Genomic DNA, 243,793 nt, shown 5'->3' with positions numbered 1-243,793 from the left:
GTGCCTCTCCCCCTCTAAAGAACAACAACAACAAAACTATGCCTTCATTCATACTTACTGGTGAATTATTCAAAGCCTTCCCTCTTAGTTCAAGAGTGAGCTAAGGGTGACTACTATCTCCACTTCTATTTGGCATTTTACCGGAGATGCTAGCTAGTTCAAAGGATAAGAAATAAAAAACATAAAGTTCTGGGGCGCCTGGGTGGCTCAGTGGGTTAAGCCGCTGCCTTCGGCTCAGGTCATGATCTCAGCGTCCTGGGATCGAGTCCCGCATCGGGCTCTCTGCTCAGCAGGGAGCCTGCTTCCTTCTCTCTCTCTCTCTCTCTCTCTCTCTCTGCCTGCCTCTCAGTGTACTTGTAATTTCTCTCTGTCAAATAAATAAATAAAATCTTTAAAAAAAAAAAAAACAAAATTCGGATAGGAAAAAAGAAGACTGATTTTTTTTTTTTTTTTTTTTTTTTTGCTGATGACTTGAATGTTTGTAGAAAATCCAAAGCACCTATATAAAAATTAGACTTCGAGTTTTGAAAGGCCCCTGGATATAACAGTGTCAACATACGAATATGAGTTGTTTTTTTACCTGTAAATATCAATCATAAAATGAAATTTTAACAAGACTCCATTGATGAGAAACTGAAGTATTTGGAAGAAGTTCACTGACCGAAGGAGGAGCAGGGTGACAGGATTTAAGTCCTGCAGAATCACCACTGAGGTGACTTCATGAAACCCCTTTGTAAATAGACCACAAATACAAAATAGCTGTAAGACTCAGCACCTCTAGTTGCCAGGATCCCTTATACAGGCAGCAAAGAATGATCGTTCTTAATGTCTCTGGGCAGTCTGACATAAAGCATTTGGAGATAAATGGGATGACTGCTATAGAGAGACTCAGAACCTTGCTTTTCTGATGGCCCAGTAATATATCTTGGAGATAAATCCATACAAAAATGATACTTACTACATTCTTGTTTCTTTGAACTCTGTAGTTTGAGATAATTTCAGACGTAGAGAAGAACTGCAAGAATCACACAAAGAACTCCTATACCTTCACCCAGAATCACCCATTGCTGACATCAGGCTGTATTTGCTTCATCTTTATCACTTTATCCCCTTCTCTCTTTTCTTTATGTGCATCTATGTCTCTGTGTGTTTCCCTGAACCATTTCAGAGCATATATCAGGCCCTTTTAGCCCTAAATCCTTCAGTGTTTATTTCCTAAGAACAAAAACATTCTCTTTCATAAACAGGATACCATCTTATAAATTTCAGAAGATTTGGTGCGCCTGGGTGGCTCAGTCGGTTAAGCATTTGCCTTCGGCTCGGCTTATAATCTCAGGGTCCTGGGATCGAACCCCTCATCACGCTCCCTGCTCAGTGGGGAGTCTGCTTCTCTCTCTCCCTTTGCCCCCCTGACTAGTGTTTTCTCTCTCTCTCTCTGTCAAATAAATAAATAAATAAATCTCTTAAACATTTTTCACAGGATTAAACACTGGTACAAAACTATTCCTATATAATCCTATTTAGATTTTATCCTTTTACAGCAATTTTTTTCCTGATCCAGGATCCTACTCTGCATTGGATACTATATGTAATTGTCCTGTTTCTCCAGTTTTTAAATTTTATTTATTTGTTTGTTTATTTCTTTTTGAGAGAGAGAGCAGGAGGGGAGAGGGAGAGAGAGAACCACAAGCAGCCTTCACACTAGCACGGAGCCCAATGCAGAACTCGATCTCACAACCCTGAGATCATGACCTCAACCAGATGCTCAGCCAGCCAAGCCACTCAGGTGCCCCTTCAGGTCTGAAGCCAAGAGCTGGACGCTAACCAGCTGAACCACCCAGGCACCCCTATATCTAATACTTTTAAAGTTTTTAAGCATCTGAGTCATGGTCTCTCATGGCAACATGCTAGAATCTTGAGGGTGAATGGAAATTATTATGATGCGTAGGACATCCAACTTAGAAGGTACCAGAGTACAGAGAGAAATCAGTCTGCAGCTCCTGCAAGGGGAGAGAAACACATACATTGTTGATTACAAACAAAAAGAGCCAAAGTAACAAGTTTGGAGAAATGAAGTTAAAAGGATTCGATGCAGCACCTGAGTAGAAGTGAAAGTTCACCGTGGTCTCACTACAATGACCTCACGGCGGCCCCTCCCTGCAGATGACTTCGGCATCTACTATGTTCTGTGAGCCACTCTCTACTATAGCTTTCTCAAGACCTCGGGGGGTGTGGGGCAGCACAAAATGCCATGTCGAAGGAGTCAGGGGGTACATGCTGCATTTGGGAGGGTTCCCTCAGGTTTGACCCCATGGAGCTCCCCCAAGAGGAAGGGAAGATGCTCTTTGATATTTAGGCAATAGACATCCCTCACAAGGGACCGTGCAGGACCTCTGAAGACGTCAGAAAATAAACATGAAAATGACCATGTGGTAATAGCGGACACGTTTCAAACTGGCAGAATTGTAAATAAAGATGCTGAGGTGAGGTAACAGTCTCATGGAGACCCAGTTTTAGATCCTGCACATGGGAAGAAAAGTCATAAAGGATGCCAGGCTGCCTTGAGCAATAGCTAAAGGACAAAAGGAAGCTGTGTGTGGACAGAGGAGCCCCCCCCCCCCCCCCGGAGCCTCTGGCGTTCTCTCTGCACAGGACTGGCCCCTGCAAAGAACTCTCTAACTCCATAGCTTCCTGTTGAGGACATCCTACATCAGTCACTTGGTCAAAAATGGGTTTAGGTTTCTGTTTATTAACTATGTAATCTGCACCTTCTTCATAGATGTATTTATGCTCTTAGAATGTGCATATGCTCTCAATATGTATATATGCCATATATATGTATGTGTACACACGCACACACGCACACACACACACACTGTTAATGTACGATACATAAATCCAAGTAACTCGATAGGTAGGTAGGTAGGTGGATATTCCTTCTCTCCACATACCATCACACATAATATATATATTCTAGGCAAATGACTAAATTATTTAAATGTGGTATCTGCTCTGTAAAACAGGATTTATTTTTTTTTAAAGATTTTATTTATTTATTTGACAGAGAGAAATCACAAGTAGATGGAGAGGCAAGCAGAGAGAGAGAGAGAGGGAAGCAGGCTCCCTGCCGAGGAGAGAGCCCGATGCGGGACTCGATCCCAGGACGCTGAGATCATGACCTGAGCTGAAGGCAGCGGTTCAACCCACTGAGCCACCCAGGCGCCCCTGTAAAACAGGATTTAAAAACAAATATACACACCCCATAAAATTGTGGAAAGAATTAAATGGGAAAATGCAAAATCCATCCATAATAGCTCTTGTTATTATTAACTACTATCTATTGCTATTATTGTTACTACTAATAATAATTAAATTACTTGCCCAGAAAAAAAAAAAAGAAGCACTTTGGTATTGATTTATTTAAGATTTATTTATTTATTTTAGAGCGAGACAGAGCGTGTGGGTGAGCAGGGGGAGGGACCGAGGGGGAGGGATAAGCAGGGTCCCTGCTGAGTGCAGAGCCCCACAGGGGACTCAATCTCACAACCCTGAGACAATGACCTGAATTGCAATCAAGATGACTGAGCCACCCAGGTGCCCCAATACTTTAGTATTTAGAGGGAAATTCTGCATTTTTAGCCAAGCAATTCTAGGTCTCTGAAAGGCCACTGTTTTCTGTCCTCTGGCTGTGGTTTCAGGAAGAGATTTTTACTTCTGCTGCTTCAGCCGCTGGCACTGTTCAGAGTTCCAGAATAAGTGATGGGATTTTAGACTCGGGTTCGACATTCTGTCCCTGGTCAGGAATGTCTTCAGCAGAAGTCTCGCTGAGAACTATAGGAGGCATGGGCTTGAGAGGTCCTTTCGATCATGGGTACATATTTTGGTCCTTCAAGATGCTTTCCTTTCCTCCCACATGGCGCCCACACAGCGCAGAGTGCACAGATCATTATGATAACTGCCCTGTGAACGAGGCCGAGGAGAACCAGCCCCATTTCCAGGGAGTGACCGGCCTGCGGAACTTGGGCAACACGTGCTACATGAACACCATCTTACAGTGTCTTGGCAGCATTTCGCCGCTGGTGGAATACTTTCTCTCGGGAAAGTACATTACTGCTCTTCAAAAGTAAGACCATTTGTGTTCCCTGCCACCCAGCCCCCACTCCCTGCTCCCCCAAGGTGAAGTTAGAGAGGGAGACCTCTGAAACCCGTACTTAGGGCTAACCAAGAGCCCCAGAGGCCCCTGAAGACCATTGCTGGGGTGAGTAATGACGTGAGAAATTCAACTAAGAAAGGAATTCTTTTTTGGTCTGATGCCGCATGCTTGAGTTTTTAGGTGCCTTCCTGTCATTGAATCAGCTGGAAACATTTTCTGTCCCTCTTCCAAGGGAGTGCAGTGAGGTTGCCACCGCTTTTGCCTATGTGATGACAGACATGTGGCTTGGAGACTCAGAATGTGTCTCACCAGAAATATTTCGGTCAGCTCTTGGCAACCTCTACCCAGCATTTATGAAGAAGACACAGCAAGATGCTCAGGAATTCTTGATTTATGTCTTGAATGAACTTCATGAAGCCCTGAAAAAGGTATGTAGAATTAATGGCCTTTGAAATAAGAGGGACCCTTCAGCTCCTGTCAGCAACTTTCGTTTTTTTGTTCTTTCATCTGTCCTGTCAACATGTCCTGCCCCCTCTCTGCCAAGCACAGGTCCTGGAGTACTGCAGGGCACATTCAAGTTGTATTTGAATTGGTCTGTGTTTACCAAATAATCATCCGAATCACCTGGGAAGAGTTTTACGACACACATCCTAAGCCCCTCACTCAGTGTTACTGAATTAGAATGTCTTGGGCTGTCCCTTGGGAAAGCTCACATGGTGTTTCAAGTAATCATCAGGTGTGGGAACCACCAATCTGTTCCCTTTGCAAATAACATCTGCACAGACTAGTTTTTTTTGAAGTGAAAATCTCATTTTTAAAAAATATATTCTTCGTGAGATATACAGAGCTTTACAATATACAACATGCAATATAACATACAGAGCTTTACAATACATGTTCTTTAAGTACAAACCCAAGAAAATATGAAGCTGGGTATCAAAGGAGACACCCAAACTGCAAAGTTTCATCTTCATGCCAAACATTCCAAATTGGAGTTCTTCACCGATCAGCATGTATCACTATTTAATAAAACGTGAGCTGGCCAGTTACGAAGGGTTTTACTCTTCTTCGTTAAGACTCATTGTCTTCAGCCTTGATCTGAGTCACATACCCTCCAAAGATAGGTCCTTGGTTTTATGCAGTGTCCTTGTGCTGATGTTAGCTTACCTCATACTTCCCATCCAGGAAATGCTTTGGCAAAAGATCACAAACGATAACCATTAATCATTCTCATCTGCAATCCTCAGTTCCATTTTTCATTTTTACTGCTACTAAGATACTCACAGTAGCACTTTTTTCTTTTTTTTTTTTTTTAGCCAAAGGGTAGGGCGGTGGTCAGCAAAAACACGTAGGTCCTCATCTGCAGCCAATAAATAAATAGCATTCTCACTCCCAAGACCAGAGCTGGAATTAGGGGCATCAGAAGACCATCAGGTGGAAGACCTCGGCAGCAGAGCCTGATGAAAGCAGCAAGGGGGTGGGGGGGGTGGGAACAGTGTGCATGGCTCAAAGCAGAGCTGGCTGTGGGCTAACGTGTCTTCCAAATGGACCTTCTAGTGAGGCCGTTCAGACACTGAGAAGTCAGGCTACGCTCCCGGGAATGGTACCCTTCAATGTGAGTGAAGTTCAAATCAGTCCGCAAGGCTAACTTGGGCTGCCTTAAGAATTTAAGATTTGCTCTTTTAAAAAAGTGTTTTCTAACAATAAAAGTAAAAGAGGGCCAATCTGAAGGGGCTGGAAGGAGGACAGTTTCCTCCATTTCACTCCTCCACCAGTCTGCATGACCGAAAGCTAGCTCAGAACCCTACTCAGCCTCTTCCCAGAAGAACTGCCTCTAGGAGCCTGCACCACGTTATCACAGGCTGGAGTCTTCTGGGGCTCAGACATGTGTTTTCACAGGTTAGCATGTCATCATCCTCCGCTTCGCTGAAGGAGGAAAATAATTGAATTATCAGAAATCAAACCTAATAGATACCTTTATAAAAGGTTTTATGTATTTATTTGACAGGCACAGAAGAGAGGGAATACAAGCAGGGGGACTGGGAGAGGGAGAAGCAAGTTTCCTGCCGAGCAGGGAGCCCGATGCGGGGCTCAATCCCAGAACCCTGGGACCATGACCTGAGCTGAAGGTAGATGCTTAACGACTGAGCCAGCCAGGTGCCCCCATTATATACCTTTTTTTTTTTTTTTTTTTTTTAGATTTTATTTATTTGCTTAACAGACAGAGATCACAAGTAGGCAGAGAGGCAGGCAGAGGGAGAGAGGAGGAAGCAGGCTCCCCAAGGAGCAGAGAGCCCGATGTGGGGCTCGATCCCAGGTCATGAGCTGAAGGCAGAGGCATTAACCCACTGAGCCACCAAGGCACCCCAATATATACCTTTTTAAGAAAGATTTATTTAGAGAGACAGCATTGTGGGGGGAGGGGCAGAGAGAGAACCTGAAGCCGACTGATTCAGACTCCCCGCTGAGTGTGGATTTTTTTTTTTTTCCCTATGCAGAGCCCACTGTGGAACCCCACTGGGGCTCCACACAGGGCTGGATCTCACAACCCTGAGATCGTGACCTGAACTGAAAGCTGGAGTCGTAGGCTTACCCTACTGAGCCACCCAGGCGCCCCACCTAACATGTATCCTTAAGAGGATCTGACTCTATGTATCGTCTAAATCCAAAACTACCTGGTTTCTGGTAGCAATGTATCATCCTGATAGAAAAAAATGTCAAGTCATTCCATCAAAAGATTTTTTTGATAACCAAGAGTTGATCCGGGGCTAATTTGTTCCTTGATTCAGTACCATCGGAGAAGATCATCCGAGAAAGGGTCTATTCCAAGGTGCTGCAGGAAGGTTATTACCAGTGAGTCCTCCATCATCACACAGCTGTTTGAAGGGCAGCTCAACTACAGCTTCATGTGTTTGAAGTGTGAGAGCTGCACCTTCAAGAATGAAGTCTTCACCGTCCTCTCTCTCCCCATTCCATCTGAATACGAGTGCTCTCTTCAGGTAGGGAGTGATTCTTGCTCCTGGATGCTCCCTCTCAGGGCTGTTCCCCACACTGTGTTATGAGGATGCTGCTTTGTCACTTAAAGCAAATTGGAAGCCCATGAGGACAACATTTATAGCCGAAAGTGACTGTGAATTTGGTTGTAATCCTTTTTTTTCGCAAGTTTTAAAAATTAACATGTATTATTTGCCCTGGGGGTACAGGTCTGTGATTCGTCAGTCTTACACAATACACAGTGCTCACCACAACACATACCCTCCCCAATGTCCGTCACCCAGCCACCCCATCCCGCCCAGGCCCCTTCCCCTCTAGCAACCCTCAGTTTGTTTCCTGAGATTAAGAGTCTCTTATGGTTCGTCTCCCTCTCTGGTTTCATCTTGTTTCATTTTTCCCTCCCTTCCCCCACGATCCTCTGTTTTGTTTCTCAAATTCCTCCTATCAGTGAGATTATATGACAATTGTCTTTCTCTAACTCACTTAGCAATAACACCCTCTAGTTCCACCCACATTATTGCAAATATCTTGATTTCATATTTTGATGGCTGAATATAATTCCATTGTGTGTGTAATATGTGTGTGTGTGTATTTATCACATCATCTTTATCCATTCATCTGTTGATGGACATCTAGGTTCTTTCCATAGTTTGGCTATTGTGGACATTGCTGCTATCAACATGTGGGTGCACATGACCCTTCGGATCACTACATTTGTATCTTTGGGGTAAATACCCAGTAAATTTGTATCTTTGCTGGTTCCTAGGGTAGCTGTATTTTCAACTTTTTTTTTTTTTTTTAGATTTTATTTATTTATTTGACAGAGAGAAATCACAAGTAGATGGAGAGGCAGGCAGAGAGAGAGAGGGAGGAGGAAGCAGGCTCCCCGCTGAGCAGAGAGCCCAATGCGGGACTCGATCCCAGGACCCTGAGATCATGACCTGAGCCGAAGGGAGCGGCTTAACCCACTGAGCCCCCCAGGAGTCCTGTATTTTCAACTTTTTGAGGAACCTCCATATTGTTTTCCAGAGTGGCTGCACCAGCTTGCATTCCCAGAATTCGGTGGTATTTCTAAATGTACTCATTAAAACAGCCTCACTGTAAAAGTGAAATGACAGGTGGGCTTTATTCAGTCTACTGAGATGGCTTGGTGCATATAGGGAATTTACCTCTTGAATTTTATTCACCGTCATACCTAAGATTAATCTGTAAATCGGAGTGGTTGTGGAAGGCAGAGAGCAGTAAGTTTCCCTGCAGAATAATACCCATTTGATTCTTCTACCTCAATTATGAAAGCACATCTGCGAAAAGTTTTCACATACCAGAATTGGAGAACAGAATCCTACTACTTATTTAGAAGTGGGCGTTGTTCTCAGAATAAATTGTTAAAGATGACTGGAAACAAATTCCCAAGAGACTAACATGTATACTGAACACATGATCTGTGCTCATCGTCCTTGTGAGGTTAGTGGCTGGCAGAGCTGGGGGTCTGGCTACACTCAGGGTGGCTCCCGTGCGCACAGGATCAAATTCTGTCCGTTCCACTGTCTTTATTACGGGCCACCCCCCAAAACACTGCATATGGTCATTTTTCAGTCTCTGGATCGCTTCTGTGATGAGACGCATAACATAAAACAGCTGCCTGACTTGGTTAGTGGAAACTGCACCGTCAATATTATTCTGAAATAAACCAGAAAGATTATAATGCTGACCCAGAGATTGGAAGTGAGATGGGCACTTGGATCCATTTCAGTAACTGAGGGAGAAAGAAGCCCCTCCTTCATCAGGTAGACTTTACAGCTGTGCAGGCTGCCGCTTGTGACGCTGGGACCTCCTGGGTATGTTGACTTTGAGGAAAGCGCTGAGGATCACTTTTCCACAGCTGTTGCAAAGTTGTAAACAGAGAACCCTAGCTGTCCTTGATCCAATGTAGTCACCAAATTTGTTTTTCCTCCACAGGACTGTCTCCAGTGTTTTTTTCAGCAAGACACACTGGCCTGGAATAACCAAATTCACTGTTCCTTCTGTGAAACCAAGCAAGAAACAGCTGTAAGAGCCAGTATCTCCAAGGCACCAAAAATAATTATCTTTCACTTAAAAAGGTATGGATTTTGGCATTTTGTGAGATTTTTTTAAGCCTTTATCAAAATATCACATATCATGCAGTTCACCCATTTAAAGTGTATAATTCAGGGGTGCCTGGGTGGTTCAGCCGGTTAAGTGTCCGACTGTTGGTTTTGGCTCAGGCTGTGATCTCAGGATCATGAGATCGAGCCCTTTGTTAGGCTCTGAGTGCTTGTGTTAGGCTCTGAGTGCTTGAGATGCTCTCTCCCTCTGCCCCTACAGCTTGTTCATGCTCTCTCTCTCTCAAATAAACAAAAATAAAAAGTGTATAATTCAGTGGCATTCAGTTTATTACACTAATTTTTAAAAATCTGTAATAAAATGTATGTAACATAAAATCTGCCATTTTAACTTTTTTTATTGAACTCGAACAGTGTTATATTAGTTTCAGGTGTACAATAGTGATTCAGCAATTCTATACTCAGTGCCCAGCACGATAAGTGTGCTCCTAATCCCCCTCACCTGTTTCACCAATCCCCCTCCCTTCCCCTCCTCTGGTAACCATTAGTTTTGTATTTGAATCTGTTTTTGTGGGTGTATGTGTTTGTCCTTTGTTCATTTGTTTTGTATCTTAAATTCCACACAGGGTATTTGTCTTTCTCTGACTGATTTTACTCAGATTTACACCCTTTAGATCCATCATGTTGCAAATGACAAAATTTCATTCTTTTTTATGGTTGGGTAATATTCCACTGTATATATACACCACATTGTCTTTAGTCGTTCATCTATTCATAGACACTTACGTTGCTTCCATATCTTGGCTACTGTAAATAATGCTGCAATAAATATAGGGGTACGTATATCTTTTCGAATTAGTGTTTTTGTTTTCTTTGAGTAAATACCCAGTAGTGGAATTACTGGTTCATATGGTAATTCTATTTTTAATTTTTTGAGGAAACTTCATACAGTTTTCCCCAGTGACTGCTCTAGTTTGCATTCCCACCAATGGTACATGAGGGTTTTTCTCCGCATCTTCACCAATACTTGTTATTTCTTATCTTTTTAAATTTTAACCATTCTGACAGGTGGGAGGTGATACCTTACTGTGGTTTTGATTTGCATTTCCTTGATGAGTGATGCTGAGCATCTTTTCATGTGTCTGTTGGCCATCTGGATGTCTTCTTTGGAGAAATGTTTATTCAGATCCTCTGCCCTTTTCAAATTGGGTTTTGTTTTGTTTTGTTTCTTTTTAAGTAAACTGTACCCTGAGACCAAGAGTCCCACGCTTTACTGACTGAGCCAGCCAGGGCCCTGGGATTATTTGTTTTTTTGGATGAGTTGTGTAAGTTCTTTTTTGGTAGTAAGAAGTCTAACGTGAGTCTCACAAGGCTAAACTCAAAGTGTCTGTAGGGCTGCATTCCTTTCTAGAGGTTCTAGAGAACAATCTGATGCCTTCCCTTTCCAGCCAGAGGCTGCCCAAGTTCTTTGTGTTGTGACCCTTTCCTGCCATTTTCAAGCCTGCAGCCATTTTAAGTGTATAATTCATTGGCATTCATCACATTCACAATATTGTGCAAAAATTACCCCTGCTTCCAAAACTTTTTCATTTTTGTAGCAAGAATCCATCTGGGGGGATGTTCTGTATTTGTCACCACATTATATCAGGAGGCACATTGTAAAAGTTTGTCTCACTATTGGTGATGTTAAGTTTGACCCTGAGTTAAGGTAGTGACTCTAAGATCCCATCATTCAGAAAAGTCTAGTTTCCCCTCTGTAATCAGTGTGACTCTGGACTCTCAGATATTTTTAAACTTAATGGGCTTAATATCCAATACTATCATCATTCTTAATGTTTAAGTTGTTCAAAACTGGCCTGTGGGAGCTCCTTCAAGTCTGTTCCTCTGAGCCCATCAGTTAGTATATGTTTATTAAAGTATAATTGCAAGTATAAAATGTATCCTTCTTAGGCATACAGTTCTGTGAACTGTAACAAATCCATGCAGTCCTGTAACTATCAGAGCCAACATACAGACTATGTCCATCACCCCAAAAAGTTTCTCATGTTTTTTCATAATCCACCCTTTCTCCCACCGTCAGCCCCTGGAAAAGTCTGATCTGTTTCCATCTCTATAGTTTTACCTTTTCCAGAATGCCCTATGTTATACCATATGTTTGTGTGGTTTACTTCTCTCTCTCTCTTTTTTTGATTTAAACTTCTTTCACTTACCATAGTGTTTCTGAGATTAATTCATTAATGGCAGAAGTTAGTGGTTCTTTCTTTTTATTGCTGTGTAGAATTCCCTTTTGTGAATGTACCACACTTCTTTTTTTTTTTTTTTTTTTTTAAATTCAGTAGTCTTCACGCCCAGTGTGGGGCTTGAACTCATGACCCTGACATCAGGAGTCACATGCTGTACCAACTAAGCCAGCCAGGCACCCCTTATATCATAATTGTTTATCCGTTCATCAGTTGATGAACATTTGGGTTGATTCCAACTTGTGGATGGTATGAACACAGCTGCGGTAAACGTTAGCATATAGGTTTTTATGTGGGTATAAGTCTTCATTTCTTTTACTGTGATGCATAGGCATGGGATTGCTGGGTCAGATGGTATTCCCTTAGTTTTTGCAAACAAGTTTTCTTGCTTTTTGGCATGAGACTGTCTCAGGTTCACACACTAATTTCCCTGCACTAGACCTAAATCAGCCATTCAGTCATTTTTCCAAAAGAAACTTTGTTTACTTACTTCCCTACTTATTTACTTATTTAGAGGGGGGAGGGGCAGAGGGAAAGAGAGAGAGACAGCGAGTGAGCATTTAGGTAGGTTCCATGTCCAGCTCAGGGTGCAGTGTGGGGCTCCACCCCCCAACCCTGAGATCATGAGCTGTGCCAACCCTGAGTTGGATGCTTAGCTGACTGAGCCACCCAAGTGCCACCGAAATTTATTTTTTAAAAAGCTCTAGGGAGTCTACTATGAGTTCATATTTGGGAGCTGTTGATCTATATAGCAAATGGAGAATGTGACAAGATTTTCAGAAAATTTTATCTTATTAAAGATATATTGAAACCTCAGAGCTGGGAAACAGGACACTGCTGAGATAACAACGTGTTAAAAACTGAGTCAGTCAATGTGATTCCTACTCCCTGATGCCAAGCCTGGCTTTGTCCCTGTCTTCTTTTGTGCTGGACTCTGCACCGTCTCACCCCTGGACTCACAGCCCAGGCACAGTTTCATTTCAGGTGACACTGTGGAGTTGCCCATTATTAATAGACATAGAAAAGAAAGAAATGTATGTACAGGTCTGTGCCAAATTAGCTTTCCAAGAAATTCCTTCTAACTGTAGTTGGAATTTACCAAGGTATGTAGACTTCATTTACAAATGATTTACAAACTTACTTTATATTTTGCACATTTATTCTCTCTCCAGATTTGACATTCTGGGCACAATGAAAAGGAAACTGAGAACAGACATTCATTACCCACTCACTAACTTGGACCTTACCCCTTACATTTGTCCAGTTTTTCGGAAACACCCGAAATATAACCTCTGTGCAGTGGTGGTAAGTAAAATACTATTTAAAACAGCATAAATTTAAAGAAAACTGAAGCATTATCTACTTGAACATCCACTCTCACCTTTCCCTTGCTTCTCCTATATTCTCTTTTTCAAAGCAAAATATATAGCCTGGAACTTTCTGTGTTGACTTCAAACAGTAGAATAACGAAAGAATAAAATGTTCTGTCCACAGCTTTGTTACTTTCCCTCCACTCACTGGCTATTTCAGATCGGAGGCATTTGCAAGTTGGGCTGTGGGGGCAGCAGAAGTTAGTATGGATAGCTTTATGTTGAATATTCGTGAGCCATTCTATGGCTAAAGTCCCCTGACACTCCACGCAGAATAGTCCCAGAGTCACTGCCTGTGTGCTTCCAGTCCTAAGGAAACTCTGGCTGGGTTGGGGAGGGGGTCCCCTTTGGCTCTAAGTCAACCATCACTATTGAGGATTCCCTGAAGGAAAGAAAACATGGAGTATAATTCAGACCAAATCACCCAAGAACTTCCCACAACATCAAACAGCCCCAGGCACCAAGCCATTCTCCAGGTTTCTGTTCGGGATCACAGTGTTAAGAGTCTTTAGAACCTGGAGGTCCAGTGTGGTGCACAGCAGATGGTGCACAGAATGTTAGTCCTGCTCTTTAACCCCTTTCACATCTCAGAACCATAACTTCAACCTTTAAAAAATAATCCTTTTTTTTTTCTTTTTATTTCAAGCCTTGACATTCCCCCTCTTTCTCATTTATCCTGACCTCATAGGAGCTTTTCCTTCTCTCATTTCCCTCCTGGAGATCTAAAGTGATGTCCTCTTCTCTGTCATATCAAATATAGACTCTACTGTGGATTCCAAAAGGAGCTGCCCCCTTGTATTTCACTGTTTACATTTCTCATTACATGTTTCTTCTTTAAGAAAATCCAAGAGACAGAAAGTTGAATTTGTCAAAAAAAATGTAATTATCTACATCATGAGAAGATAGACATTTGTAAAAAGAGTCACCCCAAGCCTCCTATAAATTTGTGATCTTTCTAGTGTTTAAATCATTATTAACTGAGGGGCCAAAAATTGGTTTCCAAAGAGAAATAGATTTAGAATTTAGAATCAACTGCCAGATGATGATGGAAAATCAGCTGATAATCTTATTGGGGTCCCTTGTACACAACAAGCTGTTTTCTCATGCTGTTTTTAAGATTCTCTCCTTATCTTTCACTTTTGACCTTTAATTTAATTTAATAATTTAATTTTTTTTGAGGTGGGGAGGAACAGAGGGAGAGAGGGAGTAAGAGACTTTTTAAAAAAACTTATTTATTTGACAGAGAGATCACAAGTAGGCCGAGAGGCAGGCAGAGAGAGGGGGAAGCAGGCTCCCTGCTGAGCAGACAGCCCAAAGTGGGGCTAAAACCCAGGACCCTGAGATCATGACCTGAGCCGAACCTAGAACCTTAACCCACTGAGCCACCCAGGTGCCCAGGAATAAGAGAATCTTAAGCAGGCTCAATGTCCAGCACCAATATAGTACAGACTCAACGTGGGGCTCAGGACACTGAGATCATGACCTGAGCTGAAATCAAGAGTAGGACTTTTGACCAACTGAGCCATCCAGGTGTCCCCACTTTTGACATTTTAATTATAATGTGTGTTGGTATGGGTCTCTTTGGAAATCTCTGGACCTGGATTGTCTGTTTCTTTCCCTAAGTTAGAAAATTTTTCAGTCATTATTTCTTCAAATAAGTTTTCTTCCCCTTTCTCTCCCTCTTCCTTCTGGAACCCCCATCATGCGAATGTTAGTCTGTTCAGTGTTATGCCGTAAGTCCCTTAGCTCTCTTCATTTTAAAATTTCATTTATTTTTGTTGTTGTTGCTCTGACGGGGTGAATTCCACTGCCCTGTCTTTAAGTTAACTGACCCTTTTTTTCTGCCTCAGCTAGTCGCTGCTGAACCCCTCCTGTATTTTTCAGTTCAGTTACGGTGTTCTTCACCTCTATGACTTCTGTTTGCTACTTTCTTCTATTTTCTGTCTGTCGAAGTTCTCACTGTATTCATTCATTCAGTTCCTGAGTTTGGTGAGCATTTTTATGACCGATACTTTAAACTCTTAATAAGGTAAATTACTTACCCCTGTTTCATTAAGGTCTTTTTTGGGGTTATCTTGTTCTTCTAAGACATATTTCTCTTTTATTTTGCTTAATTTCCTGTGTTGGTTTCTGTACAACAGAAGCAACGGCCACCTCCTGTAGCCTTGAAGAAATGGCTGTATACAGCGCAGGAAACTTACTGTTCAACCATGCCCTAGCTTTTGTCTTTCAACTATTTGTGATTTATCCAAGCTGCCTATTTGATTTTTGATGGTTCCCAGTAGTTGACAGTGTTAAATGTCCCAAAGGGGAGGATCTTGGTCAGCAGCTAGATTTAGGCATACTGGAAGCCAGACCCTCGGACAGCAGCTTTTAAAGTATGACCGTACATACCTACAGTTCTGTGGGACCACATGCATAAAGGCTTGCTGGCCACCAGAGGCTGGACAATCTGGAGGTGTTCCAGAGTTGGCTGGACAATCTGGAGATGTTCCAACAGTTGGGGAAATCAGGGCCCCAGATGAATGTAGAAGCTCCCTCCTGAGAGACAGCAGTAAGTTGTAGCAAGGCAGAGGGAGAACACAAAGATGGCATCTACCAGCCCAGGACCTGGACGGCACCTCTGCTGGACCCTAGTTGTGTGCCAAACCTAAAGCCTTCTCCTCAGGCTTCATGAAGCCCCAGGAGAAGCAAATAGGCCTCTTTCACAGAAAGACTGGGTGTGTATCTCATTCTGCCATCTGTCTGTCCAGTGCCCTGGGGGTGATAGCCAGCCAGGAACTGTCTCTGATGGTTATAATCCTGTAGGACCCAGGAACACAAGCCGTCGTGCCCACCAGAGCCAGGTAGTTATAGAGAATCCCTTGGTTGGCATTCACAAAAACCAGGGCACCAGACAAGGGTTAAAGCTGCACTCTGGGAAACGTCAGCACTCTGGAGCATGGAGAGGGGAGGGCAGGGAGGGGGTCTTGAAGATGGCTCTCGCTGGCCAGCAGGACTCTCCATGTGTGCTGCATTAGATGCCTGCCTTTCAGGCCAGGGCTTTGAAATTAGCAAATGAGCCGCATTCACGTAATGCTGCAATTGTCTGCCTCTTGCACCCTGGGACAAGCGAGTCTGAACCCTTTAAGAGCCGCGATAGCTCGCTATAGCCTTGTGGGTCTCATGGATGCAAGCGGTGCTGGGTTTTGGTGTGTTCCTGGGAGGAGGTGAGCCCAGGATTCTACCGTCGCTGTCTTGGGTGAATATCCCTTTTTTCTTGTTTTTTTTTTTTTTTTTTTTTTAAAGGGAATAATCAAGAATAATGCTTGCCGTGTTTTAGTAGCTGTACTTTGTCAGGTAATTGATATTCCCTTCTATTTTGATTTTGCTAACACTTTTTGTGCCTGTTTGTAAAGGGGGTGATTTTATTAAATCTGTGTCTCTACAACAACTGAGAAATGGCCCTCCTGAACCCTTTTTAATTCTGTTAATATGTTGAATTATATTTATAGATGTTCCAACTTATCTACCCTTTATTTTTGTTACTCTTGTGCTGCTGGGATAAATACTATTTGGTCATTATTATCTGAGATGTATTTTGCTTGATTTGGTTTACCACACTTTAAGATTTTTGCAATAGTCTCTCGAATGAGCTTTATCTCTGCTTTTCTTCCTTATACCCTTTGTCTAGAAACTTATCAAGGTTAAAGGAGCTTTTCTTAGAGGAGCTTTTCTTCCTTTCGTATAGAAGTTTGTGTATAAGGCTATGATAAGTTTCTTTACGAATTGATAGAACTTACCTGTAAACGCCTCTGGGCATGCGTTCCCCTTTGAGGGGTGATTGTTAACTCCTGGTATAATTTCTTTAATGCTTGTAGGTCTATACAGGCTTTGTATTTTCTTCTTCCATCGGTTTGGTAAGTTATAATTTCCTGTGTATTTGTCCATTTCATCCGAGTGTTCAGTTTTCTGGCATAACTTTTTTTGGGTATTAAAAATTTTTTAAATTTGGGTGCGCCTGGGTGGCTCAGCAGGTTAAAGCCTCTGCCTTCGGCTCAGGTCATGATCCCAGGGTCTTGGGATCAAGCCCCACATCGGGCTCTCTGCTCGGCGAGGAGCCTGCTTCCTCCTCTCTCTCTCTGCCTGCCTCTCTGCCTACTTGTGATTTCTGTCTGTCAAATAAATAAAATAAAATCTTAAAAAAAATTTTTTTAAAAATTTCTGCTGGATCTGTAGATATCTGTACTTCTTTCATTTCTAATTTTATGTACTTAATATTGTTTTGTATTTTTTCTTGATTAATCTTATGTCTATATTGTTGAAGCCTTTTCAAAGGACCAACTTTTGATTTTTGATACTCCTTATTATATCTTTGTTTTCTGGTTCATTAATCTAATTTTATTATCTATTTCCACTTAGGTTCATTCTCTTTCTTACTGTTTTTAATTAGGAACTTAGTTCCTTAACATTCACTCTCTTCTTTCATATATAAGCCTTAAAACTCAAAAGTTTCTCTGGATAATACTTTCACTGCCTACCACATTTTAAATTCTCGAACCCTTGAATACAAAATAGAGAGGGTAATAATCATCCGTTACCAGCATTATAGATGAGCTATCAATTCACCTGTAACACCTGGCCCGCTCTGCTCCCTGGACCATATTATCTTTGTATTACATATCTCTTATGCATTAGTTTTATTGTGTTAAAAGATTATGATCTGTATGAATCCAATTCGTTTACATCTGTTGAGGCTTGTGTTTGTCTGTTTATAGGAGCCAGCTTCCTTATGTCCTGGAAGTTAAATTTGTGTTATTCAAAGCTATCTCAACTGTTTTTTTGTTTGTTTGTTTGACTAATTGGTGGTTGAAAGAAATGTGTTGAAATCTTTATTCATTTTGTTAAGAACAATCATGAATGATGCTGTAGTTTTTAGTAGCTACACTTTATCAGGGTATGGATTTTTCCTTTTCTCTGGTTTTGCTAATAGTTTTGTGCATGTTTGTAAAGGCATTGAATTTTATTAAACTTTTTCCCCCAACAATTGAGATGCTTTGGTTTTCCTGAAATCTTTATAATCTGTTAATATGGTCAATTACATTTACAGATTTTCTAATTTTACTATATTTTCCTTGCTGGGATAAATACTATTTGGTCATTTTAAAATTTTTTATTTAAATTCAATTAATTAACACATAATGTATTATTACTTTCAGAGGTAGATATCAGTGATTCATCAGTCTTATATAATACCTATGCTCTTTACATCACGTACCACCTTAATGTCCGTCATCCAGTTACTCCAACCCCTCTACCTCAGCCCTCCAGCAACCTTCATTTTGTTTCCTATGATTAAGAGTTTTTTACGGTTTATCTCCCTCTCTGTTTTCATCTTGTTTTGTCTCTTTTTCTCTTCCCCTATATTCCTCTGTTTTGTTTCTTAAATTCCCCATATGAGTGAGATCATGTGATAATTGTCTTTCTCTAAGACTCATTTGCTTAGCCTGATACCCTCTAGTTCCATCCATTTTATTATAGCTATTTTGCAAATGGCAAAATTTCATTTTTTGATGTCAGAGTAGTATTCCTTTGTGTGTGTGTGTGTGTGTGTGTGTGTGTGTGTGTATATATATATATATATATATATATATATATATACCACATCTTCTTTATTCATTCATCTATCAGTGGACATCTGGGCTCTTCCCACAGTTAGCTATTGTGGACATTACTGCTATAAACATTGAGGTGCAGGTCCCCTTTCATTTAACTACATTTGTATCTTTGGGGTAAATCCCTGATAGTGCAATTGCTGGGTCATAGGGCAGTTCTATTTTCAACTTTTTGAGGACCCTCCATACTGTTTTCCAGAGTGGCTCCAACAGCTTGCATTCCCACCAACACTGTAGGAGGTTTCCCCTTTCTTTGCATCCTCGCCAACATCTGTTGTTTCCCAACTTGTTAATTTTAGTCATTCTGACTGGTGTGAGCTGGTATCTCTTTGTGCTTTTGATTTGTATTTCCATGATGCTGAGTGATGTTGAGCATTTTTTCATGTGTCTGTTGGCCATCTGGATGTCTTCCTTGCAGAAATGTCTGTTCATGTCTTCTGCCCAATTCTTGATTGGATTATTCTTCAGGTGTTGAGTTTGGTAAGTTCTTCACGGATTTTTGGATACTAGCCCTTCATCTGATATGTCATTTGCAAATATCTTTTCCCATTGTGTTGGTTGTCTTTTGGTTTTGTTGACTATTGCCTTCACTATGCAAAAGCTTTTTATCTTGATGAAGTCCTAGTAGTTCATTTTAAATAAACTTTTTTTTTTAAGATTTATTTATTTGACACAGAGAGATCACAAGTAGGCAGAGAGGCAGGCAGAGAGAGAGAGGAGGAGGAAGCAGGTTCCTTGCTGAGCAGAGAGCCCCATGTGGGGCTTGATCCCAGGACCCTGGGATCATGACCCGAGCCGAAGCCACCCAGGTGCCCCCCTAGTAGTTCATTTAAAATCTTTGTATACTTACCTTTGGAGACGTGTCCAGCAAGAAGCCATTGCGGCCAACACAGAGCTTGCTGCCTGTGTTCTCCTCTAGGATTTTGGTGGATTCCTGTCTCACAATGAGGTCTTTCATCCATTTGAGTCTATTTTTGTGTGTAAGGAAATGGTATAGTTTTATTCTTCTGCCTGTGGCTGTCTAATTTTCCCAACACCGCTTGTTGAAGAGACTCTTTTTTCCATTAGATATTCTTTCCTGCTTTGTCAAAGATTAGTTGACCATAGAGTTGAGGATCCATTTCTGGGTTCTCTATTCTGTTCTATTGATTTAGGTGTCTGTTTTTGTGCCAGTAGCATACTGTCTTGATGATCAGAGCTTTCTAACGGAGCTTGAAGTCTGGAATTGTGAGGCCACCAATTTTGGTTTTCTTATTCAACATTCCTTTGGCTATTCATGGTCTTTTCTGGTTCCATACAAATTTTAGGATTATTTCTTTTAGTTCTGTGAAAGAAAGTTGGTATTTCGATAGGGGTTGCATTGAATGTATAGATTGTTCTAGGTAGCATAGAGATTCTAACAATATTTGTTCTTTCAATCCATCTTTCATCAGTGTTTTATAGTTTTCAAAGTACTGGTCTTTCACCCCTTTGGTTAAGTTTATTCCTAGGTATTTTATAGTTCTGGTGTAGTTGTAAATGGAATTGTTTTCTTTCTTTTTTTTTTAAGATTTTATTTATTTATTTGACAGACAGAGATCACAAGTAAGCAGGGAGGCAGGCAGAGAGAGGAGGAAGCAGGCTCCCTGCCAAGCAGAAAGCCTGATATGGGGCTCGATCCCAGGGCACTGGGATCATGACCTGATCCAAAGGCAGAGGCTTTAACCCACTGAGCCACCCAGGCACCCCTGGAATTGTTTTCTTAATTTCACTTTATTCTGCCTCATTATTAGTGTACAAGAATGCAGCAGATTTCTGGACATTGATGTTTATATCCTGCAACTTTACTGAAATCATTTATCAGTTCCAATAGTTTTTGAGTGGAGTCTTTAGGGTTTTCTACATGTCATCTGCAAATAGGATTTTACTTCTTCCTTACAAATTTGGATGACTTTTATTTCCTTATATTGTCTAATTTCTGTGGCTAGAACTTTCCTGTACTATGTTGAATAAAACTGAGAACCGACATTCTTGTCTTATTCCTGACCTTAGGAGGAAGCTCTCACGTTGTTCCCATTGGGTGGCTCAGATGGTTAAGCCTTTGCCTTTGGCTCAGGTCATGATCTCTGGGTCCTGGGATCCAGCCCCATGTTGAGCTCCCACCTCAGCGGGAAGTCTGCTTTTCCTTCTCCCTCTGCCTCTCCCCGTGTTTCTGTGCTCTCTCTCTCTCTCTCTAATGAATAAATAAAATCTTAAAAAAAAAAAAAAGGATGATTGTTAGCATCCAGTTATACAATATTTATTATGTGGCAAATATCGATTGCTTTATATATTTGAAAAATATGTTGTCTCTGGATTTTCACTTATGGCCTTTATTATGTTGAGATTATTGTTCCCTCTAAGCCTACTTTGCAGAGTGTTGTTATGAGTGAATAAGGTATTTGGTCAAATGCTTTTTCTGTATCTATTGGAGTGATCATATAGTTTTTATCATTTCTCTTATTGATGAAATGAATAACACTGATTGTTTTGCAAATTATGAATGACCTTGCATCCTAGTATTGAATCCACTTGTGGTATATGATTTTTTAAATGTGCTGTTTGATTTGGTTTGCTAATATTTTGTTGAGGATTTTTGGATCTATAGTCCTGAGAGATATTGGCCTATAGTTTTCTCTTATTGATTTTTTTTAAACTGATTTTAGGATCAGGACAATACTGGCCTCATAGAATGAATTTTAAAATTTCTTTCCTCTTAAATTTTTTGGAATAGTTTGAGAACAATGGCATTGGTTCTTCTTTACATGCTTGGTAGAATTCACCTCTGAAGCCATCTGGTCCTGGACTTTTGTTTTTGGGCAGTTTTTTGGTTACTGTTACAGTTTCATTGCTGGTCATTGATCTGTTCGAATTCTCCATTTCTTCTTGCTTTAGTTTTGGTAGGTTTTATCTTTCTAGATATTTATCCATTTTTCTATGCTGTCCAATTTGTTGGCATACAGCTTTTCATAATACTCTTACAATTGTTCTTATTTCTGTAGTGTTGTTCCTCCTTTTTGTTGGTAATTTTCTTTATTTGGGTTTTTTTTTTTTTTTTGTAAATGAGTCTTGCTAGAGATTTATTAAATATGTTCACTTTTCAAAGAATCAGCTCCTGGTTTTATTGACCTGTCTTATTGTTTCTTTTAGTTTATCATTTATTTTTGCTCTAATCTTTATTATTTCTTTCAGTCTTCTGTTTTGGGGTTGTGTTTGTTCTTCTTTTTTCTAGCTCCTTTAGGCATAAGGTTAGGTTTTGAGCTTTTTTTTTCCTTCTTGAGGTAGGCCTGTATTGCTATAAACTTCCCTCTTAGAACAGCTTTTGCTGCATCTCAAAGATTTTGGACCATTGTTTTTCATTTTCATTTAATTCCATGTAATTTTTAAAAAAGATTTTATTTATTTATTTGAAAGAGAGCACAGCAAGAGACACAGCAAGAGAGGGAACACAAGCAGGGACAGTGGGAGAGGGAGAAGCAGGTTTCCCGCTGAGAAGGAAGCCAGATGTGGTGCTTGATCCCAGGATTCTGGGATCACAACCTGAGCGGAAGGCAGACACTTAATGACTGAGCCACCTAGGCGTCCCTCCATGTAACTTTTAATTTCTTCTTTGATTTCTTGGTTGACCCACTCATTGTTTAGTAACATGTTATTTAACCTCCAGGTATTTGTGCTCTTTCCTGATTCTTTCTTGTTGATTTCTAGTTTCATAGCGATGTGGTCAGAAAAGATGCATGATATGCTTTGATCTTCCTGAATTTGTCAAGACTTGTTTTGTGACCTAACATGTGATCTATTCTGGAGAATGTTCCTTCCCCGTTTGAAAAGAATGTATAATCTGACATTTTAGGATGGAATATTTGAATATATATGGTGAATCCATCTGGTCCATTGTGTCATCAATCAAAGCCATTGTTTTCTTGTTGATTTTCTGTTTAGATAATTTGTCCATTGATGTAAGAGGGGTGTATAATAAGATACTATTATTATCAATTAGTTCCTCTAGTGTGTTGTTAACCATTTTATGTGTTTGGGTGATTCCATGTTGGGTGCATAAATATGTACAATTGTTACAGCCTCTTGTTGGATCATCCTCTTTATTATTATATAGTGATGTTCTTTGTCCCTGTTAGTCTTTGCTTTAAAGTCTATTTTGTCTGACATAGGTACTGCTACCCCAGATTTCTTTTGGCATCTATTGGCATGATAAATGTTTCTGCATCCCCTCAGTTTCAATCTGCAGATCTCTCTTGGTCTGAAATGAGTTTCTTGTAAGCAGCATATAGACGGGTCTAGTTTTTGTATATTTTGTTTTGTTTTGTTTTTTATCCATGCTGTCATCTTATGTCTTTTGGCTAGAGCATTCAGTCCTTTTACATTCAAAATAATTAGTGATAGATATGCATTTATTGCTATTTTGTTACTTGGTTTGTGGTTGTTTGTATAGATATTCTCTGATCCTTTCTTGACTCTTTAATGTTTTGTAGTCTTTCTTAGATATACTTGGATTCCTTTCTCTTTATTCTTTGCATATACAGCATTGTTTTTTAATTTATGGTTATCATTAGGTTTGCATATAACATCTTCTGCTAATAGCAGCCTATATTAAGTTGATGGTCACTTAAGTTTAATCCTGTTCTTTTCTTCACTGCCCCCATGTTTTAGGTATATGATGTCTTATTTTGCATCATTTTATTTTGAGTCCCCTGACTGATTTACAGAAATACTTAATTTTACTGCTTTTGTGTTTCTTACTTTTCATATTCTCACTGATGGTCCTTTTTTCCACTCAAAGTGTCCCCATTTAATATTCCTTGTAAGGCTGGTTTAGTGGTCCTGAAGTCCTTCAGTATTTGTCTGTGAAACTATTTATTTCTCCTCTTTTGAATGATAGCCTTGCTGGATAGAGTGTTCTTGGCTGTAGAATTTCCTTTTTTCAGCACTTAGCAGGCCAGAAGGGAGTGGCATCACATATTCAAAGTTCCTGCTGAAAAACCCTCTTACAGGGGTGCCTGGGTGGTTCAGGGGATTAAGCCTCTGCTTTTGGCTTGGGTAAGGATCTCAGGGTCTTGGAATTGAGCCTGTGTAGGGCTCCCTGCTCAGCAGGGAGCCTGCTCCCCCACCCACTGCCTGACTCTCTGCCTACTTGTGATCTCTCTGTCTGTGTCAAATAAATAAATAAAATCTTAAACAAAACCAAACTCTTTTATAGCCTTACGGGGTTTATCTTGTATAACTGTCTTCCTTTTCTTGCTTTTTTTTTAAGATTTCATTTATTTATTTGACAGAGATCACAAGTAGGCAGAGAGGCAGGTAGAGAGGGGGAGAAGCGGGCTCCCTGCTGAGCAGAGAGTCCGATGCAGGGCTCGATTCTAGGACCCTGGGATCATGACCTGAGCTGAAGGCAGAGGCTTTAACCCACTGAGCCACCCAGGCACCCCTTTTTCTTGCTTCTTTATAAACATTTTTATCACTATTTTTTTTTTGCCATTTTAATTACCTTTTGTCTTGATGTGGACTTCCTTGTGTTGAATTTTGGTGGGAAATCCCTGTCCTCCCTAGATCTGGGTATTTGGGTCATTCCACAGATTAAGGAAGTTTTTAGTTATTTGTCAAATAATTTTTATGCCCCCTTACCTCTGTTTCTTCTGAGATCCCTATAATGTGGATGTTATTATACTTGATGGGAGTCACTGATTTACCTAGTACTACTCCCAATTTAAATAATTTTCTTTCTTCTCCTTTGCTCAGCTTTTTTACTTTCCATTATTCTGCCTTCCAGGTCATTGATTTGTTCCTTTGTTTCATCTAGCCTGCTATTTATGCCATCAAGTGTATTTTTAATTTCATTTTTTGCATTCTTCATTTCTGATTGGTCAGAAAATAAATCTTATAAATATTTTTTTAAAAGAACCAAAGTACAATGATTTTTTATTTTTAAATCTCCTTAATAACCAAAAATGTATTCAAGAATGTAAAACACAAATATGACATTAAACGTTAGATGTTTTTACTTCATACCAACTCGACATTTAGTCTAGAAAATAAACAAAAACATGTTGAATGAAGTGTTACTAAAATGCTAACAAAATCATTTTATCATAAACCTAATACATGCACTTGAAGGTTCGACTGCTAGGAATTTTAAGATCGGGTTTTAAAAAAAATTTTTTTGTAACTTATTTATCCTTTTTGTTTTTTTCTTTTTAAAAAATTTTTAATTAATTTTTATTAACATATAATGTACTATTTGCCTCAGGGATACAGGTCTGTGAATTGTCAGGCTTACACACTTTACCGCACTCACCATAGCACATACCCTCCCCCATGTCCATAACCCAACCACCCTCTCCAACCACCTCACCACCAGTAACCCTCACTGTTTTGTAAGATTAAGAATCTCTTATGATTTGTCTCCCTCCTGATTCCGTCTTCTTTCATTTCTTCCTTCCCTAACCCCCCCAACCCCTACTCTGCCTCTCAAATTCCTTATATCAGGGAGATCATATGAGAACTGTCTTTCTCCGATTGACTTATTTTGCTCCGATTGACTTATTTTGCTCTAGTTCCGTCCATGTTGTTGCAAATGGCAAGATTTCATTTCTTTTGATGGCTACATAGTATTCCATTGTGTACATATACCACATAATATCAGTTTAGTCATCAATAACCGTATATAATAAAGCACAGGAACACAGGCCCATAGATGTCATCCTTGCCCCTTCCCCTCAGAATCATGTCAGAATGAAGTTGACAGTTTTGCCAGGCTCTGAATCCCCAGTGACCCCTGTCCCTGGAAGCAAAGAGGATACTGTCCCTCAGCTCCATATAAGCCGTAATAAAACAAAGCCTAAGCTTTCTTACCTTCATAAAGGAAATGGCCAGTTTTTTGATAAATACAGAAACACTCTAGGAATTCACTTTATGAGTTTACTAAACACATTTTGCAAGAACCAACTACACAAAAGTTTCCTTTGAAATTTGGTCTGCAAATTCATGTAACAGGTTGGAAATTCAAAACCTATAAGAAAATGAGAAGTAGGGAATCCCTAATCCTAACCTGTTGCAATTATTAAAGAGATATACACACATACTAAAAAGTTTTGCTCACGGAACGCACAAACTAGAAAAGGGATATGCTTTTTGAGTAAAAACAAAGAACTAGCCGATATCCTTCTTTGTTTTTTATCTCGGTGTTAAGGGTCTCATGGATGCCCTCTACTCCAGTGAATTTCTTTGTGGTCATTACTTTAAATTCTCTATCAGGCATATCACTTGTATCCATTTCACTTTGGTCTCTTTCTGTGGTTTGATCCTGATCTTTCATTTGGGAGATACTTCTCTGTCCCTTCATTTTGTCTAACTCTCTGTGTCTATTTCTGTGTGTTTGGAAAGTCAGCTACATCTCTTGCTCTTAGTGGTAACAGTTCTATGAAGAAGAGGTCCTGCAGCACAGTGTCGGCAGTCTCCCAGCACCTGGTGCATCAGGGAGTATGTATGTTGTATGTGCTTTGCTGTTGAATCATGGCCCCTTTTTTCTTCAGTCCTGTTGTCAGCAGAGGCTGTCTTTGCCTGTTGTGGGTGGGCCCTGAGGTGTGTCTGCTTGCAAAAGGAGACCTCCCCCCATCGCTGCTGGAAGTGATGTCCCGTGAAACACGCAGTTCAGGAGGTGTGGGGTAACAGGTTTGCGACGGTCTTCTGCGGGGCCTGACCGACGTGAGTGGGTCTGGGAAAGGTAGATCCGCCCAAGTGTAAGGGGTTGGGGTTTGATGCAGGCATGCTAGGAGCATCGGTGCCATGCTCTGGCCTCCATGTGGCCTCTTTCCTGTCTTTAGTTGTGGAGTTTGTTGGCAGACTTTGGGTTGTTTTTTGGGTGATTCATGCTGATATGGGTGTTATCTGTGAGATGAGCTCAACTTCAGGTCCTTCTACTCCACCATCTTCCCAGCCCTCTGGGTATTAGTTTTGTATCTTGCAACTTTACTGAATTCATTTATTCTGGTCACTTTTTGGTAGAGTCGTTAGGTTGTCTATGTATAGCTTCATGTCATCTGCGAATAATGACAGTGTAACTTCTTTACCAATACAGATGCCCCTTTTTTCTTTTGGTTGTCTGCTTGCTATAGCTAGGGCTTCCAGTATTATGTCGAATAAAAGTGACAGTGGGCATCCTTGTCTTGTTCCTGATTTTAGAGGAAAAGTTCTGTTTTTCACCATTGAATATGGACCTGTCATATATGGCCTTTGTTATGTTGAGGTATGTTCCTTCTAAACCCACTATTGAGACTTTTAAAAATGAATGTTGTACTTTGTACTTTGTTGATGATGTTGTACTTTGTCAAATGCTTTTTCTGCATCTATGGAGGTGATCATATGATTTTTATGCTTTATTGATTTGTGAATATTAAACCATCCTTGCATTCCTTGCATCTCCAGGATAAATTCTACTTGATTGTGGTGAATGATTTTTTTTTTTTTTTTTTTACAAAATGTTACAAATTTGAATGTCATTCTGATGCAGGGGTCATGCTAATTCCTATCCTTCCAATTTTAGTATATGTGCTGTTGAAGTGAGCATAGTGAATTAGCCTTTAACATGTAGTTGATGCAGTTTAATATTTTGTAGGGTTTTTAAAAAAAATTTTTATTTATGAGAGAGCATGAGAGATAACAAGTAAGCACAATCATTGGGGGTGAGGTTTGGAGGAAGGGCAGAGGAAGAGGGAGCAGCAGACTCTCCAGTGAGCAAAGAGCCTGATGGGGGGCTTGATATCAGGCCCCTGGGATCATGACCTGAGCTGAAGACAGCCACCTAAGGACTGAGCCACCCAGGTGCTTTTATGGGGGGATTTTGCATCTATGTTCATCAGGGATATTGGCCTGTGGCATTTTTATGGTGTCTTAGTTCTGGTATCAGGATGATCCTGGCTTCACAGAATCAATAAATTTGGAAGCTTTCTTTTGTCTTCTATTTTTTGGAATAGTTTAAGAAGAATGGGTATTAATTTTTCTTTAAATGTTGGGCAGAATTCCCCTCTGAAGCCATCTGATCTGGAATTTTAATTGGTAGTTCTGTTCTTTTTCTTTTATTTTTTTCTTTCTTTCTTTCTTTCTTTTTTTTTTTTTTAAGATTTTATTTATTCATTTGAAAGAGTGCACAGCACCAGCTGTGGGGAGAGGCAGAAGGAGAAGCAGACTCCCTGTTGAGTAGGGAGCCAGATCCCAGGCTTGATCCCAGGACCTGGAGATCATGACCTGAGTGAAGGCAGATGCTCAACTGACTAAGCCACCCAGGTACCCCTTTAGTAGTTTTTTAAATCCAATTCACTTTTGTTACTAGTGATTGGTCTCTTCAGGTTTTCTATTTCCTCCTGATTGAATTTTGGAAGATTATGTTTCTAGGAATTTATCCATTTCTTCTAGGTTTGTCTAATTTTTGGTGCATAATTTTTCATAAACTTTTAAAGATTTTTATTTATTTGACAGAGATCACAACTAGGCAGAGAGAAAGGAAGGGAAGCAGGCTCCCTGCTGAGCAGAGAGCCTGATGCGGGGCTCGATTCCAGGACCCTGGGATCATGGTGTGAGCTAAAAGCAGAGGCTTTAACCCACTGAGCCACCCAGGCGCCCTGTCCCTTTCCTATTTTTTTTTTTTTTTTAAATCTCTCTACCTCTAGAAGGAGAGGAGAAGGGAGTCAGGAAAATTGGAGGGGGAGAAGACTCCATAGGAGACTGTGGACTTTGAGAAACAAACTGAGGATTTTGGAGGCGGATGGGTTGGTTGGGTGAGAGCCTGGTGGTGGGTATTAAGGAGGGCACATATTGCATGGAGCACTGGGTGTGATGCATAAACAATGAATCTTGGAACACTGAAAAAATAGGATAGAGTTTAAAAAAATAAGATAGCAAATTCTATCATTTGCATTTTTTAACAAATAAATCTTTTCCTACTACAAGTATTAAAATGCTGAACCTTTCAAAAAAAAAATCTCTATACCTCTGTTTCTGCTCTGATCTTCATTACTTTTTCCTTCTACTAAACTTGGGCTTTATTTGTTATTTTTCTAGTTTCATTGGTGTGAGATTAGATTGTTGGAGATTTTTCTTGTCTTTGAGGCAGGCCTGTATTACTATAACTTCCCTCTTCGAGCTGCTTTTGCTGAATCCCAAAGATTTTGGACCATTTGTGTTTTCATGTATTTTTTTTAATAACTTCTTTGATTGCTTCATTGACCTCTTTGTTGTTTAGTATCATGTTTATTAGCCTCCCTGTTTTTTGTGTTTTTTTTTTTCAGGTTTTTTCTTATGATTAATTTCTATTTTCATACTGTTGTGGTCTGAAAAGATGAATGGTATGGTTTCAGTCTTCTTAAATTTACTGCCAATTTTTTGTGGCCTATCATCTGTTTCAGAGAATATTCTGTATGAACTCGAATGTGTATCCTGTTGTTTTGTATGCAATGTTTGTTTATATCTGTTATGTCTGCTGGTATAAGGTTTCATTCAAAGACATGGTTTCCATATTGATTTTTCTTCCTGGATGATCTACCCATTGATGTAAATAGGGTTTTAAGGTTCCTTACTATTATTGTATTAAGTTATCTCTTTATGTCTGTTGATATTTACTTTATATATTTAGGTACTCCAATGTTGGGTGCATAGATATGTACAATTGTTATGTTCTCTTGTTGAATCGATCACTTCCCTGTTACATAATGCCCTTGTCTCTTCTTAGTCTTTATTGTAAAGTCTGTTTTATCTGTGCTACAAAGTATTGCTACTTTGCTTTTTTTCTTGGTACTTCCATTTGCTTGGTAAATGTTTTTCCATCTCTTCACTTTCAGTCTATAGGTGTACTGAGGTGTGAGAGGTCTCTTATAGGCAGCATGTAGATGGTTTGTGTTGTTGCTGTTTTTAATCAATTCCACCACCCTATGTATAGGCCATTTACATTTTATTACTGATAGGTATGCATATGTTTTCTGGTTGTTTTTGTAGTTTTGTTCTGGTCCTTTATTGTGATTGATTTTCGGGGTGTGTTATGTTTGGCTTTTTCACTCTCCAAATTTTGTGTTCTTAAAGCAGGATGTCTGTTTCCTTCCTTAGGTTAGGGAAGTTTTTAGCTATTATCTCTTCAAATAGTCTTTCTTTTCCTAAAAATAAAATCTTTAAGAAAAAAAGAAATCTCTATATCCAACATGGTGTTTGAACCCCCATCCCTGAGATCAATGTTGCATGTTCTACTGACTGAGCCAGCCAGGTGCCCCTCCACCAATATGTTTTCTGTCCCCTTCTCTTCTTCTGGGATCCCTATAATGCAAAACTTCACTCGATGTTTTCCAAGACATACCTTAAACTATCCTCATTTTAAAGATTCTTTTGTTTAGCTTGCGTGCTTTCTATTACCTTGTCTTCAAGATTTTTGATATGTTCTTTTTCATCTGCTAATCTGCTGATTGCCTCTAGTATATTGCCTCTAGTATTCTTCAACTCTTTTAAGAGACTCATGCTCTACCGACTGAGCTAGCTGGGCACTGACAACTCTGTTTTGTGTGTGTGTATGTGTGTGTGTGTGTGTGTGTGTGTGTGCGTGTGCGTGCATGTGTGTGTGAGCGTGTATGCGTGTGTGTTTAGTATTTTCTATTTCTTGAAGTTCTCATGAAGTTCTACACTTCTCTCCAGCCCACTGATCATCTTTACAACCATTATTTTTGGTTCTTTTTCATTTTGCTTAGCTCTGTTTCATTTGGTTCTTTTCCTGTGATTTTTGTCTTGTTCTTTCTTTTGGAGCATATTCCTCTGTCTCCCCTTCTCTTGACTTTCTGTATTTGCTTGTATGGCTTGGGTGGAATGGCTGTTCTCCTAATCTCGAAGGAATGGTCTTGTGTTTGTTATCTGGTATGTTGACTTTGTGTGCTTGGGACTTATGCTGGCTGGTTGGATCTGTGGATGGTGTGGGCCAAGGGTTCTGGGGCTCTTGGTGTAGTGGGATCCATGGCAGGACAGCTAAAGCTAAAGTGAGTGACTGTTTGGTCCCTGGTTTCTCTATACAGTGGGTGCCCTGACAGGACAGCTGAGGCTGAAGTGGGTGCAAGCCAGGGTATGCTGAGGCTCAATGCATAGAAGGCACCTTAGCAGGGTAGCTGAGGTTAAGGTGGGTGTTGTCCAGGGTGTCCCAGATCTCTCTACACAGATGGTGCCTTGAAGGGTGACAGGAACAGATGCACTGTGGGCCAAGAGGCCCTGGAGCTTCTGCACAGCAGGCACCCCAGCAGGACTGCTAAAGCTGACGGTGCAAGACAGGGATCCTGTGGCCCTCCATGCAGTGGGGCCCCCTTTCAGGCCAGGCAAAGCTGAAGCAGTCCTGGAGCAGTCTGTGCGGGTGGTGCCTGGCAGGGCAGCAGGAGCTGAGATGCTGTGAAGGATGGGAGGTCCCTGGGTCTCTACACGGGGGCACCCTTGGAAGACAGCTCAAACAAAAGTGAGTGCAAGCACAGGGGCCAGGGCTGTACACACGAAGAGCAGCTTGGCAGGGTAACTGAAGCTGGAGTGTAAGCCTAGGGTGTTTCAGGAGTCTCTGCTAGAGTCGAGATGGGGTACAGGCCCAGAAGGTGCCCTGGCAGGCCAGTATAGTTAGAATGGGCATGGGCCAATTTGTGGTCTCTGGGACCTCCCCACACAGTGTGTCCTGGCAGGACAGCTCTGAAGCGGAAGCAGTTGCAGGCTGGGTTGTCTTAGGGCTCTTCCCACCAGTGGGAAAGGTCAGCTGAATGAGGTTCAAGCTAAGGTTTCCGAGTGTTCTGTGCAGGGTGTGTCTTGGCTGAGTGACCGGAGCTGAGGCTGGTGTGGGCAGGAGCCTTCCAGGGTGCCTGGTGCTGTGGGCCCTGGCAGGATGGCTGGGACAGAGACAGGAGCCGGGTGCTCCCAGGGCGCTCCCTGCAGGTCTGGAGTAGACGTCCATCGGCAGGTTTCGCAGTGGTCTGCATCCCAGGGGCCCTGATAAGCTGCCCGAAGCTGAAGTGGTGTGGGCCTGGAGTACCCCAGTGTGCTTTGCGCCTGGGTCACTTTGGCATAATGCTAGGGCTGTGGTAAGCACTGACCAGGGGGAGTCCCGGTATGTTCCGGCTGTGTCCCGGGTGGGACAGCTGGGGCTGGCTTGGGCTAGGCCAGGGGCAAAGTGGTTAGGGTGCCTGGACTAGGCACTGGTCTACGCTGTCAGGGTGGAAGGCAGCATAAATTGTGTCCAACAGCCCCCCCCCCCCCCCGGGAGTGTTCTAGCAGCTAGGACTCGCTCTTATATATGCTAGTTGCTCTCTTAAAAATGTTAGGTTTATTTTTTGTGCCCAAGGACAGAGGAATCTGTTCCCGGTCCCTCAGTATTCCTCTCCACAGACCCTTCATTCCTGGGCCCCCATTTCTCTTGTTGTTCCCTTTTGCTCTTCTCCTGTGGTGCAGAGGCTGTTAAGTTGGCCCTTGGGTCTTCAGGAGTTGCACTATAAAAAGATGTAATTTGGTGTGTTCTGTGGAGAATGTGAAGTCAGGGTCTTCCTACATCACCGTCTTGGATCAGATCTCCCCTGGCTGAATTTTTTTATGCTGGCCTTTTTTTTTTTTTTTTAAAGATTTTATTTATTCATTTGACCAGAGAGATGCAGTGAGAGAGGGAACACAAGCAGGGGGAGTGGGAGAGGGAGAAGCAGGCTTCCAACTGAGCAGGGAGCCTGATGCGGGGCTCAATCCTGGGATCATGTACTGAGATCATGACCCTGGGATCATGTACTGAGCTGAAGGCAGATGCTTAAGGATAGAGCTACCCAGGTGCCCCTTATGTTGGCTTTTAAGGGCAAGGACTCAGTTTCCGATTTCCTATTTCTGGCTCTCCTAGCATTAAGTCCCATTGATTATTTTGAAGCTCCCAAAGTAAATCCCCACTGGTTTTCAAAGCCAAATGTTAGGAACTCATTTTCCCAGGGCAGGTCCCCAGTGCTAAGGGTGCCTGGTGTGGGGTCTGATCCTCTCCCTTCTCTGTGCTCATGGTGTCCTCCTCTTCATGGTTAGTCCTGCCAGGGGTAGGCTGTCTCCGTACCTCCTACCCTTTTTGATGTGTGGCCTTCCCTGTAGATAAACAGTGGAGGGTCTCTTCTTCCCGTCTTCAGCTCATTATCAGAGCTCGTGGCATAGATGGAGCGGGTATCTCATTGTGTCTGTGGGTCACGGTGAGCTTGGGATCCTCCCAATCCACCATCTTCTCTGACTCCATTTAATGTTGGCTTTATATACCCGGTTGCTCCTCTACTAGGTACATGGACATTGACAATTGTTAGGTCTTATTGATTTAATTTCTTATTAGGTAAAGTCCTTCCTTGTCTCTTATTATAGTCTTTGTTTCAAAATCCACTTTATCTGATACAGGTATTGCCACCCCAGCGTTTTTTGTTTCATTTACATGGACTCTCTTTCTCCATCCCTTCACTTTGTTCACTTTGTGGCTTTTTTTTTTTTTTTTTTTTTAAATTTTTAAGTAATCTCTACAGCCAACACGGGGCTCAAACCTAGCCCCGACACCAAGAGTCACACACCACCCTGACTGAGCCAGCCAGGGCCTCATTCTGTGTCTTCAGGTCTGAGGAGAGACTCTCCATGGGCCGCATAGAGACGGGGCTTGTTTTTCGCGCACTCAGTCCTGCTGTCCTTTGTCCAGCTTGTACAGTGCACTTACATTTGAAGCGCCGGTAGATGGGTACTTATTGCTAGTTTGTTCGTTGCTGGTTTTGTAGTTCCTCTCTATTCCTTTCTTCTTCTCTTGCCCTCTGACTTTATTCAGGGTTATGCTTGGACTCCTTTATTTTTTGTGTATTGTAAGTTTTTGGTCTGTGGTTAGCACAAGGTTCCTGTGTAACATCCTGCAACAGTATTAAGTTTGATGGTTAAGTTTGAACACATTCTAAAAGCACATTTTACTCCCTCCTCCAAGTTTTATGCAATATCCATGTCCTATTTTACATCCTTTTTTATATTCCTTGAGCAACTTATGTAGAAATAATTTATACTACTTTGTGTTTTAATCTTTATACTAGCTTAATAAGTGATCCATTACCTTTCCTGTGTGTGCTTTTTTACCTGTGAAAACTTTCCCTTTAATGATTTTCTTCTAGTTTATGGCCTTTTCTTTTTCACTTAAATTTAAAGTCTCTAACCTTGCTTGTAAGGCCAGTTTAGTGGGGATGAACTCCTTTCACCTTTGTTTGGAGAAATTCTCTCAGGAACTTGCCTGGCATCTTCGTGCAGAGGCCACGCTCAGCTTCGGTCACGCGCCGGTGTTTAGTATGCGCTCTCCCGGGCACCCAGCTCCCGTCCAGTTCTGAGTGATGACCTTGCTGGGTAGAGTACCCTTCACTGCAGGTTTTTTCCTTTCAGCACTTTGAGGAGATCAGGACAATCCCTTCTGGCCTGTAAAGTTTCTGCAGAAATGTGTACTATCCTTTTTTTTTTGGTAGTTTTCAAGATTTTTCTTTGCTTTTGTTGTTCTGCAGTATTATTTTTATTTACCCTTAGTGTTCCTCGTATTTCCCAAATTTGAAGATTTATGACTTTTATTAATGGTTTCCAATCATTATTTTAATATGGTCTTGCTCCTGTAATACAGTTTTACTACTAGGCATACACGGAATCTTCTTATTCAATTTTCCATCACTACTGCGTTCAGGGTAATTTCCTTAGCTTCATTTTTATAGTTTATTCACGGTCTCTCCAGTTCTATGTACTATTTAATTTCTATACCAACTTTTTTTATACTGAATTTTGAAGTATTTTTCATTTCTGGAAGTTCTCTAGCTTTTTGTTAGCTTCCTTAAGTGTCTATCACTTTATTATTATCATTTTTTTAAAGATTTCATTCATTTATTTGACAGAGAGTGAGCAAAAGCAGGGAGAGCTACCGGCAGAGGGTAAGGGAGAAGCAGGCTCCCCGCTGAGCAGGGAGGCTGATGCGGGTCTCAATCCCAGGCTCATGACCTGAGCCAAAGGCAGATTAACCAACTGAGCCACCCAGGTGCCCCTGTCTATCACTTTAAACATGCTTTTTTGGTAGTCTGTTTGGTAAATCCATTATGTAGTCCTAGGGAGGGGGAGTTAATCATGCTCTTTATTGCCTTCTGACTCTTACTCACAGAGGGCTGTTTCCATGTGTGTTCTGGAATTCTGAACCGTGAGTGGAACATCACTGTGGTTTTCCTATGTGTGGGTCTCGTACAGCCTGAATTAAAGCACACCTATCTGGAAATAGAATGTAATTCTCTCTTCTTTTGCCACATGCCACTCAAATAATTTTCAAAATAACGCCCAAAATAAATTCACAGGCTTCTGAGGCCATTGCAGGTAGCATAATTTTGAATCTCAAGTAAGTCTGTGCCCACAAATTCTAGGAATGACTGACTCTCTGCACCAAGAGCATAAGCTAAGACAAGTACAGTTTATCCTTTACTGAGGGTGAGTGTCCGTAAGAATCCTGGCTATGCGTGTGGCTCTCAGTCCAACGCCCCCGCTTGCAGAAACCTAAGACTTCACCTCCTGTGCATGTGTAACCTTTGAAACGCAGGCACCCTGTGTTCCAGAGACTAGGAATGGTCTTTACACCCAGGCAGTCATGGCATCAACCAAATATTTGGCTCTTTTATTTCCTGTTGTCGGCCCCTGGGGATTACTCTCACCATAAACTCTTTCAATACCAGTCATGGATTTCAAAGGGTGTTTACCAAGTTTATCCAACTTCCCTTAGTTTTGTAACTAAGGCTTTCACACTGTCTTCTGTAACTGCTGGAAATTCAAGTGTAGAAAGATGTTGTATCTTCGTTTGTCAAAAAATTTTTTGACATTAAGTTATCCAAACTGAATGTAACATCCAGCTGTGATCAGTTTGATCCGTTCCAAAAAATACTTTGTCTTCTGGACACTACATATCCACCAGATGTTTTTTTCTCAAATTATATCACACTCTTATGGGCACCATTTTATACATAAGGAAGCTGAAGCATATCAGCTTAAGGTCACAGGGCAAGGACCAGGACTAGAGCTTGGATCTTTTTTTTTTTTTTTTAAAGATTTTATTTATTTATTTGACAGAGAGAGATCACAAGTAGGCAGAGAGGCAGGAGAGAGAGAGGAGGAAGCAGGCTCCCTGCTGAGCAGAGAGCCCGATGTGGGACTCGAACCCAGGACCCTGAGATCATGACCTGAGCCGAGGGCAGCGGCTTAACCCACTGAGCCACCCAGGTGCCCCGAGCTTGGATCTTTTAAGTGTCAGCTTTGGGATATTTCTGTAACCTGTAATGTGAGAGGTAGGGAAGATGAAGGTCTAAGGGAACATTTTTAAGTACCTCCTACATGCTAGTTCTGTAATATCAAAGACACCTGCTGTGTAAGACATGTCTTACTACTCCATTTTCATAGGTGGGGAAATTAAAGCTCAGAAAGTTTAAGTAATTTCCTTAAGGTCACTATATAGTATTAGACCTGACTTTACAGTCAGAACGGACTATAAAGATCCATCTTCTGGGATGCCGGGGCGGCTCTGGTGGTTAAGCGTCTGCCTGCTTCGCCCTCTTCTTGCAGCAGCTGCCCCCTGCTTGTTCTCTCTCCCTCCCTCGGAGAAATAAAACCTTAAAAAAAAATCCATCTTTTCCCCTCTATACCAGGGGTCAGTAAACTTACTCTGTAAAAGGCCAGATAGTAAATATATTAGGCTTCATGGGCCACATGGTCTCTCTCACAACTACACAGCTTTACTATTGTAGTGTGAAAGCAGCCACTGAGAAACATAAAATGAATGAGGATGGCTGTGTTCCCATAAAACTTTATTTACTGAAATTTGAGTTTTATATAATTTTCATGTCACAAAATATTTTTTCAAACAAATATTTTTTCAACAAACTATGAAATGCATTCTTAACTCGGGCCACGTGACAACAGGCCACATTTGGCCCATGGGCAACTGGTCTGTTACCCCTGCTCTTCACCCTCCACCTTCTGTGAAGTGGGGCTCTGTGGTGTCTGTTTCACACATTCCTTTACGGGGTGAATGACATGGGGAAGGGAATGGAACAGGTTCTTCTTCGGACGTTCCATGACGGGGGTGGGGGGGTGTTGCTGCCCAAGTTCCTCGTTGTTTAACTGTCTTTTTTCATGTTTCTCCTTAGCCTATCTTCAAAATTAAACTGTAAGCTCACTTAGGAAAGAGCTCGCTCTTCTTATTTTACAATTTCCTTTAGTCTTTAACAGTCTATGTATAGTAGGTGCTCAGTATTCAATGATAAATATTCGATGCTGCCAAACACTATTGTATTTCATTCACAGACTCTTTACATAGTCAATGGGCCCAATTTATAAGCAGTTCAATGAATGAAAAGTAACATAGCAGTCAGGCCATATGTAGGATTTAACAATATCACCACTACCTTTTAATTTAGTGTAAGGGACAATTATGAAGAATATTTTTGGCCCTACTGTTTTGTTTCAGTAGAGTTATTTGCATGTGAATATTAAGTCTGACATTACTTCTTCCCCTAGAACCACTTCGGTGACCTGGATGGTGGCCATTATACTGCTTTCTGCAAGAACTCAGTGACCCAGGCCTGGTATAGCTTTGATGACACACGAGTCAGTGAGATTCCAGATACTTCAGTTCAAACTGCTACAGCCTATCTCCTGTTCTACAGCTGCCAGCCCTTTTCTATACCTATAACAAAATGCAAAAGCTAGGAAAAAGGGTATTTCCTGGAAACTGCAAAACAAGCGATCAGAAACTGGTACTTAAGTTTTGCTTTGTCATTAAACTCTTGCAACTTACTTGCATCACTGGCATTTTTAAGTCTTTCTGGTATATTATGTGCCCTTTTACATAATAAAGCTCTACGACAGACAGGTCTGGGCTTACTGAAAGAGGCAGCATGAAAATGATGAAATGCTACTCAATGGGGGCCTTCAAAGCACTGCAAATTATGTATAGATTTCAGGTTTCAGAATTCAATGTTTATTAAGGTGAAATTTTTTATCAGAGTATTTCAATTATATATATCCAACAAATTATTTTCCAAAGAGACTTCGTGGCGCTAAACCAAAGTAAGTTCAAGTGGCTCTGTGACCTTAAGAAATTAATCAGACAACTTAGTCAAGAACTCTAATCAGTCTCTTAGACCAACTGCAGAACATGAAAGGCTTCCAACCTCACAATTCAAAACCCATCCTTTCATCCTTTCCCGGACAGTCCACCAATAGTGACATCTTTCAGAAGCACCTTTTACAATCTTATTTTTATATGGAGAGTTTTTATTTCATCTATAGCAACTGAGTCCATGAGGTAAATCATAAATTCTCTTTGAATACATCATTTTGTAAAGATGTGGTTCTTAATGTAGTTCACTTTGCAGTCGTGCCTGACTCCTGACTTTCTATTTTAACTCTGACTTCCAACTCTGAGAATCCCAAGTGCTATATGCAGTTTTGGATCAAGTTGAAGGCAGAGTAAAGTCAGGTCCTAATGCAACAGTATAAGTGAACTAAATATTCAGTCAATATAGTAGGATCAAGTGTGTGTGTGTGTGTGTGTGTGTGTCTAAAATGGTTTGCTAATATAAAATTAAAGACAGAACACTTACAGGGTTTTAAATTATTTTTCTCATTAAGATTTTAATGTAGGTGTAAATGAAAATTCTCATTTTAAAAAATTAAAGAAAAGTTTCCATTTATTTTTTTAGAATAAAGATTTAGTGCACAAATACAGCCCAAAGCCAACAAAAAAATAGCTTTGCCCTGTCATTTCCCTAAGAAAGCACTGCAGTTACTCAGAATAGGCCAAAAGAAAAACAAACGATCCTCTGAGTTCTAGGCTTCACAAAAAAACCACATATTATATTATGTACATTGATTTGATGTGCAAGTGTGCAATAAATATATACACATACATTCCTATCTGCTTTACATCATTCTAGAGTATTCATAGATCAAGCTGGGATTTAGAAATGTGAAAAGGCCATAACAGTGAAAAGGAAAATAAAGATATAATGGTTTTTAGAATAGAATGCTATAGAATAATAATGCTTAGCTAGTTAAGTACTTTAACTTTGGAGCAAACTATAAAGGTTTTGAAATAAATGGTACCTGTAAGGAGTGCTTACTGCGATACTTGTTAAATATTATTAGTCAGTTTTTCGATAATAGCACTGACCTAAAATATATGGTGATAGTAACACAGCCCTCACTGTCCTAGAATTCCTCTATAGGGCCAGCTACAGCTATCCAGTATCTTTGTAAGTATGTCAAGAGTGGTGTTGCGCAGCTTCTTAAAAGACAACTAGCTTAAACCTACTTCTCTTTATGTGGCTACATCAGTTGCTCGTGGTCCCAATGAAGTATAAAAGAGGATATAAGCTGCCGAAGACTTCACCGAAGAAACCGAGATATCGGAAACTTCGTGATCATCGAATTTAAACCACCGCTGTCTTGCTGCATTTTTACAATAGGCGGTGTAGTGACCTCCATCCAGCCCACCGTAGTGATTCTGTGCCAAAAGAGGTTGAAAATCAGTTTGAGTTATTCAGAATATGTTGATAATTTCAATTTAAAGCTTTGTTCTTAAAAAAAGCTTTGTTCTTTTTCTATGAAGTAAGGAACCACTTGTACCTCTTCTTTGTAAGCAAAATATGAAAATATTAAGTTCGACAAGATACTTACTGAGACAGAAAACAAATTATATTTCTTCAAATTGTTCTTTGGACCAATAACATACTGTGACAAGTCAAGATTTTCTAATGGGAAGTCCACAGAGGTCTGTAGTTTTTGTTTCCACCTGCCATCATAGGAAAAACTGCAGAGCAAAACATGACAGCAATTATACCAACAGACCAAAAATCTCAGAAGGACTCTTAATTCATTAACATTCTAGATTTTTAGCCAGGACCATAAACCATTTCAAACACGTTCGGAATTTCAGTAGTGGAAAGACCTGTAAAGACGTGTGGCTTCATTTCTACTTTACAAACGAGAACACTGAGGCATACAGATATGAAATAAGTCAAACAGCTAAGGGGAGTAAAGACAGAGTCCTACTCCTACCTTGGTCCCTAAGCCTTTGGGTCTACAAAGGCAACAAGCTATGATGTCCCAAGTTTATAATGCCAGTCACTACACAAATACAAAAGAGAGACTGAAGAGAGCAACTCTCATTTAAGATGGTACTACTGGGCACACTGGAGCTGGAAACTGCAAACACGCAGACTACACAGGACTCCCCACCTCCTCCTCAAAAGTTGGTGTGACACTGCTTTGTTTTACAAAAGACTTGGATTAGAACCTGTTTTTGCTAACCAAAAGAAATCTAAAGAGGCTTGCTGCCTTTAAGAAAAAAGGTGAAAAGCTCAGCAGCATGTGTTTTGCAATAAGCTGGTGGGGGCAGCAGGTGCCCTGCCAAGCAGCGAGAGTGGCCCCACAAGCTCCTGCCCAGAATATTCGGCATCATGCCGCAGCTCTGAACTGTTGGCATCTGTGTTGTATCTTGACTTACTCTGTGCATCTGTTTGTAAGATATGTCCTACGAAAAGCCCAAGAGAAGGTTATTTTTGGGGTCTGGAAATGTTCAAAGACTTTCCATATAAATTAATGGTTAACTGCTTCTTTGCTTTTTGCCATTTTGGCTTACGAAAGATTTCACAGGAATACGCTTTCGGCATAGCAGGGGCAAACTGTAATGGCATTCCACTGTCCTGACATACTCAAAACGCCAAAATACTGGTATGTTATAATATTACATATAATAATATATATTATAATATTAATAATGAGTTAATTTTCAAACTGAATTCTGAACCATTTATATTTTTAGATATTCTGCAAAGAATATGCATCATTAAAAATTTTAAGAAAACAAACGTATAATCATTTAAAGAATGTTTCTCTATACCTCTACAATCCTCAAGAGAAAAACTGATGTAACAAGCTTTTGTTAGAAAATTTACATGAGGAATTTGAACACATCAATGCTGAAATGGTATCTGCCAAAGAATCTTCAGTAATACAAAATGAAACAAATAATAATAGAAATGCTTTCTTTGAAACAAATTACAGCTCTCGATAAAAAGATGAAACTTAACAGTTTTTGAAAATAATGACTCATAGTTATCACTCCATGGATAGACTATATATAAAGACAAAAAAAAAATTAAAAGACTGAGACATGTTTTATAACTCTCTGCTCTTCATCCTTCTAGTACAGGGTCAGGTTTTTCTCACAGGCTGGAAAAATCTGGACAAAAAGGTCTGCACCCAACAACGGCATCTTTAACATCTTTAAGACTACATTTTAAAAAATCCTGTATTTAAAGGGCACCTAGGTTAAGTGCCTGACTCTTCATTTCAACTCAGGGTCATGAGGTTGAGCCCCACCTTGGCTCCATGCTGATGGGGGAGTCTAAGACTCTCAAGCTTCTCAAGACTTTTCCTCTGCAGGTGCATGCTCACTCTAAAATAAATCTTTGAAACAGTATTTCATTTTCAGCACATGATTAAATCTTTTTTAGTTTAGTGTTTGATAAATTTTATTGGCTATTTTTATTTGATTTATAAATGTAAAATTCCACATTTGAAATACAGTAATTTCAATTACTAAAAATTGAAATAAAAAAAACTGAAATTACATGAAAGAGTTATGTTAACATTTTGCACTGTTATTGCAAACACTAAGGAACAAGAGTCTCCTAATTTCTGCCTTATTTCCCTAACGAGATAATTTTCCTTTCTAATGCATCCTCAGCAGGCAGTACAACAAAATTCCTTGAAGGATTTAGAATTCCTTCATCTAATATTATAGAAAAATTTATTTCCTTTACCGTTTCAGATGCACTAAAAGCACAGGTGGCAGTTTCCAGATTTCTATCTTTTTTAAAGAATCCCGTCGAGTTCTGCAATGACTGCAGTAAAACCGATTGTTATCTGTGAGCTTCTCTTCTTTGGAAAATAATCTAAGGCAATCCTGGAGGCAAAAACAAGTAGTAGTTACTCATTAATTCATTTCTTCACTGTATCATTCGGCATCTACTCAAGAAATTACTCTGCGGGCAGGACGGATCCAAGAGTGAACAAAGTAAACAGTCCCCTCATAAAGGTTAGGACCTAGTGGGGAACCCCGAGGGAAGAGCCGACAGTAAGGAGAGTGCAGTGCGTAGTGAGTGCTGCCTGTGGTGAGGGAAGCAGTCCTGGGTATCTGCCCTCTACCTGATGCCTCAGGAAGTATGGCTGGAAGAAAGGACATTCTCGAGAAAGCAAACACAAACGTATCAACAAGCTAGCTAAATTACGCTAGTGTGAGGAAAAGAGCTATTTATTTGATCTCCAGATAGAACAAATTCTTATAAAAGTGAGCCTAAATTAGATCAATATACAATTTTCAAACTTCTTCAAAGTGTAAAGTTTAAAAACCATCAATTCTGAAAGAATATTTAATAGGAAAATACCTTTTAAAAAGGAGAACTTTAAAAAAAAATCTTTAAGTTTTTCTTATCAGACATAATTAAATTTTTTTTTTTTTAAAGATTTTATTTATTTATTTGACAGAGATCACGAGTAGGCAGAGAGGCAGGCAGAGAGAGAGAGAGGAGGAAGCAGGCTCCCTGCTGAGCAGAGAGCCCGATGCGGGACTCGATCCCAGGACCCTGAGATCATGACCTGAGCCGAAGGCAGCGGCTTAACCCACTGAGCCACCCAGGCACCCCTAAAATTTTTTACCTATAAAACGTTTATGTAAAAAGTAAAGAGCAGAAATTGCTGAATAAAGTATATGTTTGTATGCATATAAAGAGCATTTATTCAACAATCATTTCCCCTCAAGCTTACCTGTAATGTACATTTACTTGTAGAAGCTAAGGGTAGAGACAAATACATGAAGGCCTCAAATGTCCTAGACTTTTTGTGACAGGTGAGGCACTGTACCGTGGATTTAAACTGGCCCTGAAAAAGTGCAACAATAATAGATTCATTGAGCTGCTTGTGTTTCTGCCAAGCATGCTCTGCAGCTTTAAAGTCATCAAGATGATCATTATTTTCTTCTTTATGTCTCTTCCGATTATCAGCCTGGAAATAAGATCAATATTAAAATTTATATTACTATCTCAAAGTCAACATTTAAATACAAAATTGAAAGACTATATGGCATATACTTTGCAGATTTAAATACTTCTGCCTCCTTTCATGAAGAAGTTCTAATCTCATTAAGTACTACAAAAAATTCTAGCTAAAACCCCTCCCTGTAGCCCTACTTTATCAGTAGGGTATGACTTATTTTAATTTATTAAATATTGTACATATTTATTTGAGTGTGTGTGAAAGAGAGGGAGAGAGAATGTGAAGCAGACTCTGCACTGAGCACAGAGTCCATTGTGGGGCTCGATCCCACAACCATGAAATCATGACCTGAGTCGAAACCAAGAGTCGAATGCTTAACCAGCTAAGTCATTCAGGCGCCTCACAGGACTTATTTTATAAAACAAATTAAGAAAATGTATTTTATTAAGGAATGGGGATTAAGGAGTGCACTTGTCATGTTGAGCACTGGGTCATGTATGGAAGTGCTGAATCACTATACTGTATACCTGAAACTAATATTAACTGGAATTAAAATAAAAAATTTAAATAAAAATGTATTTTATTTTTTTTTATGTTGAAAATTTTACTTTTGAAGAGATGATATCCTAGATAGAATTTCTGTTGTCCTAAGGTCATGGATGAATACACACACATACTTTATATATATTCATATATACATGTACACAAAATATTTATTTACATGTACATGTATGAGCGTATATATCTATATAGATATGTGTGCATATATATATGTTCAGTGGTAATAGTGATCCCAAAGGTATTTGAGAGATATGTGCCTCAGTAACTTTTCATGTGAGTCCTCTGGTTATATGAGGTAATTCTTATTTTAAGAAAGAAGGATAAAAATATCAAATACAAAAAATATAGAAAAATACAATAATAAAGACATTCAGGTGGTCTACAGCTAATCTTTTATAAAATTTGTGTTTATGATTTACTTTCACATACATGTGGTCACAGTTATCTCCTTTTTAATATTTTTAATTTCTCACAATACAGCCTACCATTTTAATAAGCAAATGTAAATTATATATTTCTTTTAAAATATTAGACCTATCAGATATATTTGTTTTATAGTTCCCTGCCTTAGTACAAAGTTGCGAGATTTGAATAAACTAGCACTGAACAATTCCCAACTACAATTTTGAATTGCTATAAAAATTAGTGTTGAGCAACCCTAAAGAGTCTTTACAACTTAGAAAAATCAGATTTCTTACTTTATTTAGATCTTCATGGAGACCATCCATCAGGAACAGAAGCAGTTCTTGTGAATCTTGCTGGCTATATCCTGCAAACTGGTCATTGATCTTCCCAATGGTGATTTTAAAGTCTTTTGGACTGATATACCTGTACTGTCCGGTCCACAGGGCTTTCATAATTATGCCAAATTCTTCAGCCACTTCACCTTTATGCCCCAACAAATTTGACCTTTGCAAATAAAGTTAAAAAAATAAATTAAAAAAAAAGGTTTTTTTGTTTTTTTGTTTTTTTTTAAGTTAAGGTACAGTGGGTTCCTGAGGTCAATATTAAATTCTTCACATACTGTAACCTAACCCTATTTATTTATTCAGAGGTTTATTACCAAATACTCATCTGAATCTTACTTTGATTATACCCTGCCACAACTTGCTGCTTTTGGGCTGTGAACCCTGCCCTATCTCTTCCTCCTCCTCAAAAGACTTCAGTTTATGACGGAGGTTCTGCCTTTGTGCACTGCTCCTCTCTTGTCTGTCCTTTACCAATCAGAGGAGGCTTTTCTCACATTTTTCTTAAGAATAAAGATGTTTTTTCCCCTTTCCTAATTTAACTTCTCTGAAGCTGGTTAGTAAGGAAGTGTTACTTAGATCACCCTTTAATACTACATTGCAACAAGTAGGAAAGTTCTTTACCTGTTAATATCATCCTGGTAACAGTTTCGGTTGAAATAATCAGCCAAATGTGGAGCATTACATAGGCACTGCAGTATCGAGTTCATATAACAAGTATTTCCTAAATTACGAAGTCCAGTGAGAGCTGGTCCAGATCCTCCAAAAACAGGATTGAGGTTCCGAATCTGAGAAGCAGAAAGCCTTGTGATCTCAGCTTTAGGATAGCATGTTGGCCTGAGGAAAGAATGTACATTATGTCTTCAATTGCACTGCATCTAAAATTAAGGTTCATACTACAAATGGTAGCCAACAAGTCATAAGGTACTAGGTTTTACAACACATTTATTATCTAGGTAACACTGGTTATATTTTGTGATCTTCCCAAGAAACAAGTACCTTTAACCTCTTATGTGCGTCAATGGTTCTTACACCCTGAGACAGATTTCCCTGGCTTCTCATGAACAGGTAGCGTCTTCTGGTAGAGAGGGCTCTTTCGAATTCCTTTAAATAATCCTAGGAAGTTTAGCATTACCGAATGTTGAACTCAACCAGAATGCCAAACAAAGACTAAAAAGTTTATTACTGTAGAATAGCTATCAAGAGACAGGGATTATTTGGGTGCCATTATCTGAAACATAAACGTGTGCTGACAATGTGGTAGCCACTGGCCACAGAGAGCTATTTAAATTTAAAGTGAAATTAAAAATTCAGCTCCTCAGTTACACCTGCTATAATTCTAAACAACCACTACCATACTGAACAACACTGGACTAGAGAATGTCTTGAAAACTTTCGTTATGTAGTGTATTGGACTTATATGCAGAGCTTCTAGAACTGCTACAGCATTAAGAAAAATCTTATTTTTTTATTACTGATTTTAAGCATACTTTCAATCCTGAAATATTAAGAACAGATTAAACCATGTTTCAATCGGCTTTTCTTTACATGTGTTTTATGCTTAAGCTTCATGCTTTACATGAATGCTCAAATATGCATGCATGTCCTCCTCTGTTGCATACATATAAAAATACATAAATACTGCATGTGTGATTGTTTTCAAAAACTTAAAATCCTCAAGTTAACAAACTTTAATGAGAATGATGATTCATGGGTGCCTGCGTGGCTCAGTGGGTTAAAGCCTCTGCCTTCAGCTCAGGTCATGATCCCAGGGTTCTGGGATCAAGTCCCGCATCTGGCTCTCTGCTCAGTGGGGAGCCTGCTTCCTCCTCTCTCTGTCTGGTTCTCTGCCTACTTGTGATCTCTGTCATATAAATAAATAAAAATCTTTAAAAAATAAAAGAATGATGATTCAATAAAGAATTAAATCTTACCATTTTTTAAAAAAAAGACTTTATTTAATTGACAGAGACCGCAAGAGAGGCAACACAAGCAGGGGAAGTGGCAGAAGGAAAGCAGGCTTCCCACTGAGCAAGGAGCCCAAAGATGTGCGGGGCTCCATCCCAGACCCTGGGATAATGAAGGCAAATGCTTAACGACTGAGCCACCCAGGAACCCCTCTTACCAGTTTTAATAGTGAGTCCTAATATAAACCCATTTATTTGTACTTCCATCTATCCATTTCCCCTAAAAGTGAGCATTAGAAGTGATAGGCAGATTTGACAATTATAGTCTCATAATGCTATCAAATCATAAGCCAGGAGCATTGGAGAGATCACACCAGGAATACATCTAAATGAGATGTTGGTTTGGGAAAATTAATTGAACCTACCGATCAATCACTCACTACTTGTGAATCACTACTTGTGAACAGCAGAAATGCAATGAAGAAAAAGGGAACAGAGTAAGGATGAGCAGCTGACACACACAATACCTGTTATTCAAATACTATTTAAGTTTGCTTCCACAGTACAGGTGAAGTTAAAAAAAAAGTTTGGAATTTGAGAGCTGCAACAAGACAAACTCAAAAATTCCTCTTTAGAGGAATTTAGGGACCGGGAGATTTATGAAAAACTTCTAGGTAGTCTATACCATGCTGCCTTAAAATATAATAATGTATTTTCTTTTATATCCACAATAATACTTACTATGATAATCTTCCCTGATATATTTAGGTTAGCATTTGAGATAAAAACCAAGGAATGTAATCCTCTCATTTTTCCCCTCTATGCTAAATAACAATGGCCGCTATAGCCATCCTCAGAAATTTCTGACTCCCTGCTATTAATAAACTGGTATGTTTAGAGAAGAAGTTTTCAATATAGCAGATTATTCTAGTTCTAAGAGTTAGGACAAACTTACTTGTTTTCCCGATTAACTGCTGGAGTTACTGTTGGCTTCCTCTTCTCTTCCTCTTGAATGGCCTGGGTTATGTCTGGGGAGGAGTAGGAGCGCTTCAGTTTGGACGGTTCCCTGTCCCGCTCAGCAGGAATCTGTGGCTTGGCTTTATGAGTTGGAGGGGTGGAAGGAGGTGCAGATGAAGGAGCCATTTCCGGCGGATACATATGAACAGTGTTGGTGGGTGAATGATAATAACGAAAAGTTCCAGTGATTGGGTCAAGAAACTTAAATGGAAAAGAGAGAAAAACAAAAAACAGGTCAAAGAACAATGATCATTACAAACAAAAAAAGTCACTCAAAAGTACTCCAATGCTAAACTTACATTTGGATTAAAATAATTTGATAAAATGGTAATAATTACTTCTATAATAGAACTTCCAAAGAACTTTAGGTATTAAATAAACTGTTTCTAAATGACAAATGCCAGATCTGCTCTCATATATTGTAGCCAGCAGCTCAGATTGGATATACTGAGAAATATAAACATGCTGTAATTAGGGAAATGAGCTATATCTTCCATCATGAAGAAACAGAACTGACTCTGCATTAGAGAGGATATAGAATAAACAACAAAAAAAGCTTTTTAAATAAGAACACATGACCATGTTATTTATTTATGTGCTAATTTTTAGTTTTACCTTGGCCCAGCCTGAAGGCAGTCCTGGTACGATCCTTCCCATTTCTTCACTTCGTGCTCTTGTCAAAGGCTCTCGAGCCTAGTTTAAAAAAAGATAAATTTAAAAAATAGTAAATTGTCCCATATACAAACTTAAGCTACCTTAAGTTGTAACATTTAAGCCTTGTGTTGGCTGCCCTTAATATTTTTTTTTTTTTAATTTTAAAAGATTTTATTTATTTACTAGACAGAGATCACAAGTAGGCAGAGAGGCAGGCTCCCCGCTGAGCAGAGAGCCCAACCTGGGGCTTGCCAAAGGCAGAGGCTTTAACCCACTGAGCCACCCAGGCACCCCCCCCTTAATATTTTTAAAATCAAGTTTAAAAATGAGGAACTAACTACATGTGGTTTCAAATTCCAAATATTGCTCGCAAAAGGAAGAGAAATGTGTGTATGCACAAGCCCATAATGAGGGTGGTTTTTAAAGTTTCCTTAAAAAAACACAAACACAAAGACAATTTCACTGCTAGCTATCAACCCAAAAGAAATGAAAACATATATCCAAACAAAGATTTGTATGCAAATGTTCACAGCAGCATTATTTATAAAAACCCAAAAGCAGCAGAAGCAATCCAAATATCCATTAACTGGTGAATGAATAAAATGTGAGATATCCACATAAGGGAATACTATTCATCAAATACAAAGTAATAAACTGTACACATTATAACTGGATGAATCTCAAAAAATTATACTAGCTAAAGACAAATGCAAAAGACACACACACACACACACACACACACACAATTTAAATGATACGCCCAGAAGTCACCTATCTATGGAGACAGAGTAGATCATGGTTGTCTGTGGCTTTAGGACAAAAGGAATTTCAAATGTTCTAAACCCGGGTTAATACTTGTTTTGTAATTTAAACTGCAATCACTGAACTGTAAACTAAAAATGGGTGGATTTTATGGTATGCAAGTTATACCTCAATAAAACTCAAATAAAAACAAAGGCAAAAATATATAAGACCTAAGTATTTTTAAAATTGTGATGAACACATAGAACAAAATTTGTCATCTTAACCATTTTTAAGTGTATAGGTTAGAGGTATTAAGCATCATTTGCAGTGCTGTGCAACCAATTTCAAGAACTCTCTTCGTCTTGCAAAATGGAAACTCTGCACCCAATTAAACAACTCTGCACTTCCTCCATCCACCTGGCAACCACCGTATATAAATGGAATCATACAGTATTTGTCTATTTGTGACTGGCTAATTTCACTTGCAAAATGTCCTGAAGATTCATCTATGTTGTAGCATGTGTCAGAATTTCCTTCATTTATAAAAGGCTGAATAATACACCACTGTATGTAAATACCACATTTATTTATATATTCATCTGTGGACAGATATTTGGGATGCTTCCATCTTTGGCTATCAGGCTATTGTGAATAATACTTCTATGAACACAGGTGTGTAAATATTTCTTCCAGACCCTGCTTTCAATTCTTTTGGGTATATACCTAGAAGTAGAATTGGTGGATCACATAGTGAGGTCTAGGTATTTTCTAATTTCATAAAATGAGAATACACTATTGTACTTTAAACAGGAAGATAAACATCTACTCCTCTTAGCATATAAATGGCTCAATCATGTAAAAAAACAAACAAAAACACAGTTACGGAAGATAAATCTGCTTTTCCTCAGAAAGCAGACCTTAAGATGGAGGATGACAACATGGTAAAGACAACCACATGGTTATAACCCATAGGTTCCCCGCACTCAACAAACTACCACTTACTTTATTTCTTTCAGTGTCTTCTGTATTCTCTCTAAAAGTTCCAGTTTTCAGAATTCCACTTTCTGGTTGCCCTTTAATCTTAGCAGGCTGTAAAATTATTAAAATTTCAGAAGTGAAAGAAAACTCAAACTATCCTCCATGATAGACTTGCTGGTCAATCACTAGCTAATACAAATAAATCCATCAGAGTGAAAATATAATAGGAGGAAAAAAAGAGAGATCTCTGAGTTTATTTAGTTTTATTGTCAAAGTAGATATTTTTAATTAAAGGTGATAGACCCCATGTGGGATTTCCCAACAATAAAGATAAAGGAGAAAATAAACTGATGAATCAATGCGGTGGGAGAGGGAAGTGTGCAAGTCGCAGTGGATAGGGAAGCACTGACTCATGATACACGGCCAAGTGTGTTGCTGGTCATCAGTGTATATTCACCATGACCTCCTTTGAACACTGTCCTTTTTTTTTTTTTTTTTTTAAAGATTCTATTTATTTATTTGACAGAGATCACAAGTAGGCAGAGAGGCAGGCAGAGAGAGAGGAGGAAGCAGGCTCCCCGCTGAGCAGAGAAACTAACGTAGGACTCGATCCCAAGACTCCGGGGATCATGACCCAAGCTGAAGGCAGACGCCCAACTGACTGAGCCACCCAGGTGCCCCTTGAACACTGTCCTTTTATTTTAATCTCACATGATTTGGTTGCTTTCAAAGTGGTCATGTTCTCCCAAAATGAACATATTGAAGAGAATGAATAGATTATGGGATACTCATACAGAACAATGTTCAAAAGCACAAAATCCATTTTATATCCTCTTGGAATCTATCATAGTTTCCTTTAAAAATTCACTTGAACTTTACAGTTTATTTAAAAAATAACTACAGTAAAATAAAAACTTCTAAGTATTTGTGACAATTTTAATAAAATTTATTCCAAAATAAATTACGTATTTTGCTTACTTTTAAAAGAGCACGCAATATGTAATATATATGTATATAATAACTTTTTTCAATGTGTTATATATTATAGGAAACATCAAAGACTAATGTGATTATCTCAAGGTTAGATTTGTAGAGCTATTTAGATTTGTATTTGGCACCTTTATTGCTTCTCGGCCTTTTGGCTAAGATCAAGTGTGGCACCTATACTAAAAGGCCCCAGAAACATGAATGCTTTAAGTTCTTTTAGGACGGTGTGCCTCCAAGTGAAGCAAGATAGAGAAGAAGTGGCTTTGGAATCTTATTGCACATGGGCTCCTAGGCAGAATACTTAACCTCCAAGCTTCAATTTTATTTCCAAACTGAATACCTCATGGACTTATCATTAGAAGGATAAGATAATGTAGGAAAAACACTTGGTGTATAATAGCTACTCAATGAATAATACTTAAACTGTAACAGCTCAACAATTCTGAGTCTCCCATGAATAAAGTGAGACAGCATTTTAGTACATGGGCTTCATTTCTCTAACTTTAGGTGTTTAGAAGGCTTCTGTATGATACTGATACACACACACACACACACAAACACACACTTTTTTTTTGCTTTTTTTGGCGAGTGAGCATGCATGATGTGAGTGGGGTAGGCGAAGGGCTGAGGGATAGGGAGTGAGAGAATCTTATGCAGGCTCCATGCCCAGCACAGAGCCTAATGTGGGACCCAATCTCATGACCCTGAGATCATGATGTGCACAATGCCACTCAGGTGCCCAGAGAGCTTTATTTTTGATAGTTAAGGTTACTAGGTAAGTGTCCCTGGATAAGTACGCCATTAATATGAATTCTTAATTCTGGTCTGTGCCTGAACTGCTGCTTCAGAAGTTATAAAGATTGACATTCTGTAAAGACAGTATTTTTGCCTTCTATCTGAAGTCATTTTTACACTACCAAAAATGTATTTCCATTTATGTGTACATAAAAAGGGCTATAACTGTTCCTGTTATTATAAAAACATATTTGTTGTTCAAAAGGGAAAAGCACCGTTAATTGTATAATACAGGGGGAAAAAAAGCACATATGATACCATTAGGTTAGAGAAGAGTAACAATGAAAAATGTTCCCCCAAATTAAGGAGTCAATCTTGGGGAGTAGCCAGGGGCAAAAAAAGGCAACACTAATGGGATTACTGCCAGTATTATTGACTAGATGAAGCAACAAACAAAATGCCATAGACATGACCACAAAAAATCACTATACACAATGAGAAATGTTGAGGCATTTAGATGTCACTCATTTTGGACATATTCTAAGCAGATACAAGCTCTATCATATACACATTTGACACCTAACTCCTTCACACTGAGAGGGAGGTTATATTTACATTTTTTTCTAGATAAAACATTTTTTTCTAGATAAAAATTTTCTGGATAAAAAAATTCCATAAAAATGAAGAATGCAGCAAGTTATCTCAATTGCTAAAAAAATACTGCATTTGGGGCGCCTGGGTGGCTCAGTGGGTTAAGCCGCTGCCTTCAGCTCAGGTCATGATCCCAGGGTCCTGGGATCGAGCCCCGCATCGGGCTCTCTGCTCAGCCGGGAGCCTTCTTCCTTCTCTCTCTCTCTGCCTGCCTCTCTGCCTGCTTGTGATCTCTCTCTGTCAAATAAATAAATAAAATCTTAAAAAAAAACAAACAAACTGCATTTCACAGACATAAAAGCAATCCCATTCCCAGTCAATCAAAGGAGAGTGGGTGAATTACAAATGTAGATGGATTAGGACAAATCTATCACCCACTAGAAAATCACTTAAAAGGTCTGCCCTATTTATGGAATGCCCCTGGTGTCATCTTTTTATCTAACAATTTATTTCACTTACTTGGCAGTTTGTACTGTTTGTTTCTGCTTACCTTGACTGAATTTGAATCTCCTGCCACTGAAGCATGGGGCACATCTCCCACCGCCTTTTGCTGCAGTTCTGGGGTGGGACACCTTTTGTCCCTATCTTCTGCAGACTTCTTGGCATCGGTAGTTTCATGTTCACTTTTACTTTGTCTTTTTACTCCTGTTATTTCTCTGCCCCTCTTTGCTGAAGTTTCTTTATCTTCTTTCTTGGCCTCACTTTCTCTCTTTTCCATTTCTTCTTTTGCTTTCTGTTGCTTTTCTGTGATTTCATTTTCTTCAGCTTCTTGTTTCTTTCTGGCTTTTTGTTCTTGTTCTTCTCTCCTCAGTTTCTCTTTTTGTTCTTCTTGCTGCCTTTCTCGGAGTTCTTTTTCTTGTCTGTTTTTCTCCATTAGAAGAGCAGTTTCTGCATGAATACGAGCTTTTTCTTCATCTGTTAACATGGCAGTTGGAGGGGGAAATACTGGTTTTGTGGAACGATCAGGAACAACTTTCCCATCCTTAGGAGACTGTTGCTCATGATCTTTATTTTCAGATTTTATTCTATGATCTTCAGGCAATCTGACTGCTGGTTTTTTAGTACGATCAAACTAGATCAACAAAAACAGAGCAAAACATTCTTTTGTCAAGATCCAGGAATGTAATCTCAGTTCTTAAAATCAACTTGTTGTAAAAGAACCATCACTTTATGGAGACAACACGTGCCAGAGGATCTATTTGTGTCTGTCAAGATTTCTCATAAGGCGCTTGGCACTTACTACCTCTTGATTCCATACTTTCACTATACCATGATATGTTATGTACTTGGAAGAGTTCATCTAAAACATAAAACCTAGACCTGGCCATACCTAAATTTAAGTTCCATTTCCACATATCCAAATGCTTACTCAGTATCTCTATGACAGTGTCTCACGTATATACCACAAACCTAACATGGCCAAAATTGATTACACAATATTCTCCCTACAAACATGGTCCTTATCTCACGGATGTAACCACAATCCAAATAGCAGCACACACCAGAAAGCTGAGTTTCATGTGTCCTCCCCCTGACCTAGTGCAGTCTGATGATTTTCTTCCTCTATCTGTCCCTTTCCCCTAGCACCAACCAAGTCCATGCCAAAATCCTCCCTACACTGTTTCTAACTAGTTGCCCCATCTCTTTTCTTGCTTCCCTTCTCTTTCCACACTGTAGCCAGAATAATCATTTTAAAACAAATATGACTATGTTCCTCCTATATATAAAACCCTACATTTTTTTAAAAAAGATTTTATTTTTTTAAAAGATTTTATTTATTTATTTGACAGAGAGATAGAGAGATCACAAGTAGGCAGAGAGGCAGGCAGAGAGAGAGAGGGAGAAGCAGGCTCCCCGCTGAGAGAGAGCCTGAAGTGGGGCTTGATCCCAGGACCCTGGGATCATGACCTGAGCCGAAGGCAGAGGCTTTAACCCACTGGGCCATGGCACCCCTAAAGATTTTATTTATTTGACAAAGAGTGGGAGAGAGAGTGAGAGAAGGAGAAAGAGCACATGTGGGGGAGCAGCAAAGGGAGAGAGAGAAGCAGACTCCCCACTGAACAGGGAGCCTGATGCACAGCTTGATCCCAGGACTCTGGGATCATGATCTGAGCCCAAGGCAGACGCTTAACCAACTGAGCCACCCAGGCACCTGTAAAACCCTGTTTTAAATAGCTACTCACTGTACTCAGATGACATCTAAAGTCTGTGTGGCCCTATGTGGCCTCATCTTCCCACCTCTACCTATCCTCTACCTAACTCTCTATCTTATCTCAGACTAATCTACACACCAGCGCACCCCCGTCCCTGCCTTTTTAATTCCAAAGATGCCAAGCTCCTTCCCAACTCAGGCCTTTATACCAGCTGTTCATCTAGAATACACCTACTACGACTTTAGGTTGTGGCTTAAGTATCTTTCCCTTAGGAAAGACTTCCTAAATCCCCAAAGTCTCCTGATACATGCTCTCCTAATATCCTATTTTTCCCCTCATATTTTTATTGGGATCCTTGATTAAATAACTATAATTACTTGTTTAAAAATCTTTCTTCCGTCCTAGACTATAAACTCCAGGAGGGTAAAGACTGTGCTTGAGACATAGTAAATAAATATGTTGCCAAAGGATTGGGTAAAATATTCCACAACACCTTTCATAACAGGTAAGCTACTAAATTAATAAGTTAAATGTTCATTCCCTCAATTTAATAGGATACTAACCCTACAGAATTGTTAGAAATGACCCAAACATCTTTTTTTTTCTTTTCTTTCTTTCCTACCTTCCTTCCTTTTTTTTTTTTTTTAAACAAATTGAGGGTTTTATTTACATAATAGGACAAGAAAAGTATATAAAAGACTCTTTGTCAAGTGGGTAAAGGCAAAGTTCTAAAATTTATTTTGCAGTAGGGTGTGGAACTGGACATTAAAAAAAAAAAAAAGAAAGAAAGAAAAACTAAAGACAGAGAAAAAGGCAAAAAGGTAACCTGCAACATGGATGTCCTGTCAGGGGGAGAATGAGCACTCAGTGACAGCTGGGACAAGTTTCACCTGTACACAGAAATGGGACAATTCCTGTAAGGTTCCAACTAATGAAATTTCTAGGTTAATTTTTAATCAGACTATTCGAATTTCAGGGCCAAATGTGCTTGGCCTGGTATGTCTACATTCTGGGGCTGGGACAGGGAAGGTCTTTGCCAGACAGGCCTCAGCAGCTCTGGTTCCTTTCTGTGTCACACTTCCATTCCCCCACGGGAACTCAATAGTCTTCTCTGGGGTATGTCAGCATCACTGAGCCACTGGGGAGGGACATCCTCCAAGCCTACCACAGGTTGCTTCCTCCCATCACCCATGGGCCACAAAGGTCTGGCTCTCCCATTAAACTATGTTTGACTTTTTCTTCCACTTACATCTCTTCCCCGAGTCTCAGCATGACTGGGCAAGCTGTAGTTACCTTACATGTGTGAAAATGTGCCATTATCAACTTTCATCATTTGAGTTAAAACAAGACTGTTTTCTCTTTTCCTCACAAATATTAATGATGCAGAACTGGATCCAAGTTCATCTTCAACATGAGCCTCCAGAATGTCTAGCTACAACTTTCTCCTACACTGGTTCCTTTTTCTGTACATTTGTCTTTCTTCCCCCATCCACCTTCTCCACATGCTGGTGCCACCTGGTTGGCTTGAGCGGTGAAGCATGAGCACTGAGGCCTTCTTTGCAAGGCCTGGGAAACTTAGGGAAACATGCAGGTATTGCTACCAACCCTACAGATTGATCAGCAACAACTATTTGGACTTCTGGATATTCTGGAAACAGAACTGTGGCCCATCACAGAGGCTGGTGGAGGGGTATGTTAAAAGGAGTCTCTTCTTTCTTTCACCTCCCTGGCCAACGGTCCAATGGCAGTCTCAGGGTTGTCCTGGTGGAACATCCAGCTCAGGACCCATGCGGCGCTGCTCTCTGAATCCAGGTGAGATGTAGACAAACTTGGTAGCATCAAAGAGGAAAGGATGCTACAAAGGCAGTCAGTGAGAGCTCATGGGCTTCAGAGGGATTTAAAGCACCTGTAGCCACCCATCATCCCTTGTCCCTGCACAGAACTGAAATCCAGCCCAACTAAGATTCCCCAGGGCTCATAAACCAGACCTGGCTGTCCTACTTCCACTCCTCCTGTTCACCGTCTTTCTTGTTTTGACTTCCAGCACACCTGTCTCCTACTTACTGGTTCCTTCCCCAAATCACACACTTTCCTTGCAGGCGTAGCGTCTCCCTCTCTCCCAAGACAAAGGGCCTTTGGTGGCTTGGTGTAGAGGTGATGAACAGTCAGGAGTGGGTGATGATGGCCAGCAGTTGAGGTGTACAGCTCCAAACACAGAGCCAGACTGGGTTGGCTGAGTATGACAGGAGCACTTGCTCAAGCGACCTCTTCAACCCAGCGTGCATCTGACCTCCCTCCTTCCTTCACCGCTACTGCACATTTGTGTCATGGGGCAGGGGGATGGGAATCACAAGTTTTATCTGCTTTAAGCAGTCATGCCCGTCATCAAGTTTTCAAAGCATCACACCTTCAAAGAGATTTTCCTTCCTTCCTTCTTCTCAAGACCATAATTAAACTCCAGGTGACAAAGGGGTAGAGGCAGGAGCTGGGGTGCATGACTGACAGACCGCTCCTTTGCTGCCGCCAGAACAGAAGCAGCCAAGGGCTGTAGCGCCGTGTCAGGGTGACCTTTCCAGAACATAACAGATCATCTTAGCCCAGGTCAAAATTCCCTTTCTCCCTTATAATCACCACTCCGCCACCCACCCAGAGTGCTCCCCTATGTCAAGTGTCTGCCTCCATGCCAGCCCTTGTGGGTTAGCACACTAGAATACCAAACCTAAGGTGGGCCTAATTCTCTGTGGGACTGTCCATCAGAGCCACCTGTGTGCTAGTCATGAAAAGCTCAGAGGATGGGCAGGGATATTTCGTTCATAACATTCATCCAATTCACTGAAGACACCTTGTTTTCCTCCAAGGATTTTGTGGGTTCAGGTCTGAAATGGTCCTGGATTCGCACAGCTCGCAGAGCTTCCAGAGCAGAGCTTTCATCTATTTGTGTGTGTTTGCCCTCGCAGTTCCCTTTGGCAGAAGAACGAGACCAGGCTGGTGACTACTCTGAACAGGGCAGGGTAGACCACAGCGAAGCTGGGCAGGCAATGATCATGTAGTGGCTTCCTTTGTTGATGACCTTCCCAACATTCTTGCTGTAGTTCTTCAGCTTGGCAGGTACCTCCTCTTGGGCTTCTCGCCAGGTGCTGGCTCCTCCAGGGGCTCGTAGCACTCCAGGAGGACAGGGAGGTGCACCTTGTGTGTGCTCCAGACCCCTGGGGGCCTCGTGCTCACACCGCTCACCATCTTGTCCTCGCGTACCGGCTGCTCCAGGAGGGCGGCTGCCTCTTCGGCCCACTCTGTCCACATCCACCACCGGGGCCTGCAGCCAAGGAAGTCACTCATGGCTTTGCTTTGGAGACTGTCATGATGCTGCAGCCCCTCTGGCAAAGGTTGTGGTGAGAAGACGCCAACCCCCAAAAACATATTTCTTGAGAATACAACTTACTGAAACAAGTATAAAAATTTACAAGAAGATTTGCCAATAACAACCTGTATGGTTTTTACAAAACGTATTATACATTCTGCAACTAGGAAATACCACCACAGGAAGAATTAAGTTAAGAAGTCATTCTTTTGCTTCTTGCTCATTTCTCTTCTTGCCTCCTTACTTTAAAAATCTATTCCCTTCTCTTATTTTTCTCTATTTGAGATTGAAGTAGGAAGAACCACTATGAGGATAAGGATAATAAAAGGTGGACAGGAACCAAAAAAATGTTTCCATTTACATTTTAACAATTCCATCCATTTCCCCCCTAGTTTTAAAAGCAAAATTATGGTAATGTTATTTTCAACTTGAAATTCTTTAAGTTTCCTTGTGCCTACAGGATAACTCCAATTTGATCCAAGTATCTCTTGATGACTCTTGTCCATCTTTCTGATCTTATCTACTAACACGCTGGTCTAGACAGACAAGAGAGAGCAGTGTCCAAGCATGTCAAAACTACTCACTGGTCCCAGAGCATGCTTGTTCCTTTAGTCATGAAATCTTCTACTTGTCTCTTTAATCCTCAAATCCTATTGTACTCTTATAGCCTGGATAAAATACGTCCTGTTCCATGAAGACCTCTCTGACACCCTCAGTCAAAATTTTCTTCTTTCTCGTGCTCCAATGACTATAAGAGCAATTATGAAATTCTACCTTCTATTTTGGCTGTTTTTGTGTAAGTCTCTCTTTCTAAACATCAGATAGAATCCATAGCTTAATTGTATTTGTAAATCTTCATGTTGTCTTTCACACAGAGAACCCTCAAAATATGTCAGAAAAATTGCTTATATCTCAGAAAGTAACAAGAGGATTAGGGTTCAAATAACATGTTCATTAAATTTAAAGGAAGTGCAATAACATAAGCTCTTTTTTCAATTTCTTAAAATTTATGTCTTAAGAAAAGTTGCCTAGTCAAATACCGTTTAGTCTTAAGATTTAGTTTGAAATATTTAGAGCAGAAGACCTTAAAAAATGAAGAAATGAACCATCTCATTTCATAATAAAAAAAGAGTTGTTTTCTATTCACAGCCTGTTGCACAAATCAAATGGCAAATCCACTTCAAATGTGAAATACTGTTGAAATGTATTGGAAAAAAATTAAAAATGAAGGCTATAAAAAATCTCATTGGAAACTTCATAAGGGAGAATGAGTTTACCTTCCTTTGAGTAAAATGCAGAGGTAAAAAGCTGCATTTTTTTTGTAACATACTGGTTATTTAAGATCATTTAAATAATTATTGCTAAAACATGCTTTTGGAGAGGGGATCAAGATGGTGGAATAGGAAGATCTTGAGCTCACCTCTTTTTACAGACACACCAAAACTACAACTAAATATAGACGAACTCTTGGAATGACCTGAATACTAGCAAAACAGCTCTTCCACAACTAAAAATATAAAAAGCCATGTTCCGAGAGGTAGGAGGGGCAAAGGCACAGTCTAGTCAATATTCAGACACCTGGAACAGCAATTTACAAAAGGCAGGAATAATCACAAATATGGAGGTCCTCCCGAGGATCAAGGGGTTTAAGTCCCACATTAGGCATCCCTAACCAAAGGGCCTGTATAGGAAAGATGAACCCCAATAATGTCTGGACATGAAAATCAATGGGGTTTATATCCAGGATAGCAAAAGGGCTATAGGACCCTGAGACTCTGCTTTTAAAGGGCGAGGCCACAAACTCACTTGTTCCCAGACCCAATACAGAGGCAAAAGTTTGAAAAACACCTGGGCCATATGTGAAGGCAAGTTATTAACTAATTTTAAGGTATTTGCAGGAGGGGTAGGGATCTATAATGACATTTTCTAGGAATGGAAGTGCTTGTAGGCACCATGTCTGATACTTTCCATGTGCCCTGCTACCACCATTTACCCCACTTGGTATTCCCCCTACCCATGGATCAGCCCTGCCCAAGAGCATACTTTGGCAGGTACCCATCCAAAGTGGTTCCTGCTCAACTACACCTGGCAGGCAGCCTAAGACAAAATGATAGCCCCCAAAAGCAGCTCCTGCTGGGGTGGGGAAGGTGTCAGTTTTACCCAACATCGTGACCTGAATGGCCGTGACTGGGCTTCTCAGCCACTTGAACCAGGACTAGTCCTGCCCACCAGTACGCTACAGCAGTCTCAACCTAGCCATATCAGAAGGGCACACAAAGCCCATACACGGGATATCCCTGGAGTGCCTGGTTCTGGTGACCAGGGCGAGATTGCACACCTGGGCCCCAAAAGGCACCTTCTACGTAAGGCCACTCCTTCAAGACTGGGAGATGCAGCTGACCTATTTAACACAGAGAAACAGAGAGTCAAGCAAAATGAGGAGGCAGAGATATACTTCAAAACAAAACAACAAGATAAAACCTCAGAAAAAGAACCAGAAATAAGCAATCTTCCTGATAAAGAGTTAAAAGTAATGGTCATAATGATATTCACTGAACTTGGAAGAATGGATGAATGCACTAAGAACTTCAACAAGGACGTAGAAAATAGAAAAAATAACCAATCAGAGCTGAAGAATAAAAGTAACTAAAATGAAAAATACACTGGGAAAAAAATATATTGAGGGAATCAAGAGCAGCTTAAAAAATGCAGAACATATCAATGATCTGGAAGACAGAGTAGTGGCAATCACTCCAGTTGAACAACAAAAAGAAAAAAAGAATTTAAACAAAAGAGGGTTAAGAGATGACTGGGACAATAGCAAGTGTACTAATATTTGCATTACGGGGTACCAGAAGAAAAGGGAAGAGAAAGAGGCAAAGAACTTATCTGAAAAAATATAGCTGAGGGGCGCCTGGGTGGCTCAGTGGGTTAAAGCCTCTGCCTTCAGCTCAGGTCATGATCCCATGGTCCTGGGATCGAGCCCCGCATCAGGCTCTCTGTTCAGTTGAGACCCTGCTTCCTCCTCTCTCTCCACCTGCCTCTCTACCTACTCTCTCTCTGTGAAATAAATAAAATCTTAAAAAAAAAAAAAAAAGAAAGAAAAAATATAGCTGAAAACATTCCTAACATAGAGGAGAAAACAGACAGTCTAGGTCTAGAAAGCACAGAGCCCAAAAGAAGAGGAAAACAAAGCAATGTGCATCAAGACATAATAATTAACATGTAAAACATTAAAATTTAAGAGAATTGGGGCACCTAGGTGGCTTAGTGGATTAAGCATCTACCTTCAGTTCGGTCATGATCTCAGGGTCCTGGGATCAAGCCCCGTGTCAGGGTCCCTGCTCAGCAGGGAGTCTACTTCTCCCTCTGCCTCTCCCCCTGCACATGTCTTCTCTCACTAAATAAAATCTTAAAAAGAAAAAAAGATAAAGAGAAGTTTTAAAGCAGCAAGAGAGAAGCAAAAAGTTACCTATAAGGGAAACCCTACAAGGCTCTCAGTTGATTTTTCCACAGAAACTTTGCAGCCCAGAAGGGATTGTCATGATATAGTCAAATTGTAGAAAGGAAAAGCCAATAATCAAGAATACTCTACTTGGCACGGTATCACTTGGAATTAAATAAGAAATAAAGAGTTTCCTTGACAAACAAAAGTTAAAGGAGTTCACCATCACTAAACCAGCCTTACAAAAAAGGTTAAAGGAACCCACGTGGAAAAGAAAAGAAAAGGCCATAACCAGAAGTGACATTTTAAAAGAAAAATATCACTGATAAAAGCAAACATAGTAAAGGAAGGGAATCAACCAATTCTAAAGCTACTATGGAGATTATGACAAAAGTAATAAAATATAAAAATAAAAAATATAAAATATGTCAGAAATATAAAATGTGTAGGGGTGCCTTGGTGGCTCAGTCAGTTGAGTGTCCAACTCTTGGTTTCAGGTCAGGTTGTGATCTCATGGGTGGTAAGACTGAGCTCTACAATGGGCTTCATGCTTAGTGGGGAGTCAGCTTGAAGATTCTCTCCCTCTGCCCCTCTCCCAACTTGAGCACACAATCTTGCTCTCAAATAAATAAACCTTAAAAAAAACACACACAAAATGTGGAGAGGATAAGTTAAAATGTAATGATGTTAAGATGTGTTTGAAGTTAAGTGACCATCAACTTGAAATAAACTGCCATATATATGTAACGTGCTATTTATGTACCCAAAACCAAAAACCTCTAATAGGTAAACAAAAAATAAAGAGAAGGGAATCTAAATAAAACACTAGAGAACAAGGGAAAAGAGCAAGAGAAGAAACAGAAAAAAGCTATAGAAACAATCAGAAAAGATTAAAAAAATGGCAGTTAGTACATGCCTATCAATAATTAGTTTGAATGTAAACAGACTAAGTGCTATAATCAAAATACAAACGGTGGCAGAATGGATTAAAAATAAAATAAGACCCATCTAGTATTCTGCTTACAAGAAACTTCAGACTTAAAGACATATACAAAAGTGAAGGGATGGAAAATGATAGTCTATGCAAAAAGAAGCTAAATAAAGAAAAAAAACAAAGAAAAAAGAGCTGGGGAAGCAACACATTTATCAGACAAAGTAGACCTTAAAACAAAGACTGTATGTAACAAGAGACAAAGTGGGGCATCCTAGGATGATAAAGGGATCAATCCAGCTAAGAGGATATAACAATTCTTAAATATCTATATACCCATCTCAGGAGCACCTAAATATATAAAGCAAATGTTAATACACAGAAAGGAAGAAACTGATCAGACTACAATAAAAGCAGGGGACTTTAACACCATACTTAAATCAATGGCTAGATCATCCAGACAGAAAATAAGGGAAAGAGCAGCTTTGAAGGACACATTAGACCACATGGATCTAAAAAACATATATAGTACATTGTCTCAAAACAGCAGAGTATACATTCTTTTCAAGTGTAAATGAAACTTTCTCTAGGACAGATCACATGTTGGGCCACGAAGTAAATCTCAATACATTTAAGAGGACCAAAATCATATCAAGCATCTTTTCCAACACAACTATATGAAACTAGAAATCAATTATAAAGAAAAATCTGGAAAGAATACAAATATAGAGAGCTACTAAACAACAAAGGGGTCAACCAAGAAATCAAAGAGGAAATTAAAAAATACATGGAAACAAATGAACATGAAAGCACAATGTTCCAAATCTTTTGGATGCAGCAAAAACAGTTCTAAGAGGGAGGTCTAGACAGAGGCCTACCTTAAGAAACAAGAAAAGTCTAAAATAAAAATACCTAACCTTATATCTAAATAAACTAGAAAAAAACAAAGCCCCAACCCAGCAGAAGGAAGGAAATAAAAAAGAGTAGGGCAGAAATAAATGAAACAGTTGAAGAATAGAAAAGATCAATGAAATAAGAACTGCTTCTTTGAAGAGAACCAAACTTTGAACAAAACTGATAAATCCTTAGCCAGACTCATCAAGAAAACATGAATGGACTCAAATAAAGAGAATGAGAAATGAAGAAATAACAACTGACACCAAAGAAATACAAAAGATTATGAAAAATTGTATGTCAACAAATTGGACAACCTAGGAGAAACGGATAAATTCTTTAAACATATAATATTCCAGACTCAACCAGGAAGAACAGAAAATCTTAGCAGATTAATTACAGGTATACTTTGCTTTACTTCACTTCACAGACACTGTATTTTTTAAAAACTAAAGGTTTATGGCAACACTGGATCAAGCAAGTCTGTTAGTGCCACTTCTCCAATAGCATTTGCTTACTTCATGTCTCTGCATTACATTTTGGTAATTCTCACAGGCTTTCAAACATTTTGTTATTACTTTATGTCATGGTGATTTGTGATTAATGATCTTTGATGTTACTATTTTAATTTTTTTCCAGTGCCATGAACCATACCCATATACTTTAATAAATGTTGCATATGTTCTGACTGTGTCATGGACCAGCTGTTCCCTAGTCTCTCTCCTTCTCCTTGGGTCTCTCTATTCCCCAAGACACAATACTGAAATTAGGCCAACAATTAACCCTGCAATGGCCTCTTAAGTGTTCAAGTGAAAGGAAGAGTCACACATCTAATCTTTTTTTTTTTTTTTAAAGATATATTTGTCACAGAGAGAGAGACAGAGACAGACAGAGTGAGCACAAGCATGAGGAGTGGCAGGCAGAGGGAGAAGCAGGCTCCCTGCTGAGCAAGGAGCCTGATGCAGGACTTGATTCAGGACCCTGCAATCATGACCTGAGCCGAAGGCAGATGCTTAACCAACTGAGCTACCTAGGCGTCCCTACTTAAAGATTTTTTTTTTTTAAATTTTAGAGAGAGAGTGTGATGGGAGGTAGGAGCAGAGAGAGAGAAAAGAGAGAATCTCAAGGAGACCCCATCCTGAGCATGGAGCCCAATGTAGGGCTTGATCTCACCACCTTAGCCAAAATCAAGAGTTGGATGCTTAACCGACTAAGCCACCCAAGCGCCCTTACATCTATCACTTTAAATCAAAAGCTAGAAACAGGTTTAATGAGGAAGGCATGTCAAAAGCTGAGATAGGCCAAAAGCTGGGCCTCATGTCAAACAGCCAAACTGGGAAAATGCAAAGAAATTCTTGAAAAAAAAAAAAAGAAAGAAAGAAAGAAAAAAACCCATGATGCTGGCAAAGGTTGTCATGAGGTTTAAGGAAAGTAGCTGTCTCCATAATATACAAGATCAAGGTGAAGCAGTAGGTACTACTGTAAAATCTGCAGCAAGTTATCTAGAAGATCTAGCTAAGTTAATATAGATGAAACAGCTTTATACTGGACAAAATGCCACCTAGGACTTTCACAGCTGGAGAATAGAAGTCAATGCCTGGTTTCAAGGCTTCAGAAGATAGGCTAACTCTCTTGTTAGGGGTCAGTGCAGCTGGTGACTTTCAGTTGAAGCCAGTGCTCACTGACAACATACCTGGTAACTCAAGAGTTCTGATTGAAAACATTAATGTTTTCATGTTTGTTTTTTGTTTTGTTTTGATGTCTGTTAACATCCATTCTGCAGCCCACTGATCAAGAAGTCATGATAACTTTCCAGTCTTATTACTTAAATTCATTTTGTGAGGTTAAAACTGCTTAGATAGTGCTTCCTAACAATGGATCTAGGCAAGGTCCACTGAAAACCCTCTGAAAAAGATAAACTATTCTACATAAAGTTAAGAACATCAGTGATTCCTAGAAAGATGTATGTCAAAATTTCAACATTAACAGGACTTTGGAAGAAGTTGATTCCAGGCCTCATGGATGACTTTGCGGAGTTCAAGACTGAAGTGGTAGAATTAACCTCAAATGTGCTGGAAATAGCAAGAGAACTAGAATTACAAGTACAGCCTGAAGATACAACTAAATTGCTGCTATATCATGAAAAACTTGAAGGGATGAACATTTGCTTCTTTTGGATGAGTAAAACATCTGGTTTCTTGAAATGGAATCTTCAATAAATGGTGTTGGTAAGACTAAACAGCTACATGCAAAAGAATGAAATTGGACCATACTTTCTTATAGCTATATGAAAATAAACTCAAAATGGACTAAAGACCAACATGTAAGACCTGAAGCTATAGAACTAAAAGAAAATATAGGTAATAAATTCCTGGACACTGATTCTAGTAATATTTTTTGGATGTGTCTTCTCAGCCAAGGTCAACAAAAGCAAAAATCAACAAATGGGACTCATTCATCACTATAAAAAGCTTTTACACAGTGAAGGAAACCATCAACAAAATGAAAAGGCATCCTACTGAATGGTAGTATATATCTGGAAATTAATACCCAAAACATATAAAGAACTCAAGCAACTCAACACCAAAAAACCCAAGTAATCTGATTTAATAATGGGCAGAGGACCCAAATAGACATTTCTCCAAAGAAGTCATACAGTAGCCAAGAGACACATAAAAAGCTCAACATTACTAATCATCAGGGAAATGCAAATTAAAACTACAATGAGGTATCACATTTTTTTTTCAATTAGCAATAACTATGACTTGGATATACGTCATTGGCTACGATACTGCCACTGCACAAAGCTTCACGTTCTTTTTTAAGATTTCTTTGAGAGTGAGCAAGCAAGCACATGGTAGGTAGGGGGAGAGAGAGAGACAAACTTAAGTATAGTATATGCTGAGCATGGAGCCCAGTGTGGGGCTCGATCCCCAAACCCTGAGGATCATGACCTGAGCCAAAACCAAGAGTCAGAGGCTTAACCAACTGAGCCACCCCAGCACTCTGAAGTATCACTTTATACCTGTCAGAATGGGTAAAATAAAAAAGAGCAGAAATAGCAAGTATTGGTGAAGATCTAATGAAAAAGAAATCCTGGTACAGTACTGGTGGGAATGTAAATTGGTGCAGCCACTAGAGAAAACAGTATGGAACTGCCTCAAAAAGTGAAAAACCATATGATCCAGCAATTCCACTTCTGATAATTCCATTCATCTGAAGAAAATGAACATACTAATTCAAAAAGATATATGTACCCCCATGTTAACTAAAGTATTTACAAAGCTAAGATATGGAAACAACTTGTGTTTATCAATAGATGAACAGATAAAGAACATGTAGTGTATATATAGTGTTACAGCACACATCCATAACAAAGAATAAAATTTACCACTTGTAGGGCGTGGATGGACCTCAAGGGTATTATGTTAAGTGAAATAAGTCAGAGAAAGACAGATACTATATGATTTCACTTATATGTGTCATCTAAAATGCAAGACAAACAAAACAAAACTGAAACAGACTCCTAAATAAAGAGAACAAACTGGTGGTTGCCCAAGGGGGATGGGTTTGAAGAGACTGGATGAAACAGGTGAAGGGGATTAAGTACAAACTTAGAGCTAAGAAATGAGTCACAGAGATGTAAAGTACAGCACAGAAAATATAGTCAATAGTATCTTAATAACTTTGATGACAGATGGTATCTAGACTTGTGATGATTTCATAATGTATACAAATGTTGAATCACTGTATTGTACATCTGAAACTAAAATAATATTGTATGGTAACTATACTTCAATAATAATGAAAGAAGTAACAATAACAAAAAACATGCATGATATTTACATATCAAATTCTAAGGAAATGGAACTACAGTATTATTTTGAAAGCAAAGTATTGATATCACACATCTATCATCTTTAAGCTAAAACTATTTGGGAAAATACTTAAATTGTTAAATTTTACATTTTACAACTGCTAAACTGTAATACAAGAAAACACTGAAAATGTTCACGTTTTCTGTGGTAATACAATCTTCTACTGGTACTGCCTATAGTAAATGGGCTGCTAGCTGGCTTTGAAATCTTGTGAATTATCTATTCTAATACTACAACAGGACTGAATTATAATGAAAAATCTTTACAGCCAAAGGCACCAAAACATAAATTCTCTTCACTGGTATTTTTCTTTATAAAATAAAAAAGATGATATATAAAACTTCATTTGTATACTATGCATTTAATATTTTAAAAAGAGAAGCAATATAGTTAAAAGAAATCAAGAACATACCTGTGGAACATTCTTTATAATAGGCACTGGCTGAATTATGGGTAAAACATCAGATTTAGAAGCAGCAATTGACTCAGCTGGAGTTGGTATGTTCAGTGTTGCCATTCTCTCATCTTGATCATTTATCAGTTCTCTATTTTCATCTACTTCTACAGAAGGAGGTGGCATCCGGGCAGTAGGTTTAGAGGGAACTGATTCTTCCAATGAAGGGTAAGTAAAATCCACTAAAATCCCCAAAAGAATAACATTTTTCAAAGAACAGCAAACACCATAAATAATACTTACATATCTCATGCATGTTATATGTAATAATTAAAGTAAATGAGGTGACAATCACAACAAGCTTTAAAAATTAATTTAACTTCCAGGCTGTGGACACCTTCTATTTTTTAAGCCTGAAAACAAACTGCTATCCAATAGGACAAGTACACACACAACCAAGAACATAGCCAAGAACACAAATAATATAAGGCTTATTTTACCAAAGCAATATTAAACAAAAATTTTCACATACATACATGAGATAGACACCTCTTCATTCTTGCCTCGTGGGGGTGGAGTGACTTTAGCATTTGTAGTATACTGAGGATAACAAAGGAGCCAGTTTTCATAGCCTCCTTCTAAAACCAAAGGCTCATTGCGCAGGACAGTTTTACTTTCCCACTATAAAATAAGGAAATAGTATTTTTAATATGGCAGCAGTCTCTTCACAGTTAAAAACACAAAAAACTGAATTTTAAAACTGTTCTCTTAAAGATTCATCTTTGAAAAAAATAAGAGCTGAATTCAAAATTCAGCACTGAATGAAAGAAAAGGATAGATCAGGTTTTTAAAACCACAACTAATCTAAGATCTTAGAAGAAAGTTATGAAAAAGTTCATATACAATAAAAGTCATCCATAATTTAACCACCCAGAGATACCACTTTAACATTTTAGGGTTTATTCTTAGAGTTTTCTATGCAGATGTATACCTTTTAAAGTTTATTTTTATGAAAAGTGAAACTTCTATGCTGTTGCTTTTCTCTTTTATGAACACCTTTTATTACGTTTTATCACCATCTGTAATGACCTGATAATATTCTGTTTTATACACACACACACACACACACACACCACACCCAAACTGAATCAATCACTGGAACACATTATGGTTATTTTCCCCATAATCAAGGCTGAGATAAACACTGAAGATCCTTATATATGCACACACCCAATCAACTCCATTAGGGAAAATCCCCAGAAGTGGTGTTGCTGAGCCAAGGGCACATGAACGTTTTAAGGCTTTTGGTATACACTCCTAACTTTTAAATCATCTTTAAAAATATATATCAATGTATTTTTATAGGGTAATTTACTAGAACTAGAACTGCTGGATTAAAAATTTGGTAGATGCTGCCAAATTACCCTTCAAAAAGATAATACCAGTTTATTTATTTGTCAACAGTGTATGAGATTGCCTATTATAAATCTTCATAATTTTTACCAGACTGGTGGACATAAAATGGTATCATGTTTTAATCAGCTTTTATTAGTGAAGCTTATCTTTTAGTATATTTATTAACCATTAATATTCTAGGACCTAACTAATCTCCCTTGTCTATTTTTCAGTGGAGTTCGCTATTTTCTTAGTAAATAGTGAAGGTACTCTGAATATCAAGAAAAGCAGTTCTTTGTCATGTATGTTACAATTATTTCTCCTGATTGACTTTCACTTTACTTATGGGATTTTTAACACAGTCAAATATATAGATCTTCCTTTGCCGTGTTTTGACTTAGGATCAAGATAATAAAAAATACCTACAATAAATGGTTTTTCCTAGTATTTCCTGTTTCAATCAACGTATTTATGCCATTGACTCATTTGAGGTATACTGTGATCTAAGAAGTAAGGTAGGAGTCCCCCTTCTTTACTTAGTGGCTAGCCAGACGTCCCAAACCATTCAGTTCAATGCATCTTTTCTACAATAATTTGTTATGTCATCTTTATTGCACACTCAACTTCCATTTATCCTAGGTTGTACTTTATGAAACTGCCACTTTTGTGGGTGGAAACTAGTTGATTATTAGCAGTTTCGTATTTGAAATACACTTGTATCTCTAGATTCTCAATTTTAAAGCATGAATTGCTTTAAAATTCATTACTCCTGAAGAGTAATGTTCCATCAACTGACCTTCTACCAGCACTAAGTTTAATTTTACCAGCATTCAGTGCTATCAGTTTAATAATTTAACAAATTAAACTGAGCGTTATTTTTACCTTTGTTAATCAGCAAAATGGCATTCACTATTTCAATCTGCACTTCTACTAGTAAAGATGATCATTTTTATGTTCTGTCACTTGTTCAGGTCTGTGTCCACTACTTATTTTACTATTTCATCTTAAATAATTTTCTTATTTGCAAAACTATAGTTGACTGTTAAACAACATGGGTTTGAAGTGCGGAAGTCTACTCACACACTTCTTTTTTTTTTTTTTCTTTTGAGTTGACAGCAAAAGCCATAAACATTTATTTACAACTGCCCCCTACCCCAGTCTCCATGAAACAGATCAAGTGACTGGTTCAGAGGTAATGCCTGCTGCCCACTGAGTACCTGGGGGAACCTACTGAGGCTGTCAGCAGCCTTCAGTAATCTCCAGGAGCCCCGAACTGGACAGGGCTAGAGGTCACCCTGTGACAACAGAGTGGTTAGGTTGAAAGCCCTAGGCTGCTGAACAGGAGGCTGGGCTGAAGTGGAGGAATGCACCAAGAGGGCAGTACAGTGCTTGTTCAGGAAGCCCAGTATTCCTGACACTCCCCCCTCCCAGCTCTGGTCCTCTTTGGGTTTAGGATCCTCTCTTGCAGGGGTGTATCACTTGCCACAGTGGTTCCTGGAGGCCAGAACACACTTGTGTGGCTACAGCTGCCAATAGCCAAAGGCTGGTGGTCCATCTCTAGGTAGACGGGGCAGCTGTACACTGTGCTCCAGGGCACTGTTGCTACTTGCACGCCTACCTGGCAGCTGCCACTGCTGAGCAGAGGCTACCAGGCTGTGGAACACTGCCATCCCAGGGCCAGACCCACTGTTGCCACCAACCTTGTCCTGACACTGCCCCTCCACCTATATGAGCAGATAAATATATGTACAATACATGTACAGTACTATAAATGTAGTTTCTGTTATAATTTTAATAACCTCTTTTCTCTAGCTTACTTTACAGTAAGAATACAATATATAATATATATAATATACAAAATACGTGTTAATTGACTGTTTATGTTATCAATAGGGTTTCTGGCCAACAGCAGGCTATTAGTAGTAAAAGTTGGGAGAAGTCAAAAGTTGTGGCAGGATGTCAGCACCCCTAACCCCTGTATTGTTCAAAGGCCAACTGTACTGCCATATTTGTTGGAAGTATTTTTGTTTGTCTCCTGCATTCTAATCTTATATTTTTTCACACTTTGGCTTTATCAAGTCAATCTTTCTCTCCTTAGGGACTACTTTCTTTGCTTTTATGTTTTCATAGTCTAATTAAAACAAAAAATAATGCTTTTTTCAGATAATTTATGTTCCTGGAAATTCTAATCCTACATAACATAGATCAGTTTATTGTTAGTTGGTGATTTAAAACTAGTCTTTCAGGTCTGAATTTAAAAAAATCTACAACCAAAGCTGACAGATCTTCTTAAGATAAATAGCTAGTTGATATACCTTTCTAACAACCAAATAGGGCTTACAATTATAGTAGACTAACAAGGAAACTTGCTAACCTTGAAAAGTGCATCTTTCAGACTCCGTAGAATTGTTCCAAGTTGTAAATCTTTTGTAGAACTAAACCAGTCAAGAAGTACCACATATTCCACATTCCCCCTCTTCTTCCATGTGTCCTTAGAATCATCTGGGAGTTTTGCTTCAATCCAACTAGCAGTGACTCTGAAATGTATTAACATTTGTATGGGGGCAAAGGTAGACAAGAGGTCCTAATATACTAATATAAGACACTGAGTTTTCTTCTAGTCTGTATCACACCATAGCAAACTTTAAGAAACATTTCCTTCTAAGGCCAAGCTGTGTATCAGGGTATTAAATATCCCAAAATATTTAACAACTTCACCTTTGCATAACATTGGAATATATTTTAGTAATCAGCAGAAACTAAAAGAAACAGCCTCAACTCTGATCCTTCACAAAAAAAGGGGCCAAAACTGAAAATACAGGAAGTCATCTGAGCATCTCTCTCAGCCACATTTAATAACTTTTGGGAGGGGCTGGGAAGGGACACTTGAGTATCATTATTTATACTTCAGTTTTCTTATACCTACATAATAGTTAACCAAATACCAAAATGTTTATTTAATACGCAGAGCATTTACTATGTGCCAGGTACTATTACAAATGCTTTATTCTCACAGAATCTGACTGAATCCTCACTACAAATCCTACGAAGTAGAGATTACTATCTCCATTTTATAAATGGAGAAACTGAGGCACAAAGATGTTAAGTAACCTTATAACTGCTAAGTCAAGTCAAATTCAAACTCAGGGAATCTGGTTCTTGTCCATGCTCTTAGCTGCTCTGTGGTGCTGCCTCTTATCATCAACTGTGAATAATATCAACTATCTATTAAAAGCACATTGTTCACATCCTCTTTTGCTCACAAGGAAGTTAAAAGTTCTTACCTCAAGTCTTTAGAATGGGCCTGTAGCATGCCCCCGCCATCCTATTTTACCAACCCCTCATCACTAACTACTTGCCCCTTTACTCCACGCCATGCCAGCTGTTGGCTTCCTTGTAGTTCCTGGTTATCAAAGTACTTTCCTGCCTAAGGGCCTCTGCTCCTGCTGCCCTTCTGTCTGGAATCCTTTTCCCTCAGAAACTACATCATTCATTTCACTTATCCCCTCAAGATCTACTCAGTAATAATTTCTCTGTGAAGCCTTTTTGTATTAAAATTTTAATACCTATCCCAGGGTATACAGTTGACACACCCATGTCCATAGCACTTATTAGTAGCAGGCATACATTTTAAGTTTTACTGTTTTGCTACCCCATCTCCCTGTTAAAATACAAATTCTGTGAAGCAAAATTTCTGTTCAACAGTTAAGTCCCAGCGCTTAGACTACAGCAATCCAGCCCACAGTAAACTAATGCTCATTAAATATCTGCTGAATGACTGAATGAATAATACAGACTTGCTCCTCCAGGTGAGGAACTCCATATTACTCCTAGCAAAGCACCTAAGCATTTTAATATTTAAGTGATGATGATGACAAAGCAGGACTGGTGCACATTTATTCATAAGACAGAATGGTTTAGATTACTTGAAAGAAAAAAACAACCTTGTTCCTATAATAATGTTGGCTACTATATCTTCTAGGAAATAAAAAGAGAAGAAATATAAAATACTGTCTCATAACATTCTCACCTGATATACAGTGATCAGAAGGATGTCTGGTCAACAAAGAATGAAAAATATTGAAATGTCATATTCTTAAGGACTATTTCTGACTCTAGGGATATATTTGCCTAAATATTCTTTGTCGAAATACTTGAGATCAGTATTCTATAAAAAATACTTTAGGAAATAAAAGTATTAACCAGTATTTCCCAAATTTCAGTCTTTCATGTATCATCTTCATATGCTAATTGTTTTGCTCTACTTTGCCTATTATTTAATATTCAACTTAATTACTCAACTGAAAGTGATCCTTAACTTTAACAGGAAAATGTATATTCTCATATACATGGAAAAACAGCATATCAAATAAAGGACAATCATAAAAATACAACAGATCAGTAAATTATGTTATATTCACACAACAAATCAGCATACAGCAGAGGATAAATGAACCACAACTATACACAATAATACAGATGACTTTCACAAACACAAAGTTTTTATTTCTTTTTTTTTTTAATTTTTTTTTCTAAGATTTTATTTATTTATTTGACAGAGATCACAAGCAGGCAGAGAAGCAGGCGGAGAGAGAGGAGGGGAACCAGGCTCCCTGCTGAGCAGAGAGCCCGATGCGGGGCTTGATCCCAGGACCCTGGGATCATGACCTGAGCTGAAGGCAGAGGCTTCAACCCATGAGCCACCCAGGCGCCCCAAAGTTTTTACTTTTTTAAAGACTTTATTTATTTGACAGGGAGACAGAGAGAATGAGCACAAGTAGGAAGAGCAGCAGGCACAAGGAGAGGGTCAAGGAGAAGCAGGCTTCCCACTGAGCAGGGAGCCCAACACAGGGCTCCATCCCAACCTGAGCTCAAGGCAGATGCTCAACTGACTGAGCCATCCAGGCGCCCTGACAAACACAAAGTTGAGTATAAGGAGCCAGACATAAAAGACTATAGATTGTATATTTCCTTTTATATAGAACACAAAAACAGACAAAAATAAATCTGTCTGTTAAGAAGCTGGTGGTTCCCTTTGGTGGGTGGGGACATGGGTAGTAACTAATACAGGGCATATGAAAGGCTTGGTCATATTCGATTCTGTGTTCAGATGTTAGCTATATGGGTGTGTTCGGTTTCTGAAAATTCACTGGGTTAAATACTTAGGAACACTTTTGTATGTATACTATACTATATTAAAATGCTAAAAAAAGACAATGAAGGAATATAGTAATCATCATCAGGTAGTTGCAAATACTGTTACCTACGAAAAGTTCTGCTAAGAAAGGAGATTAGCAAATATTAAAAAGGAATGCTAATAGCAAACAGACTTCTTGTAACTGCTTCTGAAAGACTGAAACAAAAATTAAAGGGGAATAATTTTCTTGGCATGCAGTTCATTGTTCTTTAATCTTCAACCTGAACTCATCATGAGTTTCACAGCAGCCAAATTTCTTGTATTTTGGGAAACATTTAAGCTCAATAAAAACCTCAAACTTTCTGCTACTACAGATTAGACCATCTAAAGATTAATTACAATTTTGTCTTTTCAAATCCTGGAAATATATTCACACCTACTTGATTACATTAAGCACTCCAGTCTCACTTTTAAACAGCATATTTATAAGGCGCCCTATTCTTCAAGTCAAACATTTGTCAAGCATCAACAATGTGCCAAAAACTATGCAAATTTTATTATCTAATTTTAAAAGTGTATCTTTTCAATGTTGAGTTAAGCCTTAAAATGGGCCACAGATTCTAACTAATCCAAGTCCATAAACTAAGTCCATAAATGTAATTTATATAACACTCAAAATAGTAAAAATAGCTCTGGATATGAACTTTTAGCTCTGTTGCTATTATGATACTTTTTAATATGTAATATATCCATGCAAATAACTTTACAGATTAAAGCCTAATCAAAGAAGAAAAAAAACTTTAGTAAGCCCCTACTAGTGCCAGCCAACTAAAGTGTGTGTGTATAAAATTTCTCACTTAAACTTCTCCAAACTTCTGAAATACATAGTTTTACTATCCCTATTTCACAGATGCAAACACAGGCTTAGACAGGTGGAGTCAATGGCTAGATGTAGTTGATAAAAGACAGTTATGATCTGAATATAGTCTGACTTTAGAGTCTATTTGTTTCCAGAATCATTTGGCTATTACTGCCTCCCCACCGCCTTCACAAAAAGTGTTTGTGTACTCTTTTACCACAGATAATAGCATGGGGTATTTCAAAATAAGAAACAATTAGTTCACAATTTTAGTCAATTTGGTACACATGCTTCACGGACTCAGAAACAGAAAATAATAGGCGAAACTAGTCAACAAAAAGCTCAGGAGAGAAGGCTCACAAAGGCCGCTTGATTTCTTTTCTAATAAGACTACAAATGCCATAAATAGGAGAAAACAGCCAAACCAGAATGTCCTTTATACCACCCTTTGGAGAAAAGGTAGAGTGTGCCATTAAGGAGTATCTTTTCAATGTTGAGTTAAGCCTTAATCTACTTTATCATATGTAGGTTGGATGCTAAGTAATAACATTAACTACTGTCCACAGTTAACCATTTTACCTAAATACGATGACTCACCCCGGTCTGATGGCTTCTTCAGGAACACTGAGAGAATTTGAAATATGGGAATCCTGATAATCCTGCATTCTTCGAGCATCCATTATAATCAAGCTGATGTTTTCATCCATCATCATTGTGTATAGCTCCTTTGCTGTGATTGTTCCTTGGAATCAAAAGAGACAATATAAGGAACAAGAAACACGTAGTTCTGTTCAGTAAACACAGAACAATCATTTCTTCTTCTAGAAGAATGAAGGGTACTAAGTATATATACCTGCTATCCCATCATTCTACTTCTATTTTTTAAACTAACATTATATGTAATTTGTGTTTTTGACATTTCTCAAGAAACTAGTTCAATGCTGAAGGCTTAAAACACCAAAACTTGCTCTTGAGGTTATAACTACATCTGGTGCTGGTTCTGCTGCTGGAATAAAAATAAAGGAAATTAATATATGCATCTCATGAAAATATTCTTATTCTCAGTAATTAAATCATTTGACAAATGTCAACCAGAAGAAACATCTGTGGTTCAAAAATTCTTGACAGGTTCTAAATTTTTAAAAAGTCTTGAGGTCTTATGGGGAGGAATTGCGCTCTGAATCAGGGGTTGACAAACTCTGGCTACCTGTTTTTAGTGGAACATAGCTGTAGAAAAGTGTTTGCATATTGTCAATGGCTTTCTAGCTGAGACAGCAAGAATGACAGCATCCTCCACCCCGAAGCCTAAAATGTTTACTCTCTAACCCTTTAATATTTAGCCCAAATAAATATTTGTTATGTTGCTATCTTTCTCTTCCAGCTTCTACCACCTGAAAGGGAAGATTAAAATACACAACGAGGTCAACTATACTTCAATAATAAAAACTTTAAAAAAACAAACAAACAACAAGAACCAAATAAAGATTTAAAAAAATAAAAAGCTACTACCAAAGGAGCTTAAAATGTGAAGACCTATTTTGGCAGTGAGATATGAGAAGAATGTAGTCACAATATCTCCTAAGCTAAAATACCCACCTGCTAATAACCATCCTACTTCCCTCTCTAACCATCAAGATCATTTTGACAACAGAATTATCTAAAAAAGTTGGGAACAAACCACTTAGAAAAGTAACAACTAAGCAGGATGAGATACAAAAAAACATAGATTAAAAACAAATCTTGGGGGCACCTGGGTGGCTCAGTGGGTTAAGACTCTGCCTTCGGCTAGGGTCGTGATCCCAGGGTGCTGGGATCAAGCCCCACATCGGGCTCTCTGCTCAGCGGGGACCCCCCCTCTCTCTGCCTGCTGCTCTGCCTACCTGTGATCTCCGTCTGTCATATAAATAAAATCTTTAGAAGAAAAAACAAATCTTGGAATAAATTAATAACAACTTTTAGGAAGGTATCTTACTATACTATTTTTTTAATTGTTGTATGGTAATATTTAATTTTTAAAAATATTTATTTATTATTTTAGAACAGGGGCGGGGAAGAGGGAGAGAAAGAGAGAGACTCTAAACCAAACTCCCCTGCTGAGCACAGGGCCTCGTGTAGGGCTTAATCTCATGACCCTGAGATCATGACCTAAGCCAAAATCAAGAGTTGGATGTTCAACTGACTGAGCCATCTAGGTACCCCTGTTGTACAGTAATTTTTTTTTTAAGATTTTATTTATTTGTCAGAGAGAGAGAGCGAAAGAGAGCATGCACACAAATAGGCAAAATGGCAGGCAGAGGAAGAGAGAGAAGCAGGCTCCCCAAGGAGCAAGGAACCTGATGTGGGACTCCATCCCAGGATCCTGGGACCATGACCTGAGCCAAAGACAGCCACTTAACTGACTGAGCCACCCAGGTGTCCCTGTACAGTAATATTTTAAATAGAGAATTTACTTCAATGTTACATACAATTGATATTTAAGCTGAACCTTTCCTGAGAGAGGAAAACTTACACGATTGTCCAAGTTTTACTGTTTAGGTCACATTTTTGTGACTGGAGTATCAATATCACATATGGATAACATCCAAATTACTAGTTTGGATTTTTTTGAGGGAAATGGAAAAGACTTTCAAATAATTAGCTCTACAAACTAGAGTCATAATAGTAAATATACAAATCCTTTTATAAAGTTCACTTATAAAAAGTCACTAAGAGTTTCACACATGCTAACTTACTCAATCTTTCTAAGTCTATATAACAGATACTACTATTACCCTCACTTTGCCGGATAGGGACATTAAGGTAGAGAGGTTAAGTAACATGCTCAAGATCACATGAAAATTCAGAGACAGTATTCAAAATCCAGGCAGTCTGACTTTGGAGAGTCTGTGCTCTTAACCGCTTTGCTAAACTGTATCTTGGGGGGGAAAAAAAAACCTGAAAAGTACAAACTGTGGCTTTGATTGTTTTTAATCACAACTTAACATAAATATTCCCCATGACATATGCAGAATATAAACACGTTTTCGATATAACTGCACAGACTAAGAAAAATGATAAAGCTTACATACAAAATGTATGTAAACATTGTTCACTTACATACAAACAGAATGTAAAATCTGAAGCTTATTTGCATTAAATATTAAATACTATATCTCAATAATGACTCAAAAGAACTCCCTCCCTTCTGTACACACTTACCTTTCTCTGTGGTCTCACTTTTTTCACTCTTTTCACCATTTATCTGTTTCACAAAAAGAAAGTTTCAACTTTAACAGAAGTAAAAATTTTTTATAGAAATAGAAAGTTCAACTCTATTACTTCACTGAAACTGAAAGCCCAGAAAATGAAGTGTGCGAAGTACTGGCATTTTATTAAAATACCAATGAAGAGTCCTGGCTTCATCAGGTTATCTGGCAGCAGAAAACAGCTAAAATAACTAGCAATACAACAGAATCATGTAACACTTCCTTGAAATTTTCTTCAGTTAAAGGCTAAATATAATATAAAAGCACAGTCTGTTAAGAAATTTAATATTTAATTCAATGACAGAATATTTCTTTTTTTTTTTTTTAGATTTTATTTATTTATTTGACAGAGAGAGATCACAAGTAGGCAGAGAGGCAAGCAGAGAGAGAGAGAGGGGAGAAGCAGGCTCCCTGCCGAACAGAGAGCCCAATGTGGGGCTCAATCCCAGGACCCCGAGATCATGACCTGAGCTGAAGGCAGAGGCTTAACCCGCTGAGCCACCCAGGTGCCCCAATGACAGAATATTTCTTACAATGAAATAAAAATTCTGGCTATTCCTTTCAGAGTTCAATATTACATAATTGAAGGAAAACAAAAATTTGTAAAAATATAATTGTATTTTCTAACCAAGACAACGCAGGTTATTTCTGTAAGATACTAACTCGTTTTATAGAGGAAAAACCTACAACCACTTGAGAAGTGATCAATTTTAGCATCACTAAAATTAAAAAAGGAGTGTATGTAATGTGCCTCCTAATACAATGCAGTTATGAAGTGCACAGAGTCACCTATGAAGTGCACTTGCCAAAAGCAAAAACTGAACCTGAATCTCATTAAGCTTCTAGGTTGAACTTCTAGGCTACAACAAATATAGAAGATAGATGTATAGATTAAATGATACAAGATGGAAACAATTAGATAAATCCAGGATGTGGTTGGTTCATTTCACAGATCTGATCTGTATTAAAAAGTCAAAGGCAAGAAATTAAAAAAGTGAAATGGGGGACTAACGCAGAGAGTACTACAGAGACTTAATTTAAGAGACAAAACAATCAGAAGACTATGAGTGGACCTTATCTGGATCCTAATTCAAACAAATCAACTCTAAAATATCATTATGAGCAGTGGGTAAATGTGAATATAGTCTGGGCATTAGATTATATCAGGGAATTATTGTTAATTTTATGGGGTGAAAAAACAGTATTGTCATTAAAAAGAAAATGTCCCTTTCTTTGAGATGTACACTGAAACATTTAGTAGTAAAATGATATGTCCTCTATAACATGCTTTGAAATGATCTAGCAAAAGGGGGAAGTGCAGGTACAAAATGTGACAAGTGTTAGGTGACAAATGTTAGCTGATTATTGACACTAAGTAATGGTGTCTAATTATAATTTTTTTTCAGTACATAAAGGCTAAACAAAAATAAAAGTAATAAGTTGGCTTAGTAAGTAATAAAAGTTGGCTCTCCTGCTGGAAAGGCAACAAAATAAAGACATTTTAAAGTCCCTTTCACACAGTTCTTTGAAGTTTTGCTTTTTATCTGTATCCGCCACTTGACCTACAAAAGAACATTCCACTATGGCAGTGTTACTTAAATTATGAGTTCCTAAAATCAACAAACCATATTTCTTCACTTCTTTTTAAATAGTGCTTAGTACAATGTCACAAGTAATTCAACAACTATTTCTTAATGAAACCGATGATGATTCACATACAAATGATAGCTGAAAGCTACAAAATCCTTAAGAAAAAGTAAAGCAGAAATCTTTATATGAATTTTGACAGTACATAAGAAATTGTATTTTAGGAAACACACATACACACAAAAGAAAAGAAAGAAATCGTATTTTAGGAAGAGTAGTTTCTCAGAAGGTGAAGGGAAGGAGCTACAGTGGTAGCTGGCAGGTACAGACTGAGTCACTGATGGTTCTTGCCAACAAGATTGTGGCTAGATTGCAAGTAGTCACTGAATAAATGGAACAAATGAGGAAGAGGAAAGGGAAATGGTCAGAAAGGAAGAAAAAGCGAGGGAGAGAGTATGAGACCTTACAAACACTTAAGACTGGGCATCAAGTAAGTAGCATACCAAATCTTTTTCAATTTAAATTACATTAGAAAGAAGAGGCCTTAAAGATACATCTATTTCAAGATCTTCCTTTGGCAATGAGGAAATGAAGACCTAGAAGGGTGAAGCAAGACTTGACATGGGACCAGAACTCAGATATACTGAATTACAACTTAACTGCTTTCTACTGCTCTAATCAAGTTAATAATAACTGTAAAAAACTAATTAATCTGTAAAGATCCAAAAGAAACACGGAATCAAATGAAGCTAGGATATTTAATTCAATTTCTAATAAAAACACTAAATTAAATTTTACCCTTGTTGCCTAAAAGTATGTTGTAGTGGTTATCTCAACTTGCACTAAGCAAATTATCTGGGGGAAAAAAACAATCTTTTTACTTCACAGAATACATTTGAAATACCTTTTGGGTTTTGTCTCTGGAATCCATTACATTTTCCAAGGAACTTTTAGGTGATGTGCCACCATCCTCTCTTCCTGCTTCATGCCTTTTCTGTTTCTGCAGCTGCTCTTCTTTCTGTCTGTCCTTTTCTTCAAGTTTTTTCCGTACTTCGGCTTCTTCATATCTAGTTGGGAAAAGAAGTCAAGATGTCTTTTACTGGCATGACATGAAAAATAAAGAGTTCCAGTTCCATAAAATTAGTACCCTACTGTGGGGTATTTTATGGCAGCAAACTTCCTCCCTCCAGCTGAAATTTTATCTGCCAGTGTTCTGTTCCAAACCACAACTCATAAATTTGCCCTCTGTAGATTTTAAATTGCCCAAAAATCTTGAAAAAAGAAACACTATGCTCTTAAGTTAAGGTTGTTTAATGCTCTTTTTGTTCTTTCCTTCCCACTAATTTCAACCTTTAAAAAAATTCAAATCTCCTGCAGTTCCTTTTTCAAAGGACTTATACTCTTAAAATGAACTAATTCACATATAAAGTAATCCAAAATATAAAAAGGTAAAGACAACAAATAAGTGAGAAAATGGTTTACATGACCAAAAGATAAAGGAGTATCTCTGGTAACAGTACAAGTAGGGAAAAACTAGACAAATCCAAGAGAAACATCAGTAAGGGGTAACCTAAAAATTAGGAGAAATTCTCTTCTACTCAGTTGATTAACTGGTGAAAAGAAGAAAAGAACGGTGATTCTAAATTGTACCAACCACCCTAACACATTCCAGCCCCAAGATTAGTAATTTCTGAAAAGGATAAAAGGAATATATTAATTCGAGAAAATAATTTCTAAGTAAAGACTATGATATATATAACTAGAATAGTTCATTGATTCAACCGTGAAAAATCAGTTAGAAAAACAGCTCCCTTTTATTCTGTTAAAGAATGATTAATAACTAAAAATTGAAACATACCGTTTTTAATTTCTTACTACTTTATAAGCCTGGCAAGCCGGTCATGGTAAATACTAGAATTAGATCTGTTTTAAACATAATAGCTACTGCAAACTAGGCAGTTCAAAACTAATAGTAAATACTTCATTCCCATAAGACCAGTGTCCAGTAGCATGTTACAACCTGGGGCATCTGAGGAATTATATTTTTCTAAAAAATCCTGTCAGAGAGTTAGGAAAACCTGAACCTGAGCTCTGATATACTACACCAAGGCTTATCACAATAATCTATCATTCTGAACATTTTCAGGTTTTCAGTAAAAAATATGAATGTAACACATAAACATAATAAAGGCAATACAGCAGAAGATTCTAATTTTTGTTAATGTAAAATTTATTTCTAGGAACTGGGATTCATACGCATGGTCAGATATAAATCGACAAGTTCTAAATATTATTTGTATCTTCTAAATTTATGTTCTTTTAAAGATTTTATAATAATGTCTGTACCTGAGTTTAAGGCTTTCAGAGAGTCTTTCAGCTTCTTCAATAGCTTTTTTGATGTTTGCAAGTCCAAGTATTGAGTGAAAGTAGTCCTAAAATTATAAGAAAACCATCCCATACTTTTAGTACTGGTCATTGTACACAGCACTAATGCTAAAAACGTACAATCATGGTGCTATGTGAAGGAAAGACTGGATGAAAACAAACTGAATGTTTTTTTTTTTTAACTTTTAACCTACATAAACACACAACTTGCTTTCCAAATGTTTCAAAAGCATTTCTTCATACAATTAGTTTGCACAAACACACACAAAAAACCCCCAAACAAACAAAAAACCCAAAACCCTAAAAGGTAGTAATTTTATTTATTTGGAAGACACCTTTCAGTATAAATACTGGGGGTGCTTGGGTGGCTCAGATGGCTAAGCATCTGCCTTTGACTCAGGTTATGATCTCAGGGCCCTGGGATCAAGCCCCACACTGGGCTCCCTGCTCAGCTGAGAGTCCACTTCTCCCTCTCCCTCTCCCCCTGCTTCTGCACACTCTCTCTCTCTGTCTCAAATGAATAAGTAAAAATCTTAAAAATATATATATAAAATACTATTTCTATTATTTATGAATAAGACCAAAAAGCAAAGCTTTCAGGAAAAATATATATTTTCCTATTGCAAATATGTTACTTAGGTTTCTTTCTCTAGAATCAGAACCAGTAAAGCAAATTGTATATTAACCTACAGCATGGTATTTATTTTGTTTTCCTTGTTTTAAACTGCGAGGTTTTTGCCTCCATCTTTATAATAGCAACCCACCTCTCAACTGGAGTCAAAACACTTTTGACATAAAACACTTGAGGAAACCTTGAGTAAGTATCAGATGACAGAAATAAATCATTAATAATATAATCTTTAAAAAAAACCCACAAAACGTTTGGCACATAACTTAAGCAGAATAAAGTTAAGAAAAATAACTTCTCTAAGAGGTCATTGATTAGATCCTGCAATCAGAGATATTTTCAAATTAAGGTTGGCTGAACATGACAATAGCACAGTGAAACTCAGCTGATTTTTGGATCTAATTATCTAACTGGCCACAACTTGTCAGTGTGACTCTGAAACAGAGCCTAGTAGCACAGTTCATCACAAATGATATAGCAATAAAAAATTAATAAAAAGAAAGACCAAGACGCAAGATACGCACTGCTGGCTCTTTGAAAAGCAGTCACTAAGAGCTGGTTTGGGGTAAATCTATTGACAACAGCTACCATATGTCTGTTTAGCCGAAAAGAAGATCATGTTTTGGACTCCTGGCTGGCTCAGTAGGTAGTACATGTAGCTTTTGATATCTCAGGGTTGGGGCTATGAGTTTGAGCCCCATATTGGATGTAGAGAATACTTAAAATACATAAATAAAGTACATCATGTTTTAGGTTAGGCTTATTCTTCTAAATAAAGACTAAATAAATTAAAAGGCCCTTCATTATGTAATTTCAATAAAAGTAAAGTTTTTTCAATATTGTATCAACTGAAAACTTCAGCTGCCACAAATGTCCAGAATTTTGATGCAGTGTTTTTTGTTTTTTGTTTTTTAAGATTGTACATATTTATTTGTCAGAGAGAGTGAGAGAACATAAGCACAAGGAGAGGGAGCAGAAAGCAGAGGGAGAAGCAGGCTCCCCACTGAGCAAGGAGCCCGATGTGGGGCTTGATTCTAGAATCCCGGATCATGGCCTGAGCCAAAGGCAGATGTTTAACTGACTGAGCCACCCAGGCATCCCGATGCAATGTGTTTTCAAAAGAAAACAAAATTTAATCATTATTTTAAGATTTCTCTCATAAAAATAAAACAAAAATTACTGTGACTTGTTTTTTAATTTTTTTGACATGAACTCATTAAAAAAAGCCAGCCTATAAGCTTAACCCCGTTTAAATTCTGAAAAAATTGTTTGTGTTTGGGCATGCCTGTTACAAATTTCCAGAAGACACTCCCCTAGTATTAGTGAGGGGTTTTTTGTCAGTAATTATATCTCTCTGTGCTCTTAAAGGAGAACAATTAATATTTTCAAGTTGACAGAATAGAAAAATAACATCCAATTTTTTACACAACTAAACCATTTGTTTCTCAGGTTTACCCAAATAGAACTTTCTTATTCCTGAACACAAAAACTCAAGTCTCATGATTTCACAAATAAAAAGGCTTACCAAAAATATTTAGGAATAATTATCATGTATACCATGCAGATTTGAAAATATAATTCTAATTTATCTAGACTTTGCTACACTAATATTTTCAATATTATTTCCCTTTTCAGATAACCCTGAAAAAATTATTCATAAAGGGATTTTTTTCAATGAATAAGAAATGTAATGCATCCTTTACTAGTGACCTTCCTAAATTAACATTTTATGTAAATCTTAAATACTCCCTCGTGTAAAACAAGAGTGAAAGATACAGGTTTCTGAAGAAGACTAGTGACATTATATTCTGCCCCTACCTGATTTAAAGTGTAAATCCTAGAAAATGTCTAGTTGATAAATTTAACACTTCACATACTTGAAGTGCACTGGAGATGCTGGGTTAAATAAAACAAAAACAGAAGGCAGAAGGAGATATGTACCCTGGACAGAGCAAATAAACAACTCCAGTGCATGAAGTAACAGCCTGAGTTACCTGAGCCTTGGGAGGGAGCTTCCTAAACTGAACAACTCCTGTAACTTTCAACTACTCCCTCTGGGAATGTAATAGATACTCTGTGGAAATGGAAAAAAATTCTTATCGATTAAACTTCACTCCTAATCTCCTCAAGTTAAAAAAGTAGCTATAAGAACACCCCCAATCTTCTCAAAGAAAAAAAGCAACCACTAACTTAGAAAAATACAACAAAAAGTCAGGGTGCCTGGGTGGCTCAGTTAGTTGAGTAGCCACCTTTGGCTCAGGTCATGATCCCAGGGTCCTGGGATCAAGTCCCACATCTGTTTCTCCCCTGACTCTGCCTGCCCCTCTCTGTCAAATAAATAAAATTTTAAGAAAAGAAAGAAAGAAAGAAAGAAAGAAAGAAAGAAAGAAAGAAAGAAAACGAAACTACAGCAAAAAGTAAATACATACAAAATTTGCCCTACCACAACAGACGAAACAGGAGACACCAAAACTACCAAGCTATCCAAAATTGTAAATCTTTCAAAAAAATTTACTTTACTAAACACTTCTACCCTTCTTTTAAAAATAATTCCACTTTAATAGATATTATAAAAACCATCAAAGAGCGTACAGAAACTTGTTTGAATTTGGGCAAACCTCTGTATTTGCAGACAGGTATGCTCAAGAATGTTCTAAGATTAGGACCAATCTAGCCAACTGTGGACAGAAGGATGAACCTAACATGCAAGGGGCCACTTTTCCAAAGCTACAACTAAATCCCTGTAACTATTATTAACATAACTTTGTTGGTGAAAAGAAATACCAGCAATGACTTAGCACTATTAAATAAAACACTAAAGTCATCCCTTAACCAACAACCAAAAGAAATTATATAGGTCACACCACTCTGGGGGAAAAAAAAGGTTATTTCAGGGGCACCTGGGTGGCTCATGGAGTTAAGCCTCTGCCTTCGGCTCAGGTCATGATCCCAGGATCCTGGGATTGAGCCCCCAATCTGGCTCTCTGCTCAGCAGGGAGCCTGTTTCCCCATGCTTCTCTGTCTGCCTCTCTGCCTGCATGTGATCTCTCTCTCTGTCAAACAGATAAATAAAACCTTTAAAGAAAAAAATCTTAAAAAAAAAATCTTTAAAGAAAGAGTTATCTCAAAGAATGAGAGAACATTTTTCACTTCTGTAAGTCAATTTAAATAAGGCAAACCAATTCAGTGATCAACAACAACAAAATCTCAATATTATTTCAAGAAGGCTTCTCAACCAGGTGAGAAACCTATATGCAGTATAAGTTGCTGCTGCTTATTGTCTGGTAGCAAGGCTGCTGGTGGAACCACCCACACAATATTCCTCCAATTTCTCTAACCTACTCGCTGTGTTCTTCTTTTGTCCATTTCTGGTACAGCTGAAATGCAACCATGTTCTCTAGCAAGACATACCTAGTTATTAGTTCTCTTTATCCATTTATATCCTTTCCCACGGCTTCAGCAAAAGAAAGGAACTTACTCAAAGGATAAAAAGGAAAAGTAATAGTAATAATAGCAAATAAAAATGGAAGCAATCAATATTAACTGATTCTTTAACACAGCTACAATGTCACTCAAATATAAAAAGCTGCCACATAAAAACAAGAGACAGACCAACCAGAGACTGAAAAATGAAACAGGAAGATGTGGTGTGTACACATACACACACACATACACACACATACACTGGATTATTACAAAGCCATTAAAAAGGATGAGGCTGTATAATTTGTGACAACATGGATGAACCTAAAGGGTATTATGCTAAATGAAACAAGTCAGATTGAGAAAGACAAATATCATATGATTTCACTCACATGCAGCACCTAAAAAAACCCCAAATGAATAAACAAACGAAAAGTAGAATCATACATGTAAATTTAGAGAACTGATAGTTACCAGAGGGGAGGGGGAGGATAGGGGGAAAATGGGTGAAGGCAAGTGGGAGACAGGCTTCGAGCTATGGAATAGATTAAGTTACAGGAATAAAAGGCAGAACACAGGGAATGTAGTCAATGATATAAAAGTGTTGTATGGTGACCGATGGTAGCTACACTTGCGGTGAGCACAGCATAATGTATAAATTTATCTAATCACTATGCTGTATACCTGAAACTAATGTAACATTGTATTCAACTACACTCAAATAAAAAAGTAAAAATGAAACACATACACACATACATTACTTGACAAAATCCTGAATCCTGAAAAAGTATGACTGCAGACACATGTTTCGTATTTAATGCATGAGTAAACTGAATCCTTCCACTTGATCTGGTGATCATTTACTGTAACAGAAAACTTAGGCATCTTTACATTGCTATAAACTTGTACTAATCCAAGGCAAATGAGGTATGTGTATACAGTGTGATTACATCCACATATATACAGTTAAAAATGAAGAAACTAAACATTTAGTTTACTTTTTCTAGCTGCATAAGAGTTTGAACTTGGTCCTACACAGTGTGACCTAATTTCAGTATCAGTTAACTTTTAGAGGAAATCAGTAGCTCTACTGCGCAAAAATAACTTAGCAAATAAAAATGCAAAAATAAAAGGTACCTGCTGTTGCTTGAAATCAGGCCTTTTTTTGATAAGATTATAAACAGTCACATATTTCATATACAGTACATAGGCCTTTTCCTCATCACGATCTAATCTGCATTCTTCTGCTGTCTTGAAGATCTTCAGGGCACTCTGTACATAACTTCAATTAGAGAAAAAAATAATTAAAACACCTGATATAAAGGCAGGGGGGAAATCATGATAAGGTCTACAGAGAATCTTGGTAAGTGAATTTCATAATTCAGACTGCATGACTTTGTAAATTATACAAAGTTTCATATATGTTTGGATGCAACCTGAAAATTCCCCTATCCTACTAATAAGTACTTCTGCTTCCCAAGAGTTGTTTATATACCATTGAACTGTTCAAAATGCACTGAGTCCAGTTTTAAAAGATTTGCTATGGTAGATAATCCTGAGACAAGTGGTCCTTGGGCAGTCATTTAATAGTCATACTCTACTATTAAGGAAGATAACTCCATTCCACTTGCATTGAAGTAGGGGAGCTAAAATCTTTAGTTAATGTTTAATGTTAAGATACTTTTCAATTCTCCTCACCCCTTTCTAAATATGCTGTAAAAATCTCCCCACCTAAAATCCAAGAAATAAGGGGTAGGGAAAGAAACATAAGTTCAATCTTTTTACTTGGTTAAAGTCTTCTACAAAATGACCAAATTGCACTCTGATTCACTGGTGCTGGAAGGAAAAGGGATTTAAAGTCTAAAAATAAGTGATCTTAAAATTCCACTTTGGTAAATCTGAGGATTCTGTGGCATTCAGTCTAAGGTCATCTGCCTGGTAAAGTCTTTAGAAAACAAATTAATAAAATAGGCATTCCTTTGGGAGGAATTCAATCACTGCGGACTAAAGTTTTAGCAACCTAGTTATAGTACTAATGTTCACGTATAATGTGCTTTATCAATTTTATCTATACAGAAGAGTGTTTCTTGTTTTCTGTAATTTTCAATCTGCTCCACAACTAAAACATGAATTAGTGATGAAATTGGCCAGGCCAAGACCACCACATAAAGAACAGGGCCAAAGTTTTTTTATACAACAAAAGATACACTCTGCTTAGCATGTGTACAACCTGCCTAGCATGGCATCATGGTCCTAAAATCAGATAAATCAAACCAAAGCTAGTGAGCAGATTCTCTTTGGAAGAGTTTAGGAGTGGAAGCAACAGTCCTTGGGTTTTACATAAACTTCTTTCTAAACTTTTATCTAAACTTCTTTCACTCTGATGCATGTATATCTCACAAGCTTATATGTAGCCAACCAAGCTGAGATGGCCATAGATGGCACTGTTTCACTGTGCGTACAGTGAAACAGCTAAAAATCCTAAAAAGATCCTATCGTTCTTTAACAGTGCTATGCCATAGCAAGAACATGAAGAGGTATATTTAAGGAAGTCCTGCTGACATACATTTCCTATGCAATCAAGGTGGTCCCAGAGCTAACCCAGACATGACTAGAATGAATTGATCTGTCTCAGGATTATGTGAAGATCTCTGAGAAAGCTTCAAGGTAGCTTTATCTTTCCCATTGTTTTCTATTTGAAAGTCATTCAGAAGTCTTTAATTTATCTTTAAATCTATCTTTATTTTAGAGAGCACCTATTCAAGAATGGGGTTGGGGCGGGGGGAGAGGGAGAGAGAATCTTAAGCAGGTTCCATGGGGGGGAGGGGGAAACTCCTCATAGGGTCCAAAATGGAGTTCAATCTCATGACCTGGAGATCACGACCTGAGCCCAAATCAAAAGTTGAATAAACAGACTGAGCCACCCAAGCGCCCCATCAGCAGAAGTTAAATAGAACTGTTTTTTCTGTTATCCCATCAATATTACCAACTTAGGTCAAGAAGTAGGCCAATCCTTCTCTTATTCTTCCTGTCCCTGAAAAGATCGGTTTTTTAAAAGACCCTTTTGTCCACTGTAATGGTTAGAAATATCAGTTCATTTTGGGATTTTCTTTTGTGACCTTCTTTAAAGTTCCTACTGTTCTGTCCTCTTCATCCCTGATGTTTTGTTTTCTTTCCAGCTTCTATTTCCTTTAGAAAATGATGCATAAGGCTGTCCCTGTGCATTCACAGGTCTCTTCAGATTCCTCTTCACAGGTTCATTTGGGATCATATATATCATCTTTTTTAGAGCCTCCCATTTATGGAGGAGCCATGGAACGCCTCTTTCCCGCTTTCTAAAATTTGCTTGCCCCAAGTCTGGGATATATGGCTGGCAAAATACACCTTTCTTTCTGAAACCTCAATTTCCAACTCTATTAATTATGTAGTAACTTATCTCCAAATCTTCTCCTTTGTCTGTCAAAATTAATTCAGAAGAAAATTTCCACTATTGCCTCTTGTCCCATATCAGAGATAAAACTATCAAGTTAACAATTTTACTGATACCTGATTTTAAGCAATATTACTTTCAGTAAATACCAAAATACCTGGACCTCTCCCTATTATGTTTTATCTCAGGACAGATTTTGTAATCATTAAGAGTGAAGTATCGTCTCTAGCCTCCACGTCAGCAGGTAGATAGACTGTGTGTCTTCAAAAATAAAAACTCGGGGGCGCCTGGGTGGCTCAGTGGGTTAAACCTCTGCCTTCGGCTCAGGTCATGATCTCAGGGTCCTGGGATCGAGCCCCACATCGGACTTCCTGCTCAGCAGGGAGCCCGCTTCCCTGTCTCTCTCTGCCTGCCTCTCTGTCTACTTGTGATCTCTCTCTCTGTCAAATAAATAAAATAAAAAATCTTTAAAAAAATTAAAAAATAAATAAATAAAATAAAATAAAAACCCATATATCATTACATTGAAAGTTCATGTCAAATTGGCACAAATTAATACTTCGCTAAATATTAGACAAAAAATACATTTCTCCTCTTTTAATCAAAGAAAGACTATGCTAGGATCATATCTTAGATGTGAAATATACATGGATAAAATGACCTTTAATTAAAGTATATCTATACTGTTTTATAAAAGACATTAACTGTGGCTGAATGAATTTTGTAGAAACCTTGTAGTCTTTACCTCTTAAACTTAGAATTGTTACACTGTCCAGAGAACAGAAAATATTCGTATCAGCAGAATATATATATATATTCTGCCAAAATAAAGTTAAGAACTTCTCTAAGGAGGTCTTACTTTATTCATGTGATGATGCCATTTTTCAAATAAACTTCAAATTGACTATTTATCTAACCCACTTAATAATATGGAAATGAACTAAAAATTAATATGATTCAGTGAAACTAGCAAAGGATACATACTTCCTCGTGCTTATTTTCTCTGGCTTAACTTCTGTCTTCTTATTGAGGTCTTTTAGTGAAGAACTGAGGTAGAGTTCTTTAGGAACTGAAGCCACAGCAGGCATGATGAATAATCTTTACTTTTACTTTTCCACTTTCACAATGGATGGTGTACTTCATTAAAAGCAGTTCTTTCTGAAAGAAAATGAACACAAATATTTCCAATTAACAACAAAATAAATGAACAGTTAAAAAGCATCAAAGTCCTAAACTAAGATGGGCACGTGTTATAATGAGCACTGGGTGTTATATGCAAATAATGAATCATGGAACACTACATCAAAAACTAATGATGTGGACGCCTGGGTGGCTCAGTGGGTTAAAGCCGCTGCCTTCGGCTCAGGTCATGGTCTCAGGGTCCTGGGATCGAGTCCCACATCGGGCTCTCTGCTCAGCAGGGAGCCTGCTTCTCTCTCTCTCTCTCTCTCTCTCTCTCTCTGCCTGCCTCTCCATCTACTTGTGATCTCTCTCTGTCAAATAAATAAATAAAATCTTAAAAAAAAAAAAAAACTAATGATGTACTGCATGGTGGCTAACATACATAATACAAAAATAAAATCTGAAAAAAAAAGTTAGTTTTAAATTATCGTGAGTATCCATTTTGGGAATTCAAGATATTCAGGTTATCAATAAATTAATTTTTCCAAATGTTCTTTAACTAAATGAATTATTTTTTGTATCACTGTCTTAAGTATTAAGAATTTTCCTGTCAAATACTCAACAGAGTAAGAGCTTTTATATTTTTCTACTGCTAAATCTGTTATTAATATATAGATCACAAATAGAAAGAAGTTTCATTTAGAAATATTTCCATTCCTCATTGATAATACTAGTTAATAAAAACAAGCAAGCTGAACAAGTTAGTGCGGGATGGGGAGTAGGCAGGGCCAATTTATACAGACCTAGGGATATATGAACAGAATATACCCAAGTACTTTGGTTTCTCTAAGTCTTTGATGCTTTATTACGTTCTTTGTTCCTCCCATGCTCTAGTAAATTCTGACAAAGGAGATGGAGAAAGTATTAAACAAAACGAAGACAAGAGGAAGAAAAGCTGAATATCAATTAAGCTGTGTGTGTACATGTGCAGGAATGCATACAGATGTATATAGGAGATGCATAGAAGAGGACACCAAATAGGGAGTCCTGGCAAGATCCCAAGTGTTACCAAATGAAAACTTCAAAAGAATCCAATTAAATTTATACCATGTTTCTGCTTTAAAGAACTAATTACAATTCAAATAAATACAGGTATACCTCATTTTATTTTGCTCCACTTTACTGTTCTTCACAGATAGTGATTTTTTTTTTACAAACTGAAGGTCTGTGGCAACACTATATCAGTCAAGTCTTTTGGTTTCATTTTCCCAGTATTTGCTTATTTTGTGTCCATGCATTTATTACATTTCAGTAATGTTCACAATATTTCAAAGCTTTTTATTATTGTATTTGTTATAGTGATTTGTGATTAGTGATTTCAACTTACTGAAAGCTCAGATCATAGTTAGCATTTTTTAGCAATAAAGTATTTTTAATTAAGTTTTTAATTTTGATCCAGTTTAGTTAACATACAGTGTTGTATTTAGTTTCAGGTGTACGATATAGTGATTCAACAATTCTATACATTAGTGCTCTTCATGTTTAAGTGTACCCTTTACTACATATTACATATTTCACCCATTTCCCCACCACCTCCCCTCTGGTAATCAACAGCTTGTTTTCTCTAGTTAAGTGTCTGTTTCTTGGTTTGTCTCTTTTTTTCCTTTGCTTGTTTGTTTTGTGTCGGTGAAATAATATAGTGTCTTTCTAAAAATTTTGCTTATGATTATATTCTCTAGTTTCATCCATATTATATTGTAAATGAAAAGATTTTTTTTTTTTTTTTTAAGAGAGCAAGAGTGTGTGTGATAGGGGGTTTGGAGAGGTGAGGTGGGGCAAAGGGAGGAGGAGGAGAGAGAATCCTAAGCAGGCTCCGTGTTCAGACTGGAGCCTGATGTAGAGCTCAATCTCATGACCCTGAGATGATGACCTGAGGCGATTATCAAGTCAGATGCTTAACCAACTGAGCTACCCAGCACCCCAAGATTCCATCCTTTTTTAATGGTTGAATAATACTCCATTACACACACACACACACACACACACACACACACACATATATAACATATCTTCTTTATCCATTCACCTATCAATGGACTTGGGCTGATTCCATAATTTGGCTATTGTAAAGAATGCTTCAATAAACAAAAGTGCATATACCCCTTTCAATTAGTGTTTTTATATTTGGGGGGTAAATACCTAGGAATGCAGTTGCTGGATTGCAGCGTACTTCTATTTTTAATTTTTTGAGGAATTTCCCAACTATTCTCCAGGGTGGCTATACCAGTTTGCATTCCCACCAACAGTGCATAAGGATTCCTTTTTCTTCACATCCTTGGCAACACTTGTTTCTTGTGTTTTTAATTTTAGCCATTCTGACCGCTGTGAGGTGATATCTTACATTTCCCTGATGATGAGTGATACTGAGCGTCTTTATATGTGTCTGCTGGCCATCTACGTCTTTGAAGAAAAGTCTGCTCATGTCTTCTGCCCATTTTTTAAAAAAGATTTTTATTTGGCAGAGAGAGATCACAAGTAGGCAGAGAGGCAGGCAGAGAGAGAGGGAAGCAGGCTCCCTGCTGAGCAGAGATGCCTGATGCAGGGCTCAATCCCAGAACCTTGAGACCATGACCTGAGCTGAAGGCAGAGGCTTAACCCACTGAGCCACCCAGATGCTCCTCTTCTGCCCAGTTTTTAATTGGATTATTGTTTTGGGGGTGTGGGGTTGTAGGAGTTCTTTATATATTCTGGATACTAATCCTTTATTGGATATGTCATTTGCAAATATCTTCAGCTATTCAGTAGGTTGCCCTTGTTTCCTTCTTTACCATGCAGTTTTTTACGTTGATGTAGTTTCAACAGTTTACTTTTGCTCTTTCCCCTCTTGCCTCATGAGACACAAAAATGTTGCTATGGCCAATACCAGAGAAATTACTGCCTGTGATTTCTTCTAGGATTTTTAACGTTTCAGGTCTCACAGATCTTTAACCCATTTTGAGTTGTGTGTGTGTTTGTGGCTAGAGAATGTGGCCCAGTTTCATTCTTTTGCACTTAGCTATCCAGGGAGCCCAAAACTATTTGTTGAAGAGATCGTCTTCCCCTCACCCCACACATACTGTACATTCTTGCCTCCTTTGTCAATGACTGACCATATAATTGTGGATTGATTTCTGGGTATTCTAGTCTGGTCCACTGATCCATTAATCCTCTGTCAAAACAGTATCATACTGTTTTGGTTACTACAGCTTTGTAATATAACCTGAGGTCTGGAATTCTGACATCTCCAGTTTTATCTTTTTCAAGATTTCCTTGGTTATTTGAGGTCCTCTGGGGTTCCACACAAATTTTAGGATCGTTTGTTCTAGTTCTATGGAAAATGTTGTTGGTATTTTGATAGAGATTGCATTAAATCTGTAGATTGCCTTGGGTAGCATAAACATTTTAACGGGATTTGTTCTCCTAACCTATGGGCATGGAATGTCTTTCCATTTCTTTGTGTTGTCCTGAATTTTTTTCATCAATGTTTAATAGTTTTCAGAGCACAGGTCTCTCACATTCTTGGTTAAGTTTATTCCTAGATATTTTATTGGTTTTGGTGCAAATGTAAATGGAATTCTTTTCTTAATTTCATTTTCTGTCACCTCATTATTAGCATATAGGAATGCTAACAGATTTCTGTACATTGACTTTGTATCCTGTCACTTTACTGACTTATCAGTTGTAGTTCTTTTACAGTGAAGTCTTTAGAGTATTCTATATATAGTATCATGTCATCTGCAAATAATGAAAGTTCTACTTCTTCCTTATCAATTTGGATGCCTTTATTTCTTTTTGTTGTCTAATTCCTGTGGCTAGGATTTCAAGTACTATGTTGAATAAAAGTGGTGAGAGTGGACATTCTTGTCTTGTTCCTGACCTCAGGGGAAAAGCTGTCTGTTTTTCCCCAGTAAGGATGGACATTACCTGTGGGGTTTTCACAGATAGCCTTTATTAAGTTGAGGTATGTTTCCTATAAACCTACTTTATTGAGAGTTTTTATCATGAATGGATGTTATACTTTGTCAAATGTTTTTTCTGCATCTGTTGGAATAACCACATTGTTTCTATTCTTCTTACTGATGTGATGTATCACGTTGCTGATTTGTGAATATTGAGCCACCCTTGTATCCTGGGAATAAATCCACTTGATTGTGATGTATGATTTTTTTAAAATGTATTCTTGGATTCAGTTTGCTATTTTGTTGAGGATTTCTGCATCTATGTTTATTGGGATATATTGGCCTACAGTGCTCTTTTTTGGTGGTGTTTTTATCTGGTTTTGGTATCAGGATGGTACTGGCATCACAGAATAAATTTTGAAGTTTTCCTCTCTCCTATTTTTTGGAATGGTTTAAGAAGAATATTATTAACCTTTCTTTAAATATTTGGTAAATTTCTCCTATGAAGTCATCTGATCCTGGACTTTTGTATGTTGGGAGTTTTTCATTACTGACTCAATTTTCTTACTGGTAATTGGTCTGTTCAGATTTTCTCTCTCTTCCTGTTTTTATTTTGATAGGCTAAATGGTTCCAGGAATTTATCCATCTCTTCTAGGTTGTCCAATTTGTTGACATATAATTTTTCATAATATTCCCTACAATTGTTTTTATTTCTGTGGTGTTGGTTATTTCTCCTCTTTCATTTGTACTTTTTTTGCTTATTTGGGCCCTCCCTCCTTTTTTGTCTGACCAGAAGTTTATCAATTTTGTTATCTTTTCAAAGAACCAGCTCCTAATTTCATTTATCTGTTCTATTGCTTTTTTAGTTTTTGTATTATTTATTTCTGCTCTAGTCTTTGTTATTTCCTTCCTTCTGCTGTTTTTAGGCATGTTTGTTCTTCTCCATGCTTCTTGAGGTAGCCCTGTATTGCTATAAACTTCCCCCTTTAAACTGCTTTTGCTACATCCCAAAGATTTCGGACCACTGTGTTTTCATTTTGTCTCCATGTAATTTTTTATTTTTTTTTTTAATTTTTTTGGGATGACCCACTTATTATTTAGTAGCATTTTATTTTACCTCCATATATTTGTGGTCTTTCTAGATTTTTTCTTGTGGTTGACTTCTAGTTTCATAGTGTTGTGGTCAGAAAAGATGCACAATATGATTCTGATCTTCCTGAATTTGTTGAGACTTGGTTTGTGGACTTAAATGCAACCTATTGTGGAGAACGTGTATTCTAATGTTTTAGGATGAAATGTTCTGAATATATCTGGCAAATCCATCTAGTCCAGTGGTCATTTAAAGCTACTGTTACCAGGTGCTGGCTGGCTCAGCTGGAAGAGCAGGTGACTCCTGATCTTGGGGGTCGTGAGTTTGAGCCCCATTTTGGGTGCAGAGACTATTTAAACAGTTAAAAACAAACAAACAAGCAAATAAATAAATAAAGCTACTATTTCTCTGTTGATGTTGTCTGGATGATCTCTCCACTGATGCAAATGGGGTGTTAAAGTCCCCCTATTGTTACTGTATTACTATTGATTATTTCCTACTGTTTTATGTATTTGGGAGCTCCCGCGCTGGGTGCATAAATATCTACAATTGTTATATCTTCTTGCTGCATCGTCCCCTTTGTGATTATTTAACGTCTCTGTCTCTGTTACACCCTTGTCTTAAAGCCTATGTTGTCCAACATAAAGTATTGCTACCCTGGCTTTCTTCTGATATCCATCTGCATGGTAAATGTTTCTCCATCCCCTCACTTCTATCTATCTATCTATCTATCTACTTATTTTTAGTTTACCAGAAAACCATGGGTTTATTTGGGGATAGCAGAGAACTGCAATCTGAAAAAGTTACCTGTGGCAAACCCATAGGCACAGCTACCTCCACCCCCTCACTTTTAATATGCAAGTGTCTTTTAGTCTGATATCAAGTCTCTTGCAGGCAGCACCTAGATGGGCCTTGTTTTATTAACCACTCTGCCACCCATGTCTTTTGACTGGAGTGTTTAGTCTACTTGCATTCACAGTAATTATTGACATATATATAATTACTGACATTTTGATACTTGTTTTGTACTTTTTTTATAGATGTTTCTCTTATTCTTTCTTCTCTTGCTCTCTTTCATGGTTTGTTGGCTTTCTTTAGTGATATACCTGTATTCCATTTTCTTTGTTTTTTTGCATATCTATTACTGCTTTTTGACTTGTGGTCACCATTAGGTTTGTGTATAACATCTGCCTAGTCGTCCATATTAAGATGAAGTCTGAACCTATTCTTTACTCCTCTCCTACCCCATGTTTTAGGAATATGGTGTCACATTTTATATCCATTTATTTTATGAATCTTTTAACTGATTTTTAAAGAAAGACTTATTTTTACTGCTTTTCTGTTAAAAAATTTTTTTATTAATAAATAATTTATTATTTGTTTTAAGGGTACAGGTCTGTGATTCATCAGTCTTAACACAATTCACAGCACTTACCATAGCACATACTCTCCCCAAGGTCTATCACCCAGCCAACCCATCCTTCCCAACCCCCTCCTCCACTCCAGCAACCTTCAGTTTGTTTCCTGAGATTGAGTCTCTATGCTTTGTCTCCCTCTCTGGTTTTGTCTTCTTTTCATTTTTCCATCCCTTCCCCTATGATTCTCTGTCTTGTTTCTCAAATTCCTCATATCAGTGAGATCACAAGATAATTGTCTTTCTCTAACTTATTTTGCTTAGCATAATACCCTCTAGTTTCATCCATGTTGTTGCAAACGGCAAGATTTCAATTTTTGATGGCTGCATAATAATCGTGTGTGTGTGTGTGTTTACAACACATCTTCTTTTGGATAGAGTATTCTTGGCTGCAGATTTTTTCATTTCAGCACTTTGAATACATCATGTCACTCTTTTCTGGCCTGCAAAGTTTATGCTAAAAAATATGCTGATAGCTTTATGCGATTTCCCTTTTCTTTGAAGCTTTAAAATTTTTTCTTTACTATTACTTTTTGCTTTTTTAATTACCATGTGTCTTGATGTGGACCTCCTTGCACTGAACTTTTGGGGACAATCTCTGTGCTTCTATACCTGGGTATGTTTCCTTCCCCAGATTAGGGAAGTTTTCAGCTAATATTTCTTCAAATAAATTTTCTGCCCCTTTATCTTTTCTTCTTCTGGGATCCCGATAATGTGAATGTTACTAGACTTTGATAGAGTCACTGAGTTCCTAAGACTTCTCAATTTACGAAATTTTCCATCCTCTCCTTTGCTCACCTTACTTTCCATTACTGTCTTCTTTTCATTTCTCTGCTTCATCTATCCTACTTATTTTATCAAATGTATTTTTAATCTCATTTATTGTGTTCTTGATATCTGATTCTCTTTTCTCTTTGCTAAGAGTCTCACTGATGTCCTCTACTCTTTTCTCAAGTCCAGTAAGTATCTCTGTGATAATTGCTTTAAATTTTCTATCACGTGTACTGCTTAGGTCTCTTGGTGTGGTTCTTTCCTTTGGGACATATTTCTCTATCTCCTCATTTTAATTCTCTGTGTCTGTTTTTGTGTGTTAGGAAAGTCAGCTACATTTCTTGCTCTTCGCAGTAACGGCCTTACGAAGAAGAGGTCCTATAGTGCCCTGTGTCCAATGTCCCTTGTTCCCCAGAGCCTCGTGCTTCAAGAATTGTCTCCTATGTGTGTTATATGTGCTCTATTACTGAGAGCCTCTTTTTCCTTCAGTCCAGTGGTCGGCAGAGGCTCTCTTTACCTGTTATAGGCAGTCCTTGGTCCCAGGTTGGGTGGGGTATGTTTTAACAAGGTATGTGGTGGTCTGCTTGCAAAATGAGATGTACCACTGCTGCTGCCAGAACTGAAGTCCCACAAAATGCAAGGGTCAGGAGACAAAATGTTGGTGGGGTTTTCACTAGTATTCCAAGGCAGGGGAACTGTAGTGCCCAGACCAAGCCAAGTGAGACTTCTAGGGCAGATCTGCTGAAGCGCAGGGATAGCACGTAGTGTAAGCAAGTTAAGCAGTGAATGTTGGTACTGTGCTGATTATTGCAGCTGGCAGTGTGTTTATACTGAGGGGTAGGGGAAGGAAATGGCATGTGCCAGCTCCTTTGTTCCTGATGTGGTGTCCCTGCGATCCCTGGCTCTCCAGGCCACACTCTGAGATGAGTAAATCACTCTCCCTCCCCATCTGCCTCCAGTATTTCTCAAACTACTGCTTCCAGGCTGTAGTTCCGCAGACTGTTTGTTGTGCTGTCTCTATAAGGTTGGGGACTCCACTTCCTAATGTCCTCCTGGCTCTTCCAGAACCAAGCTGGCTGATTTTTAAAATTCCAGGTGGTAAGTCCCACTGGTTGTAGGAACTCACAAAATGCAGCTCCTCTCACTTTCAAAGCAAATGGTAATGGGAAATCATCTTCCCTGTGGGCTCTTTGGTGTGAAAGTCTCTTCCTTGCCCTTCTCAGCAACAGTTCCCTCCTCACCACAGACAGCTGCAGTCCATTTTGCTCTCGAATCATGTCTTTGCCCTTCCTACCATCTTTGATGTGGCCTCTTCTGTATCTTTGTTTTTTTTTTTTTAAAGATTTTATTTATTTATTTGACAGAGAGAAATCACAAGTAGATAGAGAAGCAGGCAGAGAGAGAGAGAGAGAGGGAAGCAGGCTCCCTGCTGAGCAGAGAGCCCGATGCGGGACTCGATCCCAGGACCCTGAGATCATGACCTGAGCCGAAGGCAGCGGCTTAACCCACTGAGCCACCCAGGCGCCCATCTTCTGTATCTTTAGTTGTGAAGTTTGTTCTTCAAACTGTTTTCTGGGTTATTTATGCTGATGGGAGTGTTATCTAGTATTACCCCTGGGACAAGGTGCACTTAGGGTCCTCCTATTCCACCATCTTCCCAGTCAGCAATAAAGTATTTTTTTAACTAAGGACTGTACATTTCTTTTAGACATAATGCTATCACACACTAACGAGACTACAGTACAGTGTAAACATAACGTTTATATGTACTGCGAAACAAAAAAACCTCATTTGATTCTTTTTATCGTGATATTTCTTCTATTGAAGTGATCTGGAACTGAATTCATACCTCCAAAGTATGCCTGTTGTTACATATATGCATTTAAGAGATTATAACTTTTTTCCCCTATCACCTCACTATCTTAATGTTCTTTATTTTACCAGTTCACTTTTATTAAATAAATGGTCATCCATGAACATCTAATTCTGAAAAGCTGAGTAAGGGGGGAAAAGGCATCTGTTCACCTATGTGAAACTCCACAGGTGTCCTGATTTGCTTTGATTCGAGTCATGTTTTATACTAATGCTCTGGATTTCTTGAAAATCATCCCTTCTAACCCTGTGAAATTAACCCACTGTCTTAGTCACCAAACCTAGCTATTTTTCCTCAATATGTTACATGTTAGAAATGGTTATTTTTTTCCATCTATACTTACTCCATGTATCTACAAACATATGCTTAACCAAACACTTTATTTAGTAATTTCAGATCTATGCATTTAGAGACTATGATCTCATATGTAAGTACTTTCTACACTTTTCCCTCCAGTCTGCATTGTGTCTAAAGCTACAGTGAGAGGAGAGGAAAAAAACTTCTGGACCACAATCAAACCCAAATGAATCAACAAACGTTAAATATGTCCTTCTAGTTAGATATCTAATTCATTAACAACTCATCACCAAACCACCTAAGAGTGCCCACCTAAGAGTATGATACGGATCCCTTGGATTTCCTCACAATTAGAGACAACAGCATCATCTGAGTATCTTAACCTGCAAAAAACACTACGCTATGTGTTAAAGACATAAGACATGGTCCTTGACATCCCAGGATAAACCGTTTAACCAGAGAACACCCTCTCATCCCACACCCACTACATTCTCACATCCTGCCTGTCCCCCCAGTGAGTGAAAAAGTAGGAATACATGTAACATCATTTGTGTAAAGTTTAAAAACAAACTAAATTGAACAGTTACTGCTTAAGGATACAAATAAGGTATCCTATACAGACAGACAGGAAATGCTAAACAGAAAATTCTATTTCTGGGGAGGGAGAGGATGTAATCAGGAGGCAAACATATAAGAAGCTTTAGGAATATCAGTAAGGTTTTAGTCCTCAAGTTGGGTGGCACATTCAAAAGTGATCACAGGGTAATCATTTTACTATAATGCTTTATAACATATACAAGAACATAAGTAACATACTTTACATATACTTCATAAAAATATTTAAAGAAAGCAATTAACTATATTGCATAATAATGCAAATACAAATAAAAATGTGCAATTACTTATAAACATGAAAATACCCAGACACATGTGAAAGTTAGGAAGTAAGGGTAAATCAAGTGAATACAAAATATGTATGTTTTAAAATAATGATTTAGGGGCGCCTGGGTGGCTCAGTGGGTTAAAGCCTCTGCCTTCGGCTCAGGTCATGATCCCAGGGTCCTGGGATCAGGCCCCACATCGGGCTCTCTGCTCAGCAGGGAGCCTGCTTCCTCCTTTCTCCCTCTCTGCCTATCTCTCTGCCTACTAGTGATCTCTGTCTGTCAAATAAATAAGTAAAATCTGTTAAATAAATAAATAAATAAATAAATAAATAAATACTGATTTTAAAAATGTATTTGAATACTGGAAGAGCCTGATACATAAAACTTTTGGAGTACAGACAGCTTCCATACAGCGGTATGAATGGAAGCAAGAATATGAGCATTAGACAATAAAGAAATGGAAACAACAAAACAGCAAACACACTGGCAATAAAAGAGAGTGTTAGGATAGAATGGGATGGTGCTCCAGGAACATGATTTCTACTGAAATATAAAAAGCAACAGTTGAGGAGAAATACATTCGACTAAGGGAAAGCAAGGTGAGGTCAAGATACTATCTCTTCAAGAAGGTGTTTAAGGGGGTGCCTGAGTGGCTCAGTTGTTAAGCATCTGCCTTCAGCTCAGGTCATGATCCAGGGTTCTGGGATCCAGCCCCGCATCAGGCTCCTGGCTCAGCAGGAAGCCTGCTTCTCCCTCTCCCACTCCGCACTTGTATTCTCTCTCTAGATGTCTCTTCTTCTCTGTCAAATAAAATTTAAAAAGGTGTTTAAGGAAACCTGTGGTAAAGGCAGGGCACATTGGAGTTGGGGCTATTATGAGGGCCAGAGGACAGTAAGATAATAGTAACAAGAACTACTCTTGACTTTTCTGGCCTCAACCAGTTCAGCTAAGATCTGAAGCTTATTTAAGCAACAGAAAGCCAACATTTGCTCCCTTGATATAGGCTACCTCTCGAAATGTAATTCCCCAAGAGCCCAATCACTTTTTGTTGGTGATACCAGTAAGTGTACTAAGAAAGGGACTGAAGCCAGAATTAGGCAGATTAGCCAGGTACCAGAGTCTGAGAGTATCTGTTTTTCCAGTTCTATCCTCTACCTGGGTCACAAGTGCTAGTGGTCTAACCACAGAATGTATGTTCAAAAAGTCAGAGTCTATTTTGTTGATTCATGACAATTAGGTTTCTAATTGGGAAAATTAGGCTTTTCTAGGCTGGGAAAAGAAAGCTATTGATTCAAACCTTTTAAAATAAAGGTCTAGGGGTGCCTGGGTGGCTCAGTGGGTTAAAGCCTCTGCCTCCAGCTCGGGTCATGATCCCAAGGTCCTGGGATCGAGCCCCACATCGGGCTCTCTGCTCCACGGGGAGTCTGCTTTCTCCCCTCTCTCTCTGCCTGCCTCTCTTGCCTACTTGTACTATCTGTCTGTCAAATAAATAAATAAAATCTTAAAAAAAAGTAAAATAAAAATAAAATAAAATAAAATAAAGGTCTAGAATATATTCTCAGATGAATCTGTTTCTCATGATTACCTTTAAAGTTTGGATCCTTGAAAAACAATGTAAAATCTACATGTGCTACCTAGATAACTTAAAATAGTAAACCATTAGCTATCTCAAGGTTAAATTCAATTCAAACATTCACAGATATCTTGCTGTATAGAAAACATTGTGTTTCCGGCAACTCAAACGGATGTGATACCTTTCCCCAAAAAGTTTTAAAAAAACTAATGCAAAAGAAAAAGTTGTAAGCAGCGGTAATTTAACACAGTAAGATATCCAACTATAAAGAATTAAAAATAATGTACAATAAGAAAAATTAAGAAGGAAGATTAAGTATGACTAGAGGCATCTTAGAAAAGACAAGCATTTTGTCAATCTTGGTAGGAGAAAGGCTTTTGATAAGAAGATGTACCATATGAGGGGGAAAAAAAAATCAAGAAGTAAAAAACATCTTTAGGAACTAGCCAATACAGAGAATGAGCAAGGATCAGACAGGAAAGCCTGAAAAAATAGGGAACAGAAAACAGAAGACCTTGAATGTCACATTAAAGCATTAACTTTGTTTTCTAAAGGTAATAGAGAACCATAAGGTTCTGAAGAAGAGTTATGTGATCCAAGCTGAAATGCTACAGAGTTAGGCTTCAAAAAAGACAAGGAAGATACTAGCAATCTATATAATGATCCTAAGGAAAGATGATGAAGGGCAGGAGAGATGGAATGGAGGAGGCAGATACATGAGACACTGCAAAGATACAGGCCTTGGCTAACAATTAGACACATGGAGGGAAGGTACAGGGATAAGATTATAGTGACAAAGTTTTTACTCAGAGTTTATTTATTTTTTCTTAAGATTTTATTTATTTGACACAGAGAGAGATCACAAGTAGGCAGAAAGGCAGGCAGAGAGAGGGGGAAGCAGGCTCACCACCAAGCAGAAAGCCTGATGTGGGGCTTGATCCCGGGACCCTGAGATCATGACCTGAGCTGAAGGCAGAGGCCTAACCCACTGAGCCACCAGGCGCCCCTTTACTCAGAGTTTAAAGTTAAATTTTCTATCCTTAGTTTATTTTTAAGAAGTTCTTTTTAATTTTTTTTTTTAAGATTTTGTTTATTTTAGAGAGAGGGAGGGAAAGAGGGAGCACAAGCAGAGAGAGGGACAACCAGACTCCATGCTGAGTGAGGCTTGATCTCACAACCCTGAAATCATGACCTGAGCTGAAATCAAGAGTCGGACACTCAACTGACTGAGTCAGCTAGGTGGCCCTCCGTAATCTCTACATCCAGTGTGAGGGTCAAACTTACTATGCCTAGATCAAGAGCAGCACGCTCTACTTACTAAGCCAGGCAGGTCCTGTCCTTATATGATTTTTGAGAACAGCTGAAATAAGTAACAATTTTCTCTGATAATGTCATCAAGGGACCACAGTTGTTTTCATTTTCTTTCACAAAATTATATAAGTTACACTGTCAAATAAGATGCCTGGTGTTAAAAATACTTACAGCATTGCCTTAATTACTGTTTGAGCCTCTACAATCACAGATTTCTGCAGAAGCCAAAGTATAATATAAAGGGTATTAATCAAATGAGAAAGCAAACAAGGATACACATAAAACCTAAATCTATGTGAAATTTAATGTGCTAAATTCTTGAAAAGTTATTCTGCTGCACTTTGTCTTTAAGACGATTTCAAAATAGGTTGACATAAAATAAATTAAGGCCAGTATGACTGAATGAATTCACAATTTCTTAAGTTTGGCTGCAATAGTAAAAACAAGGAAAAGAGCAGCAACAGTTTTTTGTTGTTGTAACAATCCTACTGATATTTACAAAAGAATGTTCAGTAAGTATAGAACTCAAATAATTTATAGAACCTACCTGTTTATATCTAGAACTAAATACAACATATAGCCTATTAAAACTACGTTATGTTTCAAAAAGGAGAGTTAAATAAAAACAAAGTACATGTGAGAAAAATTAAAGTTCTTCTAAATATTAATTTTCTTAAGATGTGTAAACCCGATAAAGGTGAAATACTTCAGCTTTACTCACACAGCAATGCTTCAAAAGTGAAATCCAGACAGTGCTGAAAATTAGTTAACAAAATGGGAGGGGGGGAGGAGAAGACATATATATCCCCCTCTCTGCTGATGACAGCCTTTTGATTCTTCCAAAAGAGAAAGAGTAGAGACTGGATAGATGACCTGAACCACAGAGTGAAGACTAAAAAATAAAAAGGTGAAGACTGAGGTTTGTACTCATTCAAACTGGTCCTGATATCTTAACTAGTACTTCACACCAGCCACTACCTTGGTCTTTGGCAAAGGAGAGCAAAGTCTGTCTCCATTGGGCATTTATCATCTCAGTCCATCTCTGTCCTTAAACAGCAACAGCACTCTTCTGATTGCCTTAAATTTCACATAACCCATTCTATACTCATTCTAGTTTAAATGCCACAGACAAGTAAGTATTCATGAAATGTTTTAAGGTAATCCTAAAGTATTAAGAAGACTCAACCCTTTCAAGAATTAGTCACTGATAAAATTTCTGGCATTTTCTGAGCATCTACTATGTGTCTAGCACTGAGCTAATAACTGTGAGAGCAGTGTTGTTGTTGTTGTTGTTTTTAAGATTTATTGATTTGAGAGGGAGAGGGAGGCAGAGAAAAAAAGAGGGAGGGAGAGAAGAGACAGATGGAGAGGGAGAGAATCCCAAGCAGAATCCCCACTGAGCACAGAGCTCAACACAGGGGCTTGATCACACCACCCTAAGATCATGACCTGAGCTGAAACCAAGAGTGGAATGCTTTACCGACTGAGCCACCCAGGTGGCTGGAGGGCAATGTTTTCAAATCCATTTAGAAGGTCACAATCAGCATTTAAAAAATAAAATTGAAGAGAAAATATCAGAGCATGTCACATATAGTACGGTTAAATATTGTTTCATGAAACTTCAGTTGGGTTGTGTATGTGTATGCATATAACACTGGGTTGAAAGGTAAAATGTATTTCTTTCCATAGGTCACAACCAAGAAAGTGCTGAAGTTCTACAGAGCAATGCTACTTCAAGTGTGGCCCATTGGCCAGATACAGTTGGGGGACTGTTACAAGTCTGTAACAAAATAAAAAATTTATGACAGATGTTAATCAAGAAAGCACGCAGAACTTTTCATAGTAGCAAGAACTTTCTGTGAAGAAAGGAGTCTACTAATTTATACTGTGGTACAGGCTTCAAGTCTGTAACACAGACTGGCTACTTTGAGTGACACTGCTCTAGGGGATAAAGAGTACCACAGGCTTCTGACCCAAATGTCTTAGTTTAGTTACCAAGACCAAGCTAATATCTATTAAATAATAAGCCAACAATTAATAGTTATACCATATATTAATATGTGACCCCAGTCACTGGGAAGTCAAAAGGAGAGAAAATTGGTGTAGCTTCTTCCAGCCTAGAATGCACTCTCTTTGTGCTGTTCCCTCTTCCTTCAAGGACCAACTTAAGTTCCACTTCTTCCATCCTTGATAGTCCCAGTTATGGGAAGTTCATTTCTTGGTCTAAATTTTATGGTATGTATAATCTGGTATGTATAACATAATGTATGGTATGTATAATGTCATTGACTCAGTACTGTATTTCAAACAAATGACAATTATGCCTAGTTTTTAAGACCCTCTTAACTATGAAGTGCTTATGATAACATGATGAGGCAGAGACAGAAACTAGCCCTAAAGGTAGTATTTAGCTATGGACTGAGTAAGAAAGAGGGGTATTCCAGAAAAAGGAAACCCACATGAACAAAGACACAAAATGAGGAATTAGTATGGGAAGGCAATGAGAAAAATAAGGAATACTACAGGGATTATAAATCCTTCTCAATTCATGATGGGGTTATGTCCGAATAAATCCATCATAAGTTGAAAATACTGTCAAGTAAAAAAATATGTGTAATACACCTAATCTAAAAAACATCAGAGCTTAGACAAGCATTAGCTTAAACATGCTCAGGACACTTCACTAGCCAATAGTTGGGCAAAACCATCTATCACAAAGCCCATTTTATCATAAAGTGTTAAATATCTCATGCAGTTTACTGAATAATATACTGAAAGTGAAAAACATAAGAGTTGGAAGTTTATCAGTTGTTTACCCCCACCATCACACAGCTGACTGGGCATGTGGCTCACTACCACTGCCCAGTACCACCACATACTGCTGCCTGGGAAAAGATCAAAATTCAAAATATGAAGAACAGTTTCTATTGAACATGTATTACTTTTACATGATCATGAAGCTGAAAAATCCTAGGTCAAACTATTTTAAGTTGAGGACCATCAGTATAGGGAAATAATCAATTTGATCAAGGGATCATATCTTCTTTACATGTCACTACTTTTACATGCTAGATCCCTAGTGCCAACCTCAGTCCTTACAGTCAACACTTATTAACTGTTGGCTAATAATAAATTATATTAGGTAAGGAGATAGAGTCATTTTATGGAGGGCTTTTGAAGTCATCAAGAATTGTTTATAATTTATTCAGCAGGAAATAAGCCAGTTCTTGTAGGGGAAAATGATACCTTAGGGCAGATCAAAGTGGGGATATGCCAGATGGATTTGAAAGAAATAGAACAAGGAATAATACTTTGGATAAGAATATCCAGGCCACTGCAGGCCACTGCAAAAAAGAACACAAAAAGGCAGAAACATGCTTTTGTTTCTGACTGACTGAAGCAGCAAAATCTTCTCTTGTGCATACACACACATAGAATGGTAGTGCTGTTAACAACAACAACATTAGTTTAAAAAACTGATTAGTTTATAGCAGCATTTCTCAACCAGGGCACTACTGCTATTTTGAACCAGATTAAAACTTTGCTACAGGAGGCTGCCCTGTGCACTGCAGGATATTTAGCAGCATCCCTGGCCCTACCCACTAGATGCCAGTAGTAATTCATTCCCCTCCAGTAGTGACAACCAAAAATGTCTCCAGATGTTACTGAATGCCCCCTCATTGGCAAAATTACTCCCAAATAAGAATCCTTGATTTACAGGAAATTTTGAACATGTACGCAGAAGGAAAAACATTTAAAGATGCCTTGACAGAGATGTAAATGTAAGTAGAGATCGGGTCCACAGAGATACCAGACAAATATTAAACCAACTATTAAGGCATTAATGTTAATTTTGATAATCCCTATTATTTTGGGAAATAACAAACTACTGACACTTAAATGATGTTTTAATCTAGGATATGATATCTTTCTTACATTTATGTATATTTTTAAATTTCTAGAGTAGTTTTTAAAACACAGACATTATTTATACTAGTAACTAAAATCAGGAGAATGAATCAACAAGGAAATGAGATTTTGTTTCTCTACAGCTGACAAGATATTTTTTGAAAGGCCTGGAGGGAGGGAGGAAGATGAAGGTGAATGTTCCCTAAAAAGGAAGAAACAGAAAACCAGGAAAGTGCAATATGATGGAAACCATAGAAAAAGAACTTCAATCAACTTTTATAAAGTTCTTGTAAAGCAAAAAAAGAAAAAGTAAAGTAACTAGTCCTAGTTCTGAAGATTAAATATATAAACCAACTTCTTGGCAACACTTGGAGAACCTACATCTACTCAAGCTGCAGTGTCAGGAGCTATGGGGAATATAAAAAGTATACCTCCTGGGGTGCCTGGGTAGCTCAGTAGTTAAGTGTCTGACTTGATCTCAGCTCAGGTCTTGATCTCAGGGTTGTAAGTTCAAGCCCCGAGTGGGGCTCCACGCTAGGTGTGAAGTCTACTTTAAAAAAAAAAAAAAAAAAAAAAAAAAAAAAAAGCTAGGTGTGGAGTCTACTTTAAAAAAAATAAAAATAAAAAAGAATATATATCCTAACAAAGTTTCTACCTCTTAAGGTGAAAGGTAAGCTAACAATGTTAATACAAAGCTAAGTATCATCAGATAGGTACTAACAAACCATGCCAAAATCTGTAGCTTTTATTAAGACTATTCCTAGAAAAAACCTAGAAGGGTAACTGTTTTCCATAACAGGTGTCTACTTACATTATAACCCTAATCTATTTCATAATTCTCTTACTCCTTATCTCCTTAAATTTTTTAGCACATGCAAAATAGATGAGTAGGGAACCAGATCATACTTAGTACGTAGGAAAAAAAAAAAAGACATAGTTCTCATTCTTAGCCATGTATTAGACTCACCCACAGAACTACAAAATAACAATGCCCAGAACCTACTCCTAAATGGTTAAATCAGAATCTCAGAGCATGGGACATGCACACAGATATTTTTAAAAAGCTCCTCAGGTAAATTCTAACACACAGTTTAGACAGAGATCCAGGGAGGGGCACCTGGGTGATTCAGTGGGTTAAAGCCTCTGCCTTCTGCTCAGGTCATGATCTCAGGGTCCTGGGATCGAGCCCCACATCGGGCTCTCTGCTCAGTGGGGAGCCTGCTTCCCCCCTCTCTCTCTGCCTGCCTCCCTGCCTACTTGTGATCTCTGTCAAATAAATAAATAAAATCCTTTAAAAAAAAAAAAGACAGAGATCCAGGGACATAAGAAATGGATATAAACATGTTACTAGAAGTAGTAAAACAGTATGAAGATGACAAATAGGTTCTAGCTGAAATCAACATTTTAAGTCATTTAATTTCCAGGATATAAAAATTATGAGAAATCATTTTCATTTTTAAAATTCTGTAACTGAGAAATTAAAATAAAACTTTCAAGATTCCTAGATGTATAACTTCTAAAGGACTCCTTGTTTCGAAACTGGTATTACAATGTGTAACAATTTCATTTCACTATATTCAAAATTGGTATTGTGATGTGTAATAATTTCATTTCACTATATTAGAAAGACATACATTATTTGTATGTTTCAGAGAATTTAGGACCATGAAAAACTAAACTAACTTTCAGAGGAGACACTGACTTTAGACTTTGAGCAAATTCCTTAAATCCTCCCTCCAACACTAATAGTTACTCCTCAGTTTACTTCCATGTGCAAAATGGGAAACAATTATCTGCTTCTACAGAGTTCTCATCGATATCAAATGAAAAGGTACATACAGAAAAAATGCTCTGAAAATTATGTGCCATGAAAATACAAAATATTATGGTTAAAGAAACCAGAAGCATTACCTTATACCTTATCCTGCATCTACTATTAAATCCAAAATTACTTTAATACAACTTTATCGATAAAATTATGGTAGGTTAAAGAGGGCCACAAATTCTTTGATATTCTTCTCTCCAAAGTATCTAGGTGTTTATCATCTGGTGGGACAGAGGGCTCTGATTGCTCTAATAGAGAATGTTGGAAGTAATGCTATGCCAATTTCTGGGTTCAAGCTAAGAGACAGCTTCTACTTCTGCCTCTTTATTTTTTTATTTTTTTTTTTTAAAGATTTTATTTTTTTATTTATTTGACAGAGAGAAATCACAAGTAGATGGAGAGGCAGGCAGAGAGAGAGAGAGAGGAGGAAGCAGGCTCCCCGCTGAGCAGAGAGCCCGATGCGGGACTCGATCCGAGGACCCTGAGATCATGACCTGAGCCGAAGGCAGCGGCTTAACCCACTGAGCCACCCAGGCGCCCTACTTCTGCCTCTTTAAATACTTGCTTTTGAAACTCAAACTCATGTTATGAGAAGTCCAAGCTCCATGAAAAGGCCATGTGCCAGCACTCCAGGTGACATCCCTAGCTGAACTACCAGCCAACATCAACTGCCATTCATGCAAATGAACCTTCAATGTCCAACTCAGTTAAACTTTCAGATAACTTCAACCCTAGCTGCCCCACAAATGCATGAAACTCTTAAGTGAGAACCAACCAGCTGACTCCAATTAGCCCAGAGAAATATAACAGATAAAACATAATAGTTTGAAGCTACTTTGTTTGATTTGTTATACAGCAATAGGTAATAAGGACAATAATCAAGATTTTAAAAAAATGTTTCCTTAAGTATATCCAATTTGATTAGCAACTCATATTTGATGGGCACATTTTTCCTTTAATCTCTACAAAAATAACTGCATCTTCATGATGAAAAATTCATAATGGAAATACAATGCTAGACATTTTATGGAAAAAATTTGATGTGCTGGATTTATTTTCCAACTACCTTACTTTACAAAAGCCATTTTGGATCTTTCCCAGTATGTTCATATTAATAAACAGAGTCACAATGATTATTAAAGGTTAAGTAAATATATAAAGTTGAATACTGAAAGACATCTTTAAAATGTTGTTAGTTTTTCTCATGCATTGTTTTCTCAAAGAATACGACACATACCTACATATTTATATGCAATTAATGCGTATTTATGTCATTAATAACAAGTTGTTGTTTTACTATTACAGGGTTCCTACTATCTAATTTTAAAGATGCACCCAATGTGTCACAAGAAAAAGAATACACATTTCAAGGCAGCCACAGCAATAGTATAAAGGCATAACACAACCTACATCACCTTTCAGATAAAATGTTCCAATACTGTGGAGTCATGACAAACTATCTAAAGACATTCAACCATGAATCTTAACCAGAATCTGTTGAAATGCAAAATCTGCTTACATAGCAAAGCCGCAGACCAGGCCTAGAAAAGGTACAGTTCCTTAACAAATACCACTTGACACTTTTAATGGCTGCAGCAAAAGATACACAAAACTAAGACAGCTTGCAGATTCAGAAAGAGTAACATCCCTTTCATCTGAAACCCTCAGGGTGCTTAACAAATATTAAATACCTTCAGGTAAATATTTTGTTAGTGATTAAGTGACTTGCTTCAAGGTCACAGAATGAACTGGAGAAAAGAATTTTTAAAAGTGTAGTCTGCAGCTCTATGTATAAATGAACAGCACTGTGATTCAGAGTTCTGAAATTTCCAAGGTGGAGTGGAGGTGAAATTAACTTGTCCCACAACTCTAGGAGAGGGACTACATTTTAGCAAAGAAAAGCTTTTATTTAGAGAAGTCATAATTTTAACTGATGGGCTTATACGTTCTTTAAGCCCACACCTGGACTTCATTAAAACTAAGTTTGATTGGGACAGAGAAGATATTGGGAGACCCCCTGAGGGTCTGTATTAAAGGCCTGGGACTGTAGTTCGATAGCAAAAAATTAGAAAACGGAGGCCAGAGGAAGGAGGTCAAAGTCGGGTCTAAGTGTTGAAAGAAAACAAGGAACGGTCAAGGCCACCTTCTAAGGCCGGAAAACCTGAAAAAACTACACGAAACTCACTGGACAACCCTAGGTACGCAGCGGGAAAGACTCGAGATCGGGCCCTTCCTCTAAAAGCCGATTCTAGGTTCGGGGTTGTCCCACCCCTCTCGACGGACAGGGCTGGTCTCCCCGGTGACCAGACGCTTGTAAAAAGAAAGGGTGTCCAATGCAGCAGGCTACCCGAGGAACAAAGGCCAGGATCCAGACCCACACTCACCGTGGCACCGGGAGCGCTTGACTAACGCCGCCCTCCTCTCCAAAGGCCCATCTTCCCACAACTCGAAGAATTAGTCTTCCCCAGCCCGACGGAAACCAGCCCAGCTCATCCCCTTTTCCCAGTCTGCACTGCGTTGCGACGCGTCGCGTCTCCTACGTCACGGATGGGAGGGGCTACGGGGCGCGCGCCCGCCTGTGACTGCTTCCTCTTCCGCAGTCGGGCTCACAACAGGGCGGTGGGAGGGTTAAAGAGAATTTCACGGGTGGGCGGCGAGGGCCGGGCCCAAGCGAGGCTTAAGCTTCTGTGAGCTTTCCCACCTGTCTCGTTGGTCTAGTGTTTGTCGGGATTTTTCGATCACCCTGGTGTTACTCCTATTCTGGCCTTTGCTGCAGCGGAAGCCGGGACTCTTACCTACGTAGTTGATTTTTCAGAGTGGACACTTAGGACTAGAAAAGGGATTTGAAACCCCTCAAGTTCTGACTAAAAGCTAACATTCTCCAAAGCCTCTCCTCTGGTCAAAGAAGAAACATGATCCTAAGCACATTATATATACACATCTTAACACCAGTTAAAGGCTCAGTCTTAGGGGCACCTGGGTGGCTCAGGTCATGATCCCAGGGTTTTGGGATCAAGCCCTGCATCGGCTCTCTGCTCAGCAGGGAGTCCGCTTCCTCTTCTCTCTCTGCCTGTCTCTCTGCCTACTTGTGATCTCTGTCAAATAAATAAATAAAATCTTAAAAAAAAAAAAAAAAAAAAGCCCAGTCTTACAAAAACAAAACAAGAGGTCTGAACTTTCTCGCAAGGTGATCTTTGTACTCTCTTAGAGAAAAGTGACTGGATGTTCCAATTATTTGTAAACAAAGTTGCATGGATGGAGTTGGAGTTGCTGACCATGGTCACAAAGTCCCCAGGGACAGGCCAGGTGTCTCATTAATGGGAAAACTGGAGGGTGAGGTCTAGTAAATGCCTTAAGTGTCTGCCAGATAGGGGTCCAATAAATTTGTAATTTACAAATAGAGTGCTTTACATATAGTAGTAACAGTAAATGTTAATTTCCTTTTTGTTACAATGAAATACCCGCAAAAATATGGTAGCTCTTTTTTACCTAAGTTATACACTGTTTCCCCCAAAGATTTAAGACCAATATGACATGAAGTATACTGTACTGCTTAGAACTGCTAACTAACCTTAGCAAATTTCTTCATAACTGAGAAAACAATTGCATCTCCTTTGAAGATGGGGCTCTTAGGAAAGGAAGTTAGTTGTTGGAGTTCTTTTGTGTGTTTTGGTTTTTTTCTGCTGAGCTCCTACATGAATTTGAGTATTAAAAAACAAAAACACTGACCCAGAGCTGAGTTTGGAAGTAGGATCCAAAGACAGAGAGAAGAATGTGAAGTTCTTTGGACACATGTCAGAGAGAAGAAACCAGAAATGTGAGGTGATAGAGAAAAAAGAGAAAATAAGAATGAATTAACCAATGAAGAGTCTTATGGTGGGGTGGCAGAAAGAAATTAACAAACAGGACTCTTTAACATTCACCTAAAGTTAATTTTGTTGCTCTGACTGTTCCAATTCCATCCCATAAGTGGAATTTCCCCCATGTCCTTAAGGTGTTGGTCAAATTTGCTTGAGTATTTTTGAAAAGTAAGAAGTTCCACATGTGATTCAACAGGTGCAGAAGACAAACCAGGCAAGATGATGAGATGACTGAAAAACTAAACTAAGGTGGTGAAGGCAGGAAAAAATCAGAACCATCCTAGGAAAATCGCAAAAATCCGGGGGTGGGCTTTGGACTTTTCAGTATTAGCAGATGAGAGTGCTTAAGGGGCACACTTTAGGGGCACTTGATGAAACTGTTTGTTGAATTGAATCATAAGCCCCAGGTCTTCTTCAAATTTGTGTTGTAACAAACCAAGCAACAATATCTATGTTACCCAGAAGCTAAGTAATGGATCACTAGCTGTTTAGAAAGCATAGCTTGTATTTGACCATAGCTTTAATTCCTTTGCCATCCAGCATAAGAAGCAGCCCAAAATTTACCAAACTTGGTTCATCCTCCACCCATTCAACAAGTATTTACTAAATGCATGTTCTATGCTGGGCATTGTTTTGGACTTGGGATATAAAGTTCCTCCTCAACAAAGAGCTGACTTATGTTGTAGTGGGGGAGACATAATAAGCAAATACATATATACTATGTCGGGTATTGTTAAGTGCTAAGAAAAAAAGAAAAACAGTAAAGGACTAGCAAAGACAGGGGTATTTTTTTTTAAGATTTTATTTATTTATCTGACAGAGATTACAAGTAGGCAGAGAGGCAGGCAGAGAGAGAGGAGGAAGCAGGCTCCCTGCTGAGCAGAGAGCCCGATGTGGGGCTCAATCCCAGGACCCTGGGATCATGACCTGAGCCGAAGGCAGAGGCTTTAATCCACTGAGCCACCCAGGCACCCCAAGACAGGGGTATTTTTGATGGGAAAACCAGGGAATAGCTTTCTGACAATGTGAGATTTCCATAGAATCTTTAGTGAGGGAGGGAGCAAGCCATGGGTAAGTGTAGAAAAAGAATATCCAGGCAATGAGGGCGGCACATGTGAAGGCAGTTGGCAGGAAAAGGTGAGTGTTCTAGAGGAACAGCAAGGAGGATGGTGATAGATGATGATCTCAGAAGGGTGGGGAGAGAATGATACACAGATTACATAGGACCTATAGATCTGTAGAACATGTTTATCCACAACACTGCAAAATATGAATCACATGCTAATATTATATGAAAAATTGGTTTTCATGGGTGCCTTGGTGGCCCAGTCATTAAGCATCTGCCTTCGCCTCAGGTCATGATCCCAGGGTCCTGGGATCAAGCCCCACATCAGGCTCCCTGCTCGGTTGGAAGCCTGCCTCTCCCTTTCACACTCCCCCTTTTTATGTTCCCTCTCTCACTCTGTCTCTCCCTGTGTCAAATAAATAAATAAAAATCTTTCAAAAAAGAGAAAAATTCACTTTCATATGAATGATAAAATTTACAAACTATGTACAAACATTCATTACAATTATTTGCACAAGTATCCTTTGGTTCTTTTACTAGTTATTTATTTTTCTCTGTTCGTCCAGTTTTTATTTGCTAAAATCAGAATGATTACCCCATTGGCTGGTTTTATGGGCCAGCAAACATTTTTTATCTCTAGGGTTTGTATCACTAGACAAGAGGTGGCCAGTCTTGGCTATCTTCTTGGATACCAACTTCTGAGTTTAGGAACTGACCACTCTCTGCACCTCACTAAGACTCTATCAGCTATTGGTTTATCTTAAGTAGATAATCAACTATAACACCACTTAGAGTAATCTGAGTTTTATTTTTTACATGAGTTATACTTCTAATTAGCTTAAATTTATCTAAATAAAGTTTTAGAGATGCACTCTCATTCTATGATTTCAGGATTTAGTGAACAACTATGATTACCTTTTTCATCCCTTTCATCACACGTAGGTCTTCTCTCCTTTTTTGTCTTTGTTTCTCTGAAGAGTTTCTTTTTATTTAACTTATTTTTTTCAGTGTTCCAAGATTCATTGTTTATGTACTGCACCGAGTGCTCAATGCAATACATGCCCTTTCTGAAGAGTTTTAATCTGATTATCATGTTCTCCTTAGGTAGCTCCACATTCAAGCTGTTACTTTATCTTTTTTTTTTTTTAAGATTTATTTATTTATTTATTTGACAGAGAGAAATCACAAGTAGATGGAGAGGCAGGCAGAGAGAGAGAGAGAGGGAAGCAGGCTCCCTGCCGAGCAGAGAGCCCGATGCGGGACTCGATCCCAGGACCCTGAGATCATGACCTGAGCCGAAGGCAGCGGCTTAACCCACTGAGCCACCCAGGCGCCCACTTAATCTTTTTTTGGATCTTCCCTCCTTCCATTAGATTTTCCTTACAGATGTATTACTCAGAATACAATATTGCAAATGGTGATACACAGGGTTTTATCCCAACAAGAGACAGTTTTCAGTCTGTTGACCCTATCAAGAAATTTTCGCTTACTTGGCTGAGGTCATCAAAGAGTTACTTAAACTTCTTAAGAATTGTCTCTACAACTTTGTCATGCTAATATTAACTGGAAAAGGGAGACTCTTATTTAATAGACACAGGAACTGTTGAGCTATAAATGTATTGAACTGAGACCATAGAATCAACACACACGCTTAAGACTTTGCTACATTTTTCAAAAAAGAAACTATTAAGTTTTAGCTTAACGAAGCATCTAATTTAAAGTAGATACTTCTTTAAGTAAAACTTCCAAAAAATATTTCTGTGAATTATTTATTCATATGCAATTTATTTCACTTCTATGACTCCTAACTATCTAGTATAATTCATCTAAGGGAGTAAGGGTATGACTTATTTTTTTTTAAGAGAAAGGTGTTTTTTTTTCCCCATTTTAAAAAAATTTATGTATTTGTCAGAGAGAGAGAGAGCACAGGCAGGCAGAGTGGCAGACAGAAGCAGAGAGAGTAGTAGGCTCCCTGTCAAGCAAGGAGCCCAATGCAGGACTCGGACCCAGGATGCTGCGATCATGACCTGAGCCAAATGAAGGCAGTTGCTTAACAGACTGACCACCCAAGTGTCCCAAAGGTATGACTTTTGATGGACTGTAAATATATTAAATAATGCACAAATAGTGGTTGTCAAACTTTGGTATCATCAAACAATATGCGGCCTGAATAAACACAACAACACACAGTGCAGGCCTCACACAAAAATTTACAGACTCAGAGCTCATCGAATTCACAGGATTCCCCAGCTATTAAATTCATGGAGAGCTGTGCCTGGGCTGGCACAACCGGATGCACTTTGGGAAATATTACAGAAGATGAATCCTGACTCCCTGCCACCTCACACAGTCATGAAGGAGTAGGGAGAGAACAGGAATCACCTAGTCGATTTGGAAAACTTTGTGCTTCTCTTTTGGGGTTGCAACCTTATTTGCTGAAAATACAAGCTCTTGACACCAGTTGCCTGAAGAGTTTTTCTTATTAACTCTGGTTTCTGTCTGCAGGCCTCAGAGCCTCTCTGCTGAGCCAGCTTGTTGTGAGGCTGCAGAAAAAGAGTGAGCAGCCGACTACCTGGGTCATCTGGGAGACAGGAGACAGACTCAAGTGGGGAATCTGCTTAAGATTCTCTCTCCCTTTCCTTTTGCCCCTCCCCCCTTATGCATGTGCCCCCCCCTCTCATAAATAAAATCTTTTTTTTTTTTTTAAATGGTTTCAAACTGAGGAAGGTAAACCTTTGGCCAGTCTTAAGAGAAAATCTCAAACTTAGACGACAGAAATCAACGAGACCGCGCAACTTGCTATGCATAGGCGGAAAAGCTCTTTCACTTTTCTTTGCCTCTTTTTTTCTCTTTCCTCCCTTCTTTCTTCCTGCCATTGATTCTTCAGGTATATTTTGAGGTCTATAGCAAAGATTTCCTGGATCAGGTGGCAGAGCTGTATAGGGTAATATTTAAGGGCAGAGGCTCTGGAACCAGACGCCTGTTTTTTGAATCCTGCTTCTGCCAGCAAGTAGTTATGTGACCTTGGCCAAGCTTTTTCACTTCTCTGCACCTCACTTTAGTCGTTTGTCAAATGGAAATGATAATAATAGTATCCACTTCCCAGAGTGGCTGTGAGGATTAAATTATTCATTAACTAAGAAGTACTTAACACACAAGTGCTCCCCGCAAATATTAGCTACTGTTAGCTGCTGCTTAATTCTAGATGACGAATGGGAATTAATTAGGAGTGCAGTGGAGTGGAGTGGGGGGAGAGCTTTCTGGGTAGAGGAAACACTGTATTTGCAGTCCATGAGGCAGGAAGGAGGTTCTGGGTATTAGGGGAACTAGTAGGAGCTAAGAATGGCTAGAGAGGTGGGCTGTGCCTGGTCATTCTGGACCTGGTAGATACCGGATTTAGGATTTAGTTTTTATCCTAAAAGCCATGAGAAGCCTCTTGAGGATTTTAAGCAAGGGGAGGACATGAAGCAATTTGCTTTTATAAAGATAAACCCTGCTGCTTTAGGAGAGAATAGTTGGGAGACAGGTGAGAGGAAATGTGGTAGGGAGCGTCAAAGGGGAGGAAATATGATGATACTGAAGACTCTCACTTGTGCCATGGGGTGGATGATGGAGACATTTGTTAAGATGGGGACACTGGGGATGCCTGGGTGGCTCAGTCAGTTAAGCATCTGCCTTAGTCTCAGGTTGTGATCCCAAGTCCTGGGATCAAGCCTCAGACTGGGCTCCTCGATCAGCAGGGAGACTGCTTCTCCCTCTGCCTCCCATTTCCCCTGCTTGTGCTCACCCTCTCTAACAAATAAATAAAATCTTTTAAAAAATGGGGGCACTAGAAGAGGACCAGGTTGGGGAGAGGAGAGGAGAGGTTTCAATATTAAATGTGTGGATAGAACTGACCAGCCAATTACAAAATGGAATTAGGAATTTAGAGAAGTTGGATATATGTGTCCAGGACTTAAGAAAAAAATATGACTTGGTCTTTCTTAACTTGAAAGAATCAAGGTCAAAAAGGAACTTCTCATTCAAGTTAAAACGGACAACTTCAGTTAGTTAGAGATGGAACAGTGATGAACAAATAAATACATCTGGGAAGATGGGGGGACATTCCCATGGCTATTGATTGACGCTGGAGGGACAATGAATGTAGAAAAGCTGAAGCTCAAGCAAGCATTTCAAAAAGTGACAATTTGGCCTTTTTTTTAAAAAAAAGATTTTATTTATTTATTTGCCAGAGAGAGAGAGAGAGCGAGCGCACAGGCAGGCAGAGTGGCAGCAGAGGCAGAGGAAGAAGCAGGCTCCCCGCCGAGCAAGGAGCCGGATGTGGGACTCGGCAGGGATCATGATCTGAGCCGAAGGCAGCTGCTCAACCAACTGAACCACCCAGGCATCCCGACAATTTAGCCTTTAATAACCATCACATAAACAGCTTATCAACTTAAGGAATATTTTATTTACTTAAAGAAAGGGAAAAAGGGGGCAAATGGAGAGTTTCTGTGTCTAGTTTTGAAACAAGTTTTTTGCTGCTGGTCAGAACTTACCAACCAAGAACTGTTGCAAGATCTTTTGAAAACTGAAAACTCCCACAGTCTTACATTTTAAGTGGGTATTTGAGGTACTTGAGGTACGATTTTCAAGTCTGAAATGTCTCTATTAATCTTGCTTAAACATTCCAGGTTAAATGAGCAGAGGCTTGTATTTATTGTATAACTTTGAAGTCAGTCTTTTAGAGACTCTTCAGGCATTGCACTAAATATTTTAGAGATCTTGAGAACAAAGCGCCAACCATAGTGAAAGACATGGATTCATTTAAAGACAGAGAAAGCTGTATAAAATATTGTGTCTGTAAGTGTGTCGGAAAAGATACCTTTTTTATAGAAAATGTCAAACACAAAAAAGTAGAGTATTACAATGAACACCTGTACCCATCACCTAGCTCCAACTGCCATCAATTGTCTGTTTGTAAAAAGATACACTTGAAAAATAATTGTTTTTGTTTCTTTTGCAAAAGTAATATTTATTCATTGATGGAAATAAAGAAAATACAGCGTAGGCAGAAGAAAATGTGTACTGTGATCACAATCACAGTCCTTTTGGTAGGGCTCTCAGTAGTCCAACTGATGCTTTTGAATAATTCAGAAAAAGGTTCCTTTTCCCTCAGCTATGCGGCCCTGTGCATATTATGTATGATAAAAACCACCAAATATAAAAATATATACCCCTCTGGATTTGTCACATAAATATTAGTGCACATCCATGATTAAACTTCTTAGAATAAATTTTCAGAAGTGAAATTCCTGGGACACATGGCCTGGAAAGTCCCAAGCTTGTTTTATACCTGTCACCAAACTGCCTTCAGTGAGGTTCAATCAGCTCATACCTTGACATGCTTTTGGTCATTTTCCCAAAACCTTCTTAGCATTAAACGTGATGATGAAAGGAATGGATTTATATTTTTAAAATCAAAACTCCAACACTTCCTCACTTTGAGTATTGAAAAATAGTACCCGATGTTGCTTTGTGTGGGTTTCTTTTTGAGTGGCAAAGTGAAAAGTGTTTTTATACGTATATTTGTCATTCTTCCTGAATTTCCCACACGTATCATTTAACCTTTAGCGCTTTTCTACTGGCCTATTATTCTGATTTGAGAAATCTCTTTGGATAAAAGCTGAATATATGTGTTGTACTTACTCAGACACTACTAAATGTATAAAAAGGCAATTTTTAAGAAATTTTAAAGAAGCAATGCATGCCATATTTAAAGAGATGTTTGTATTTTTTTATTTGTTGGCAATGAATATCTTGAGGGAGGAGTCATATATTAGATTGAACCATGTGAAATTGCCAACCCTATGTGGTAGTGATTCTCAAATTGTGGTCTGGGATACCAGAAGGGTCTCAATTCTGTTTTGAGGGGACCATAAGGTCAAAAGTATTTTCACAATAGTGTTAAGACACCATTAGTGCTTTCACTTTCATTTTCTTAACAAATGTTCAGTGGAATTTTCCAGAGGCTGTGTGATGTGTGATATTCTAACAAACTGAATGTAGAAGCAGAGGAGAATCTATTTGTCTTGTATTAAGACAGACATTGAGGAGATTTGCAAAAAAAATGTAAAACAATGTCACTCTTTGTTTTGGTTTGGGAAAATAGAATTGTTTTTCAAAAAAATATATTATTTGTATTAACATGCAATGGGTTTATTATTTCTAAATGATGTAATATTTATCTTTTCAGCTTTTTAACATTTATTTTATTTTTTAGGATTGTATTTATTTATTTGAGAGAGAGCGAGCAAGGGGAAGGGCAAAGGAAGAGGGATAAGCAGACTCCATGCTGAGTGCAGAGCCTGACGTGGGGCTTGATCCCACCACCCGGAGATCATGACCTGAGTGGAAATCAAGAGTCAGATGCTTAACCAACTCAGCCATACAGGCACCCCCATTTTTTGGTTTTTGTTTTAATTTAGATTTCAGTGAATGTCAATAGATGTAATCTACATAAACAAAAGCTCTTTAAGGCCCTCAATTTTTAAGTGTGAAGGGGTTTTGAGAACTTCTGCCTTGTGACATCTGAACAAACTGGCCTTTTGTTTCAGAGACAGAGCACGAGATGTGAAATACTACCCTGGGAACTAAATGAGTTTAATTATGGGATTGGCTGTTGTGGGTTTCGTCTGATTCTGAGTGTCAGAGGCATTTGAGTGTTCTTTAATATATATATTTTGGTTGGGAGAATATGGACCCCTCTGCTGCCTGGAACACACAGCAAAGACCCCCGTTTCCTGGACCTAAAGGTGGTGCTATAGAAGAGCAATAATAATGAGAAAATTAGTTGATTGGAGATATTAATATTTTCACCCCAACCACAAAAGTGGTAAAACACAACCATGGGTTCCTTTCTTGCCTTTGTCCCAGTCAAAATAAAAATACAGATTTATCTAAGGTTATATGAGTAAGAAGAGTTTGTTCTTCCTGAATTGTACTAGGAGATGCACAATTTAAAGAGGAAAAAGGAAAAACTCCTTTGGGAGCAGAGTTCCAGGAACCTCAAAGTCTTCACTTAGGTTTACTTAGAAATGAATTAACCTAATAAGAAACAGGCAGGGTCTAAATGAGGAATCTTTAAAACTTTACATGAAAGAACAGGAGAATAAATTAAAAGGCATATCATGTTGCTGGATTAGAGAATGGAACGTTATTTAAAATGTTTATTTTAAAAAAAGATTTTCTATTTATTTATTTGAGAAAAAGAGTGTGTGTGAGAGAGAGAGAGTACAAGCAGGGGTGAAGGGCAGAGGGAGAGGGAGAAGCAGACTGTCCTCTGAGCAGACTCTAACGCAGTGCTTGATCTCAGGATCCTTAGATCTTGACCTGAGCTGAACGCAGACACTCGACCGGACTCAACCACCTACATGCCTTGAAAATGCCTATTCTCTCCAAATCACATTTTGGGTGAAACACAATACCAATCAAAATTTGCATACCTTCTAAACCAGCAATGTACTGTTTAGAAAATCAAACCCTCCTGATGTTAAGCTTATCATTACTCTTAAAATTTTAGTTCTTGTTTCATTTTTTAAAAAAGATTTTATTTATTTATTTGACAGAGAGAGAGAGAGAGATCACAAGTAGGCAGGGAGGCAGGCAGAGAGAGGGGGGGAAACAGGCTCCCTGCCAAGCAGAGAGCCCGACACGGGGCTAGATCCCAGGACCCTGAGACCATGACCTGAGCCAAAGACAGAGGCTTAACCCACTGAGCCACCCAGGCACCTCCTTATTTTACTTTTTATTTCTTTTTTTTCTCTAATGCCCAGATGTCCATATTGAAGGTATTTTTGTATAATTGTCTCTCCTGAATGGTGAATAATTTATTTAAAAGGATGCTGCCAACAACAAGGAATTCCTGACTTCAATCCTCCTTCCACCATCTTTCTATCCTCTGGAGCTTGATGGTAATGTCCAAATGTCCTCAAGGAACCTGGAAGACTAGAATGTGGCAGCAAAGCACCCAGGTACTGACCGAATGTGGATGTCTCTAATTAGAGTAGTGCTGGAGTGTGAGCTCCAAACTAAATGGGTGTTATTATGCAACTAGCTATCCAAGCAATTTCATAGGTGGTGTGGATTTTAAGGGAGATACCCTGTGCTCTATCACACAAAAGCAAAGACCACAAAGTACAGAACCTGCTGTAATATTCTCTTATATGGAAATCACTAACGAGTTCCAGGATGTGAGGAACCAGGCAGTAAGAGATTTGGAAGGCAGAAACTAATGAGAGGCAATGGCACTTTTAATAAATAGATAAATCAGAGGGAAAATGGTAAATTATACTTGTGAGTTTGTCTTGATTCAACCCTATTATGAAAGCCTGTTATGACAGACTTCAACCTTCTGACTTAAAAAAAAAAAATCTTGTGGTAAAACATGGATACAGAAAAGTGCACAAATCACGACTGTACATCACAATGAATTTTCAGAAGTTCAACGGACTTAATGGACCTATGTAATGACTGCCAGATCAAGAAAGATAATGTTACTATACCCCAGATACCTCTCTTGCTTCCCTTTGTAGTTACTACACTACATATACCAAGGATTACCACCATCCTCTTTTTTGTTGTTGTTGTTAAAGGTTTTCTTTATTTATTTGACAGAAAGAAAGATAGGGCACAACAAGAGGAGTGGCAGGCAGAGAGAAAGGAGGAAGGAGGCTCCCTGATCAGCAGGGAGCCCGATGTGGAGCTTGATCCCAGGACCCCAGGATCACAACCGGAGCTGAAGGCATACGCTCAACTGACTGAGCCACCCAGGCGCCCCTCATGATCCTCTTTTCTAACAGAATAGATTATCTTTGCTTATTTTTGAACTTTATACGAAAGGGTTCTACAGTATGAACTCTTCAGTCACTGACTTCTTTTGCTCATCATGTTATATAATTCATCCATATTGTTGTGTGTAGTTGTTCATCAATTTGCTTTGTAGAATCGTATTACATTGCATGAATATTACCACACTTACTCATCTCTTCTACTGTAGGACATTTGGATAGAATCCAGTTGTTTCTGGTGGATAAGTACCTAGGATTGGAATTGATGGGTAACAGAGTATACGTTATTTGTTCAGCTTTAGGAGATACAGCCAGTTTTCCAAGGTATTGTAGCCGTTTATACTTTTACCAGGTAAGTATGAGAGTTTTATTTGCTCCAAATACTTGTCAACACTTGATAACTTCTGTTTTTATTTTAGCCATTTTGATGACTAAAATATCTTGTGGTTTGAATATACATTTCTTTGGTGACTAATGAAATTGAGTATCTTTTAGGATGTTTATTGGCCCTTTGAATAGTCTCTTTTATGAAATGCCAATTCAAATTCTTTGCTCATTTTATGATTGAGCTCTCTTTTTCTTATTGACTTGTAGAAATTCTTTATATATTCTGGCTATGCATCGTTTTTATTTACATACTGAAAATATCTTTTTTCCCCCGTCTCATCTTTTTTTTGGTCTTATTGGTTTTCTTTTGATAAAAAATTTGTAATTGTTCAATAGTTCAATATATTACATTCCCCATCCCCCATAGTTAGTATTTTTTATGTCCTATTCAAGAAATCTTGGGTCAAGAAGCTATTCTTGTATGTTTTCTTCTTGAGGACTTACTGTTTTACTCCTGACTTTTAAAATGTCTGAGTTGGGAAAGTTATGGAAATCAACATCTATCCAAATTGAAGAGCTATTTCTGAAGACTCAGTCACAGAGTACTGTGATATCAACTCTGGGAAGTAGTTGAACAAGCAGCTCTCTGCAGCAGGAATACTGGGGAAAGCAATTACACAACTCCCACTCTACTTCAGCAAAGTGTCTCTTACTAACTAGGACATGTTGCAAGCTAGTCAGAAATTAGTTTAATTGCCAAGGGACTGGAAAAAAAATAAAACAGGGTGAGATTTTCCACACAGTAAGAAAAAAAAAAAAACCTTGAGATCATCTAAGGTAGGATTTGAGATCTTTTATCTCTTATGCTTGGAAATTCTTGTCACGGAGGTATTTCATATCTTTTCCTCCATGAATATCTCTCATCCTATGACCTTGCTCCATCACTTAACCTTTCTTCTTTGCCCTTCAGTTTCCACTCTGGTCTGTTTTCCCTTTTCATCTACAAACTCAAGTCTCGCCAGTATGTCATACACTGGAAACCCTTGACCCCTCTCCTCCTTCAGGCTTTTCCTTCATTTGCCAAAGTCTGCAAAAAGCAGTCACATTTGCTGCCACTGTTTTCTCACTTCCCTTTCCCCCTTAACAACTTGTACCATGTTATCTATTGTTTTCACCAGTCTGTGGAAATAGCTCTCTTTACAAGATTTCAAGAAAACTATAAATCTTTATCTCCATCAAGCTCAACAAAACCCAAGCACAGGAACCATGAAGAAAACGATAGTAAGCCATATCATAATAAAACTGTTTAAGCATGTATTAAAAGGAAAATCTTAGGGGTAGCCAGAGGAAAAAAGACACAATCCGTACAAAGGAACAAAGACAAGGATAACACCAGTCTTCTTGTTGGAGGCAAAGCAAATGAGAAGATAGTGGGATAACATCTTTTTTTCCCCCTCAAGCAGGTGGAGCAGCAGACAGAGGAAGAGGGAAAAGCAGGCTCCTCATTGAGCAGGGAGCCCAGTATGGAACTCAATCCCAGGACCTTGGGATCATGACCTGAGCCAAAGGCAGCTGCTTAACCAACTGAGCCACCCAGGCACTACCATCATAAGCAAGTATAATCTTAATCTTTGCACCCCCAGTGTCTAACCTAATACTTCGGACAGACATCTATGATCAATATCTATTGACTGAATTAAGTAAAACCATTTTTGATCTTCTCTAGGTATAATTTTTCCTTATTAATCTGATATAGCATTTTTAAATATACATCTCTTTTATGTCATATCATCAATTTCTACCCTGTGTAATTGTTATCTATGTATGTAGCTTATATTCTCTGATAGATGGTTATCATCGAAGGGCCAGAGACTCTGTCTTGTCATATTCATTACACGCCTCCATCATTGGCACAACAAGACTTGACTTTCGATCAGGACATACTATGACACACCCGAAGAGCAGAATGTTAGAGACAGGACAAGTCAAGCTACTAAGAGACCCGATTTGCCCCTGTCTTCAGAAACAGGTAGTGCAGGTTTCTATAAATAAGATGAGTGTTGCTGCTTGGGAAAGCCACTCATTTGTTTTCTCATTAATTTGTAAACTTCTTTGTGGAAAAGAAGGGGGATGTGTCTGGAACAATAATTATATGCCAGAGATTTTCATGTACTTATCTCAATCACTATAACGACATTATAAGATCAGCACTATTCTTCTGAATTTATAAATAAGGAAAACAAGACTCAAAACTGCTTTAGGGACTTAATTCAATATCGTGCAGCTGATAAGTGACAGAACTAGGATTTGAAAGTAGGCACGTGAGACACTTAGGTGTAAGTTCTTTTCCACCTCAGCATGCAATACACTCATGTTTCTGGAGGAACCCTTTAACCAACGGGGAGCATAACCTGTCAGGAACAAGGGTCAGGTTGTATCAAACCTTTTGTTGAGGAAATCCTGCGAAACACAAATAAACTTGCCAAATTTTATCTTTTTTTTTAAATCTTTTTTTTTTTAAGATTTTATTTATTTATTTGACAGAGAGAGATCACAAGTAGGCAGAGAGGCAGGCAGAGAGAGAGAGAGGAGGAAGCAGGCTCCCTGCCGAACAGAGAGCCCGATGCGGGACTCGATCCCAGGACCCTGAGATCATGACCTGAGCCGAAGGCAGCGGCTTAACCCACTGAGCCACCCAGGCGCCCCGCCAAATTTTATCTTGAGAACCAGGGAAATACCTGCTTCCCGGTAGGCTTAGTGTTAGAGTATGGGAACATTCCCAGAAGGGATAGAGGCAAGATGGTAGTTATGGTTGTGGGAAAAGGAAATGGAGGTTATCGGATTTATAATTGGGAATCAGAAACATTAGAACAGTTGGGAAATCAGGTGAAACTCACTCTGGTGGGAAACACATCAGAGGGGACACATTTGGAACTTAAATGTAGTGTGTGCATGGTCTTAGACGTGTTTGGTCCAGTTCAGTTAACATTAAATGTGCTGGGCACTGTAGCAAGTACTAGGAATACAAAGGAACAAATGGTTCCTGCCTTCCACACACTAACACTCTGGCATGGGGCAGTCTGTTGATAGAATAGGAGACAGGGTGCCAGGGAAGATTATTTTCTAGAAGGTTCCTGAAGACCTAGAGTGATCCCATCTCCAGAAGTACCATAGAAGGGTTATCTAGGAGTTATTAGGAGCAGGCTGGCCAACATCGCCATTTACCTAGAACTAACTGGGCTTGATGATCGGTAGTCTTATCCACCTAACCTCTATAAATGAGCTGCAGGATGTATGTTACCCCTGCTTAGGCCTTACCCCAAGAAAAACAGTTAAGAAAGTAAATTTAAATATGGTTTTAGGTGAATGAGAGGCTTTATTGCTTTATGCTCCATGTTTATTCTTATTTATTTTTAACATCTTATTTATTTATTTGAGAAAGAGAGGGAGACAAAGGTAGCAACAGAGAGCACAAGAGAGCACAAACAGGGAGGAGAGGGAGAGGCCAACGAGCCCCTCACAGGGCTCAACCCCCAGACCCTGTGCTTAACTGACTGAGCCACCCAGGTGCCCCACATATTCAATGTTTAGAAGAAGGATTAAAACTTCTACTTCCACTTCCAGTATTCTCATCCACAGACAGGCATTCATGAAACCCAGCACCGTGCCTGGCATTTAATGAGCATTTGATATATTGTTGAACAAATGAACAAAGTAATTATGGGTCACTGTGCGAAGCGCTGTAGGAGATACAAAGAAATACTTTGAAAATGTAAACATTATATATGAAATAATCAGAAAACAAGGCAAGATATCAATGAGTTGGTAAAAAGGGAGATCAGCAAGGGTTAGAGTAGATGGCATCTATCAAGAGATTGAAGAGAAAGAAACAGAGACAGAGAAGGAAAAGTGCTCATCAAGGGAAGTATATTCTAGTTCCCTCATAAACTAGCGATGTCATCTCATGCGGAACACTTCCCCCTTATATTCCTTCCTTTTCTCACTTTTACAATGAGGAGACTTTTAGGTGATTGCTAAAGGCCTTCCCGACTCCTAATTTTTATGTTTCTACTTATAGTTGGGGACTCCCCATTTCCTTTTTAAAGGGAATGCATTTATATGGTTAAAGAAAAATAATTATCAAGAAGTACATTGAAAAGTTCTGCTCCCATCACTGTCCAAGGCGCTAACCTTTATGGCTAACCAGTTTTATCATCATCTCAGGGATCCTTTGAGTGTTTTCAAAATGTAAATAAGAACAAATACATATTTCTATCTCCTCCCTTCTTAAAGTAGTGTACAATATACAGTTTTGCACTTTCCTTTTTAAACTTAATGATATAGGGATGCCTGGGTGGCTCAGTTGCTTAATCATCTGTCTTTGGCTCTGGTCTTGATCCCAGGGTCCTCAGTTTTTAGTCCCGCATCAGGCTTCCTGCTCAGCGCAGAGGCTGCTTCTCCCTTTGCCTACCACTCTTTATGAGAGCTTTATGCTCTCTTAAAAAAAAAACAAACAAAAAAACTTAATGTGATATATATATATATATATATATATATATATATATATATATATGTGATTTTATTTATTTATTTAACAGAGATCACAAGTTGGCAGAGAGGCAGGCAGAGAGAGAGAGAGGGAAGCAGGCTCCCTGCTGAACAGAGAGCCCGATGTGGGACTTGATCCCATGACCTTAGATCATGATCTGAGCTGAAGGCAGCAGCTTAACCCACTGAGCCACCCAGGCACCCAATGATATGTATTTTTAAATATTTTATTTATTTGACAGAGAGAGAGTAGGAGAACACAAACAGGGAGAGGTGTAGAAGGAGAAGTAGGCTCCCCACTGAGCAGGGAGCCTGACATGGGGCTGGATCCCAGGGTCCCAGGGTCATGACTTGTGCTGAAGGCAGATGCCCAACCGAGCCACCCAGGTGCCTTAAACTTAATGATATATTAAGTTTATATGGAGTTGGAGATGTTTCCCTATCAGTGCTTATAGGTTTCCCCCCCATCAATAGGGCTATACACTGTAAATATTTCCCCCAAATTCATGTTGAAACCTAATCCCCAAAGTGTAGGTATCTGGAGGGTCCTCTGAGAGGTGTTTAAATTATGAGGGCAGATTAGTGCCCTTATTGAGGCTTTAATATCTAATATCTAGCAGATGCCAGTCTCCTTACCACTATTCTTTGCCAGGGCTTTCTGGCCATTAAAAAAATATTTTATTCATTTATTTGAGAGAGAGAAAGAGAGAGAAAGAGAGTGCACCCACAAGTTGGGGGAGGGGCAGGGGTAGAGGGCAAGGGACAGGCAGACACCCTGCTAAATGCAGAATCTGACGTGGGCTCGATCCCAGGACCCTGAGATCATGACCCAAACCAAAGTCAGCGGCTTAACCAACTGAACCACCCAGGCGCCCCTTTCTGCCATTTTTACATGTATATTTCTCCTGTATGAGCTTGAGAATCAGCTTGGCTAGCTCCCTTCCACCCATTTCCTTTGCTTCCCAAAAAGCCTTGTTAGTATTTTGACAGGTTAAATATAGAAACAATATTTTTATGATGTTCAATTTCTTAGCCAAGAACAAAGTATGGTTTCTATTTGTTCCTAATCTTCTGCCCTTGAAGACTGTGTTAAAATTTGAAGGCAGAATTCGAATTTGTTCATTTGCTAGATTTGGAGAGTCAGAAAATTATAGAGTGAATACATCTTTTAGAGGGAGAATAATCCATGAGGCAGATATGACCATTGCTAGTTTTGGGGTAATAACCTCGTAAGAGGAGGGGGAAAGAAGCTAATTCGTGTCTGCTATGTGCCAGGAATTATGCTGGGTGTTTTTCACATTCTATCATACTTCATACTTAATGGGAGACCTGCCCAAGCCTAGGGCCAGATGGGGTCAGATCAAGGATGAGCCTAGATGTCCTCCTGGATACTCTGTAGGGTAATGCTCATAGGAGTATCAAGACAAAAGCAGTATTTGAGGATGATCATAGTGGTAGTGAGACAGAATAGGCTAGGAGTGGGTGGGAAAGCTTAAATTCAGAGGGCAACAAGATTCAGTAATCTGAAAGAAAAGAGAAGTCTTATTAGGATGAAGTCCTTATCTGTGGGGGATAAATGTATAAATACAAAAGTGATTTCTTTCCAGGGAGGACAGGCAATCTAGACTGAGGAATTAATAAAGTTTGGCTTTGTAGATGCCCATGCCGCCCAGAGTCAACCTCACCATGTTCTACTCGACATTACTGTTTATGGCAAGCCCCTTGGCTACGTCTCCATTGAGCTTGTTTGTTTCAAAGACAGCAGAAAACTTTCATGCTCTGAGCACTGAAAAGAAAGGATCTGGTTATAAAGGTTTCTGCTTTCACAGAACTATTCTGGGGCTCATGTGCCAGGGTGGTGACTTAATACACCACAACGGCACTGGTGAGAAGTTCACCTGAGGGGAGAGATTTGATGATGAATTTCATCCTGAAGCATATGGGTCCTGGCACCTTGTCCATGGCAAATGCTGGACCCAACACAAATGGTTTCCAGATCCTCAGGTACGCTGCCTAGACTCAGTGGTTGGATGGCAAATAGGATCTTTGGCAAAGTGGAAGAAGGAATGAATATTGTGGAAGCTGCAGAGTGCTTGGGCCCAGGAATGGCAGGACCACCGAACAGCTCACTATTGTTGACTCTGGACAACTCCAGTGAATTTGACTTGTGTTTTACATTGACCTCCTATCTATTCCTTCTGAACTCAGGAGAACACCTCCCCACCCCCACCTGTACATTACATCCTATAACCTTTGTGCTCTCATGCATTTCTTTGGGTCCCATATTTTTCTTATTCCCCTTCAAGTCTAGCTGAATTCTAGCATTAGATTTATGATTATGAAAGAAAAACTAAAGAAAAATAAAGAACGTTTTGAGCCTAGACTTCTGGAGAAGGGTGGTACCTTGTTAAAGAAGTTGGGGAGGGGGAAAGCAAAATGAGTTTCATATGAAGAGTTTAAAGGGAAGTGGGATCCTCAAGTTCCTTCTTATAGGTCCTGTATGCAATTGAAGTGTGTGCAGTTGGCAGAGAACAAATCAGTTTTTAGTACAAAAATCTAAATTGAAACCAAAACTTCAGGCTTCACCATTTGACTAAATAACATAACACCGCATCTATTGTTGCTGCTGGGTGGGGAGGAAGGATTTGGGTTAGCCAAAGGGAAGAAGAGAGCTCTCAGATTTCCAACCTACTGAAAGCCTTCTCAGAGGGTTGGACAGTAGCATTTTAAAATTCATGACCTTGGGGCACCCAAGTGGCTCAGTGAGTTAAACCGCTGCCTTCGGCTCAGGTCATGATCCCAGGGTTCTGGGATCGAGCCCCACATGGGTTCTCTGCTCTGCGGGGAACCTGCTTCCCCCCCCACCCCGCCCCGCCTGCCTCTCTGCCTACTTGTGGTCTCAGTCAAATAAATAAATAAATAAATGAAATCTTTCTAAATATAAATAAATAAATAAAATTCATGACCTTAAGTACTCCACAGGTATTCTCTTGCTCAAACCCGAAACTCAGTTTTTCATTTCCTAGTTTTCTATCTCTCTGGGATCAAGTATTAAATTTTTTTTTTTTTAATAATCAAACATGATATAGCTTCTCCAGTGATTTAGTGTTTTTGCCTGGCCTGGAGATGCAGCAATCCAGGTCCTGGGCAAGTATACCATGGAGCTGCAAGTCTATCTAATGATTACTATAATAAGGATAGTTAACAAACACTTCCATCACGTACATTTTTTTTTAAAATATTTTATTTATTTATTTGACAGACAGAGATCACAAGTAGGCAGAGAGGCAGGCAGAGAGAGAAGTGGAAGCAGGCTCCCCGCTGAGCAGAGAGCCCGACGCGGGGCTCGATCCCAGGACCCTGGGATCATGACCTGAGCCGAAAGCAGAGGCTTTAACCCACTGAGCCACCCAGGCGCCCCCATCACGTACATTTTTTTAAATTTGTGGTGAGAACTTTTAAGATCTACTCTTCTAGTAAGTTTCAACCATAGATTATTTATAGTCATCGGGCTATACATTAGATCACCAAAATTATTCATTCTTGTAACTAGAAGTTTGTGCCCTTTGTCAATACTCACCCATTCCCCTGCCTCCTCTCCACTCCAACCCCGGCAACCACCAATCTCTTCCCATGAGTTCGGTTTTTTAGATTTGATATATGTGAGATCATATAGTATTTGCCTTTCTTGTCTGACTTATTTTATTCAGTGTAATGTCCTCAAGGTTAGCATAAAACTCTCTCATTTTGCAGTGCAGATGTGTATCAAATCATTCTGTTGTAGATCTTATGCAGTATTATATATCAGTTATATCAAAAAAAGCTGAGGGGATGGGGTGGGGCTCAATCCTGACATATTTAACCCTGTCTTCCCTTCTGCATCCCACTCTCAACTACATCCCTTTAATTACAAGACATGCCTAAGCACCTCAGAGATGGAGTAAGTGCAAGGTCAAATGAATTCTCGAAGAACCAATGCTTGGTGAGTTAGGTCTAGAATTTTACCAGCTTAGTGTCCCATGGTTTCCTCAAGGTGTAGTATACCCTTAACTCCTACTTTGGGACTCTAGTTGCCTTAACAGGAAAGGAGAGGACAGAGACCCCAGAAATCTTTCACATTTTCACGTAAGTTTGTCTACCTGCTGTCCCATGCTTTCACTCTTAAAAGGAAAACAGCATGGAAGAAAGGTAGTCAGTCATGTCTGAGAAGCAGTCTGGCAGAGAGGAAATAAAATATGAATTTTGGGAGGTAGACCAACTGGGGAAAAATATCTGAATTCTATTTTCTACCTGTACATCACTAAAGCCTGTATTTTCTCATTTGTAAAGTGGAGATAGCACCTATCTTTCTTTAAAAATTTTTAAATTTAAATTCAACTTAAATGTATTGTGTTATTAGCTTCAGAGGTAGAATTCGGTGACTCATCCATTGCCCACAACACCCAGTGCTCATTACTTCAAGTGCCCTCCTTAATGCCCATCACCCAGTTACGCTATCCCCCCACCCTCCCCTCCAGCAACCCCGTTTGTTCCCTATAGTTAACAGTCTTTAATGGTTTGCCCCCTCTCTGTTTTCCTCTTATTTTCCCTTCCCCTATGTTCCTCTGTTTCATTTCTTAAATTTCGCATGAGTAAAATCATGTTATTTGTCTTTCTCTGACCTATTTTGCTTAGCATAATACCCTCTAGTTCCATCCATGTTGTTGCAAATAGCAAGATTTCATTCCTTTTGATGGCTAATCAAAATAACAGTAGCAATGAAATAGTAGCAAGTAAGAATAGTAAATAATAATAACACACACACACACACTACATCTTCTTTATCCATTCATCTGTCAATGGACATCAGGGCTCTTTCTATATTTTAGCAATTATGGACATGGGATAGCACCTATCTTTGCAGAGATTAAATGAGAAAAATCTACTGGAATGCACTTAATAGTGACTAAATAAATGCATGGTAAATGAAGTCCAGTGTGTACTAATGGCTAGCATTTTAATTTGTATGCTTGGTAAACTGAAGTTTCTTTAATGTTAATTTTAGCAGATATCATCAGAATCACCCAGAATAAGGGAAGGTAAGAAAATGAAAGCATAATTGCAGGCACTAGTTATGTGCAATCAATTTTTTTAAATAATCTTTCTGGTACAAAACATATACAAAAGTAGAATACAAAGAACCTCCATGTATCCAGCTTAATTATCATCCTATGACTACTTGTTTCCTTGATACTGCCAACAATTCGTACCCTGTTGCAACTCCAGATTATTTTGAAAGCCCAGATAAAACATTTCCTCTTAAATTTCAATGTTCCTCTATGAGATTCTTCAAAAATCTTAATCATAACACTAATCATAACAAAACAAAAGTAATCTGATTCTTGGGTACCATCAGATATCCAATCACCAGTGTGCAACATGTAAAGCCCATTAAGTGAATGAATTTATATCTGCATTGTATACCTCTTATTTCAACCCAAGAGACAAAAATATTTCAAATTCCAAGCCACTCCTGAGATGCAAATTAAAATTCAGGGATACTAAATTGAAGGATTTCCCTACAGTTACTTGCCATGCCTGAAGGTGTCACTGTTTGCAAATTGTGCAGGAAGTACACAAACAATAAGTTGGTTGTCAATAATTCGAAGAAAGACAAAACACTGTTAATAGTTAGGACAATTTTTTTCAACGAAACTTTATAAATCTCTGGAAAACCAGAGATAACGTTCTTTCCCAAGTTGGGCTGCCATAACAAACTACAACAGACTGGGTGGTTTCAAGAGCATAAATTTGTTCCTCATAGTTCTAGAGGCTGGCACATCCAAGATCAAGGTGCTGGCTAATTTGGTGAGGGTTCTCTTCCTGGCCTCCTCACTGTGGCCGCACATGGCCTTTCCTTTGTGCCCAAGCTGCGATCTTTCTCTCTTCCTCTTCTTGTAAGGTTACCAATTCTATCATGAGAACTCAACTCTCAGGACCTAATTTAACCCTAACTATCTCCCAAAGGCACAATCTCCAAATACCATGTTAGGGGTTAGGGGGCATGGATTTTGGGGGACACATTCAGTCCATAACAAACCTACACATTTATAAAATGATTACGAAGTTGGAAAAGTTAGTCAGCTAGCATGCTACATTTTAACTCTTTTCCTTTCCTTAAGTTACTTTGGCTCTAAGAATCTGAGATCATCATTCCTGGAAATCTTTCTTCACACCCTAATATAACCTCTCAGGGTAGGTGGAACCAATAGCCCAATATTCTTACATGTGCCACCTTAGCACCAAAGCAAAAGTATGTAAAAACCACTTTTAGCTCTTATCAGGGTAAGTTTGTCATGAAATGAATGATTTTTCCTCTCTTCCTAGGTTCTCTGTATATCAAACAAAAGCTGAAGGAAAGGATCTTTTTAAATCCTGCAAAGCTTGCAAATTTGCCAAAAAAAAAGAAAAAAAAGTGTGGACGGAGCTGTTTGTAGTCATCCTTGGCCCTTCTCCAGGTTTGCTGGCTGCTGTGACTGCATAAGCAATCGTGTTTTTACTAGTTATGTGTGTCGCTGCAGGAGCTGCAGCAAAGAATTTCGGTATCCTGAAGAAATCCTGTAAACCAAAACCCAGTTCCCCCAATTGAACCGAATGATTTTGTTGTTGGTCCTGAAAATACCAGGTAGGATTTGAAATAATCTGCCCTTCAAAAGTTGGCAGGGAAAAATCCCCAAAATGTGCTAACACTCTAATATACTGACAAGGCTGTGGAGAAACCTCTGGTACACGGAGGCAACAGGGCAGATCCCATCAAAATTAAATGCACATATATGCCCTTGAGCAGAACAATTCCACGCTGAGAATGAAATGAGACATACCTGAATATTCAAGAAAAGAAGGTGTGTGTACCAAGATATTTATCCAAGCACTAATTAGAATAAAATTTAGAAAGTCAGTATCTCTCAATTGGATGATGACTGGTTAAATAGTCTGCAGGGGTAAGAAAAAAATGATGGATCTTATACATTGACATGAAAAAATCTAAGATGTCTTAAGTGTAGAGTGCAGGAAAATAAACATGGCATTCTCCCTTTTATATAAAAATTGGGAGAAATAAGAATATTCTTTCTTACATGTATAGGGATGAAAAAAATTCTGGAAGAATACACAAGAAAGTAAGAGTAGAGGTTACCTCGGGGGTGGGAAATATAGGAATGGAAGACAGTGGTGACATTTAAAAAGTTTTCTGTATTAGTGGATGGATTATCTGTTCAAATAATAAAAAAAAATTTTTTTTTAAAGATTTTATTTATTTATCTCACAGAGAGATCGAGAGAGTCCAGCAGGGGGGACAATGGGGAGAGAGAGGGAGAAGCAGACTCCCCAGCTGAGCAGGTAGCCAGACGCGGGGCTCGATCCTAGGACCATGGGATCATGGCCTGAGTCGAAGGCAGATAGTTAACGACTGAGCCACCCAGACGCCCCTCAAATAATTTTTAAAAATCTGGCTGGAAACCATAAGCAACCAACAACTATTAAATGCACACCCTCTTACAAGAATGGTTAAGACGTAGTTGCCCAAGGTTGAGTGAAGTGGCTGTACCTAAGCAATTCCTGGAAATCAAAGTTTTTGGTGCTTCTGGGGAATTCTGAGATCAGTGACTTTCCCGAAGGACTTTACTTGTTTACTGGAGGGCTTCTCTACCACTCAGAAAGACAGGGTAGGGAACGACAGAAGACATCATGCTTTTGCATTCAATTTAAAATTCTTCAGCAGTCTGCCAAAAATGTACATTATTCATCTGTAAGTCTAAAAACATGCAGGAAGAAGTCAGTAATTGTATTGTGATAGAACATTTTTTTCTCAATGTTAAAGTATTATCTTAAGAGTAAACAAAGTTTTAGTAAACCTAGTAGGTGAAAGCCTTGTCGATTACAGATTACTCAGTTTTGAGGAGATACTCCTTTTCAAAAGACATGTGTTCACCACTAGCCTTAATTATCTCTCATTCCAAGTTTTTAAAATTAATTAATTTGACAGAGAAAGAGAGATAGATAGATAGATAGATAGGTATCACAAGTAGGCAGAGAGGCAGGCAGAGAGAGGGGGAAGCAGGCTCCCTGCCAAGCAGAGAGGCCAGTGCGGGCCTGGATCCCAGGACCCTGAGATCATGATCTGAACTGAAGGTGGAGGCTTAACCCACTGAACCACCCAGGCACCCCTCATTCCAAGTTTTAATGACCTTAGCTGACAAAGCCATCTTGATCTTTTCCCTTAGAATTTCAGGTGACTAAAAAATGTACAATAAACAATAAACACTATTACGTAACATTCCAGTGTTTCCAATGTGAATTACTTGTACCACTGGTGATACTCCTGGGCCTAGGCAGTACATGAAGCAGCAAATAATGTCACATCATATAGTGAGTTATTCCTGTTTCTTTCAAGCCTTCAGAGTCAAAGCAATTGGCTGGCAAGAGTGTTTAGCCTTAATAATTGACTATGTTTTCATTTTACTAATTTTTAGATCTTCTTATTGCCAGAGGTCTAGGGCACAAATGTTTGTCTGGATTACCCGTGTTCACAGAAGCATAACAAACAGGAATGCAGGTGCTATGTATGTTTCAGGAACTACTTGGTCACAGATTACAATAACCCAAAGGTCTTTTCTCAGGGCTTATCCTTCCACGACTCAAATTCTCTCCATGGGCTTCATAAGATACTTGGATCTCCATCAATGGTGTAGTGCACCATATATACTGGAGTCATGCTGGTTTTAGTTTTTTTAATGTAGGCTCCATGCCCAGCAAGGAGCGCAATGCAGGGTTTGAGCTCACAATCCTGAGGTCAAAGCTTGCACTGAAATCAAGAGTTGGATGCTTAACCAACTGAGCCACCCAGGTGTTCCTCAAGCTGGTTTCAGATGCTGCTGCTTTATCTTGCTGTGAGTCTACAGTCGGTCTACCAAATGAGGACAAATCCAAGGCTACCTTGGAATTGGAGGGGAATAAAGGGTAACACATGTGGAGCGGCTGGCAATGCAGTTTAAATGCTGATTTCCTCTCTTCACTTCTTTACTTTTCTCCTCTATTTTCTATATTCTCTCCCAATGATCTCATTCACTCCCATAGCTTCAATTATTACCCTGATGTGGGTAACTCTTAATTTTCTATCAGCAATTCTGAATTCATTTTCAGGGAACCAAACCTTAAGTTCTGTATCTGTTTAATAGTGCTACCCTGATGTTCTGGCACGATGTGAATCTCAACGCATGTAAAACAGAGTATCTTTCTTCCAATCTACTCCTCTTTGTTTTCTCATTTTGTTCACGTTATCACTATTACCTCTTTTGTTCAGGCTTAAAATCTGAATCATTCTCATTCCTTCCCCCTTTCCCTTTACACTGAATCAGGCACCAACAAAAATCTTGTAAGGCATTTTAATAGCTTAGGGGGTTATAAAAAAGTCTCCCTACCAGGTGAGAAAAAGGAAATTAAGGCAAGTTAGGAGATATGCCAGGACACATGCCTAGAGTGGTTAGAGCCTGACTAAAAACCAGTTAAGACTTGAATTTGGGGCTCCTCACTCCTAACTACTAGGGTCTTTCACCTTCCCTACTGCCTCAAGTTCTGCAGTATTTTTGCATCTGTCTCTCTTCTTATTGCTACTCCCAGAATTCTGGACTACCTTATGTTTCGCATTTACAATGTACAGACAGAAAGATTGGCTCCGTCAGTGAGATAGTAATAGTTGGTAATATGCATCCAGCATTGCCCATGAAAATTTCTCCCTACTTGTTAATTCCAATAAATTTTTTAAAACCAGGAAATACATAATACACATACTGAAAAGTCACCCACCCCCAAACCTACAGCTAATGAATCACCAAGTGAATCCCATGTAACCAGCACTTACGTTAAGAAACTGAACATTGCCAGCACCCAGAGGCCCCCTCATGCCCTCCTCTCACACATTACTCCCCAACCCAAACTATGTCTTTTCTTTATAGTTTTTACTATCTAAAATATACCTCTAAATCTAGTTTTGTTTTGCATTTTTTGAACTTTGAACTTTCCAAAGTGGCTAGACTAATATACATTCCCACCAGCAATATATAGTTTCAGTTGTTCTGATTCTTGGCCATATTTGGCATTTACTGTAATGTCCATTTTAGCCATATTGTGGATGTGCAGTCATATCTCCTTGTGGTTTTAATTTACATCTCCCTAATGATTAGAAAAGTTGGGTGACTTTACCTGCTTATTGGCCATTTAGATACCCTTTTTGATAAAGTGACTTTTAAGGCCTTTTACCCATTTTTCTATTGGGTTTTTATTTTTTACGACTTGTGGGAGATTATAAATTCTAGATAGGAGCAAAACATATATTTTTACTGTAGAACACATTTGCCTGGTGCCATTAGAATACCACCATCTCCCTTTACTCTGGCCCCAAGTTCCCTAATGAATCCTCTGGGAGGTAATGTAGTCGACTTCATGTATTCTCTCTAAAACAGAGAAGAGCCATTGTGCCACCGAATTTGCTAGGTCCTGGGAATATAATGGTAAAAAAAAAAAAGGGACTGAAAACAATACCCTTGAATGAGACCTGTATTGGAATTCTGTCTAATGTTTATCAGCTTCATGACATTAGGCAAGTTAGCCTATTTTGGCCTTTGTTTACTTGCTGGAAAAAATGGGGCTAATAATACCTATTTTTTAGGGTTGCTGTGAGGGTTAACTGAGACAATACACATAACACACTTTGCACAGTAGCTGGCAAACAGACCACATTTACTAAGTAGTAGCCATTACAAATTTGGTTATTTCCTTGCAGCCTCCCAATTCTCTATGGAGGGAGAAACTGAGTAGACAGATGTCCATTTCTTTCTTAGCTGCTATAGTTCGCACTATAAAGTATATATATATATATATATATATATATATATATAGCGCACTTGTTTTAGGTCATCTGGGAACTTGGTCCTTCTGACTCCCTTCACCAGTGCTTCTAGAGCAGTACTTCAAAATTACCTGCGGCGCAGTGCAGAAGATCTGGTAACTGTTGCATGACAAACTGAGGGACCATGAGAAGAAAAAAATATGGGTTATGTAATTTGTGAATTTATATTTAAATCTGGTCATCCAGGAAGTGCTGGGCTGAGTGGTGATGACCTAGAGCATGCTCAGGAACATGTGATGCAGAAGGACAATCTCCTCATCACCTTGCTCTTATAGAAAAATGTCTAACATTTGCAATCATTCTGAAAATACAATAAATCAAATAGGTCTGGAGATAACAAACATAGTACAGTGAGGAGCATAACTGTGTGGACAAGGGCCAAGTGACATGTGATCAGGTTAGTGCACTTAAACCTGTGATTCAGAAGTGTGCAGATGTGAAAGGAAAATAAAGGAGTTGGCTGAGATTTCACTGACAGCTTAAAAAAAAGGTGGAATTTAATAGTAACATTAGAGAAAAAGAAGATCTTAAAGGCATAGAGGATATATGGTTCTACCTTTTGTGGGGGGAACCAAAGCTTCTCATCATTAAAAAAAATATTATCTCTGGGGAAAGATCACAGGCGCATCTATAAAATATGAATTACTAGTAGAGGGAAATGACCACATACACAGCAATACAGATACACAGACATGAAATTACTCAAGTTATTGCAAGCTTCTAAATTCTTACTCAGTATCTGTAAATACCTTTTCTAGGGCCAGTAACAAAGGATTTGCAGACTGGCATTGCCCTATGGACCTCACTTTGGTGGCCCTGCTCTGGAGCATTGAAAACAATCAGACTTTTGAATCTGAAGGGCTGAGGTTCGAGCCTGGAATGTGGGGACTCAACTGACGGGTTGCTCTTGATCCTGAGCCACCAGTGGCCACCTGCTGGTCTTTTACTCACCTTAAGCACAACACTGAGTCACTCCCTAGCTCAAAAATCACCTATTGTTCCCTTGTATCTAGGATAAAATCCCAAACCTGGCATCCAAAGCATTCCAGGCTGGTTCCACACAACTTTGGTCTGATTTTTCCACTACACTGCACTGTCCAATATAGTAGTAACTAGCCACATGTGGCTATTGAGCATTTAAAATGTGACTAATTCAGGAATTAAAATTTTAATCTTTAAAATTAAATAACAAACCCGATACATAACTAAATTACTGCAAAACTTTTAAATATGGTTGCAATGACTGGGGTATGTTAATCTAGTTTTTCAACTGTAAATTTTAAGGAATCAAGTATAGAGATATGCCCAAAGTATAAAATACACACCAGATTTTGAACTCATATTTAGTAATGGGAAAAAAACTGTGAAACATTTAAAAAGATTTAATACTTGTCAATATTGATCACATATGAAACGATTCTATTTTGGCTATATTGTACTAAATAAGCGACATTAGAATTAAGATTTTACTTTAACGTGGCTACTATAAACTTACATATGTGGCTGGTGTTATATTTATATTGGACAGTGCTAGCCTAGATAATCAATCATGCCTAGGAATCAGTCTTGATTCCTCCTTTTCTCTCACTCATGTTGACTCATTAGCAATACAAGTCAGGTCTAATCACCAAATATATCTTCAGTTCATCCACCTTTTCTCTGCTGCTACTATCCACATTACTTTCCTTAAAATCCTTCAATGGCTTCTACAGCACCTCACTTAAACTTAGCAAGGCAGCATATTTCTATTTCTTTCTTTAGTCTCTAAACAAACTCTTTCTCACCTTAGGATTCTGTTCTGCTACTTCCTTTGGTCTCAAATACTGCCCTTAACTTATTCCCACTGAGGTCTTAATTCAGAGAATACCTTCTCTGTGAGGCCATCTCTGATCAACCTCCAAAATTTTGCCTGTTCTCTCCCCCAAATAAATGCTTATTCCAGTACCCTCAATGGAGCATATTATATTATCTTTCTTTTTTTTTTCCCTTAAAGTTTTATTTATTTGAGAGAGAGAGAAAGAACGCACACGTGCGCAGGAGCCAGGTGGGGTGGGGGGAAAGGGAGAGTGAGTAGCGGGCTCCCTGCCTAGTCCACTCATCTTGGGGCTCGATCCCAGGACCCCGGAGATCATGACCTGATCCGAAGGCAGATGCTTAATCAACTGAGCCTCCCAGGTGCCCCTTATCTTTCCTCTTTCATAAAACTTTTTTATGGTCTGTTCCCTCCACTGGCAACAGGAATAGAAACCTTGGTTGGTTCCTGTTGGTTTTGTTGCTGCTTAATCTATTCCAGTATTCAGAACAGTGCCAGTTACAGATGGGTGCTCATTAGACAACTTAAATGAGTATCTAATTGCCTCCCAGACATATCTGCTTAGTTGGTTCACAAGTACTTCAAATTCAACAAGGTCAAAGATGTCAAAGATGACTCCCTCTTAGTCATTCCCTTACCGGCTCAACTAAGTCACCAAACTCTCAGTAACTACTTTGGTCATACTCTTCATACTATTTGCCACTACCTCAGTCCAAGGCAGTACTTTCTCACAGATTATTGTCTTTTCCAAACTGTTTTCCATGCCCCTGAGTTTGGCTTAACAGTCTAAAATGCAAATTTAACCCTGTAACACTTCTTAAGGCCCTTCAAGTTTCCTCTTAGCTCTCAAAAATTTTATTTGTGCACATGGCATTCAAGGTTTTCATGACTAAACCTCTTCAGGAACAACTCTAGGCGCTCCTGAAACAGCATTATCTTCTTTACTCGGCAATCTCTCCAAACTTTGCCTCCTAACGTTTGTATGTATTGCTTCTTCTGTCTAGAAGGCTGTTCTCCAATTCCCTTATTAAAGCTAATTGCTTCTCCAGTCCCGTTTCATTCTTCCATCCCAGGTGAGTAAGGGATTTCTCCTCTAGGAGACTTCGCAGTATTCAGCAGTTTACCCTCATTACACTACTGATGATACCTATTTACTTGTCTGCAGTCTACAGTATAAGATCAATGAGGGCAAGGATTCCATAGCAATCATTCGCTCAATGTCTACTCAAACTCAGTGTTTTAAAAAAACAAAACAAAACAAAACAAAACAAAACAGCACAGGCTATCAAAAATTTGACACTTTAACCAACCGAAGCACTCAAAGTACTGCATCAAAAGAAACCAATAGGGCTCCTATAACATTTACTTTCTCTTTCAGGCAAATTGCTTTAATAAGTTACACAAAAACTTTACAACCTTTACCATCTCGGTATCACAAAAGGAGGACTGGAGAGAGAAAATTACTTTTCTGAGGCCACACAAAATGAGTGGGTAATATGGATTTCACTTAAGCTTGCAAACATTGCTGGATTAAACTCTTGGCGCTGTCTCAGACAGTCCCAACTCCTAACTATAGGAAGCCAGAAGCTGCAAGTTAGCAGCTTGGGAAAGCCACGTGAGAAAGTTATTTCCAGGCTCACCTGTTAAAAACACACCAATGTGTTTGTTGGGTTTCTTAGCAAATCATCACAAGTAAGTGAACTTCCAAAGACTATCTCCAAACTTTGCGCCTGCCTTAATAAAATACACCACCACAAAAATCTTGACATTGCAGCCATGAAAAAAACAGACCTCTACCTCTGAGTTGACAGAAATCCAAGGCAATTCGGTGAGCAGTTACTAGGATCTATTAAGTACAAGACCCCTGTGACACCACCGGCATGTTAAGAAAAAAAAAAAAAAAAAAAAAAAAAAAAGCTACAGGAATAACTACATCGTCGTGAACCTGAATGCTCAGTGTAAGCGATGAGAAGGCCCATCCTTCGTTCCACCCCTTGTACCTCACCGCCACTCCTGTACCTAGATGAATCTAGAGGCACTTTAAGTTAAATCCTAGCTTCCTGGCCGCCCTTCCGTCTCCCAGCACTCTGCTAGGCGGCTCTGCTTAGCCTCGGAGCTCGGATCCCCCCTCTCTCAGCCGTCACGCCGCAGAGCTACGAAGGGAGGAACACGGACTTTAGTTTCCCAACCGCCAGCCCCCGCAGAAAGAGGCGGGAAGGCTCGGCCGCCAGCCGGGGAGCTCCGCCGCGCACATGGCCGGCCGCAGCTCCCACCCCCGTGCCGCGCAGGCGCCGGACGAGCCGGGACTTGCGGTCGCCGAGAGCGGATCATTCCGCCGCTTTCTTTGTGTGGCTCTGGCTCTACAAATGGCCTATTCCTCTCCATGCGTTAAAAACAAAAATCAGATTCTGTCGTCCCCTTCCCCCCGCCAGAATGGGGTCCGGGAGGGAGTGGGAGAGCGATCTGCTGCGGAGGGCAAGGGCGGAAAGGCTCAGGCGCGGGCTCGACAGGGGCCGGGTCCGGGAGGGATGCTGGGAGCTTTGACTCACTCGCACACCATGTGTCCCTCCGCGCGCAGCACGGGGGACTTTTCGGTGGGGATTTTGGGCGCCGACCAGACGCGGCATTTTCGGAAAATAGCGCCCTGTGCAGCTGAAGCGCTTTGTGTGTAGCGGGGCCGCGTCAGCCCGGCCGGGTACGAGGCGCCTTGGGTCCCCGCAACACCTCCTGCTGCTCCCCCGTCGCCGCTCCCGAAGCTTTTCCAGGTCAGTGCGGGTCTGTGTAGGGCCCTGTTACCACCGGATGTGGAAGTTGATCTCTTCGCTGGTAAAAAATAATTCCACTTCCCCCGGAACCCAGATCATCCCCGCGATTTCCTGTTTATTGCATTAAGGCGCCGGGTTTCCGGGGCTCCTGGCCCCGCTTATTCCGCGGGGGTCGGCGGGGTCGGCCTGGGCGCCCGCTCCGCCCGCGCCGCCGCCGCGCTTTGTCCGCCGGGCACCCCGCTTCTGGGAGGGGCGGGCAGACATGGTGGCGGTCGCCGCCCCCTCCTCGGCCCCGGCGCGCCGAGGCCTCCCAGCCGGCCCTGGCCGGAGCGGCGGCCCCGGGGCGGGGATGGGGTCGAGCCGGGGCGGCGGGGGCTCTGCGGGCGCCGGGAGGCGGGAGGTGGGCGGGCGCGGGAGGGAGACTGGCTGAGGCGGCCCGGCCCGGCCTCGCCGCCCGCCACCCCGGGAACTGCCGGCCTCTTTGTCTGGGCGGCCTGGCGGCCCCACCGGGCTCTCCGGAACCGGGAAGGGGCGGCGGGGGTGGCCGGCCCAGGGCGCGCTGTGTTGTGGGGCCTGCGCGGCCGGGAGGCGCTCGGGCCGCGGCGGGAGCGGCTGGCCGGGACAGGGTTAAGCGGAGGGCCGGCCCGGCCCGCGCGGGGCCGATCGCGGCTACTGCCACGACCTCGGGGACTCAAGTCCCTGAGGGGACAAAGCCCGCCGCTCTGGATGCTCGGGACTTGTGGACTTGGGACTTGGCCGGCGGGATCTGCGGGTGCACGGCTTCAGGAAAAAGTTGAGAATTTTGCCAGGTCATTTCTGCCTGGACACAGTTAATCAGTGTGTTTTTAGAGTGCTTCGTTGAAGCTGTCCTGCCGTGTTGAATCAGCGTGCATATCCTCGGGGGTGCATCGTGAAAACTGAAACCAAAGGAATTATATAGGCCTGCTTTGTGTGTGTTTTCCCACTTTAAGCTTGTTTTCAGTACACATACTCTTGCCTTAAACCTGATTGGACTGTGGCGAGCAGACATCTGTTCAAAGGAGGGGTAGCGACCACAACAGTACTTTGGAAGGGGGCTTGGAAATGTGGAAATATTTTAAGTGCTTTCTCCGAACACTGATTTGCTGTCTCGATTCAGGCAAGTTACTTTATGAAGTATAATTTTTATCTGGAAAATGTTTTGATGTAGTAAGTAAAATGATCCTTGAAAAGTAATTTTCCATTCCAGGATTAAAGATGCACTGTAATTTATAATGCACATGTTAGTGGTCAGAAATTCATTTTGCAGATAGTTATTTCACATAGAGACCCACCCAGCATAATTTAAATTTCTTTTCACTGACCTATAACCATCCGCGTTGACACTTCCACTTTCAGGTTCAGAGTCTGAATTTATGCGCTTTTTCTTAATTTTCCTCTTTTTAAATATTTTCCCTCAAATAACAGCAGAAAGAAAAATTCATTGCATGTTAATACAATGACATATTAGGTAAGAGTGACATTATTTTGCATTTCTGTAAGTCTTAGATGTCTGGTTTAATAGAAGACATGTAGATTCTTAAGTCTGCTGCATTAAGTCTGTTGTGGTATCATACCAGGTAACCTCTGGGAAACTCCCAAAACTCCATTGTATGATTATGCCTTTTTTTTTTTTTTAAACTGAGAGATTTGTCATTTCTATCCTCTTACCATACAAGTCAAATAGGATATTATACAAGACCCATTTAGAAAATATGGATAGGGTTGATTTCTGTACTTTCTTCTTGTGCTTTTTTTTGAGTTTGGGGTTTAGATAGATAAACAGTATTAAAAGTAAAGATTGTGTAATCTGCATATGATCCTAGGAGACTTAGGAACATTTGCAAATACTTTAAATGACTGAACTTAATTTTTAATCCTACAATTTAGTTATGTATGCAAGTAAATGTGAATTTCATTTTAGATGTGTTTGTGAAAACTCGTGTGTAAAAGTAATATTTGAAGATAGGATAGTCAAAGCACTGCAGGAGCTGCCGATTTAAAAGGAATCCTGCAGTGAAACATTTGGTCAAACAATACTTTTGTAATGCGTATACATACCTTTAGAGTTAACTCTCCTAACTTAGAGATTGAGTTCTCTCTTTCAGTCAATCTGGGTATTTTTGGTTGGAGGCCAGTAACACTGTAAATGTGTGAAAATGTTAAGCCCATACTTTGAATTAATGGTTTTGAAATGAAGCTAAATTCATTTCCAGTTGTTTCTGTGAACTCTACTTTGATTCTTTCAGACTGTAGTTCTCTACTGTTCCATCAACAGGAAGCATCTGGTCATTCTTGACATAATTGTTTGAAAATGCCAGGTGAATTTTTGATGTTCATTATGCAAATGAGGATAAGTATCAAATTTGATATTGGTTAATTTTACTTGTCTCCCTTTTCTCAGCATCTCTAAGATGTATTCATGATGGACCTCATCTGTAGAATGCACCCCTCCCCCTGCTTTATTCCCCACCTCTTGAGTACCTCCCAAGTTAGGAATAGTGACAGGTAAAGCAAACAGGTCAGGAAATTCAGAAGACATTACATGAAATTTTGAATCATGAATTTATTTTGAGAGTGTATTTTTGAGGTTGCAGTTCCCTTTGCAAGTAGTCTGAGTGTGGGTGAACTCACTAATGGGTCCATCTCCTCTCTATCTCATAAACATTAAGAAGCAAACAGAAACAAAATGTTAAGATCAGGGTAACTTAGTTTTCTAATGAGTATTGTTTCTTTGGCTCCAGAGCTTTCCAACTAGTAATCATAGGTTTCTATAGTATTAATATGTCTATCTTTTTTTTTTTTTTAAAGATTTTATTTATTTATTTGACAGAGAGAAATCACAAGTACACTGAGAGGCAGGCAGAGAGAGAGAGAGAGAAGGAAGCAGGCTCCCTGCTGAGCAGAGAGCCCGATGCGGGACTCGATCCCAGGACCCTAAGATCATGACCTGAGTCGAAGGCAGCGGCTTAACCCACTGAGCCACCCAGGCGCCCCAATATGTCTATCTTGATATTAAACTTTTTTGAAGTTGTTTGTTCCATCATGCTCTTTAGAAGGTCTGTCTGCTAATATTAAGGACTGTTTCCCCAGTGTGTGGACAACAGTGCTTTACATATAGAAGATGTGTTGGTGTGGTTACCTGTCAAGTCAGTTGTTGGTGGGCTAGTTAGTATATTTTCATTTAGGTTAAGTATGTCCATGAGGTAAGTGTAGAGGCTAAAGCTTGAAATGATTTCTCCATTGAAGGTAAATCATAATGCAGAGCCATTGATATATTTAGAAATAGGAATTTGAAACTCTTTGTCCTGGTTCTCTTACCTTTTAATGGGAATAATTGGAACGGCTAGCAGTTAGGGCCCAAGATGCTAAAGCACAAATACAATAAGACTCGATCATTTTAACTACATTTAATGTGAATCAACATTATGGTATCATTTTTTAAAAAGTAAATGTCATTTTGAAGTTGGTAGAAGACATAGAACAGGTATTAGGGCACATGGTGGCTCAGTCTTAGGTTAAGGGTTTGACTCTTCGTCTCTACTCAGGTCATAATCTGGTGAAATGGAGCCACAGGTCTGACTCTGTGCACATGGTGAAGTCTCATGGTGGAGTCGGCTTGAGATTCTCCATCTCTCTCTGCCACTCCCGCTCCTGTGCTTGCATGGTCTCTCTCTGGAAAGAGAGAACAGGTATTTAGCCACACTTTACTTTGTATTTGTTGTATTATACCTGGGATAATTATATTGTGTCAGCTTTATTGTGCCGGCTTTTTTGGTAGCAGACTGTCACATTATGAGTGGGCCCTTATATCAATTCTCAGACTTTTTATCAGAATCACCTGCAGAGCAAGAACACGGAGGCCCAAGCTTAAGTAACATAGCTGGGACCTGGGCCACCATATTTTTCCCAAGTTCCTCAGGTGATAGACACTCCAGTTTAAAGAGCACTGAACTATAGAGCATATCCAGAGGACCTTGATCATGGGGAGAAAGGACACGAAGAAAGGAGGAAGGGCTGAAGAATTCGATGTTTGGCTCAAAGAAGAGAAAGAAGCTCATCTAAGGAATGATAGCTATATTTAAATTTATACGTCTGTCGCACAGATCAGGTCTTTGATCTGCCTAGAGAACTAGGATGCATGGGTAGTAGAAGGAGGATTTCAATAGTCTTTCAAGATAAATTTCCGTGAAACAGTAAACATGTAAAGGTTGGGTTTGGGTGGTAGGCTCTAAGTTTTCACTGAAGATGTTCAAGTTAGGGATTCTAGGGTGGAGGAATTGATACCCAGAATGAGGAATTGGGCCAGGAGTCCTAATGTTCTCTACAAACTTTTGAGATTTTATGATATTTGTCTAGGTTTGCAGGTACAGAAGTAGGAGAGCAAAAGCCCATTTAGTGAAACAAGCTGGTTAGCTTAACTAGATCATAGTTTTCACCTTGGTTAAAGAGAAATAAGTTTTAAGTGAGAGAGCTATTTGATGAGAGCTTTAAACCCAGCTGTAGGGGTGCCTGAGGGCTCAGTCTGTTAAGTATCTGCCTTTGGCTCAGGTCATGATCCGGGAGTTCCACGATGGAGACCATGCCCTGCTCCCTGCTTGGTGGGGAGTCTACCTCTCCCTCTCTCTGCCCCCCCCCCCCAGTCCTTCTCTCTCTTTCTCTTGCTCTCTCAAATAAATACAATCTAAAATAAATAAAAAACCCACTGTAATTTGGGAGACTCAAATGGGCATATCTTCTGACATGGAAATTCTCATTTAAGGGAATTTATCTTGATGTAGTAAGGATGTGTGCAGAGATTTAGCTGTGAGCATTCTGATTGCAGCACTGTTCATAGTAAAAGCTGTGTATTAACATTTGACCCTGCTCCCACATTAATCATATGAAGTAGATATTATTATCCTCCATTTTTCAGCAGAGAAAACAGGCATAGGGAAATGAGGTAGCTTGCCTAAGGTAAAGTTAGTAAGTGATAGAGCCAGAGCTTGGATCCAAGCAGTTTGACTTGAGTCAGTAACGCTTGGTCACAATGATTGTTAGGATATATATTCACAGTAGGGTGAATAGGGCCTAGCTGTTAAAATGATGTTAGAAGAACGTGAAGACATGAAGAGAGGTCTTGGTATATGTCAAGTAAAAAAATTTTAAAAACACAATTCCGTTTTGGTTAAAAAAACAAGTATACAGTTGATCCGTGAACAATAGGGCTTTGAACTGCATGGGTCCACTTATACACAGGCCTTTTTTTTTTTTTTTTTTTTTTTTGGACAAATACAGTAGAGTGCTGTAAGTTTATGTTCTCTTAATTTTTTCCCTAACTTCCTTTCCTAAGAATACAGTTTGTAACACTTATACAGAATATGTATTGATCCATTGTCTGTTATTGGTAAAGCTTCTAGTGTCAGTAGGCTATTAATAATTAAGTTTCAGGGGAGAGAAAAGTTATACTCAGATTTCCAACTGTATGGGTGGGTGGATATCTGTACCCTTCAGCCCTGCATTGTTCAAAGGAAAATTGTATTGATGTCTGGAAGGATATAGGTCAAATTGTTAAGTGGTTATCTCTGAGTGGAGTTTTATAAGTGATTATTTTCTTTCTGCTTATCCAAATTCTCTGACTTCTACAGTGAATATATATTTTTATGTATTATCAAAAGCATATTAAAATGTCATATTTCAATAAGAAATTAAAGATTAACATAAACTGAGAAGCTTGGATTTTATACTGTACTTAATGCAGTTTGACTTAGGAATTGCACATAAATGAGAATTTGTAAGCACATGAAGTGTTTTGTGTTTTTTTAAGTTTGATTCCTTACCGTTGTAGAAGTAATATGTTAGTTGGGATGAGAAAACAGTCATGGACTCCTACCATTCTATCATTAATCACTTCTCAATTTTGTGTTTTCTCCCTCTTCTGTGTAATATTTTAAACATTGTATTCATCCCAGCTTAGTTACTCTCTGGCTTTGTGACATTAGGCAATTTCCTTAATCGCTCTGCCTCAGTTTGCTCCTTTGTAAAATTGGTAATTATAATAACTACGTTTTGGTGCTTGGGAGGATTAAATGAGTTACTGCATATAAAGTGATCAGAACAGTGTCTGACACATTTTAATAGCTCAGCAAATGTTAGCAGTTATTATTATAGGATCATAGCCCACTAAAACCCTTGGGGTCTAATAGTTTTTAGAATTAAGAATTTTTTGAATATAGGCAACATAGTAATGTAACCTCTTGACAGAGTTCAGTCTACTTCAAACACATTACTATTTCTGCAGCAACACATATGAAGGTTTATACCAAATGGGGTAAATAAAGACTTTCAGTGCTTCATGTCAGTGCAGGTAAGGTTTTGCCACCCAAGAGTTTTTATATTTTGGAATTGCAGGTAAGGAACCTGTAGGATATTTATTAAATTTTGAGTCCTATTTTATTTTAATACCTTTTCATGTTATTATATAGCTTTATAATCCATGGTAATTTAAAAATTAGAAAATGAGCACTTCTATTTCTTTTTATTATAAATTATGCTAAACCTCTACCAATATTGTTGATTCTATTACCTAGTGTTGTATTTTTTAGAAAAGGCTTGAGAGTTCCTCTAACCTAATTAGCTTTTTTTCTGTTTCATTACACTTGAGGAATAAGACATTTCTTTTTCTCTTTTAAGTTCTAAATTCCAGTTAATATACAGTGTTATATTATTTTCAGGTGTACTATAGTAATTTAATAGTTCCATACATCACCCTGTGCTCATAAAAACAAGTGCGCTTCTTGATCTGTATCACTGATTTAATCCATTCCCCTATTTGCCTCTCCTCTGGTAACCATCAGATTGTTCTCTATAATTAAGAGTTTGTTTCTTGGTTTGTCTCTCTCTTTCCCTTTGCTTACTTTTTTTTTTTTTTTTTGAATTCCACATATGAGTGAAATAGTATGGTAGTTGTCTTTCTCTGACTTATCTTACCTAGTATTATACTCTCTAGCTCCATCCATGTCACTGCAAATAGCAAGATTTCATTCTTTTTTATGGCTGAATAATACTCCATTGGAAAAAAATATATGTACACACACATTATATATATATAGTGTGTGTGTGTATCTACACACACACACACACACACACCTCCATATCATCTTTATGCATTCATCAGTCAATGGATACTTGGGCTGCTTCCATAATTTGGCTGTTGTAAATAATGCTGCTATAAACATAGGGGTGCATATGTCCTTTTGAATTGGTGTTTTTGTATTCTTTGGGTAAATACGCAGCAGTACTGTTACTGTATGGTAACTTGGTTTACTACAGCAGTAATTTTTTGTAGGAGGTGAGTGGAGGCCACTATGGTACCTCTGTTTAACATGCTGTCCCATTCTGTAGATGTGGGAACTAAGGTGGATATTTATCTTAAGTCATAATACTAATTATAGATCTGAACGTTGGAATTAGGTCACTTCCTCTCATGTTAAAATTATTGGCTGTGCAGCCCTTCTGATTCCAGTACTCACTTTGTGTCTACAGCACTTACCATGTATCCAGACAGAAGAAAAAAATTTAAACAGTGCCTTAGTTCAAGCTGCTATAATAAAAAGCTGGAGGCTTGGTAACTTATAAACAACAATTTATTTTTCCTCTCCGTTCTCTGAAGGCTGGTATGTCCAAGATCAAGGTGCAACCATGGTTGGTGATAAGGACCCTCTTCCAGTTGCAGGCTTCTCTGTTATATCCTCACATGGCGGAAGGGGTATGGGAGCTCTCTCAGGTTTCTTTTTATAAGGGCATAAATCTTAATGATCCTTCCTCATGACCTAATCACCTCCCAAACATCCTCCCTCTTAATACCATCACTTTGGCCATTAGGAGTTCAACATACAAATTTGAGGGGGTGGGTGAGAGACATAATCATTCAGACCTTAGCAAACAGTGTGGTGTTTAAAGGAATGATCTGAGGGGCGCCTGGGTGGCTCAGTTGGTTAAGGAATGATCTGAAAAATTTCCCTTACATCCTAAACTGGTATGTATGAACTCTTACATCTTTGCCCTTGTGATTACTCCACCCATGCCTTGAGCCATTTCTTTCATACAGACTCTCAGCTTCTCTCCCTTTATTGCTATGTGCATTAGATACAGACTTGACAGAACTTGAGACCAGTCACTTCTTTCATATTTACCTGTTGTCAGATCTTTCTACCATCTGTCTCTTCCCCTGTGCCCACCACCCAGGTCATCATATTTATAGAGGAAGGTGAGTGAGTCCAAAGAATTTCTTGGCCATTATGAATTTATGCTGAACACTTTCCAATGGGCCCTTGCTATTCTTGGCTATTATTTTATTAATCTCACATTTTTCTGTTTTCTCGTATCTTCTTCCTCTCTCTCAAAAGGTGACATTGATTTCTACTTAATTGAAAAAGCGAACAGAATACACATTTGCACATTTTTTTTCATCATCACCATGATGAGTCTATTCTTCTTATTTTGTGAACTGAATAGAAGGAAGAGGATTCTTGTGCTTTTCTAGGAATCTTGCCACACTTTTCCTCTCCGATCACTTCAGTTGTTCTCTGCAATGGTTTGGTAATAATAAATCATCATATTTAAATTGTAAAGTTTTTGTAATACATGTTTCTCTTATTATTTATATCCATTAGTCAGCACAATTCTTTAGATTACTGGGTCTTAGTTTGTCTTGAGGCTCTGCAGTGCCTCGTATTTCCCATTTTCACTTTGGAGTCTCCTCTTCCAACCCATCTTGCAGTTTTTCCTAAAATTTATTTTGAACCCACTGCTTTTAAACCTGAACAGCCGGTGGAGAGAACATGTGCTGTTGACCTTTGCGCTCTCCATTGTGCCAAGCAAAGTGAATTGAACTTGTACTGGATAAATGTTTGAATGGATCACCGTTTGCTCAGAACATTGACTTGAAATTGTCTGCAGAATAAAGTCCAAACTCTGCTTTCTGACTTTCAAACCTTTATTGTTTGGCTTCTTCAGCCTTACTTGAGTCTTGTTTCCTCTGTAATATACCATGCTCAGGTACAACTCCCTGTGTTCTTCCTTTTCCTTTTCCTTGATAGGCCTGTCATGACCTATTCGGAAGTGTTTGTTTTATGCCTGTACTGCCCTAATCTCTGGTATTAATAGTAATGAAAACAGAAGACAGTCTATGTTCTTGGGCCCGGCATTAGGGAGGAGGGGAAAGGAAGTGCACGGTAAATATCAGGTGGTAACGAGTGGCATGAAAAGGAATAAAACTGATTAACGGGTTAGAATGGTGGGAGATGGTTGCTATTTTAGGTGGTCAGGGAAAGCTCTCTTTGGGTGTCCTGGAATGAGGGAGTAAATGATGGAGTTCTTTAAGTAAGGAGCTTTCTGGGCCAAAGAAACATGTTTAAGACCTTGAGGTGAAAGCATGTTTGGCTTGTTGGAATAATTCCTGAGGCTTGTGTGCCTCCAGCAAAATGAATAAGGGGGAGTGATAGGTGAGATTAGAGAGGTAGTGGAGAGCTAGACTGCTCCAAATGTCTTTCATTGAAGAAACCTTCCCTGACTACATATTTTTGTTTGCTGATTTAAAGCTTCTTTGAACCCATATAGCAACAATGGAAGTAGCTTTCAAGTTACTTTTTTAAAATTTGACCTACAGTAAGAAATGTATTTTGCATCAATAACATATATACACGTTGTTTGTGTGTGTGTGTGTGTGTGCGCGCGCGCGTGCGTGTGTATGACTGGAACAAAGATTTCATGAAACAACATGCCTTTATTACATTTGTTATATGCTGATATTTTTAAAAATGTTGGCTTTAGCCCACTAAATCATTTCACAGTTAAAAACTTAATACTTGAAAAAAAACTACAGGGACACCTGGGGTGGCTCAGTTGGTTGGATGACTGCCTTTGGCTCAGGTCATGATCCTGGAGTTCCTGGATCCAGTCCCACATTGGGCTCCCAGCTCCGCAGGGAGTCTGCTTCTCCCTTTGACCTTCCCTCTCATGTTCTCTCTCATTGTCTCTTTCTCAAATAAATAAATAAAATCTTTAAAAAAAACCCAAAAAACTACAGACTGCTTTTATTATAATCCACGTATTCTTCCAGGTTGTGAAATATCTTCAGTTAAAGATCATGATTTCAATTATTTTGTGTATAGGTTTTTAATGTTAACTGCTGAATAGAGAGGACTTGTTTAATTGGCAAATAGCTATTGAATGGGACACGAGAAACTGCTGAATACTAAATACATAAGAGCAAGATAAACTGGGCCTGACTTCCTGAGGCTTATAGGAAAGGAGAGCTTGTAAACAAATCCTTGTAACAGAGTGGAATCCACATATTAATGAGAGGTTCAGGGCACAATGGCAAAATAGAGAAATGATTAATTCTTTTTGCTGAAAAGGTCAGCTGAAGCTTGTTGGAGAAGGTAATGTCTGAGTTTTAGAGGAAGAAATGTAAGTATGTGGTGGGGTAACTTGGGGTAAAGAGAAGATTTCTCAGGCAAGATAACACATAAAGGAATGGTGTAACAAAACAATAGGATGTAGGGGTAATTTTGGTAACCGTATTGTTCGAGGATACAAGCAAGTGGCAAGTGGTGGTGAGTTGGGAGGCTTGAGTGAGGCACTGCCTAGATCCAGAAAGGTCTGAAATGCATTGTAGGAAGTTGCTACATGCGAGATAGAGATCCCGTCTCTCAATAAGTCCAATGCAGCCAGTTTTTCCTCACATGATGAAATACATTGCTGTTTCCTCAACTCTGCCCTAGAGGAAGTTGGCTTACATTTATGGGCTATGTTGTACCAGAAAGTTTTTTTTTAACATTAAACTTTCACTCATTGCAGTGTTAAGTTTACTCTGTAAGAAGCATTTGAGAATGGAGATGTACTGAGGAAATAGGAGATTTCACAGTTCAGGGTAATTCTGGAATTTATGTATATGAAATAGAATGGTAGGGGGCCAACTATATAAATTTCACGTCAAGTTAAATATACATATGGTTAAATTCTGCATTCTGTAGGTCATTAGAATACATGATTGTATGTTTTAGGAAGATATTTCGATAAATTTGATTAATTTGACCAAACCACAGTGTAAGACTTTATGACAATGTTCAAAATACAGAAATTTCGAATAGACTGAGAGGAGTATTTGTAACACATATAACAAATAAGAAATATATATGATGCCCTTCTACAAAGAAAGAATGACATAGAAAAGTATACCAACAGGTAGTTTCAGGCGAGGAAATACAAATGGCCAACAAATATTTGGAAAATTACGCAATTTTACTAGTAATTTGAGAGATACATATTAAAACAAAAGTTAATACAGGCAAAATTTTAAAAACTTGCCAATGTTAAAATTGGCTGTATTGTGAGGAAATAATAAACATTATAAGCTGTTGTTGGGACTATAAATTGGATTGGGGGTGTAAATTGATGTGGGCAGTTTGTTAGTATTAATTTGAAATGGTATTCCCAGCAAATCTGCCCATTTTCTGTACTAAAGGAACACTAGTGTATGTGCATAAGGAAGCACATGCAAGTATGTTCATTGCAGCAGTTTATAGTAGTAAAAAAAAAAAAACCTGGAAAAATAAATAAAACTGGTTAAATTACTAAAATGACCAAGTAAATTGGTATATTCATACTATGGAATAACGTAATAATTTGGAGAAATGAATATGACATGTACTAAGTTTTAGAGCAGTATATACAATATGAGACTATTTATATATATATATATATATAAGGAAAACCCCCCCAGAACAATGCTATGTTTTGGAGTGGGGCAAATGCAAAGAACATGGTCTGGGTAGTCCTCAACTGATAATAGTGCTTATCTCTTGGGTGATGGGTAGAGGATTGGGTTTTGGGAGTAGAGGATTGGGTTTTGGGAGTAGAGTTGGGAGGGATGATTAGAGGGAACTAGCTTTTTCAGTAATCTTTGGAATTTTAAAGTTAGAATATTACAGTGTATATTTATAAATTCATTAAAATAATAATGATCAGTTGACAATAGGAAGGACAATAGTTGGGGAAGGAAGAGAACCAGTTAAGGAGGTACTTCATTAATACAGACATGAAAATGGAGTGGCAAAGGCAGTGAGAAGAGGACTAATTTATAAATGACTCGGGTAATTTCACAGTATGTATCAAAATTAGAATTGTATTTACTTTTGTCTCAGCAGTCCTGCTTCAGGGAATTTATCCTACAGTTACATGAAACGAAATGATATAATTACACAGATATTAGTGCTTTATGCAGTGTCCATCCATAATAAACTAAGACCTATCTATACAATAGCATACTAAGCAGCTTAAGAAAATGAGAAAGCTGTTTAATAGGAAAGATCTCCAGGATGTGTTAAGAAAAGCAAGTGGAGAACAGTGTATGTAGTAATGCTATCTTTTGGTAATAGTAGAAATGGTGGAAGGATACCCATGAAACTCGCAAAGGGGATTATTTGTGAGGGGAGTGGTAATAGTGTGAATGCTTCCACTGAGACTTTTCAGTGTAAACATTTCTGGGCTTGGATTTTTGAGCTATATAAAACTATTGGCTATTGAAAAAAAAGAATTTCAGAGAAAAAGATGCAGAGTAGACCTTATAGTATTTGATGACCAACTGTATGTAAAGACATGAGGAGCAAGAGAATGTTAAGGACAGTTCTCAGGTTTCTAATTTGAGAGGTAAAAAGGGTGGTAGCAATATCAGGGAATATAGTAGGAAGATTAAGTTTTGGTAGGTGCTTGGGAAGTTCTAGACATGCTACTTGATGAATCCTTAGTCCTTAGTTTAGTGTTTGGGTATGTATATGTGTCTGTAATTCATGTGCTTTGGATATGGAACTTGAGCTTATTTATTTATTTGTAAAGATTTTATTTGAGAGAAAGAGCACAAGTGAGGTGTAGGGGCAGAGGGAGGGGGAGAAGCAGACTCCCCACTGACCAGGGAACCCGACATGGGACTCAGTCCCAAGCCCCTGGCACCTTGGAACTTGAGCTTATTTTAAACATGAATATTTAAAAATATTAATATTATATAATAAATATTAAATGATACTTAATAAATATTACATAGTCCTCAATAAGGTTATCTGGATGTCTCAGTTAAGTGCCTGCTTGCCACCTGGGTTATGATCCCAGGGCCTGGGGATCAAGCACCATGTTGGGCTCCCTGTTCTGCGGGGTGCCTGCTTCTCCGTCTCCCTCTGCCCCTCCTCCCATGCACATGTTCTCCCCCCTCAAATAAATAAATACAAAATAGTCATCAATAAATATTTTTTATCTTAGATTGTAGCCATTGATATTCTAGGTTTTATGGAGAACAGCTTTGTAATGACATCATAATTTTACAGTTAAATAAGGACATTGGTATACACAGAATGTAGACAGAGATATAGAGAATGTGTATTGATAAATACATAGCTTATGTGGGGATCAGGAACTAAATTTTTTTTTTTTTAAGACTTTATTTATTTATTTGACAGACAGAGATCACAAGTAGGCAGAAAGGCAGGCAGAGAAAGAGGAAGGGAAGTGGGCTCCCTCCCGAGCAGGGAGAGAGCCTGATGCGGGGCTCGATCCCAGGACCCTGGGATCATGACCTGAGCTGAAGGCAGAGGCTTTACCACTTAGGTACTCGAGGTACCCCAGGAACTAAATTTATTAGTATGGTTCCATCCGATTTAATTATATCTTTTGATATCTGAAATTCAAAGAAATAAAGATAGCTTTGTATAACATACCCCAGTCATTCCAATTGATTTGAATGAGTTCTATTTCAGAATCTGATTTTGAGGCCTTAATTTATTTATATAACTTTTACCTGATTTCTATTTGGCCAGAGTTTTTTTTTTTTTTAAAAAAAAGGGGGTGAGGGAGAAGCACAAATAAAACACATACATGCCAGGACTTGCAGATGGATTTAGTAAATCTTTTCTAGGTTTATGTTAATAAGGATTTGGGTGTAGAATAGCAATAAAATAAAGCTGTTAAGTAATTCTTGCTTGAGAATGGTTAAAAATTTAACCATTTTGTATCTGAAGAAAAGACATTTTGCTGGCAATAGCTTTCTTTTAAAAATTACAATAGTGGGGGCACCTGGGTGGTTCAGTGGGTTAAAGCCTCTGCCTTCAGCTCAGGTCATGATCCCTGGTCCCGGGATCGAGTCCTGCATTGGGATCTCTGCTCCCCGTACACCCCCCGCCTGCCTCTCTGCCTACTTGTAATCTCTGTCAAATAAATAAAATCTTTAAAAAAATTACAGTAGTATTATATGTATAAACTTGTAACAGTTGGAGATGGTCTTGCTTTAGTGAGGGTGAAACTGTTTTGTCACCACCAACCTCAGATTACCTGTTCACCACTGTCTTTCTCCGGACTGCAGTCCTCTGGTGCTTTAGGAAACATAATTTGAGAAATGTTCATTTGGGATTGGCTACGGTTTGGGCTTAGATGGATTCTTAAATCTTGTGTATTTTTGGTGTCCAGTTGAGTGAAAGAATGGTAATAGCACAGTGTATAGCAATTAACTTTAAGAAGCATTAGTGTCCTCAGTCAGGGATATTTTACCTCTGAGAGACATTTAACAATATCTAGAGACTTTTTTTTTTAATGTTATAAAATAGGGGACAGGATGGTGCCACTAGCATCTAATGTGTAGATCCCAGGGATGCTGCCAGATAACCTACAATGCACAAAAAAATCTACAACAAAGAATTGTCAGACTCACTATGTCAGTAGTACTAAGGTAGAGAAATCTTTAGTTAGTTGAATACCAACTATGTGTGCAACAGTGTTATAAAGTACCTATGGGTATAAATGGCACTAAAATAAAAGCCTTGTTTATAACTTTAAGAAACTTAAAACCTAGCTAAGGCATCTCGAACTTAGTCTGTGACTAAACCCTTAACACCTGACCCCCCCCCCATCCACTTTGCCCACCAAAATAATCCCACTTTTCACCAAATTATTCAAACCAAAAATCTAGATGTCACCTCTGACTCTTCTTTTTCTTGTACGCTGATATCTAATACATAGGGAAGTTCTGTTAGCTCAACTTCAAAATAGATGTTACCTCTGGGTAATGGTGGGCTAGATTATTTACCCATCCTCTTCTTGAAAAGAATTGAAAATGCTGGATATGGGGCGCCTGGGTGGCTCAGTGGGTTAAGCCACTGCCTTCGGCTCGGGTCATGATCTCAGGGTCCTGGGATCGAGTCCCACATCGGGCTATCTGCTCAGCGGGGAGCCTGCTTCCTCCTCTCTCTCTCTGCCTGCCTCTCTGCCTACTTGTGATCTCTCTCTCTCTGTCAAATAAATAAATAAATAAAAATCTTTAAAAAAAAAAAAAAAGAAAATGCTGGATAAGATCTATAAACACCACCTTAAGAGTTTTGAAGAACTGGAAAGATAGGGGAATTTGGTAAACCAGATTCTGGAAGAAAGACCAAACCAAGAGAGGTTAGCAGAATATCTGGAGAACTGAAGCCACTGTTGGCCCGAGTAGGTTTGCAGATTTCGAGAACTTTAGGTTTCTTTTCATCACACTTGTGGGGAGAGGTGGACAAAAATCAAGATTCAAAGCCTATCTGACATGTGGACATGTAAAGTTTTACAAGAGATCCTACCTAATTAGGTTTTGACTCCATATGTCTACACCTGCAGGAGAAGGATAAATCAGAGCTAATTCCTATTCCCCTTTCATTGTTTACTTTCCAGCCAAATATGAAGGGACTGCATGTTGGTTTGGTGCTGAGCAGAGCAGGAGTAAAAAGAGAAAAGAAAGAAGTCTCTGTATAAAGTTGTGCCAAGCACCTAGGCAGAAGTAAATGCAGATGTTCCCTGGAAGAACAGTTCTTCATTTTAGATGTCTCTACAAATAATTTTTTAAGGACACTGACCAATACATGGTCAAAGATAAGCTGGAATACGAGGAGACAAGGAAACATGAACAGAAACAACAGCAGAAATAGTTATTCGTAGGCATCATTTATAGAATTAGAAGATACATGATAAAAGAACCATGCTTATGGGAGTCTGGGTGACTTGGTTGGGCTACTGCCTTCAGCTCAGGTCATGATCCTGGAGTCCCAGGATTGAGTTCTGCATTGGGCTCCCAGCTCCATGGGGAGTCTGCTTTTCCCTCTGACCTTTCCCCTCTCAGGTTCTCTCTCTCATTCTCTCTCAAATAAATAAATAAAAAAATAAAAAAAAAGCCATGCCTACTGTATTTACAGAAATGGCAAATACAAAGACAGAAAACATAAAACTATAAAAAGATATCAAAACAGGATACAAAAGTTCTGATGAGGGCTAATTAGGATAAAAATAAATCCATATCTAGACGCATCATAATGAAATTGCAGAAAACCGTGACACAGAGAAAAATCTTAAGACTATCTGGAGAAAAAGAAGGTAACCACCAAAGGAGTGAGCATTAGACAAACAGGTTACTTTTCAACAATAGCAATGGAAGTCAGAAGATAGTAAAATGATGTCTGCAATATGAAATGGGGGGGGGGGAAACAACCTTGCCAACCTAGAATTTTATATCCAGTGAAAATATCTTTAAAGAACTATGGTGAAATAAAGATATTATGAGAAAAACAGATTGTCACCAGCATCTCACTCATTAAAGATAATTTAAACCAACACTCTTCAGTAGAAGTTGCTGTGATGACGGAAATATTCTTTATCTGTGCTGCTCAGGATTGTCTTAAGCCACATTAGGCTGTTGAACACTTGAAATGTGGCTAGTGTGATTGAGATGAAGTCTTAAATTTAAATAGCCACATGCACCTTATTAGTGCAGTTCTATAGGATATACTTTGGGCAGGATGAAATTGATTACCATGTTGGAGGAAAGACTTGTATGAAGGGCTGAAAAGTAAAAGTAATACGTGTTTGGAAAATGAAAGTGAATCTTGACTGTATACAACAGTAAGAATGTCTAATGGATTAAAAGACAAGGCAATAGCAGAAGGGGAATAAGTTGGATTCTAGGTTCTAAGGTCTTTGTGTTGTCTAGGAGGATAAGTTTTAAAAAAAACCCTTTGTATGGAAAACTTTAAATATGTAAAAGCAAAAGAGAGTATAATGAACTTCCATGTATTCATTACCCACTTTCAACAATGATCAATTTAAGACTACAGTGGTTTCTTACACATTCCTCAGTATTTTGAGAAACACATCTCAAGTATCAATTATTTAACCCATAAGTAGTTTTTAATCTCTAAAAATATATAAATCTAAACTATACCATAATTATATCCAGAAATAAATAAACATAATTCCCTAATATCATTACATATTTAGGCAGTGGTTACTTTTCCTTAGTTATCTGCAAAATGACTTTTTTTTTTTTTTTTAAATGCAGCATTCACCTTTATTGAAATGTATCATGGAACAAAAAAAAAAAAAAAAAAAAGGGAAGTACTGAACATCTAACAACAGGGAACTTTATCAGGTATTTCCTTAACTCTCCAAGATGATTATTTTAACATTTATGATTTTTTTTATAGGGCAGTTTTAGGTTTACAGCAAACTTGAGGGGAAAGTACAAAGATTTCCCGTACACCAACTGCCCCCATACATGGATAACCTCCCCCATTATCAGTATCTGCCACCAGAGTGGTACATGTGTTACAGTTGATGAACCTACACTGGCACATCATAATCACCTAAAGTCTGTAGTTTACATTATGATTCATTGTTGGTCTACATTCTTTTGAGTTTGGGCAAGTATCTCATACATGTGTCCATCATTATGGTATCATACCAAATATTTTCACTGTAAAACTTAAAAAAGTTTTTTAAAAGTTTACATTTAGTTTCTTCAAATTGGAATCCAAACAGGGTCCACACATTGTCATTGGTTGATGCTTGCTTAGGTATTTTAAAACAAGATTTTGATTAAGTTTAGACTTTAATGCATGGTATAATTTCTAGGAAATAACTACAAGAACAAAAATAGAGTATGTAACTTCTAAATCAGTAAGAGAAATAGGTAAAATATTAAAAAAGAATCAGTCCAGAAGAAGGCAGGAGAGAACCTGAACAGATAACGAATAGAGAGCACAAAATTCGATGCTAGATTTAAACTTAGATATATAATTAGAGGTAAAAAGTTTAAATGATTATGTAGGTATCATCCTAGCCTAAGGCAGTATCAGCTCTTGCCTGGAATAATTTCCTAACTAGTATTCCTGCCTCAATCCTTGCTTTCCTCTATGAACTACCAATATAAAAACAGTAGTAATTTTTAAAAAATATAAATCAGCTCCTTCTACCGTCTTTTCATAATGGTACACATGAATGTCCTGGCAGATTCTCTCAAGAACATTAACAATGCCAAAAAGAGGCAAACACCAGGTTCTTGTTAGCCCCTACGCCAAGTCTTTGTTTCTGTCTGGTTTCTTTTGTTTTCTTTTCTTCTTCTTCTTCTTTTTTTTTTTTTTTTAAGATTTTTATTTATTTATTTGACAGAGATCACAAGTAGGCAGAGAGGCAGGCGGGTGGGGGTGGGGGCGGCAGTGGGAAGCAGGCTCCCTGCTGAGCAGAGGGCGTGATGTGATGCGGGGCTTGATCCCAGGACCCTGGGATCATGACCTGAGCTGAAGGCAGAGGCTTTAACCCACTGACACCCAGGCGCCGCTTTTGTCTGGTTTCTAACTGTGATGATGAAGCATGAAACATGGTTACATGGGTGCATTTGAAATCATTGATGATGACAGAGCTGGGAAAATTGTTCTAAGCCTCAAGGGTGGGTTGAATAAGTATGGATTGATCAGTCCCAGATTTGCTCTGCAGCTCAAAGGTCTAGAAAAATGGCAGAATAATCTGCTCCCATCCTGCCAGTATGGTGTCATTGTACTAAGCATTGTACTAATCATGGACCACAGAGAAGCAAGACAGAAGCATGCAGGTGGGAAAATCCTAGGATTCTTTTTCTAGGGATGTCAAACATATGTGCAAATAAAATGCCTTAATGGACAACACACACACACACACACACACACACACACGTCACAACACTCTCCTGTTTAAAACATTCCAACAAGTTCCTAGTAAACTCAATGAAACCCAGGCTTCTTACTAGTTCCAAAAAGCCCTGTGTGATGTGGCTCATGCCCATCTCTGTGATTTCATGTGCTGTCCTTTTTCCCCCTAACCCAGGGCCCTTATACTTGCTGGTCCATCTCCCTGGATCATGAGGAACAGTCAGAATTCCTAGTTCTTAAAACAGAAAACCCCCAAACCCCCAAACTTTAGTTCTAAAAACTGAAAACCATGTCTGGTTAATTTAGCAAAAAAGGAATTGTCACAGAAGAAACCATTACCAGTACTGTCATTGGAATCTGCTTCTACTCTTGCCATAATGGATTCAGTATACTTCCTGCCTTTTTTTTTTTTTTTTTTTTTTTTACATTATCTTATAAGTTAAAATCCAGCATGGATGCTTTGGTGGAAGGAGGTCATAAGACTAGCTGTATGGGGGGTTGGGGAAGCAAATACTTAGCTTCACTAATAGGTGAAGGTTCTGGCTTCTTTCAGGACTCATCAGAGGGGAATTCCCTGGGCATATGAAAAGCTCTGATGCTGAGCAGCCAAAAGAGTGACCTTCTCCTTCATGATGCTTTTCTCTGGAATCCTTCCTTGCTCTCCTTCCTTCCTTAATTCATATTTTTACTCAAACGTCCTCTCCTCAAAGAGGCCTTTCCTTAACTTTGTTTAAAATGGCAGTTCCCCATCTCTGATCCAGTATTCTCTTTTCTTAACGTGCCTTACATTTTCTTCATAGCATTTATCCCTACTGGTACTGCTATTATTTGTTGGTCAATTGATTTCTATGCTTCCCCCAAGAACACAAGCTCTGTGAGGGTAGGGACTTGTCTTTGTTCATTTTCTGTTGGCACATAAATGCTCAGCAAACATTTGTTTAATGAATGAAGGGAAACAAGGACTATGGTATAAATCCCTGAGAAAATTTAAAGGGAAGCATAGAGAAATTAGCTCATTTAAGGAAGGCTTATTAGAAAAAAAGAAATGTTTGAAATGGGCTGTAAAGTACCAGATTTGCAGAGAAGATACGTAGCCATCAAAACTGGGCAAGTAGCACAAGGGAAGAAGGCATTGGGTCTGGAATAAGGTGAGTACATATTGAATAAGGAATAATTGTTTAGAATCTGACAGCTGCTGGGGGTTCCTGTATGAAGTGGGAGTTGAGAAAAATGGACGAGGTGAAGGTGCAAGGTTGGAGCAGTTGATGAAGGCCTTGAACTGTGAGGTGATCTTTTGGCTTGATTGTTAGATTGTAAAAGATTACTAGTTTTTTAACTATGGTATTTTCATATAGTACTCTGCAGGTATAAAATAGAATGAGGATTTTCCAGTATATATATTAAGTGGTGGGGGGAGCAAAGTGCAGAACAGTGTATGTAGTATGCTCTTTTGGTGTAAGAAGTGTGTGTGGGGGTGGTGGTGCGTGGGGGCCTCAATGGGTTAAAGCCTCTGCCTTCTGTTCAGGTCGTGATCCCAGGATCCTGGATCAAGCCCTGCCTTGGGCTCTCTGTTCAGCGGGGAGCCTGCTTCCTTTCTCTCTCTGCCCGCCTTTCTGCCTACCCATGATCTCTGTCAAATAAATAACATCTTTAAAAAAAAAAAAAAAAGTGTGTGTGGGAGTAAGAATACATAAACTAATTCATTTCTTTTGCAAAAAGAAAGACATAATACAGATCAGAAACTAATAAAATTGTTATCTGGTGGTGGGGGGAGAGGGTGAATGGGAAAGATGTGTAGGAAACAGGAATGGAAGTAAGATTTCTGAGTGTATTTGGTTTTTGACTTTTGAATTATGTAAATGTTTTACACATTCAAAAATTACAATTAAATGAAAATAAAAATCTCTAAAATTGAGAACAAAGTTGAACAAATGAACCTATGTGTATATCAAAATAGTTGCTTAAATACATGGCGGAAAACACAATCTCAAGTGACTTTTTTTTTACTTTGTATCATTTTTTGCATACAAAGTATGCATGTCTGTTTTATTTATTACTTTTTTTAATGATCAAAAAATTTTTTTTTATTTTTTATAAACATATAATATATTTTTATCCCCAGGGGTACAGGTCTGTGAATCGCCAGGTTTACACGCTTCACAGCACTCACCATAGCACATACCCTCCCCAATGTCCATAACCCCACCCCCTTCTCCCAAATCCCCTCCCCCCAGCAACCCTCAGTTTGTTTTGTGAGATTAAGAGTCACTTATGGTTTGTCTCCCTCCCAATCCCATCTTGTTTCATTCATTCTTCTCCTTCAAGTGACTTTTGAGCTCAGTATCAAATGGCATATATGCTAAGGACAAAAACTGAAAGAAATCTTAAACTTCACTCGTTTTATTGCTAGTTATAGTATTGGTATTTTTATTTTTATATCATTTGATACATGTTGTAGGTTAAAGCCAGTAAGCTTTTATGCTTATATGTTAGAAACCAATAGAAATGTAAGTATAAAATCAAAGAAGCTAAGCAAAAAGAATATAGTGATGTACTTGAATTATAGATGTGAGTTTGAATTCAGGATTTAATATATATATATATATATTTCTTAATTCCACCCAAATAATGTATTTCTTTATTAGCTCTGTCCACTGAAAGGATATAGAAACATACTATGTTACTTTGGTAGGTATATTTGTATTACACCAATTTTAGTCTTCAAATACTTCCATTTAGAATCCTCAAAGAAATGACTGATTCCAGTACTGGGGCAGGGAATATACCTAGTGAACCTGGAATATCTTGTACCAAAAGCAAGAAAGCTTTCAAAGACACAACAAAAGCCTACCCAAAGAGGCCCTTGTTGACCAAAGTTCGGACAGTTTGAACATAAAGGAGAATAAGGAGAGTAATTTGAAACAATATATGACAATTTAAAAAAACAAGCCAAATGGAGATGGCTGTTATACCTATCCTTTTCTCTGAAAATTGGTAATTTAACATTTGAACTGCTTTTTTAGTAAAAATGTATTACAGTTAGTGAGGAATGCCAGACGATAAATATAGAAAGAATTACAGAATCAGAAAGTCACAATTTGTTACATCCTTTTATGAAATATTTGACTTAGGCCAGGATCATTAGTGGGTCCTGAAATTGTTAGGCAAAAGGTTCATTGGGAATTGGATATTTGCATGGTCCCAAAATACTCCACAGAGTACTAGTTGGTCCCAGAACAATAAAATTTTACACTGGAAGGATCGGGCTATTACTAGCTTAGTTATTAATCCTAGTATCACTAAAAATGAACCCAAAAATATGTTCTTCCTGATGTGATTTAGTATCAAGTATAGTGCATCAACTGAGGGGTTTTTGTACCAAATTTAACTTTTCAGACTAACTTTCAGTTTATAAGAAATACCGGTGATGAAAGAAATTAAGTACTACCTTGGGTGAAGCAAGCAGAAAAATAACAGAATGTGAGATACAGATAAACTGGCCATTTAATGTCATGGGAGAGGAAAACAAGGGTGGGGTGGTGGGGGGAAAGGGAACTGTCCGAGAATATAATTAATCTAGATATATAACAACCAAATGCAGCATGTGCCAGCTGTAAAGTACATTTTTTTAGAAAGGAGTAGGATGAAGCAAGATGGCCAACTTTTAATTTAGAATGTGGGTGATGGGCATATGTGTGTGTGTGTGTTTGTGTATACACACATATATTCATTTATATGCATACACATACTTTTCTATATTTGAAAGATTTTATAATAAAAGCTTAAAAATATTTTTCTGTTGATGGACACTTAGGTTTTTTTTTCTATTAAAAATAATGTTTCTGTAAATGTTCCTATACATGTTTCCTCTCTTTGCGTGTGTGTGTGTGTGTTAAGGAGATATGGCAGCTTCCTAGTAGTAGAATCCCTGGATCAAAGGGTAGACATACCTTCAGTTCTTCTGGATATCAACAAATTGTTCTTCAAATGGTTGTACGGAGGAGGACTTTAGATAAAGGAATTATGAGATATATGTCTTCTCTACTAGGTGATGAATTCTTTGAGGGTAGGGACCATGTAGAGAGACTCATACAGAAGTATTTGAATTGAATGAAATTGTATTTTAGTGAGATTGCTTGGCAGTAGGATGCAGAAATTAGAGTTAGGTCAGCCAGAAGGCTCTTGTGACATTTAAGGTATGAGGCAATGAATGTGTAAGACTAGAGGTAGTAGAGAGGAAGGGATGAATATGAGAAAGCTTGAAGAGAAAGGATCTTATTGTTGGGGATAATTCACTGTTGTGAATAGTTTGTTGGCTGTATTTTATAGTAACTAGGTAAGTTGTGCTTCCCTATTAATTCAAAATTATCTACTGGCCTAGTTCCAATAGAGTTCTAGTCTTGTCTCCATCTTCTGCTTGTACTTTTTAAGCCTCAGTCTCTTCCTGTGATAAATCTATGTGATTAGAAGAGAATAGTAGTTGAATGGGGTAAAGGGGCAGTGGGTTGCAAAGAGAAGAACTTATGGAGTAGTATGGGTAGAATTTATGGGTAGCTTCATCCCCAAGTGAGTTTGTGAAGTTTTCCAAGGACTAAATATACCTTCCTATAGTTTTTAGAGGGAAATTCTATCCAGTGTTATAAGAGGGATAATTCATCAGATAACAGTTTTTCTTAGAGAATGTCTTATCTATATCTTATATTCAAATGTTGCAGCTTTTTGTAAATTCTAAACTTGGTGCCTTTATGCAGTTTTGTTTTGTTTTTAAGTTTTTATTTATTTTTTGGAGATTTTTAAAATCTTTTTTTAAAGATTTTTTTCCTAAAGATTTTATTTATTTCTTTGACAGACAGAGATCACAAGTAGGCAGAGAGGCAGGCAGAGACAGAGGAGGAAGCAGGCTCCCTGCGATCAGAGAGCCCGATGTGGGGCAATCCCAGGACCCCGGGATTATGACCTGAACCGAAGGCAGAGGCTTTAACCCATTGAGCCACCCAGGCACCCCTAAAAAATCTTATTTTTTAAAGATTTTTATTTATTTTAAAAGATTTTATTTATTTATTTGACAGAGACACAAGTAAGCAGAGAGGCAGGCAGAGAGAGGGGGAAGCAAGCTCCCTGCTGAGCAGGGAGCCCCATGCGGGGCTTGATCCCAGGACCCTGGGATCATTACCCGAACTGAAGGCAGCGGCATCAACCTACTGAGCCACCCAGGTGCCCCACATTTTTATTTATTTAACAGAGAGCACAAGCAGGGTGAGTGGCAGGCAGAGGGAGAGGGAGAAGCAGATATCCTGCTGAGCAGGGAACCTAAAGTGGGGCTTGATTCTAGGGCACAGGGAGCTGAAGGCAGATGCCTAACTGACAGAGCCACCTAGGTGCCCCAGGAAGTTTTGATTAATGGTTCTAGAATAGCTCTGTCCAACAGCAATATAATGTGAGCCATATATTTAATGTTTTATGGCAGCCACATTAAAAAAACAACAGATGAAATTAATTTTAATAACATTTTATTTAATCCCACATATCCAGAATACTACCATTTTAACATGAAATTGATAGCAAAGTTATTAATGAGATACCTTACATTCTTTTTTGGTACTGGTGTGTTACACTTAAAGCACAGCTCCATTTGGACTGGCCACATTTCAGTGCCTGGTAGCATTATGGCTGGTGGCTGCTATATTGGACAGCTTAGTTCTAGATAGAACATACTCACTTGAAACCTTTGAATTCAGTTTGGTACTGATTTGACCCACGGTCATTATGGTGACCATGAGCTGATCTTGCTTCATAAGACTGTTGCTGGTTATTAGATAAACTCTGGCTTCCTGTCCACATTTTTTATACTAATGTGGCAGGTGCAAGAGTGATTTTTGAGGGTCTCAGATAAAGCCATTATCCAGATTTACAGATTATGTTCACAGTTTTCCCTTTAGCCTGAGAAAACATAGAATTGACCTCATGTGTTTCTGGATCAGGTCTGTCAATTTGAGTAGCTGCCAGTAAAAAGAATATTCAGGAGAGATCTAATCTCATTTGTTTGTGAAAAATTGAGTTATAATAAGGCGGAGAGGAATTCAGCGAGTATTTTATTAATTTTACTTCCTAGAATTTGTGAAGCTGTCATTTTAATTTGCATTTAAAAATTCAAATGTTATATGACTGTTGGTTATCCCAAGTATTTCTGGAGTTTCTGCTGTGTGTCTGATGTTTATTTATTCAATCAGTGCTTGTTTACCAGGCACCATCATTCAGGCACAGTGAAAACAAGTAGCCAAGTAAACAGGCACATGTAGAGTGGTCTGATAAATGCCATTATAGAAGAGAAACTTAAGATGCTAGAAGAATACACAGGAAGGACACTTCATTTAGTTTGGGGGAATCAGGGAAGGCTTCTCTGAGGAGAAAAGCTGAACTCTGAAGAACAGGTAGGAATAAATACAGCAAAAGTGGGCGTGGAGAGAAGAACATTCTTCCTGGCAGAGGGAATGTTTTGTATAGATGTCCAAAGGTGAGAAAAAAAGCTGAGTAAAACATGTCTGCAGTATAGAGTTTAGTGTGAGGTGGTGAGTGGTATAAATGTGGTGATGGCAACAGATGCCAAATATGAAAGGCCTTGTATCTAATGGCAAAGAGTTTGATTTTATCTGAGGTAACTGACAAGGGGCCTGAATTCTGTTTAAGGATGACTAAGAAGTTTGGTAGCAGAATGGAGAATAAATTAGAGAAAGGTAAGATTGTGAAGCATAGACACTAGTTTAAAGTTGTTCTAGGAGAGAAAGGATGGAGGCGTGAACAAAGTTTGTGGCACAGGAGAAAAGACTGTCAACATTTATTTATTTATTTAAAAGATATTATTTATTTATTCATGAGGGACAGAGAGACAGACAGAGGCAAAATCCCCGTGGAGCAGGGAATCTGACACAGGGCTTGATCCCAGGTCTCCAGGATCACGACCTGAGCCGAAGGCAGATAGGCAGATGCTTAACTGATTGAGCCACCCAGGTGCCCCCAACAGATATTTACTGAAGACCGACACTCTATCATTGGAAAGACATAGAAGGATTTAAGAGACATTTAGGAGGTAAAAGTGACAGGTCATGACTGGACGAGGTGGGTGGAAGAAGGGGTCCAGAAGGATTCCAAGGTTTCTGAACTAGGGAACAAGCCACGACTTAGTTTGACTTTTGAAGTGCTTGGCATCTATTGGTAGAGGTATCTATCCAGTTGAATATTAGGGTCTTTCTAGCTTGGATGGAGGCCTGGACTGAAGATAGATTTGGATGTCATCAGGTAATCATGGCTAAGAAAGATAAACTTGCTAGAAGATAGAACGTTGTGTTCCTTCTGGAGGTTCCAAGGGAGAGTCTGTTTTCTTTCCTTTTCTAGTTTTTTTCAAGGCTGCCTGCATTTTTGGCTGGTGTAGTATTCCGGCCCCCCCCACCCCCCCATCCTCCAGGCCTACCACCTATAGCAACTTCAGATCTCTCTTTCTCTCTCTCTCCTCTGATCTCTGCTTCCTCCTCTTTGATCCTGACCCTCCTCTATCCCACGTACAAGGACCCTTGTGATTACTTCAGCCCATCTAGTCGATTATCCAGGATCTTCCTATCTCAAGATCTTTCATTTAATCACACCTGGAAAGTCCTTTTTGCCACATAAGCTAACATTCACAGATTCTGGGAAATAAGATCTAGACATCCTTGGGGGGAGCATTATTCAGCCTACCATACTTCCATGTAGCTAGTAAAAAATACGTTTTTTTCTGTGTGCATTAGAAAGATGTCACTGATAAAACAAGGGGATCTCTGTTGAGTGCAAAGAAGCAAGTTGCAAAACCACTATGATATGATCCCTTCTTTTGTTTTTTATTTGTTTGAAAAGAAGCATTGTGCCTGTGTGTTTTTTTTATAGGCATAGAAAAGATTTAGAAGGCTACACACTAAACATTTAAATAGTGGTTATTTCTGGGGAGTAAGACCAACAGGAAATGTGGGGATGACTTTGAATTTGAGCGATACATTTTTTATATAAAGTGAACATATATTTGTTTATTGTACTTTTATTTTTATTAAAGTATACACATATGAAGTTGAAAAGTAAAAAATACAAGGTTTATGGTCAAAAACAACAACTTTGAGTCCCTTGTGTTATTCCTTCCCACCCCAGGACCTTGTTCCCAAAGGCATCCATTCTCTTTTTGCTGTTTTTTCCCCCTAGTACTTCCCTCCATATTTCTAAATAACCTGTTTATGCTCATTATTTTTATATATATATATATATCTTTGACTTCCCAGTTATGAAGATGAAGCTTTGGCTATCTTAAACCAAACCACCTCTAAGCATATTTTTCCTTATTCTTCATTTTTTTAAAAGATTTATTTATCCATTTTAGTGAGAGAGAGAGAGAGAGAGAGAGAGAGAGAAGGAGTACACGCATGAGCCAGGCTTGGAAGTGGGGAGTAGGAACAGAGGGAGAGAATTCCCAAGCAGACTCCCCACAGAGTGGGGAGCCCAGTGCAGGGGCCCTGGTTCCACCACCCATGAGATCACAACCTGAACTAAAACCACGAGTTGGACACCCCCCACTGAGCCATCCAGGTGCCCCTCTCTTCATCTTCTTAATAGAAGTACACCAAAAATTTTGCTTGGATTATTATTTGGGGGTTATTGCAATCCTGGAACTACTCTTCTTCACTAACCCATGCCATGTGTGTAAACTGGGATTACATTTTCTTTCTTGTGTAGGTTTTTCTTTTTTTTTCTTCCATCTGAAAAAGAAATTATGTACTTTTTTTTCTTTTGCTTACTGTTCCTGTATCCATCATTAAACCATGTCAGATTCCCCACTGGAGATCCCATTCTTTTCCTGGGAGTCTTATCAGCCTTTCTTTTCCTTGGAGACCTCCTTCTGGAACCTCTGTCCTGTGGTTCCAATCTGGATTTGCTTTCCAGGTTTCTGGTACAGCACCTCTTGGGGTCTCCTTTATTATCATCTTGGGGATCCCCTTCCACTCTAGTTGTATTGGATCCCTTATTTCCTGAAGCCCTTGATTCTAGTTTTTATTTATTCCTGGTCTTGGAGGAGTACATCTTCTGGTGGTTTTCTGGAACAAGGGTCTATGGGAGATGATTTTTCTTTAGAGACTTGGTTTGAAAGTGTCATTTTTAAGTTAAAAAAGGTAAAAAGAAAAAAAAAGCCCACTGGACAAAATGGAAATGGGAGAAAATTCCAAATATACCAGAGTTCATATGATTTTTTTTTCTTCAAAGGAATCGCAGAGAAAGAGACTTGAAGGGCATGTTCTTTTATATCCCTGCAGATTCCCAATGTTCTCTAATTTAGAACACAAGAGTTAAGAATATGGGTCTTATCTTTAGACTAAAACTAGTGCTCTTTGATAAGTCCTTTTATTCTTTGTCTCCTTTGCAAAGTGGAGACCATAACTGTTAGTGTGAGTCTGTTTAGATTATATGATACTAGGTAATTATTCAGCAACATGCCAGGTACTAGTTTTATTATCCAAGTTATTGTCTTTTTTTCTCCCTTGTCTTAAAATAAGAATTTATTTATTGTAGAGAGAGAGAGAGGGCGAGAGTGGGGGGCCAGAAAGAGAAATAGATTCCCTGCTGAGTAGCGAGCCTCTTGACCTGGGGCTTGATGCCAGGACCCTGGGATCATGACCTGAGCCAAAGGCAGAGGCTAAACAGACTGAGCCACCCAGGCACCCCTATTTCCTTGCGAGAATGTAGGCAACTAAATTTTCACGCCCAAGAATATTTTCGTATGTACAGTTAAACACATGGTTATAATACACTTAATTTTAGAGTCACCTTTTACGCTTTTACTATTAAAAAATAACTTGCAACATCTAATTTTTTACATTAAAAATGTTTTTTATCTGTAATCTTATTTTGGTGAAAAGCTTTTTAATAAAAGGTTTCTATGCTTATTCATGTATTTTTAACTAGTATTCTTTACAACATTTTACTTGTCTGATTTATAGATCTATTAAATGCAGGATATGAGGTATTCATTTTTTTCCATTCATTTTTTCACTGAAATGACATTACTAGATGCAACAAATTTCTATTACTATTAGAAACAACTAAGAAGAGTTTATTTTTAATTACAGGAGTAATATATGCTCATTATAGAGCACTTATGAAATAGAGAGTAAATAGGAAAAGGAAAATTTCTGATTTTCATTATCATGGCATATTGTATATTGCTTCTGGGTGCTTTTCTATGCACTTTTTACATAGTTAGGATCATGATGTGTATTCATTTTAGAGGCTTGATTCTCATACTGTTGCGTATTATTTATAAATAATCTTAAATGACTATAGTACTGGTTATCTTTTAGACATACATACTGGAATATTTACAGATATTTGCTTCAGAATGTGTGTGGGTGGGAAATGGGTTGTCAATAAATTGGTAATATTGAAGCCATTTGGTGGATGTGTGGAAGTTCATTATACTGTTGTGCTTGTTCTTGTATTTGCTCAAAATTTTCTGTAATTAAAAAAAAAACTTGCAGTATCCATTATGATCTATCTTAATTTCTTTTTTATTTATTTTTTTAAGATTTTATTCATTTATGTGACTGAGATCACAAGAAGGCAGAGAGGCAGGCAGTGGTGGTGGGGGGGAAGCAGGCTCCCCACCGAGCAGAGAGCCTGATGCAGGGCTTGATCCCAGGACTCTGGGATCATGACCTGAGCCAAAGACAGAGGCTTTAACCCACTGAGGCACCCAGGCACCCCAATTTCTTAAAAAAAATTTTTTTTTTAATTTATTTGACAGAGCATAAGCAGGGGGAGCACAGGCAGACAGAGAGAGAAGCAGGCTTCCTGTGGGGAGGGAGCCTGATGATGTGGGGCTCTATACCAGGACCCTGGGATCATGACCTGAGCTGATTAACTGAGCCACCCAGGCACCCCTAATCTCTTTTAGCTATTACCTGTATTAGGGCATTTCAGTTTTTCCCTGTTTTAAATAACATTACTTTGAATATGTTTCAGATAGTTTCCTTGTGATAGATTTACATGAGTGGGATTATTAGGTCAAAGAGTATGATCATCTTAAAGGCTCTTGATGCATATGTAGTACTAAATTGCTTGGTGGAAAACTTTAGAAGAGTTTTAATGGATTTGTAGTTGTTCTTATTGAGCGTAGGAATGATATTGCAAGTTTATGCTTAAGTTTTTAATGAGGCAATCAAGGTTTATTATTAAGTGTATTGTAATAGGATTATATTTTCTAACTTTATTTTCATACTCTTTTTTAGGAGTCTTAGTAACAATTCATATAGAATTAGTACTTTACAGTTTATAGAGAGTTTTCATTTCCAGTAGATACTATAATCCTCAAAACAGCTCTGTGAGCTATTAATTATAGAAATTCAATACAAAATAGACTGTAAGCTTTAAAAATATAAGTATAGGGCACCTGGATGGCTTAGTTGGTTAAGCAGCAGCCTTTAGCTCAGATCATGATCCCAGGGTCCTGGGATCAAGCACTGCATCAGGCTCCCTGCTCAGTGGAAAGCCTGCTTCTCCCACTCCCTCTGCCTGCTGGTCTGCCTACTTATGTTCTTTTTCTGTCAAATAAATAAATAAAATCTTAAATAATAAATAAAAATGTAATTATGGTTAGTAATTCCTGTTACCACTAGATGGCTCTCTCAGCATGTACTTTTAAGGAAAAGGATCTAGTTTGTGGATGTTTTGAAATTCCCCTGTAGATCTAAAATTCATATTTTTGAAGTTAAAAAAATAATGGTTTGTATCAGATTGTGATAAAAGTTTTGAAAGTAGTAAAAAAAATTCAGGACGGAATTTGTTACAGTGAATTTTTAGATTACTTTTCTTAAAAGGAAAGGGGTATTAAATGGGATGGCATTCAGTGCCATACATACAATGTTTTTTCAGTTAATATCTTTAACATTCATTAAAATTTATTGAATTGAATTATGCCTCTTTATTTTTTTGGGCAAAAGTTTTTTGCCATACCAAAAAAGCAACATTTATTGCTAGGCCCTTATGTATAGATTTTATGTAAATCTCACTCTTTATCTCTAAAGAGTTAATGAGCAAAGTTGATTGAGGGGGGTCTATCTGGAGCTGTGGTCCCCTCAGTCAATTTGTTGTCTTAATGCAGTTGCGTTCCTCTGAGAATTAGAATTATTCTGTAGTGTGTGTTGTTCCCCTTAAGTGAGAATCAGAAGTTGAAATTGCTACATTTTGTTATTTTCGATGTTTTACAATTTACTAATTATCTTGACAAAAACAGAGTGCCTTTGATTTCTGTCTTATTTGATCTCATTTGTATTTTCTTCCATTGATTTTTCAGTCTTATTAAATCCAGTGCTAGCTTCCTATAAAAAATGTTTGTATTGCCCCTTTTACTAACTTGAAATGAAAACTATTACCTATCTGCATAATTTCAAAAAATCATTAAAATATTTAATTATAGAGGAGAAATGGAAGGAAAGCACTTTTTAAAAAAATATTTGAGAGAGAGAGAGAGAGAGAGAACGAGCATGCACACAGGAGGAGGACAGAGGGAGAGGGAGAAACAGACTCCCTGCTGAGCAGCGCCATGGGGCTCCATCCCAGGACTCCAGGATCATGACCTGAGTGGAAGGCAGACAATTAACTGATTGAGCCACCCAGCCGTCCTAGAAGGAAAGCACTTTATTAAAATTGTATATTTCAGTATGTAAATCCTTGAGTAGACCACCCTGGATGACACAGGAGATTGTCAAATGCTTGCACCTATACATAGAATCACTGTGAAAAGTGATAAGCTGGGAGAGCTGATTGATACATGTTTTATATTGGTGATTCAGATAACAAAGTGTCATCAACATTTCATCAACATTGGTGACATGATTTTCGAAAACGATGAACAGCTCTTAGTAAAGTTTTGACCAAAACAAGTAGATTTATAGTAGGGTTGCATTCTGGAAAATTGTGGATACATTAATAATTATGAAAAAATACATTTATTTACCTATCAGTTAAGTTCTAGCCTTAGATATATTCAGTGGACCGTTTGAAAGTCACCCAGAACATGTGACAATTCTTTGCCATACTGGATTGTTCCCTGCATTGCTGGACCTCTAGTATCCCAGACACATGCCCCTTTTTTTTTTTAAAGATTTATTTATTTATTTATTTGACAGAGAGAGAGGGGGGGGGATGACAAGTAGGCAGAGAGGCAGGGGGGAAAGCAGGCTCCCTGCTTTCGAGCAGAGAGCCTGATGCGGGACTCGATCCCAGGACCCTGAGATCATGACCTGATCTGAAGGCAGAGGCTTAACCCACTGAGCCACCCAGGCGTCCCGACACATGCCCTTTTAATGCTAATAGAGCTTTCACCCCACTCCTCCCTGCGTCAGACTCCAAAAATGCCTCCGTATATATCCAAAGGGCGCTCTAGGGGGCAGTACTGCTACCATTTTGGGATCTGCTTTAAAAGTATTCAACTATTTTTTTTTTTAAGATTTTATTTATTGGGGCGCATGGGTGGCTCAGTGGGTTAAGCCTCTGCCTTCATCCCAGGTCATAATCTCCGGGTCCTGGGATCGAGCCCTGCATTGGGCTCTCTGCTCGGCGGGGAGACTGCTTCCCTTCTTCTCTCTCTGCTTGCCTCTACCTACTTGTGATCCCTGTCAAGTAAATAAAATCTTAAAAAAAAAAAAAAGATTGTATTTATTTATTTGACAGAGGGAGAAAGATCACAAGTAAGCAGAGCAGCAGGCAGAGAGAGGAGGGGAAGCAGGCTCCCCGCCGAGCAGAGAGCCCAATGCAGGGCTCGATCCCAGGACCCGGAGATCATGACCTGGGGTGAAGGCAGAGGCTTAACCCACTGAGCCACCATGGTGCCCCATCAGCTGTTTTTTTACTACATAGCTGTGTTGCTCATGTAACTTTTTTTTTTTTAAGATTTTATTTATTTATTTGACAGAGAGAGATCACAAGTAGGCAGGGAGGCAGGCAGAGAGAGAGAGATGTGAGAGAGAGCCGGATGTGGGGCTCGATCCCAGGACCCTGGGATCATGACCTGAGCTGAAGGCAGAGGCTTTAACCCACTGAGCCACCCAGGCGCCCCATGCTCATGGAACTTTAAAACCACAATAATTTAAGTATCCTGAGTCCTTGATGTGTTTTGAATAATTAAGAAGTTAACGGAATTGTAATAAAAGTTGTTTTAAGTGCATCATAGTTTTCTTGCCATTCTTGTAATCAGATCAGTAATGCTGTTTTAAAGTACCCAATATCATGCATTTTCTTCATTTTTTCTACTTTTCCTGTTTAGTAAGTCAGTATATAACTTTCTTTAATGTCAGCATTTAGTTAGTTGATAATCATACAATGTAATTTGTCTCCTTAAAAAACTAGTTTTTGAATTAGAAAGATAATTTAGTAACATTATAGAAACTTTGTAAAATGGAAGAAAAATTTCCTATAATCTTGTTACTCTAAGAGTTGTTGGTATTTTTTGGTGTTTTGTTCTCTGTGTATTTTTGACATTCAAGGAATTAGTTTTGTATCTTTTTATTTAATGTGGCATAGCTTTTTTTTTTTTTTAAAAGATTTTATTTATTCATTTGACAGAGATCACAAGTAAGCAGAGAGGCAGGCAGAGAGAGAGAGGAAGGAAAGCAGGCTCCCTGTTGAGCAGAGAGCCCAATGCGGGACTCTATCCCAGGACCCTGAGATCATGACCTGAGCCGGTGGCAGCGGCTTAACCCACTGAGCCACCCAGGCGCCCCTAATGTGGCATAGCTTTTTAATGTTATGTAACTTTCTTTCTTTTTTTTTTTTTTTTAAAGATTTTATTCATTCATTTGACAGAGAGAGAGAGAGATCACAAGTAGGCAGAGAGGCAGGCAGAGAGAGGGGGAAGCAGGCTCACTGCTGAGCAGAGAGCCCAATGCGGGGCTCGCTCCCAGGACCCTGAGATCATGACCTGAGCCGAAAGCAGAGGCTTAACCGATTGAGCCACCCAGGTACCCCATGTTATGTAACTTTCAACCATTAAATTACTGTGTTTTGTTCGATTAGATTCCACATTTTCCTTCATTTAGGTTGTTTACATGATACAAATGATTATATATAATATATGTAGATTTATGTGTATATACATGTATACACGTATTGATAAATGTTTCAGTATATTTTTATTTTTTCTTTAGAGTACATCTCAGAAGTGGGATCATTTATTGGCCGTTGGGCTTGAACATTTTGGTAACTTCTATGAAGTCAAATGCTCTACCCCTGAGCTATACCCCCTATTTTGGTAACTTTTATGTATTGCTAAATTGACATTTTAAAAAAGCTAATCTAAGAAACCCCAGCTGATTCATATATATTGCTATCAATATATATAAGATGTCAGTATATAAAAGTATTAGTCTCACCTCAACCTTTTTTAAATTTAACTTTTAAATTATTTACATTTATTTGACTCTTAGTGATACTGAACATTTTTTATGTTTGTGAATTATTTCTGTTTTCTCTTTTGGAAAATATATGATCATGTCTTTTGACTTTTTTCTTGAAGATTGAATTGGATTTTATTAAGTAATTCATGAACTGGACTAGTAGAAAGGAGCTCTGAGGAGGTGTATAGAATGGAAGGTCTTGATAGGAAAGAGGGTGGGCAAGGAAGTTATTAGCAAAAGAAAAGATTGTTCCTGGACAAGACACCTTTTTTTTTTTTTTTTTTTTTTAAGGCAGGGAGGGAACAGCACCTCACTAGTGCCGATCAGAAAATTTCAGGTTGTCTTCTAAAAAGGTTTCCTGGGACAAGTTGAAACTGTACTGAACTCTTGGTTTGCTGTCGTGGGGAGCAAATGACTCCAATGTGGGCTTGGTTTTTTCCTTTTTTCTTACTTTTTAAAGTTTATTTGTTTACATAATCTCTACCCTTAACATGAGCCACAGGCCTCTGAGCTCAGGCTCCAATGTCACATGCTCCTCCTCAGACTGACTGAGCCAGGCTTCCCTGGGCTAGGTTCTTTTGTTTTGTTTTGTTTAAACATCAGGTTTAAATCTGATTTAACAGGGTAAATATACCCACTGAGCTGTGGAGGGAGGTGTCTTTAGCCCGCATAGACCCAATCAGTCACCCTACTCTCAAATTTTAAGTTTAGATTTCATTTTAGAAGCAGCAGGTAATATGCAATTGCAGAGGCCTTCCTGGGGCCCCTCCCATTATGTTTCAGAGGCATGCAAATTTGGACCCAGATGATCCTAGGCTCTTCATTATTATTCCTTGCTTTGTCCTTTTACTGTTGCTCTGTTGGGTTCATGGTGTTTGTTTTCCCTTCTCATTTTGAGTCAGACCTTTTACATAATAAAAATTATTGGGACACCTGGGTGGCTCAGTCAGTTAAGCTGCTGCCTTCAGCTCAGGTCATGATTCCAGGGTCCTGGGATTGAGTCCCGAATCGGGGTTCTTCCTCAGTAGGGAGCCTGCTTCTCTCTCTGCCTCTGCCTGCCACTCTGCCTGCTTGTGTGTACGCTCTCTCTCTCTCTCTCTCTGACAAATAAATACAATCTTTAAAAAAATTTTTTTTAACATTTCTTACATTCATTTTTGTGGCAGACATTCCTTTGCTGTCTTTGATTTTATTTTTGTTTTTTAATACATTGAAGTTTCATTATCCACCCATAGATGATAGTATGTAATATCAAGGAAGTGTTGGAGAGTCAAGAAATCAGGATTCTAGAAGGAGATACTTAGAATACATATTATATCTGACAAAGCACTCCTATGCAGAATGTATGTTACGAATACTTACAAATCATTAAGAAAAAGGCAGACAATTCAGTTTCTAAAAATGAGGAAAAATCCTAAACCACTACCACAAAGATACCCAGATGACTAAACCATCTGGCAGTATGTATGCTGAATGAATGCAAACTTTGTATTACCTGTATAAGACATAAAAGCGTATATTTTGGGTGAAGAATTATTTTATTGTAAAGCCACATTTATATTAAATTTTGGTCATCCAAGTGTACTCAGTGTGTTTGCTAGTATGGCCAGTTAGATTTTACTGTACTTTTATGGAATTAGGTCAGTTTCTTTTTGCTTTATCCTGCTTTTCATAGGAAATGATTCCAGGTTCTTTGCCTTTTGACTGTGATGTAAATTTTACTGTCTAGCTGGCATATTTCCTAGGAAAAATCCTTCATTAGAGATCAGTAAGCTCTTTAGATCTTAATGCCTTTAGCATGATTAAGGAGTATCCTGGGTTCCAGTGACTCAGTCAAGGTATGAGAGAATGGGAGGAAAACAGAAAGGATGAAAGTGTTGTGTCACACGAAAAAAATACATGTAAAAACCGCTACATAAAACACATAAATTCGTGTGGTTGTTTTTCTTCACCACCATGGGATATATTATGAATTCTTTTTATCCTTATAAATGGAATAATTACAAGAAATTCTTTCCTGCTTGTAACAAATACCTGCTTTGGACATATTCATCTCACTTTATCTTGTGCAAGTCTCCCAACATTGTCATCGGTTACTGGTTACTCTATGTTTGGTTGTTCCCATGTTCTCGAATCTACTAACAAATATAGTAATGCAAACATAAATCTGTTCTTTCAAGGGATATATCTAGATATATAGATACATGTATTTTAGTCAGCTCTTTTACATTCCCTAACACTTTTTTCTAATTATATAATGCAGTCTATCCTTCCTGGAATCAATAACTTCTCTAATCTCTAACTCCCTTCTTACATACATACATACATACATACATACATACATACATACTCCTCTCTCCTTCTTCTTGAATAATAGGTGTTCATACAAGATTTGAATATACTAATCAACCTGACATAAAATTTCTTTCCCCTTGACTACTTATCCAACTTTCAAAGGGTATTCCCTTTTTGAGGCAAATTCATACCTCAGGCACATTTTTTTCTTGTGTAAATCTAGGGGTTCAGTATCTTCCCTTCCTCACAGGCCTCAACTTCTACCTCTTTGCCTTTGCTGAGGATACTATATAGCATTAATGAATAGTCTTCCAGCTGAATAGTCTTCCTGAATTTCGGACCTTTCTTCTCAGAACCATCATCCCTTGAATTTGAGCATCTCTAATACATTCAAATCTCTTTTCATCTATGTACTCTTGTCATGATCTTTCCTTAACATATATATATTTGTTATTTCGGCATTTCTGATTCAAGAAGACACTCCCCCGCCCGCACACACCCCGGACTGTCAAACACACACTCACACACACTTTGACTTGTGACATTAGTCTTTTCAGGTATCTTGAATTCAAGATACAACGTTGCACTTACTTTCTAGCTTCTCAGTGAAACACATAGCCTATTGATAATACTGTAAGACTTTCTTTGAGTATTTCATTGAGTGTGAATTTTGTCCTTTTCTTCCGGAATCTGAATGTGTATTGACTGTGCAACAATTGAAAATATTTGTTTGTAAATTCTGAACACATTTTCTGATTTACTGTTGCAAAAAACAGCTACAATATATTTATTATAATTTCCATCAGTTACAGAGGATAGTATCTCATACCTTTTTTATGTTTACTTTTATGAAAATCTTTGTTGCTGCGCTCCTCCAGTGAAAACAGTTTCTTGCCAGTTTTAACTATTAGACAAGCCTTGTCTGCTGCTTACCTCATTATCTTTACCAGCTATGTTCAGAGAATTCAAACTAATTTTATTATCCTAGCTAAAAACTTAATGAGAAAGGAAAATCTGTTCCCCAGATTCAAATACAAATTGCTTTTGCATGATCTGTAGTTTGAAATTAACCGTATCACAGACTTTTAAAGGGATAATTGAGAATTGGTATTAATAAAGATATGTGGGGGGAAAGTCATGTAATAATATATTAATAGAGATGTTAAATTCATCTTTGTTTTGTTTAGATGTCCCTGGTAGATTTGGGAAAGAAGCTTTTAGAAGCAGCACGTGCAGGTCAAGATGATGAAGTTCGTATTTTGATGGCAAATGGAGCTCCTTTTACTACAGATTGGGTAAAGAATGATTTTAATGTTGTGCTGTTTTTTTTTTAAATTCCTCTCATTTATTAGTTTTTCCAGGTAAAAATTCAGTCCGTATTGTGTTTATATGTGGCAAAAAATTGACTTTTTTTTTTCAAATTGTAGTTTTAGAATTATAGCCATCATTTAAAGAGAATATTTTGTATTTTTATGTATTTCATATTATATATATGACAACCTTATTCAGGTATTCTGTCCACAAAAGGGTTTTTCTTTTAAATTGTGGATTTCAGGGCGCCTGGGTGGCTCAGTGGGTTAAAGCTTCTGCCTTCGGCTCAGGTCATGGTCCCGGGGTCCTGGGATCGAGTCTCACATTGGGCTCTCTCCTCCATGGGGAGCCTGCTTCCTCCTCTCTCTCTCTCTCTGCCTACTTGTGATCTCTCTCTCTCTGTCAAATAAATAAATAAATAAATAAATTAAAAAAAAATTGTGGAGTTCAATATTGTAGGGTGAATATAAAATGTAGCTGCTTAGAATTTAATTTAAAGGTCATAAATAGCACAGGTGGAATTTATAATTCAGAAAATAACAGCTAAAGATCCTGGTTAATGTTATAATTGCTTCTTTTTTTTTTTTAAAGATTTTATTTATTTACTTGACAGAGAGAGATCACAAGTAGGCAGAGAGGCAGGCAGAGAGAGAGGAGGAAGCAGGCTCCCCGCTGAGCAGAGAGCCCGATGCGGGACTCAATCCCAGGACCCCGAGATCATGACCTGAGCCGAAGGCAGTGGCTCAACCCACTGAGCCACCCAGGTGCCCCGTTATAATTGCTTCTAAAAAGGGAAAATGTTTCCATTTATACTGTGATACTTACACAAATACTATTGCAAACATGACCAGAGAAAAAGAAAGGAATGGGAACATGTTCTTAGTAACTACAGTAGGCAATTGTGAGGACAGCAAAAACCATAACTGTACTTAGTTCCAAGGGTGAGTCGAAAGAGATGGTCTTGGCAGCATAGAGGGTTAGGAATCTGGATTAACCTACCTACTGGTAACAGCTAAAAATTTCAGATTTTTAGCTTTTGTTGTTTTTGGCATTTTTTTTTATGTTGTTCTTTATTTTTCATTAAAACAAAACAATATAAAATTTTTTATTATGGGAATTTCAAATATCTTTCAGCCAACCTCAGAAATGATCAGATCATGGTGAGTCTGTTTCCTCTGTAACCTCATCCACTTTCTTTGTTCTGTATTATTTTAAAGCAAATTAAACAAAAAAAAAAAGATTTTATTTATTTATTTGACAGAGAAAAAGCACAAATTGAGTGAGAAGGTAGCAGAGGGAGAGGGAGAAGCAGGCTCTTTGCTGAGCAGGGAGCCCAATGCAGGGGTTGATCCCAGGACCCTAGGATCATCACCCGAGCCAAAGGCAGAGGCTTTAACCCACTGAGCCACCCAGGCACCCCAAAAGATAAAGGCTTTTTGATTAACTATTAGAAAAAAAAGATCTTTTGTGCATTGATAAGTTAGAAAGAAAATAAGGGACTTCAACGTGAAAAACTAAGTGAACACCAGAACCTAAGGAAATTTCACTCTAAGAATATTTGTTGGATTCAGTGAATTTGCCTGTTGGTTTTCCCACCTCACTGGCATGGGTTGCCGAAGACAGAGACCTGAGACTGCTCATAGAAGTCTCCTAGGAGATCCTGTCCTCTTAATTCAGGAATCCAAAAGAGATATACCTTCTATATAAGATAAACCAGAAATATCCCCCCTCCCTCATCTTACCTGCTCCTACCCCTGCTCTTGTTGCTAGGGTACTAGAAGGAAAATGAACTGCCTGGAAACAAGTCAACAAGTGGAGAAAGAAAAAAAAAGTATTGATGTGGATTTGGAGTCACAGCTATTCCTTGCACACATTTGTGACCTGAACTCATAAATACTTGTGCATTCTGCGGAACTGTACACCAAAAATTGAATTTCAGGGGATCTTTGGACTTACGGTTACCCCAGGGTCCTGGCAGAAGCAAATGAATATTCTTTCTGGGGGAATCTACATTCATCCCAGTATCCACAAATGAAATTCTAAGGACAATGAACAGTCAGAAGTAACTAAATGCACAAGGACACAAGACAACTTGGACAATAACCCACTGAAACAACTAACAACAAAAGCAGACTGACAAGGATTTTAGATAAAGTTTTAAGCAGATTAAGAAAAGCTAAAGAGAAAATTAGTGAACTGAAAGATATGGGAAAAAAAAAATCCAGAAAGCATTATATAGAAAAATGGGCAGAAAATTTAAGATCTCAGGAATCATGAAGACTAGTGTGAGAAAATGTAACATATCTAATAAGGAGAGTGAGAATAGGGAAATAATTTTAAGACATAAAAGATGTTTTTCCAGAACTGATAAAAGATTGCAGCTCAGAATCAAGTAGCCCAAACTAATCTCCAGGAGGATCAATTAAAGAAGTCCATATCTAGACACATCATAGTGATACTGTAGTATATCAAGACAAAAAGATCTCCATAGTAGAGGATTAGTGTCTGTTAGAAGGATTAGTATCTGTAATACATAAGAAATTGCCATCGCAGCAATAAAAAGTCAAAGAAAACTGGGCAAATGACTTTATCAACTTTACTTACCAAAGAGAAAGTTCATATGACCAGTAGATGTGAAAAGATGCTCAACTACATTAATAGTTGGACAAATACAAAGTGAAATCATGAAATACTATTGCTTATCTACCAGATTAACCAAACAAATTCTAGTAGTATCAAACATTGGTGAGGATGGTTGTAAATTGGCATAAACATTTTGGAGTACACTTTGGTGGTACCTATTAAATATAAACATGCATATATATGACTTGTGATGTAGCCATTGAACTTTATTTATTTATTTATTTTTGAGATTTTATTTATTTATTTGTCAGAGCGAGAGCGAGAGTGAGCACAGGCACAGGCAGACAGAGTGGCAGGCAGAGTCAGAGGGAGAAGCAGGCTCCCTGCGGAGCAAGGAGCCTGATGTGGGACTCGATCCCAGGACACTGGGATCATGACCTGAGCCGAAGGCAGCTGCTTAACCAACTGAGCCACCCATGCTTCCCAAACTTTAAAGAATTTTCTCCAAAGAAACTCTTGGCTCATATACTTGAAACATGTACAAAACTGTATTTAGTGTTAGCATTATTTGTAATCGCAAAAAAAACTGGAAACTACCCAAATGTTCATCAGATTGGTTAAATTAATTGTGACTTATTTATTCAATAGAATTTTATAGAACAGAGAAAATTGGTGAACTACACTTACATTCACCAACATGGTATGAATCTTACGAGTATAATGTTAAACAAAAGAAGGCAAGTCACAGAGAAATACATGCAATATGATTATTTAAATAAAGTTGAAAGCAAGTAAAACCAAAGTATATTATTTAGGGATATATAAGTGGTAAAAAACAAAACCAAAGCAAAGTAAAACAACTTTTACTACAAAATTCCGAACAGTAATTACCTCAGGGGCTGAGAGAAGGGTTTGTGATTAGGGAGTGGAATGTGGGAAAATTTTAAATTGCTGGCAGTGTTTTATTTTTAGATCGTGATTGTGTTTTCATGAGTGTTTGCCCAATATTTTTCTTTAAACTATGTGTATGTGTGTGTTTTGTATCATCAGCCAAAATGGTTAGTTATCAAGAAGAAAAAAACACAAGTAAACCCTAATATTTCACTGAGAAAAATTCATGATTGCCCAATGGGCTATTGAGAGACTTCGTTAAATATTAGAATTAAAGAGTATAGAAAGGTCTTTTATAGGGAAATCTGATAAAGCATGGAGAAATGATTGTTCAGGAATCTTTTATCTGCTAGAATGACCTCCCATTAAAAATACAAGGTTTTTGAGAGTGACAAACCATAAGAGACAAAACAAACTGAGGGTTGCCAGGGGGTGAGGAGGTAGGGAGAGGGTGGTTGGGTTATGGACATTGGGGAGGGTATGTGCTATGGTGAGTGCTGTGAAGTGTGTAAACCTGTACCCCTGGGGCAAATAATACATTATATGTTAATAAAAATAATTTTTAAAAATACAAGGTTTTTAATAATAATAAAATAGTTATTTCCAGGATAAATGATTCCCATTTTTACCATGTATTGAAAGCACATGCCTGGCTTTGTATTACGACTCTTATTTGATGTGTGGCTTCAGGCAAAATAGTAACCTTTTAGTGCCTTACATTCTTTACTATCAAAAGAGGATAGTACTTTAAGAGGAGAGTAAATGAGATATAGTATGTTTAAAGGTCTTAGAATAGTGCTTGCCATGGAAAGTGCTTTAACAAAAACCTTAGTTGTTATTATTAAAGTAGCAGTCTTAGCAAATTTTATGTTCTAGTGAACAATTTATTTTTTTTAAGATTCTGTTTATTTATCTTAGAGAGAAAGATTGCTGTGTAAATATGGGGAGGAGCAGAGTGGGAGGGAGAGGCAAGGGGGAAGAATTTTAAGCAGATTCTTTGCTGAGCATGGAGCCTGATACAGGGCTCACAACCCCCAGGTCATGACCTGAGCCAAAACCAAGAGTTGGATGCTCAAGCACTTAACCAACTGTGCCACCCAGACTCCCCATCTAGTGACCTATCTTTGGAACATCAGTGCCTTGATAATCAGAGTTATAGGGACTTTTTAAGCCTCTAAATGCATGTAACTTAATTCTAATTTCCACCTGTTAAACTGTGTGCCTCTGATAAGGTTCTTCACTTATATTTTAGAACTTCCCTTGCATATTGTGAATGTAGTGTTAATGTAATGATGATACCACATGAAAGCAGTTTCAGGGAAAAAACTGGGTTCTGTTTTGGTTCTCTCCTGACTCACTTGGGCAGGTGTACCTCAGATCACATTTTTCCCTTGAAAAATGACTATAAAAACTATTTAAAAAGATCATTGAATTGCTTTAATTAATTCCTACAAAACAGTTTAATATAAAAATCTACACTATTGCATTTATTTGATATGAGTTTCATATATGAAAAGAAGTTTTGTATGATTGATATGAGGAAAACATGCAATGCTCAGATTTCTCAAACCTTGATTATCTCTAATTCCTGATTAAAAATTAATTTTATTCAGGCTATTTATCTGTTAAATAGGAAAGCAAGATTGAATTAAATGAAATACTGACTTTGCTTTCTCATTGAGAAGTGTATGAGGATTCTTGAAAGCTTCTATGAAGAGAATATAAGCATATGTTATTATTTTCTTCAGTTTTGAGTTACTATGTAAGCAGATAATCTTTTTGCTATGTAAAAAGAAAATATAGAGGATAGTAATGGGAGTATGTTATAAATGATTATAAATGTGGATTTATTTTTTCTTGTGGGTTAGCTGGGAACCTCTCCACTTCATCTGGCAGCACAGTATGGGCATTATTCCACCACAGAAGTACTACTCCGAGCCGGTGTAAGTAGGGATGCAAGAACCAAAGTGGACCGAACACCATTACATATGGCAGCTTCTGAAGGCCATGCCAGCATAGTAGAGGTTTTGCTTAAGGTATGTGTTCTCTTTTTGCATTCAGTTTTTGAAAGTAAGCCCGCAAAGGATTTATGGTTTTATAAGACGGAGAAGAGAACTACTTTTATTGACTGTGTCTAGGGTTTTTTTCCCCTGTGTTAGTTCATTTGTGTGTGTGTGAGCCCATCAAATGAAAATTATCTTGAAGTTTCCCTTTGTGGGAAAAAGAACTTTTAGGTGTGTTCTTAGTTAAGTCAGACAGACAGCTGATTTCTTAGACTTTGGTTTCCATTATATGAGGGTCTACAGCTTTGTCTTACTGGACACAGTTAAAACGCTATGGAAGGAAACATAAGGCTTGGATGATTAACAGACAGTAATACAAATAAGGATTTTTATTCTGGCCTTTAGATGAACCTATCCGAAAGACATACAGTGTCAGCCACAAATGTGAATCACATGTGATTCCACATTTTCTATTAGCTACATTAAAAAAAGTAAAAACTAATTTTAATATTTTATTTAAACTCATATGTACGGAATATTATCATTTCAACATGAAATCAATATAAGATTATTAATGAGCTATGTTACATCCTATTTTTGGTGTTAAGCCTTTGAATTTCAGTATATGTTTAAATATATAGTACATCTCTGTTGGGAGTAGCCGTTTTTCAAGTGCTTAATAACGTATGTGTCCAGTGGCTGCCATATTGGACAGTGCATCCCTGATAGCTCCCTTTTGATTATTTATATTGTACAGGTTTTGAAAGCAAAGGATATTTTTATATAAATAAGGAACTAGAATTAAAACGTTCTGGAAGAATGCTCATCGTTCGCCCTTTTTTTTTTTTTTTTTTTTAATGTGAGAGAGAGCATGCGCATGAGCAAATTGGGGTGTAGAGGCAGAGGGAGAGAGAGAGAGAATTTCATGCAGGCTCCACACACTGCACAGAGCCTGATGCAAGGCTTGAAATCAGGACTCTGAGATGATGCCCTGAGCAGAGATCAAGAGTTTGATGCTTAGCTGACTGAGTCACCCAGGCACTTCAACTTTACTTCTTATGCCATTCTATCCGCTGGTGCTCACAGCTTGGTGACCGAAAAACATCTTTGCTACACTCCTAAGAAATTAGAAAGAAAACAATTAGGAAAGTTAACATGATAGAAAGCTGATTAAGTGACATGTGTGGAGATTTGTACAGATTATTCAACACAAAAAATAGAGAGCTGATCATGTTGATGCAGATTCTTGCTTTAAAGCATAATGGCTGGTATTTTTGTATTAGAAATTCTTTGCATTTTGTTTAGAAATCTCTTATTTTTCAATATTTTTATAGCATGGTGCTGATGTTAATGCAAAGGACATGTTAAAGATGACAGCTCTACATTGGGCCACAGAACACAATCATCAAGAAGTGGTGGAACTTTTAATCAAATATGGTGCTGATGTACACACGCAAAGTAAATTTTGTAAAACTGCATTTGATATTTCAATAGATAATGGAAATGAAGATTTGGCAGAGATATTACAGGTAACATTTTAATTTGAGAAAATAAAAGGATCTCTGTCTTGTGAATGATTTGAGCTGTTTAACTTTTGGCTTTTCATTTTGGACTTGGTTATTTTGGACAGTTATTTTTCCTCTTTTATTTCCTCTTTGTTCATTTACTATTCATTTTTCTGATTGTAAGACCATAGTCTTTATATGTAATATTAGAAGATTAGGTAAAGTGATTACTTTCTGTGTTTTTAAGTTCCTAAATTCGCCTTCTGGACATTTTATTCTATTATTTTTGTTGCATATTTGGATATAGTATGGTTTTTCAAAGTCTGTTAGACTTCCACTAAAATTTTCCTTTAGTAGCTATAGTACTGTCCTCAGAGTGACATAGTCTCTATCACTTTGATTGGTTTCTTTTATTTTTAATCATCCTCAAAAAAAATCTGGAAGCATAGTTATTTATGGCTTTTGGGCATGCTTCTTTTTAAAAATATTTATTTAATTATTGAAGGGAGGGGCAGATGGAAAGGGAGAGAGAGTCTTAAGCAGACTCTGCGCTTAGTGTGGAGCCCCACACAGGGCTCAATCTCACAACCTTGAGATCATGACCTGAGTCAAAACCAAGAGTCAGATGCTTAATTGACTGCGCCACCCGGACCCCCCGGAGCAAGTTTTTCTAATAGCCAATACTGTTTCTTTTTTCTTTGGCTATACAACTTTGATATAAATTATCCTTACTCACTGCCTCTTGCCTATCTTCTTGTTCTCCATCCCAGTAGAACCCTTAGTTAAGACCATCTAACTCTATTGAATTTCAGCCAGTTACTTAAAATATTTTATATGTCCAGGAAAATGATTATTGTGATGCCTCTTGTAGTTCTTTCATTCTTAGGAGTATAATTTGGGGGCCAGGGTTGAAGACTGAAAACAGTTAATTAGGAAGGACATGCATTATAGGTATAGTGATACGTATATTGCTGAATATAGTAGAGGAAATATTAAAGTAATTTGATTTCTGTAGCCACAGGGCAGCAAAATCTTTCAACTGTGCTCTATAAAAAGCCTTCCAGATATCCCTTTCTCTTCTCATGGGATTTTGCTGCTTTTTACCTAACAGGGGAATTAATATGTTAATTCCTCTCTGTGATTTACCACTGCATTCTTAGTAGACCGTATACAAAGGTTTCCCTTTGTTTTATATGATTCTTAAGTTTTAGAATTTCCTGTATGTTTATGTTTGCACTACATTGCGAGTCTGTGCTATATATTCCAGTTGTAATTCTAAAAACGCCATTTTGATTTGTGCCCTAGATTGCTATGCAGAACCAAATCAACACAAACCCGGAGAGTCCAGACACCGTGACGATACACGCCGCCACACCACAGTTTATCATCGGACCTGGAGGGGTGGTGAACCTAACAGGTCTGGTATCTTCAGAAAATTCATCCAAGGCAACAGGTATTGAGATGCATATAGGATAGCTGTTGGGACTTTATGCTTTAGTAGGTATCCTCCTTGTAAGAAAGAAGTGTTGGAGAATGAGGGTAAGAGTATATCTATCGCCTTGGTTTTCTTTGGTATCGGCAAAAACCAGTTTTTAGGAGACACAAGAATTTGAAGAAAGGTGATATTGCAAAATATACTGCAATATTATCTTCTAAAAAGTAATGATATCCAAGCCTGTTTTTCACACCGATGATCCAAGCTTCATTTAAGAGTGGAATAAAGTAAAACAGAGCATCATAAAAGTGCATTAGCTTAAGCTCCTTTAAAATATAAATCTGTCTTCTCTTTTGTCACAGATGAAACCGGTGTATCTGCAGTTCAGTTTGGAAACTCATCTACGTCAGTATTAGCTACGTTAGCTGCCCTAGCTGAAGCGTCTGCTCCGCTGTCTAACTCTGCAGAAACGCCAGGTTAGAGAAACAAGGCAATGTGCATTTTAAAAGTTGGAAACTCAAATATTTGCAAAGGCTAGGAAGGTAATATAAAAGGCTAATGAGAGCAGATTTCTGATGACGGCCTTCTGAAGACGGGAGCCCAGAGCAGAGGGCATCTGCTATTTAGCTCTAGCCAATTATGGTCCTATGTGCGGTGTTGCCAGATTCCGTCTTTCATGGAAAGCTGAAAATCTGGATTTTTAAAAGAATGTTAAAACTTGTCAATTAATTAAAATCTGATTAAGATTAAAAGCAAACTTGTGTGATTCATAGAAAACCATGTCTCTATACCCAATGGCCTTTGTTTTCACTAGTCTGTGACTTTTTATATAAAGTAGATAAATACATATATGAACTTGCTTTTTCATAACTTTTAATTTTTGTCAGTTCTATTAGAATTATATAGAATCTTACAGACTGACAGAACTAGGAAGTAGCATGCCCGCATCACCATTAAAGGATGACCTGATGGTGAACGATGAAAACAGTATCAGTAGCTGGTTTAGACCAGGTTTTACTTTGACACGTAAGCAAAATAGTTTCTGCTGTAATTATTATGTAAGTAGATGTTTTTTTAATTAGGGAATTTTAAAAACTTCATAAAATTATTATTCTTACCATAGTTTAGGCCATTATATTTAGCTTTTAAAAGTGGTTATACAAGAATAATTTATTGTCACTCATTATTTAAATTTGTGTTTTTTTTCAAATTGTGCCCAATAATAACAGTAACGACAACAGATCATTGAGTGCTTACTTGTGTGCTGTGCCCTGTAGTAAATGTTTTACTCACAATCTCACTGACTCCTCACCAAAAAGCTTGAAGATCTATATTACTGGATTTGACTCTTTAAGGTGCTACTAATTGAAAGACGTGGTTTTTTTCAGGGAGAAAAATGTGCCTATTTTTCTCTTCTTTCTCTCTCTCTTTCTCTCTCTTACTCCTTTCTTTACTAACTAGTGATAATAAACATTTTATCTATTCTCCAGCTTCTTTAGCATCACCATCAATTTTGGAATCTAAGCCCTTGTATTTGGGAGTTGTCAGATTTTTCAGAATCACTTTTGGCTGTTAGCAGTTATGTGCAGCATCATATTGGATTTGCTGCTTTTATAACCTGTGCCTAGATCTCTTTAGCATCTTTGTCATTGCATAAGCATAGCAAAGAAAATTAATTTTATTGGTGGTTTCTATTTTGGTAAACTTTCTAATTTTTTGTCTTTAATTAAAGGATGTATCTCTGAAAATTAGGCAACTTTTCTTGAAGGTCAGCTGAAATTTTGACATTTAGATGTTTGGCTTCCTGATTAGTCATACCAACTTCTCTGCTTTCTACTTTTGAAAATGTTATATATGATTTAGTCTGAGAGATTAAGAATTTCAGTTGACTTTTATCGCATGTGATTTACAATCTATTGTGAGTGTAGTAATTTTTCATTTCACTGCTACGTCATAGTGGAATCTTTTTGAAGATATTTTAAGAGCTTGAATTAAGTTAAAGTTCAGGTGAGTACATTGCCACCAATGTAAATAAGTCAGCTGAGATGTGTAATCAGACAAGGAAATATCTTCTCACAGCTCAGTTTCCACATGCTCACACTAATTATTCTCTGCTTCATGGCTCTTTAGTTTCTCTTAACATCAATTGTCAGGCTCATCCTGACTTTAGAAAATATTTACATATATTTTTTCAAGGACATCCTAGTTAGGATCTGGGAAGTAAAGTAGTACTCTCTTTATTTTTTTTTAAAGATTTTATTTATTTATTTGAGAGACAGAGATCACAAGTAGGCAGAGAGGAAGGCAGAGAGAGAGAGGAAGGGGGAAACAGGCTCCCCACTTGGCAGAGAGCCTGACTTGGGGCTCGATCCCAGGACCCTGGGATCATGACCTGAGCCAAAGGCAGAGGCTTTAACCCACTGAGCCACCAAGGCACTCTTAGTAGTACTCTCATTTTATATGTGATGAAGAGCTGAGATGTATGAGTTTAAATAATTTTTCCGAAAGTAGCATAACCATTAAATGGTGAACAGAATTTTGTGTTCAAGGTCTGATTGATTCTGAAGTTGTGTGACAGTGACCACTATTAATATATTGCAGTTTCTTGATGATCAGTGGACTGGTCGCTTCTACAATGTTTATAATTTGGTTTGTGATAGGAATAACTATTTATGTGATTATCATTTTGTCTTCTACCAAACAAAAGCATCACTATTCTTGCCTTTCCTCCTGAGGTATGTCTGTTGAAACAGTCTGCTGAAATAAATGTTTTGTTCCCTTGTCTTTCTTTAATGGGTGAGATGTAGGGATTTAGATGGAAGAGAACTCATTCCAGTTGATTCCATTTTGGAAGTTACTCCAAAATGAAGATACAAAAAAAAGTAAAAAAAAAAAAAGTAAAAAAAAAATTCTTTGGGAGAGAGTGCAGCTGCTTTTTTTCTTCATGAGGAAAATCACAGCCATGTAGTGGTATACTCTTTATTAATGAACAAAGGCGTTACGTTACCTCTTTCTACCAAAGCTTATAGCCCCCTCTGTTACAGGTATTCTCTCTTTGAAAAATCAAAACTTCAGGAAACTCACACTCTTACTCCCTTTCTTTTTGCTTTAAAACAAAACAAAAGTTCTTGGAAGGATAGATCATGTTTTGGGTTAAAGAAATAACTCAGAGCTGTTCTTGTGCTAAAATTTCCACTTATACATTTGTAAACAGCTATTCATTTATTTTGAGAAAAATTATTTATTCATGCACTGAACAGATTTTTGTTGAGTGTCTCTCATGACCTGGTTACTCTGCTTGGTGCCAGAGAGAAAATAGTGAACAATCAGATTCAGTCCCAGCCCTTGTCAGACATGTGGTCTTTGGGTAGAACAGGATGTCCAGCAGTTACCCAGGTAAATAACTGTGATCAGTGCTACCTGTAAAGAAGGCAGGATTTTCACCTAGTCTGGTGGCTCAGAGAAACTTCCTAGAGGACGAGATATTTTAAAATAAAGATGGAGTAGGAGGGCGCCTGGGTGGCTCAGTGGGTTAAGCCGCTGCCTTTGGCTCAGGTCATGATCTCAGGGTTCTGGGATGGAGTCCCGTGTCAGGCTCTCTGTTCAGCTGGGAGCCTGCTTCCTCCTTCTCTCTGCCTGCCTCTCTGCCTACTTGTGATCTCTCTCTGTCAAATAAATAAATAAATCTTTAAAAAAAAAAAAAGATGGAGTAGGAATTAGTAGAGCAAACACTGGAGGAAGAACATTTGAGGAAGAGGGACACTTATAAAGCTTTTGAGGTCAGGAGGAGCTTGTCGCTTTCAGGGCACTTCAGAGGCCCGTGTGGCTAAGCCCAGTGAGTGGGAGAGTAACTCATGGTGGTTGAAGGTAAGGTATGAAGGACTTTGAAAATGATTGTGTAGGCAGGCTCTGAAAAGGCATTCAGTTAGGACTCTTAATGCAATCAACTGGGAAGAGATAGTGGTGGCATGGATTAGGATTTGGCCAAGAGACAAGAAGTGACAAGATTTGAGACTTGTTTTTGTAGAATTGGAAGTTGTAATTGGTTAGATGTAGGCCTTACATCCTCAGTATAGTTTGTCTAGTCCTTTTAAAGTAAATTCTTTCATAAAACGCTATTTTTAAAAAAATATTTTATTTATATATTTGACAGAGAGATCACAAGTAGGCAGAGAGGCAGGCAGAGAGAGAGAGAGGTGGGGGAAGCAGGCTCCCTGCCAAGCAGAGCCCGATGTGGGCATCAATCCCAGGACCCTGGGATCATGACCTGAGCTGAAGGCAGAGGCTTAACCCACTGAGCCACCCAGGTGCCCCCATAAAACGCTATTTTATGGCTCTAGCCTAAAGTCCTATATTGATTTTGTTTTGCTTAGCCTTATTCTTTTTTGTGCCCCAGCTATATAATCTCATGATTAAATAGGCATCTGTGACCATCCTTCCTTTTTATCTTTAGAACAACTTCTGTTAATTGTTCATACGGTGTTTTTCCAGAGGAGTAATGCATCTGGTAGCTGTTTCCCTCCTTTCTCCTAATAGTGAAATTTGAATCAGGTCCTCTCTGTACATTGTTTTTCTGCTGTTCCTAAAATAGAACAGTAAAAGTGAATTGTCTTTAAGGGATAAGCTCCTGGACTTGATAAGGTTGTGTTGGTTTTGATTTTTTGTTTTTAATTTCAGGTTCACTTGTAGGCCCAATACCTTTGAAATATTTTCAGTGAACACGGTTTCTCACATTGAAACATTTATATGAAGAATTTTCAGTCCTCAAGACAGGTTTTTTTCTCTGTGTTATTTGAATTCTGTGGCATTATATTTAAGTCTTGTTCAACAAGAGATCTCTGATATGTTCAGTGATGATGTAGGCTATCTGGGCCTTCTTTATATATTACAATCTAACTTTTGATTTAGATCAATGAATATTACACTTATTTATTTTTTTTAATCCGGGGGAGGAGGGGGTGTGTGTGTGTGTGTGTGTATTTTAAATAAGTCTTTTTTAAAGTTTTTTTTTTTTTTTCTTAATTTTATTTATTGATTTGACAGGCAGATCACAAGTAGATAGAGAGGCAGGCAGAGAGAGAGGGGGGGAAGCAAGCTCCCCGCCGAGCAGAGAGCCCGATGTCAGGACCCTGAGATCATAACCTGAGCTGAAGGCAGAGGCTTAACCCACTGAGCCACCCAGGCATCCCTAAAGTTTTTTATTTTGTCTCTTTTATTTTTACATGTTTCAACATTTCACTGTTGGGTTGTTCTTGGGATTTCTGAGGGACACTTTGTCTTCCTACATAATTGGTTTCCCTATATTTTTTTTCTCAAATTCCTTACTACAGCACAACTTAAAAAGAAAACTTTTTAGATGAAAGGGAGGAACTCTATTATTTTAATGATAGTCATCGAGATAGTGCAAAGATGAAAGTTCTTGAGTTGTGCCTTGATTGTGTGTGATCTCAGATATCTCTTATGTATGATTATGTTTTAAAGTATTTACTACTTGTAGTTTAGCATTCAATCAGACTGAACATTTCTTTTTCATATGGATATTTTTAATAAAAAATCAAAGCAATAACTAATGTGTTTGAAAACCTTAGTAGTAGTTCTGTTGAATATATTACTGTTTTATGTCCTACATTTCATTTTATAATTATCTTCCTGAAATTTTCTTAAGTGCTTGGTGATAAAGCCTAGTTATAGTTTAAGAGAAACAAAAATGAGAGAACTCGAAACATTTTCAGTATTCTGTTCTGCAGTTTGTACTGTGACCCTTAGTTATTACAAATTCCAGAATCATAGGGTTGCAGCTAGGTCTGTGGCTATACCGGGAGTACATCTTTGAAAACTAGGGTACTCATATTTGTCTTCTTTTAAAAAGGAGCTCACTAATACCTATGATGTTCTGCTGGCAATTGGTAGCCATTTAGCATGTTTCAGAGCACCTGTATGCCTGAATGGTAGGTAACAGGGCTCATGAGAGAATAGTTTTATTTAATTAAGCTTTTTGTAAAGTGTTCCCTCAAATAATCCATGAAAAAACCCATATTATTTAGAAATAGTTTTTATGTGATTTCTTTTTTCAGAATTATATTGAATTGTTCTTTATTTTGTACAATTATTTGAAATTATTTTTCAGAATTATATGTATTAAATGTTATATTAAGACTTCTTTTTAGATTGACAGTTTTCAAGCCCATAGATAAATTGGAGGATGAACTTTATTTATACCTTTCGCCTGTCCTTACCACCTGTTAAAATTTGCCACACCTGCATGTACACACCCGGGTGCACTTTTATTATCCCCAGTTATCTACCGGTGGGCAGATATTATGACACCTCACCCTTAAATACTTCAGCATATATCTCCCAGGAACAAGGACAGCCTGTTACATATTCATGGCTCACTGTATTTCCTAAAAACATCAACATTAATTTAGTAACAGTATCTGACATGTGGTCCACATTCAAGTTTCCCCAGTTAGCCCCCAAATATCCTTTAGAAAATGTTTGTTTTTCACCCAGGATCCAAAGTTCACGCATTGTATTTGCTGTGTCTCTTTGGTCTCCCCCAGCATAGGGCAGCCCCTACTACTTCCATTGTTCTTTTTGACATTGAAATCTTTGTAGACTCTGTGCCCGTTGTGTGCACAGACATTTCATTCTGGATCCGTTTGTTTAGTAATAATTAGATGCAGGCCAAAGATTTTTCAGGAAGAACACAAGTGATGTTTTGTAATGTCCTGTTGCATCACATCAGGAGGCACTTGTCAGGCCATCCTGATCCTGACGGGTTGGTGAGAGTGGTCACTGCCAGGTCCTTACAGGTACCTTTCCCCTACTAATCTTTGGTGTGATACTTTGAGAATATATGAATATCTTGTTTCTTGCAATATTTCAGTGGTTTTAACACCTATTGGTGACCCTTGTTTGAATTAATTATTACATTGGGGGTTATAATGATAATTTTTCTTGTTTTGTTAATTATATGTGATTCTTCTATCAAGATCTTTCCTCTTTCCCCCTTTCTGTCCTTTTTCATGAAGTATTATTATGGGCAAATGGATTTTTAAAGATTCATTGTGCTATAATCCATTATTACCATTCTGTTTTCTTTCCTTTTTTTTTTTTTTTTTTTTTAAATTCAGTTAGCCAACATATAGTAGATCATTAGTTTGTGATGTAGCATTCAGTGATCCATTAGGTGTGCTCATGACATCACGTGCCCTCTTTAATACCTATCATTATTCCTTTGGCATCCATTTTCTTTGTTGAAGTGTAATATGCATACAGAAAAATGCACAGCTAATAAGTATAGAGTATAATGAATTATGTCAGTGTGACTACTCCTGTATAATCACTGCCTAGTTCATAAGTGGGAAGAGTAGAGTATATATTTTGTATCTGACTTATATCACTGAGCATGTTTTTTGTCAGATTTATCCATGTTTTATATTTTGTTTTAATTGCTGTGTTGTATTCTACTGTATCAATCTACCATAGTCTGTTCATCCATCCTCCTTTTGATGGATATCTGGTTGGTTTCAAGTCTTTTACTATCATGAGTAAAGCTGCTATGAATGTTGCTGTACATGTATCTTTCAGGAGCAGTAGTTGGGCCTAGGATTGCCTGTGGGAAAGGATTTTGGCAGCATTAAACTGTGATTTCTTTACCCATGCAAAGGCAGGGATGCTGTTTTCTACTGCCAGAATCCTCTCTGAGCCTCTCACAAAATATTAAGAACATAGTTTTGGATTTTATTTAAATAAATGTTACTATATTGTATTATTCACTATCACAGAGTACTCGATCTGTGTGCCACTTACTGTCAAGGCAACTCCAAAAAGGGAAAACTGTTTATTCTGCTTACTTGAAAAATACAGATTTTCTTGTTTCATCAAATATGGAAATGTGTATCTACTCATGTAAATATAAATGGAGTGTAACCACATACAAAATTCTCTTTTTGGATTACAGAATTTTCTTAAGCATATGTAACTCTTGTTATATCTGTGACCTTGGGAGGTTTTATAATTTCTGTACCTCGTATAACTAAATGAAGAGATATTATTTTTTAAATATACACATGCATAGCCAGAACTCACTTAATTGTAAATTAAGGCTCCTAATTGTAAATTGTGGGACTTGTCGGTGATGGTTTACATAGATATGTACAGCACCACTGCAGAGAGAATTTAATAAAAACCATGTAGTAGCTTTTCTGTGTCATACACACAAAAAGCAGGGAATGGGTGCCTGGGTGGGTTAAAGCCTCTGCCTTCGGCTCAGGTCATGGTCCCAGAGTCCTCGGATCGAGCCCTGCATCGGGCTCTCTGCTCAGCAGGGAGCCTGCTTCCCCCTCTCTCTCTGCCTGCCTCTCTGCCTACTTGTGATCTCTGTCTGTCAAGTAAATAATAAATAAAATCTTTTTTAAAAAAAAAAAAAAGGGAAAACAAAAGCAGCAAAGCAAAAATAAATTTCTAGTCATACTTCTGTACATGTTCGCTGATTTTTACATATATTTTTTTTTCCAGTAGTAGCTACGGAGGAGGTAGTTACAGCAGAATCCGTGGATGGTGCCATTCAGCAAGTAGTTAGCTCAGGGGGTCAACAGGTCATCACAATAGTCACAGATGGAATTCAGCTTGGAAATTTGCACTCCATTCCGACCAGTGGAATAGGTCAGCCCATCATTGTGACCATGCCAGATGGACAACAAGGTTGGTAGTAGGCATGTGCATAAAGTTTGAATTTATTCTCAATGCTCGGGAAATTATGGTGTTTCTCAAAGTATTTATTTATGCCTTAAATTATATTTTTGTAACCTTTTGCAACAGACGTGATTGGCTAATTTTATTTGCTTGGGTTAGTATTGAAATGAACTTGGTATCTCTGAGTATATGCTAGGTGGTAAAAAGAATTGGCTCCAAAGTATCTGGTTGGAAAATGAGCTTAAGTAAACAATTCAGAATCTGCTTTGGACAATAATTCCTTTTATTGCAATCTATTGCATTTATTGCAATTTATTGCCATTTATTGCAATTCAGATATCATATAGTTTTTTAAAAATACCATGTTAGAAAAGGCTCCTTACAAAGAAGTTGGGCTTAGGACTTGTAGTAGGAATGTGGTAGCCACTATTAGCAGCTTTGTCAATAACATTCCCATTTTACCCCCCTTGGAAACCACTGAAAGTAGTAAGCTAGATTAAACAAAAGGCTGAGAAAACCATAAAATTCCGTATTTTAAGTGCTGCGCAAACCACCTAAGTCCATTAGCATCAGGGCAAGAGAACCTTCATGAAAGCCCACAGTGCATTAGGAAAAGAGAAGAGATTGAGCTTAGAAATTAGCAATAAATACACACTCAGCAAGACAGGGCCCAGGCTATGTAGGAGATGCTGTAAGCAGGGCTGAGGTAGGGTAGGGCGTGAATGCTGGAGGAAGCAGAAAGAGAAGGTGCAGAAAATTCCTATCTGAGCAAGCATTGCCAGGGACCCAGGACCCCTGCCCCCAACAAAAAAAAGTGTGTGCACATGCATAACCTTTTAGAAAATGATTAGGATTGCAGAGACTGTGTCCCTTCATGGCTAGTGAAGGAATTGGGGGAGGCAGGGGCTAGAGCTAGAGGTTTGGTTTAGAGTGACAGAGGAGGTATGGCACTATAGGGTAACCAGGTCTCAGGGAAAAAGTTTGTCTCTATAGGAGAAGAGGAGCCCTTTGACCTGTGAAGCCTAGAAGGCCATTCTCTTCCATTCTGCAGAAATTTCTGATGGCTAGTCCAAAATTTGGGTCAGGTCCAGATGCTTTCACAAAGCTTCAAAGAACTGATTCTAATTTTATAGAAATAATAAAACTTTCACAGTTTGTATGAAGCAGATATAATGTTTCTAATACCTGATCGTTACACAGACAGACTACTCTCAACCCACGAACAAATGGAAAGAAATGTCATGTTTTTGGTTGAGAAGATTTACTCTCATAAAGATCTCCATTCTCCCTGAGTTAATTTATAAATGTAATATGATACAGGGAAAAAAACCCAAAAACTGTTTTAGTTTGCTAGGGCTGCCACAGCAAAATACCACAGACTGAACGGCTCAACAGAAATTTATCTTCTCACAGTGCTGGAGGTTTGAGGTCCAAGATAAGGTGTTGGCAAATTTGGTTTCTTCTGAGGCTTTCTCCTTCCTTGGCTTGCAGATGGCTGCCTTCTCACTGTGTCCTTATGTGGATGTCCCTCAGTCTGTGTTGTCTTTGTCTTAATCTCTCCTAAAATGACAACAGTCATACTGGGTTAGGGCCCACCCACATGACCTCATTTTACCTTATTTACCTCTTTAAAGGCCAAATCTCCAAATGAACAGTCACATTGTGAAGTACTGGGGGTTAGGACTGAAGTATTTGAATTTTGAGGAGGACACAATTCAGCCCATAACAGAGACTAACAGGTTTTTTTCCTGCAACAAGTCAAAGAGATTCTGAAGTTATATTAGTGGGTGGAGAAGGGAAGAAGATTAAGGAAAACTCTGGGAAAGAAGAGCAATGAGAGGCACTTAATGAGTATTAAGATAAACTTTTAAAGCCTCTGTAATTAAAAAATGTGTAACTGACATATGAATATATACAGACTATGCAGACAGTCCAATGAAGCAGATACAAGGTTCTCAATTCTTTTTGGGTTAATTTATAAGTGTAATGTACTATGAGTTAAAGGAAATAAAAGACTTTAATTCTCAAGATCACTAATGTTTTAAATTCCAGTGTACTAAAAATTTTACTTTTTTCATTTCTGCTTACATTTATAACTGACAGAGTTTTTAATATTTTGATAAAAAACTTTAAAGGCTATTACACAATTGTAATTTTCTCCATTGATTATTAAAATTGCTTTGCATGATTCCAGCTCTCAGTCATTTCTATGGTCTGTACTGCTTGCTATGCAGAGCAAGGACAGCCTCCCTCTCTCTCTCTCTCTCTCTATGTATATTTATATCTGTATAAAGAAATACTAAAAATTAGGGACAAAGTCCAATAAGCCAAAAGAAAAACAAGCAAAGGTTATACACAGACAATGTTCATAATGGTGTGTCCATGCTGTGGACTGTTATGTGGCTAGATGAAAGTGAGCACTGCATGTGCTGATGGAAGATACCCTCGGTACATGGAGTGAAGAAAGTGGAGGGAGAACAGTGTCTCTATTGTATGTATGCTACCTTTTGTATAAGATAGAAAAATGAAAATGTGTGTTCATGTTTGTTTTTATATAAGTTAACACAAGAACAATAGCAAGACACCAAAAAATGTGATTCTCTATTACGCTAATTGGTTTTTCACCCATATAGTGAATATGTCATCTGTAAAATTTTTTAAAAAATAAATAGTATTCTTTAAAAATGCACCCTGGGGGCACCTGGGTGGCTCAGTGGGTTAAGCCGCTGCCTTAGGCTCAGGTCATGATCTCAGGGTCCTGGGATCGAGTCCCATGTCAGGCTCTCTGCTCAGCAGGGGGTCTGCTTCCCTTCCTCTCTGTGATCTCTTCCCTTCCTCTCTCCTACTGTGATCTCTCTCTGTCAAATAAATAAATAAAATCTTTAAAAAATAAATAAATAAATAAAAATAAATAAAAATGCACCCTGAAGACCAATATAGATATCCTCATAAAAAGAAAATTAATGCTTGTAAATTATTATTTTGGGACATCTTTATTTTAGATGAGTTGCATCAACAATGTTACAACTAGTTTTATGAAATGAAGTAATATCCACTTTTTTTAATTTTAGTATTAACAGTACCAGCAACTGACATTGCTGAAGAAACTGTTATAAGTGAAGAACCACCAGCCAAGAGACAATGTATCGAAATAATTGAAAACCGGGTGGAATCTGCAGAAATAGAAGTAAGGAGTCTTTTACCCGGTGTGTTTTGCTGCAGTCGTCCAAAATAAATTCAATTTGCTTTTCTATATATATATTTTTGGTCTTTTATATTTATTACTGACGGTGTTGTTTTGATACAGAATGAAAGTACTTAGTACTATTTTGTCTAATTATTTGCTTATACATAAAGCAAGCCCTCAATAAATACATATTGAATGAATGAATGAATGAGTGAAGAATTTGTTTATAACAAAGTCTGTCATCATGGTAACATTGTAATGAATTTGGTTCTTGCACTCCATCCTTTATTTTCTATTAAATTTACATGCATCATTCTCACAAGTCACTGAAGGAAATGTCACTGTATATTGACAAAAAACATTTTTTTCTTTTGAAAGTGAAATACAAATGCCTGTTTGGGCTGGAGGATCCTTTTAAAGAAGGTTGATGTTTGTCGACTAGGTTATTTTTTTAAAAAGCCATACATAACTGCTTATTTCACTATTAAGTTCTTTAAGAAGGAATTTAAATTTAGATTAGCTGTTGATAGGATTCAGCTTTTTCCCCCTCCTCCCAAACTAGTTTGGAAGTGTAACCAGACCAGAGTGCCTCACAAATTTTTTGTCTCACATGACTGTAAATAAAACTGTTTTCCCTGAATTTGACATTAACTCATACAACGTGAAAACAAAATTGTTCTTGAATAACTTCAAAAGATCAATTGCAGTATAAAGGACACTGGACTCGAAATTAAATGAGCTGGATTTGAATCCCACCTCTTTCCCCTTTTAGCTTTGAGGCAAGTTATCTTACCTTCCTGAATTGCAGTTTTATTTTCTTTCAAATTGGAGTTTTGGGTAACTTTCTGCATTTGGATAACTTATCAGAATTAAAAAGTCAGCATACTCATACACATACTCATAATACCTGATATTTGTAACCAGTAAATGTTGTTGAATATCTTAAATAATAATAATATTGGTGAATGTCTAAGAATTCTTAAGTGTCTTGTTTCATCGAAAAGAGGACTTTTTTTTTTTAAGTAACTAAAAAGCAACATAATTCTGACTGAGGACAACTAGAATGTATCTTTGCTACAGTTCGTGTTAAGTGTAATGCTGGTACATCTTTAAGCTACAATCACAAAGAATATATTATTGAGTTAACAAGAGTCCAATTCATAGCTTAGCCAGAATATTTGCTAAAAGTATGACTTTAATTATTGAAGGTAAGTTGTTTTGTTTCTTCAAAATTTAAAATGATATTCAGTAGACAGAAGTTCTTACAGATTAGCAATTTTTTTCATTAACAGTAGCAATATAGGGCGCCTGGGTGGCTCAGTGGGTTAAGCTGCTGCCTTCGGCTCAGGTCATGATCTCAGGGTCCTGGGATCGAGTCCCGCATCGGGCTCTCTGCTCAGCAGGGAGCCTGCTTCCTCCTCTCTCTCTCTCTCTCTCTGCCTGCCTCTCTGCCTATTTGTGATCTCTCTCTGTCAAATAAATAAATAAAATCTTAAAAAACAAACAAACAAAACAGTAGCAATATACTTGTTATTTAGTAATCTTTTAAAAAAAGTTTTTTGATGTCAGATGATTTTTTTGGCACATCAGGTGAAAAAATTTTGTCATGTACTTTGCTTTATTATTATTATTTTTTTTTTTGCTTTAACTGTTTAATAAAATCTTTTTAAATTACTTGAATTTTTATTAAATATAAGCTTACTGAATTCAACAAAGTATATATTTAAAATAGTGAATGCGCATCTTGTACCTTTATTTACCTAATAACCCTTAAGTGTTGTTTTCCTCAAAGGTCAGCCTGATCCCCCCCTTCCCTGACTTAGTCTTTTTAGAGACCTGGGAGAATAATTACAGATAATAGGAAAGTATGAATTGAGGTATATAAATTAACTAGAACCAAGGTTAGAACTTTAGGGAGATGGAGTTTTAGCTTGGTTTTGTTTTGTTTTTTGTAATTAGAGCTTTCTGGTCATGGAGCTCTCATTCTCCATCACCAGAAATGTTCAAGCCAACATTGCATGATCTTTATAGAGCTCTTACAGAGAGACCTTGAAGCTACAATGAGTCTAGATGGTAGAGGGGGCTGGGGATATAGAATGAAAAGAGGCCTCCAGTGTTTTCATCAAACCAGGTCATCATTTCCTTATAATACATCGAGTGATGCTTTTGAACTTACTTTCTTAGATGACCAGTGGAGTTGTCTTGGGGGCAGACTTTTCTACTCCAAGTGACAACTTAACCATTAACTAAAAAAGTTTCTTGCAGGCAGTGATTCTCAGCTGGGGCATTTTTGATCCCAGGGGACATTTGGCAATGTCTGGAGACATTTTGGGTTGTCATAACTAGGGGCATGCCCCTGACCTATAGGGGATAGAGGCTGGGCCTGCTGCTAAACATCCTACAATGCCCCCATAGTTAAGAATTATCTGGTCCAGGGGTGCCTGGGTGGCTCAGTGGTTTAAAGCCTCTGCCGTCAGCTCAGGTCATGATCCCAGGGTCCTGAGATCGAGCCCCACATCTGGCTCTCTGCTCAGCGGGGAGCCTGCTTCCACCTCTCTCTCTCTCTGCCTGCCTCTCTGCCTGCCTCTCTGCATACTTGTAATCTGTCTCTCTGTCAAATAAATAAATAAAATCTTTAAAAAAAAATTACCTGGTCCAAAAACATCCATGTTGAGATTGAGGAACTCTGCCCTATGAGAATTAAATAATTAACTCATTATTCAGAATCTGACATGCTTGAGTTTTCTCTGCATGTGTGTGTCTACAACTACCAAAGAGAGTGTTTATAAGTCAAGTGTTAAGAATTTATATTTACAGTTTCCTGACTAGCATTGGAGAGGTTTATTAATAATACCTACACAATTGGTTTAAATTGTAGAAAATGTATTATAAATGCTACAGCTTTTATATCTGCATTGTAACAATTTAGGAAATGAAATAGATTTGTTTTTCAAAGGGGAGGTGTGAATAAGACACCAATTTGCAATAATATGTATCATATCACCCCCTTGATATTACTGCACTACAGATATTTTTAGAAGCAGTGTGCTATATATGGAATCAGTGAATTATTTTGTAATGTGGGAGGGAAGAAATACAATTAGTGTATTAAGAATAACAGATTTTTTCCTGTTATTTACTTGTGTGAATTCAGGAAATAGCTTTATTTTTTTAAGTGTTTCAAGATTCATTGTTTATGCACCACACCCAGTGCTCCATGTAATACGTGCCCTCCTTAGCAAGTTTATTTTTAACGAAATATTTGTGTCTTCTAACCAGTGACGGATTGAGATTCTTAGTGTTCTTTTAAAAATTGTTTCCTGTAAACTTTACAGTGTTTGATTTGATGCAGTTTTTTCCAATCTATTTTCCTTTTATATTCTTTTGATCTATCAGAGTTAAAAATTTTCTGTACTCCCTTTTTTTTTTTTTTAAGGTTTTTATTCATTTGAGAGAGACCATGAGCAAGACACAGAGAGAGAGAGAGAGCGAGAGCGCGAGCATGAGCTGGGGGAGGAGTAGAGGGAGGGAGAAGCCGACTCCTCTCTTAGCAGGAATCCCTACTCAGGGCCCAATCCCAGGACTCCAGGATCACAACCTGAGCCAAAGGCAGATGTTTAACAGACTGAGCTACCCAGGTCCCTCTCCTATCTCTTATAGATAAGTTTTTTTCTTCAGGGTGGAGTAGGCAAAGGGCCAGGTAGCAAATACTTTTGGTGTTGTGGACTGACCAGTCTGTGCTTCTCTACTCACTTTTGCCATTGTATTGGGAAAGTAGCCATTGACACTTTGAAAATGAGTACGCATGCCTTATTTCAGTAAAACTTTATTTATAAAAACAGGATCGTATTTGGCCCTGGCACTTGGAAAATTGATGTTTATACACAGAGAAATAGCTCACACACTCTGCCAAGTTTTTCCTCTCTTTTTAAAGACTTTGTTTTTGACAGAAAACACAAGTTGTAGGGGGAGGGTCAGAGGGAGAAGCAGACTCCCGGCTGAGCATGGAGCCCAATGTGGGACTGAATCCTGGGACCCTGGGATCATGACCCAAGCTGAAGGCAGATGCGTAATCGACTGAGCCACCCAGGTGCCCCAATTTCTCTCTCTCTCTCTCTCTTTTTTTAAAAAGATTATTTATTTATTTATTTGACAGAGATCACAAGTAGGCAGAGAAGCAGGCAGAGAGAGAAGAGGAAGCAGGCTCCCTGCCAAGCAGAGACCCCTATGCAGGGCGTGATCCCAGGATGCTGGGATCATGACCTGAGCTGAAGGCAGAGGCTTTAGCCCACTGAGTTACGCAGGCGCCCCCAGTTTTTCTCTTTTTAAACAAATATTTAATGGTTAAGAATATGGATATGTTTTGTAATTTTCTGATGTGTTTTCTTGGTCACGTTTAAATATTTAACCTTTTAAATCTTGGTTTCCCCATCAGTAACAGGGAAGAAATAACAGCACCTATATTATCAGATTTTTGTAAAGTTTAAATGAGAACACATGTAAAGGAGTAGAATTTCTAATAAGTGCTCATTGTTGCTTTTATTATCTTCCAAATTCTATGGAGAGGTATGGTAAAACATGAACCACTATACTGATGTTTTGCCTTATAATAGCTAAGGTAAAAATAAATTTGAATATTAGAAAATTAAAAATGATATCACTGGTTCAAGAGAATTGCTACCAGCTGAAGCCAAATTCAAGAATTTTGTTTGAAGATAAAAAAGCAAACTCAAATCTTCCCTTGCCTTGTTTTAACATTGCTTGGGTTTAGAGTTGTGGTGTAAGATAAATATATCTTCTCAGTTGCTACCAAATCATGATTATCGTCAGAATTTACTTTTTTGGAATTCTTCAGTGTTAGACTGTTAAAGGAAAAATATTTTAGTATTACATATTATTAGGGGAAGGTGTGTTTATTTACAAATGTCAGAGTCCTTTTTACTGTACTTTTATTGGAAAAGGTCAAAGCTAGAGGATTAGTATTTCTATTTAAATATAAATCCTCAAATGTCATTCTGTTGGACTATTCACGTGTGAAACAACCAAAGTACTGTTTATCTTAAGGAAATGTCTTGTATATAATATATGTTCCGTAAACATTTAACAAATAAATTTGTCAACAAAGGATCTCTGAGTAAAATAAGAAGTGATATTTTCCACTTTTTAGAGATTTTTATTTGCTTTGAAAAGTGAGATGGCAAGAAGATTCTCTCCCCAAACACCTATACTCTTAAGAAGGAAAAAATGGAAACACTTAAAAAAAAAAAAACTTTAATAATGTTAAGTGTGCTTTCAGTCTGGAGGACTAAGTATACTTAGATAAATATACTTACCTTTCAGGTTTTACAGATACAGTCAAGAAATGGCAGTGTAATATGAATCTTTTATTTGCCTGGTAGGCAAAAGGGAGCTATCTTTTCATTTATAGGAAGATATACTCTAATTGAAATAAAAATATGCTATAAGGAAAATAAACTGTATTTACTGTTAGACTACCTCACTCAGTTTGCTTTCGTTTGCTGAGTGTGAATTATTGCTGTTTCTAATGTTAATGAAGAGCTAGTACAAGGAGATGCCGTAGAGTTAGAGAGTGTATTCCCGTATTTCCTACCAAATTCAAAACTTGCGTTATCAAAGGATCTTATTTCTTAACACATGTAAAATTTTAAAACACTTATGTGTTGCCGTGAGTGCTCCTGCCAGAGGTGGTGGTCTAGCTCCTGGAGACGCAGCCCCCTTCTCCAGTTCTTTCTATCGGCGTGCTGTAAATTCTCCAGAGTTCACTGCCAAGATAGTGGTGTTGATTATCACCTGAGGCTCGTCTCTTGGTTGTTGTCTTTTCTGACTTGTTTCTACTTTGCCATCTTGGCTGGAGAAAGGGTAAGAAGAGGATAAGAAAAGGGTAGCAGGGTAAGGCGTGGGCATTTCTTAAATTGGAGATGAAGGGCACATGTTTCTTGTACATTTTGTGTAAATGGAAGATTTGGAGACTACTTATGTGATCAATCATTCCCACATTTGGTGGACTCGGGAAAAATATAGGATGGATTTAGCTTCATTCCCAGTATGGGGAAGGGAGTGGAATCGAAGGAAGGAAGGAGTCTTAACACTTGCTCCTCCTTGGAGACCATGTGAATGGTGAAGCGGAGGGAATCTTTTGGTGTTCACAATGGACAGGAGTCAAGGAAGTAGAGGAAGAGACCCTCAAAGTGTCCTTTTCCCCAGTAGGCTCCTGACCCTCACCTTCAGTTCCATCTAGTCAAGTGTCTTGTCCAGTGTGACCCTGGCGTTTCCTTTTTTTTAAAGTATTTTATTTATTTGACAGAGATCACAAGTAGGCAGAGAGGCAGGCAGAGAGAGGAGAGGAGGAAGGAAGCAGGCTCCCCACTGAGCAGAGAGCCGGATGTGGGGCTTGATCCCAGGATCCTGAGATCATGACCTGAGCCGAAGGCAAAGGCTTAACCCACTGAGCCACCAAGGCGCCCCAACCCTGGCATTTCTTATGATCATTCATAGCCCTCCTACGCTGAGTCCTCATCCTCCTAAAAGGTCCCAGGCCTCTGTAATGAGGTTGAGCTTGGGCCTGTGCGTGTCGAACTTTTGTCCATGTGCATACATAGAGATATCTCATAGAGATATGAGAAATATCTCATATCTCATAGAGATATGAGAAAGGAGCCTTTGAAGTGTTTTCCCTTAGGCAACTGTGTAGGGACAGAGTGAAGAGGAGAAAAGGTATTTTCATTGGACTAGATTTGTGTTTAGCTCTCAGTTTATTGAGGAATTTAATACATATATTTTATATTTGTTTAATTTAGTGAATTCCACAATAGAGAAATTAGTATTTTATTGGTTTGTAAAATGGGATAATTTAGGAAATATTAATCTAAACGAACATTCTTCATTCCACAGATGAGGAATCTAGCTTGTTACCAGAGAGGAAGATGGTATTAAAAGCAGTAATATTAGAATCTCATAAACCCAACTGTGTTACTGTGGAAAGGCTACATCATCTCTGAGCATCGTTTTTGTCATCTGTAAAATGGGCATAATCTCTGTCTTACAGTCTTGTTATTGGACATCACCTTGTTTAGTTACATAATGAGTGCTCAATAAGTACTAACTTCTATAGTTTGGTATACCTTTACATAAAAACATCACAGAGATGTGAAGAGCTATATTTCTCTCTTAAAGCTCTTCACTGGTCTTTGTGGACCTCTACTTTTATATGTATGACAATCTGGGCTCATTATGTTAATCCCACTTTTAATTAGGGAATGCTTTCTTGAGGTCAGAAACTAATCTCTGCTAGAGTGTGGAGCACAAAATTTGGGGCTTTAATTATTAATGAATTAGTATCAGTAGGTGGCTACATCTAGCTCCTACAGATTTTTCAGTTTGTGGGATGCGTGCTTATGTGTGTTAATCATGTATTCATGCAAACATTGAAAAAACCTTTTTTTTCAATTAGGAGAGAGAAGCTCTTCAGAAACAGCTGGATGAAGCAAATCGAGAAGCACAAAAATATCGACAGCAGCTTCTAAAGAAAGAACAGGAAGCAGAGGCCTACAGACAAAAATTAGAAGCGATGACTCGTCTTCAGACTAATAAAGAAGCTGTTTAATTAACTACGAACATGTAGTTTGATTTACTTTTGGTTAAGAGAAAACACAGTTTTGAACTGTACACCACAAGGCGCAGTCGCAGGAAGCCAGGATAACAGAGGAGACTACGGATTGCCGATCGGACTTAAGCCATGCGCTCTGAATCCTTGTAACATAAAACTCTACTTTAGAAGTTGTGAAATGTATTTAAAACTAAATTCTGTAAATAGTTTTTGTTTTTTTACAGTTCCAGATGAGTTATAAAGATTGTTGAAGAGATCCAAAAACAAAATAAGCCACTGTTTTTGTGAATTCTTTTTGATTTTAGTATGAACCTTAGTTTCTCAGAAACAGAACAGTTTTAAGGGTGATCGTTGTCGATTAGACCAAATGTTATATAAAAATTATGTGGTGGACTGATGCTGGAATTACTCCTGTAGGTATAAACTTCTATATGAAAAGAAGATTTCTCCCAGGAAATCTTTGTACAGCTTTAAGTTGTCTCAGATTCTCTGAAAACATTTTTTAGAAAGCAAATTTTTATATTTGTTCAATTTCAGCTATACCCAAGTAGATTTACATGTATATGAAGCAAATATTTTTTAAACTTTCTGTTTGTACATATTCTGCATGTTTTATAATTTCAAAACGCATCACTTGCATAGGTATTTTCCCCACAAAGATGATGAAAGTGAACTAGGGGAAAAAATCCTTTTATTCTGTAGGTCATTGAAAGTTAAGTAAGCTAGAAGCTGGTTTTATTGGGATTGACAATGTTCTTAGAAGGAGCAGCTTACAAGTTAACTTGAATTTGCAAACTGCAAAAATCTATGCTTTTTTGAAAATTTCATAGTGGGGACGTGAAACTGTATTCTGTGCCTTCCATCATGATTTCCACATGAAAGCACTTTAAGGCACTGGATTTTAAGATAATGTTTTTGGAATACTCAGAGCATATGGGTTTCTGAAATATTTCATGGACTCATTTTCCCCCAGGAAATTATTCTTATGGAAAAAAAAATGCTTTTGTATGTAGAACAAGAACTTTTTATACTACAGTGATGCTAGGTATGTCTAACATAACTTTTACTTTTCCCTGTGAAAACTGTATGTCTGTGCTGTGACTTGCTCTCATCACAATATTGTTGAATTCCACAATGTATGGACATTAAACTCTGACGTACTGTTCATTCTTTTTTGTAAAACGTAACTTCAAGCTCTTTTTTCTTGCTTTATTTTTTAATGTCTTATTGCTTTATGAAAATGTTTAACCCAAAACCCTTCTAGATTACCTATCTGTATGAAGAAGCAATTACCCTTAAAACTGTACTCTGGCCTACTTTTCTATTTTACAATTAAATATCTTTTCCACATACATTCAGCGTAGACTTATATTTTGACCACACATTAAAAATTTTGTTCTTTATGTTACAGCCATATTCCGCCAGAATGAGAATATATACATTCTCCACACTGTATCTTACAAATCCTGGAGGTAATCTCTTGGGAAGTTGCTAGTTCTCTCATGGGCATTATTATAGTTGTTAAGGTAATGAAAGGATCTGTGACCCATCAGCCTGATACTTGATACTTGGCAACTTAGGTTCAAGAGCAAATTTAAGAACTCTAGAAAGAAGAAAAAAAGACCTTTAAAATTTACCACTAAATTTGACATATATTTCAAATTACCTAAAACTAGGTTTTATAAATGCTAGGACATATTTTCAGTAGCATGAAGCTACATTTTGTATGTCTTATTATTTGAGTGCATTTATGGATTGGTTAGGCAGTGCCTTTGACATATGCAGAGCTGGAGTGGAGAAGGTCCAGTAGGTTTACCTCAGAGTGCAAGCCACTGTAGACTTTGCTTCCAGATCAGCTCGGCCCCAAAGAGCCCTGAGACAATTGGAAATGAGCTCCTGAAAGCTGATTTCATACTCCTTTTGATTCCTAGTCTGCTCTTGTGCTAGGGATTTTACCTGGTACAAGAAGGAGTTTTGATTTGTAATAACATTTGATGTAGACGGGAGAAAATAATTGGTACTTAAAAGGAATATATCTATGATAATATCAGGTAAATACGCAGGTGTCTTTGGGAGATGGTCACTTTTTTCAGAGTGTTATGTTGGACTTGTATAATTCCTCAGTCATCTATCCCTGATCCAGTGTGCTGCGAAATCAATAGACAAGAATTTATAACACATTTCAAATGACTTTTTTTTTTTTAATTTTTTTTTAAGCTTCTGTTTTCAGGCAGGCTGGAAAAGCTTTACAGTCTAATTCTCAGTGGTATTTTGAGCAGAAGATTAAAGGATCTGACAGGATAAAATAATACAGAAGTTTTCAGAAATCTGTACTTAATGGGTTTCCTCTACCTAATGATGGCTTTGTAGTTAAAGATCATTTGGTTACCACATTGATGGTTAATTATTTCCATTGATTTGTGAACAAAGACCTTTTAGAATAGCCTTGCTCAACTAAGGTTCTGGGAGGAAATCAAGCCCCAATGTCCTAAATGTTAGGGCCTACAGAATTAACATCTTGTAATGAATTTGCTTCTTTCCTGTGCATCTAGAACAATTACATACTGTCTAGACGTGGAGCTCATTAGAGGTTGATTACCTAATCACTTGGTTCAGATTTAATACTTCCCTGTGTATAGTCATTGGAACTCAAGGACTACAAAGTCTAAGTTGGATCTGTGATGCTTCCGCAAAATCTCCTCGGGCAAGTAGTATCTGCAGAGATTGTGCTTAACTAATTTTAATTTATTGTTATTTATTTATTTTTGTTTATATCCTAATTACTTCCCATGAGGGCTTGTAATACCCCTTATTTTTATTGACTTAGGAATAATTTTCTTACGTCCATCTTTCATGATATGAATGGCAGACTAGTACTCTATTCTTTTACTGAATTGCTCTGTTTCTTTATGGTGCTGGCATGCTGGGAGTTGGGAAGCTTTTCTCTGTGACAGCCAAAAGAATGAGGTTAAATGGATGAGGGAATAAATGCGAAGTCCCATGACATTTTTGTTTATGACAAAAAGATTTGTATGTATTGTTTTATCCAAAACATATTGCTAATGAAAATCTATGCAGTATATTTTTCTCCAACATGATCATTTATTATGTTATTTATTGAAAATTAGAAGGAACCCTTGCCTGTAACAGGAATCAATGAGTTGATAGACCTATTCATGGATGATTTGTGCTGATATGACTGATTTTTTCCTGTTTTACATAGTTTCTCTCTGATAAAATCTGTAAAATTGTCTCTGTACTTTAATACCTGGAAGACCTTGAGAACTGACTCACAATGTTTATCAAGAAGAAAAACCTTTTCAGATAAAATCACAAAACAATTGGAGGAACCTCTGTGGATGAGATCCATATGGAACCCATCTGGATGGGTTCCCAAGGCACTAGCACTCAGGCTTATAGAGCAAATAGAAAAAAAAAATGTTTTTTCTATTCACCTAGCTTCTGTTGAGTAAATAACTCCTCCAGCATGTCAGATCAACTTAGGAATGAACTAACTAATAAATTTGTTATTTCATTAAGTAATATTTACTGTACTGGGATTTCATTATAGATAGCTAGTCTGTTTTAGTTTTGAATAATGTTTGCTATTTGCTTTCTTGGTGTTAAATGGGAACATCTCAATGCACGTGGATTCAGTTTGACGTAAGTAAGCTCCCTGAATTCATTCTTAGGTTACTTTGTGGAACCCATGGTGGAAAACACATTATTGTCACTGGAAATATGCTTTGGTTCCAAATAAAAAATTTTGTATCAATATTTTTAAGACTTGTTAAAACTAGTTTCCAAATATAGAGATATACAGAGAGATGGTCTTAAGAGTTTTTGATCATTTTGATACCCTGAGCACCTTTAAAAATTTCAACTTAAAGATGATAAATATGGGGTGCCTGGGTGGCTCAGTTGGTTAAGCAACTGCCTTCTGCTCAGATCATGATCCCAGAGTCCCGGGATTGAGTCCCATATTGTGCTCCCAGCTCCACGGGGAATCTGCTTCTCCCTCTGACCTTCTACCCTCTAATGCTCTCACTCTCTCTCTCAAAGAAATAAAATCTTTAAGAAAAAAAAAAAGATGAGAAATATGGAATATAGTTTGGATGTATTTCCTGAAGGCTCTTCATTTTAATTTTTTAAAAAGATTTATTTATTTGAGAGAGAATTAGTGTGGGAGTTGGGGGAAAGGGCAGAAGGCAAGAATCTGAAGCAGACTCCCCGTTGAGCTCAGACCCTCACATGGGGCTCAATTCCAGGACCCTGAGGGCACATCCTGAGCCGAAATCAAGAGTTAGCCTCTTAACCCACTGAGCCTCTCAGGTGCCCCTTCATCTTTAGATAAATACTGTAACTTCCAAAAAACTGATTTTTTTTAAAAGATTTTTTTATTTGTTTGTCAGAGAGAGTGAGCACAAGCAGGCAGAGTGGCAGGCAGAGGCAGAGAAGCAGGCTCCCCGCTAAGCAAGGAGCCTGATGTGGGACTTGATCCCAGGATGCCAGGATCATAATTTGAGCTGAAGGCAGTGGCTTAACCAACTGAGCCACCCAGGCGTCCCCAAAAAACTACTTTTTACTTTTGAAAAATTCAGATGTGGTCTCTGCAGTTCTGTCCACTATGCTTTATTAATTGCTTACCTAGTTTTTCATGTAAGTAGTTTAGATCTCATGTGCACAGTTGATATACAATATGTTTTCTAGATTACTTAAATGTCTGACTTCTCTGAAAGAAAATGATTTTCTTATATATTTGTGTGTCACTTTTGTATGTCCAATTTTCATAATTACTCTAGATTTGCCTTATAACTCAGGAGTTATTTCAAGTTTAAAGTGTATTCACTTATTTTGCTATAGAAAAATAGTATATATTATGAAAGCTTATCCTTGAGTGAGCCTAGTCTCCTTTTTTAAAAAAATTGTTGGTCTGCCAGAGAACTGACTCTACTTCCAAATATTTCTGTCTAGTATCATAGAGACTTTGGCATCAAACACTGAAGGATATTATTAAGTGTCCTCACTACCTTTGTTAGGTACAATTCAATACTCAATAGTTATGCTGTTGGCTTAACGAAAACTGTAGAAGAACACAGAACAACAATATAGCAAACATCATGAACCTGCTGCCTAAGTTTAATAAATCTCCATTTACCTTGTTTGCTTCAAATCTTTTCAGACAGAATGTTCTAGAATGTTCAACTTCAATGTAGTTGAAGTCCCTTTGTTCCCTTTCCTTATCCCCATTTTCCCCCTTCCCACTAGAAGACAGCTACTGGTGGGAAGGTTGAGGTTGAGATGTTTCAGTCTATCCATATTTTCATGTTTTTACTACACATTGAATTTGTTATGCTTATGGTAGATTTTTGTGTGGTTTTTAAACTTTAGTAAAGCTGTCATTCTATACATATCTCATTCTGCATTTTGAGTTTTTCAATTCATCAGAATTTTAGACATTTATTCATATTGATGCTTAAATACTTACTCGTTGGGACTGTTATACAAAATTAAATAAGAATATACCATAGTTGAATTGTCCTTTGTTCTATGTATAGATATGTCATTTCTAATTTTTTTGCCATTACAAATAGTACTCTCTGTACTGTAGGCATACATGTGCTAAGTTTCCTCCAGAAAATGGAATTGTTTGGTGTAGGGTAGTCAATTTTACCAAACACTGTCAGATTCCTTTCTAAAGTGGTTATGAATAGTGAAGAGTGATGAGAATTCTCATATTCTCATATTTTACCAACACCTGATTCTGTCACACTTGAATATTCTTGGCAACCCTCATTCATATGAGATTGTTCTTATTATTTGCAGTTTCCTATTACTAGTGAGGTTGAACATTTTTACTCTGTTGTTTCTTGTCCATTAGTGTTTATTCTTCTGTGAATTTCCCATTCATGGCTGGCTTTTTTTGTTTGTTTTTTGTGTTTTTAAGTAAGCTCCATGCCCAGCTTGGAGCCCCGTGTGGGGCTTGAACTCACAACCCTGAGATCAAGACCTGAGCTAAGATCAGGAGTTGGACACCTAACTGACTGAGCCACCCAGGTGCCCTTGGAAACCGATCTTTCGCTGGTTGTATGAATTTTAAATATTTTCTCCCACTGTCTTTAAAAAAAAAAATGTTTATATGATCTTGATTAGTACATATATACTGGATTTCTACTATATGTGATTCTCAGTGCCAGGCTGAGGGAGAATCCCAAGTTTGATAGGTGTCTTAACACTCAAGGACTCTATAACTAAAGGTGGGATGAAATTTTAATATATAATTTGATCCTTTTTCTTTTTAATTTGATACAATTTCCTTTTTATTATGTATGTGTTAAGGGAAAAAGATTTAAGAGATGTAATATATTACCTAAGATAATTTTTCTCAATTCTTGTTCTAACTTGATATTTCATATAATTTATGTGTTATATATTTATATTTGGATATTTTATAGTTGTCTATTTCAAATTATATTCAAAAGAATAATAAGTATTTGGATTATTGCACATGATGTTTAGTAAAGTCTTTGGGAGCTTTGAACAGAGCCGCCAAAAATTTGAATTTCACTAGCCTACTGCTCCTAGAGATCTGGTGACTTAAGAGTACCAGATAACAAAATTGAGTGACGTCTTGGTGTGATGGAAAGAACATGGGTATTGGATCAAATAATGATATGTTCAAACTTTAACCCTTCAATTATTATTGTGTAATTTTAGCCAAACATTTTAATGGCCTTGGGACACAGTTTCTCTAAGATGAGCTAGAAGATGACTTTCACAGGTGGTTTTGAAGACTGAATCCAATTCGTGTGGATAAAAACTACAAGGCATAGAGGTCAGTACTGAGTCAACATTTGTTAACTCTACTTTGAGGAAATACATAGAAGAGGCAGAACTCTATTGAAAGTATGCAAAGGGCAGTTATTCTAGCCTGGCACCCTCCCTCTGGACAAAAAAGGTGTGATTTTCTGCTGTCCTAAGGCAGTGTTTGTCTACCAACTGTATCCTTATGCTACTTTCCCAAGTGAACTCCTACACCTGAATACTCTTGGTGCAGCGGGCTCCTTCCCAAGAGAAGGTGGACTTCATCTTCCTCCCCACCACGAAGCCTCTCATAGACTGACCCCAGCTCACATCTGGACCCAGGGCTTACTTAGGGAGCAAAATACAATGTTATATGTCGATTATATTTATAAAGCTGGGGAAAAAAGAGGTGGCAGGAACTGAAATAATAATAAACATGAGCTATCTCCCTCTATTTCTTTTTTTTTTTTTTAATAAACATATAATATATTTTTATCCCCAGGGGTACAGGTCTGTGAAGCGCCAGGTTTACACACTTCACAGCACTCACCATAGCACATACCCTCCCCAATGTCCATAACCCCACCCCCCTTCTCCCAAATCCCTTCCCCCCAGCAACCCTCAGTTTGTTTTGTGAGATTAAGAGTCACTTATGATTAGTCTCCCTCCCAATCCCATCTTGTTTCATTTATTCTTCTTCTACCCCCTTAACCCCCATGTTGCATCTCCACTTCCTCATATCAGGGAGATCATATGATAGTTGTCTTTCTCTGATTGACTTATTTCACTAAGCATGATACCCTCTAGTTCCATCCACGTCATCGCAAATGGCAAGATTTCACTTCTTTTGATGGCTGCATAGTATTCCATTGTGTATATATACCACATCTTCTTGATCCATTCATCTGTTGATGGACATCTAGGTTCTTTCCATAGTTTGGCTATTGTAGATATTGCTGCTATAAACATTCGGGTGCACGTGTCCCTTTGGATCACTACGTTTGTATCTTTAGGGTAAATACCCAGTAGTGCAATTGTTGGGTCATAGGGTAGTTCTATTTTCAACATTTTGAGGAACCTCCATGCTGTTTTCCAGAGTGGTTGCACCAGCTTGTGTTCCCACCAACAGTGTAGGAGGGTTCCCCTTTCTCCACATCCTCACCAGCATCTATCATTTCCTGACTTGTTAATTTTAGCCATTCTGACTGGTGTGAGATGGTATCTCCTTGTGGTTTTGATTTGTATTTCCCTGATGCCGAGTGATATGGAGCACTTTTTCATGTGTCTGTTGGCCATCTGGATGTCTTCTTTGCAGAAATGTCTGTTCATGCCTTCTGCCCATTTCTTGATTGGATTATTTGTTTTTTGGGTGTTGAGTTTGCTAAGTTCTTTATAGATTTTGGACACTAGCCTTTATCTGATATGTCATTTGCAAATATCTTCTCCCATTCTGTCAGTTGTCTTTTGGTTTTCTTAACTGTTTCCTTTGCTGTGCAAAAGCTTTTGATCTTGATAAAATCCCAATAGTTCGTTTTTGCCCTTGCTTCCCTTGCCTTTGGCGATGTTCCTAGGAAGATGTTGCTGCGGCTGAGATCGAAGAGGTTGCTGCCTGTGTTCTCCTCAAGGATTTTGATGGATTCCTTTCTCACATTGAAGTCCTTTATCCATTTTGAGTCTATTTTCATGTGTGGTGTAAGGAAATGGTCCAATTTCATTTTTATGCATGTGGATGTACAATTTTCCCAACACCATTTATTAAAGAGGCTGCCTTTTTTCCAGTGGACATTCTTTACTGCTTTGTCGCAGATTAGTTGACCATAGAGTTGAGGCTCTATTTCTGGGCTCTCTATTCTGTTCCACTGATCTATGGGTCTGTTTTTGTGCCAGTACCATGCTGTCTTGATGATGACAGCTTTGTAATAGAGCATGAAGTCTGGAATTGTGATGCCACCAACTTTGGCTTTCTTTTTCAATATTCCTTTGGCTATTCGAGGTCTTTTCTGGTTCCATGTAAATTTTAGGATTATTTGTTCCATTTCTTTGAAAACAATGGATGGTATTTTGATAGGAATTGCATTAAATGTGTAGATTGCTTTAGGTAGCATAGACATTTTCACAATATTTATTCTTCCAATCCAGGAGCATGGAGCATTTTTCCATTTCTTTGTGTCTTCCTCCATTTCTTTCATGAGTACTTTATAGTTTTCTGAGTATAGATTCTTAGCCTCCTTGGTTAGGTTTATTCCTAGTTATCTTATAGTTTTGGGTACAACTGTAAATGGGATCGACTCCTTAATTTCTCTTTCTTCTGTCTTGTTGGTGTAGAGAAATGCAACTGATTTCTGTGCATTGATTTTATATCCTGACAATTTACTGAATTCCTATACAAGTTCTAGCAGTTTTGGAGTGGAGTCTTTTGGGTTTTCCACATATAGTATCATATCATCTGCGAAGAGTGATAGTTTGACTTCTTCTTTGCTGATTTAGATGCCTTTAATTTCCTTTTGTTGTCTGATTGCTGAGGCTAGGGCTTCTAGTACTATGTTGAATAGCAGTGGTGATAATGGACATCCCTGCCGTGTTCCTGACCTTAGCGGAAAAGCTTTCAGTTTTTCTCCATTGAGAATGATATTTGTGGTGGGCTTTTCTTAGATGGCCTTGATAATATTGAGGTATGTGCCCTCTATCCCCACACTTTGAAGAGTTTTGATCAGGAAGGGATGCTGTACTCTGTCAAATGCTTTTTCAGCATCTATTGAGAGTATCATATGGTTCTTGTTCTTTTTTTTATTGATGTGTTGTATCACATTGATTGGTTTGTGGATGTTGAACCAAACTTGCAGCCCTGGAATAAATCCCACTTGGTCGTGGTGAATAATCCTTTTAATGTACTGTTGAATCCTATTGGCTAGTATTTTGTTGAGTATTTTGGCATCTGTGTTCATCAAGGATATTGGTCTGTAGTTCTCTTTTTTGATGGGATTTTCTTGTCTGGTTTTGGGATCAAGGTGATGCTGGCCTCATAAAATGAGTTTGGAAGTTTTCCTTCCATTTCTGTTTTTTGGAACAGTTTCAGGAGAATAGGAATTAGTTCTTATTTAAATGTTTGGTAGAATTCCCCCGGGAAGCCGTCTGGCCCTGGGCTTTTTTTTGTTTGGAGATTTTTGATGACTGTTTCAATCTCCTTACTGGTTATGGGTTTGTTCAAGTTTTCTATTTCTTCCTGGTTCAGTTGTGGTAGTTTATATGTCTCTAGGAATGCATCCATTTCTTCCAGATTGTCAAATTCACTGGCGTAGAGTTGCTCATAGTATGTTCTTATAATTGTCTGTATTTCTTTGGTGTTAGTTGTGATCTCTCCTCTTTCATTCATGATTTTATTTATTTGGGTCCTTTCTCTTTTCTTTTTGATAAGTCTGGCCAGGGGTTTATCAATCTTATTAATTCTTTCAAAGAACCAGCTCCTAGTTTCGTTGATTTGTTCTATTGTTTTTTTTTTTTTTTTGGTTTCTATTTCATTGATTTCTGCTCTGATCTTTATGATTTCTCTTCTCCTGCTGGGTTTAGGGTTTCTTTCTTGTTCTTTCTCTAGCTCCTTTAGGTGTAGGGTTAGGTTGTGTACCTGAGACCTTTCTTGTTTCTTGAGAAAGGCTTGTTCCGCTATATATTTTCCTCTCAGGACTGCCTTTGTTGTGTCCCACAGATTTTGAACTGTTGTGTTTTCATTATCATTTGTTTCCATGAATTTTTTCAATTCTTCTTTAATTTCCCGGTTGACTCATTCATTCTTTAGAACGATGTTGCTTAGTCTCCATGTATTTGGGTTCTTTCCAAATTTCCTCTTGTGATTGAGTTCTAGCTTCAGAGCACTGTGGTCTGAAAATATGCAGGGAATGATCCCAATCTTTTGATACTGGTTGAGTCCTGATTTAAGACCGAGGATGTGATCTATTCTGGAGAATGTTCCATGTGCACTAGAGAAGAATGTGTATTCTGTTGCTTTGGGATGAAATGTTCTGAATATATCTGTGATGTCCATCTGGTCCAGTGTGTCATTTAAGGCCTTTATTTCCTTGCTGATCTTTTGCTTGGATGATCTGTCCATTTCAGTGAGGGGAGTGTTAAAGTCCCCTACTATTATAGTATTATTGTGGATGTGTTTCTTTGATTTTGTTATTAATTGGTTTATATAGTTGGCTGCTCCCACATTAGGGGTGTAGATATTTAAAATTGTTAGATCTTCTTGTTGGACAGATCCTTTGAGTATGATATAGTGTCCTTCCTCGTCTCTTATTAGAGTCTTTGGCTTAAAATCTAATTGATCTGATATAAGGATTGCCACTTCTGCTTTCTCCTGATGTCCATTAGCATGGTAAATTGTTTTCCACCCCCTCACTTTAAATCAGGAGGTGTCTTTGGGTTTAAAATGAGTTTCTTGTAGGCAACATATAGTTTTTTTTTTTTTTTTAATACATTCTGATACCCTGTGTCTTTTGATTGGGGCATTTAGCCCAAACTCCCTCTATTTCTTACCAAATCCAGTAATAAAAACAAATAATTGCATAGCACTTGCCTGTTCTGAGTCCTTTCTAGATATTAGCTCATATCTGTCTAACATGACTTACCCTTACCCAGGCATCCAGACATATAGCCCAGGAAGTCTCTTGTACTTGCTCTAATCTCTTTTTCCACAACACCACACTCAAACTAAATCTTTGCATTTTCTTCATCATCATTTTGAAAGATAAGTGCAAAAATCAAACTACAAGGATGCTCACTGTTGCATAAGTCATAGCAGGAAAATACTAAGAACAACCTAAATGTTCAAAATAGGGATTGGTTAAGTAAATTATGACTATTAAAAAGATGCTGTAACGTTTCTCCAAAGAAGACATACAAATGGCCAAGAGACCCATGAAAAAAATGCTCAATATCATCATCAGGGAAATACAAATCAAAACCACAAGGAGATACCACCTCACACCTGTCAGAATGGCTAAAATTAACAACACAGTAAACAACAAGGAGGATGTGGAGAAAGGGGAATGCTCCTACACTGTTGGTGGGAATGCAAGCTGGTACAGCTACTTTAAAACAGCATGGAGGATCCTCAAAAAGTTAAAAATAAATACCCTATGACCTAGCAATTACACTATTAGGTATTTATCTAAAGGATACAAAAATGCTGATTTGAAGGGATATATGCACCCTAGTGTTTATGACAGCATTATCAACAATAGCCAAATTATGAAAAGAGACCACATGTCCATTGATAAATGGATAAAGAAGATGTGGTATATGTATATATATATTATAAAGGATGAAATCTTGCCATTTGCAATGACATGGTTGAAGCATTTCATTATAAATAAACATAATGCAAGACAAAATAAGTCAGAGGAAGGCAAATACCATAGGATTTCACTTACATGTGGAATTAAAAAACAAAACAGATGGACATTAGGGGAAAGGAAGGAAAAATAAAAAAAGATAAAATCAGAGAGAGACGCATACCATAAAAGACCCTTAACTCTCAAAAACAAACTGAGGGATGCAGGAGGGAGGTGCGTGGGGGATGGGCTAGATAGCAAATGGGCATTAAGGAGGCTCTTGCGATGAGCATACTGGGTGTTATATGCAACTAATGAATCACTAAATCCTACTCCTGAGACTAATACTACACTCTATGTTAATGAACTTGGATTTAAACAAAATCTTGGAAGGAAAAAAAAAGATGCCCTAGAAGAATATCATTGATATCCAAAGATTATTCAATATACATAGTGAAGTAAATACTTCAGCTTTACAGAACAGGATACGTTCAGGATATCCAGGCTGGTATGCTAACTTAAATGTATGAAACAGTAATCTCTCTTTTTTTTTTTTTTTTAAAGATTTTATTTATTTATTTGACAGACAGAGATCACAAGTAGGCAGAGAGGCAAGCAGAGAGAGAGGGGGAAGCAGGCTCCCCGCTGAGCAGAGAGCCCAATGCGGGGCTTGATCCCGGGACCTGGGATCATGACCTGAGCTGAAGGCAGAGGCTTTAACCCACTGAGCCACCCAGGTGCCCCTCTTTTTCTTTTTTTAAAGTCGTGTACGTACATGTATAATTTAACACCCAGGTTAAATAATAGACTCCTAGGATTCCAGAAGCAACGTCTTTACCCTCAGACCTCAATATGCTTCTGAGTTTTCTGACTTTGTGATAATCATTTCCTTGACTTTTTTGTATATTTTTAGCATTTGTGTGTCAACTCTGAGCAACTGTTTGATCTCTTTCTGAACTTTACTTAAATGGAACCATTCTTTGTTAATTTGCTTATTTGATTCAGCATCAAGTTTGAGATTTATCCATGTTGCTGCTTAAACCTCCGGCTGTTTCACTGCTGTTAGGTACTGCTCTGTGATATCAACAGTGTACCCATTCTAAGATTTTATGTTATTTCCAGCTTTTGGCTGTTACAAACAATGGTACTATAAATAATCCTGTGCCTGTTACTGCACACATAATTTTTTTAAAAAAGATTTTATTTATTTATTGTACGGGTCTATTCGGCCAAAGCAGCCCCACCCCGTTGAACTGCCATTTTGTTGTAAAACTTAAATTGATCTTAACACCCCCCCCCCACCCTGCCGCCAGGGGAACTTATTTAAAAGCAAGTCCTGGAAACCAGTCCCAGGTAACAAAGTCCAAATACAAGGGTGGGTCAGGCCAGGAGGAGGTATTCAATCAGTGAGGGCGCATACTGTCTCCTAGCTACCAAGGAGTATGGGCCCCGCTTTTTGGGCACCTTTTGGGCACCAGTTCTGAACTAGGTGATAGGCTGGTTCAAATGTCTACTAGTATAAATTGTAATTCAGTTAGTTGCCTAGCATCATTGTGGAGTTTCCTGTGTGTGTTCCAATCTCATTGGCAACCTGTGTGTGGCCAGGCCCAACCACATGGCCTTTGCTCTATAAAAGTTAGTCTGGAAAGCAGGGAGAGGTCGTCCTTTCTATAAGGGGTGGCCCCGACCGGTCTGTTTGACGGTCAGTCTGATTCCTGATGCTTGGTGCCAAATAAAGCTTTGCTTGACCTTCGCTTTGTATCAGTCTCGCTCCTTTATTCATTTACCCATTGTTGGGGTACCCCATTTTGGGGGGACCCAACATTATCAGAGAGAGAGGGAGAGAGAACAGCAGGAGCAGCAGGCAGAGGGGGAAGGAGGCTCCCCGCTGAGCAGAGAGCCCGACGCAGGGCTCCATCCCAGGACCCTGAGATCATGACCTGAGCCGAAGGTAGACACTTAACTGACTGAGCCATCCAGGCGTCCCTACACACATGAATTTTAATGCCTACATTAAAATGGTTTACATCCCCATCCTTGATCACACACCCCAACCTCCATTCCCACCACTCCACCCCCACCACCATATCCAGTCTTTCACTTGACTCTTTTCCTCAACTCCCTGCCAGTGTGCTTTTGGAAATTCCCCCAGAGTATGCTTGCTCTAGTTTCATATTCCACAAATCTGTGATCACTTACCTCCTGCTGGCTCCTAACTGGCTGAGGGCTTTAGATGACATCCTGTGGCTGGGTTTTTCTTCTTGTAGGCTGTTATCCTCTCTTGCTGTCCATAAGTCCTTCTCTCTTTCCCATCAGCAGTTTAAACCAAGCTGTAACTTGTTCAACAAGATTTTTCTGGAGGGTAGGGGTTTCAGAAGAAAAGCACAAGGTAGTAGGGAGAGAGGGAAAAGAGAGTGGGGGTTGGGGGAGAGACAGAGAGAGACAGAGATGCTAACAGAGAGAGAGAGATAAGGAAACAGAGAAAACTTCTCATTGCCACCAGATGTGGACCCAGTTGTATCTAATCTTATCAGGGACTCCCATGGCTGTGCCCGACCCCTCTAACCCCGGCCCTGGGAATTCTTGATCTGCTGTCCTGTGCAGCCAGTCCACCTCCCCACACTGGGAGCATGTCCCCTGAGCAAGCCAACAACCTCTGCAGACCCATGTTCAACGCCCTCTGCTCTAATATCTCCCTCAGTCCTAATTTCCTTTCTTCAGGAGGATGTCCACTGCATCCAGGGATAACCTCTTGCTTCCTCCAGGGCAATTTCTTCCAGTAGTTCAGTAGCTTCAAATTTCCCAAAGTCTGGTTGCTCGGTCTCCAAAAACCTGAGGGTAGCATAACCAGGATCAAAATGAAGTGAGCTGGACCCCAGGCCAGCCTGGTTCTTTACCCGGATGGCCTGGGTGAAGTGGAATGGACCCTGGTCTGATTCTCCCTTTCCTGCAATCCCCTGCTCTCAAACTTTCCCGGTGGACCCTGGGTGACTCTGAATGTTAACACTATCCAGAGCAGATTGTCTATGCCTAGGCTCCTGGAGGTCTGAATATAACAGGGAGGATTTCTTTCTCCCAGACAATCACAGACTTTTTCCATCAGAGGCTGACTTCTACAACCTTTCCCACTTGTACTCAGAAAACGCTCAACTCCATTTCGGGATTTGAGGGTCTTCATTGTTCTTTTGTGAAACTATGTGGCACATTTGAGTAATCTTGTAACAAAGGAGAGAGCCATGGGAAGACAATTTGACCTCCACTTCCTAGAAGTAACAGTTGTTGCCCTTGTCCTGCTCTCCTTCCCATTCTCTACTCTTTAGCTCCAACCAGGATTTTTAAAAATTTCCATTCAACTAGTATTTATTAGTCACCTACTTTGTACAAGATGGAAGGTGCTAAAGTGGTAAACAAATCCATACGGGCCTTAAAGAATTTACACCCCAAAAAGTTGTGGGTTAGCCATGAAACCAACGGTTAATTGCAAATTAAGCTAAGTGGTAAAAAGGGAAAAAAGAAAAAGATGACAATAGCAGGAGATAGTGATGCAAATTTTAGAGTGAGGAAGTCAAGAAAAAAGCCAAGGAGAGATTTTTAAGTTGAATTTTGAGTTCTGTCTGGTGACAAGAGTCCTTGAAATGGGAAATAAATCGACCTCTTTGAAGAGGTGAAAGCAGGTCTGAGGCTGTGGTGAAGTGAGCAGGGTGTGCGTATAGGGTGGTCAGGATAGGAGCCGAGGGGAACAGGGGTCAGTCCGTGCAAATCCTTCAAAGCCATTTTAAGTAAGTTAGGTTTTATTGTAATTACAATATAAAAAATTATTTGATTTAATTTTTAGTAGGTAGCAAATTCTCTTTAAATAAATAAGTAAATGAGCATATTAAGTTAGTCAGTCAATAAATACAGTAAGACATAAAGTTGTAAACTTCTCTGTGAGAAGTCCTCCTCCTACCTCCTCGCCCCAACTGCTCAATTCCTGTTCCAGGTAACTACCATTATTATTGGCTTTCAAGAATTCCAGCAGATTTTCTGGGGACATAAAAGCTGTATTCTCATTTTCTCTCTGTTTTTATTTTATTTTATTTTATTTTATTTTATTTTAATGATATTAGTACTTACTTATTTGAGAGAGGAGGTGAGAGAGAGAGGAACAAGAAGACTCCATACCCAGCACAGAGCCTGATCTAGGGCTTGATCCCACCACCCTGCCTGAGCTGAAATCAAGAGTGGGACGCCCAGGGGCACCTGGGTAGCTCAGTGGGTTAAGCCGCTGCCTTTGGCTCAGGTCATGATCTCAGGGTCCTGGGATCTAGCCCTGCATCGGGCTCTCTGCTCGGCGGGGAGCCTGCTTCCTCCCTGTTCTCTCCCTCTGCCTGTGCCTGCTTCTCTGCCTACTTGTGATCTCTGTGTGTCAAATAAATAAGTAAAATTTTAAAAAAAGGTCATTAGCCATACCTTTAGAAGAGTGGGATGCCCAACTAACTGAGCCACCCACATTGTAGACAATTGTAGACATTGTTCAGCAACTCCGCATTTTCCTGGATGTTCCTTGGAGCGGTTAAGAAGTAAAATTCAAGTGAGTAAATTTTAAAGATTTGCTGGCTTTGTTCAACAATTCACAAATTGGGCCATATCCCTCCTGGCAGACAGATAGGAGCTCAGAGGAGCTCCACACAATGAAAGGTTTTTACAGGCAGGAGGGAGTGGGAAAACGATGTTAGGGATTCGAGTGGCAAGGTCACCTTCCTTTAGGGGATGGCAGAAGTCAGCCGCTCGGATTACCTACCAAGTGCTGACCAAGGAATTCCAGATTGACTGGTTTAAGATCCCAATTCCTCAGAGGCTGAAACTGTAATTAAGTTTGGTATTAAGTCTTATTCGGTTGATGGGAATTGAGCATAAGTGACTCTGTTTTGGGCCTGTTGTCTCTTTTTTGACAGAATGCACTCATTCTTTTGTGTGGTTGTGTTGTATGCAGGTGCCCTTAGTTTACTTAGTCTCCTGGCTGTGGACATTTGGGTGGTTTCCAGTGTTTTGTTATTACAACCGTGCTGCCACAAAGAAGAACACTTGTCCTGTCACACACGTCCAAGTATATCCTGAAGCAGAATAGGCAGGTACATTTTCAGTTCTGGTAGGTACTTCCAGAATGCCCTGCAGACACCTGGGTATGAGAATGCTTGTTTCCCTGTGGCCTTGCATACAGAGTGTATTAGCAAGCCTGTCTTCTGCTATTCTGTTAGGGGAAAAATGGTAGCTCATTGTAGATTTAAGTTGATGTTCTCAATTGTGGGTTCTTTATTTCCCTTTCTGCTCATTTCTGTTACTATTTTTTTGCCCAGTTTTTTGACTAGGGTGCTGGTCTTTTTCTTTTTGCCCTTGTACTGTGACTTGCAAACATTTTTTTTTTTTTTCTGTTTGTCATTATCTTTTGACTCGACTTGTGTGTATGTGTTTTACTATGTTTGAATTTATGATTTTTGGATTTTGAGTCATAGTTAGGTTGAGGTTTTGAGGTTGAGCATCAGAGCTCCTGAATTTTCTCCATGGTATTTCCATCTTGATTTTTTTTTTCTTTTTAGAACAGCTTCATTTAAGTTTGATTTGTGGCATCTAAATGTGGTATCTCCCAATCAGATGAGGGCCCTCAAATGTGGATGATGATCTGGGGGGAGCCCCTCCCTCTGTGGCAGTGAAAGAACTCACTGGAGGCAGAACAAAGAAGTTTACTGAATACATGCGCAAGGGATCTGGGACAGAACAGAGGAGAGGCTATCTACCGCAGAAGCAGTGGGCCGGGGCTGTGTAGAAAGAGGGAGGGTGAGGCAGTATGGCCATGTATGGAATTTCCCCCTTTTTGATAACTGTGCCTAGTTTTAAGTAGCGCGTGGGTCAGTTAGGGCTTATGGAGATTTCCAGGTAGGTCAGCTGATGGGCCTGTCTGTATTCAGCCAGCGGAACCCTGAGGGCTCTTTCCACATTCTGTTGCTCAAACCTTTTTGCCAAAAGTGGCCTCTACAGAATTGATATACCAAAAATTGCACATATTTAATGCATATAATTTGATGAATTTGGACATAGACATACATCTATGAAACCGTAATCTTGATTATGGTGATGGTTTCATGTGACTATATGGCTTTATTTTTTAAGTCTTTGATTTATTATTATTATTATTATTTTTAAGATTTTATTTATTTATTTGACAGGCAGAGATCACAAGTAGGCAGAGAGGCAGGCAGAGAGAGAGGGAGAAGCAGGCTCCCTTGCGGAGCAGAGAGCCTGATGCGGGGCTCGATCCCAGGACCCTGAGATCATGACCTGAGCCGAAGGCAGAGGCTTAATCCACTGAGCCACCCAGGTGCCCCAAGTTTAAATCTTTGAGTTAAAAGAAAAATTAATTTCTTGGTGTGAGGAATCCAACTTAGTTTTTTCCAGATGGCTCTCCTGGTTCCCATTTATTGAAGAGTTCATCTTTTTCCCTCTGATCTTCTTGTTGCTATTTATTAAATTGTTCATCTTTTTCCTTCTGAGCTGAGATGTTATTTTTATTATATGCTAAATTGCTGTATGTATCTGAATTTATTTTTCCTTTTGTCTGTTCATATATCAGTTTCTCAATCTTTTAATTATTGAAGATTTATAATGTATTTTAATACCTTCTTGGTTTTACAGAGTGTTCCTTACTATTTTAGTTTATCTATTTTTCCTGTGAATGATAAAAGTAGCTAATGAAATCCAAAACAGAATCTCTAAAATGCTTACTGGGGTTTTCACTGGGAATGTGTTAAATTTATAAATTAACTTAAGAAAAATGGTATCTTTGTTATTGTGTGTTTTCTCTCTGAGGATGTGGTATGTCTTTCCATTTCTAGGAGCCTTTTATATTATTCAGTGGCAATTTAAAAAAGTTTGTTGTGCTCAAGGAAATCAGTGTTAAGATGAAAAGATTTGGTAAGGAATTAAAAACTGTAAAAAAAGAACCAAGTGAAAATTTTACAGCTGAAAAAGTACAATAACATATTAAGAAACCAATACCCAGGTTTATTATCATATTAGATGCATCTGAAAAGAGAACTCAAAGATAGGGCAGAAAAAATTTTCATCTGAAACCCAGAGAGGCAAAAAGATAAAAAATAGAGAAAAGAATATTACACACACATATATATATAACATATATCTATGTAATTTATTTAACATATAATACACACATAAATACTAAATATATTATGTATATGAGGTAATGGAACAAAGTTTAACATAGTGTAACTGGAGTTGCAGAAGGAGAGAAGAGAGATAATGGATAGATACAATACTTGAAGAGAAAGTAACAAACTTTTCTATTTAAAATGCCTAACTTGGGGCTTGGTGATTTTTATGTGCTAGATAAATGTCAGCTGTTTACACCGTCATATTACTTCCACACCCCTGGTCCCATGAAAGATTTATACCATTGGCAGTATTGCTGGAGTCCAAATTCACTCTCCCAAAACCTATGTTTCCCAGGCATACTTGTTCTTTTCCATCTGTTTTGTTTGTTTGTTTGTTTGTTTTGTTTTTTAAATCAACAGCTTTTTTTGAGGTATAATTCCCAAATAAATCCATTTAAGATGAATAATTCAGTGCTTTTTGTATATTCACAGAGTTGTATGGCCATCACAAGAAACATTTTCCTCACCCCTTCCCCTCAAAGAACCCTGTTCCTCTTAGCTGTCAACTTCTGACTCCTTCCCCCTCTGCCCCAGCTCCTGGTAGCCAGTCACATGCTTTCTATTTCTACAGATCTGAGTATTCTGGACATTTCATAGAAATAGAATCATACAATACGTGGTCTTTTGTGACTGGCTTCTTTCACTTATCATGGTCTCAAGGTTCATCCATGTTGTAACACGGATCAGTGTTTCATTCCTTTTTCTTATGGAATAATATTCTGTTGTATGGCTATACCACATTTTATTCACCTATTCATCCATGGATGGACATTTGGGTTGTTTCCATTTTTTGGCTATTATGAATCATGCTGCTGTGAATAACATGTATAAATTTTTGTGTAGCTATAAATTTTCTTAAGGGTATACCTAGTAGTGGAATTGTTGATTCATAAGGGAATTTTATGCTTAGCTTTTTGAACAACTGTTTTCCAAAAGGGCTACGTCATCTTTACACTCCCACCAGCAATGTATGAGGGCTCTAATGTCTCTACACCTCCACCAGCACCTGTTATTATCTATCTTCTTTTTCTCTTTAAAGTAGTCTCTACATACAACGTGGTGCTTGAACTCACCACCCTGAGATCAAGAGTCGCATGCTCTACTGACTGAGCCAGCCAGGTCTCTTACCTTTTTTTTTTTTTTTTTTTAAGATTTTATTTATTTATTTGATGGAGCGAGCATGTGAGAGAGACAGAGAGCAAGCACAAGCAGGAGGAGGAACGGCAGGCAAGGAAGAAGCAGGTCCCTGCTGAGCAAGGAGCCTGATGTGAAACTCGATCCTAGGACTCTAGAATTATGACCTGTGCAGCCGCTTAACCATCTGAACCACCCAGGTGCCCCTCATCTGTCTTTTTGATTATAGCCATCCTAGTGGGTGTGAAGTGATATCTTACTGTAAATTTTTCAGTAACAATTTGAAAAAACCTTTTATTTCAAAATAATTATAAATCCAGAACAAGTTGCACAGATGGTGCAGAATCCACACGAATCATTCTGTTACCGAATGTTACCTAATGGTAACATCTTACGTAGCTTTAGTAAAATGTCAACACTAGGAAACTGGTATCTGTACAATACTGCTAATAGGCCTAAGTCAGATTTCACCAGTTTTAAGATGCAGTCTGTTATGGACTGCCTGTTCAAATTCATATGTTGAAGCCCAACACCCAAAGTGATAGTATTAGGAGAGAATTAGGTGTAGTAAGTTCTGGAGGGTAGAGCCTTCATAAAGGGATTGGGGTCTCATGAGAAGAGGAGGAGACTAGAGCTCTCTTTCCTTGCAAGGGGAGGATATAGCAAGAAGACTGCCAGGGAGAAGCTTTTCCTCCCATACAGAATCTGTTGACACCATGCAGACGGATGGCCAGGGAAGCAGTTGGATAAGAGATTTTAGAGCTTAGAAACTGGGAGGGACTCATGGTATAAACTTGACACGGGCTCTGTATCTATGTGGATATCACATAGGTAACATTTAAGCCACAAAAGCAGATAAGGCCACCTAGGGAAAAAGATGAGAGTAGGGCAGTGCCCTGGAGCATGCTAACACCTACAGCCTGATGGGAGAGGACAGCAGAGAGGTAGAAGGGAGGGTGTGACAGGCCATTTCCGGAAAGCCCCAGGGGACAAGGACAAGGCAGTAGTAGATGGTATTGATGTCCAATACCATCAAGAGGATAAGAAAGATGAAGATTAGAAACCAAAACTTCTATTCTATTTGGCAATTTGAAAGCATTTAATCACTTAAAAAAAAAAAAAGATTTCTTTATCTCAGAGAGAGAGAGAGAGGGAGCACAAGGAGGGGGACAGAGGGAGAGGGAGAGAGATTCTCTCCAGCCGACTCCCCCGTAAACCCAGAGCCTGGCATGCGGCTCCATCTCTCAACCCTGAGATCATGACCTAAGCCCAAACCAAGAGTCCATAGCTTCACCGACTGATCCCCCAGGTCCCCGGCAATTGATCACTTTTTACTTTTTCTGTCTCCATGAAAATATTTTGTAAAAGGCAAGAGATTTATGCCATCTGAAGAGAAACCAGAGCATGCATTTGATGACCCCTTTCTCCTCAGAAGGAGGCTCCAGGAGTCATGTTGTCCTCTTCACAGTAGTGTCTGCATGCCCCATTCTCTCTCTCTCTCTCTCTCTCTCTCTCTCTCTCACACACACACACACACACACACACACACTCATCCTTTCAAATGCTAAAAACAATGAAGTCTGGATGATGTTTCCATTTTTATTCTTTTTGCTTATCTGTGTTTTCTCATCTCTCTACAACAGTAAGTTGTTATGTGGTAATTCAGAAAATTCACTGTGTTACCTGATAGCATCTGCGTGTCCCTGAGCACCGTGTGGCCAGCAGGGCAGCGGCTCTCTAAGTGCCTGTCCCTCCGTCCCTCCCTCCCTCCCTGCTGCCGAGAGAGAAGGAATAGCAGGCATAATACCCATCATTCCGGCCACTTATTCTGCATACCCTTGGCTTTGTTCTTGGCTACGGAGCCTGAGCTCTGTCCAAGGCGGGGTGGCGGGGGTGAGGGGTGGGTTCTGTGGTCTGAGGTCAGGGGTGGAAAGGCTGCCTGGAGGTTTGGGTTGCTAAGCGCACTGTTTAATTTAGAAGGGCCTTTTATCCTGGATCTCTTGATCAGAATTGGGGAAAAAAGGGGTGGGGTTCATGAAGCCTAGAGGAAGGGCCTTTGAAGGGTGGGGCTAAGGAGGGGGAACCTTTTAAATAAAGGTCCCACACTGGCTGCCCAGGAGTACGTCCTCCACCTCCTCCGAGTCCGTCTGTGAGAAGGCGACGCAGCCGCTGCCGCAGCCCCAGAGAGATGATGGAGCCCGAGGAGTACAGAGAGAGAGGTGAGGAGGGCACCCCTGTTATTCTCTAGGAACAGGGCTGGTGGTCTGCCCTTAGCTTTGGGGGTGGGGGGCTGTCGTTTGACTGGAGCAGTAGAATTGCCCTCTGAGAGTTGGTTTCCACAAAATTTTTCCTGAGAAAGGACTGCGGGAGCCCAGAATTGAAAACTTTCTCAACCTCTCTTTCATTCGCCCTCTCCCTGTCCTTCTCCCACTCTCCCAAGTTTCAGCTGTCCTGTCCCCTTTCTCACAAAGAGAGGATTTGGATTCCTGATCCACTTACTAGGGAAAGGGGATTATTCACGTTCTGAAGCAGAAAAAATTTCTCCAAGTGTTCTGTAGTCACTGCAAAAATCTTTTCTGTATATTCATGTCTCTATGTGTGAATCTGTCAGTGCTCTTCTTTCACTTAGTCCTTCATTTCATAAATATTTAGTGAGCAGCTATTATATCGCAAGCCTTGAGGAATGCGAGAATCCAAATGGTTAGCCTGTTTTCCCGGCATCGCTCCTTAAGCAGGCAGGAGGTAGTGGCTTCTAATTTTTCTTTCTGGGACTTTTTATATCCTTCCCCCCAGGGATAAGTTATGTTGCCTGAAATTTCTTTGTCTTAAGGTATTGTCGCATGTTAGGTCCAGCTTTTCCTCTCTCCTCCATCCGCACCTCACTCACTAAGTAGCTAGCAGCCTTTGCATTCAAGCCGGCACTCGCTTATTCCCCGGGTTTCCCAAGAGCCACAAGCAGGTTCCCGCGGACATCCAGCCTCTGTGTCCAGCACAATTACATTTCCTGTTGCTCCTGGACCAGTGATGGGCAGGTCCGGTTTTGTAGAGCCCTGCTGGGGTGCTACTGCAGTTGTGAGAGGCAGTGGCTGTGGGAGGATTGGAGGAGAGGGAAGGGTGTTCAAATCTCCCTTTGTTCCTTTCCCAGTTTATTTCTGAGTTTGGTCCTGCTCATGAGAATCTTATGTGAGCTGGTGTAGAGGCAAGAAATCAGGTTCCTTCTTCTCTCTGTTTTATCTTATTTTATTTTTTTGCAGGGAAAGAAAAGCCTAAAGAATCCTAAGAAGCAATTACAGATACTGAGAGAGACAGGGAGAGAGAGAGATGAACACACAGATGCAGAAAGGGAGAGAAACAGAGAGAAAGAGAGACAGAGAGACAGAGGGACTTGGAGGGAGGGAGAGACATAGGCACTCTGTCTGAAGACTGAAGCCCCGTCCTGAAGAAATGAAAGGGGAGGGAAAAAAAGTAAATAATTTAGAGGCGGTTCAGAGTATTTGGATTGGCTATTTTTCTTCCTTATGTATTTGTTCATTCTTTTTTTTTTTTTTTTTTTAAGCATCTAAGAAATGTCCTAAGCATTGAGGTATTGGTGCAAAGAGAGTGAGGGAAACTGAGTTATTAAGACCTGGTCTTGCATACTCCCCAAACGAATAATACAATATATGCCAACTAGCAGGAATTTAATACTGGACACAAATAAACAAAAAGACATTGCATTTCCCCAGAACTTCAGGCTAGTGCAGGGTTCCTGGTCCGGGTCTATGTTGTGCTTTAGGGATTTCATGAACCTCTGAAATTATACACTGTGTGTGTGTGTGTGTGCGCGTGCGCAAGCCCATAGTTTTCATCAGATTTTCAAAGAAGTCCATGGGGTCGAAAAGTGCGAAACTATTGGTCCAGCGGGAATAGTGAACAAGTAGATTTTTCAGCTTGTGTCAGAACCTGGCAGGGGAGCTTAGCTTCTGTGCTAACGAAGAGTATAGTGTGTGTGTGTGTGTGTGTGTGTGTGTGTGTGTGTGTGTAACAGTTTTTGGACAGAAAGAGCTACAGAGCTTCTACTAAACCTGTAAGGTAGAGAATTAATGAGATGTTCTGTTATGGAGAAGAAAAGAAAGGTAGGAGAGAGAGTCAAAGTTGATATGGATAAGGGAAAGGGGAGGAAAAATAAGTATTTTACTTTAGTGCTTGAGTTTTATAGTTCATGATTTTATCTCTGGTTCATTTGTTCACTCACACACTCCACCCCCTCAGTCATTCATGCCCTCACTTATTTTTTCATTCATTTAAAAAAAAAGATTTATTTATTTATTTGAGAGAGAGGGAGTTGGGGAGGTGGGTTGCATGGAGAGGGAGAGATCCCAAGCCGACTGATTGGAGTCTGATGCAGGGCTCAGTCCCATGACCCTCAGATCATAACCTGAGCTGAAACCAAAAGCTTGTAGCCTAACTGGCAACCCCCCACCCATTTTTTATTTTAAGTAATCTCTACCCCCAACAAACGCTGGATGAGAACCCACAACCTTGAGATCAAAAGTCACATGCTCTACTGACTGAGCACCGCCACCTTCACTTATTTTTAAATTCTGAAGACACGGCTGGTGCTAGGGATCAGGACTTCTCCCCATCAGTCCACGAATCCACCTCCTTCTTCACCAGGTCTCTTGTTCCTGACCCGAGGGGGTGGGACAGGGATTGGCTAGGCCCAGTGGGGGGACATGAGGCGGCTGTCTCCTCCTCTCTTGTAGGAAAACAGATGGTGGATTACATCTGTCAGTACCTGAGCACCGTGCGAGAGCGGCGTGTGACTCCGGACGTCCGGCCTGGTTACCTGCGAGCCCAGCTGCCTGAGAGTGCGCCCGAGGAGCCTGACAGCTGGGACAGTATCTTTGGGGACATCGAGCGAATCATCATGCCTGGGGTGAGATACAGTCCCCACAAGGGCAATTCTGGGTTTTGGGGCAGTGGAGGGCGGGCAGTAGGCCTGAAGAGAGGCCTGTCGTGGGTCAGACTGCCACTTGGGCACCAGTGTGCCAGCCTGTTGTGTGAGCATGTGGAGGGCCAGGGCTTTGAACTTAGGTTTCTGAGGCCAGGGCTGCCCTGTGGGGCTGGATGGGAGGCCGGAGGGCATTAGCCCTTCACCTCAGGGTCTCGTCTGACGGATGCATGGAAATCGAATGGGATGAGGTAAGAGTGAAAATTGGGCCTGAGGGGAAAGGCCAATGTGGAGAGCAAGGCAGAGAGAGGAGGCTGGAGACAGTCCCTGAAGTCCCACCGAATGCGAATGCGGAGACTGGCTGCAGGGCGGGAAGGAGGCCGAGACTACACCCTCCCTGAGGGTACCTGCTTGTCACCTAGAGAGGCCCAGGGAGCCGAGTGAGACCTGTCACCCCCTGCTCTCTCCTCCTGGAGGTGGGAACGGTGTCCTTCCCCACCAAGGGGAGGTCTCACGCTTGAGCTGCTTTTCAAGAGTAGAAAGGAGCTTTCCCTGAATCATCTGTACTCCCCGTGACAAGGAGTCCGGCCTGGTAACAGCACTGGCGGGGACCAGGGAGCAGACAGAGACCAGCTGTTGCTTGCGCTGTGGCCTCTGTGGGCTGGGATGCTGTCCCTGGCCACCAGGGGCAACGAGCTGTGCCAAGGTGTTCATGCTAAAAGTGAGAACACCAGCCCTCCTCCCTCAGAAGGGCTGCCTTTTACTGAGCGCCGTGTCACATGCCAGGCCCTGGACAGGCCACGTTGCAGACTGGCTTGTTCTATCCTGTAGTGATCCTACACTCCCTGTTTCACAAATGAGGAACCTGAGCCTCCAGGATGTTAATTGTTTTCTCAAAGTTACAGAATTTATAGTCTGGTGGATCCAAGATTTTAGCCTTGAGCCAGTCTCATTCCATAGGCTCCTTCTCCTACACTGATCATCTGCGCCGACTGAGTGCTCTAGCCTGACCCTGTGCACCCAGGCGCTGCCCTTCAGTGGGACCCCAACACACAGGCTGTTCCCTTCACTCTGTCTGCTTGGGGCATTGGTGTCCTGAACCGCATGTGTTCAGAGACCTCCCAGGACTGACTTGGGATTTGCTTCCATCATCCCCTCAAAGCTTCAGATGGGACAGAAATATGCCCGGAATCAGGGATGACAAGTTATCCAAGCTTTGTGCAGCCGTATTGGTTAGCAAGTTTGAATAAAGCCCATTACTCACCTCTCTCTGACCACTCAGTCTATTTCACAAGCATCTTTTGAAAATTTCCATATCGTAAAGCTTTACCCAGGAGGCTAGTACCCCGATAAGATTATCTCATGGATTTCATTCTGTAAAATATAATCTGTTGAGGGACCAACTGTAATTTGGTAGTGAGGCTGAGAGCAACTGTCAGAGGAGGCAGAAATGAGCTGATTCATTGATTGCAATTCCCGCAGTTGCTGGGGGTGTGGCCAGAGAGGCTCATTTCTGGAAGGAGAGTTCTGTCTGTTCTTGATAAGGGTTCCTCTGGCTTATCTTATCATATTTATCTTGTAAGAACAGATAATTGTCTCTCGATAGGGTTAGGGGATGGAAGCCCTTCTTTGGGGTTTCCAAAATACTGTCACTAGGGACACCGATAAAGAGGGCCCAGTCTTCCAACGCCTCTGAGAGACGGCCTGAAATCGGTTGGCCCTTTGCTTTCTCATGTTGACCAGCACCTCATTGAAGACTGGACTGACTTTTCCCTCCCTGCCATCTCCTAGACACAAAGAGATAAACTTCCCTTCTGCTTTAATTCTGACTCTGGTTAGAAAAACCTCCTCTGCAATTCATGGGGGAGAGAGAGCAGCACAGGGAGAGAAGGCAGGATGTCTTCTTGCTTGGGTCCTGGGGGCAGACAGCCCTGGGTTTCTGCCTTGGCACTGTCATCTGTCCCTGTGAGGTGTTTGTGATCATGGGGATGCTGCTTCGCACTAGCTGGCCCTGATTCTCATCTGTGAAATGGGGGTAATGGGGGAACTTATCTCATGGATACTGTGAGAATTAAATAAGATGAAGTATGAGAAAATGGAAGATACCGTCCTTACCTTCCACACATTTCGCCTAGCGAAAATCGGAGGAAGAGGTCTGATTATCTAAGAGTCAAGTCAGATTATATGATGAGTCTATCACCATGTGATTAACTCACCATTTACGTTAGTGCTTTACATTTTGCAAATCTCCTCCCAGACCAGTCCACATGACAACCCCAGGAAACATTTATTTTCCTGGATTTATTTTATGATGGGAAACTAAAATTAAGAAAGGTGCAGAGGAGTATCCTGTTTTTAATGGGATCTGCATCATATATACATTTTGAGATCCCTTGTAAGAAAATAAAATTAAGTATCTTTCTCAAAAAGACCCATACAAACATGGGACCTTGGAGCTTAAGTTCCTTAGCTTCACGATAAACCTACAAAGTCTCACAGCTGGTTAGGGACAAAGGTAGGACTGGAACCTGTGTCCTTGGACTTGAATATTATGCTCCTTCTACCACACACACTTTCTAGGACACTGTCCTTGCCAATGAGGGATTACAAGAATTTCTGCACACTAAATATTGATACACAAAGATGTTGACTAATGAGTTCTCAGTAGGATTAGACATCTAGAATGACAGGGTTCCATGGGTTCAGAGAAAGTTTCAGAGGAGCTGGGGAACTGGGAAAGGGTTTGTGGAGGAAATGAGTATTTTGTAGCTTTCTAGGAATTAGCAGGTTTTGGAAGGTCCTATCAGTATGGGACATGCCTACTTGTCAGGAGACACAGCATTGCTCAAAAGCATGAATTCAGAAGTGAGCAGGGCATCTTCATCAACAGGGAGATGAAGCCAGATTAGATAATTAATGAGGCCAATGAGCCCATTATGGTAGGGCCCTCTCTGTCCATCTAGCTTCTGCTTTCACCTGGCTCTTCAGTCTGACTGTGGGCCTGGGGCTTAACTTGGAGGTAGGGGTCCCAGGCCTGTGAGCCGGCAGTTCCCTGCCCTTTTCTCTCCTTTCCCCAACTTCACTGGGAAGTGGAAGACAGCTTTGAATTCGTTCACACTGACTCCCCGCAGGAGCTGTGTGCCCAGAGAGCTTGGAGATCCACAAAACAAAGGACACTTTTTGCAAGAAACTGGTTAGGACAAGCAACTTCTTCTTCTGGAGCTCATAGTCTCCTCTTCCTTTTATTGCTGGGCAGGAATGGCATGGGGGATAAGCAGTGGAAACTAATGTGAGCACTCTTCAAAAATCCACAGCCCTAATTACTATACTGATTTTCATTTTGCATATTCCCTTCTGGTCTTGGCATACGTACATAGGCTCCACTGATGAAATAGCATAGAAGATGAGAAATGGGGGTGGGTGGCAAGAACACCATGAATATGTTGTATTTTTATGGAGTTGTGTCATTTACTTGACTGTCTTACAAGTGTCAGTCCATCTCTAGAGTGACCAGGGAGGGTCTCTGGTAGAGGGAAGCCTCCCAGACATGCCTCCTGGTGCCACACATGGACATGCTGTCCCTCCAGGTGGTACACTGGCAAAGTCCCCACATGCACGCCTACTACCCAGCCCTCACCTCTTGGCCATCGCTGCTGGGGGACATGCTGGCCGATGCCATCAACTGCTTGGGATTCACCTGGGTGAGTAACCATGGCCGTAGCTGTTAACTGGTGGCCGCTGGACATGTAGCAGAAAGTGACATGCTGGGGCAGGCATAACTTGTCCTGATCTCTGAATGGGGGTTCTAAGTTAAATATGAACAATGGCTACATTCTTTGAACTTTGTAGAAACTATCTCATCTTATCCTCTAACCCTAGGGCATCATGAGTAGTGGTCCATTTTTTTTGTAGATAAAGAAATTGAGGCTTGGATAACTTCACCTCCCCAGGATCACACAGTGCACAGAGACAGAGATGACATTTGGACTGAGATCTGGTTATTGCCACAGTTTGTGATCCTCAGTAGGCACTTTGGCGCCTGTGGGTACAACTTCCTCTGTGCTCTTGTCTGTGAGGGTTTAGGGATCTATCCTCAGGCTCCCCTTAATAATTCCCTAAGGGCTGAGCGGCTTTAAATTGCGCCAGAAGCCTCCAAGAACAGATTTATATTTTAAGCCTGACCTGTTATAGGGTGTGTCAGGGGAAGGAACAGCTGGGAGCAGAGGCTGAGGGGAGCTGCTATCTTTTCCAGGAAGGAGTGGTTTCTTTCTTAGTCCTAAAGCTTGCCCTTGGCTTTCAGGATGCTCAGCTGGGTATTTTAGGGACTAGGGAAGCCAAATGCAAGCCATCATTTCTAGGGCTGTTTCTCCATAGAACAGTGGGAGTTAGGAAAGACTCCTGCTGGTTGAGGAGGGGCAGCGATCCAAAGCCCTATGTCTTTCGCCCCTACAGTTTGGCAGAGGATGGGGTGAGAATGGGGCATAGGGCCTGACACTGAGCCCTTGTCCAGGGGGAAGATAGGTCAGGTTCCCACTGATAGCATGGGGACCAGGGAGGGCCAGGGCAGAGACATGTGTTTCTGGGGCTGATGGGGCAGGGGGAGGGGTGCAATCTTGGTGTCCAGGGACTTCCTGGATGAAGCTGCTTTCTGTCTCGCAGGCCTCCAGCCCTGCATGCACGGAGCTGGAGATGAACGTCATGGACTGGCTGGCGAAAATGCTGGGACTCCCAGAGCACTTTCTGCACCACCACCCCGGCAGCCAGGGAGGAGGCGTCTTACAGGTGCCTACCTTGGCAGAGCTCCTCCCAGCTTGGGGGGCAGACGGGTGAATGATAAGCTGAACCCCGCAGAGGGCCTTCTCCTATTTTCCACAGAGGTCCCCCCACGTCATCCCCTCCACCACTATCACTGCCATCATCCCCTTGCCCTTAACTGTCGTCATTATCCTGATGGCCGCCACAATTGCCCAGTCCGCTATCAGAGCCACCGCCACCTCCGCGGTCACCACTCTCACGGAGGCTGCCACTTCCACTCTTCCTTTTTCCCTTTTTTCTTCAAAAAAGATTCACAAGTCCACCCATGATCACATTTCCAGTATTGCTGGATTCAGGTGTCTTCGTTTCTCACCCGACCCCTCCCCTTCCTTGTCTCATTTAACACCTTTTGGGGAAAGGGAAAGAGAAGGCAAGTAGAGACTTCCTGCCCTCCCTCCTGGGTCCAGGAGACCCTGGGCAGTGAGAAAAATGAGCCCCATAAATTGATTTACCTTATCCTACAGCCCTATCATTTGGGTATCTGTCAAATGAGAGTTCCTCAAAGATTTCTTGTCTTGTTAAGAGCCAGCCATATGGTCTAGCTTGCTGGGTGTCTCGCATAGACTGTGCATACTGCTGGGTACTTCTGCATCTAGAAGCCCTCTACATTTATGAGGGCTTGGTTGTGAGACCTTTGAGGGCCCAACAATTCTTGACTTCTACTCTAATACACAATTTTCCTGGTTTTATAAACTATAAGATAGAGATAATAATAAATAATATAGCAACAATATTTTCCTCAGAGAGTGGATATGAACGTTCAATGAGCCCTTTTTCTTCCTCCTCTTCCTCCTTTTCTTCTCCCCCTCCTCCCCTTACTCCTCTTCCCCCTCCTCCTCCTCCTCCTTCTTCTTTTAAAGATTTTATTTATTTATTTGACAGAGAGAGAGAGAGAGAGCGCACACAAGCAGGGGAAGTTAGAAAGGGAGAAGCAGGCTCTGGGACTCTGGGATCATGACCTGAGCTGAAGGCAGACACTTAACTGACTGAGCCACCCAGATGTCCCTAAGTGAGACCTTCTTTAAAATAAAAATAGCCATGCTGCTCTGGGATGAGACCTGGACAGTTTGCTGGACTCATTGCTAGCTCAGTGACTTGCTCTTTCTCTGCAGTCTTGCAACAAGACTAAAGGAAAATTGCTGCATGCTGTGGACCTTCTGGGTTGTGTGGAGATAGTTACAACTGCAGACAGTGTATCTGGGGGACATGCTAAATGTCTGCTGTACGTGACTTTGCTTTTCATTTAATTATCTCAAGGACTCTGTAGGTAAACAGTATCATCACCAATCTTTGAGATAAGAGCCCTGGAGCTCAGGGAGGTTGAAAGCCTGCCTCAGTTGGCCGGCTGGTAAGTGAAAGAAAGGATTTAAACACACACTCATCTACATCCAAGGGACGCTTCCTCCTGTATCATCAGCCCTGTGAACTTGGTTCAGTCCTGTAACATCTCTGAGCGTTGCTGTCCTTGTCTGTAGGTGGGAATCACAAGCACCCTAGAGTGGTTTATTGAGGAGCCAGTGGGATGACAGAACGTTTTGTAGACCCTGGATAGCTAAGTAGATGGAAGGTAGCATTGTTATTCTTACTACTCTTCTGCTGTTAACACCCTCTGCTAGGTCTTTTTAGCAGGGAGCTATAGCTGTGGGAAGAGTTCAAGAAGAAAAGACACCAAAGACCAAGTGAATGAATGTTGAGAAACCTGTAAGAATTCTATGAGGTTGCTGAGGGGCCCACAGGCTGCCCACAGACATGGCCAGAACAAAATCCTATCCAGCCTTCATTTGGATAATCAGTACTCCCACTCTGGGAGGCAAGCGGAAAAGAGTCTCCCAGAGGGGCAGTGTTAGCCCGAGATCACAGGACCCATCGGCAACAGAGCCAAGGCCAGAGTGACCAGCCTCTCAGATTAAACCAGGACCCCCTCTCTCAGGAATGTCCCTTTAGAAACAAGCTCTAGTTCCATGCCTAAAATGAATAAATTAAAGGCTCTTTATTTTTTAGCAAGTTTACATGGGGAGCAAACATATCTATAGGCAAATTTCTATCTAGCAGAGGCTGAACATTCTCTTTTTGGTTTCTGTGGCCTCTCTAAATAAAGGTGTTGGTATTAGGTGCAAATTTGCTTTCATCACTTCCCTGGTCAGTTGGAGGAGAGGCACAGGGTGCAGTGAATGGAGAATGTGGGACAGGTCTGTGAGTCGGGAGAAACAACAGCCCTTCAGGCAGGAGCCAGGGCAATATGCCCGGGCACCAGAGGAAGAGGCTGCCCCCGATAATCCTTCTTCCACTACAGAGCACAGTGAGTGAGTCTACCTTGATTGCCTTGCTGGCAGCGAGGAAGGACAAAATCCTGGAAATGAAAGCATCTGAACCCGGGACAGACGAGTCCTCCCTGAACGCCCGGCTCATTGCCTATGCCTCTGACCAGGTGAGTTGCCCGATACAGGCCAAATCCTGAAGTTGGCGCTTGGCTTCTGGAGTCATAGTTCTTGAGTAATTTTTTTCTAGACACCAGTAGGCTGGAGCTCAGGGCGGCACAGGCCTCAGAAGTCCTCTCTAGGACACACAGCAAATGTTATTTTGATTCTCCTAGTCTGGCTTCAGCAGTTCCTGGGGGGGGGGGGTGCGCAACCCCGGGGGGACTTGGCTAACAGGTTTCCATGGTCCTTCTAGGCTCACTCCTCAGTGGAGAAAGCTGGTTTGATTTCCCTGGTGAAGATGAAGTTTCTGCCTGTGGATGACAACTTCTCACTCCGAGGGGAAGCTCTTCAGAAAGCCATTAAGGAAGACAAGGAGCGGGGCTTGGTGCCTGTTTTTGTAAGTTAGAACGAGTTCTTAGCTTAGAATGATAGGACCTGGGGGCGAGGAAGGAATTTGGGCAGAATTTAGGCAAGTAACATGCTGAAAAAAAAAAAAAGCAAAAAAAAAAAAAATAAGGACAACATTTTATAAGTTATGAGTTGCTACTTGTTGGTGTGTTAAGAAATAAATTTTGTGGGTCATAATCTGTACAAGAAACAAATAAGAACAGAAACTATCAGAGCGCATTCCTATAACCAGAGTAGTCTGGTTTGGTGGAACTTTCCTTCAAATGCACATTTGTACTAGATTGTTCTATAAATTGTATTTCTTACTGTAGGTCATGGTAAAGTGTAATGTGAAATACATGCTGTTCCAGTGGGATGGGTAGGATCGATAATACTATGGTTCAGTCTTTTTTTTTCCAGGCCAACTGTGTCACATGAGCCCACCTTCCCACATTAACCATTAACTTCCTTGATTTTTCTTCAGGTGTGTGCAACACTGGGGACCACTGGGGTCTGTGCATTTGACTGCCTGTCAGAGCTGGGCCCCATCTGTAAGTGTCTGCCCTGTCTGGCTAGGAAGATAAGTCATGAACTTTAGAATGTTCCCTTAGAGCAAGAACCTGAAACTAGCTCCGTGGCATTATCTTCCCCCTCTTGGGTCAGTGCAGAGAGCTGAAGAAGAGTCCCAGAAGCCACCTGTCACAAGGCAGCCAGAGCCCTGCTTTTCCCAGCAGTGGACCAGGGGGTTAGAAATCCCCCCAGCCCTTGCCTTGCATCCTCTCAAGGAAGCAACAGTGGGAGAGTCTCAGGTTCTCTTGCCCTCTCACGTGTACGTCCAAACCTAGAGTAGGCCATATGCGAAACACAGGGTGAAGGGGACACCATGGAACATTTGCTATTCTAGGCTAAGGAAAGGAAAATGGTAGGGTGGGGGAAACCATGGGGGAAGATAGAGGTGGAGAAGAAATCCCATTTGGGATTGCATAAAATCCCCAAGCAAGAAACCCTCTAAGAGAAAGAGATATCCCCGCTGGAACGTTTGTGTCAGATGCCTTAACCCTGCCCTCCGGGCCAGTAGGGAGTTGCTTTCTGTGCCAGGAACTTCTAGGTTGATGCCCAGGGAGTGCTGACCCTCTGGCCAGTGAGAGCAACAGGCCAGTTGTGGCTCCATGGATTTTCCCTTAGGAGGCCCCCACCCTTGCCCCCACCCTCATCTCCCCATGCCTTGCCAGCTTCTCCAGCTGGAGCGGGCCAGCCTTTCTTCTCTTCTCTTGAAGCCCGCCAGCCACTATACCAGGAGCAAGATGACTTTGAGCTGGCTGGTGGCAAGCCCCCACCCCCAGTCCTGCCTCCCAGCCAGGCGACCTTTGCCTCCTCAGGTGCCAGTGAGGGACTGTGGCTCCACATCGATGCTGCCTACGCAGGCACTGCCTTCCTGTGCCCTGAGTTCCGGGGGTTTCTGAAGGGCATCGAGTATGCCGATTCCTTCACCTTTAATCCTTCCAAGTGGATGATGGTGCATTTTGACTGCACTGGCTTCTGGTGAGTGTGGCAGCCAAGCTTCCAACCCTTGGGAAAGCTTTGCTCCCTCTGGAGAGGCCTCAGCCACTAATGCCTGCTTGGTAACCCACAGGGTCAAGGACAAGTACAAGCTGCAGCAGACCTTCAGCGTGAACCCCATCTACCTCAGGCATGCCAACTCAGGCATGGCCACTGACTTCATGGTGAGTGGCCAGAAGCGGCCTCTGGGATGGACTGCACCTGACCCCAGAAGGTCTCCTTCATGTTGGCTTCTGTCCGAAACTGGCATATTGTGAGCCCATCCCATAATATGTT

General features: G+C 39.0%; 4 protein-coding genes, 1 non-coding gene and 1 pseudogene across 13 annotated transcripts in view; 3 read left to right on the top strand and 3 right to left on the bottom strand.

Annotated features, from left to right (window-relative positions):
• Positions 1-2,135: 2,135 nt before the first annotated feature.
• Positions 2,136-38,086, top strand: USP50 (ubiquitin specific peptidase 50). Of its 2 annotated transcripts, XM_059372815.1 has the most exons (7): positions 2,136-2,188; positions 3,929-4,123; positions 4,386-4,581; positions 6,943-7,152; positions 9,107-9,249; positions 12,644-12,776; positions 37,078-38,086. In XM_059372815.1, the coding sequence occupies exons 1-7, from the start codon at positions 2,136-2,138 to the stop codon at positions 37,267-37,269; spliced, it is 1,122 nt and encodes a 373-aa protein (XP_059228798.1). In that variant the 3' UTR covers positions 37,270-38,086. The 2 variants fall into 2 exon arrangements, 1 of the variants encoding a protein (XP_059228798.1); XR_009399099.1 differs by lacking the exons at positions 2,136-2,188; positions 3,929-4,123; positions 4,386-4,581; ... (1 more) ...; positions 9,107-9,249; positions 37,078-38,086 and adding an exon at positions 12,455-12,515 and having other exon boundaries at positions 12,644-12,727.
• LOC132000459 (U6 spliceosomal RNA) lies at positions 26,990-27,091 on the bottom strand. The gene has a single exon (XR_009399319.1). It is a non-coding gene; the product is annotated as a U6 spliceosomal RNA (small nuclear RNA).
• Positions 38,087-38,234: 148 nt separating the features above from the next.
• On the bottom strand, positions 38,235-111,257 carry USP8 (ubiquitin specific peptidase 8). 2 transcript variants are annotated; one of them, XM_059372813.1, is made up of 20 exons: positions 111,136-111,257; positions 89,728-89,901; positions 86,451-86,595; positions 81,224-81,309; positions 79,782-79,944; positions 77,244-77,286; positions 74,643-74,787; positions 70,424-70,586; positions 67,191-67,335; positions 66,673-66,896; positions 52,092-52,673; positions 49,253-49,339; positions 47,468-47,545; positions 46,791-47,053; positions 44,553-44,765; positions 43,881-44,091; positions 42,394-42,630; positions 41,391-41,533; positions 39,241-39,373; positions 38,235-39,067 (listed from the first exon to the last, which is right to left on the bottom strand). In XM_059372813.1, the coding sequence occupies exons 2-20, from the start codon at positions 89,829-89,831 to the stop codon at positions 38,882-38,884; spliced, it is 3,351 nt and encodes a 1,116-aa protein (XP_059228796.1). In that variant the 5' UTR covers positions 89,832-89,901; positions 111,136-111,257; the 3' UTR covers positions 38,235-38,881. The 2 variants fall into 2 exon arrangements, with proteins under 2 accessions (XP_059228796.1, XP_059228797.1); XM_059372814.1 differs by lacking the exon at positions 49,253-49,339.
• Positions 65,021-65,191, bottom strand: LOC132000387 (U4 spliceosomal RNA; annotated as a pseudogene).
• A 31,459-nt stretch (positions 111,258-142,716) lies between the features above and the next one.
• On the top strand, positions 142,717-210,278 carry GABPB1 (GA binding protein transcription factor subunit beta 1). Of its 7 annotated transcripts, none has more exons than XM_059372807.1 (9): positions 142,717-142,903; positions 180,872-180,979; positions 186,338-186,505; positions 187,807-188,001; positions 189,283-189,430; positions 189,775-189,888; positions 197,936-198,121; positions 201,184-201,299; positions 208,771-210,278. In XM_059372807.1, exons 2-9 carry the CDS (start codon positions 180,872-180,874, stop codon positions 208,921-208,923), a joined length of 1,188 nt encoding a protein of 395 aa, XP_059228790.1. In that variant the 5' UTR covers positions 142,717-142,903; the 3' UTR covers positions 208,924-210,278. The 7 variants fall into 7 exon arrangements, with proteins under 7 accessions (XP_059228790.1, XP_059228794.1, XP_059228789.1 ...); XM_059372811.1 differs by lacking the exon at positions 142,717-142,903 and adding an exon at positions 142,925-142,964 and having other exon boundaries at positions 201,184-201,318; positions 208,771-208,886; XM_059372806.1 differs by lacking the exon at positions 142,717-142,903 and adding an exon at positions 142,926-142,964 and having other exon boundaries at positions 197,939-198,121.
• A 21,312-nt stretch (positions 210,279-231,590) lies between these two features.
• HDC (histidine decarboxylase) overlaps positions 231,591-243,793 on the top strand; it is a 23,555-nt gene continuing 11,352 nt past the window's right edge. Inside the window, exons 1-9 of the mRNA XM_059372804.1 lie at positions 231,591-231,621; positions 234,148-234,320; positions 237,923-238,036; positions 238,995-239,117; positions 241,444-241,578; positions 241,824-241,967; positions 242,442-242,508; positions 243,337-243,499; positions 243,591-243,681. Of these exons, the coding sequence (XP_059228787.1) occupies positions 231,591-231,621; positions 234,148-234,320; positions 237,923-238,036; positions 238,995-239,117; positions 241,444-241,578; positions 241,824-241,967; positions 242,442-242,508; positions 243,337-243,499; positions 243,591-243,681 (1,041 nt within the window). The remainder of the gene's footprint in view (positions 231,622-234,147; positions 234,321-237,922; positions 238,037-238,994; positions 239,118-241,443; positions 241,579-241,823; positions 241,968-242,441; positions 242,509-243,336; positions 243,500-243,590; positions 243,682-243,793) is intronic.

This window comes from Mustela nigripes, chromosome 13 (genome assembly GCF_022355385.1).
Source record: "Mustela nigripes isolate SB6536 chromosome 13, MUSNIG.SB6536, whole genome shotgun sequence".
Classification (NCBI taxonomy): domain Eukaryota; kingdom Metazoa; phylum Chordata; class Mammalia; order Carnivora; family Mustelidae; genus Mustela; species Mustela nigripes.
The sequence above is the reverse complement of the archived record's forward strand: the minus strand, read 5'-3'. Positions and strand labels throughout refer to the sequence as shown.

What these genes read in the sequence shown, in the direction of transcription:
- USP8 (XM_059372813.1), bottom strand. Translation starts at nt 89,831, where the DNA reads ATGCCTGCTGTGGCTTCAGTTCCTAAAGAACTCTACCTCAGTTCTTCA. An exon ending in GAGAAAATAAGCACGAGGAA is followed by an intron (nt 86,596 to 89,727) that starts GTATGTATCCTT and finishes CTCTAATTGAAG; the next exon opens with TTATGTACAGAGTGCCCTGA. An exon ending in AAGTGAGACCACAGAGAAAG is followed by an intron (nt 74,788 to 77,243) that starts GTAAGTGTGTAC and finishes TTTGATTCCAAG; the next exon opens with GAACAATCACAGCAAAGGAG.
- USP50 (XM_059372815.1), top strand. Translation starts at nt 2,136, where the DNA reads ATGACCTCACGGCGGCCCCTCCCTGCAGATGACTTCGGCATCTACTAT. An exon ending in AATACGAGTGCTCTCTTCAG is followed by an intron (nt 7,153 to 9,106) that starts GTAGGGAGTGAT and finishes TTTCCTCCACAG; the next exon opens with GACTGTCTCCAGTGTTTTTT. An exon ending in ATTATCTTTCACTTAAAAAG is followed by an intron (nt 9,250 to 12,643) that starts GTATGGATTTTG and finishes TTCTCTCTCCAG; the next exon opens with ATTTGACATTCTGGGCACAA.
- GABPB1 (XM_059372805.1), top strand. Translation starts at nt 142,941, where the DNA reads ATGTGGAAGTTGATCTCTTCGCTG. An exon ending in TAGTAGAGGTTTTGCTTAAG is followed by an intron (nt 186,506 to 187,806) that starts GTATGTGTTCTC and finishes ATATTTTTATAG; the next exon opens with CATGGTGCTGATGTTAATGC. An exon ending in ATTTGGCAGAGATATTACAG is followed by an intron (nt 188,002 to 189,282) that starts GTAACATTTTAA and finishes TTTGTGCCCTAG; the next exon opens with ATTGCTATGCAGAACCAAAT.